We start from the raw sequence: 288,358 nt of genomic DNA, 5'->3' as shown, positions 1-288,358 counted from the left end.
TTTTTTATATTCGTTTTTTTTTTTAAATAAATAAAAGTTTTTAAAATTTTAATATAGACTTGTAAACTAACATTTTTTAATATAAAATTAATTTAAAGATAATACCTTAAATTTTTGAGAAAATATTCGATCTGATAATTCATTTTTATTAACATTTAGTATTGTTTTTTAAGGTCTTTATTTTTCGTAAAAAACATTTGCTTCGATATTTCTCTCAATTTTTCCAAATGTCAAAAACCTTAGGTATTCTTTGTTCGTACAAACGTACGTATAAGCGTATACACTAGAATCTTTCTAAAAACATTTGCTTTAGATTCTATCCACCTTGAAACGTCGAGAAATGTTAAATTGTGGCCAACTTTGGCACCAGTTATAGCTATCATTGGTTTTAATCATTGAAAAAATAAGAAATAAAAATCATTTGTCGATCTTTCATAGATTGGTCCTGATTCACCGGTGGTTTTAGTGCGGTAAGAGTCCCACACTACTCGGTACCGATTCTTACCGAGTGTCTTTTGAAGATTTCCATCGGATATAAAAAAAAAAAAAAAAAACAAAAAAAAAAATCATTGAAAACAGACATTGGAAATTTCTCGACAGGTTGTTTGTAGCTATAATTAAAATCCACCGAAAAACTATTACTGTCAGAAATATGTCATTGAAACACAAATCATTTGAACATTGAGATATATATTCAGAGGAACAAAAGCAGCGATTTGTGGATACACAACAAACCATTTCTCTGTCGAGACCTTATTCCACCACGATTCAAATCTTCGCGAAGGGACAGGTTAAAACTACACCAAATAGAATAGAAAATTCATAAAAATAAAACAACAAGAGTGATTAAAAATTTGTTGAGGCCAATACAGTGCTTTTATTGCGGAATTTGGTATGATATTTTTTTCTGTTCGACCTTTTATGAAATATTCGGATACAAAGCTTTCTAAAAAATCATTTAACAAATTGGTTGCACCGCAATAAATTAAAACAAAAGCTTTGAGGGCAGTGGAATTTTTGTTTTGTTGACAGAAAACCTGTTTGGTTTGTTGCAAGAAAACCCAGATTGAATAAGTCTAACTGGGTCAAATCGTCCGATCTCAGTGCACAGTTTACATAATTGTCTATTCCCAAAAAAACATAATTTTTGAAAATGTTCCTAGTTACAAATGATATACGATATTGATACGTATAGCACTCCCAAGTTATTTAAAACCACATACCATCGGTGTCTTTAACATATAGTTTTGTTCAGTAGGAATTGGTTTTATCATCGAGTGACTTTTCGGGTTTTAAGAATATGGAGATATTGAAATACATTACTTGCTCCTCTGTGCTCCTTTTTCTTAAAGGTTCTTTGACATCTTATTCCTATACTGATGAGATTGACTTAAGTTGTGAAAAATGCTCACCTTTACTTAAACGAATATTTTATTGTTAATGTTAATGTTAAAGCACATAGAAACTTATCCAGTTATTTACACTATTATTTATTTCTGGCGTAATTCAAATAGAAAATTATTTGAACTTTAAAATGTAAGAAGAAAATGGTGAAATTGTCATCTCCACATTAGACACAAGCACTGAAACGATATCTCTGATACTTCCAAAAATGGATTATATATAGTAGTTTTTTCTTCAAATTTTCGAGTATTAATGTAGATTTTTACATAAAATCATATGTTAAATTTGTAAATTCTGATTTGTTGAAAGAATGATATATTAATGTGTGAACAAATTGCGTGAATCCTCGTTGTTATATCTCAAAAATTAAAGCATATTTTGAAATTTTGTTTGTTAAATTTGGCTAAAAGGTTTATATGACCATTGAATTAGAAAAAACGAAAGCGATCCAAACTGATAAGTTCTACATCCATTTTTACCAATTTTGTATTAATTTGAGCAACATCTTTTTATGAAAGTTTATAATGAAAACGTATACAAATTTTGCAAATTTGTGTATTTTAGAACAAAATACTCACAGTTAAATTTTTTAAAAATTTAAAATTAAATTTCAAAAATAAAATAATTATATTAAATTATGGCAAGATTTTCGAGCCAAACATAATTTTTATCTACTTTTTTAAGGCCCTTATGTTTTGTAAAAAAAAGTAACGTTTTGTCAAAATTTCCCCAGATATCAAACACAATATTTTGCCTTTGATTAAAATTCTTGGAACTTTGAAATGTGAAAATTTTCAATGTGACAAATCAGGCCAATTACAATCACTTCTTATGGGAAAAAAAAACATATTTTAACCAATAGAATATATAATTTGGAATTATCCATAATTAAATTCTTTACATTCTCTACCTTTCACTTTATTTCAGTCGCAATTCATCTTACATTTTTTTACTGCGACATATAGGAATGGCAAAAGTATTGCATTGGTAAAAAAAACTAACTCGAGATTTTAATCAAACACTACTTTACTATGATAGAGAAATGATTCTGTCCGTCTAACTGACTGTTTGTTCACACCCCTACAGCCCAAACCATTGGGTCGATCGAGTTAAAGCTTGGAAATCTTTAAATTGCTTCATGTTAGGAGCTTCTTCAATTTTTTTAAGTCTAAAAATCACAGCAGTCCCATACAATTACTTTTGGTTAAAAATAGAAAATTCGAAATTTCTCGAAAATGAACCAAGTGTTAAGTTTTCTCTAATTTTTAAACTTCCCATAAGAAGTTATAGTAATGGGTTAGATTGGTCAAATTGATAATTTTGACATTTTTCGACGTTTCAAGGTCCCTATTGTCGAAATAAAACATTTTTATAACAATTTCTGTGCGTACGTTCGCGACGTTTTTGTCGTTGTCCATAGAAATATGCAGAAAGGGCTATCAAGAAAATTGCTGGTTTGTTTACCATAGCAGTTTAAAAAAAAGGTGAAAATATTGGTTAACCCTAAATATCTCACAAACCAATAACGCTAGAGACTTGAAACTTTATAGTATATATTGAAAGGTGATACCAAACAATTATATTTTTGGAAAAAACTGAAAATGATTTCGTCTCCAAAACAATTTTGTGCAACGAAGAATAACGTTTTTAAAATCTGGTAAAATTTTGACGAAAATCTAATTGACTGTTTTTTTTTATAAAAAAAAAAACCTAAAAAACACATTACCTACTCAAAGTTGGTGAACGTTGAATTTCAATTCAAATATCTTCCCAAAACTTTGAGATGATGGCTTCCTACTTATTCTATCTTATGGGAAATATTCGACATTCGATAAAATTTTGAGATAAATTAAAGTGACAGTTTTCTTAAAAAAAATAAAAACCTAAAAAAAGAATTAATAAAATTTCGTAAATATTGATTTTTGACTTAGATATTCATTAAAAAATTTAAATATAGGCTTCAAATTTATTATATTTTATAAAAAAAATATTGTTTTCGACATTTTATAAAAAATGTAAATGTCATTTTTTTCATACAAAAATAAAAGCTGTTCCTTTCTTGATATCTTGTGAATAATAGAAAACATTGACTTTAAACTTATTTCATTCATCCAATTTATTTGTTTATATTATAAATAAAAACTTTTAAGAAATGCTATTAAAATTGGTAAAAATTGGATTTTGTCTAAGAATCTCGTTAACGAAAATAGATTTTGAAATCAAACTATTTGATCATATGCCAAATATTGTTGGTTATTTTTAATTTTTTTAGAATTAATTTAACTCATATATTTTTTACAAAATACAAAACCCAGAAACCTTTTAAGGAAGTCAAATCGAAAGACGGGATGGGAAGTTATCAGTAAGGGTCGCACCCAGCCTCTTTATTTTCTAAATTTTGTTTCTTTCAATAAACAAACCAAAATACTACCGGTATTTTGTTTATAAGTGTTCTCAAGAACTAATGAACTGATTTCAATAATTTTTTCGCACAAGTCTAATACCGTCTTATTAGTACTTGATGATTAAAAATGTCATTGCATTTTTTTCAAAATCGATGCCTCGAAACCGGTCATCAATTTTTTTTTTTCTACGAAAATCTATAGGTAATGTAAAACTCATATTAAAAGGATTGAAATAACTGAATACTTAAAATAATTTTAAACTTAAATTGAATAATGTTATACGAGTATATACAAAATTAATAAAAAAAACAAGGATTTTTCATTTTTTGATTAATAAATCAAGATTATTGTGATTAATTTAATGGCATTTATTTTACCTATAGACACATTTTTGAATTTTAAAACGTAAGTATTATTTTGTAAACAGTCTTTTGATACAATTTATTTAAGTTCATGTATACAAAGTATATTGGACACATAATGAGCCCCTAAAGTAGAAAAAGAGGTCCACAAAAACATAACATAAAATCGAATTTGGATCGAAAGAAATTTGTTATCATTAAGCGACATTGCCGTGTAATGTAGATTCCTAAGTATCACCATTTTTGGTTGTCAAAGCTTGGGAATCTCTGGTGTTGGACTATTTTATATAAATCCAATTTATTTATCTATCTATAAAACCAACAAAGCAGCACAATTTTTCATGTCAAAATTGAATATATTGGTAATCATAATAAATACTTGAATTAGTAGCCTTTATAAAAAATGTCTTGGAAGGGCCGCCCCTTAATTTCCTTAATTTTGTGTATTTATTATTTGTAGATTTGAATTTCTATGAAAAGGTATTTTCTATAAGATTAAATTAGTTGGACCCCAATATCGAAACATTTTGAAACAATATTTAAGTCGATCAGTTTTTAACAAGTTTTAGTAACAAAAGTGCTTAGTGCTTAACACAAATATTAAACTCTTCCAAAAACTTTTCATTTTTCTTGAGTACCGAATATCTTGACAAAAAACATAGCAGGTTATGAGTGTGGGTCGCACCCCCGACTATTTTTTGATTTTGAGTGTAAGAATTACTCCTTCTTTTTGAAATTCAGAAACAAAACAACTTTATTTAAAAAATGGATTTCTGGCTGAAATCGAAGATATGTTTCTCATTTAGTATGTTTTTCTTTATAAAATTAGCACGGAGAGCATAGACCCCCTGTTTTCTATTAATTGATCTATTCTTTGTAAAACTTTTGCAAATTTTGGAATATAGACTTATTATAAACCTTCAGATATACAGACAATTTTGAAATTGTAAAATATAATTTTATTCAAAAATAAGCGAAACGAGACTTAAAACTGTAGAATACATTTTTTGGAAGTACCGTTACTTGAATTCCTTACTTTGTGTTCTCTAACTTTCGCTTTATTTTAAAGAATTTTTTAAACTATAATCAACACATTCGAATGTTTGATGTTGTTGTAGATTGTATTCATGAAAGAATGCATTCATTAACAATTTCATTGCTCACAGCGCTGCAGCGCCAAGGCTCTTTTTTTTTTTTTGAAATGAAGAACATTGAGAAAATAATTTTAGAAAGCAATGAAGACAGTGTATTAAAAATCGTTTTGAAAGTTTAAATTTTATTGTTCTAACTTATTGTTTACCTCAGCCTCATACTTCATTCACTGAATGAGAATACATCTCAAAGAAATCAAAAATGTCAATGAAATATTTTAATTAGTTTTCTAGGTCTTTACTATTATTTTTCTCTCACATTATAGAAAATGCATTACCTATGATTTCAACATCTTATCAAAAATTGATACAGCATTTTCCTTGACCTAAATTAAACTTCTATATTTATTCCGGTTGTTTGTATGCCTAAATAAATAGAAATACAAAATAAAAATAATCCTCACACTTCTCTGATAATGCAATATTTAAAATTTGCAAACAATTGATAAGAACCTACAATATTGTGTAATACTTTTTTCTTCCATATGAGTATATAATAAAAAAATACAATTGTCAATAAACAAGCATGTTTATAGTTTTTACAAAAAGGCCATAAGCCAATTATAGTGCATTGGAAATCCAATTACAAAGCCATTATCACTGTTTTTTAAATTGCCAATTAATCGAGTTTCTTACCATATAATTTCTTTCTTCTTACATATCGCCTAAACTATATTTAAAATAAGTTGCACTTCAAACTAATTTCCATAATTTATGAGTACATCATAAACTTTTAAGTAATTAGAAACACCTGTAAGTAATTTTTCCTATATACCCGTAATTTCAAAAACATTCTTTTCTGGAAATATTATTGTTTTTCAATAATTTAAATCACAACACAAAATTATGCTAACTCGAAATATCACATAACATTCAAACCAATTATTATCGACATCAGTAATGAAAACGTGATGTTTTCATTTGATATCAAAAAATTCGAAAACAATATTTTGTTGCATTTAAAATACGACTTAAGATCACTTAAAGATCAATCTTATGAAATCATAACATCAACTGAAACATTACAAAAATGCAATAAACGAGAATTTTGAAACGCCACCGCATTTGCATTCGCACTGAATTCAACGATTAAGCACTATTTATGGACTTATAAACAATACTATAAAACTTGGAGCTGTCATTTTTAATCGAAGATAAGACTTTCTCACGTTAATTGAAACGTTTTCTTGCAACGAGTTTTTGAGTAATTTCAAACTGCTGCTGATGATGTGGTGCTCGTACCTATAGCTGCTAAAAAAGTCTTCTGATAAGAAAAATCCATTTATTTTTTTTGATTCACTGTCGTATTTTCCCATAAATTAGTTAAATAAAATTAGTTTCCATGTGGTTTTTAAAATTATAAACTGAAAATCTTATGAATGTCAGAATAAAAGAAAAGCCCAACGTTCGTTGAACTCCTCTGTGGGGTCGAATATCTATAACTTTTAATATAACATATGTAGTTTCTTAATGATTTTCTAATTCGAATGTTAATGATTGTCACGCTTAAACATTTTCAAGATATTATAGCACCTAACTAGAAAAACTTGTTCGTTGGCAATGCAATGAACTTAAAAGAATTTTCTTAGTCTTAGGTTAGCATTTGAGAGCTCGTATGAACTTATGAAACATTTAATTTCCATTTATAAACAGTTTTATTCAGATAGAAATTATTATTGTTCTATTATTTTATAAATACTTTTGGTCTTGTGTAATTCAGTTAAAGCTGGTTTGTTCTGTTTCAAGCAATTAAGTGACGCACAATTGGCATTTGAGGTTGAGACATAGTAGCAATTATCTGCAAGCCAGGAGCTTGTCTGCGACACACCTGTTTCTTAATTTGATTTTTAAGTTTTATTATTTAACTTCATAAGGTACCTAACAAAAACAAACATTTTTATAATCGAGCTCTGCAAGAATTAAGTCATTAAAGATCTAGCAGCTGTTCTGGCAAATATTGTTCGGCCCTCATATTATTATATAGATAAGTGATAAATTTAAATTGTCATAAACATTTGTTCGAGATTAATTAAATGCAAATTTAATGATTTTTTGATTGATAAGGTACTTTTTTGATGAAATTTATAGAATTTTTTTTAATTATGCAATTGGGTTTAGTTAAACTATTTCATAAGTAATTGGCTAGAAAAATGTCATAGCACCCAAAAAAAAATTATTAGTATAATGTTGTTGTGCGATTAAGGCAGTATAACCGAATTTTTGGGCGTTACACCTTTTTTAGGCCTTACAAAAATACAAATAAAAAGAAGGTATTCCCTTAGTGCTCAATAAAATAACGACATTTTTACAAATGTCATTTCGCATGACACTGGAAATATCACCAAAAAACGTTTTCAGAAGAAAATACCACAAAGCCTAAACTCAATGTCTAATTGACCAAACCAATTTTAAAATATCATTACGCCAAATTACTAATCGTCATATCACCCAAAAGTTGGAATATGTTTTCAACATTTGGGCATATGATCGCCAAACGCCCAAACCTTAACCTAAAGAATTATCAGATCGCCCAAAATTTCAGAATGTCATGACAGCAGCTTTACTAATATGTTTGGCTTTCATTTCATTCACAAAAAGCGAAATGATACCAATTTTCAATGTAAAATACAAATTTCTTTCAATCCAAACCCAACTTAGCTCCTACTCCAAATTCTACAGTGAGCTTAAGCAAGGGCTTATTGTTCATGCGCGTCTCCAAGCCCAAACGCTTAGCAAAAAATTTTGGCCTTTATGATATTTCTAATTTTCAGAGTTCCGCCATTGAAAGTTGGTTAGGTTGAGGCTGAGGTGCATGCCGTTAATGCGCATGTTAATTCTAAAGATGAAGCTGATGTCATATCTTTTGCTGATGCTGTTAATGGTGGTTTTACTGCCGCTGCTGCTGCTAATGCAAATTAAACTTTACCATCTAATCTTGCCTCTGGAAGTAGACTTGCTGCTACAAAAGGTGTCCGTAAAACGAAAAAAGTTATTTCGGACACAAGCGTACAAAATACGGAATTTGTTGTCTACAACAATTTGAAATGGTTTCACTTGTCAAAATTTACGCCGTCCACGACGACTGAATCCATAACTAATTACTTATCGACCAACTTGAATGTGAATGAATATGTTTTTAAATGCTTCAAGCTAATAAAGAAAGGAAATGAAGAAAATCTTAAATTCATTTCATTTAAAATTGGAATTCCTGTAGAATTTGTACAATCTGTGTTCAGTTCTTCTTTTTGGCAATATGGAATTAAGATTCGTGAATTTGATTTCATTCTAAAAAACCTGTCAGGGATGGAGAATCAAAGAGCTATCCACTAAGTCAAGCTTCTCCATCAAATGCTGCAAATAATAATTCTTTGAAGATTTATTATCACAATGCCAGTGGAATTCGAACAAAAGTGCCTGCTTTATTTCTTGCGTCAAGTCATGTTGATTATGACATCATTATTATTGTTGAAACATGGCTATGGAGCGGAATCCTAGACTCAGAGATATTTGACAACTCATACATGGTCTTCCGAAAGGACCGCTGTAACTCTGCAGAGAATCGTGGAGGTGGTGTAATAGCTGCTGTCCGCTCTTGTATATCGTGCAAAATAGTGACTCTCCCCATCAAAGATGTTGAACAAATTTGTTTTTCAATTAATCTTGAGCCAGGTATTTTTATGTATTTTATAATTAGTTATATTCCGCCCAAAAGTAGTATTGAAATTTACGAGCACTTGGCAAATATTGATTATGTGAATAACTTAAGTAATAACTTGCAAAAAATGTGTGTAAATGGCGATTTTAATTTAGGAGATGTAAATTGGTCGTACTCTGTTGCAGATAGTATGTATACCTAGTAATTTAAAAAGAGATATTGAAATTTCCTTTATTGATCACCTGTATGCTCTCAATTTATATCAAGTAAATAGAATTGTTAATGATTTATTCAAAATTTTAGATTTAGTATTTATTCATCATGATGAATTTAAGGCATCAGTTAATCAAATAGTTCCTTTATCATTGTTAAACAATTCGATACATCATAAAGAACTATATATTGAATTACAATTTTACAGTTATTTAAGAAAAGTAGATCACAATGTCAATTCATTTAATTTTTCAAAAACCGATTTCATTGGACTTAATAATTACCTTGAAAATGTTGACTGGAATACCGAGTTTCTTAATTTAAACTTGATGAATACTTTTAATCATTTCTTGTGCTTCTTAACTAATGCTTTTTATTTATTTGTGCCTTGTAGAACCAATAAGAATGGATCCAAACCCCCTTGGTATAACAAAAAATTAGCTCATCTTAAAAATCTAAAAAATAAATCTTTCGCCAATTTTAAAAAAATCAAATAGTACGGACGACAAAATTATTTTCTGTAAATTTCGTAAAGATTTTATGGTGCGAAAATCTCTTGGAATCCCAAATTCTATGAATTTCAATAGCGATGAATCTACTGATGTTCATAAAACTCTGGAGCTTTTTGCTCAGTTTTTTGAATCAGTGTATTCTAATGTCAATCCAAACTTTCCTCAACCTCCTCGGAACGGCCCTAAGGTTGATATTGGATCTATACATTTGGAATACTCTGATGTTTTAAGCGCACTAAACTCTCTTAAGCCAAATTCGAATCCAGGTGTTGATGGCATCCCTGCCTTAATATTAAAAAGATGTTCTAAGTCTCTTTGTGCACCGTTGCTTACAATTTTTGAACTCTCTTTGTCATCTGGGATATTTTTAGATGAATGGATATCTTCTTTCCTAATCCCCATTTTTAAATCGGGTTCTAAAAATAATATTGAAAACTATAAGGGGATTTGCAAGTTGTCCGCAATTCCGAAGCTTTTTGAAAGTTTAGTCAAAAACAAACTTGATTTTCTTGTAAAAGAACATATAAATAGTGCTCAACATGGGTTTCTTTCCGGTAGGTCAACTATAACAAGCTTGACATGTTTCTCATCGTTTGTTGTTGATGCTATCGAAATTAGAGGTCAAGTTGATGCTATATATACTGATTTCAGCAAAGCTTTTGATTCGGTAAACCACAGCATACTGCTGCTACCACAGCATAAACTAGATGCTTTTGGAATCCATTCAGTCTTACTGAAATGGATTTCTTCATTTCTAACTGGCAGGGTTCAAAAAGTAAAGATTCAGGAATATACTTCAAGATCAATCAAGTGTACGTCTGGTGTTCCTCAGGGTAGTCACCTTGGCCCATTGTTATTTATATTATTCATTGATGATATTGTCAACTATGTTAACTTTAGCAAATGTCTTATATGTGCTGATGATCTCAAATTATTTTCAAAAGTAACTTGTGCAGATGACTGTCTCAAGCTGCAAAAGGATCTGGATAATTTATCTCACTGGTGTAACTTAAACGGTTTAAATCTAAATATAAAAAAGTGCTTCATAATTTCCATCTCTCGAAAAATTCTTACTTATGAGTTTATCTATTCACTTGATTCCAAGCCCCTTCAGAGAACATTAAAAGTGAAAGATTTGGGTGTTCTTTTTGATTCTAAATTTTAATTCTCTCTTCATGTTGATGCGATTGTTGCTAAAGCTAACTCAATGGTAGGGCTCATTAAAAGGAATTCCGTTGATTTTTCCGACCCATACACCCTTGTATCATTATATACTTCGCTGGTCAGGCCAAATCTAGAATACGCGGATGTTATCTGGAATCCTTGTCAGCAAAATTTATCTGATAGAATACAGAGAGTTCAGAATCGCTTTACAAGATATGTATTTTACAAAATGCGTTGGAATTTCTATCCTTGTTCCCAAGCTAGGCAAAGCTTTTTGCAATCTCTGAGAGCCAGAAGAACAACTCACGATATTGTTTTTGTGCGGGATATTCTTTGCTGCCACATAAGATGTCCAGAATTACTCTCATTTATATGTATATATGCTCCAACGAGGCCATTGAGGGAAAGATCTCTTCTTTTTGAGACCAGACATAGAACGAACTACGGAAGTAACGAACCAATTTCAAGGTCAATTAGAGAGTTCAATAAAATTTATGATTATGTTGACTTATATCTCTCCAGAGAAAAATTTAAGAATGTATTATACTATTTATTCTTAAGATATTAAGTATTTGTTATTTACTGTTAAGTACATTTATAATATTTATTTTTAACTGAAATGTAATCTGTTAAGCTTTAAGCTTGTAGATGAAATAAATAAATAAATAAAAAAGTCGGTTGGCGACGTTATATTAGTTATATTTTTAAAGACGGTTTTATTTTTGGGCCTTATGTACATTTCTAAGATTAAGGAAACCCAAATTTAAAATTGAAAGGTGGCTGGGATGCGACCCACACTAATAACTTCCCATCCCGTCTGTTGATTTGTCTTGCTCAAAAGTTTGTAGGTTTTCATGTTGGGTTAAAAAAGGTTGTTAGTTGAATTATTCTTAAAAATTACCCACAATATTTTTCACATAACGAAATAGTTCTATTTCAAAATCTAGTTTTGTTAACGAGATTTTTAGTCGAAAACCAATTTTTACTAATTTCAGAAGCATTTCTTCAAAGTTTTTATTTCCTATTTAAATAAATACTAATTGGATGAATGAATTTAATTTCAGAGATTTTTTGATGATTTTGTTTTTGTATGAAAAAACGGGCTTTTAGATTTTCATTAAAAATATACTCAATATCGAAAACAATACTTTTTGTACACTTCTACCAAGTATTGGTTTTTTTTAAGTGTTTATTTTTTGTAAGAAAAACTGTCGATTCTATTTTTCTTGAAATTGTAACGAATGTCTTAAACAACATTTCTTATAAGTACAAATTAGTTGCAAGCTCAACGTTTTGAAAAGATATTTGAGTCAAAAATCAATTTTTACCAACTTTTATTAATTTTTGTTTAGGTTTTTATTTTTTTTGCAAAAAAAACTGACAATTGGATTTTTCTCAAAATTTTACCAGAAGTCGTTACGTGCGTCATGACATTATTTTTCGTTGCACAAAATTGTGTTGGAGATGAAATTATTTGTGACAAATTTTTTTCTCAGTTTTTTTGATTTATAAAACAAACCGTTAATTGGATCCGCATCGGCATCGCTTTTATTAAAATATAAATTCTACAGGTTATGGGGCTAGCTAGTATAAAACAAAATTTAAATTTTTACTAAATTTACTTTTTTTTTTCGAATATAATATTTTTACATAATGTCGCTTTCGAATAGAGTGCAAGGTCGTATTGCAATTTTCAATGGTGAAAACTATTCAACTTGGAGGCCACAAATGGAAGGCGTGTTGCATAAGTTTCGCCTTCTTAATATAGTCCAAGGAAAGGAAGAACGATCACCAGAAACAAAGGATGAGCAGGAAAAATGGGATGACAAGGACCTAGATGCTCGGAGTGAACTTTTATTCGCCATAGAAGCACAAGCGGTAGCTCTTGTAAAAAACTTTATAACTTTTAAAGAGATCTAGGATTTCTTGGCTTCCAGCTATGATAGGAAGAGTGTGCGACAAAAGGCTCAAGAGTTCAAGAATTTATTAAATATTCGTATGGACAGTACTCAAACTATGGACGAGTACCTGCGATTTGTGCCATAATCAGTCGTTTGACGGAGCTAGAAGCGAAACGCGACGATGACATCCTTGTGGTCATACTTTTAAATAGTCTCGACGAAAATTATAAAGATGTCCGAGCAGCATTCGCAGCGCAAAAAGACTTCCCTACTTTGGAAACTGGCCGTATTAGGTTGATGGAAGTTGGCGATACAAAGCCAAAGTTATTAAATGATAATTCCTTGAGAGTTAAAGGTAAATTTAATAATTCTTCTTCTCATTCTATAAACCCAGGAGGTTAAGTCAGTCAACGGAACAAACAAATTCATTTGGCTCAAGGTATTGCAACTACAATTGCCGACCTTGCGGACGTAGAGGGCATAAGGCAAGTAATTGTCGATGAAATGGAGAAGTAGCAAAAAAAGCTGATGACTCATCAGCTTAAAATAAAAGTTCTCCTTAGTGCTTGGATAATGGGACAACATCCCTCATGTGTCACAGCAAACAAAGGTTTTCTTTTCTATCTAAACGTCACATTGGTTTTGTCAAACTAGCAAATGATAAAGAAATAAAGATCATGGGTATTGGGACGGTTAACATTGTCAACGAAGTCAATAAAAAACCTCTTTTTGCTCATTTCTTAATACACTTTTTGTTCTAGATCTTAAAGAAAACTTGATTTCAATCAACAAGGCCACTGTAAATAGTGTGAACGTTTATTTTGAGGCTGATAATGCAAGAATTGTGAGCAAGAGTGGACGACAACTCTTAAATGCAAACAAATCTGAGGGACTTTATTTTGCCTATACATTCAAAGAATAAGCCTGTACTAACGCAAAGTCTAGGAATGTCAAGAATATAAAGGCAACAGGAGATTTCAAAACCTGGCACAATAGGATGGGACACCTAAATGCAGAATCCCTGAGACATCTGCAAAGTGAAAAAGTTTTTCGAGGACTTCCAGAGTTTAAAAATAAAAATAAATAAATAAATCTTGCCGAAAATCAATTAAATAAAAAAATAAAGAGAATAACATCTGATAATGGATCAGAATATACCAGTCGTGCTTTTAGACAATTGTGTGAATCCAATGACATTAAACAAGAATTTAGTTCACCCTATACACCCCAGCAAAATGGTGTTTCTGAACGTGCTAATCGCACACTTGTCGAGATGGCTGGGTGTTTGAAAATCGAATTTGATTTTCCAGACTTCTAATGGGCAGAACTAGTTCTTACCTCAGCTCACATTCGCAATCGTTGTCAAACGTCAGCAAATCACAACAAGATAATAGGATACTGTGATGATGTAAAAGCGTATAGGCTTTTGAAAAGGGATACAAGAACCTTAATTAAAAGTCGAGATAAGATTTTTAAACGATGAATCACGATCAAGTTTAAAGCATGAGCAATTGTTGGGTAAGGCTGATAATGAAGGAACGGATGATGAAGAAGGTGGTGAAAAGGAAACCGGTGGGGCTGAAGATGTAAATGAAAAAACGACAAGAATGAAAACCTTGAGAAAGCTTTAGATAACCAAGATGTAAACTGAATCAAGCAACATAATTTAAGAAAGGGTAAATAAAATAAACCCACTACATAAAGTCCGAGACCCAAACGAAACGTTCCTATTCCCAAGTATAAGGAGACATCATTTCTGTCGGAACAATCGGAAGAGGATGATCCTAATTCATTGAAGGATGTTAAAGCTTCTCCAAATGTTGATGAATAGAACAAGCCATGAATACTGAAATTAATTTTTAATTAAGAATAAAACCTGGAAAATTGTAGATCGTCCCAAGAACAAAAATGTTATTGGATGTCGATGGGTATTCAAAACTAAGCGAAAACCAGACGGAACTATCAAAAGAAGAAAAGCAAGGCTAGTAGCTAAAGGTTATTCCCAACTTAACGGTGTAGATTATATCGACACATTTGCTCCAGTCGCTGAGATTAGCTCTATCCGAATGCTCTACGCTATTGCTAGGGAATTCGATCTAGATCTTCACCACATTGACATTTCAACTGCATTCTTGTATGGAGACTTGAACAAGGAAATTTTCATGGAACAGCCAACAGGCTATGTGACCGACAAATCTAAAGTTTGTAAACTTCAAAACTCTACAATCAGGCCATCAATGGAATAAAAAACTTGCCTTTTTTATTATTCATTTCAAAAAACAAAATGATAACAACGCTTTAATTACTGTATATTTTGGTGACTTAATTGTGGCAACGAACAGTCAAAACTTCAAACTGAACCTTCAAAAATATTTTGAAACTAGGGACATGGGTGAACCCACGTTAACAATTAGTTTGGAGATTTTAAGAGATCAAAGACAAGGAACTTTATCAATCAGCTAGTCAAATTATATTAAGAGCTTAATTTCAAACAAAAATCTTGCCAACTGTAAGCCGCCAACGTTACCATTGCAGCCCAATTCCTGTGAGTTTGAGACTTTGCTTTTTATAACCTTACTTAAATAATTTACTTACTTGTTAACAGTCATATAGTTTATTTGTGTTTTATTTATGAATCTCTTAATCCGCTGCCATCACTTTTATTAAAATGTAAATTCTACAGCTAGATAAGACGTCGTTGAGGAAAAAACAGAGGAATATCTCGTTTCCTTAAATATCAACTCCAATTTGTTTTTTTTTTTCATTAGGTCAAATTTCCAAATCATCTCACCCAAAAATCCTCCTTTCGGTGATTCATTGACCAAACTCGAGAAAACCACAAAATCATCCACCTATAGAATCCAATCATATAGACAATAAAACCTCAACAATAATTTCATATGAGTTATTGCATCTTTTATGTTCCATAAGAAAATAAATCAAACATTTATTAGCATCATCTCTAAAGCAGCCCCCCTCAATACAAGCACAATTTATATCAACTTAGTATAGTTTGTTAATAGACGATGGGGAGCATTTTCAACACATGAAAAGCTGTTGAATATATTTGGGGGGTGGATTGGATAGACAATAAACACCCTTCACAATCGTATCACATCCCCACAACTATTCTTCATGTTAAATCTCTGGTAAGGAAAATCAAATGCCTCCCATGCTACTCGAATGCTCATGTCTTTCTTCCCTAGGGTGCAATCCATTTGCAGCCCCCCCAAAAATTGAAAGAAAACGAAATCTTGAGGGTATAGTTTTTGTCATCTCGTGTTCATTTTTGTATTCTCCCCTTAGACATCCATCATTGTCCATGAAACATATTCCAGAAGCTGATGAATCATCTAAGAAAAGTGTCCTTTAACTGCTGACAGATGAAATCACCTGAACAATACTGAAGCTTCAGCCCCTCGCTGTGTCACACTTTACTGCTGTTTTATTTATGTAAGCTTCCGCTTTGAATTAAATTTATTTAAATTGTACTGATCAAGAACCAGGACATTGCGTTGTTCCAAAGAAACATGAAGTATTTGCCTTTCAGGAACAACTGGAGAAACATCAATTTCCATTGTACCGAATATGCACCGTAAATAGCTTTTCAAATTTCGAAGAGGATGTTAAAGAAAGACGAATCACTTAAATCGTCCTTTGTGCCATCAAAAATCTCATCTCATTTTTTTTCAAAATGAAGAAAAATAAATAAAATAAAACTGTTAAACTTCTCAAAACTTTGTAAATCTTCATTCTTAACACAGAAAAAGAAGCAAAAGGGAAATATTCCTTTCTGCTGATCGATTTGATTCGCAATTTGATTCATTTGCGATTCCAGGCGCTTTAATTGAATTTTTCCATTTTATTTCGTTTTCGACTGACTTTGGATGATGCTCGATTCGATTCGATGATGATGATGATAATGATGATGCCGATGATGATGGGATTCACAAAAGCATCAAGGACTCAAGAATTTGCCCCTCGTATCCCAAAACCTTCGGTCGTCCTTCTATATTCCTGTGGGGAATGAGGAGAGATTGTAAGGGAGAGTAGGTATACATTAGCAAAGGTTTTAGAAAGTAGGAGGGCTTTGAAAGCAGAAAGTAAGTAGATAGATATTACCAATGAGATATCCTGTATATGAGATGTTCCTTGATTTTACAGTATCAAAGCGATGTAATTTAATGGATTGAATTTGAAAGTTTCTCATTTTCTCGTTGCGCTCTATGAGATAAAAGAATACGAAAAAATTCAGTCTATAAAGTCCTAAGTCTCTTAGTCCTACATATTATAGTCAAGTCAGTCAGTCAGTGAGTCAAGTCGAGTAGAATTGAATCGAGTCTTGAGTCCTTTTCCTTTATAATTTATAAGAAGAACAAGACTGATTCTGATTTGGGTAAAGAGTATGCGGGCGGGTAGGAACATTCATACCCAAACCCAATAGACAAATTCACTTTTAGGGAAGAAGAAGATTTCCTTTTGTAACTACAAAAAGATTTCGAATAGAAAATGAATGCAGGGGTTTTCATTAATTTATTTTTTAAAAGAATTTCATTTCGAAAGCTAAATTATTTGAGAAGTATCTGAGAGAAAAAAGAGAGAATACAAATTTAGCACACAAGAAATAAAAGGCTCTAAATAGAAAGGAACATTCTTTCTTACTTTGCGGATTTGTGTTTGCTTAAGGGTTTTTTGCAAACTTAGTTTTCGAAAAAAACCACCAGTTTAAAGGAATTTAAAATAGGGCGCGTTTGATTGAGATGGCGATGGTGATGGCGTTACAAATTAAATATATAATGTTCAAACAAAAGAGGAGAATAATTGTAAACCTATAATAATTTATTGAAATTCACTAAGCTTTATTATGAAGGATGTAAAAGGGACTTCGTAATTTGACAAAGGGATTAGGATGGTTTTTGACATTATTGTTTAGGATTATTACATGTCTCAAATATATGTATTTTATTTCGTTGTTAGTGAATTAATTTTACAATTATTTAGTTTCCGTATATGATCTTTTATTTATTTTAGAAATGTAAATTGAAACATTAATGAAAATTTGGTATAGAAATAGTAGATTATAAAAAAACTCGTTGCAAAAGTTCAATTCTATTTTAAATACAAAGCTTTGAGATAAATCGAATTTACAGTTTTTTATGTAAAAAATAAAAACCTAAACAAAATTAACAAACGTGGCTAATAGCATGTTATAATAGCATTTTAATCACTTTCAATTTTCTTAAATTTTGTGATATTTTGTTTAAATCTAAAGTTCTCCCCGGTAAGGTGTTCAGTATTTTTGTTTTTTCCAAAGTGTTCCCTTGTCCATGTGTGAGTGCTTTTTGTTTTCAATTATTTTATATTTGATTTTCCCCTACTTTCTTTGTTTGACTTAATTGATTCCACCTTATTAGTTTAATTTCATTATATTTTTGTCAACCGATTTTAAAGGCCTTGCGTAGGCCAGTAAGTAAAAGCTTGGTTTAATTAAGACTTTTGTTGAAGCACGTAGGTATTATTTTTAATTTAAATACATTTTTATATATGTATTTTTTTTTTAATTATTTACTTTAACACTCCTTCAGAAATATGGATTGCTACAATAAAAACTGCCAAGAGGGTGCTAATAATAATCCTCTATTTGCCTGTTTCGGACCCTGTGGTAATATTTACCATGCAAAATGCGTTGGTTCAACCAACGCTTTCATTGAAAAAATAGCCAATTCAAAATTTGCTTACTGGTACTGTCACGACTGCCGTAAACTCTCTGTATCTCAACTAGCTTTTAAAATGTCTTCTTTTAAGGCTAATATTTTAAAACTTTCTAAAGATTTTGAAGAGCTACTGAAGTCTTTCAACACTGCAGTTTGCAAATGAAATGCATACTCTGTAACCAACATAATGGTCGATAGTTCTACTTCGACTAATGATTTGGCACAGCCTATTCCCACTACTTTCTCTTCTACATGTGAAGATATTCTCGCGCAATCAGGTTCTGGTGTTAATAACGCAGAAAGTGTACCTGAGAAACAAAAGAAAAAGTCTAAGAAAAGAAGCCGAGAAAACTCTGAGCTAGAAATTCTACCCCACCATCAAAAAGAACAAATGTCAACATCACCCCAATACCTACAGATCCCACCGGAACTCCCAATATACCTCAAATTGTTGCCTCAAAGATATAACTTCCCACTTAGTATCTACCAAGAGTATACCTTCCAGCTCATCTATCAGGTGTACTAAGATCAGTAAACCAAAAAGCTTTGTTCCCTCTTTTAAATTAATAACGAATCCCACTTACTTTGATTCTATTTGCAACCCAAATTTATGGAATGCAGAGACTTTAGTCAAAGGATTTACTCAAAGTCAAAAACAGGGTGTTTCTTTTAAAAACAAATCAAAAAACTTAACAGACTTGCGCTCTTCTACCAAAACGTAAGGGGACTTTGTAACAAGACTACTGACATTTTTCTTAACTCCCAATAATTTCCACACGACGTATACGTTTTGACAGAAACGTGGCTTAATTCAAGCTTTTGCGACACAGAACTATTTAGTCAAGAGTTCGAAGTTTACAGAAACGATCGTCATGTTATTAATGCAAAGGATTTGGGTGGAGGTGTTCTCATAGCGGTAAAAAATACATATTTCTCTTCTTCTGTATCTTTCCATTTGTATTATCAATTGAACTGGTATGTGTAAAGATAATGGTACAGACTAAGACTTTTTTCATTTTAAACGTTTACATTATTCCAAAAAGTTTGGAGTCTGTTTATAACGATCTCTCCTTTGCATTAGACTATCTTATAAATTTGTTGAGCTCTGACACCAATATCTTACTTTTAGGTGATTTTAATTTACATTGACTGGATTCCATCCAAAGACGAATCCTGAATTGAAGCCTCTCCTTCTTCTTCACAAATGGAACTTTCTCTTCCCGATAAAGTCCTTCTTACTGACTTACAGCAAACAAGCTGTATTAAAAACTCAAAAAATCGAATTCTCGATTTAGTCTTTTCTTCTGACGCAATTAGTACTCTTGTTCTAGAATCTAGATCAGGAATTTCTAATATTGACAAATATCACAAATATCATAAATTAATAAGGCAAGTTCTATGCTTGGTTTTATAAAACACTGGGCAAAGGAGTTCAATGATCCCTATGTTACCATTTCTTTGTATAATTGCCATGTTCGTCCTCATCTTGAATATGCTTTGCAGGTATGGACTCCCTATTACGAAATTCATAGAAAACGTATTGAACCAATTCAACATAATTTCATTTGCTTTGCCCTAAAAGGTCTTCCTTGGGAAGATCCCTATGATCTGCCTCCCTATGAACATCGTATTCTACTTCTTCAAATGCAATCTCTCCATCAAAGTCATGTTAATAATGACTAAATATTTTTTCATCAACTCATTAATGGTGAATTACCGGGGCGGAACTCATCACCTGCGCACATTTGATTTTTTACATATTGACTTCCATAGAACTAACTATGGGAAGAATGAGGCTTTAAGTCGAATGAGCATTTTATATTTATAACTTAAACTGTTCATCGATAGATTTAAATTTAAATAAGGTGGGATTAAAATCATTGTTTAGAACCAGTTCTCCACTATCGTGAACGTTCTCATTTTATTTTTTGTTCTGTAAAAGTTAAATGCTAATTTTGTTTTGTATTTTGTGCGTATGTTAGACAAATATCTTTTCAAAAATTAAAATATTGGCTTCAAACTTATTTTATCTAACAAAAAATATTGTTTTCGATATATAGTAATTTTTTTATAAGAATCTGACAGTTCGTTTTTTCATAAAAAATAAAATCTAAAATACTAATTGATGTTCTTATAATTACATAAGATGGCACTACAATCCTGTGTGAACTTGCTTCTGCACCGTATAGCAGGATGGGGATGATAAGGGTCTTATATAGCGATACTTTGGTCCCTCGAGAGAAGGCTTTGCTACTCAATTGCTTTCTTAGTCCTAAGAAACAGCGGTTAGCAAGAGTAATTCTTCGTTGATCTCAGCGCTGGTGTTTTTTTCTGCGCTTCTGGTGGATCCTAGGTAGACGTAGTCCTTGACTGCCTCAAAGTTACGTCTGTCGATGGTGGAGTTTTGAATAAGACGTCGGTGTTGTAGCTCCTTTTTTGACGAAAGCATGTACTTTCTAATGCCCTCATTAACCGTTAAACCCATTTTTGCCGCCTCTGCCATAAGCCACAGAAGCCCAATTGACATCACGCTGAGTTCTTCCAATTAATGTCAATGTTAGCACCATATGCTAGTAATTGGACAGAATTTTGAAAGATAATGCCTTTAGTGTTGGCGTGTGAGCCTTGCAATATTCGTTCAAGTACGATGTTAAAAAAATCGCATGACAGCTCATCACCTTGTCCAAAACCTTTTTTGATATTGAAAGGTACTGTTAAGTTGTTTCCAATCTCTATGGAGCATCGTGAATTCTCAATGATCATCCTGCACAAATGGACGAGTTTGACAGGAATGTCAAAACTAGACATGGCTCCATACAGCTCGTTCCTATAGATGCTGTAAAATGCAGCCTTGAAATCGATGAAAAGATGGTGGGTGTTGATTTGGTGAATGTTTGATCGACTGTGGACTTTCCTGGTCTAAAACCACACTGATAAGGACCTATGAGGTTATTGACATCCACATATTACGGCAGAGAAGATTTTAAAAGCGATGTTAAGTAGACTGATTCGTCTATAGTTGGTGCAGTTAAGACGGTCTCCTTCTTTCAGAATCGGGCAAACAATACTGAATTCCATTCATCGGGCATACTTTCTCCCGACCATATCTTACAGATAAGTTGGTGCATGCTCCTAACCAAATTATATCTAGCTGCTTTAAAGAGTTCAGCATTCAAGCCATCCGCTCTAGCTTTGTTAGACTTCAGCTTAGATATGGCAATCTTTACTTCGTCTAAGTCGGGAGGACGGGATTCTTGGCTTTCGTCGTCTATGTTGAATGGATCATCCTGCCTTACAGCGGAATTCGGTTCGTCGTCACCGTTATACAGTCTGCAGAAGTTGCCCTTCCATATGCTCAGCATTGACTATGATTCTACTATGATGTTTCCTCTTTCGTCTTTGTAGCCTTCGGTTCTAGGTTTATGGACTTGTGAATTCCGTTTTACCTGCTCATAAAACTTTCAAACTTTATTCCCGCTTTTAAACCTCTCAAAATTTTTGAGCGCACGCTCAGTATCGTCGTGTTGGTGGCTGCTTAAAACCCTCTGATTGCGTCTTGGCAATATTGCCACTGGTTTTCGATACATTGTATTGACGGCATAGAACTTCGAGAGAGGTTACTTGTAACTTGGTCGGAGAAAAAATTGGGCGATATCTTGCGGTTGTAGCCGTTCGACGTTGTACCTTCTCACAGCATCTCCCTGTTTTGCCTTGGGTCTGGAAACGCGAAGTGCTACCTTGGCTACAACGAGGTAGTGGTTCGAGTCGATGTAAGCTCCTCGCAAAGTTCAGACATTCATATGATGCTGGAAGCGTAAATGGCGTCGATGCGCATATTGTCAATCTGGTTGATGGTATATTGTTCTGGAAAACTCCAAGTTACTTTATCGATGTTGATGTTCGGTTCTCGGTATCTTTTAATTTAATGTCATTAATCGAATGTGCGTTTGTTTACATAAGAAATAAAAACTTTTAAGAACTTCTACTAAAATTGGTAAATATTGATTAACGACTAAGAATCTCGTTAGCAAAAATAGTTTTTGAAATCAAACTATTTCATCATATGCAAAATATTGTTGGTTGTTTTTAAATTTTTAAGAATAATTCAGCTGACAACTTTTTTAACAAAACACGAAAATCTACAACCTTTTTGACAAATCGACAGACGGGATGGGAAGTTATTAGTATATGTCCCACCACAGCCTCTTTTTTCATTTGTATTTTAAGAGTAATTTTTAGTAGTTTAAGATGATAAGAGCTTTAAGTATTTCGGAAAGTAAATAATTTTCACGTTTGCAAAAAGAGGAATGAAATTCACGTTTACAAAAAGAGGAATGAAATTTTAACCTTCGAAAAACTCAATTACTTCCTTAAATCAACCAAATTTGTAGTTGTAAGGACTGGAGATATTTGTTTTCAGCTTCCATTATGGTTTTTTAATTTTTTGATTTCCTAGAAATTCTCCAAGCGATATAAAAATGCTAACATCATTATTTAAATGCAATTTTTCTTGAATATGTTTCAAAATTTCGGTAATAAGGACTGCAGATAAGTGTCCTTATTACCGAAACAAAACACATAATTCATTTATCTACCGAACTTTTTTTCTGAAGCCAAAAGTGGGTTTCTTCTAAATTTGGATCATCATTTTGTTGGTATTCCAAAACCATGCTCTAAAAATTGGAACTGAGTTTATTCCATTCAGAAATCTTTAATTTTTCGGAAGATTAGATTACAGAAATGTAAAAAAATGCCTCGGAACCTTAAACGATACACTAGAAAAAATGGGAGTTGTCAATATTTTATATAAATGTCAAATTTAACGCAGAATTTTGTAACGTGCGCACAGTCTTTTAGCTTTAAAATGCCGGTACGTTCAGCACCATCATATAACTTTAAAACGATTTTTGATTTTTACAAAATTTTCCATTTTTATCATTTGAAATGAGGATTTCACGGAAGTTTATTCAACTACCTGAAGAACTTATTCAAAATATTGTTGGTTGTTTTTAAATTTTTAAATCAACTGACAACTTTTTTAACAAAACACGAAATCCTACAAACTTTAAGACAAATCGACAGACGGGATGGGAAGTTATTAGTATCTGTCACCACAGCCTCTTTTTTCATTTGTATTTTAAGAGTAATTTTTAGTAGTTTAAGATGGTAATAGCTTCAAGTATTTCGAAAAGTAAACAATTTTCACGTTTAAAAAAGAGAAACGAAATGTTTACCGTCGAAAAACTCAATTACTTCCTAAATTTATTCAGCCAAAGTTTTAAGGGTTAAAGGCTGTAGATATTTGTTTTCAGCTTCCATTATGGTTTTTTAATTTTTTGATTTCCTAGAAATTCTCCATTATCATCATTATTTAAATGCAATTTTTCTTGAATAGGTTTTAAAATTTCGGGAATAAGGACCGCAGATAAGTGTCGTACCCATTTCTTAACAACTTAAAAAACATACACACAATAATTCACATATCTACCGGACTTTTTCTCTGAAGCAAAAAGTGGGTTTATTGTAAATTTTGATATTTCAAAGTGGAAAAACAGGTCTGGTGCTGCTTGAAATTTTTCGGAACTTAGACCAAATTTCAAAAAAAAAACTTAACAGAGAGATTTTTACTTATAATAATCATTTTGTTGGTATTCCAAACCCATACTCTAAAAATTGGAACTGAGTTTTCAAACCAAATCAACGAACTTTATTCTATTCAGAAATCTATAATTTTTCGAAAGATTAGATTATAGATTTTTTTTTTTAATAAAAAAATGTCTTGGAACCTTGAACGATAAACTAAAACAAATAGTAGTGGTCAATATGTTTGTGTTTTTGTTTATGTCAAATTTAACGCAGAATTTTGTAACGTACGTACAGTCTTTTAGCTTCAAAATACCGGTACGTTCAACACCATCGTATAACTCTAAAACGGTTTTTGATTTTTACAAAATTTTCCATTTTTATCATTTGAAATGAGGATTTCACGGAAGTTTATTCAACTACCTGAAGAACTTATTCAACCATAACTTAGCCATTTAAACAACCCTCAAGCAAACACTTCACTATATCCGTATCACCATATCATCACCGCAACAAGCTTCACAAACCCTAAATTGCTTAAAATGCTAATGTTTTTATTCAAGACTCATTGAACCGTTAAATAAAAATAACTCAAGCGAATTCCATATTCCATAGCTAATATGCGCACAATGAATCATCTGCGAGTTGCTCCATATCTAATTTTTGATAAACTATCTCTTGTTCTTGTTACATAAACCTTATGATGATGATGGTGCTTGCCACACAAAAGGCTATATTATATCTAACCTCTATGATGCAGGCGTTATCCCGTTTTATTATTGTTGCAAAAACCACACGCAGAATATCCTGCCTGCATTTTCAGGGCAACCAAATCGTAGCCTTTATACATATACACATGCCTCCTGCTCCTGATCCTACTCGTGCTCCTGCTCTTAGATTCATTCTTCGTGATGCTTTAGTTAAATGATGCATCAAATGGTCTTTAAGGATTAAACGTTAAATATTACTCTTGAACACTTTGTACCGTCGGTAGTAGTCGTTGTCCTTCGTGGTTCTCGGTATTGGTGGTGGTGGTGGTGGGGAATAAATTCTAAATCAAGGATGCATGATGGAACAATGTTCAATGTTCAGTTCATATATGTATAGAAAAGGGGCAAAAGGGCACATCACATTCTTCTACTTTCTCGTTGTGCAAATCAGGCTGATTTCGATTCGATATCGAAATGCGAACGAAATGAATTGCCAGGACTAAAATGAGTACTTGTCGACTCGCATCACGTATTTCGCTGGAACTATAAGGCGTCTAATGACCTACGAGGCACGCCACCGCCACCATCGTTGCTCTTCCTTCAATTTCAGTGAATAAGGTATAGGAATATAGGAATGGGGCTGCCCGGAATAGTTTCGCTTCCGCAATTTACTCGTACTTTCTTTTTGTATTCTTTTTTCATTTCTTCGGAGAAATATCTAAAATTGATCAGATCGAGTGTTAAGGGTGTTTTCTAAGACTACCGACGATACGACGATGATGATGATGACGAGGGTGGTCAGGTCATCCCTTGATTCACATGATTCACATATGCTAACTCAAAACATCCCTTCGCCTACTTTTTCTGATGAATAATGCCACACACAGCAGGATCCGGGACTGGACTTACGTACGTTTATAGTTGAACGCCTTCGCCCAGGGAAGACGAAATAAAAACATGTTTCAGGCTTCGAATTACAGAGAGGAAAAATCTGATGTTTGTTGCCTCCTTCGAGAAAGTTTTCTTGTATCTTTTTTTCTTTTCTTATGATGATAGAAAGTAGCATTCTTATTATGGGGTTGCTCCTTGCGGTGATTGTAACTTCGCCGCCGCCAATACTCCGGCATCTATCGCCACTGACGACGACGACGATGGATGGGATTGGGACGGTAAAGTCAGGGCGAGAGCAACATACACAGAATTGGAATCCCTGTTTCTGACACGTTAATCAGTGTCGGTCTGGTAGGTTGCAGCTGCAACATCGACAACATAGCAAAGACCATCATCAGGGCTACTTAATGAGATTCCTTGGTAGTTTTAATTTCCTGACTTTCTGGCCTGCGTTAGAAGTCCCATTCCACATTACACTATACTCCTTCATTTGAAGGGACATCCTATCTGGGCGTCCTGATTTATGTTATAGGATTCCCTTTTTCCCCATCAACCATCACAAGTATCTTCTGAGGTATAATTGACTTGTAATTATGTGCGTTTACACACATACTCATCCGGATCACGCGATTTAGATTGATGTCCTTAATTAAGGAGCAGAGTTTTTGGTGTGGCCCTGTCTCTTGGAATGTCAATCGCATGCAGTAATTAAAACCATCATGAGAAGAAGAATTTTTGTTCTTGTATTCTTTAAATTTGTATTTTTATTTATTTTTCGTTTTAAGGAGATTTTGGAATTTAATTTAGGTTCCCTTGGCAATTGGAGAGGAATATAATGTAGACATATTTTTAGGAGTATTTATTTATGGGGCGGTCTCATTAGGTTGGTAATTTATGATCTCATGTTTCATGTTGTTTTGCTTCCTGCTCCTGCATTGCAGTATCTACGTTATGGAGCTTGGGAGAGTTTAGTTCATGGTGAAGTTATGGCAGTTGCTTTGCCTGGGGCAACAAGATATACAAAATAATGTACACCTGCAGAAGTATTTTTCTTTATTCCTTGTTTCTTTTATTTTTCAACATTTGGAACACTTAAAGTAGGTATTATTTATTAATTAGACTTTGAAGGTGACACTACCTATATATGTATATTTTGTAGTTTTCTGTAGGGACCAAAAGTTGATAATGTATTTTCATTTACATAGAAAACACGCTAAGTATAGAAGGTATGGAGACTTGAAACATTGGTTTATATTTAGTTCTTGAATTAATTATAAGGAAAGATACCTGCATTGGGAAGTTCATGATTGAGGAGATGAGGGGCGTTACTTGAAAAGTTTTTAATTTTGAAAGAAGCGCCAGACACGTGGCTAATATGTATTTATGACCTGACTGAAGACTAAGGGGAGGAGTAGCATTTTCAAAGTACAAAACTCAATGGGGAAAGGTCTTAAAGAAAAATCAAGATGAATTTCCTTAAACTAAATCGATATGCGATGTGTTTTGATTTTAAGGGAAAGATACAATCAGAAAAGTTTTGAATTATTTACCTGATTTCCTTATCTACAATTTTATATTTTATGTCTTTTCATAATCTACCTTTATCATTAATTTGTTTGATTGATTCTTTAAAGAAGCAAAACAATACCACTTATTTAAATTGTAGACATACAAACTGGGAAGCTTTTAACTAACTCTGCATCGTTCGTTATCGAAACTCATTTTACAAAAGGCAAATAGCATTTCAAATACGGAAATATATATCTAATCTTATTCAAATGTTAAAAACCATTCAAAACTACGAAATGTGAAAAACTATACTTACAAATGGATTTCAGATTTACCAAAAAAAGGATTTGGCTAAAACAACTTAAAAGACTTTACCATCGACACTTGAATAGAATTCATCCTTAGTATCATGAGCTTCATTTATAAATTCAGTGTATAAGTAAAATTATAAAGGATAATATTAACATAGATCTCAATGATAACCTTGTTGATAGGCTTAAAAAATAATAACTTTCCTTCAAGCTTGTAAGGAAATTGATAACATAACTGGTAGAACATTGTATGGATCTAATATTTTAAAGGGTAAACTTCTTTATAATGAACGAGAACTAATTGACATACAGCAAAAGTTATCCGCATTTCAAGACTTATTCCCTTCAAACTATTCTAATACAGAGTCAAGTGACAACTTTGGGCACGAAATTTTGGCATCAGTAAAACTTTTTAAACAAACATTTATGTCAAGCACAGTGATAACATTTTCCTTTATAAATAACCCGATGCGGCATTGACTCCTTTTACTTGTCCTAAAAGTGTAAATCTTTACAGATCCTCAATCAATCAATAAAATTTCTTATTATATATTAAGAAAATGTCCATGTTCTTTGGACGTAGTACTTTCGTTGATTTTCAACCAATTTATTAATTAGGGTTATTTTTCAAACATTTGGAAACGAGTAGTAAATAAATAAACAGAAGTAAATAACTGTCGACCTATCTCCCTTCTGTCTAAAATTGGTAAATTTGAGCGGGTATTAGCTGACCTTTTGAATATCTTTCGAAAGATCAATTTGGTCTCAAATGGAAATGCAACGGAACATGCTTTGTTCTATTTCAAGACAAGGTCATTCAAAATCCTAGAAATAAAATGTGCACAGTGAGTCAAGAAATTGACTTACAAAAAGCTTTCGATTCACTTTGGCATGAAGGACTTGTATATAAACTCATAAAGTTCAGTCTTTTGAATTGACTCATCAAAATAATTTTCAGTTTTTTAATAAACAGGAAAAGCTCAATTTATTCTGAGTATACTGATTTTCTTAATGTATGTGTACAGGTGTTCCTCAGGGATCGATATTAGGTCCATCTGTATTCAACATTTATGTACAAGATTTTACCTTTTCAGACTCCTTTTCTAATGAACTTTGTCCGATACATTACGCTGATAAACGCCAGGACCAAGCGAAGAAGTTAAAATTTGTATATATTAAAACTTAAAATTGAATAGATTAGGTTTTTAAAAATTTTGAATATCTCTAAGTCGACCAACTTAAGTTTTTAATTTAATTTTTTCTTCTAATTGTACTGTTTTCAATTGCCTCAGTAAAACTTGAACTTAATTGAATAGAATTTAAAAAAATTCTTTTTAGAATCTTCCTTACAATCTGAAAATTGTTAATATTTAGTTATGAGTTTTCTAAAATCAAATTTAAGAATGTTAACTTCACTACAACTACAGCAAAAGGTGTTGTAAGAGATACCCAACTTCTTCGCATGAACTCCTAAAGGCCAATGTCCGGTGCAAACCTGGCTATGTCTTGCCTTGGCCTGCATAGAAAATCGTTTGTACGGGTTTTGTTATAGGTGGGAGTGTGGGACATATCTTCCTAAATTTAATGCAGTTAGGTAAATTGCTCCAACTTCGGTTCGATTCAATTGGTAGATAGAAAAGATTTTACCCTTCATAGCACCAAGAGGAATGTTAACCATTTCCGCAAATGAGCTATGAAGGGCCGATCCTTGCCTGGCTAGCTCGTCAGCCCGTTCATTTCCCACGATACCACTATGGCCCTTAACCCAGATCAGGGTGACACCGAGGTTAATATTCAGGCTCGCAAGCTCATCGCGACATTGCTGGACCAATTTAGATGAGGATGTGGCCGAGTTAATGGCTTTGACAGCTGCTGACTGTCTGTAAAGATAGCATCTTACATGCCTCCGTTATTGCCAGCAGTTCAGCCTGAAAAACGCTAGCAAAGTCAGGAAGCCTAAACGATTTAGCTACATTTAGGGACTCAGAAAAGATCCCAGAACCAACTCCGAACTCCATCTTTGAGCCGTCAGTAAAGATGGTTGTGTCGAAACCTATCGACACGATGTCATCCTCCCAATCTTCTCTCGATGGGAAAATAACCTTAAAACCCTTACTAAGGCTCAAAGTAGGAGTGCAGTAGTCAGTGTCTACTGAGATAATATCTGAGGGAATCAATTTCGTTGTGTTGCTGTGACCATAAGGTTTTGACAACCAGCTGTTTGATTCCTTCAGCCTAATAGCGCTGCAGGAAACTATGTATTTAATAAAAAGGTCGATTGGTAGAAGATTCAAAATAACGTTTAAGGCGTCCGTTGGGCAAGTACGCATGGTCCCTGTGGTGCCCACGCAAGCTGTTCTCTGAACCTTCTTTAGCTTACAATATTATAGGCTTTGCTAAGAGCAGAGCTGTAAAAGAATGCAATCATTTGGTATTTCATCGCGAAAAGTCCCATTCATTTAACTAAATTTTGGGAATGCATTAACATTGCTTAATGCAATACTTTGACTTCGAAAACAAATTCCCAGTTAATTTTGAAGTCTTTTGTAAAAAAATCATTTAGAGCAGTTAAAAGACTTAAAGTCAAAAGAATGCATTACTTTTTACTGCTTGCATTTTTTTAAGTCTTTTAAAAGTCTTTTACATTCTTTGCATTCATTAAGTCTTTTGATTACATTCAATGTAATGCAGTCATTTGAATGCTTTGAAGTCTTTTTTCTGCTTGAAGTCTTTCTACTGCTTGAAGTCTAAAGACTACTTTTTATGAATGTATTGTGCAGAAGGTGTGATAATAGGCTAAAACATATAAGGTTGCTTTGTATTTGTGAGGCTAACTACGAGTACAATATGAATTTAATAATCAAAAGAGCAAAGTAAATGCTAGTCGTAAGGAACCTGATGATAAACTATATAGATAGACTTAAAGCACTCAAAAGACTTGAAGCAATAAAAAAGATTTCAAGCAGTAAAAAGACTTCATAGCATTCGACTGCATTACATTGAATGCAATCAAAAGACTTTTTAAAGACTTATAAGAATGCGAGCAGTAAAAAGTAATGCATTCTTTTGACTTTAAGTCTTTTAACTGCTCTAAATGATTTTTTTACAAAAGACTTCAATATTAACTGTGATTTTTTTTTCGAAGTTAAGTACTGACATGAAGTCAAATTATTCAAAATGTAAGTCTTTTCAATCATTTAACTGCAATACAAAAATGATTGCATTTTTTACAGCTCTGGCTAAGAGCAGGCCACCACACAATCGACTCATATGTTAAGATTGGACGTACTACGGCTGTGTAAGTCCATAAAATCATCTTCGACTGAAGTCCCCACTTTTTGCCGAAAATTCACAACACAGGCCTTCTTAACCCGTACTTCAATATTTACTTTCCAGTTTAGTTTAGGGTCGAGTATAACTCCCAAATATTTTGCATTGAAAAAAAATGATAGGATTTGACCGTTGAGTCGAGGTAGCGTGAAGGGCGGTACTTTAGTTTTGGTGGTAAAAAGCAACAGTTCTGTTTTACTTTGGTTAAATTTCTTCAAAGCTGACTCCGTGATTTCAATAATCACAGAGGTGTACTTTCCTGACAGCAATAGCACCAAATCATTTGCATAGGCTACCGCCTTCACTCCACATCTCTCTCTTATTTAACGAGAATTGTATCCATGACCAGAAGCCATAGAAGAGGCGAAAGGACACCACCCTGGGGTGTTCCCCTACTCAATAGTTTTGTTTCGATTGTATTGCCTAGAGTGGCTCGAATCTTCCTACCACAGAGCATGGAAATAATCCATTCTCGAATGAAGTCTTCTACACCGGACTTAACGAACGATTCTTCTATGGATTCGGTAAGGACGTTGTTAAAAGCACCTTCAATGTCTAGGAAGATGGCAAGAGTTAATTCTTTATAATGGATTGTTTATTCTACAGTACGCACTATCTCATGGAGGGCAGTCTCCGTAGATTTTCCCTTAAGATAAGCATGCTGAGAGTTTTCGAGTGGTCGTCCAACTAGGATAGGAATGCGCTCCAAAGTTTTAAGCACAAAAGATGTTAAGCTTATTGGTCTGAAATCCTTCGCGGATTCCTGACCTCGCCTACCCACTTTCGGGATAAAATCTACTTTGAGAAGGAGACATCCTTTGAAAATTTGTTCCAGCCATAGGGCTGCCACATCATGCAACTTTTGAAGCATAGCTGGCATTATGCCATCCATGTCTGGGGATTTATAGGGAGAAAAAGTATTGATGGACCACAAAATATTTTCTCTGGTTATAACCCAATTGACTTGCTCCACATGAGCTACGTTTAGCTCTGTGGTTCCAAGCGATTCGGGGTTATCACTCTCGCAACCCGGAAAGTGCGTCAAACATCTTCAGCGTAATTATCGATCTTTTTTAATCAAAAATCAGTAAAAGATTCAAACACATTTGAGCCAATATGATCCAAGCAACACCAAAGCTTAAAAATTAGTTTAATCTGTTATAAATTTCCCATGGGGTATTTTAAAAACTTCTTGCAAATCAATCATAGGATCATGGATCTCCATCAAATGACAACAAGTGTGGAAAGAGAAGCAGAAGTTGTGGGGCTGAAAATGAATTCCGGCAAAACAAAAATTATAAGCCTCGGAACGCGACCATCCTATCAAATTAATATTTTTTCGTAACTGTTGGAAAAAGTGGAGAGCTTTCAATACCTTGGCCACATCGGCAAAACAAGAGTAGCGTTCAGTATGCTGTCAAAAATTTGGAAAAATAACTTTATGAACTAAAGAACAAAGCTACGACTGCACGAATGTCGAATCTGTGCTTCTTTATGGGTGCAGCACTTGGAAGGTTACTTCAGCCATAACAAGAAAGCTGCAAACCTTCGTGAATATATGTAGTCGTAACATTCTAAGGATATTCTGGCCAAACTTTATTTCAAATGAGGTCCTTCATAGATGGACAGGTCAGGACCCTAAAGAATCTATAATACAAAGTATTAAGTGGCAATGGTTTGGACAAACGCTTCGAAAAGGAAACGACTGCATTGCAGGCCAAGCATTGCAGTGGAATCCGCTCACACAAGAAGGAAGAAGAGCTCGACGACCGAGAAGCACATGGCGCAGAACAGTCGGGGCGGAATCAGCGTCACTAGTCAAGTATCGGATAGAGCTGAAACACATCTCCGGAAACCGTACACGATGGCACGTAGGCGTATGACCCTTAAAAAGATCCCAACGGACTTAAAAGGTCTGAGGACCTAAGTAAAGTAAACTAAGTAAAGCTCTTCAACGCCAACCACAACGTTGTTTTTAACCATTTTTTCGAACCACTTCACAAAACTATCTCTATTTTCGAATGCAATAGGTTCTTATTAAAGTAGCGTCAGGTTCTCTGATTCTGAATGCTTTAATTGTGTTTCCTTAGCGGGATTCGACAGAAGTTCGAAAGTAAAGTATTAAGCTTTATGATTTCATGAAAATTAAGAAAACCTTAAGTTGATAAACTTTGGAATTACAAATCTTGAGTTGACAACGACAACTTTGAGAGACGAAACTTTAGATCGAAAGTTGAGAAAAAAAGTTAATTTTAACTTCAAGTGAATAGCTCTTAAATCCCCAAAGACTTATCACAGACTACAATGCCAAATATTTAAGTTGAAACATATCATACAGAAATTTATAACATAATCAACTCAAAAAAAATTATAATTTTCATTATTTTTTCAATTCGACGGAAAAACAATTTTATTCGTAATAATTAATTAAAGAAGCAAGTGTTATCTATTACTATGTACGTATATTTTCAACTCATTAAGTTGTATCTAGCTGACAATTTTTACAGGCAATCCGAAAAAAAAACAGAAAAATTAGCGATACACTTCAATTAAACCCTTCATATGTTTTAAAGGAGTGCAGTTATACATTGCATAATCAAAAAAAATAGTTTCGGAATATAAAACATTTAGGAGTAAGTTCCTATTTCATATGAAATTTTTCATTCAAATTGAGCAATAATGATTGTTAATTATACCTTCAACAATCGCTCGTCACCTAATCAATCATATAAAATCTTTTCTAACTAAAATCTTATTCATAAATGACTTTTGAATAGATAGCTCCTCAAGTTTCTTTAAATCAATGTTCAAGGGAAACTTCGTTGTTCAATGATGAAGTCACATTTGATTCCATACCATAGAGAGGTCGCTCTTGCTCATTACATTTTATGACCTTTCCAAGTGATTAATTATTTCTTTCTCAAAACCAAACATCAAGTATCTGGTTTTTCATATTGATTTACAGCGTACGTCATTTCATTTATTTTATTACAAGGTTTACCTTAAGTTTTCATCTATAGGTACTATTCCTAGATTCATTAGACTTTTTATGTTGGAGATTCCATTCTCTAATGAAGGATTTAATGAGAAATATCTCATTCAATTGAATATAATTAAATATTTTATTGTTCTAACCTAATTTTATATATAATAGTGGTTTAGGTATACAAGGAATTAAATGCTGAAATTACAAAACATTTGATATCGATAATCTGTACGGAACTATATACGAGTCTTTTATTGATATAAAAATTCCTTTGCGAACCAAAAAATCTATAGGAAATAACCACATAAGGGTATACTTTGGGGTGTGCAGTGCATCGGGCATCATCGCTTTTGTCAGGGACCCTTTTTGGAGTTCAAATCAAATAGATTTTTATCTGCACGCACTCACTTCGGTACACACATCATACAGAATCTTTTAGATCATCTTAAAGAAGTTTTCATCTTTATCAAAGGAGCATTACATTACAGGGTGCTCTTGATATATTTAGGATTTTAATTTTTATGTCTAATATAACATATCTATATAATTAAAGATATATTAATTATACATTTGATAAAAATGCCATTTCTAGTTACTTACTTGTTTACTTAAAGTGGCTCTACAGCACTGTGAACAAGGGCCTTACCGAACAAACTTCTCCATCTAGTTCAGTCCTCAGCTCCAGTTGCGCGCTCCAAGTTCGGTGAGGTCATTTTTCACTTGTGCGTGCCACCTGATCCGCGGACTTCCTCTAATGCACTATCTATGGACGTGGATTCGAAGATTTTTTAGAGCATTGGTTTGCACACGCTCTTCGTTTTTCATAGTAGATCCAAGTTATAGAAAAAGTAGTTAACTACCTCAAAGTTACGTTTGTCCATGGTGACGTTTTGACGGATAGATTTGTTAGGGTCCTTATGCTTGCTAACGGTTAACTCACTTTTGCCACTTCTATTTCAATACTCAAAAGCCCCATTGACATCACAACGAGTTCTAGCGATTATTTCAACTTCATTAGCACATCTAGTGTTAATTTGGAGCTCTGCACTATTTCTTTAGGGAAGATGTTAAAGATATCACATGAAAGCCTTTTTTGATATCAATAGGTTTGCTAAAATTATTTCCAGCGAAAATTCTCCATGGTCATCCTTTACAAATGAGTTTATCCGCGATGCCATGGCTCTACAAATCGTCTCTGAAGATGCTGTCATATGCGGCCTTGAAATCGATAAAAAGAAGGTGGGTGATGTTTTTGAGTTTTTTTCAGAATATATCATATTGTGAATATTTGATCGACTGTGTACTCTCCTTGTCAAAAGCTACGCTGATAAGGGCCTATGAGGATGTTAAGGATGGGATTTAGGCGTTAATTTATTAGGCCAAAGAATATGTTATATGCGATGTTAAGGAAACCATTGTTCCTCTTAATATATTCATTCATAATAATACGAGCTTAAAATGGTTCAAAACCAAAGAAACAGGTCTTGGACAAAGACAAATCTCCTAAAAAGCTTCTAACCTGACGGTCGTAAACTATTAGTTAGTCTTTTTAAGGAGTTTAAATCTCTCCCCAATTCACTTATATTCCAAATATTTTATTAATATGGAAAGTTATCTTAAGTAAATTGTACTTTTAATAAAGATAGCTTATTTAGAACTAAAAAATTCGTAAAGCCTTTGCCTACAAATTTCAGCAATTTTTGCAACCATATGGAAGAAGGAATTTACGACACAAGTCTTCAAAAAGGGGAACAAGACTGATTATTCAAAAGCTTTAGATCAACTTTCTCATGGTAAAGGGTTTTTTAATTATCACTGGTAGATTTTGTCGCCCCTTGGCGGCCGTTTTGTTTTCTTGACATCTGTCAAATCTTTCATTTATTATTCCGTTGTTTATGCGAAATAATCATGTCAAGTTACACGGTTGAACAACACGTTGATATAATAAAACCTTATTATCAAAATGAGCAAACTTTGCATGCATTGCACCCATTTTACCTTACAGACGTGGGGTCCCTTCACAGCAGGTTCTACAACGTTTTGTGGCCAAATTTGAGACGATTGGTTCAGTAAACAATTAACCAACACTCGTACGTTCGGGGAGCGCAAGAGCGGTGGAGAACATCGCCTAGGTCCGTAAAAGCTTACAGCAGAACCAGAGGCATTCCATTCCTTGCCGTGCACAAGAACTTGGCCTTTCGCAGACTCCAACTTGGCGAATTTTGCGTAGGGACTTAGGCATACACCCATACAAGATCCAACTTTTTTTTTATGGGACGACACTAAACCAACCATGGGTTTACCAGGTGATAATTCAACCTCAAAAAGTTACCGTTTGGTGTGGATAATTGGTCCCTACTTTTTTGAAAACGACGTTAGTGAGGCGGTCAGGTAGTACCCGTGGCATGATGGTTAGTGCGTTGGGCTGTCATGCAATGGGTCTTGGGTTCAATCCCTGCCTGTGCCAGCTTAATTTAAAAAAAAAAAAATCAATTTTCGCGGGTACTGTCTCTTGCGAGGAATTGACAAATCCTTCAAGAGTAATTCTTGTCATGAAAAAGTGCTTTCTCAAACTAGCCGTTCGGATTCGGCCTTGAATTGTAGGTCCCTTCCATTCCTGACAACAGTACTCGCACACAGGAATGGTTGAGAGTTGTAAGTCACTAGGTCCTGGTTCACAACGGACTGTTGCGCCACCCCATTTGATTTTTTTTTTGTTAGTGAGGCGGTCACCGTCAACAGCGAGCGCTATATAGATAACTAATTTCTTATGGCTCAAATTGATCTATATAGATCAGACAACATGTAGTTCCAGAAGGACGCCGCTTCGTGCCACACAGCAAACACATTTTGTATGAACGATATGAAGGAAAGGTTATCTCTTCCAGGAGTGATGTGAATTGTCCACCAAAGTCTTGCGATTTGACCCCGCTATACTTTTTAATGTGGGGTTTCTTAAAGTCGCAGGCCTATGCATATAAACCACAATCCACCGATACCCTAAAGGTGAACATAACACAGGTCGTCGCTCTAATTCAGTCAGATCTATGAGGAAGAGTAATTGTAAATTGGACCACTCGGATTCATAACACCGTCAAAAGTAGAGGCAAGCATTTGAATAATGTCACATTCTACACTCAACGGCATACATGCGACTTTCAAATAAAGAAATTATTTTGTTAATACCTCATCTACAGCTTGTCTTATTCCATTTCAACTTCTACCCGCTCTTATTGAAAAACCCTTTCCTATTAATTTTATCAAAAGGATTTATCCTTATCAAAAAAAAAAGGATTGTCAAGCTCAGAAGTTCTTTCTTCAACTATTTCATTACCAATTCAGGAGTTCCCCAACGTAGTCACTTAGGACCACTACTTTTTATATCAGCTATCAATGATGTACACTTTTTTATGCTACAGTAACATCTTAATCTATGCGGAGAATATGAAAATCTCTTATTATCTAAAATATCTATATGATAGTTTAGGCAGTAAAAGATAGGATATTATGTTGTTTTGCTATTTGAAGCAAAGAAGAGCTAGTTAAACATTAATCCGATTAAATTTCAGACAGTTGCGTTCTCTAAAGAACGTACTAACAGTTGGACTGATTTTAAAATATTGAAGCTCTCTATTTATCAGGCCAATAGTTTCAAAGATCTAGGAGGTAGTTTTAATAATTATAATCTCAATTTCACGGAACATATTTTTTGTATCTTAAGTAAAGCTATCTCTATGTTACAATGTTTTAAACGCTGGTTTAAGAACTTTCAAGATCCTTATGTTACCTTCACTCTTTATTTAATACTTTGGCCCGCCCCAGGAATTGACTCATACCCGAATAGAACAAAGTGTTTAGCCCAACTTCAGACATTTCTTCTTAAAAGGGTTGTTATGTCTGATCATCCCTAAAACATTCCTTCTTATAAGCATCGTGTAAAGCTTCTAAAATGTTTGTTGAAGGCAAATATCTGATAGTGTTAATTGAATAATATATTTAAAACACCCTGTGAACACTTTACAACCCGACGAATTGTGCATTTAAGTTTTGAACATCTTCTCAATTAGGTCTGCACAGAACCCGCATTATTTGATCGAAGTCTTTTATATTCTTTGTATTCAAAAGTGCGATGCCGAATGATGGTTGTTACATTTTGTGCTATAAAGATTTTTATCTCTTCAACGATATGACCAGTTTTTGAGAGCAAAATTTTCAAGAGGATTATGGATGTTTTGTCTGACGTTCAAGTAAAGTTGAAAATTGGTGAATGTTTTTGACATATAACACACAGCTTGACAAAAACACAAAATAACCATCATCCCATTCCATCATAGAAGAGAAAGCGTCATTCAGCTAATACATAATTCAAACCTCCCTGTCCCCATCATCAACCCATGTAATCATCATACTGCTTATGATTGCATTTTGGGCCTCATTTCAAAGGCAACCCCAGCCCAGTCTTTACAAAGATGTCGCCCCCTTTAATTCAGATTCTAATTTATTTTTCACCAACCCTCTTTTTCTTATATCGTAGGACGATAGACCGACCCAACCAACTCAACCGACCCCACCCACAACGTCAACGATACGATTTATAATATCATCATAAAAGTAATTTTCAGATTGTGGCCAAGGAATCGATGCGATGGCGATGGAGAGATGGGGACTTCTAAAGGATATGATGGCATCCTGCTCCAGTGCACATTCATATGGATATTTATAAAGACGGGAATTCCCTTTTGAAACAAGTGCGCGTCGAATAAAGATAGAAATCGAGGGTTGACTCATAATAATTATCAGTAAGCAATAAGCTTATAAAAAGGGGCGAAGATTCAACGACGAATGTAATTCGAAAATCTGCTCCTGTTTTCTATTTTGCAATTTCATCAGCATCATCATCATCACCGAAATAAAATATAAAAATCTTTCATTCAATGATATATGAGGCGTAATTAATCCGGGATAATCTGTGGTCTATAACAAGGACAAAGGGTGGCTGCTCTGATTAGGCTATGAAGGACTCTTTTTGACAATAAGGAGGGCTGTTAGTCTAGTGTATCGATTGTTGGGCGCCATTTAAGGATGGCGTACACAAAGTTGATCCTTTCTGGTCGATTGATCTCAACATTTCTTTTTCGGCACAAATCGAGTTCAAGATCACATTTTGTTTTTGGACCTACTCGTACATACAATATCATATTTCTGTCAAACTGCTTGACCTGAATTCGAGGAAACGATGATCGAAATGCCGGAACGCCTTAGATACCCCGTTGTCATTTGTTTTGTTTTTGTGTGAATGGCTTCTACTTTTACCAGGGTTTGCCCATCATATGACGAAGGCGTTTGATACTTCTTTCTCTTTGTTACTTTATCCGACTTTGATCAGCCGTTACACAAAAATATTGTGTTATCTGTTTTGGAACAAGAATATCTAATAGGAATCTGATAAACGAAGGGATGAAGCAGACATAATCTGAACTTGATTGAAGTTACCGATTCTATGTTTTTCGTCTGTAGTATAATACTAGAAGGAGATGTCATTTGTTTGTGAAAATGTACAATTTTGATGGCTTCAGCAAACGAAGTAAAAACAAATACTATTTTGAGGATCAGATGTGATGTTGACAAGTGATTTTTGAGGTCCAATTACAAGGAATACCATAGTTAACAATACAAATTCTTGTGTGATGCTCACAGAGGTTTTAAAGTGCAATAACTTCTTGATAACCATTGCTTTTTGCAGAGATATATACAACTTTAAATTGGAACGGCTATTTTAACTGGCGACTATTTCGTCAGCTGTAAGATTGGTTAAGCATTTCAACCGGAATAGACAACGCTTCCAAATTATGCCTATTCATTTTAAAAATCATGTTTTTGTATGACGTTACAGTAAGTGGTAAATGCTATGTTACCGATTTCTTTTTTGTTCATCAATGGAAGTGTACAGGAACTATGGTTTAAACAAGATGGCCTAACATATCACACAGCTTGTTTCACAATTGACTTATTTAAGAAAACATTGGGTAACCGCATATTTTAACTTAACGGGCCCTCGAAATAGCTTCCAAGACCGAAGGACGCAGTCCAAAAGACTTCCTTTGAAATTCACTAAATTTTTAAATTTATCGACGTTTCAAGGTCCCTAAAATCGAAATAGAAGATTTTTAGAGAAATGCCTGTGCGTACGTTCGTAAAACATTACAAAATGTTGGTAAAAATTGATTATTGACTAATATACCTTTTTGAAACTTTAATATTATGGCCTCATACTAGTTTTTTCCTATAAGAAATATTGTTTTCAACTTCTTTCGACTTTAATTCTGTTAACTAGGTCATTGTCACTGTACAGCCCGTACAGCTCGTCGTTATATCTTCTCCGTTATATCTTCTCCTCCATTCTTCATCAAGAATCCAAGAATTTTTCTCTCGAAGCAGCCCAAGACGCTCTCATCTTTCTTTGACAGGGTCCAGGCCTCAGCGCCATAAATGAGAACCGGGATGATGAGTGTCTTATAGATGGTGATTTTAGATGCTCGAGAGAGGACCTTACTTCTCAATTACCTTCTAAGTCCAAAGAAGTAGCGATTGCAAGAGTTATTCTTCGTTTGATTTCAGCGCTGGTGTCGTTGTCTGTGTTTATAGCGGTGCCTAGGTAGACAAAGTCCTCAAAGATATAGCTGTCCATGGTGACGTTTTGTCCAAGACGTCGTTGTTCAGTGTCCTTTTTTGATGACAGCATATACCTGGTCTTGCCCTCATTGACCACTAAACCCATCTTCTTCGCTTCCGTCGCAATGCTTCAAAACGCTCCACTGACATTACGCTTTGATCTTCCAATTATGTCAATATCATCTGCGTATCCAAATAATTGGATGAACCTTTGGAAGATTGTGCCTCTAGTGTTGACGGTTGAGTTTCTTTCCAGAACGATGTTGAAGAAATCGCATGACAGTGGATCGCCTTGTGTAAAACCTTTTTTGACAACAAATGCATCAGTGAGATCTTTCCCGACCTTCATAGAGCGGAGTGCATCGTCATTCTGCACAGAATGCTGTCATACGCGGTTTTGAAATCGATAAAGAGATAATGGGTATCGATTTGAAAACTCTGGGTTTTTTTCAAGATCTACCGTAGTGTTAATATTTGGTCGATAGTGAACTTTTCTGGTCTGAAGCCACATTGACAAGGGCCTATCAGATTGGTTACGAACAGCTTCATACGTTCATAAAATTCGACAAAGAGGATCTCTTATGCAATGTTAAGGAGACTGATACCTCTGTAGTCGGGCAGACTATGCTGAGATTCCACTCATTGGGCATTATTCCGACCATATTTTGCAGATGAGATAGTGCATGCTCCCTACCAAGTCATCGCCTGCTGCTTTAAATAGTTCGACAGCAATGCCGTCAGCTCCAACGGCTTTGTTTGACTTCAGTTTAGATATAGCTATCTTCACTTCATCGAGGTCAGGTAGGCGGAATTGTTGATCTTCGTCGCCTAGGTTAAGTGGTTCTATCTCCCTTATAGAGGAATTCGGTTCGTCATCGCCGTTATATAATTTATAAAATTGGTCTTTCCATATTCTCAACATAGACTGCTGTTCTACTACGATGTTCCCCTGATCGTCTTTACAGGCTTGTACCCTGGGAGGTTTTTTTACCTTTTGGTAAAATTTACGAACCTCATTCCTGTTGTGACATCCCTCCTCCTCCTCCTCGATAGCTCGCTTCTCATGCTCTTTTTTTTCATCTAAGAAGCCGCTCTTCTGCTAGTAGAGCTCGCTAGTAGCTCTGGTCCTTCTGTGCAGCGCCGTTTTGAAAGCCTTCTTTCGCTGCGTGCCGGTATTCGTCGTCAAACAATGCGTTTCGCTGTGGTGGCCGTGTGAAACCAAGCACTTCAGAGGCAGCATCTCTGATGGCTACAAGGCAATGTTGCCACTGGTTTTCAATGCTTAATGCAGGCAGCATAGGACTCCTTAAGAGGTTATTAGAGAATCGATCGGAAAAGGACATGGCAGTCTCATGCGATAGTAGCCGTCTAACGTCGAAACTTCTCACAGTGCTTCCTCGTTTTAGTTTGGATCGGGATATCCGTACCTTGGCTACAACGAGGTAGTGGTCCGAGTCAATGTTGGCCCCTCGGAATGTTCGGACATCCTGTATACTGGAGAAGTGTCGCGCGTCGATAGCAATGTGGTTAATCTGGTTGACGGTTGATTGATCAGGAGATTACCATGTCCCCTTGTGGATATTAAGATGTGTGAACTGCGGACTTATTATAATTACTAAAAGTTCGTAAAAATTGATTTTCGACTCAAATATTTTTTCAAATCTTTGAGATATTAGCTTCAAACAAATTTTGTTTATATTCTGTACAATTTTCAAAACTTCAAACCTTTTATGTAAGACAAATCGACAGACGGGGTGGGAAGTTATCAGTGTGGGTCGCATCTCAGCCTCTTTTTTTTATTCTTGTCCTGATGGCGCACTTCGCAAAGCACAAATATTTCGCATATTAATTTTCCACAACAAATGAACTATCTAGTATAAAAATCTGATGTACGTACTTCCAGAGAGAATTTGTTTTGTAAAAAACAATGAATAATTTGTACAATACCTTTGATGCTTCAATTTGAAAACCGACTATTCAACAGTTTTTCCAGTGTCATATTACCTTGGGACATAATTTTTGAGACTCTTCGGGACCATTTTTATAAAAAAGAAGTTTTTTCGAAAATTTTAAGGTGCCTCAACGACCTTTAATAGTTGAGAACCGTTTGACACACGAAAAATTTAATTATCGTTCATTCTTCAAGCATGTTTTCCAGCTTATTTTCAATAAAAGAAAGAATCCTTTTTATCTGTCATATAATGTGGTCACACTTTTTCCAAAGGCCTTACTGATGTCTTAACTTTGTTTTTATTTCTTCTGTTTCACAAATAAAATGTACGTATATTTCATCAAATATAACCTACTCCGCATAAGATTCCTGCACGTTTCGACATCTTGAATACCATAATTCTCTATTATCTGTCATATGAAAAAAGAGTATATTCTCATTATTTCCTGTGAAATCCTCGTTCTAACAACTGTCATAACTTACATGACATTTGATCATTTCATGTTTCTCCTTTTTCTTTTCCACAAGCCAGCAAACACCATCATCATCCTTTATATACCTACTCCTACATAAGATAACCATCATTCACACATCGTAAGCCAAATTCAAGGCATCCATCGAAATCGTCTAACTTCCATAAAGATAAACCATCTTGTAGGGTTTCAGAGATAGATAGGAAAATACAAAAATTTTTCATCGAAAACTCAATTTTTCCTTCTTCAAAATTTCCATAAAAAAAGACGTATACGTGTGGAAGAAGGACAGGGACAGGAACAAAAAAAAAAGAAGATAGAAATAAGAAAATATTCAATCAATTTACACGGTCCATTGATCCCGGTCACGTAATGCATCTATTCCCATAATTCACAAACTGACACACAGGCGAGAGACATCTTCGTCGACCTCATCCAGCATCTTCATTTTTTTTTGTGGCCCCCAACCTTTTCCTCAATCTCCCTGATTCTACCCCATCATCATCCTCAATGTCATCGTTGTTGTCATTTCGACGAATTGGGAAGCCATCCAAAAGTCATTGGGGAAAAATTGTTTTCCTGAACTTTTCGTCTCCCCTTTCGAGTGAATTGTATCTGTAAATCTGTGTATCTATCACACAAAAGATGCACCAACAATGCAAAAGCATCTAGACAACCTTCTATTGATAAACGAGACGTCCCTTCTCAGTCTTCAGCTGGTATCCCAGAATCCGACCCGGCGACATTTTTCGCAGCATCCGTATCCACATCGACATCATCCACATCCAACAATCTAAACCTCATTTTAAATTCATCCCCAGTGCCCCAGAGTAGAGGAGTGCTGTGCTCTGTGATGTTGAAGCTTCTAGCTCCGACGCTCGATGTGATGTGTGCGGTGTGTCTCGTCTAGGTCTTGGAAATTATTATTTATCCCCAAAGGACCATGTGATGGGGCTGAGAAAAACATGTTCGGGTAGGCCTACATAACATAGGATCTGGGTGATGATGTGCGGTATTCAGAGTCCAACTCCTAACCTAACCCAACCATCAGTTCGGGGTTAAATTTTTTGGAGGAAAATTGGAAAATATTCTTTTTCTATTCTTGTTATTTCTTTTTCTTTCTTCTGGTCCTTTGTTGTTGGCATTTTCCAATTCGACAATGGCTTTAAGTTGATGGTGATGGTGTTGCTGGAGCAGAGATTTTCGATCTCGCAAATCCAATAGACTCCATCGAATGTCACGTACGATAGGAGTCCATTGATTTTTGAAAAGAATAGAAGAACTTCGAAATGGAAACATTACAGAGTCGAGTCTAGATATGGGAACTGGCTGTGCATGAGGAAAAGGATGAATGGGTAAATTATGTGTCCAAGTCCAGATGGTTGGTATAATAAATTCATAAAAATTCATCTTTTGTTTGGTGGGATGTCTGATTCTGGTGGAGGACTCCAGCTATCGACCGTTTGCCCTGTATATATGGTGTCGACAATGACGATTGTGTTCTCTCTCACTGGCATGAGTCAATCAACAAAAAGGAATTCAAGACGTGAGGTCCTTTTAAAGGGCCGTAATCCTCATCATCATCATCATCAACAAATTCTGGTTATGACATATGTGACGTGTGGTGCAGTCGGTTTATATTTAATGCAAGGTGCAACACGTCAAATTTGTCATAATTAAGAGTTCAGGTTAAGGTATGGTGAAGAAATAAAGGTGGTTTGTGAATTTTATTTTTCTTTGATTAGTTTTGGAATGTGTTCTGATGTCCTTACTTTAAATAATTTTGGATCAAATTTTCGAAAACGAAACGCTACATTTGTTAGTTTTACACCATAAAAGCTTTTAACAATATAAAACAAGAAAAATAAAAAAAAAAAAACACTAACGAAGATAAAAGGGAACCTTGTGGGACACCAACATTAATTTAAACTTCAGGTTATGAAAACATGTTTATGAAGATTTATAAAGCTACATATGCCTTTCGTTGTTTGCACTTTTGAAGCTTAATGATAAGCTGGATGATAAGTATATACCACCAGAAGAGGAAAATAGTTAACTATATTAGAAACTGGATCGTTTTAATTGCTATTGATTTCACTCGTAGTTTTTGAGGAAAAACTTAAATTTTCCAAATTTACTGTTTGCTCTGTAAAGTCCATACATTATCTTATCTTCTGGACAATAAATCTATGCATAAGGCTTAAACTAAGACGAGATTGACAGTTTTTTTAAATTTCAGTTTTAAACTTTTAAAAATTGGCATAACTGCACTTTATAAAACAATATAAGGTCAACTTTTATACAATAAAATTCAAATTATTCACAATTAATTGAACATTTTGGGGTTTTTCTTGTTAATTTATGTTCGCTTTATAATGTTTTATCTAAGCGCTTGTTCCAAAAAAAAACAAAGTGAAGGTTGTCATAAAGTAGATTTCGTGTCATTTGATGCATTACTTAAATTTCTTTTATCAATTTTGTTAGAAGCCTTCTCCCCTCAAATACTTAATCCGTAATACTCGAACTTTTAGGAATCAGTTACCAGTTGGGAGCTCAATTTCGAACGTACTTTTAAGTATTGAGACTCATTTTCTAGCGTACATCACGAATGTGGATGGATGTAATAGTGGCTAAGCTTACACTTTAAAATTATAACCACTCTGTATAACTATATCTATACCAATACTGCAGTTATTTTTACGGAGCTTTATTGCCAAACAAAATTAGTTTGATTAGTATTTCAAACAGAACAATGGTTTTCAAAATAAATTTACCAATTTGGAAAGGTTGTTAAGGAGTCTATTCGTGTTGAAACGCCAAAAATAAATGAATTAGGTGGCGCAACAGTCTGTTTTCTCGGCCATTGCTGTACGAGTAATGTGGTCAGGAATAGAGGAGAATTACAGTTTAAAGCCGAATTCTGAACGGCTAATTTTAGGAAGCACATTTCATGACTTGACATACTCTTGCAAAACTTGCCCATTCCTCGCAAGATGCAGTACTTTAAATGGGAGAGGCAGTAATTGAACCCATGAACTTTGGCATGAAACTCTAACGCACTATTCTACACGCTTAGGGTACGAACGAATTTCATTACGAAATTGTCAATTATGTGTATTCCAGCCCCGTTGTCTAGGACCTTCTTGGAATAGAAATGCAAAATTCTATATCTGTTAAGGAGCAACGTTGAACCACACACGACAACCATAAACGATAATCTGCAGTATAAGGGCCACCTTCACTCTGGGGTCAAGCCAATTACTGTAAAACAGACGTTTCGTCAGACCCAAAGGTCATCTGGCCCTGGTCAGAGAAGCATTTGTATGTCTTTCGAAATATAAATACTGATCTCACCAGATACTGTGGTACCTTAATAGACTTTTGTTCGTTAATCCCCGTCCACCTTGCGCTAATTCTTGCACGTATCCCTATTGGCCTTAGTGAACAGAGTTCGGGTTAGCATCCGACCTCTGGACGTTAATTTTCAGTTTCCAGTCGCCACAATATCACTGAATCTTGTCGAAATCACACAGCAAGGTAATTTTAATAGATGCAAACTTTTGGGCCGTTCTGTACGCAATTAGGTTATTGGCCTTGATAAGGTGCTGATGTAAGTAAGTAGGTTAGGTTGGAGTGGCTGTCCAGATGTCATTGACGCACGTAGACCTCAAGGGTCCATTGTGATACCACTAATGAGGTTACTCATGGAAGAGTAATGAATTTAAACAAACCATTTTTTACTTTTAATAAAGTTAGAGAGACGTTTTGTGTCAATCGTTGCCAGTTCACTGGTGTTATCGAAGAAGGGATTACCGAGAAAGTAATTCCTTCTAATGGAGAGTGCTGGACATGTACATAGAAGGCGTTGGACCGTTTCCTCTTCCTTCTCGTCCATGCAGCTTCTACAGAAGTCATTTGTGTAGACCCCTAGCCTCAGAGCATGTCTTCCTATGAGGCAGTGTCCCGTTACTACTCCAATTGTAGAGCTTATACTTTGTCTGCTCAGTGATATCAAGCCTTTTGACCGTTTTAAGTCAATACATGGCCATATTTGCTTGGTTGCTAGGCATGTGGTACTTTGTAACCATCTAGCATTTGTTGTTTCTATAGAGCATATTGGTTGAGAAGATATTTGCATGTAGCAAGTGGTGTTCCTATGTTATGTTTTTGTCTAACATGAGGCAGAAGTGTTCCGTTTTTGGCGAGCTCATCGGCTTTGCAATTTCCCGGAATGTCTCTGTGGCCCGGCACCCAAATGAGGTGAATGTTAAACTGTTCCGTCATCTCCTTCAGAGATGATTGACAATCGTGGACTGTTCGAGAGTTTGTGGAGACAGACGCGAGAGATTTAAGAGCGGCTTGGCTGTCCGAGAAGATTCGTATATCCTTACAAGATATAACGTTTTCTTTGATCCAGGTAAGTGCTTCTTTAATCGCCATTACTTCGGCCTGGAATACACTACATTGATTGATACCGAAATGTATAGCCAGTGGGTTATTTTTTTGGAGAAGCCCCATTTTGATCCTATGGCCTTTTTACAAGTAAAAGGCGCTACAGTAGCCTTTTTGACTCTTTTATCAATATTTGCCTTCCAATTTAGTTTTTTGTCTAAAATGAGGCCCAAATATTTAGCTCAATGATTTTCCTCTAATCTTGGGTGGGCTAATGTGAGGAATTTTATATCTTCTCGAAAAGAGTATTAATTCTGTTTTGTGTGGGTTGACGTCCAATCCACATTGATTAGCCCATTTAGTTAGCCTGTTTAGGGCATTTTGTAGGAGTTCCGAGAGAACTTGGGGGTGCTTCCCAGATACCGATATTGCAACGTCGTCAGCATAGGCAATCACCTTGAAACCCTCTGCTTCCAATGGTAGGTAAGTAAGTCGGTTACTACCATGTTCCATAAAAGAGGCGAAAGGACTCCACCTTGGGGAGTGCCTCGATTCACCGACCTGGTGGTAGTAAAACTTCTCATGTTAGAAATTATTGTCCTGCTTTTGGGCATGAGACTTATAAGATCTACGAGTATGAGTGATTTCTCTAATTTCAGCTTATCCATTGCTGTTGTGATCGCCTGGTAACTGACGTTGTTGAAAGCCCCTTCAATATCTAGGAACGCTACTAACTTATATTCTTTGTATCCGAGGGAATGTTCAATAATACGTACCACCGAGTGAAGTGCTGATTCTACTGATGTTCCCTTAGAGTAAGCATGTTGAGCTGTGGAAATGAGACATGGTTTTAAATTATGTCTGATGTAAATTTCAATCAATCTTTCCAAGGTTTTAAGAAGGAAGGATGATACACTGATTGGTCGTAGATCTTTATGAGTAAGTAAGTAAGAGAATCGGCAAATTCACCACATTTTTAATTTGGAATGTTTTGGTAGAAGTTACATAACCACTTTTGACAACAAACCTTCTTCCATTAAGTATATCATAAAGTATATACAACAATAGTTTGCTTATGCCAAGCCTGCTTAGTTTTATATAAAGACCTTCTAACCATACGGTATCAAAACCTTTTTTAAATAGAAAATGAATAATCGGAAGAAGACTTATCGCCCGAAGATTTGACGGGCTCAATTTGTCCTTCTTTTTTCGGGAGAGGATGAACAACAGCGGTCTTCCAATACACTAAATAATGCATAGCATCCAGTGTGGTGTGGTATAAATGTCAAAGTCTTACGAACTACCCATCACGCCACGGGTACGGTTCAAATGTCAAATCAAATCTAAAAAAAATAAATAAATTGGGTGGCGCGACAGTCCGTTGAGAACCAAGGCCTAGTGACTTACAACTCTCAACCATTCCTGTGTGCGAGTAATGTTGTCAGGAATGGAGGGGACCTACAGTTTATATGCCGACTCCGAACGGCTAATTTTAAGAAAGCACTTTTTCATGACAATAGTTACTCTTGGAGAATTTGTCAATTCCTCGCAAGAGGCAGTAGCCGTGAAAAGACTTTAGATGGCATAGGCAGGGATCGAACCCAAGACCTCTAGCATGACAGTCCAACGCACTAACCATCATGCCACGGGTACCTACCAAATCAAATCTAAAAAAATTAAAAAAGAGGCTGGGATGCGACCCACACTGATAACTTCGCATCCCGTCTGTCGATTTGTCTTGCTTAAAAGTTTGTCTATATGTATGAACTCGTATCAATTTTTACCAAATTTGCGAACTATTTTTTGTAGATTTTATTTTATATAAAAAAACGGACTTTTGGATTTTTATATAAAAACTACTGAATATTGAAAACAATATTTTCTGTGAAATAAAATAAGTTTGAAGCCAATATTCTTAATTTCTGAAAAGCTATTTGAGTCGAAAGTAAATTTTTACCAAGTTTTAGTATAGTTTTTCTTAGAGTTTTATTTTTTTGTAAAAAAAAACTGTAATTTTTCTCAAAATTTGTTCAAATGTTAAAACTATATTTCTTTTAAGTTACAATTAGTTGGAAGCCATAATCTCAAAGTTTTGAAAAGATATTTGAGTCGAAATTCACTTTTTACCAACTGATTAATGTATTTTTAGGTTTTTATTTTTATAAAAAAAGTGTTAATTTGATTTTTCTCAAAATTTTACCACATGTTAAAAAGGTTTTGGAGATAAAATCATTTTGTATTCGTAACATATGTATATGCGGTCTTGAAATCGATGAAGAGATGGTTGGTGTCAATTTGATGTTCTTGCAGAGTCTGCCGTAATGTGAATATTTAATCGATTGTCAAGCTTCATGTTCTAAAACTACACTGATAACGGCCTACAGGTTGTTGACGACGTTCACATATTACTCCTGAGAATATTTTGCAAGCAATTGGACAGTCAATAACAAAACAGAGTAATAATAAATATTACCTAATTGATTGAAATACTACTTGTTCCTGGAAGTGGTTACGAATATAAACCCTCCCCTTTAGAAAATGCTAAACGCAGAACGGACCGCAGTTCCAGGTTTGTCCGGATTAATTTTAGACGGTTTCCAAAGAAGATTGAGTTCTTTGTCGAGAAATGTCAAAATTTTCAATTCGAAAAATCGGACCCATTACGATAACTTCCTTTGGAAAGTTAATAAGTTGACAGCTGACAAAATGGCCACCGGTCAAAATAGTGTTTTCAACTTATAATTCTAAATCTCTAAGAATCACATCTGTTTCCACTTATTGTGAAATAAATAAAACCTAAATAGCACCTTCCCATAATTCTAGAAACTTTTAAACATTTAAAAGCATCTCGAAAGAAAAGTCCTTACCCAATTTGCTTTTAGACTCTTAACATAAAAGATTAAAGATATCTTTATTTTATTATAATTATGTGTGGAAGTGGAAAATTCAAAACTAATTTATCTTCTGATTTCATCTAAACTCAATTACAATCTCTGTCGTGCGTCGTCCCAAGTTCCATTCCAAGCTATCAACATTGTTGTCATCATCCCATTTGCAATCAGATTAAATATTTCATAAATATATTTGTCACTAAAAGATCCATAAAGGGGTTGACTTTGCGTTGCTGTTTTTCTTAGTAAAATAAAACCAACCCAAAGTAAACAAAATTCTTGTCGCTATCACACCACTGGTTTTGAGACTGAGTCACTCACTTTATCTGTTTTCGAATGCAATAAAAACAACAAATATTCAAACACATTATGTATCTTTTATGTACTCTACACTTGATAGCTTCCGTGCATTGTTTTCGAATTCAAAAACTTTTAAAAAATAAAAAGGGGGTGAAATTTTCATTACATTAATTTGAAGGAATTTTATGTGAAAATCGACTTGGACTCACCCAACCCAACCACCCTCTCGATGTAACTGATGGCATCTCTCACAACCTCGCAGCGCATTGTTAAAAAATCCAAAATCAACAAATATGAAATTTCAAGGATACCAAAAGCAAAGGGCAACCTGCCAGGCGAGTAACAATTTTAAAATTCGTTACGAAATTTCACGCTGCCGTCTGTTGTTGAATTTGGTATCCATTAATTCCACCACTGACTGCGACGTCTGTATCTTTTGTGTAAAGGTACGTTGCGTTCGTTCAACCCTCGGTCTCAGTTCAATCTCACTCTCCTGCGCGTTTTTCAAACATATGCAAACATTGGGCAACCAAAAAATATTAAACGCATCATTCATTTGGATTTTGGACCGAAATGAAATTCCAAAACATTTATTGCTGTTGTCTTGTTTCGGGTGACACGATACTGAGGAATGAAATTTTCAACCCCTCTCTATGTATAAAAAGTTGGGTAAACAAAACACTTTGCTACCCTGTTGCAAGTGTAACTCGGGTTAGGTATAGAGGGTTGTTCTCTGATGACTTTGGCTGGCTACTGATGGAGGGCTTCTACAGCTTGTGCATTATTTAAGGTAATCCAAAACTTTCTATTGTTAAATTTGATGGTTATATGATTGGTGGGGGTATGGTGGTGTAATAATGGTAAATTCGTTGTATCCTTGTTGGGCTTTTTCTCACTAAAATACTATATATCCAACCCACCCTCGCAAAATATAAGTTTCGTCTCAGCTTTAAGTTAAGGGTGACAGGATATTTATTTTTGGTGAGTGTCGTTCCTATACTTCTTTTCCCTTGGATGAGGATGAAGATGAAGATTATATGCTCATTCCAAAACGCAATCAAATGAATCTATGAAGCATGTGGTGTTATGATCGTAGTTTTACAACCCTCCATAGTAGCGGCAGCAGACTTTCGGAATTGCATTGAATATGTTGCGGGGGTGTTGTGTGTTTTTTCGTACGAGCGGTGCATAGTTATACATTTTTGGTTGGGTGCTAGGAAATTCCCTCACACCATTTTTAGTTTCGTACGAAAAAGTCTGTGTGGAATTACTATACAGTGGGGATGAAAAATGTTACACTGTTTTCTTGCTTTGAATATTTGACCAAAATGTTAGTGCACAGTGAAAGTTATAATTCTTCAATAAGTGTTAGAATAGTAAAGAAAACATGGCATTTGCTTTGGGTATTGTCTCCACAAACTCTTTAAATGTCCATAAAAGTCATGCATTTATTCTGAAAACGGCACAGAAGTTCAATATTAACCTTTGCTGAGTGTTTGTACCTGCTTGATTTAGCTCCAAAACCTAATCACCTAAAATAATTCAATCTTAGTGACAAGAATGATCTCAAGCATACAAGCATCAATAGTCCCTTGAGCTTTTTTAGGAGCTCGAATTAGTTTCATTGAGCTTACAAGAAAGTCTCTAAATTCAAATGGTATCATAATGGGCAAACAATTGGCCTAAATGTGTCTTATTCTATCCCCTGAAAGCCACTTCAACCTAACTATGCTTAACCTGGTTTGAAATGTAGGTTGTTTTAAGAACTTCCAGATTGAAGGTTAAATTTAAAGCTAGAAAATACTTAACTACAGTCCTTTCAGAGAATTAATATAAAGCTGCTAATACAGAAAATCCGCTTATATGTAACATATCTTTCAACCACAAGTACTGTTCGACTTAAAACATAAAAAAACTAAAAAATCAGAAGAATATTTTTATTTTTATTTTAAGTTGAAAAAATCTTTTCTAATTGAAAAAATACTCTTTTATTTCTTCTTTATTTTCCGCCTTTACCCAATTTCCATAACGTAGATTCGAATGTCATACATTTGTTTACAGCTTAATGAATTTCTTTCACCTTTTCGGTTCGTCGTTTTGATGGAAGAAAGGATCGTTTGATTTTTCCGTCATCAAGTTTGACAGTTGAATTTCAAGAAGAGAAATATTTAGTGGGCGATTTATTTTTAAACAGTTGCAGAGAAAACCCGCTTATCATAAATACGTCTTTGATTCCCTATAATTTATAGCCGAAATACCCTAAATTACAAAGCAAATTAAACTGAAAAATAATTTTAGTTAAATTTTATTTTTTTGTATATCATTGAAAAAATCTTAAAAAAAGAACAAACACAGTGCTGAACGCTTCCATTTCTTCTTTATTTCCCACCTTCACGACATTTTCATAGTCAAAATTCATAAGTGATTGTGTTCAAGCTTTAAATATCCGCTAAGTGGAACTTTTTAAATCGACTAAAGTGATTTCTTTTTTCACTTATCCAAATTCTGCACATGTGAACATTTTGTTCACACAACGCGGTTTCTTCAAGTGAAAAATCGCCTAAATGAAAGAAAGTGCTAAGTGAATTTTTGCAGTTTTATTGAGCGGTTTTTACTGTTAAAGATATAGGCAAATCCAGATAAACCACAGAAATTAAAAATCACTAGTCACTATGAAACTGTTGGAACCAATTTATAAAAAAATTGGGTATGCTTTGTAACATATTGTCAAACAGTTATTTCGAGAAACTTTAGCAGAGTTGTATGTATCAAGTTGACAATCACCGGATTTCGCACAGAACTGCTAGAACAGTAATATTAAATAAAAATATGGTGCTCATGATCATTGAAAGTTCTGACAAACATTTCGAGCTGAATCTCCAAGAGGGAATTTCCGTGTACAATTTGGTTCGGTTGAGCAAATGTATACAATAGAAAATTTCAGGAAATCAACAGCTTTTTCCCGTGTTAAAACTCAAGAGCAATATCTATTAAATCTTCTTTAGATCTATTTTACGAACAAGTATCTCTAAAGCGTGCATATTTTTTCTGAATGGAACCAAATTAGAACCGGAAACTCTCTCTTAGCGATCTAGATCCTGTCCGGTCCTTTTTTGACAACATTTTAAATAATTATGAGAAGCAATAAAGAAGAATATTTGGATCAGCACGACATCCTATCGCCAACAATAAAAGTAACGATCCACTGCGTGGTGGCGCGACTTATCTAACGAATGTATCAACTCATTTTGATCCAAATCTATAAACTGAAAAAAATGGAGATTTTAATAATACATGACATTAAGACATTAAGATTGCAGAGTGAGTTTATCCAGCGATTACTTCTGCCTGTCTGTCTGCCCTCGCCTTAATGATTAGGTTGATTGTGGTCAAACTCGGAAATCAAGGTTTGAAGAAGATACGCGATAAGCTAAGTTCAAGCAAGCCAGGAAGGCTTGCAATGCCCATATTCGATGGACCAAATTTCTACATGACCAAAAATTAAGCCAAAAAATACTGCAATGTTACAATGACAGTACCAATTATTGGTCATTTGTAAAAAACATGAGGAATTCTTCCTCTTCCTCGGTTCTTACGCTCGTTGTCAATGACACTCCATTTGTTAGTTCTTTAGAGAAAGCTAATCCCTTTGTTAGGCAGTACGCCGCCAATTAAACGCTGCCAGTGAGTCTTATGACTTTGACTGTAAAGAGTGAGTTAGTGATTCTATGGGTCCAATCTTTTTTCGTAGTCGTACTGTGGCGAGAGTCCTAAAAGATCTTAACACACATAAATCAGATGGTCCGAATGGTATCCCAGCTATTGTTCTGAAGAGGTGTTCTTCGCAAAAAAGACGAATCTTCCTCAACCTCTAATTATCGAACAATTGCACTAACGTCCCTTCTTTTCAAGGTCTTGGAAACGCTGAAACGCTTAAGAAATATCTCGAAGACCGAAAGTTCCTTAATAACCGGCATTACGGCCTTCGCAGCAATAGGTCCACTGGTGATCTCATGGTTCATCTCACCGAACAGTGGATCAAATCTTTACATCGCTTTGAAGAAAGTAAAATTATTGCACTTGATATTTCAAAAGCAATTGATATTGTTTGGTACCAGGCCCTCTTTTCGAAAATGCGTGCTTTCGGTTTTCAAGAATCCTTATTCATTGGATTAGTAATTACCTTTCGAATCATTCAATACAAGAAGTATTGGATGAGTTCAAGGCTGAAAACTACAAAATAGATGCTGGTGTGCCCCAGGGCTCTGTTCTATCCCCAACACTTTTTCTCATTTTTATTAATGATCTCCTGTCTGCAAGTTGTTATCCAATACATTGTTTCGCTGACGATAGTTCTCTCAGCTTTTCATATTCGTTTTCAAAACCACATCCCTCTTCTTCGGATGTAGAACTGCAACTGCAAAATATGATAAGCTCATAAAATTTCGACCAAAACAGCATTATTGAATGGGGAATAAGAACCCGCATGGAATTTAATGCTTCGAAAATGCAATGCTTTCTTGTATCGTTAAAGCGAGATACACTCCCCTGCCATTATCCATGAATGGCGCTTGCATGGAGGAGACTGAACATCTCGATATTCTCGGTATGTGTATCACCAACCAACTTCTTCGGAACTATCGTAGGCGCGATTGCGCCAAAAATTCTGCAAGAAGTTTCTGTTTTCTAAGGCGATGGAAGAAGTGTTTCTCCCCCTATGATCTGGCTGTTATCAACAAAACTTATATACGTTCAAAGCTTGAGTATAACTCTCATCTCTGGGCTGGTGCACCTGCAACCTACTTAAGCCTCTTGCACAGCATTGAACGGAGAGCATTTACATAAATTGGTGAAAACACTATCATAGGATCATTTACGTCACTTGAACATCGTCGTAAAGTTTCTTGTCGTACTAGGCAAATGTAGAATGTCTTACCACACTCTGTTTTTCCCAGCCATTGCAATACTCAAAAAAGTTGTGCACCGACACCTCATTTCAACCTCTCTCTCATCTTCCTAGTGCTCACACTGTGTCTTTAGATAAAAAGGGTAGTCATATACCCTTAAGTGTACGCTTAATAGAAAAAAAAATGTTTTTATTTTTAAGACCAAAAATAAAATAATTAAAATATTTCCTTATACATACATTTTTAAGAAACTTTCTAGTAGATTATACAACCCCCCCTCCCCTCTAACCCTTATTGTTTGTAGGGACTAAGTAAGTAATTTATATAATTTTGTTTCTAAACAAGCTCTTTTATTATCTTAATCATATTTGATAATCAAAACTTACACATTTTTGTTTGGATTTAAAAAAAAAAATTTGAATTCCTGGAATTTCAGGAAAATAATAAGCTTAAAACTTTTCATCCTCACTGTATCAACCGATTTCGCATTGTGTCTAAAACTTGTAAAAGTTCAAAATTAGATTTTTCCGTTTTGTTATATTTTTTTTGTGTAAGGGTAAGTTTCTACTTTTCTTTCTTTTTTCTGAGCCATAATCATCAAGTCGCGTCTCTCGCATTGGGATAATGACAATCTGACAAAACGCAAACCCTCTTTGGTTTTTGCTAACAAAAAAAAGGAAGAAAGAAGCAATGAAATAAAAGTTTTACTTAAAGTCAAAGCATATAAAGAAGGGGATTCCGTCCCCCTTCCATACCATAAACGAGTATAGAAGACATTCAAGGTTAAGCGATGGGTGAACTTAGGGTGGCGTACTTTTCCGATCACAATAATTGCAATATTCCAACTTACACTTTTTGGGGTGTTATTGCCCCCACCTACTCACCTGAGATTACATGCGATCAGAATGAGTAATGATGGGGATGAAGTATGAATTTAATCCCTTTTTGTATGACAGAGGGGTTGGATGGTTGGTTTTTGGGTTCCCCCTTTATAATGTAATACTTTAGTTTTTATGGCGGGAAATCATTTTGTAAAAAAACGATAGCCATCAAAATAAAGTGTTTAGTAGTCGGAATACACAATCCAAAAATGGGGGTAGAGTGGGGGAAGATTTTCAAGATACGTACATAAGCTACAGATACAGATATTCGGGATTTTTGGGGAAGGGGATGATGATGCTGAGTGATAATATGGAAGAATTTCGAAGCTAGATATAGGTATTTTAGTGCAGCTGCACTCTACTCCTAGGCAATTGTGAACAAGGCGCTTCACGAGCCCCTTGGGGATCTGTGCTTTTTCACCCCAAACACTTCTCCCCCCTTAAGTCATTCATAGACTTTTTGTAAATCCCTGGGTTTGATTAAATATAAAAAGTTTCATGAAAAGACAGTTGTCCGGATATTTCCTTTTCACCAACGAACGCAAGGACGACGACAGCGCCGGGCGTCAGTGGGGAATGATAATGTGTTTGCATTTGAGATTAGAGAAAAATAAAAAGAAAAGAATAAACTTGTGCAAGTTTCATTTTTATTTGTTGTCATCTGCCAAAGTGGCTGCTTAATGTCCTCAAAGTGCGTATTTTGAAATATTCCTTTCCTATGTCTTGAGTATATACCAACTCTCGTATATCCTTCAGAACTATGTACTACTGTTTTTCTGTGTGTTTTCATTTGGGATAAATTTTGAAACGATTTAATTTTATAAAGTGGAAGTGTGGTGTGGGAAGGACGAGGTGACGTTCGAGGCAGACAAATCGAGAGGTATGACTATACACAGTCCTGTTTGTTTTAGGAGCTCTGTTTGTTTGCTTTGTGAAGAAATCTACAGGAGGATTCTTGAGACATGAATTGTTGTTTATGAAAATGGTGCATATAGATTTAACAGGAGATGGGTATTTGATAAGAGACTAACAATAAGCTTTTTGAAATAAAATTGTTTGTTTTCTACTTGAGTGAATATGGTATTTTGTAAAATTGAGTGATTATTTTGGTAATGTTGTTTGTTAAAATGTTTATGGAAGAAGAATTTTGATTTTGATTTAACGAATATGTTTCGTAAGAATTGGAAGAAGTTGAGTGCACTTGATTCGGTTCAGGATCATTGGTGATTTTATATAAATCTAAAATGTTATTAAATGTCTTATTCTTTATATTATGAACATTTACTTAGAGACAAAATATGCAATTTAATTGTTTTAAGAGAATTAGACAAATAATGGGCTGAATTTCTGTAAACTAAGATCTAAAAAGTTTACAATCTTAAAAACCTAGTATCTCGGAAACCTAAACTCTCTAATGCTTAATATACTGAAGACCCAAAATCCAAACAAAAAATCTCGAAACTGTGCCAACTTAGAAAGGTGTTTTGCGTTGACTCGTATTCAAAAGAGCCTTGGGTTTTTCTGATTTTGAAATTTGGAGATTAAGTTTTTTTGTTGTAGTCGTTTAAAACTTTGGGTATTGTAATATATTGAGAATTTTGAATATTTTTAATGGACGACTCAGGATTCTAAGCTTTCAGATTTCAAGTTTGAAAAAATTGGATAAGAAAGAAGTTCCGAAAAGGGATGTTTAATAGAATATATGTAGCTTGTTTTTTTTGTGGAAGTTTGTTCTCATAAAAACAGTTCCCCTAAAAATGTCCATAACTCTCACAAAGTGGGTAGTAGGGACCACTTCATAAAATTCTCATTTGTCTGCCATTATCTAGAAACATGGCAAATTTATAGGAAATTTGATTTCTTGCAACAAAATTCCGCAAGTTCCCGCTAAGATTAATAGTTTGCGGGACATAAATCGTTTAAGTTTACTATATTTTCAAAATTTTGGGTTGAAAACGTATGTGAATCCAATGCTTCTCAAATTTCAAACAATAATATCTCGAAAACTTTACATTTCAACCAATACACGGACAAAAACGCTCTGGGATGGGTTTGAATTTCTAAAACCGAAATCCAGAAAACGCACAAAATCTCAACAAAAATGAGGAATTTTAGGCATAAAGGATTTTGGATTTTCAATATTTATGGGTTTCCTTTCCAGTATTTCGGTTAAGTTATAGAGATTTTGCATTTGCTGTATTTTCCTCGGGCAGAATTACTTTTTTCGGAATTTTGAAATTCCCGTATTTCGTATATTTTTGTGTTCGGAATTTTACTCTTTTAAGATTTTGAATGTTCGCATTATTTTTTTGTCTGAATTTTTAATTTTTTGGATGTTTGTTTTTGGAAATCATTTCAATTCCAATTTAAGACGAATTTTATGAAAGAATTGTTTTGTTTTTGAATAAAACCTAAGCTGAACGGGACATTTTAAATCCAAAATCTTAAAATCGAATTTACAAAACAAATGTAAAATGTTCGCAGTTATAAAATAAGAATTTCGATATTTGTCCTTTTTCTGCATGTCGTGTTATTTCTTGCTCGAAATTATGAAAGGAATTCACTTTTCAGAGTTTTCTTTTTTAAAAAAGAATTCATATTTTACTGAAATTTAAACAAAAAACTACAATAAAAACACGAAAGGAAATTTTAAAGTGTGATGAAAACTCAAGTTATAGCGTCGGATGAACGGACTGATAATGTTGAACACACCCCTCAACCGACTACGCAAAGCAGAACAGCTTTCCAATGCCCTCGCCGAAATCAAAGCTGATGTGACAGCCCTCCAGGAGATGCAATAGAATGGCGAAACAATCCGCATTAAGGCCAATTTCCACCACCTGAGCCTTATCAGCGCGGATGCCCCAACGGAAGAAAAGGATGGTAGTACCAAAGAAGAATTCTACGAGCCTATTCGCCAAAACATCTGAGCAATGTCCCAAAAACGATTTTAAAATTCTCCTGGGAGTTTTTAACGCCAAAATTGGTAAAGAAGGCATCTTTGGTAGGTCTATCGGAAGACATAGCATACATGACACCACATCTGGAAACGGACTCAGGCTTATCGACTTCCTAGCCGAGAAAAACATAGTGTTGAGTGGCACCAGATTCCCTCACCCAGATATCCACAAAGGTAGTTGGTGGTCTCCGGATGATCGAACATGCAACCAAATCGATCATGTTGCTATTGACGGAAGACACTCCTCTAGCATACTTGGCGTTCGTACGTACAGATCAGCCAACATAGATTCCGACCACTACCTAGTTGGTGCTAAACTGCGCGTAAGAATATCCATGGAACCTCTTAGGCGAACAACAACCTAAAGGAGAATATTCAACATTGGAAGACTGCAGCAGGAGGATACCGCCAATGCTTTTGCCGACCGAGTATCCCTAGAGCTTGCGAGAAATTATCACAGTGTAGTTCAGTACTTATTTTATTGCTAATGCCCACTTCTAGAGAAGTGAGTTCAAACTAGCCATCACCAGGTTGAAGTCGAACAAAGCGGCTGGTGATGATGCATGCACCAGCTAGTTACTAAAATTTGGTCGGAAGAAAGCATGGCCGAAGAGTGAAACTTAAGCACCATCTGCCCGATCCATAAAAAAGGTGACCGCCTTCTTGCACCAACTACAGAGGCATTAGCCTTTTAAACATAGCGTACAAGATCTTGTCCAGCGTATTATCGTTCCCATAAGCCGTTTACTGACAAACTAATTAGATCCTACCAGTGTGGCTTCAGGCCTGCAAAATCAGCCATCGACCGAATTTTCACTCTACGCCAAATCCTGGAAAAGACTCAAGAACATAACATTGAAACACACCATCTTTTCATAAACTTTATCAACTTTAAAGCAGCTTATGACAGTGTAGACAGGAACGAACCGTGCATGTTGAGTTTTGGTATCCCTACCAAACTGATACGACTTATCAGGATGACACTGGAAAATGCTCGTCAAAATTGGAAGAGACTCGACCGAAACCCTCCAAACCAACAGAGGACTTCGACAAGACGATGCGCTATCATGTAGCTGCTTCAATATTGTTCTTGAAAGAGTGGTGCGCAACACTAACGCCAATACAAGTGTCACCATCTTTCAAAAATCCACACAATATCTTGGATATGTAGATGTCATCGACATTATGGGAAGAACCAAACGAGCATTGACGAGTGCTTTTTCTAATGTCGAGTCTGAGGCGAAGAAAATGGGTCTTGACATTAACGAAGACAAAACGAAGTATTTACTGTTGTCAAATAGAGTCGATTCACGCCGTAGGCTTGGTCAATTTACAGGTACAACTTCGAGGTGGTAAACGAATTTGTTTATCTGGGCACTGCTGTTAATTCTGCAAATGGCATCAGCGCAGAGATCAAACGCAGAATTACCCTTGCTAATCGTTGTTTATTTGGCCTAAGGAAGCAATTGAGAAATAAGGCCCTATTGCGAAGTACCAAAGATACACTGTACAAAACTTAATTCATCCCAGTCTTGCTGTATGGTGCAGAAACATGGACCCTTATCCAGGCGGATGAAGGTTCTCTTGGGATCTTCGAGAGTAAGGTTCTGCGTACGATCTATGGTCCGGTTTGTGTCGACGGGCAAAGTAACATCTGGCGGAGAAGATTTAATCAGGAGCTATTCGACCTGTACAGCGACTTGCCATCTGGTCAAAAAACTGCGTGTACATTGCTTAAGATATCTAAGGCATGTCGATCGAATGAACATCGATGCTCCAGCCCGTAAGGTATTGAACGCCAAGCCTGAGGGCACAAGAAGCAAGGTCAGGTCTCATCTCCGGTGGAGTGATCAAGTTGAAGCCGAGACACACGTCAACTTGGTATTCGAAACTGGAGGCAGCAACCTAGAGATCGAGTAAGCTTGCAAAAGTTATTACTTGAAACCCAGGAGCACAATGCGCTGTAGCACCAACTCAAGTAAGTAAGTAAATGCAAATATGTAGTTTTTAAAATCAGAATGTCCAAAATGCTGAAAATATAAAATCCGGTAACCCAAAAATCCCGATTAACAAAATTATAGAAATACTCCAATGGTATTTTTACCAATATAAATTTGTTCGTTAGATTCGACACGTTGGAATTTTGAAATAAATTTTAAGCTATCGGTATTTTCAGAATTAGGGTTTCCTTTTAAAACTGTCAGCCATTTGGACTTTGGCTGTTTTTGACTTATGAGATTTCAAGTCTTATAGGATTTTGGGCATTTTGAACTTGTGTTTTCGGGATTTTCTTTTTTAGAATCTTGAGGTTTTTGGAATTTTGTGTTTTCTAGATTTTGGTTTTATGGAATCTGTCCCAGAATGCTTGGCTTTTAAAAAACTGAAAGAGACATCTAAAAGTGTAATACTATACATATGTTAACCCAGAAAAGCCAATTTTCAGGAAGAGTACGATAACTCACGTGACAAATTCTTATGATGGAATTGTATAGAACTGTTAAAATTAATCTCAAAATTAAAAATGTGGACAAAAATGAAGTAAAAAAAATAGGTTTAAAAATATCTCACACTAAAGGCAGCAAAAAAATTACACCACCACCAATTATGATCTCAGGATTTGCAATTTTTGGAGATCTTAAGAAAATAATAGAAAAATGTACTAAAAAAGCTTGCAAATACACATCGTACAACACAGACAACTGGAAAGTCACAGTCGAAGAAGCGGACGAGTACAGATCTGTCACTGAAGAACTGAGCAAACACCAAATACAATGGCACTCATATGAGAACAAAGCTACAAGGTCAATAAAAGTAGTAGCCAGAGGTCTTCATTCCTCGCGTTCTCCCTAGGAAGTAGTAGAAGATCTTGTAAAAAAAGGCTTCCAAGCCCTTGATGCAGTCAATCTATTTAAGAATGAGACAATTAAAAACTCCTCTGAAGGATCAATGACAAGTAAAAGGTTGCTGCCTTTATTTGCGAGTTTGCTTGTGTAAAGTGCGAAGGAAAACATGCAACTAAAAATTGTCCTATGAGCAAAGAACAGAAAGCAAAATGTGTGAACTGCAGCTCGCCAACTTACTGGCCTTCCGATACTAACAATATACCAGACCTTATTGACTTTTTCATAGCTAAAGGAATCAAACGAAATCATATTAGTGTGGAAGGTAATTATGACCTGTCATCAGATCATACTCCAGTGATTCTATCACTAAGTGAATCGGAAGTACTAGAAAAAAGTAATCAAAAGCTTGTTAATAAGAAAACAAACTGGAATGATTTTAGAGAAAGGCTTTTAAGTTTTATAAATTTAAGATCTCCCATGGATACAGTCGAGCAAATTAACAGGCCGCTGAAGAAAGTACTCCAACATTTTCTAATAGAAGAGAAAATGAAATAAAATATCCTTTAGAGATAAGAGAGTTGATAATAGAGAAAAGAAGAGCTCGAAGAAAATGGCAAAATAGTAGATTTCCAGATAATAAAACAACGTTTAACTGTATAAGCAACAATCTTAAAAAACAAATTTACAAATTAAAAAATGATTCACTCAGTACATTCCTAAGGAATTTAACGACTGATGCTTCAACCGATTTTTCACTATGGAAAGCAGCCAAGCGCCTGAAAAGACCGCAGTTACAAAACTCGCCCTTGAAATCTCAAGATGGGAAATGGATCGGTAACCCGAAAGAAAAAGCTAACCTTTTCGCTGAACATCTTGCGAATGTTCTTAAGCCATATTCATCAAACGCGGCTGAAAATAACTTACAGTTTGTTGATAAGATAGATGAAAGTGAAATACCAATTGTAAGACTTAAAGAAATAAAAGGTATGTGTTTACATCAACTACCTAATAAAAAATCACCAGGTTACGATCCAATTACCGCTCAGGTTATGAAAGAAATGCCATTGAAAGCCTTCATAAAACTCCAATATATAATAAATGCATGCCTTAAGCACCGGTATGTCCCGCACCATTGGAAAATTGCTCAAGTCATACCAAAGCAAGGTAAACCACCTACAGAAGTGACGGCTTACAGACCAATATCGCTTATACCAATTATGGCAAAAGTTTTTGAAAAACTGCTTCTGAAGAGACTTAGCAAAATCATAGGAGAAAGAAGGTTAATCCCAAACCATCAGTTTGGCTTTAAACATAAACATTCCACGATAGACCAAGTTCATATAATATCGGATGTAATAGAAAAAGCATTAGAAGAAAAACAAGTATGTTCAGCTATTTTCTTAGATGTTGCTCAAGCTTTTGACAAGGTTTGGCATGAGGGACTTGAGTACAAACTGCAAAGGGATCTTCTCAGGCAACATTTTGAAATATTAAAATCGTACATCTCAGACCGATTGTTTAGAGTAAAGTACGATCAAGTATACTCGGAATTGAAGAAAATAGAAGCCGGTGTACCACAAGGAAGTGTCCTAGGTCCTACCCTGTATTTACTATACACAAGGGATATTCCAGTTGGTAATCACACCATAATGGCTACTTTTGCAGAAGATACCGCAATTTTGGTACCCGAAAAACGTGTCTCTAAGGCAGCAGTAAAACTACAAAATGCCGTCGACACAGTGAGAGCTTGGACCGAAAAATGGCGTATCAAACTCAATGAAACAAAATCTTCACATATAAACTTTACAAATAAAAAGATAAACAATATTCCAATAATCATTAATAATCAAGCTGTACCTTACACCAATACGGAAAAATACCTTGGAATGACTTTGGATGCAAAGCTAAAGTGAAGAAAACAAATATCGAAATCATCCAAAAATTCCAAAATAAAGTCCTTCGTGGAATAGTTAATGCACCTTGGTACATAAGAAATACCGATCTACATCGTGACTTACAAATAGAAATGGTTACAGAAGTTGGTACAAAAATTCGCTGTATAGCACAACCAGAGACTGCAAAGTCATACTAATTCTGAAATGGAGTCCGTCTTGAATAAAAGAAACCATGCTCGGAGATTAAGAAGAACCAAGTCTCATGAGCTTATGGTCTAAAAAAACATGGGAAAGTATTAAAAGTTTAAACTTCCCCCAAAGTAATTGTACAAAATTAACAAAGAAAAATCGGAAGTCGACCCTTCAAGATTGGTCCTGATGAAGAGGTGATTTTAGTGGTTAAAAGTCCCACACTACTTGGTGTCGAATACTGCCAAGTGTCTTTTGAAGATTTCCTCCTGTCAAAAAAAAAAATTATTTGTTTTTGATCAAAAAGTGAAAACTAGATGATTTTTGTGTTCTTCATCTCGAGAAAATTAAAATTACAAAAAATTAAATTATTTTTCCCTTGCTTCGTGATAGTAGAAAATGCTTGTTTTGAACTGTTCTTAAAAGAAAACGGTTATAATAATATCTTGTCGCCTGAGTTATCGTACTCTTGCCCAATTTTCGAATTCTATTGAATTTAAGATTCTGGCCCTCTTCTACATTTTAAATTATTTTCCGCAGGAAATTGTTGACAATAGGTCAATAGTATATCTATTTGGAACGAAATGGGTTAGTTTGCAATTGACCAATATTGGAAATATTTAAGAGCTTACTTACAAAGAAAGAAAAAGAAAAAGAAATAAATTCATATAGAGTTTTATGCAGATTATTTTGTTTAAGCATCATTTTTTTCTTCAAAACGATTTTAAAACTACGCACGGTTCGATCAACAGAAAGCGGTACAAAGTCATGTTAACTTAATTTTTTTCTAAAATTGATATTAAGTACATGAATTCCGACAACCTCGGGCTTAATCGATTTTTCGATTGATGGTGTTGCGGTAAAATTTACCACAACAAGTTTCACTCACCTACTCTATATCCCGTTCCCTTTTAACCTTCCGTTTTTCGTTGTGGCTCCAATATATTCTAAGAGTTCAGTTGAATCCTGTCTTCCATCAGTCAGTGTCCTGCTCTTAATATATAATGGAAAAGCAACCAAAATTAGGTGTGGACAAAATGGTACATTGGTGCGACGGGCGGTCCACAAAGTGATTGCTGGAACGACAGACGGTCTGCACGAATACCAACCAAGGTGACAGACAAGTGGTCTGGTCACACCAAAACCAACAAACAAAAAGGGGCACGAGTGACACTTGGTCCTCGATTGCTGATGTTACTCATATGAGAATGGCTGCATGCCCAACATAAATCAATTTCGTTATGTAAAAGATGGAACGTTAACACGAGTCCCTAATCCCCTAGTCTGCGCGAAAGTCCAACGACAAATAGAGTAAAATCGCGAGATCAAAAACCACTGCCAACTTCCACCCTCCGATAGTTAAAATAAACATTTTTACATAATTGTAATTTCGTACAAAAAAAAAAAGAACGCGTTAAACACTTGAGTTTCGTGCGACTTATCAAAGTTTCTCCAAAATTATGGGGGTGTTAATAGGGTGGCTGAATGCAACCATTGAATTCCCGCTCACTGGAAGAAGTACTAGAGGTCGGCGAATTCAATGACAGTGGTAGTGCATAAAGCTGGGGTGAAACGTGCGAGTAGGAAAAGTAGTGGTGTCTCAACTGCGTTCGCTCACTCTTGCAAATAAGCTAGGTGAAGCTGAATTAAAACGCGATAGAGACCCACACTTTCTGATTGGCCGAAAGCATGTGGGAATGGAAGAAAAAGGAGAGGTCATCAAGGCAAGGTGAAAGCCTGGAAGATCACTTTTTTGCGAGATAGAATCTGAACCGGAGGTTCAAGAAATTGAAAGAAAGAAAAAAAAAGGAAAAACTTTGAGAAGTTAAGAAATTCAAGTGTTGTTGGAAGTGAAAAATTTTAAAAATTTTGATTAAGAAGAAGAAGAGAAAAAAAAAAGGATTGAAAAAAAAAAAAAACAGCTAGGAGAGGGAAGTTGGCACTTTGGCAGGATATCCAGAAAAGATAAGTATTTAATTGGTGTTAAAAAAGTAGAATTCCTTTTATTTGTCGTGGTAATATATATTGAGAATCGTGTTATAATCGTTGGACTTTCGTTTCGAAAAAGAAAAAAAAGGCAATTCCGAGAAAGCGGAACTCGCGTCCCGTAATTAGAAATTTTCTTTGTCCAGTAGGGACAAAAGGTTAACGGTCCATCTTCGGTGTCATACACCAACTCTTTGTTCTTAAAAATTCTTAAAAGATCTTGGGTTTTAATCCTACTTGTAAGGTTTCCCAAGCAAAATCGAAAACAATTAAAAATATTCCATCCATTTAAAACATTTTTTTTATTTGTTCACAAATTGTTCTGGTCGGTTCCGCTCCAAAAGGTTTGTAATTTCCTTTTTTTACAAAAAAAATTACTGGCGCCCATCTTGTTCCTTCTAAATTTGATTTTATACATATTTCAAGAACACCCTATTCGCAACCCACTATCAAATTAATTTGATAATTTCGATTAATAAAATTAACCTTGTTCCCAATTAATTAAACCCACCCCAAAACTGAGCTATCGGGCGACAGCACTGCTTTTGCTGTCTGTGAGGAAATTGACGAACAAACCTTTTCGCGTCTGACAGTTGTCTTTGATTTAGATAAATCACAAATAGGTACTACTCGTGCGCGTCGGCTACCTATTTTATTCAATTTTAATTCGTTTTCGTTTTTTTATTACAATCTTTTGAGTTTGCGGATAATCAATCCGCCATCGTAATATTCGGTTCGTTATTTTTCACAACAATTGGCGTCCAAACGTGGGGCTTGTCTGTATCCTTTGTGTGCATAGAAAAGTGTTTAAATTGCACTTCATAGTTTGTGTTTGTGAATCCCTAGGGAAGTGTTTATATTTATAATAATTATATAAGACTTTTTACTTGGTGTTTTGTTTTTCTTTTATATAGGTATCTACATTGTATGAAAAGTATTTGGGTTGGAAAGGAATCCCAAACATATTAAAAGTTGCTAGTGGAGTAAATAGCCTGGGCTTGAAGATTTGTTTACGTCACGAAGACAAAAAGAAAAAAGGAAATTGAGGATTTTCTATGGAATAAGGTTTTTATCTATATTTTCATTTTACTGTAGTTATTGTGCTGTGTGATATTTACTTTTTCAATATTTACATTTTATTATATATATGTATATACTTTTATATTTTATTTCTAATTTATTCGGGGCATCCATTTTGTTTTGAAAGAACATATTTCTGACAGGTGTGGGCAATTATTTTGCAGTGTGGTGAACTATCGATCAGAGTTGCCGTATCGATATAGTACCTTTTTCTGGGTTCCAACTTTTAGAAAATTTTAAGTACTTTTTTAAGTTTTATTTTCGATTAGTTTTTTTTGTAAGATAATTTAGTTTGAAATTAGGTAACAATAATCGGACCGATTTTCTCTTTTTATTTTGGAACAGGGCATTCCAGTGGTAATTTTAGTGACGACTTTTTTTTTTATGCCCGAAACCATCAAAAAGTTAATGGAGAATTGAAATGACAAAACGCGCTAGAAGAAAGCTGTTGGTTTCTTTGATTTTCTTCTAAATGGTTTTGAATTAAATAAGTTCTTATTTTTTAAATATATACCCTCCGTTACTATTCAACCCTTTTAAAAGTGTTTAACGCATAAATAAGCCTTTTACTTGTAAACATTTCTCAAAAACTGCGTATTTTTTGCACAAAATAGATTTGCGTACAAATTGAAGTTTCTTTAATTCTGATCAAATGTTATCTTATTTCGTCACCCAATCAATAGATTTGAAAAAATATATTCAAGAGGACCTTAAAGATAATGAAACAATGTCGTTTTTGGTGTGTTTGCGTTTTTGAATGGCGCTAGTAGTTTAAATATCAGAACAATTTTTTTTGCTTGTACAGCCAAAAAGGGATGTTCCTTTTTTCCTAATATCATATCAATACCGATCCCTACTTTGCATAACCATCTGTCCCATAACCTTTTTCTCACCTATAAATTTGGCTAAACCGTAAGGCAAATATAATTTTCCACTTAAACATCATCGACGACTAAACAACTGCTTCTGGTCATTTAAAATCTCAGAGCAAACATAAAATCTAACAAAAAAAAATATAAACCCAAAAGCAAACATACCTTCTTAGCATATAATATCTTACCAAACCCCTATGCATTGAGTCTTCTTCGTCACATCACAGCTCTATGAGGATTTGACAAATTAAAAAAGAAGCAGATAGTAAAATATTTAGATCAAAATGTGTACCTCGTCGTATAGTAGACGAACCATCTTTACCTATTTTTTCTTTGAATTTCTTTAGAAATCCTTTTAACAAACATTGTCAATAGGTATACAGGAATTAATATTGACACAAGTCACTCTCTTCACTCACGGTTCCGTACGTCATTTGAAGGTATGTTTGTTTTGTTAGGAAAATTTCTCAAATTAATTCAAAAAAAAATATTCTAAGGACTGCACGTTAGATACGATAGTCAAGGTAAAAGAGTGGACTGTCGTATATGTCAGTCTTTATATAGTTTATATTTTATATTGACAGACAGTCTCGTCACCTATAAACGCACAGCGAGTGTGAATACATTAAGTAAATATTTGCAAACGGGGTATAAATTCAGTTCCTATGCTTCTTTTTTTCACTTCACTGATACCTTTGCATCTAAAAAGGGATAAAGGCAAGCTATGGGAGTCATGGATGGAAAAAATCCGGATTCTTCGGACCTTTGAATAAATGAACTATGAAAACACTTCATTATGAAACTGATAATGAAAAAATTTCAGTAATTTGACAGGTATTGTAATTTTAGCCAAACAATTCTAATAGTACCATTGCCGCAGAGAGGTGGCACTAGAAATGAATCTTAATCAATTTGACAGGATGGATAGACAATTCGTAAGCCAGCAAGAAAGGCTGTGTGAAATCAACTAATGACATTTCGGGAGCTCATTAATCGAAAACCTTTAAGGGTACCTCTTTTGCTGCATGTCTCTAGTTTGACAGCTAAAAATGTCAAACTGTGTTGACATTTTTGTATTATTTCTCATAGTATTATTATTAGAGCTTTGACTTCCAAAAGTCTTATCAAATATTGTGATTTAGAAGAATACACTGGTTACAAATTACTTTATCCCGGCAGCTTTAGAATTATAAAACTTCAAGTGGCAACACTTTTTTAACTAGCGGCCATTTTATCAGATGTCAAATGATTTTTAGTTTTGCTTGGCATTCCACGAATAGACTGACGCCTGAACAACGCTTCTAAACTGTACAAATTTGGATCTTTACGAAATACTGCACAAAAATGACATATTTGGAGTGACGTCTATGCCGATAAACCCGAAACGATTGAACGCTTAGACGACAACATACGACGTTATTAGCGAAATACGACAACAAATGTTGGAAAACGTCATGGGAAATTGAATCTTTAATAATTATACCTTTTTAAATTACAATTATCTTTCCAATAAAGTAAGTTTGAACTCTATTAAAAGAAAAAATATAGTGCAAGGCCTCTAAAAAAACACCTTTTAGTAGTTTTTCAGATTTCTTAGTGTCAATTGTCATACTGTGCTTAAGTTGACTATGAGTTACATAAGTGACTTTAATTTGTTTTTGTAAAACTGACATAACAGAATCAAAATGGCTGACAAACAGAATTCGTGTCAATCATTGGGCCGGTTCAGACGTCATAAGGGACTTGAAAGTTTGGCAAGTTTCTAGTATCTTATTGGCCAGCTGCGAAAAAAAAACCCTTCCAATTTTATTGGAAAGTTGTCTGGAAAGTTATTCAAGAAAAATCTTCCCAACTGTCAAGTCTACTTCTATCAAAATGACAGTTGATCATGTTTTTTCATTCAACTGAAAGCTGAACCTTATTACTCTATGATTTATTTATTTTCTGCACAACTTTATTAAATGCTTTCTGTAAAAGGGTTGTTAATTTGGAAAAGAAATAGCTAATATTTCTTTGGAACACAAAATACAAATCGAGATGAACTTGTAGGCTTGTAGATTGCTTGAGAAGTTTTTGTAGACAATAATTTGTTTGGTACTTTTTGCATTATGGACTTAAATTAGAGGCTTGCGAAGTAAAGTTCTGAATTTGAAATTCATGACACTTGAAAAACTAAGTAGTTGCCTTGGTTAAAATGTATGTCAAAGATGAAGTCCCATATGTTGCCGGAACCTGCCCTGTGCTTTGACGTTTGTAACCTGTCAGTTCGAGTGACGGAATAAACGTCAAAAGATACTAAATTGCATGTTTTTTTTGTAAAGGTTTGGAATTCCTTTTTAAAAAATTAGGTTTCCATGACTTCAAATTTTAAGATCAAGTTCATGCAACCCAGATTTTCACTTTATTGCTACATTCCTAAAGCAAATGATAGTTTGTCCTTCGTTTGAAACCTTGGACATCTGTTGAATATGAATGACTGAGTTGAGGACGAGTTTGAGTGAGTCCACCTCGCGCGTCGCCATCGGCATTCAAATAGCATCATCGTATAAATGGAAAGGGAGCGAAGAGAAGATACACAACATATAGCTGGACGAAGCTTGAGGGAAATTGGAATAATAAATCACTATTTCTAGTCGTCCTCCTTCAAACAAACCTACACAATCGTAGTCCATTCGGAACGGAACTGGGAGACTTGTGAGCTGCGGGCACTACTGTTTTGGCTCATCCTGTTTCGATTTCGATATCACGAGTTTATTTTCTTTCGGGATTTCTTTTTTTTGTCCAGCTACTCGAATGTTTGTTGATATTTTTGTTTTTTTATTTTTGAATTTAATTCGAGAATCGAGGAGTTTCGAATTCATCATTGCACTTTGGCAGGAGAGTACATAATGCAGTTTGATGAATTGAGCTGTTGCATTTCTATATACGAGGATCTAGGATATCGCTAGTGGGATACATGACTCTCGGCTATGGCTGAAGCTGAGAGCTGGATGTGGATGGACAAATCAATAGATAGATTGACAGAGTGTTTGGACACATAATTTACATGGAACGATGCAGAGAGGCTAAATCAATTTTTATTTTTTCGACATAAAGTGGACATCAGATCGAGGTTTAGTTTTTTCGGACGGATGGAATTGAAATATAGTTAAAAGTAAAAGATTTTTTTGAGCTGTCATAGAATTGATTGAAGCATAAATTGATTAAATTTAGAATTTACCAACAAAAAACATGATTTTTGACAAACCACGAACTATTTAAAAATATATAAAACTTCAAAGAGAATTTGATTCTGAAATAAAATATTGCCAACTTTCAAATTAAGAGCTAAAATAATATTTAGATTTATTGGCAGCGTTCAACAAAATATCTTAAGGAATCCGGATTAAGTTTGCGAAGCTCTACTTCCATAAAAAAGAAACCTTATTTTGGGTTATTTCAAAAAATGCTAAATTGTCTTTACACTCACTGATTTTGAATGCAAGATGGTTTTGAAAGTTAAGTTTTCGTTTTGAATTTTTCTTTTCAAAAATCATTGAACGCATCCAAAAATTTCAAAGAAGATGTCATAAAATTTAGACAATGATTTGTTGTTTTAATAAATTATTTTTATTTAAGTTTTCCATAGAAGTTTCCTAAATGATTTTAATTTGAATTTTTCACCTTTCGATCTTTTTGATACAAATTTAGTTTTTTAAAGTGCGAATGTTTTGAAAATACTGCCAAAATTAATAAAGAAACCTTTGATATACTATGTCACATTATTTATATTCATATAAAATATTTAACAGGTCAGTTTTTGTGGAAGAATTTTCAACTTGCTTGGATAGTCAGGAATCAAATAATTTGTAAATTGTAGGTGATTTGAATAAACAGGGTCCGGCAAAAAAACCTCCAGTATTTTTAGACGTTTATATATTTAAAACTATTTATAGATAAAATGGTATTCCGGGTATAGATACATACATACATATGTAGATAGAAGTCTACCTGTCGTTTTAAGTAATCATAATGGCGTGGCACGGTGAGCATCGCGCATTTGTCCCAGAGGAATATAATCAGTAAAGGTGGTTCTGTAGAGCTGTTTGTGAAGACATTCTTCAAAACATTGCTGTTGGTGCTGTTTTAATTTCGTCTGACGAAGCCCATTTCCATTTATCGGGTACTGTAAATAAGCACAATTTCCGATACTGGACAACAGAAAACCCTAAAGAAATTCATCAACGACCACTTCACAGCCCTTATGTGACAGTTGATAAATTTGGTGTGTTAGGTCCGTATTTTTTCAAAGAAAATGGGCAAAAAGTTACAGTTAATGCGGATGGCTACTGTCACATGATTGAGACCTTCCTCCAACCAAACTTAAATCAGTTTACTACGACCCACAAAGAAGTCTGGTTCCAACAAGATGGATATGGGAGATCTTTTTGCGGACACTGTAGATAGTTAGAAAGTAGTGAATTCGTAGTGAATTATTTATGGCCGATTCGCTCCTTCAACCAGTTCCTGTGAAAAGTGTATTTTTCATATCACAATAACTGATTATTCCATGACTGGAATTCTTATTAATATAGGACAAGAAAGTATTTGCTCATGTTCTAGTTTAGGAAAGTTGACTTTAGTAGGCTTAGAACTTATTTGTCTTTTGAGGATTGTGAAGAAGTTTTTGTCGAAAGTGATCTTTCCAAATCGTATGACATTTTTATTGATATCCTTTGTAGATACATTTCTGATTCTTCTTTTGATATCGTTCCGAAAAAGTCCAGTAAGCGTTTGAATCCGTGGATTGCGTAAAATTTGCTTAAAGAAGTGAAGTATAAAAACAAATTAAGAAAAACATTGTTTAAAACGCTATAGCTGCCAGCCTATTTTTCAAATAACATTAAATTTATATTTTTCAACGATTTCTCTTAATCTCAAGCAAGTTCCAGTCACCCATCTTGTGCGCTTTGTAGTCGATTCAGAAATGAACCTTCTCAAAGCCAATAACTAGTTTAAGAAGTTCTAAAGATCCTAATCTCCTCGAAAACTACAGAGGTATCTCTGTTCTCAATTCATTACGAAAACTGTTTACTCAGATGCTATAGCTTAGACTTGTGCCTTGGATTAAAACTAAATAAGTTGTTTTTAGGCTGGGTTTCGAGCTAACCTCTCTACAGTTGATCAAATTTTTACTCTAACTAATGTCGCTAAACGTTTTTTGGATATAAGAAAACTAATTTCTATGATTTTTTTGTAGGTTTTTAAAACTGCCTTTGATACTATTAACAGAAAACTATTACATTCCAAACAAGCAGGTGTTGGATTATCAATTGCTTCGCAGCAATTTAAGACGGAAGTCGGTGTCCCGCAACGTTGCATTTTGAGTCCTTTGCTCTTCTCACTTTTTATTAATTAACGACATTGGAGACAGTGTTCCAGAGGGTGTATATTATGGTGATTTGCTTATTATACGCGGACGACCTTGTCATTCTTACTGATAATCCGGTAACTCTACAACTGCAAATTAACAAACTTAACCAGTATTGTAACTCTTGGGATCTTCAAATAAAAACATCTTAGTCGAAGATTATGGTTTTAGATCTCATAATCGCAATGTCAGTAATGACCGTTCTTGGAACCTTAATGGTGAAAGAAAAGAGGTAGTTACAAATTTTAAATACTTTGCTTTTACAATACCACAAAATTTAAACATACGACCTCATATAAAAGATAAAACATCAGTTGCGAAATAAGCCGTTAACTGCATTTGGTCAAGTTTTTTTAATAACAAATGTATCGAACATGTTTAATTCAAAGTTTTTGATGCGAAAATTAAAACTTCGCTATGTTATGCTAACGAAGTGTATGGTTACGAAGCATGTGAAGACTTTGAAGTTATCCAGAGATATTTCTTCAAACGTGTAGGTAGGTAGAAATGGCGATCTCAAAGCAACCTAGTCTGAGATCCAATTAGCGCTGAAGTGCGCCGTTTTGATACCAAAAACTCGTTTGACATGTGATTGAAAGTTACAGATTTATATAGAAGCTTCGTAGCGATTATGTTAGAGCCATTTTGTCGCATTGAGAAAAAAGATTAGGTCTCTAATCTTTGTCTCAGATAGCTCATCAAGTTCGTGAAAGAATTCTTTACCAAAGTATTTCATTATAGTGTTAGCCAAAGCAGGACATTTGCAGAGGAAATTGATTATGGTTTCACTTTCCCTTTGGTCACTACAACTACGCAAAAGGTGTTGTAGGAGATATCCAACTTCTCCGCATGAACTCCTATAGGCCAATTTCCGGTACAAACCGCAACAATCCTGAATATGTTTTGCCTTGGCCTGCATAGAAGATCGTTTGTACGGGTTTTATTATAGGTGGGCCATATCTTTCTAGATATAATGCAGTTGGGTAAATTGCTCGACCTTCGGTTTGATTCAGTTTGGTAGATAGAAAAGATTTTACCCTTCATAGCACCAAGAAAAATGTTAACCATTTCCGCAAGTGAGCTATGAAGGGCCGATCCTTGCCTGTCTAGCTCGTCAGCCCGTTCATTTCCCACGATACCACTATGGCCCGGAACCCAGATCAGGGTGACACCGGCTCGCAAGCTCATCGCGACATTGCTGGACCAATTTAGATGAGAATGTGGATGAGTTAATGGCTTTGACAGCTGCCTGGCTGTCTGTGACGATAGCCGCATTTCGGTTTTGGTTTGGGTTTTGTTTAAGTATCTTACATGTCTCCCTTATTGCCAGCAGTTCAGCCTAAAAACGCTAGCAAAGACAGGAAGCCTAAAGGATTTGGCTACATTTAGGGACTCAGAGAAGATCCCAGAACCAACTCCGCACTCCATCTTTGAGCCGTCAGTAAAGATGGTTGTGTCGAAACCTATCGACACGATGTCATCCTCCCGATCTTCTCTCGATGGGAAAATAACCTTAAAACCCTTACTAAGGTTCAAAGTAGGAGTGCAGTAGTCAGTGTCTACCGATATAATATCTGAGGGAATCAATTCGTAGTGTTGCTGTGACCATAAGGTTTTGACAACCAGCTATTTGATTCCTTCAGCCTAATAGCGCTACAGGAAACTATATATATAATAAGAAGGTCGATTGGTAGAAGATCCAAAATAACGTTTAAGGCGTCCATTGGGCAAGTACGCATGGCCCTGTTTAGCTTATTTATATTATAGGCTTTGCTTAGAGCAGGCCACCACACAATCGAACCATATGTTAAAATTGGGGGTACTACGTCGTGTGGTACGTCCATTAAACCATCTTCGACTGAAGTCCCCACTTTTTGCCGAAAGTTTTGTTGCAGGCGTAGAAGGCAACACAGGCCTTCTTAACCCGTACTTTAATATTTAGTTTCCAGTTTAGTTTAGGGTCGAGTATAACTCCCAAATATTTTGCAATGTAAGATAATGATAGAATTTGACCGTTGAGTCGAGGTAGCGTGAAGGGCGGTACTTTAGTTTTGGTGGTAAAGAGCAACAGTTCAGTTCCTACCTCCGATTTTCTTAAAAAACCTTAAGGCAAATGCAGACTATATTGTCAAAGTTTTAAAGAGATGTGATAGCAATCTTCAAAGAAAAGTACTCATGATTCAACTTCAGCGTAGTTACACGCCGTTGAAAGATAGGCAAGAATAAGCTGCTAAATATAATAGGACATTGAATTTAGCCTTGAATAAGTTTCGTTCGTGCAAGGATGAATTCTATGACTGCATCTCAGCAATTGACGAACGAATATTTCAAAATTCTCTGAACCGTGCTAAAGAGTCCATGTCAAAAACGATATACTGCAAACTGAATCATTGTTTGGCGGAAGCTTATTATTTTCGAAAAGAATTCACAGTAAACGAGATGAGTTGAATATTTAAGATCGAAAAATGCTAGAGCTAAATTACAGACCTCATAGGGTTGACATAAATCATAATTGTAATCTTTGAAACCTTAATCAAATCGAAAACGTTTATCACTTTCTAGCAAGATCGTCGGAGTATTGGACTCCAAGAAATTTTGATTGCCAAACTTGGAAATGCTGGGTTTCGAGGTTTCATTAGTCAATTGGTTAAGATCTTATTTAAATATTAGAGCTCAATGAGTGAAATTTTATTGGTTAAGGAGAGATATAAAGACATTTTATTTAGGAGTTCCACAAGGTTCGATTTAAGGACCAATACTTTTGTTGTTATACATTAACTGTTTACTCAGTTTGCCATTTAAGGATTTTTTGTTTTTATTCTGATACAAATAGTTTTCTGAATCTTATATCTGACATAAATTTGAATCCCTGCTTATTCTTATTTAAAGTCTGGTTTTCAGAGTATTGATAATTAGTTCTAAATACAAGATGAGTTTTTTTTCAGTTTGTCTGGCCAAAAGATTATTGGTGCTGATCTCTTCTTCCATGCTACTGAATGTCCATAACATTTACGGATTCCATGAGCTGTAATGATAAATGTTTTAAATTAGAAATAGTTAAAGAATTCAAGTATTTGTGATTAATAATAATAATTTTCATAACCACACAGAAAATCATACAGTATTTTTGGTGCGCTTTTAGAAACATCTTATTTTTGAGTATAGTTTGCTCTTTCAAATTTACTATGGCATTTTACATTCGAAACTAGAATATGGAATTACTTGTTGAGTAAGTTCATTTTATAACAAAGTACAAACTCTATTAGTTTCGCAAAAAAAGTGTTCTGAAGAAAATATGTGGTAAGCCTCGCCCGTACTCTAGTTTTTCTAAAACTTTTCTTTAAGAGAACAGGTAATCTCAATTTTAGCATAATTGATGATTATATTTTACATGGAAATTTTTAAAACCAAGTTTATATACCGGTATATTGAACAATCACATTTAGAAATTTTAGTAATGTTTCCTCATGTCGGATGTTCAAAAGACTCCCCCATTCTATCAGGATGCAAGCTTCTGATTTATTATTTATGAAACAAATTAAATATTGGCTCCTTAGTCTTGAGCCTCATTAGAGAGTATTAAATTGTTTGCAAATGGTTTTTTTTGATGTTTTCTTGATTTTTCATTTTAATTTTGTATGCATTTACTTTTATGATATTTTAACTTCATTTTTAATTTTTCTTTTAAGGACCACCCCACCTATTTTAAATAATAAATGTTAAATTATTGTTAGAGTGCTTCTCTCTATTTTTTATTAAAATGTTTTTGGCACTTATTTGCTATTTATTATTATAAACTTCCCATGGGAAGTTATTGTAATGATCCGATTTGTCAAATTGAAAATTTTGACATTTCTCGACGTTTCAAGGTATCTAGAGTCGAAATAAAAGATTTTTAGAAAGATGTCTGTGCGTATGTTAATAAAAGTTGGTGAAAATTGATTTTCTTAAATTTACTTTTATCTTTCAAAAAATATTGCTAACAACATTCAGTAACATTTTGAAAAAAATCGAATTTATAGTTTTTTTTACAAAAAATTAAAAACCGAAAAAAAATTAACGAAAGTTGGTAAAAAATTGTTGGAAAACTTGTTAAGTTTATACTTTCTATCAAAATCTCTAAGTAATCAAGTTTTGACTATTATGTATAAAGAAAATATTTTTCAATAAAATATTGATTCTGTCATTTACTATCGTTATAATTAAGTCGTTTTAATATAACTCTGTTAAAATGTTATGGGCCCAGGACAGTAGCAAGATTCAAGGAATATATACATATACTGGAGAAAAATGTCTGTACAACAGACTTTGGGAATCCATCAAATGGAGAAGCTAACTGGTTCTGAAAATTGGTCAATATGAAGTTTTGCCATGAAAACCCAACTAGAACTTGAAGATTCATGGAAATGTATCGAGAATGTTATTGGCGTTGAGTTGGATCTTTCTAAGGACAAGATTGCTCGTTGCAAAATGATTCTGGCTATCGACAAGAGTCTTTATGTCCATGTTAAGAATGCAACAACTTCCAAAGAAGTTTGGACTGCTTTGCAAAATCTTTTTCAAGACTCTGGTCTGGACAGGCGCATAGGTTTACTTCAAAAACTATGCTCAGTGGTCCTGGTAGAATGTTCCTCTATAGAAGATTACGTAAGCCAAATCGATTCGACCGCACAGAAGTTGAATGAAATAGAATTTGCAGTAAATGATGAATGGGTTGGTAGCTTATTATTGAAAGGTCTTCCTGATGAATATAGGCCGATGATCATGAGCATTGGTTGCAGTGGAAAAGTAATTTCAGCAGATTCCATCAAAATGAAATTGCTGCAAGACGTTAAATATGATTCCAAATCATCCAATAGTGCTCTTTTGTCAAAGAGAGGAAGTTTTCCCAATTCACATAAGAAATGGAAGCCTAAGTATGACAAGAAAGGAAAATATCGTTGCTTTAACTGTGGTGGGGTCGGACACTACGCTTCAGATTGTCTATCGAAGTTTAAAGGACAAGATTTGTAGTCAGAAAAAGGTGGCTCAATGTTTGCAGCGTTTCATGCAGAGTCCAAATAGCATGAATGGTGTTTTGATACTGGTGCCACCGATCACATGACATCTGATCCTGATTTTTTCAAGCAACTCAAGCCATTTCAAGGTCAAATTAAGATAGCAAATAACATGTTAATGAATGCTGTTAGTAAGGACGACATTTCGTTGACTGTTTTAACTCCTAAAGGAAGCCGTGATGTTGTTGTTCATGATGCTCTTTATGTCCCGGAATTTAAAGTCAACTTACTATCCATAAAGAAGATTGTGGATCATGACAATGTTGTCATCTTCGACAAAAATGGACGTCGTGTCATGAATTCTTCAAATGAAGTCATTGCAAATGGTAAATCTTAAAACGGTCTTTACAAGTTGGATACTGCTCCATATAAGAATGCTAATTTTGCAGAAGTAACCTGGACAATGTTTGGCATCGAAGGTTTGGTCACTTGGGACAAGAAAATTTGAAATTACTTGCTCGAGGCTTAGTTAAGGGTATTGCTTTGAATCAAGATTCTCAGTCGACATGTTTGTCATGTGCAGAAGGCAAGCAGCATCGGACAAGTTTTCTATCAGAAGGGTCAAGGTCATCAAAAGTACTTCAGATAATCCATTCAGACGTGTGTGGTCCAATGGAGGCGAAATCTATAAAGGGAAGTATATATTTTGTTACTTTCATAGATGATTTCACTCGGAAGGTATTTCTTTACTTTATGAAGACGAAAGATGCTGTGTTGAACTGTTTTCGTGAATTCAAAGCCGAAGTCGAAAACCAACAAGAATCCAGAATAAAAATTTTACGAACGGACAATGGTACAGAATTCATAAACAAAGCTATGCAACCAGAGTTGAAGAAGTCTAGGATTGTTCATCAAACAACCGTTCCCTATGCTCCAGAACAGAACGGTTTGGCAGAAAGGATGAACAGAACTCTTATAGAGAAGGCTCGAGCTATGTTGTGTGATTCTAAAATGCCTAAATTTTTTTGGGCTGAAGCAGTTAACTGTGCAAGTTTTATTGTCAACCGTTCACCGCATAGAAAGCTTAAAAAAACTCCAGAAGAGTTATGGAGCAATCGCAAACCGGATGTTAGTTCTTTTCGAATTTTTGGTTGTACAGCGATGTCTCACATTCCCAAACAAAAACGACGAAAGCTGGACTCAAAATCCGAAAAATGCATTTTTGTGGGATATTCGCATACTTCCAAAGGTTTCCGTCTGTACAGCCTACAAAAGAAAGATGTTTTTATCAGCCGTGATGTTGTATTTCACGAGGATAACTTTCACTACAAAATTCAAAATGAAAACACCAATGAAGTTCCAAAGTATACAGCTGTAGTGGGGGTACATCCAATAGAGAAACAAGAAAATATTGTCATAGAAAACGACTACGAGTCATGTTCATCAAATCCAGAATTTGAAGAGGGGGATAACGAAGAAGATCCATCAGTGACAACGTCGTCATCAGAAACTCACGATCTTGTTTCAACGTTGAGCGTGCAATTTGATGTTGGTAGTCAGCAGATAGATGAAGATAATCCAAACCTACCAGAAGCTGGAGAATCTGCTCTCTCACGCCGAAGCGAAAGAATCTCAAAATTACCAAGAGTAGTTTACAATGCTGGGACTGTCAACATCTTTGAAGAACCCGAAGACATGGAAAATATGTTATCCAGAGATGACAAAGAAAAATGGATAGAAGCGATGCAGAGTGAGATGAAATCATTTGAGGAAAATGATACCTGGAAATGTGTCGACAAGCCTGCTGGAGCCAACATTATCACGACGAAATGGGTATTCAAGAAGAAGCTAGATGAGATGGATAATGTACGATACAAGGCTCGATTGGTGGTGGTATTCACCTGTTGTGAGATACTCTTCTATCCGGTATTTAATAGCATTGTCAGTAAGGTACGATTTGCGAATTGAACAGATGGATGCTATTACTGCTTTTCTTCAAACCGAGTTAACCGCTATGTTGAGAAACCGAAAGGGTTTTTGATGGGAAGAGAAGGTCAAGTGATGAAACTGAACAAGTTTAGTTTGGAACACCAAATTGGATCGAGTCCTACAAAAACTTGAATTGAAGCGTCCGCAAGTTGATCCTTGCATATACTTCCATAGAAATGTTGATGATATCTTGATCTTCACTAACGAAACAGCATTTTATGAAAATCTGAAACTAAATTTGATGAAAGAGTTCAAAATGAAGTTTTTGGGAACCGCGCAGAATTGTTTAGGAATTTATCTAGATCAAGAAAAATATATATCTGAGATGCTGATGAAATTTAACATGGATGAGTCAAATCCTGTAAGACTCCTATGGATATCAACATAAAACTGTCAAAAGAGATGTCACCTAAATCTTCAGAAGAAGAAAAAGAAATGGCTAAGATTCCTTATCAGCAAGCAATTGGAAGCTTATTATTCGCAGCACAGTGCACTCGACCGGATATTTGCTTTACAGTCAACAAATTAAGCAAATTCAACAACTGTCCTGGCAAAGAACATTGGACTGCTGTCAAGAGACTCTTTAGGGACAAAATCGGCCAAACTGAAATTTTCAAGAAATGTAAATCCTGAATTTCAAATATATTCTGATTCAAATTGGTCAAGCGATTGTGACGAAAGAAGATCTGTCATAGGATACGTATGTATCTTACAGGGAGGTGCCGTGTCTTGGGCGACAAAACATCAGCCAACTGTTGCATTATCCACAACAGAAGCCGAATATATGGCACTTTCGGCCTCAACTCAAGAAGCAATGTGGATTCGTTGCCTCGAGTCTGAACTGAACCATAATTTTAACAACTCGGTCATGAATATATACTGCGACAACAAAAGTGCAGTTCATCTGGCGTCGACAAGCAAGTACTTATCAAGATCCAAACACATTGATGTTAGACATCACTTTATTCGTGAGAAGAAGAACATGAACATCTCTTTCATTGGAATTGGAACTGAATCAATGGTTGCAGATTATTTTACTAAGCCAGTTTCTACCGAAAAACATAATTTCTGTTCTAATAACATGGGTTTACGTTTGAGGTAAATTTTGTTCGAGTGGAGGTGCTGGAAAACTTGCTAAGTTTATACTTGCGATCAAAATCTCTAAGTAATCAAGTTTTGACTATTATGTATAAAGAAAATATTTTTCAATAAAATATTTATTCTGTCATTTACTATCGTTATAATCAAGTCGTTTTAATATAACTCTGTTAAAAAAAATAATTTCGACTCAAATATCTTTTGAAAAATTTGAGATAATATCAACATTAAGACAAATTTTGAGAAAAATCGAATTGACAGTTTTTTTACAAAAAAAACCTAAAAAAAAATTAACAAAAGATGGTAAAAATTAATTTCCGACTCAAATATTTTTTCAAAAAATTGAAATATTGGCTTCAAACTAATTTTATCTTTCAACGTTCGATAAAATTTTGAAAAAAAATCGAATTGACAAATTTTTTACGAAAAATGAAACTCTAAAAAAAAACAATACTAAAACTTGGTAAAAATTTACTTTCGACTTCAAAAATTAAAAATATTGGCTTCAAACTTATTTTATTTCACAGAAAATATTGTTTTCGATATTCAGTAATTTTTATATAAAAATCCAACAGTAGGTACGTTTTTTCATAAAAAATAAAATGTAAAAAAAATAGTAGCAAATTTGGTAAAAATTGATATGAGTACATATAGACAAACTTTTTAGCAAGACAAATCGACTGACGGAATGGGAAGTTATCAGTGTGGGTCGCATCCCAGCCTCTTTTTTAACGTCTTAAAGTTTTCCATTTAGCGTATTTGCTTATTATTAACAAAATCTCGGCAATCGTCTCCAAAACTGCCTTTAATCAGCATCAATGTTAGCTTTAAGTTAACATTAGCATGAAGCTTGAATTAAGTTGATAATATGGGAATGTTATCCCACCAAATCAAAATTTATCCAATGGAAAAGAAATAAATTTCTTAATTCTGATCTGTCAAAAAACTGACAGACAACCAGTAGCGTGCTCTATGAGCTCTGGCTAAAATGACCGAGTAAATGGTGAAACAAGCTGAAAGCTTGTGGCATGAAAGAAAAAAATGTCAAATTCTTAAATGTATGAGGGTTCTCTTCTGCAGTGTGTTTTATAAACAAATCGGAGAGCTCTTTAAGTTAAGTTTAAGAACCCGGGGTCGAGTAAGAAGAATATACAATATTCTTCTCTATCTTACATACAGTTTGTTAGATTGTTCCTACTCAAAACAAATTTTAAAGCCAATCAAAAATCTTCGCACTTCTTCAAAGACCTTGATTAAAGTTCAAAAAGAACAAGACAAAAAAATAACTGACTTCAACATCCCTCTTTAATTCAATCAGAAAGTTAATTATCTGAACTTTCACGCTCCATCTCTCAAAAACACTTCAAAATCAAACAAACTTTCATTCCTCAGAAACAAATTCAAAATCAAGAAATCTCTTTTGGATATTTACTTTCATTTCATACCAAAAACCAAACTAAGAATTTATGTACGAAGAAAGTCAAATTGTGTGCGAGAGCTGTCACAAATTGGATATCCCGCAAAAGGCAAAAAGGATATTTTGTTTTCATTTGAAACACAGCAATTTCCTTTAAACTTATAATAAATAAATACATAATATATATGTATGTACACCCTATAGATTCCTTTATGTGCGTATAAGTTCGACAAATTGGATAGGAAGAAGAAGAAAGTAACGGTTTGCTGTATTTACACAAAAGTCTACACCACCATCACCGGATTAGTCAAGAGTTTTCAAATTCGAAACGTTTTGATTAAGGCTTCGCCTTTTGGGATGGTGTTATTCATATATCTCCAACTGCTTTTATCCACACCAGCCTTTCTGGTGAACTCAATTTTACAAATCCTTCAAAGGAAAAAGGGATTTCCAAAAGATTTGAATATACAAGACACAGTTTTTTTTTCATCGTCTCTGACTAGGTTCAGCTTCTGTATTTAAACAAGGTACAACAGGTAGGCTTAAAATGGTGTACCTAGACCTATACCTACCTATAGTTCTCAGATCCCTATTGTTAGACCTTTTTGAATTCATAATTGAAATATTGACACGAAAACCACAAAAGATTCTTCTGAAAAGGGTAAATTGGTGAACGGGTATACGGCAACGGGAACAGGAATGCTCAGAATTAGAATGACAGTTGTTGTTGATTATTGTTATTATTATTTTTGTCGGAGGAGCTCAGTCGGTCGGTGCACCGGGCCGCGCGGGAGAGGTATTTATAGAAAAGGATTTTAAGTTACAAATTGGAAAATTGCTTAAGGGCCTCGAGAACAACAACAGCCATCCAGCTAAATAAATCCAATAATAAAGGCAGTTGGATTATTTGTTAAAGGTTTTTAAGAATTTATTGAAAATTGGTTTTTTCAATACACAGAATGCCAATTGACAAATACAAATATTGAGATATTGAGTTTTTCTTTGTGGGCCCTTTTTTGTTTGAAAAGCTGTTGTGGTTGATTTAGAAGAGGGTTAAAATGTGCACCTTTATACTTTGTGATAAATTAATTAAATAAATAATTGACAGATATTGGGTTAAATTTTGAAGGAAACAGAGCTAAAATGTACCTTCGAAGTTTCTTGGTCTTATCGTTTATATTTATATAGAATCATTCTAAAGTAGGTCACGCTTTATACTCATGTTCAAACTTAAAACTTCATTTAAAAAGAATTTTTCATTAAACGGAATAGGTTAATTTCATTGAACAGTCCTAAAAGTTTGTTTATACATAACACTTACTTCGTTTATATGTAGAATCGAAATCGAGAGCTCGAGTTGAATGTGATCGGATTTTCAAACTTTAGGCGTTTTTCCTTTTAAGCTCATAGTCTAAGCACGTAGAGTACATTCTAAGCAGAGTTTGATCAGAGCTCTACGATTCATTTGTCAAAGAAAACTTTAGCTGTCAAAAGTTTTTTATAATTTTCCAATTGTCTCTACCATGCCACTCGAAACGAACGTCAAGTTATAGTCCCTTCCATCTCTTTATCCCATTTGCTCAGTAATTTTATTCAAAGCTAATAGAGTACATTTTAAGCTAGCTCTGATTTAAAAAAAAAGAAACGCAACCCTAGTTCTGTGATAAGCCTGATGAGCTAAAGAAGAAAAAGAGATCTTTTTTGACAGCAAAGTTCTCTGCTCTTATGGCGTTTGAATTGACAGCTTGAATTGAAATTGAGTTGAAATATTAAAATATATGTATTTGATGTCTATTGTATAATTTTATTGTATTAAAAATTAATGGCATTCAATTATAAAGTTTCAATTTAAGGCGGCAGCGCGCATCGGCCCGCGGTGGCGGGCGTAGCTTCACAGAAAAAAAAGTAAAGGTGTCGCTAAAACGTTGATTTACGGAAGCAATTGCTGCGAACTTCAGGAAATCGATAAATTCTTGCTATAGCAATACTTTTCACAGCGATCATTACCATGATGCCAGGCTTTACGACATCAGTTAAGACTTTATCTTTTTTAATTTTTTTTAACAATTTTACCGATTTTTCGTGGTTTCGTGGTGGGCTTGTTTGAAGACCATAATCATTCTATTCCACTTTTGTTTTGTATGCGTTCTACCGTTTTTGTACGTTCAAGAAGCTAAAGCCAAGTTTCAAGAAGTTTGCAGTTCAGCTCTTCGAGTAGCTGCTACGGCAAACAGCGTTCGAAAAATAAGCCCAGCTAACGCGAATAAAACAACCTTTGTATTTGAACTTGCCAGTTCAACTGAAGGTCACGCTGTTTTATCGTCGACAAAAAATTTAATAGGGAAATCAATTTCTATCAACAAGAATCTGACTGGAAATGAAAGAGCCGAACGGTTTCACCTAAGACAAGTCAAACGTTGTCTCGCAAAAGCTGACAGCAGCCTATGACTTGATATAAAACGCTGGACTCTAATAGTAAATGGAAGCAGACGTTACAAGTGCACACCTGAAGGAACAATTAAGTCTGCAAATTTAGATGATAAAACTTTTATTGAAAATCTCCTTATTAAGACGCAGTCCACATACTCGGTTGTCCTAGATTTACCTAGGCATCAAAATTCAAATGCACATAAACTCCCTCAGAGTAATTAGCAATCCAATGTCTGTCAGGTTTTGTGTTATAATGTAGCTGGTCTTGCAAATAAATCAATATTATGTAACTTTTTTAAATTTATTTCTGAATTCAAAAATCTTTTTTTTATATGAAACATTTATTATATCAAAGGTTTTAAATTACAATGGATTCCTGCAACAAAAAATCAAAACTTTAGTAGAGCCAGTGGAGGATGTTTGTTTGGATTCAGTAAGAGATTGCATCAACTACACTTCGTAAATTTGTATGGAACTACAATTCTGCGCGGAACTTTTCTCGGAACTACCGTCAGCTTCGTGCCTTGCTTCCTAAACTGCAACCATTGGGTTAGTGATTTTAATAGGTTAACACATTTTTTTGATGAGCTTAGGTCGGAAAACTTCATATTATTAGGTGATCTCAATGTCAGAATGGGCACAATGGGTTCTATAGACATCCAAGCAATATCCCAGCAGCCAATTTCTGATTCAAGAGGTTCAAAAGATTCCACAACCGATAGAAACTGCAACACATTTCTTCAGTTCTAAGAAGATGTTGGAGCGTTTATTCTTAATGGCAGAAGCTTTGGTGACAAAAATGGAGATTTTACTTTTGTGTCAAGCAGAGGATCATCTGTAATAGACTACTGCTGTCCATCTTACAACTCAGTTGGAATCATAAGTGCTTTTTCTGTTGGATGTAAAACATATTTGGACCATATGCCATTATTACTTACTCTTAAGGCATCTGCAGACATCACAAGAAATTCTCCAATGCAAATGCTACGTTTGTCGTGAGGAAAGTATTGAAACAAGATGTATATATGAAGCAAACGGAATGCCAAACACTCACAATATAAAATTCAAAAAAATGAAACCTTGGTTCGACTTACATTGTCATATTGCTAGGAGAGATTCACTAAAAGCACTGAGAATGTTTAAAAAAGACAACCTGGAAGTGAGCAGATTAAAATATGCTGATACAAACAAAAAATACAAAGCCCTGTTAAAAGCAAAACACTTTGAATATTACCAAAAAATCTCACGTGAACTTGCATCTGTAACCTCGGCAAAAGAATGGTGAAGAATGGCTAGAGAAATTCGTGGAGAATCAACAACAAACGGCATAGAAATATCTGCAGATGTGCTTTTGAACCACTTCTGTGGCACATCGAATTTAGCCTCAACACAATTTGCGATGCCTTTACTTACTTTTGAAACCATTTATCAACAAAAGCTAGATAATCAAATAGAACTGGAAGAAGTTATCTTAACGATAGAAACATCAAAGGATAACAAAGCACCCGGTATTGATGGTATTCCAAACGAGTTTTACAAAAACTCTAGTACTACATTTATAGAAGAGATTCATATGCTGCTCAGAGATATATTTGATACTGAAACTATACCATCATCCTTCAAGAAATCAATTATCTTCCCCCTTTACAAAAAAGGTGATGCAAGTCTTCCTCCAAATTACCGAGGGCTTTCCTTTCTCGACACACTATACAAAATATTTACAACAATTTTGCTAAATGGACTTACTAGTTGGATTGAAGAAAACCAAATACTTAATGAGTACCAGGCAGCATACAGAAGTCAGTATAGTACAGTTGACCAAGTTTACAACCTATCCTGCATTACTCAGCTTCAACTGAGTCAGAGAAAAAAGCTTTATGCATTCTTCGTCGATCTGTCAGCAGCTTTTGACAACATTAATAGAAATGCACTATTTTATAAATTGAAAATCTAGGTATCTCAACAAAAATGGCTTCCGTTTTAAGATTCCTATACATTGACACGTCAGCAACAGTTTGGAATGGAAAGAGTACAACAAGCTTCTTCGAGACCACCAAAAGAGTCAAGCAAGGATGTGTACTGAGTGCCTTTTTGTTCATGTTATTTCTTGAGGACCTTCACTGCGAACTCCCAACTGGGCCCTTATCGTGAGCAATTTGGAAATAAACGTCCTGTTATACGCGGATGACATAGTTCTCCTCACTGATAGACCTAATATCATACAAACGATTATCCACAGCTTCAGCAGGTACTGCAGTAAGTGGAACTTAGATGTCAGCCTTAATAAGTCGAAATTGTAATTTTTAGGAGCGGCGGCAGAAGGGCGGCAGCTGAAAAATGGTACTTTAACGGTGGCGAGGTAAAAATATCAAACCATTATAAATATCTCGGTGTTATTTTCACTTATAACATGTCATGGTATTAACACCTATCAAAACGTCTCGCTGCATCAAAAAACTCCATAAACTCGACATGATCTAAATTTGAGTGAAATAAATACGTTGTCCACTCTGCTAAATATAAAGTACATGAAGCAGCCACAAAATCAATGATGCACTATTGCGCGCAGGTTTGGGGATACAAAGAGTACGACCAAATTGAAAAGCTTCAGCGTTTCTTCGTAAAGAGAAGCTTGTGATTGCCAGACAATACTCCGAACTATGCCACGTAATCGTCTTGAACGAATTCTATCTGAAATTATGATTCAGGAATGGTCAGGCCTTTTCCAAGAAATCCAAATAGATTTCAGTTTCAAAGCTCCATGCAAAATGTGGGTTGAGTCTACAGGAAAGGCACTCCAGACACAATACCATGACGAATATTGCAACTTTCTTTATTCTGAAGTCCCAAACTACTTTGAAGATAACAACCCCCGTGACATGATAAACCTTATCTTTAAAGCAAGATGTGGTCTTCTTAACTTAATTGCAAGAGCTTCTCGTTATGATACTGTATAGGCAAATGCACTGTATGCAATATGGATGCTACAGAAAATACGTATCACTTCGTTGGTGTTTGTCCCATTTTTAAAGGATACAGCAAAAAATATCTAGGGAGCGAAATGCTAGAACGATCAACATTCCTCAATTTCTTAAATGGCTTAAATTACCAAAATCTATACAACTACTTAAACAAATTTTTTAAATATCGAAGTCTTATAATAAATTAATTCAGTTAACATACTTAGCTTTGCTGTATTAAAGTAAATACATTTTTTTGAACCTGGCAGAAAACAAGTTATTGTCAAATTTAATCTTGAAAACCGGCATAAATATGATTGAATTCAAAATAAAATTATTTTATCTATCTATCTTATCTACCGTTTTTGTAGAAAGTTTAAATAAATTAATAACATGACACTTCAAATGACATCTGAGTTTAACAGTTGTCAAATTCAAAAATTACGAAATCCATAACCAGCTCATTCAAAAACACATCTTGATACACAATTCTGTAAGTATGCGTCAACCCAATACTTCGACCAAGGTTCTTATAGTTGTTAATTTCGATGCGAAGTTGCGGAAGGCACATTTCAACTTGAAGCAGGATTCAAAAAATTTAAGCGAGCTACCAAGTTAAAAACTAACTGGCCGGAAAGCGCTCATACAAAATAAAATTCTCTTGAAACGAATGCTGATTTTAAGGAGCTTCTGTTCCGATTGGGCAGATGTCATAAAATGTTGGATGAATTTCAGTGACATTTAGTCACCTTACTATAAGAATTTTCATCTGAAAACTAAGTTTACTACATTTTCTATAAAATGTATTGTTTTTGTATATACTTGACATTCAGATCTAATTTTCGTTCCATAATTGACTTTATTTGGGATTGAATGTACCAAATTATTTGCTAAACGATTGCCTTATCCGATTTCTTAAAAACATTCTCATAAATAATTTTATTGATTTTGATTGATTTAAACATTTTATTTCTTAAAATAAAAAAAAAACAATAAGAAAGAAAAGAAATAAGTTCCAAAAACATTTTAATAATAACTAAGAAAAAAGTGGCTGGGATGCGACCCACACTGATAACTTCCTATCCCGTCTGTCGAGTTGTCTTGCTTAAAAGTTTGTCTATATGTGCTCGTATCAATTTTTAAAAAATTTGCGTACTATTTTTTTTAGATTTTATTTTTTGTAAAAAAATTAATGAATATCGAAAACAAGATTTTCTGTGTAATAAAATAAGTTTGAAGCTAATTTTTTTTTAATTTTTGAAATGCTTGTTGAGTCGAAAGTAAATTTTTACCAAGTTTTAGTATTGTTTTTTTTAGAGTTTTACTTTTTGTAAAAAATCTGTCAATTCAATTTTTCTCAAAGTTTTATCAGATGTCAAAAACATTATTTTTCGTTGCACAAAATTATTTTGAAGATGAAATCATATTTTAGTCGTAAAATTTTGGAGGTGACAAATTTTGTTTTCAGTTTTTATGACTTATAAAAAAAACGTTCAATGGATTTTTTTTGAAAAATATACTTCTTTGATATCACGTTAAAATAAACTATATACAATTTAATTCAAGTCTCTAGCATTTTTGGTTCGTAAGATATTTAGGGTTAACCAAAAAAAAAAAAACGTCGCGAACGTACGGACGTACGAACGTACGTACATACGCACTCACAGACATCTTTCTAAAAATCTTTTATTTCGACTCTAGGGACCTTGAAACGTCGAGAAATGTCAACATTTTGAACTTGACAAATCGGACCCATTACAATAACTTCCTATCGGTTGCTCCCCGAAGTGGAACACGACTGACAGTCTAGTCGTCTATGCTGATAGAGTTTTTTAGACTCAAGACCTTGTAGGAAGTCTTGAATGATTGCTCAGGGTCAGTATATAGCACAGTGCAGCTTTGTTCCTCATGGGGTCCCCTGGTGCTCTGTCGGGTAGAACTCTTTTGAGTCCGTATTCCCTAGGGTTCCTTTCATTGGGTTCTGGACGAAAGGAGGACTCTTCAGTTCTATCTTGACTCGGAGCTTATTGGTTGGTATTCCGTATGGGTCTCTTGAGAGTTGGCAATTCCTCTAGCAGTGGCGGGCAGATGGATTGAGCAGGTGGGGCCTCAGCCTGACTCTGGCACTGTCAGTTATTGTACTTATAGTACCTTTGCTATATTGAAACCGTCTTTTGTTCCAGGTGAGAACCTGGATATTAGGGCAGGATCCATTGCGTAAGGACAAGTGATGTGGGGTGCCTGACACGTGTGCTTGGATGACTTGGTCTCGTACCTAGTTGCGTGCAATGCATGCCTGACTGAGTGCGGTGACCTGGGTGTGCAATGTGCATAGCGACTGCGACCTGTGCGTGAACTATGCAGTTGTAACCAGTGGTAGTCGTTTTGTGTTCTGTTCTGTTGTAGTGTTGGTCGCGTTCCGTCGTTTTTGGGAGCTCGCAGTATGGATGAGTGCATGGTTTGATCGTGCTCCCCATCAGGAAGTCTCTGCTGCTGAATTGACGGCCTGGTTCGTGCTTGTTTCTAGCCTACTCGTTGAGTGTTTGAGTGCAAATAGGGTGATACAAGTGGGGGAGGTGTGCACACTCGGTTGTAGGGTTGTAGGTTTCGTCCTTGATCTCCAACGGAGTGTGTATGTCTGAGGTTGCTTCGCCTCGAGTCTTAAGGGACTCTTCTAGAAGTGACCTTAAAGGTTGCGGAAGCTATATTCTGGTACCACGGGAGACAGGAGCCCCTGGGCCTGGTCGTTTCCGATGTCTCATTGTCACTGGTCGTCTGGGTCCAGCCTATCTAAGAGATAGGCCATGGCTGGGAGTATTGTAGTGGCTGTGGTTACGAAAACTCACGGGAACGAATGGTATTCAGGGTTTCTGGCAAGATCTAGGAACCCTGGGTACAAGAGGAGTTAGATAGGTCTCACTCTTCAGCAAGGGGTGTGAGCATGCCTTATAATTTTCACAGAATTTTACTGGGGTAGCAAAAGCTTCCCTGAGGCGCTGATGGTCGACGCTTTCCTTCGACCCCGACAGTGTCGGAGGCCCACCGTGGAATTAAGCCATAACATGCAGGCGTCCACGTTAGGCCAAAACTATAATCTGCTCATGTGAGTACCCAATGAGTTTTGATTCTTCGGCACTGTCTTACCAATATTGACTTTGTAACTGTAGCGGATATGGCCTTCATTGCTGCTGGGCTATCTATTAAAAAATCTATGCTTTTGTTTACAAAGTTATGAGAAGAAAGGTCTTTAGTCGCTTCAGAGACTGCGACTACTTCTGCTTGAAAGACACTGGTGTGGTCCTGCACCTTTAATGATCTTTCTATCCTATACTTCCGTTTTGAACCCATCCAGTTTTCCATCCATTCTTCCCTAGTTTAGTTGGAAAATCTAGTTTTGTTAAATAGATAGAAACGTATCTCTAAAAAACTTTTATTTCGACTATACGGACCTTGAAACGTCGTGAAATGTCAAAATTTTCATTTCGACAAAACGTGCGGATTAAAATAACTTCCTATGGGAAGTTAAAAACATGTATTGCTTATTTGATATTTGTCTTCCTTATTTTAAGAGAAAAATGTGTAACAGGATTTATGGTCATCTTACAAGAAGTCAATCTTTTCAGGCTTTTCGACATAGACCAAAAGTAAGGTTAATAAATAATACAATTCTTAAGAATACCTTAAATAAGGTTTGCCAACTTAAAGTCTAATCTATTGCTATTGTTACGTACACACACTATATTTTACCAATACAACTCGGCTTACATCATTGAAATAAGACGTGCCACTGCCGTTTTCTACTACTGACATTTTAAAAACTTATTTCTGTCCATGCGTCATCTGAATTCCCAAAATTAAAATGGATTTATAATTTATTCAATCTCAATGACTAAGCCTTTTAATCCTATGTCAGTTTTTGATTTCTCAAAATTATGTCTTGTCATCCATATTCTAAAAATATAAACCCCCCAATTTTCAGGATTATTTCTAAAAACGGATCTCATACCGCTACTTATTTTCTCAACCCAAAAGGTACATCATGTATGACTATTGTGTTGTCTGTCATGAAGAAAATTCATCTCGACACGATGACTCATCGTATGAAATCAGTCCATCTTTTGCAATTACCTCCCCCGTATGTAGACACATCAGACACAATATTTACCCCATCTCACTCTCACCTTGTATCCATTAATTTCACCTCATAAAATTCATCCTTCAAAAATCCCCGTGCATAAATTACATGAGATCTTGTTATGATACCAAACTGTAACTGGACATAACCGGGACAACAACAAAGGACTTACAAGCCAGAGAACCGACCCGACCCCAGACCCACAGCAGACGCTTTCTAAAATTAGACAAAGCTACCCTTAACGGTATATTGTGCGTTCTATGGAAATAAAAAGCCCGACTCATGTTGTATCGGCGTCGTCGGTCGTACACTCATAAATATTTTGAAAGCAATATTGGCCCCGGAAGGCACACGCTTGAGTTTGAGGATGCGATGACGCTCTGCAGGGTAAAAGTCACCCGCTTTTCCTACCGGTCCTGTATTCGTTCCCTGCTTTTTTTCCTTTCTCGAAAATGTAACGTTTTCTAAACATAAAAGGCAAATCGAGCGAAAAATTAATTATGAGTGGATCCTTGTCATTTTGTTCGCCCTCGCGCGCTTCTAGCTGCTTCGGATGCTACTGAGTAGATGCTTCTCCCAAACTCATCGCTTTTTCCCTCTACTCGCTTCGACAAAGGAACGTGATCCGCATCAACAAAAAGGTTTAACCCCCTTCTTCATTATGACGTGTGGATAAATGGAGTCTCGCACTTTGCCAGCACCACACCACCGTTCCTCGTCGAACGTCACATTGAGTTCGAGTCAAGCTCGAGACACAATAGCAACCTTAAAATTGCTCCTTTTCTCCTTTTCCAATTGGCAAGGACGAAATTGTTAGCCGGAAAAGTTCCCGAATCCACTATAGGACGAGCTTACGGCAGATGTGTTGGTGGGACACAATGTGAGGCAATGGCAGTAAACTTGCAGTACTCTGGAACAATGGGGTCGGATCGGTTTGAGTTTATGGCGGCAAGGCAAGGCTTGTTGTCGATTGTATGGTGTCGTCGTCTGTGTGATGCTGATGATGGAGATGGGGAGTTTTTGTTTTGCGGTGTAGAACTTGAAAGTCTGTTATTTGCTGCTGTTCCTGCTGGTGGTTGTTGCACGTACATATATTTTGGATTGGGTTCTTTTCATTCTATGCTACTTTTTTGTGTGAGGAGCTTGACAATAGCAAGACGAAGAGAAAATTACATTTTCCTATATATTTCGCGCGAGTCATCTACATCCTTATAAGTACAAAAGAAAAATGGTTTAGCTATTGTTGAATCCTTGCGAGGAGTAGCTACCATTTAGGAATGAGGAAGTCCTCTTGCTATACCTCTGACTGAATATGCATGTGCTGTGCATCGAGGAGCAAGTTGTGTATTTTGTTGTTGTTTTGTTAGGTTTTCACTGTGAATGGCAAAATTTTAGTGTAAATTAGATTCGAAATGGAAATATATACAAATTGGTGTGCCAAAAGGTTACCAATTTGGCAAAGAAGTATTTTTGTTTGTTTAGCAGTTCAGATTGTGTGTGGTTAAGTTTTGGAGTTTAAGAACTTAACTATACTAATGAAAAATCAGTAGGAGATTAGGTTAAGTCTTTTGACCTTGTTTTGTACGTATTGTGGAAAGTTTAAGAAACATTGACTACTTTTAGTTTCAAGCCAAATATAAGAAAGGGTGTTTTTAGCTGTATAGAAATGTAGGATGGTTGCTGTCTAATAGTTTGGCAGTTAACTATGACAAAATATATTGACATTTCTTTTCAGTAAGGTTTGACGTTTTTGAAGTTTATAGAACACTTCATCCATTATTTTGTTAAGTGTTAAATATCAACTCTGGTCAGCTGGTTTCGTCGATAGACAAGCTTGACAAATGGAGCAAGCCATTAAAGAACCTTCATTAAGCAATGTATATGTATATGTGGTGGTATATGTGGTTTACACGATTGCTACATCATTAGTCCTTCATATCTTTTAAAAGAAGCCAGGTTGTTTTTATTTAACTCAATATTAACATCAATGTTCGTAATATAAACACTGCTTCAAACTATTTCAAATTTCGCTGTAATAGAGACCTATTCCACGCTATATCTCTGACCAAGTCGACGCTATATCTCATTTTAAGTACAACAAAGCTGCTGGATTGATGTCATCGTTGCCGAATTCTTCAAAATAGCAGGTGATGGCTTGATAAGAGGTATGCACCAATTTATCTGCAAACTAGGGTGCGAAAGAAAGCATCTATGAGTTTAATCTCAGCACATTTTGCCCTATCCTCAAGAAAGGAGACCCATTGAACTGGGCTGACTACAGAGGCGTCAGTCTCCTGAACATCACTTATAAGATCCTTTCGCAGTTTTATGAGAAATTCTGAAGCCGATCTTCAACAACCAAATAGGTCAATGTGGCTTCAGACTAGAAAAGTCAATATGGGAGATCTTGGAAAGATCTCAAAAAAATTCAAATCGGTACCCACCATCTTTTATCGAGTTCAGCACCTATAGATCAGAACTATACATTGTAATTTCGGGTGTTGGTATTTCATTCAAATTTGTCCGGTTTGTGCAGAATGTCGATAGGGACTTCATAATGCTTTATCGAGGTCCAACAAGATCTCACCTATGCTCTTAATGTCAACAAAGATTGTAGACGAGGCTATGCACTCTCTCATGCGACTTCGTTCTGGAAAAAAATGTTCAAAACTCAACCGTGGAACCATGGAATGCTATAAATTTAAGGCACTTGAAGACTTTGCCTGCCTAGGTACAGCTATAAAGTCAGACAACGACACCAGCGCTTAAATTAAACTGAGAATAGCTCGAGCAAACAATAAAAACGCAATATAAGTCACTTAACATCCCGGTTCACATATACAGCGCTGAGGCTGGGGAATTTTAGTCCCGTTATGCATATATGGAAAGTTCGACGAGCTGTACTTGAATAAAAGTCAAACGACTTAGATGACTGGATCATGTAAAGAGCATCAAAGTTCCAATCTAGGGACGGAGTGGCGTCGCAGTAGAGAAAGACCATGACTCAGTCGGTGAACGCAGGCAGGAGACGACCTCAACCAACTTGGCGAGCGAAACTGGACCACTGGGGTAATACCAAGCTACCTGGAGAAAAATGTTGTTTGAGGCCAAGAAGCGTCTCAGACTGTATCGCCACCTTAAGTAAATTTTAATAAGGTATAATTGGTTTGAAGTCAATATCTTTGAAGATGTTTTTAGGTCCATGGAAACGCTGATTAATTATCAGATAAAGAAATACCTCGAACATCGAAAGCTTCATAATAACCGACAGTAGCAATTTCGTAGCAATAGGTCCACTGGTGATCTCATGGTTCATCTCAACGAACAGTGGAGAAAATCTTTACATCGTTTTGGAAAAAGTAAGATTATTGCACTTGATATTTCAAAAGCATTTGATAGGGTTTGGCATCAGGCTCTTTTATCGAAAATGTGTGCTTTCGGTTTTCATGAATCCCTCCTTCATTGGATTAGTAATTACCTTTCAAATAGTTCAATAAAAGTTGTATTAGATGGATTCAAGTCTGAAAACCACAAAATAAATGCTGGTATGCCCCAGGACTCTGTTCTATCTCCAACACTCTTTCTCATTTTTATTTAAGGGTAGAGTGTTGTAATGGGCTTAGAGCGAATTTTCTTTCGGAGTTCTTTCACACTGTTTTAAACAGGCCAGCTGTATTGGCACTAAGTGAAACACAAAGAGGTGAGGATTTCGATCCAACTGGGACGGTCTCAATAATTATTTTAGGATCTTTAACTGGTCATTATGCTTCATCGATAGTGACATTGACGCCAGCGCAGATATGATCACAAGTTTGATTCTCCTGGCAATGAGAACTTTTGTCCCGAATAGGGTTAAAAGCATCAGACTTAAGGAAAACGCATGGTTCGATGTGTGTCCCAATTTTAACATGACCAAAAATTACGGTAAAAAATACTGCAATGTCCCAAAGGCAGTACAAAATTGTTGGTCATTTGTAAAAACTTGAGGAATTCTTCCTCTTCATCTGTTCCTATGCTCATTGTCAATAACACTTTATTTGTTAGTTCTTTAGAGAAAGTTCGCCGCCAATTCAACGCTGCCAGTGAGTGTTATGACTCCGCCTATCATCGAGCGCGTTAGGGATTCTATGGGGCCAATCTTTTTTCGCAATCGTACAGTGTCCTAAAAAATCTTAATACACATAAATACGCTGGTCCGGATGGTATCCCCACTATTGTTCTGAAGAGGTGTTCTTCAACTCTGGCAAAACCACTGCGTAAGCCTTTTTGCATTTGTCCTACTCCTTTGATTTCGTTCCTAGCGGATGCATTTGTCTAGCCTATTCCCAAAAAAGGTGAATCTTCCGTATCCTCTAATTTTCAACCGATTTCAGTGGTAAATTATCAGCTTAAGAAATATCTTGAAGATTAAAAGCTTCTAAATGACCGGCAGTACGGCTTTCGTAAAAATAGGTCCACTGGTGATCTCATGGTTCCTGTCACCGAACAGTGAAGCAAATGTTTACATCGTTTTGGAGAAAGTAAAATTATTGCACTTGATATTTAAAAAGCCTTTGATATTGTTTGGCATCAAGCTCTCTTATCGAAAACGCGTGCTTTCGGTTTTCAAGAATCTCTCCTTCATTGGATTAGTAGATAAGTAGTATTGGATGGGTTCAAGTCTGCAAACCACAAAATAAATGCCTCAGAGCTCTGTTCTATCTCCAACACTCTTTCTTATTTTTATTAATGATCTCCTTATTCATATTCGTTTTTAGACTTAAATCTGTCTTCTGGGATGGGGAACTGCAACGACAAAATATGATAAGCACATTAAATTCCGACCTTAACAGCTTTGTACAATGGGGAATAAGAAACCAAGCGGCATCGAGGAGACTGAACTTCTCGATATTCTCGGTATGTGCATCACCAACCACGTTTTGTGGAACGATCACATACGCGATGTCGCCAAAAATTCGGCAAGATGTGTGGGTTTTCTAAGGCGATGCAAGAAGTTTTTCTCTCCCTCTCCCATATCTGGGATGGTGCTCCAGCAACGTACTTAACCCTCTCGGACAGTATTGAACGTAGAACATTTAGATTAATTGGTGATATTAGCATCATAAGATCATTTACGTCGTTTGAACATCGTCGAAATGTGTCTTGTCTCACCCTCTTTTACCGTTTATGGTCTAGTGAAATAGCCAGTTGCATTCCTTCCCTTAAACAGTTCAACCGTAATACTCGAGCTTCTAGGAATGATCATCAATATACCCTCGTGCCCACTTCGGTCTTACTGTCAAGTACAGAGATTTGTTCTTTAGCCGTACTATGCGAATGTGGAATGCCTTGACACACTCTGTCTTTCCCAGTCATTGCAATATTCAGGAATTCAAAACCAATGTGCACCGACACCTCTTTTCAACCCCTCTCTACCTTTCTTAGTGCTCACACTGTGTCTACATAATAAGGGTAGTATATCCCTTTGAGTGTGCGTTTATTATTAAAAAAAGAGGCTGGGATGCAACCCACACTGATAAATTCCCATTCCGTCTGTTTATTTGTCTTGCTTGTAGGTATTTGTGTTGTTTTAAAAAATTTGTTAGTTGAATTATTCTTAGAAAAATTTTAAATTACATACAATATTTTTCATGTAAGGAAATAGTTAGTTTCAAAATCTTGTTTTGTTAAATAGATTTTTAATCGAAAACAAGTTTTTCCAATTAAAGTAGCATTTTTTACATTTGTAAAAATTGGAAAAATGAAATTGATTTGAGAGATATCAAGAAACGAACATCAATTTTTATTTTTTGTGAAAAAGGACTGTTGTATTTAAAAAAAAAAAAACTTAATATCGAAAACAAATCAAAAAAATCAAATGGGATGGCGCAACAGGGCCTAGTGACTTACAACTCTTAACCATTCCTGTGTGCGAGTACTGTTGTCAGGAATGGATAAGGGACCTACAATTTTAGGCCGAATCCGAACGGCTAGTTTGAGAAAGCGCTTTTTCATGACAAGAATTACTCTTGAAGGATTTGTCAATTCCTCGCAAGAGGCAGTACCCGTGAAAAGACTTTAGATGGCATAGGCAGGGATCGAACCCAAGACCTCTGGCATGACAGTACAACGCACTAACCATCATGCTACGGGTACTATCGAAAGCAAATATTTCTGTGAAAAAAAAGATTTAAATTTTTGAATCTTAAGTAAGTTTTTAGCAAGTTTTAGTATTTTTTTTTATAAATTAGGTTTTCCTCAAAATTTTACTAAGTGTTGACAACAATCAATATTTTTTAAAAGATAAAAGCAATTTAAAAGCTCAAAATTTTTACCGACTTGTATTAATTTTTTTGTTTAGGTATTTATTTTTGTAAACAAACTTTTAACTCGATTTTCCTCAAAATTTTACTCATGTTGAAAACAATATTTTTTATAAACTAAAATTAATTAGAAGCCATAATCTCAAATGTTTAAAAAGATATTGGTGTCGAAAATCAGTTTTTAAAAACTTTTGTTAAATTTTCTTATTTTCCTGTAAAAAAAAACTGTCCGTTAAATTTTTCTCACAATTTTTGAGAATGAAACGAAATGAAATTTTTGAAAAGATGTTTGAGTCGAAATTGAATTTTTACCAACTTTGAGTAATGTTTTTTTAGGTTTTTATTTTTTATAAAAAACTGTCAGTTTGATTTTTCTCAAAATGTTATCAGATTTTAAAAACGTTATTTTTCAAAAATAGTTAGTTTGTATTCTTAAAATTTTCGAGGTTACAATTTTTTTTCAATTTTAATTTCCCAACCCGTCTGTCGATTTGTCTTTCTTGAAACTTTAACAAAATTTTCATAAAAATATTTTCTGTGAGATAAATACTTCGAAATCGATAAAATAGTTTGTTTTCCTAATACTTGAACCGAAAACCATTTCTTATGAGTTTTTTTGTTGTTTTATTACGTACTTTATTAAAGAAGTTGATTTTTTCTAAAAAAGAATTAACCAAAGCTTACCAACAACATTTTGCATAAAATAATAAAATAGTTTGATTCAAAATCTATTTTTGTTAACGAAATCTTTAGTGGAAAACCAATTTTTTTACCAATTTTAGTAGTTTTTATTGAAAGTTTTTATTGCTTATAAAGGGTGATTTTTTTGAGGTTAGGATTTTCATGCATTAGTATTTGACAGATCACGCGGGATTTCAGACATGGTGTCAAAGAGAAAGATGCTCAGTATGCTTTGAGATTTTATCATGAATAGACTTACTAACGAGCAACGCTTGCAAACCATTGAATTTTATTACCAAAATCAGTGTTCGGTTCGAAATGCGTTTCGCGCTTTACGTCCGATTTATGGTCTACATAATCGACCAAGTGAGCAAACAATTAATGCGATTGTGACCAAGTTTCGCACTCAGTTTACTTTATTGGACAATAAACCAACCACACGAATGCGTACAGTACGTACAGAAGAGAATATTGCGTCTGTTTCTGAGAGTGTTGCTGAAGACCGTGAAAAGTCGATTCGTCGCCGTTCGCAGCAATTGGGTTTGTGTTATTCGACCACATGGAAGATTTTACGCAAAGATCTTGGTGTAAAACCGTATAAAATACAGCTCGTGCAAGAACTGAAGCCGAACGATCTGCCACAACGTCGAATTTTCAGTGAATGGGCCCTAGAAAAGTTGGCAGAAAATCCGCTTTTTTATCGACAAATTTTGTTCAGCGATGAGGCTCATTTCTGGTTGAATGGCTACGTAAATAAGCAAAATTGCCGCATTTGGAGTGAAGAGCAACCAGAAGCCGTTCAAGAACTGCCCATGCATCCCGAAAAATGCACTGTTTGGTGTGGTTTGTACGCTGGTGGAATCATTGGACCGTATTTTTTCAAAGATGCTGTTGGACGCAACGTTATGGTGAATGGCGATCGCTATCGTTCAATGCTAACAAACTTTTTGTTGCCAAAAAAGGAAGAACTGAACTTGGTTGACATGTGGTTTCAACAAGATGGCGCTACATGCCACACAGCTCGCGATTCTATGGCCATTTTGAGGGAAAACTTCGGAGAACAATTCATCTCAAGGAATGGACCGGTAAGTTGGTAACCAAGATCATGCGATTTGACGCTTTTAGACTATTTTTTGTGGGGCTACGTCAAGTCTAAAGTCTACACAAATAAACCAGCAACTATTCCAGCTTTGGAAGACAACATTTCCGAAGAAATTCGGGCTATTCCGGCCGAAATGCTCGAAAAAGTTACCCAAAATTGGACTTTCCGAATGGACCACCTAAGACGCAGCCGCGGTCAACATTTAAATGAAATTATCTTCAAAAAATAAATGTTATGGACCAATCTAACGTTTCAAATAAAGAATCGATGAGATTTTGCAAATTGTATGCTTTTTTTTAAGTTTTCAAGCTCTTAAAAAATCACCGTTTATAAACAAATACATATTGGATTTTTCTACGGAAATTTATTCTGTATTACGTCATTTTGAAATCAATAGCAATACCTTAATTTTTTCACAAGATCTCTATAATCGAAAACCAATTTTTAGGAATTTTGTGTATTATTTTTTATAGATTTTAATTTTTATGAAAAAATTTCTGTCGAAATTTGTATAAAAATTTAACTGTTGGGCAACGGCCTAGTCTACTCTGTACATTTATGTGCTGATTAGTGTGAAATGTAATTTAAATTTAACTGAATAACGAAAAGAAAATGTTCTTTTAAATAAAATTGGTCTCAAGTCAACATTTTTTAATTTTTGAAAAGAGATTTTAGTAGGAAATCAATTTTTACCAACTTTTAGTATAATGTTTTTTTATGAGTTCGAATTTTCTCAAAATTTTATCAGATGTTAAAAACATTATTCTTCGTTGCATAAAATACTTTTTGGAGATAAAATAATTATTTGTTCTTAAAATTTTTGAGTAACAGTTGTTTTTTTTTATTTTTTTGATGATACATATAGTTTTTTTTCCAAAAATATACCACATCACAATTTATGATATAAAATTTTATTCTACTCGCTTGCGTTATTAAGATATTTTGGGTTAGCTAAAACTTTTACTTTTGCTTTTTCTATTTCTATTGTAAAAAAAACACCCACTCCTGTAAAGGATAATACTTTGTGTTAACTGATGCATGTGCAATTGTGCATATTATTTTTATTGAATACTAAAAAAGATTAAAGTGAATTACTTTTGGGCCTCTGAAGTTTTCCCTCAGCGTCAGGTCTTCAAAACGATATCGTCCAAATTAAAAATGTCATAGCGGCCTGAACAATTCTATCAACATTTTGCTATTGTAAGGTTTAGACGAACTTTTGAGGATTAAAACATATTTGGGTTTTATTAAATTTCAAATAAAAAGGAAAATTCAGGTGTGATTGCTCAGTAAAATTGCGCAAATATATTAAAAAAGTATAATTGCCCAAAAACTTTTTCACAAGAAAATTCCACAAAGCCCAAAATCAATGAAAATGTCACAGAGCCCAAATCAATTTAAGAATATCGTAACGCCAAATTACTAAATGACGCCAAAAAGATGTCATGTTTGTGACATGTTTTTGTGTACAAAAACTCGGATCGTCAAGAAAGTGTAACAAATAAATTTCTCGTTTTGCGCTTTATGTTTTTTTATAATATGGGTTATATGAAGTTGAGTGATTTTACATAAGAAACGATAGAAATCAAATCACCATTATGACGATATTGGCTACAAAAAATGTCTTTTGGCCAACATGACAAGTAAGAATTTGGGCGTTCTTTGATTGCAAAATTATTTATTCGCGATTTTTTCGAACTTTTTGGGCTTTTTGAAGAATTGTGGGCTTTATAACATTTTCGGATTTGGGTGTTATGGTTTTGGGGTTACATACTCGTAAGTTTTGATATTCCGTCTGAGTCGTTTGATAAGAAAAAAAAATAATCCTTTCTTGTAACCTTGAATACACAAAAATCTCATCAGAAAACCAACAAAGTCTCGATGAGATAATGTTAATTACTGATGTAGAGAGTCGATATACAATGCCATCATCCCGAAATTGTCACTCGGTCATTCGATCATCAATGGGACTCTTTCACTCCTCACTGAAGCGATAATTCGTCCCCAGATGTAAAAAACGTCATTCTTCATTGTACACAATTATTCCCGAGCTAAAATCATTGTTTTGTTCGTAAAATATTCGAGGAGACAAAATATTATTTCTAGAAAAATTGGATTCCGTTTTTCTTCCTTGCATCAAATCTTCTAGTCTTCTTTTCAAATTGCATATGTATTTATTTATCAAAAACAATCTGGATATAACCCAAAATAAAACAACGTCCATCTAGGAAATTAGCGGAACTATAATCAATTTTATTTCATGGCAAAATATTTATTTCTCTACCAAAAATTGTTTTTAAATTTTATTACATCCATGTCCACTGAATTTGTACATTTCCTAACATAAAAATAGTTTTCCCAAAACATGCAAAAAATAAATAAATAACAAAACATAAATATTTAAAAAAACACAAACTTTTCTGCCCCATAAAACCATCAACGATAAACCAGTAGTTGGGACTTTTTTTGCGAAATCAAAAATCACGATCGTGACTTTTTTATGAGGTTCCGAGATTTCAAATGTTTTGTTTTTGTTCCTCATATTGTACCTCATCATGAATTGTACGGTGTACACAGGTGGAGAACGTAATACTGAATGCAATTACAATTTTAATGAACCATTTGGCCGTTTGGTTTTATTATCTTCTGTTTTATTTTTAATGTTTAACGTTTTAAGGAATTTTTATTCGATTGCTATGATGTGTTTATTATCATCATATTCCAAAATTTTCATGGCGAGTTTATTTTTTGTTTAACTATGAAATTCCTACATCCGCGTCCCGTGACATTATAAAATAGATTGTTTTGCTTTTCTCCTCTCTCCTGTTAGGTCATCATTAATGCATAAGGACGAAAAACCTTATACAAATAATAAAAACAAAAATATAACGGAAACCATGAAATTGGGAGAGCTGTTATGGCTTTAAAAATTGAGGCTTCTGTGAATTAAACTAAATAACGTGTTTCGTCAATATTTTATTATATCCCAAAGGTCCATCATGTCGACTATAACTTTGGCCGGGATTGTGTCCTGGGTCCTGGGTCCTGGGTCGGGATGTGTTCAGTTTAATTCGTGTCGAGTCGACAAGGGAACAACGACGACTGAGAGGCGGGTAATTTTGATGAATTTGGCGGAGTGGTGTTTTTATGAATGGAATCTATACAGACTTGACCAAAAGTTTTCGACTTATGTAATTGTTTTCAGTTTGAGAACTTTTGTAAGCATTTTAAATTTGATAAAAAAAATGGCAGGATTTATTAACTGATTGATTGGACAAAAGGATCATAGTTGGATTGACAAGAAATGTTTTCGAACTGGTACTTAACACACTTACTTACTTACTTAAGGTGGCGCTACAGTCCTGTGTGAACTAGGGCCTCACCCAACAAACTTCTCCATCTAGCTCGGTCCCTAGCTAGATGTCTCCAGTTTCGCGCTCCAAGTTGGGTGAGGTCACCTTCCACTTGTGCGCGCCACCTGATCCGCGGCCTTCTTCTACTGCGCTGTCCTGTGGGTGCGGATTCGAAGACTTTCCGGGCCGGAGCATTGGTTTCCATGCGCTCTACGTGACCCAGCCATCTTAGTCGTTGGACTCTTACTCTTCTTGCTAAGTCTACGTCGCTGTACAGCCCGTACAGTTCGTCGTTCCATCTTCTCCTCCACTCCCCTTCGATGCATACGGGACCGTAGATCACACGAAGAACTTTTCTCTCGAAGCAACCCATGGTGCTTTTATCCGCTTTTTTCATAGTCCATGCTTCTGCACCGTAAAGCAGGAAGGGTATGATAAGGGTCTTATATAGCAACACTTTGGTCCCTCGAGAGAGGACATTACTACTCAATTGCTTTCTTAGTCCAAAGAAACAGCGGTTAGCAAGAGTTATTCTGCGTTTGATCTCAGCGCTGGTGTTGTTTTCTGCGTTTACAGCGGAGCCTAGGTAGACGAAGTCCTTGACTACCTCAAAGGTACGTCTGTCGATTGTGACGTTTTGTCCAAAACGTCGGTGTTGTATGTCCTTTCTAGACGACAGCATGTACTTTGTTTTGCCCTCATTAACCGTTAAACCCATTTTTGCCGCCTCTGCCTCAATACTCACAAAAGCCTCATTGACATCACGCTGAGTTCTTCCGATTATGTCAATGTCATCAGCATATGCCAGTAATTGGACAGACTTTTGAAAGATAGTGTTGACGTGTGAGCTCTGCACTATTCTTTCAAGCACGATGTTAAAAAAATCGCATGACAGCGCATCACCTTGTCTAAAACCTTTTTTGACATCAAAAGGTTCTGTTAAGTTGTTTCCAACCTTTATGGAGCAGCGTGAATTCTCCATGGTCATCCTGCACAAACGGACGAGTTTGGCAGGGATGCCAAAACTAGACATGGCTCTATACAGCTCGTCCCTGTAGATGCTGTCATATGCGGCCTTGAAATCGATGAAAAGATGGTGGGTGTCGATTTGGTGCTCTTGAGTTTTTTCCAGGATCTGCCGTAATGTGAATATTTGATCAACTGTGGACTTTCCTGGTCTAAAACCACACTGATAAGGACCTATCAGGTTGTTGACGATGGGCTTTAGACGTTCACATATTATGGCAGAGAAGATTTTATAGGCGATGTTAAGTAGACTTATTCCTCTATAGTTGGTGCAGTTTAGAGGGTCTCATTTTTTCAGGATCGGGCAAACAATACTGAGGTTCCATTCATCGGGCATGTTTTCTTCCGACCATATCTTACAGATAAGATGGTGCATGCTCCTAACCAACTTATCTCCAGCTGCTTTAAAGAGCTCGGCATTCAAGCCATCTGCTCCAGCGGCTTTATTAGACTTCAACTTAGATATGGCAATCTTTACTTCGTCTAAGTCGGGAGGACGGGATTGTTGGCTTTCGTCGTCTATATCGAATGGGTCATCCTGCCTGACGGCGGGATTCAGTTCTTCGTCGCCGTTATACAGTCTGCAGAAGTGGTCCTTCCATATCCTCAGCATTGACTGCGGTTCCACTATGATGTTTCCACTTTCGTCTTTGCAGCCTTCGGTTCTAGGTTTATGTACCTGTGAATTTCGTTTCACCTGTTCATAAAACTTTCGAACCTCATTCCTGCTTTTATACCTCTCAACATCTTCGACCGCACGCTTCTCATGCCCTCTCTTTTTCCTTCTGCGAAGTCGGCGTTCCTCTCGCCTCTTCTGCTCATAGAGCTCACGAGCAGCTCTCGTCCTTTTATGCAGCGCCGCTTTGCGTGCCTCTTGTTTGGCTGCATTTGCCTGCCGACATTCCTCATCAAACCAGGGGTTCCTTGTTGGTGGCTGTTTGAAACCCAGCACATCAGAGGCGGCTTCTCTGATAGCATCTTGGCAATGTTGCCACTGGTTTTCGATACATTGTGTTGGCGGCAGAGAACTTCGAGAGAGGTTACTTGTCACTCGGTCGGAAAAGGATTTGGCGATCTCTGGCGATTGTAGCCGTTCGACGTTGTATCTTCTCCCAGCACCTCCCTGTTTTGCCTTGGGTCTGGAAATCCGAAGTGCTACCCTGGCTACAACGAGGAGTCGATGTTAGCTCCTCGGAAAGTTCGTACATCCATAATGCTGGAAGCGTGTCTGGCGTCGATCGCAATATGGTACTTAACACAACCAAAAGTAAAATTAAAACAATTCAAGACTGATAAAGGTGATATAAAGTTTCCATAACATAACAGAATTGCAAATACTCTCTGTAATTAGTCAATAAGTTTGAGTCCTTCACATTCCATGAAAGAAACGTAAGGCAAACCTAAGAAAGATTTTTTGGACACCTTCCGGATCTAGCAAACATAAGGATTTTTGAATTCTCGACTAAAACGTTAGATAAAACCTAATATTTTATTGACTTATGTATATTTTCAAAAACACTTAATCTTGGTTCAAAACAATTTTGAAAAATTTAGAAGATATTCATGATCCATATAGAGTTGTTGTGTTGAAATTACCGTTTTACGTTTTTCAATGTTTAAAGATAAACAATTAGTTTTACACCATTTACATAATATTTTTAAGGTCGGCCGTCTTGAAGTACTTCATAGTCAGTTAAGGATATAAATGTTCGAAATAATTGTACGTCATCATCGTGTATTGATGTCAGTTCTGTAAAATAAATGAAAGGTCATTTATAAACAAATGGAATAAAAATATACCAAGATGGCTTCCCTGTGGAACACCAGAGTTGACTAAAAAATTACTTGAACTATTATTTTTAAAAACAACACTGTTATTGAATGTCTGTTACTTAAGTAAAAAGATAATTAAAGATTAAATGCTTCTATCCTTATTTAAGGGTTAGTCTAAAGAAACGTATATATTTCCAAAAGATTGGAAAGCGATAGATTTATTAAACAGATCAAACAACAGTTATGATAAATGCTTTTTCCCGGAAGATAGACTGTTCTCAAGATTTAAATTGTTGTGCCTATAACTGCTTCCGAGATTGACAGATTCATAAAAACCGAATGGGGAAATTCTTCAGAGCTTGACGAGTTTTATGAAAAGTTAGAATTTTATGAGATAGAGTCTTCATAAGCACTCTTGAAATATTCTACCAACAAGTTAGATACATTTTGAGGGTCATATCTCGTTTCATCTTTATACGTCTTGCTTGAAAGGAATGAGTCAAATTTTCTTTAACTAACATCATACGACCAAAAGTTTCACGCAATGACTTTCAAATCCATTAGAGATTTGTTTCCCTTTTGAGAGCTTCCTATGCGTGCGCTACGGAAACGGTTAAAGTTTTGCTAAAATAAGGTATGACAGAATTGTTCTCCTTTTTTTTATAATAAGCGCACATTCAAAAGGATAATACTACAATTATTATGTAGATACAGCGCGAGCACTAGAGGGGTTGAAAGGATGTGTCGGTGCACATTGGTTTTGAATTCCTTAATATTGCAATGACTAAGAAAGACAGAATGTGGCAAGGCATTCCACATTCGCATAGTACGGCTAAAAAACGAATCTATGTACTTGACAGTACGACCGAAGTTGTGCTCGAGTGTATACTGATGAGCATTCCTAAAGCCCGAGTATTACAATTGAACTGTTTAAGGGGAGGAATGCATCTGGCTATTTCTCTAGAGCATAAACGGTAAAAAAGGGTGAGACAAGACACATTTCGACGATGTTCAAACGACGTAAATGATCTTATGATGGTAATATCAACAATTAATCTAAATGTTCTAAGTTCAATACTGTCCGAGAGGCTTAAGTAAGTTGCCGGAGCACTATCCCAGATATAAGAGAGGGAGAGAAAAACTTCTTGCATCGCCTTGGAAAACCCAAACATCTTGTGGCTTTTTTGGCGACATCGCGTATGGGATCGTTCCACAAAAGGTGGTTGGTGATACATATACCGAGAATATCGAGATGTTGAGTCTCCTCGATGCAAGTGCCATAATGGCAAGAGGTGTATATCTCGCTTTAACGATACAAGGCAGCATTGGGTTTTCGAAGCATTAATTTCCATGCGGTTTTTAAATCCACATTGAACAAACCTGTTTAGGTCTTAATTTTATGAGCTTATCATATTTTGTCGTTGCAGTTCCACATCCGTAGAAGAGGGATGTGAATCTGAAAACGAATATGAAAGGTTAAGAGTATATTCGTCAGCTTAGAAGTTGCATTCAGAAGATTGTTAATAAAAATGAGAAAGAGTGTTGGAGATAGAAAAGAGCCCTGGGGCACACCAGCATTTATTTTGTGATTCTCAGACTTGAATACATCCAATACAACATGTATTAAACGATTCGAAAGGTAATCACTAATCCAATGAAGGAAAGATTCATGAAAACCGAATGCACGCATTTTCGAAAAGAGAACCTAATGCTAAACCCTATCAAATGCTTTTGGAATATCAAGTGCAATAATCTTACTTTCTCCAAAGCGATGTAAAGATTTGCTCTACTGTTCGGTAAGATGAACCATGAGTTCACCAGTGGACCTATTGATACGAAAGCCGTACTGACGGTCACTAATAAGCTTTCGATCTTCAAGATATTTCTTGAGCTGATAATTAATCAGCGGTTCCATGAACTTGGAAAGAAGGGACGTAAGTGCAATCGGTCGGTAATTGGACGGTGAGAAATATTCAGCCTTTTTAGGGAATAGGCTGGACAAAAGCAGTTTTCCATCCACTCGGAACGAGACCAGAGGAGTAGGACAGATGAAAAAGCTTACGCAGTGGTTTTGCCAGCGTTGAAGAACACCTCTTCAGAACAATAGCAGGGATACCATCTGGACCAGCAGATTTATGTATGTTAAGATCTTTTAGGACTTTCGCTACAGTACGATTGCAAAAAAAGATTTACCCCATTGAATCACTTACTCGCTCAAGTACAGGCGGAGTCATAACACTCACTTGCAGCATTAATTTGGGGAAGATAAGCTTTCTCTTAAGAGCTAACAAATAGAGTGTCCTTAAATAGTTCTAAAAAAAAGTACGTGACAGCATATGTCTATCTCTTAAGGTTGGCTCACTACAGTATTTTTCATGTTAACCAAATTGGTTCTAAAATAAAGAGTTCGAGTAACGTCCGATAAAATATTGAGTCTCAATTAAGAACATTCAAATTTTTAAAAAAGTTGATCAAAGTTACTGTTGGATGCTGCCGCCAAGACTAGCTCAGAACGCTACCCGATGTCGTCTTTCGTTGAATATTTTATGTAGTTGAATTGCTTGTATATGTGTTATAAAATTGTTAAGAATTTGAAGGTGACAAAAGGTCACAAATAAAAGAATACTTACTTCTATTTATAACGTTGAACAAGTGTGTTTCATTTTGTATCCATTTTTCATTATTTTCCCTTTTAAAATTATAATTCAAAATTAAACTTACCTTTACGATTTAACTCAAAACATTTTGGTCCTTCGCGAGCCTTTTTAAACAAACCGCCTATATTAAATTGTTTGAATTAATTAAAAAGACAGTGCGACGACATTTTGTCGTTCTTTTTCAAAGTTTATTCAACGAATTTAAAATTAATTAATTAACATTTAATTTGAATAAAGACATTTTAATCATCATCATAATCATCATCAACACCATCATCATCATCATCATAATCATCATCACCATCATCACCATCATCTTCATCATCATCATCGTCATTGCCGTCGTCATCGCCAACGCAGCCGCCGCCGCCGTCGTCATCGCCATCGTAGTCATCATTCCAAGAGTGCAGTTGTCCAGCTACCCATTCCTGAAAGTAATCGCAGTGAGTAAAATTTACTTACTTTTGTAATTTATATACATATAAACATACATATACTCGTATATATACATATATACTATAAAGAAATTTTAAATACATAAATCAAAATGAATGCTGTAAAAATTTTAAAAAATATATGTGCTCAGATATGAAAAGATTATGAGAATTTTAAGAAGACAGTTTCTGCAACTCGTAGGACAAAGAACTATGTCTCTACGCGGCTTGAAACGCTTGGTAACAATTGGCAAACCATTGTTCAACAGCACCAAATCGCGGTTTGCAGCGATGAAAACATAGCACCAATCGAAGAGCTTTTTAATGAAGCTGGTGAGATTTATACAATTTATAAATCTGTGTTGCTAGATGAGCTAGACAAATTTGCAGCAGCAGAAGCAGCAGCTAAAGCAAAAGATTCACCTGCTCCTACTTTGGTTCAAAAGTCGACCAATGACAAGCCGCACGATGTACGTTTGCCAAAAATTCACCCACCGACATTCACGGGAGAATATCAAAATTGGCGTTCTTTCCATGACCAGTTTGTTTCACTGGTACATAACAACACTTCACTTACAAAAATCGAAAAATTACATTATTTGAAGTCAAGTTGTAAAGAAGGTGCTGGTATTTTACTAGAACACATAAGTGTAGATGATGCAAGCTATGATAAGGCTTGGGAACTCTTGACAACGAGATACGATTTCAAAAGAATTCTCGTTAACAACGAACTTAAGTTGTTTTATGAATTAAGTGTTGTTAAAGAAGAAAATGCTAAGGGCATAAGAGAATTATTAGATAATTCAACAAAAATTTTACATGCTTTAAAGAACCTGCAATTGCCTGTCCATCACTGGGATGCAATAATAATATTTTTGCTTTTGAAAAAGCTACCGGCTACGGTGCAATCAAAATGGGAAACAACTCTCGGAACTAAAAAAGAGATCCCTACATTTAAAGAGTTCTCTGACTTTTTGGAAACGAGGTTCCGAACTTTAGAGATGATGGACCAGCAATATCAAACAAATACAACATCAACACAGAAAAAGCAAACAAAAAATGTTTTTCATCTCAATACTGAGGCAACAGAAAATTTTACGTGTAAGGTATGTCATAAAGGTGTACATTCCTTACGAACATGTTCGAAATTTTTAAAAATGGACGTAAGTGCTAGACAACGAGTTGTTAGACAATTTGGCAATTGTTTCAATTGTTTAGCTTACAGTCACCGAACAAATTTGTGCCCAAGTAATAAGTCGTGTCATTTTTGCCATAAAAAACACAACTCACTCCTACATTTTAGCAACAATTTTAACAACACAAATCAGCAACAATACTCGCAGTCAAACAATTTTCCAAATGCATTCAATCAACAATCAAGCTCTCAAGGTAATCATAACCAATTTCAACACAACACAAATAATAATAACACATTTTCAAATAATCCTCGCGCTCAATTACAAACAAACTCATATACACCCACTCAACAGAATAATAATAGAAACACATTCGCTCACACAAATATAAACACCCAGAATCCAAATAGCTCGCAAACACATCATGTAACAACAGAATTTAATCCAAATGTACAAAATGTACACTCCTACGATATACCGCCTTCAACATCTTCAAACTGTTTTCATCTAAACGAATCTAAAATATCCCAAATTTTGTTAGCAACAGCGATTATAAAAGTCAAATCAGCCCAAGGAGACTTTGTTCAATTAAGAGCCTTGATCGATCCTGGATCTCAAGCTACTTTTATAACCGAATCGGCAGCTCAATTATTGGGTCTTAAAAAGATTCCAACTTCCTTTGACGTTTCTGTTTTAGGACAAAACAAAGGTAGCTCTTGTAAACATTTTGTTAATTTGAATCTGAGTTCTAATTATTCAGATTTTGTTACGTCGACAAGAGGTTATATATACAAGACCCTTACAGGACTTTTACCGAATGAAGAAGTCTTCGCTAACAGATGGAAGCATTTACAAGGACTGAAATTAGCAGATCCTTCATTTAATCGTCCTGGTAACATTGACATTTTATTAGGGAATGACATATATTGCGAAATTTTATTAGACGAAGTCATACGCAATGAGGAACAGGTAGCTCCAATAGCCCAAAAAACCAGGTTTGGTTGGATTGTTTTGGGGAAAGTTCCTTTGGAAAAGCCATTTTCTCTTCAAGTCTACACACAGTTGGTAGATATCGACACACAAATGCGTGCATTTTGGGAAATGGAAGAAACTCCCTATGAAAAAGCCGTAGATGAAGAAGATGTCGAGTGCGAGAAGCACTTTCTACAAAACACCAAGCGGGTGCCGGGAGGGCGCTTTGAAGTTTCACTACCCTTCAAAGAACTTCATCGACCAAGACTTATGTCAACAAAACAAAAGGCCTTAATGATGTTTTATAAACAAGAACAAAAATTATTAAACAACCCAACACTACACAAAGAATATAACGATTGCTTAAAAGAATACCTCACACTCAATCAAATGGAAGAAGTAGATATTAACATAGATAACAAACTTAACTCTCCATTTCACTATGTGGTTCCTCATCATGCCGTGATGAAAGAAACTAGTACAACGACGAAGTTACGTGTTGTTTTTAATGCTGCATATCAAACGGCAGATGGTAGTTCTTTAAACGACCATTTGATGACTGGACCTAAAACTCAAACAGATATTTTAGCCATTGTTTTAAGGTGGAGAACGCACAAAATTACTTTCGTATCAGACATAGAGAAGATGTACCGACAGATATTAGTTCATCCAGAGGACGCGTATTACCAGTTACTTTTTTGGCGTGAAAATCCATCAATGCCAATAAAGCTTTACAAAGTAAAAGTTTTAATGTTCGGTACTGCCCCAGCCCCATATTTAGCAAATCGAACGCTAAAGAAACTTGCTTCAGATGAAGAAGTAACATATCCATTAGCCGCTCAAATGATTCGGAAAGATATGTACATCGATGATTTGGTATCGGGTGCAGATTCAGTAGAAGTTGCGAAAGAAAAGTATCACCAAATCTCGAAGCTTTTATCATCTGCTGGATTTCATCTTCGCAAATGGATGAGTAATAACGAAGAGTTTCTTGCTTCAATACCAAAGGCAGATCAGGAAACAAATGTGTCATTGACATTCGGAGCTTTGGATCATACCAAAACCCTTGGAATCAGTTGGTTCCCATCTACCGATTCATTTTCATTTAAAAAAATCTCTATAGATAAAGTCGTTTCAAAAAGAACGATACTTTCAACAATTGCTCGTCTTTTTGATCCACTTGGATGGATAGCACCCTGTATCGTCAAAGCGAAAATCATTATGCAGCAATTGTGGTTGAAAGGCCTTTCGTGGGACGAAAACATTCCTGTGGAACTACTTCAAGAATGGCTCTCCTTTCAAGAAGAGTTGGATATCTTAGAAGATATCCGTATTCCGAGATGGGTAAACATAGAGAATGGCACCCAACAGGTCGAACTCCATGGATTCTGTGACGCATCTACCAAGGCATATGGAGCCGTGGTATATCTTCGAGTTTTAGATAACAAGAATTGCATTCACACCCATTTACTCATAGCCAAAACTAAAGTCGCTCCAGTCAGTACAGTCTCTTTGCCAAGATTGGAACTTTGCGGAGCAGTGATGTTGGCAAAATTACTCAACTATACTAAATCAGTCCTTCCGTTCAAGAATATATCAGTCTTTGCGTGGACTGATTCCACAATCACCCTTTGTTGGATCTCTGGATTGCCTTCAAAATGGAAAACATTTATTGCCAATCGAGTTACCGAAATTCAAAGGCTGACAAATGTTAGCATGTGGAAACACATTCCAACTAAGTTGAACCCAGCGGATCTTGCATCCCGTGGTGTTCTTCCATCCAAGCTAAGAAATAATAATCTTTGGTGGAAAGGACCACCCTTTCTTCAGGAGATGTGGAAATTCTCCATACCAGAACAACCCACCCAATGTGAAATAAATGAAGAAAAACGAGAAATAAAAACTCATTTAGCAATACAAAATACCGATGGAATTTTAGATGTGCTTTGTAAACAATCCAAACTAACAAAAGCCTTAAGAATTATAGCCAATGTTCATAGATTTATCTATAATAGTAGAAAAAAAGAAACACATCGAAGAAAATCGGTTCTGACACCCTTAGAACTCGATATTTCCATGCGAACAGCTATCAGAAGTGTTCAAAAACTTATGTTTCATGATGTCATAAATGAACTACAGAAAACCAAAAGAACCAAACTTAACAAATCTCTGAATCTTTTTATTGATGGATGTGGAATATTAAGAATCGGAGGTAGACTTCAAAATGCCACCCTAACATATGATCAAAAGCATCCAATTGTGTTGAAGCCAGATCATAATTTCTCCAGATTAATAATTGAAGATGCCCATGAGAAAACTCTACATGGTGGTATTCACCAAGTGATTGCACACATTCGAAATCGTTTTTGGATCTTCAACATGAAGAGAACGGTCAAAAAGTACATTAATAAATGTTTCACCTGTTTTAAGAATGCACCTAAGCCATTGCAACAACTGATGGGAAGCCTTCCAGCACCAAGAGTAAATGTTTCAAGACCATTTACACACACTGGTGTCGACTACGCCGGACCTATAGAAGTAAAGGCCTGGAAAGGACGAGGTGCTAAAAAATTCAAAGGCTATTTCGCCATTTTTATTTGTCTTTCAACAAAGGCAATTCATCTTGAAGCTGTCACAGATCTAACGACACAAGCCTTTATTGCCGCGTTCCGAAGATTTACATCTCGCAGAGGCATATGTGCAAACATATATAGTGACTGTGGGACCAACTTTAAAGGTGCTAATGTGGAACTCCAAAAAATGCTAAATGCTGCTAAACTTAACTATACTGATATTGCTAACTCATTGAGTGCATTGGGTACCAATTGGAATTTCATTCCTCCCGCTTCTCCTCACTTTGGAGGCTTATGGGAAGCAGGAGTGAAATCTGTTAAATACCATTTGCGTCGCGTTGCCCGAAACCAAGCTCTGACGTTCGAGGAGCTCAGTACGCTTCTAGCGCAAATAGAAGCTTGCCTTAACTCGAGACCTCTATGTCCGGTTACAGACAGCTTGGAAGATTTCAATGCTTTAACACCAGCTCATTTTTTAATTGGCACATCAGCTCATATAGTTCCCGAAGCAGACCTAGCAGTAGAAAGGATTGGATACCTGGATAGATGGAAACGTCTACAAGCCTCACTACAGACCTTCTGGAAGGAATGGAGCGGAGAATACCTCACAAGGCTTCAAAATAGACCTAAGTGGCTTAAAATCAAGGACCAACCCAAAATCGGAGATTTAGTTTTGGTACGAGATGAAAGATTTCCACCTTCGAAATGGCCCATGGCGAGAATAGTGGAAACCTACCCAGGACAAGATGATCTTATCCGTGTAGTCAAAGTGCGAACACAAAATAATGAATTTAAGAGGCCTATCACAAAGATATGTCCACTTCCATCAAACAAAACGCATCAAGAAAACGAAACAATTTAAAAACAAAAATCGTACTGAAACTTATACACAAAATAAAAAGAAAATTGAAATTAAGAAAATGAATTCTAAAACCCCTAAGAAAATATGAAACCAATTCAAAAAAAAACTAAAATGAAGTCGTCAAAAAAAAAGAATGGAAAATCAACCCACTCAAATAAGAAAAACTAATAATCAAAAATATGAGCAAAATAAAACTAACCCTAACTTACTCAAATATAAATATGAATTAAAATCCACTCTGAATTAAAACCCACTCAAATATAATTAAAACTGAATTAAAATCCATTCTTAATTACAAACACACTCAAATATAAATAAAACTGAATGAAAATCTATTCAATAAAACGAATTTTCAAATTCTCATTCATTGAATATTTGAAATCTCACTCAGAAATCTCAAAACTAACCATTCATACAGTCCACTAGAACTCAACACATTTACACAAAAACCCAACCCATTTATGCTAAAATTCAACACAGTTATACTAAAACCCAACACATTCACATACTAAAATCAATCATATAAAACCTAAATTAGCTTACATGCTAAAACCCAAACTTAAGAAAATTGAATTTATCAATACAAAACATAAAAGAATTATAAATAAAAACGAAAGCGAAAACCTGAAATTAATTAAGAAATTTAAAAATAAAATATAAAATATAAAATTATAAAATTAATAATTTTAAATAAAATAATTTCAATAAATTAAAAAAAAACTCACACACGCTGAAATAAAACACTCATCACATTCAAACCAATAAAATACACAAAAGGCAAAATCAATAAAATTGAAATTAAAACAAATACATAAGTAAAACTATAGAATAAAATTATGAAAAAGGAAGCATACCATATCTTACAAAAGTTTCCCATTATTAAAAACACAAGATTATCGTCCGGCACTCCAAACCAATAAACAAACCTAAAAGAGAAACCAAATAATTAATAAAATATATAATACTAATATTTTACCAACTCACCCATCGCATCTCACCTGAAATCACAATAACAAAACATAACAACATAATAATAACATGCAAAATAGTATAAAACTTAAGTTAATACCTCCCATGCATTCACATTTAACTAAACATAATATTAATAACACCCGTATTAATTATAATATCAATAAAATAATAAAATTATAAATTAAATCAAAACAAAAATAAATTACAAAAAAAACACCGAAACCAATAACGGACCTTTAGAATTTCAAACGAAAACATTTAACATATATATATAACATAAATTGGCCTGAAAAGAAAACAAACAAAATTAATGCACCAACCACTCTACAAAAACAACAACTTACCAAAATAATTCACAGCCATGGCTGTCGGCAAGCTTCAGCTTCTAAGCCACCAAAATCAAGGTCAAGTCATCTAAAAATAATTTAAAGAAAAAAAGGTTATGTTATGTGTATGCTTATAGAGTAAAAAATGTTTTATGTAATTTACAATACTCACTCTTTAAAATAAATCCAGTTGGTTTTAACTTTATAAATAATTAAAAATTAACACTAAACACAGTTAAAACAAATATTTAATTTATATTTACCGCGGAGAAAATACAACAATACAACAAATAAAAATAAGTGACATATAATTATTAATACGAGATGACAAATATATTTCGAGTATCGAAATGTAATAGAACAATCATGAACCACCACCTGGGCCTATATCCCATGTCATCAAACATAATTACTTCAACTATTTAATTCATTTAAAATTTGTATTAATAATATTTTGTATTACTTTCATGTACATTAAATGATAGAAGCTGTGTTCGTTTACGCTGTGCACTGGGGGGGGAGAATGTTGGATGCTGCCGCCAAGACTAGCTCAGAACGCTACCCGATGTCGTCTTTCGTTGAATATTTTATGTAGTTGAATTGCTTGTATATGTGTTATAAAATTGTTAAGAATTTGAAGGTGACAAAAGGTCACAAATAAAAGAATACTTACTTCTATTTATAACGTTGAACAAGTGTGTTTCATTTTGTATCCATTTTTCATTATTTTCCCTTTTAAAATTATAATTCAAAATTAAACTTACCTTTACGATTTAACTCAAAACAGTTACATTTTTTGAAATTAAATTCAATTTTATTAATAAAAACAGTGTCTTAAGTTTAAATTAAAAAAAATTGATAGTGTATGATGATGGCGATCTTTATTCAGAAGTTTTGAGGAAGATCATTGTCAGTATTTTCCATATCTGAAATATTAATCGGGTCTTACTATTTTGCTTTTTCTTACAAGGTTTAATTGACTCAGTCTACAAAAAACCCTGGGATCAATGGTGCAGAATTCGATGGGTTATCAGAAATATCGTTTTTTTTTAATAAGAGCGCTACAAAAGTTTTCTAAAAAAAACGAAAACGGTTTGGGATATCAATTAAATTATTTATTTTTGTGAAAGTACGTTTGATGCCATTATATATTTAACTTTATATTTTTTGCATGGCCCACACGAGCACGCTTGCAGAATTCCACACCCTGAACCCAATTTTCGACGGTTTTCAATCATAAATCAGCCGATACTGCTGCAATTTCAGGTTCGATATTCGTACGAAGGTCATCATGGCTAGTGGCTTGTTGGATAACACGTTCTTCAAACTTGGTTTTCAATAAATTGATTGTTACATTTGCTGTGTGGTTTGTAGCGCCGCTCGCCGTTCTGTTGGAACCACATGTCCTCAAAGTCCATATCATCCAATTGAGGCCAAACATATTTGGTTATCATTGAACGGTAGAGATCCCCATTCACAGTAACGTCCAGGTCTTGATAATTTCGGAAAAACTACGGCCCAATGCCTCGCCGGCTCATAAACCATACGAAACCGTAATTTTTTCGGGATGCAATGATGACTCATGGATTACGTATGGATAGCTTACTTACTTACTTACTTACTTAAGGTGGCGCTACAGTCCGGGGCGGACCTGGGCCTCAACCTACAAGCGTCTCCAGCCAGCTCGGTCCCTAGCTAGCTGTCTCCAGTTTCGCACGCCAAGTTGGTTGAGGTCCTCTCCCACCTGGGTGCGCCACCTGAGTCGCAGTCTTCCCCTACTGCGCCGTCCCTCGAGATTGGATTCGAAGACCTTCCGGGCTGGAGCGTTGATGTCCATCCGCTCTACATGACCTAGCCATCTAAGCCGTTGGACTTTGATTCTGCTAACTAGGTCAGTGTCGCTGTACAGCCCGTACAGCTCGTCGTTATATCTTCTCCTCCATTCTCCATCTATGCGTACGGGACCAAAAATCGCCCGAAGAATTTTTCTCTCGAAGCATCCTAAGACGCTCTCATCTTTCTTTGACAGGGTCCAGGCCTCAGCGCCATAAATGAGAACCGGGATGATGAGTGTCTTATAGATGGTGATTTTACATGCTCGAGAGAGGACTTTACTTCTCAATTGCCTTCTAAGTCCAAAGAAGCAGCGATTTGCAAGAGTTATTCTTCGTTTGATTTCAGCGCTGGTGTCGTTGTCTGCATTAATAGCGGTGCCTAGGTAGACAAAGTCCTTAACTACCTCAAAGTTATAGCTGTCCATGGTGACGTTTTGTCCAAAACGTCGTCGTTCAGTGTCCTTTTTTGATGACAGCATATACTTGGTCTTGCCCTCATTGACCACTAAACCCATCTTCTTCGCTTCCGTCGCAATGCTCAAAAACGCTCCACTGACATCACGCTTTGATCTTCCAATTATGTCAATATCATCTGCGTATCCGAGTAATTGGATGGATCTTTGGAAGATTGTGCCTCTAGTGTTGACGGTTGAGTTTTGCACAATTCTTTCCAGAACGATGTTGAAGAAGTCGCATGACAGTGCATCGCCTTGTCTAAAACCTTTTTTGATATCAAATGCATCGGTAAGATCTTTTCCGACCTTGATAAAGCAGCGTGCATTCTCCATCGTCATTCTGCACAAACGGATAAGTTTGACAGGGATGCCAAAACTAGACATTGCTCGGTAGAGCTCTTCCCTATAGATGCTGTCATACGCGGCAGCATAGCATAGTGTATAGGGAACACTATGCTAAGATTCCACTCATCGGGCATGCTTTCTTCCGACCAAATTTTGCAGATGAGTTGGTGCATGCTCCCTACCAAGTCATCGCCTGCTGCTTTGAATAGTTTAGCGGTGATGCCGTCAGCTCCAGCAGCTTTGTTTGACTTAAGTTTAGATATAGCTATCTTCACTTCGTCAAGGTCGGGTAGGCGGAATTGTTGATCTGCGTCGTCGAGGTTGAGTGGTTCTATCTCCCTTACAGCGGAATTCGGTTCGTCATCGCCGTTATATAATTTGGAGAAGTGATCTTTCCATATTCTCAGCATCGACTGTGGTTCTACTACGATGTTCCCTTGATCGTCTTTACAGGCTACGGTTCGTGGCTGGTACCCTTGGGAGGTTTTTTTTTACCTTTTGGTAAAATTTACGAACCTTATTCCTGTTGTCACATCCTTCTATCTCCTCGATCGCGCGCCTCTCATGCTCTCTTTTTTTCCGTCTAAAAAGCCGGTGTTCCTCTCTCCTCTTCTGCTCGTAGAGCTCGCGTGCAGCTCTCGTCCTTTTGTGCAGCGCCGTTTTGTATGCCTCTTGTTTCGCTGCGTGAGCTTGCCGGCATTCGTCGTCAAACCAGGGGTTTCGCTGTGGTGGCCGTGTGAAACCTAGCACTTCAGAGGCGGCATCTCTGATGGCTGCAAGGCAATGTTGCCACTGGTTTTCAATGCTAAATGCAGGAAGCTTAGGACTCCTTAGGAGGTTATTAGAGACTCGATCGGAAAAGGACATGGCAGTCTCTTGCGATTGTAGTCGTCTAACGTCGAATCTTCTCACAGTACTTCCTTGTTTTGGCTTGGATCGGGATATCCGTAGCCGTACCTTGGCTACAACGAGGTAGTGGTCCGAGTCAATGTTGGCCTCTCGGAATGTTCGGATATCCTGGATACTGGAGAAGTGTCGTGCGTCGATCGCAATGTGGTCAATCTGGTTGACGGTTGATTGATCAGGAGATTTCCATGTCCCCTTGTGGATATTAAGATGCGTGAACTGCGTACTAGCTACCAGAACGTCTCGCCCCGCAGCGAAATCGACCAGCCTGAATCCGTTGTCGGAGGTAGTGTCGTGCAGGCTGTATCTCCCGATTATGCCACCAAAGATGTCTTCTCTTCCTAGCTTGGCATTAAAATCTCCTAAGACAATTTTAATGTCATAGCCAGGGCACTGCTCATATGTCTTGTCCAAGAGCTCGAAGAACATATCTTTGGTGTCTTCATCTTTCTCCTCTGTTGGGGCATGCGCGCATATTAGGCTTATGTTGGCGAATTTAGCCTTGATGCGGATTGTCGTGATGCGCTCGCTCACACTGTTGAAACTCAAGACTTTTTGCCTGAGCCTAGTTCCAACAACAAATCCACACCCAAATAGACGCTGTCTTTGTTCTCGGTAGCAGTCGCCGTAGTAGATATCGCAATCTTTTAGTTTGCGTTTACCCGGTCCATCCCATCGCACTTCTTGGATGGCTGTAATATCTGCCTTGCAGCAGTTTAGGGCTTCCGCTAATTGTTCGGCTGCACGTGGTCTGTTAAGGGACCTAACATTCCACCTGCATATCCGAAGTTCGTTGTCCTTATTTCATTTGCGTGGGTTGTCAACAGTGAATCCGTCCGTATCCGAGTCTTGTTGGTGCTTCACAACTAAAGGTATTTTTACTTGGCCAGGAAGTCACCGACGGCACGACCCCCAACCTGGAGGGCCAGATCCTTAGTATAACTCCAAGGATGGGGAGCCAGATAAACCACTCCTTACAGGCCTGGGCTCCGAATATGTCGAAGAAGCCCTATAAGGTGTTCACTAAGTAGTTCGACCTTACTGGAACTGTAGACGCCACCGTTGATTCTATCTCGAGAATTCGTCCACTGCCGCCTGGATAAGGAGAGGTGCCTTAGTGGAAACACCTCTCCCCCCCTCTCTCGTTTGCTACCCCCAACAACTTTCCACTGGGGTTGGAACCCAATCTCCAGTTGATTTACTAGGCACCCGATGTTCACCGCGGGGAGGTGAGAGTAGGAGTTGATAGAAAGAGGTGGGTTTTGAGAAAAACCTGTGGACGCTTGTGTCCTCTTGAATGCACATGTCTACCATTTGAACATCCGTATGGATAGCTGCCTGACCAATACCGCATATTTTGTTTATTGACGAATCGATTCAGCCAGACTTTTTTCGATGAAAATTCGAATAATATTCAAGTTGTTCCTCAGCCCAATTCACCAACATATGAAGCTTCTAGTGGTCAAGCGCCTTGAGTTCTTGCGTTAATTTAATCTTGTAAAGATGGATTTTCGCAAAATTCACCACAACGACGTCACAGAAATGCCCAACGCTTGAGAACGACGTGTGAGAGAAACATTTGGGTTTTCTGCAACTAAAGTCTCAGTGGCAGCATTATTCTCTACACTACGCCTGTGAAATCAATTGTTGTTCTGCTAGGACGATTACGAGTATGACGACTATACATTTTTTGACTCGTTTTAGGCTCGTATAACTTAACATCATGAAATGGCAAAACTTACTGAAGAGAAATGTCAAAGGAGCGGCAAGAAATATGGCGTCGTTTGATGTGGGTTTACTTTTGTAGCGTCCCTGTTGAAAAACCATGTTTATTAATCGTTATCTTTCGATTTGCTCCATTCAAGAGTAGATAGATTGAAGTCGTCTATTATACAAATTTGATCTATAGGACTTATAAAAAGTCTTTGAGTAAAGAACTGAGATCTTTATGTCTACTAATAGTTCGCCACCAAGTCGTGTGGTTCATTTACAAAATATCGATAACGTGGAGAAATTTGAAAGTCTGTTTTCAATTTTATATTGATAGTGCAATTTAGCACGTTTTTGGAATTTAATATTTCGGCACAATCTTACAGCTTACAAAATATTCACTTAAACTGATTTATAGACAAACGAAAATTTAAACAAATAAAAGTTTGAATACTCTTAGCCAAGGCTGTACCCGTATCAGAATAAACATTAAATATTAAAGCTTTAACTCGGAATGTAATATTTTATTTACTTTTTTAATGGGGGGACGGGCAAGGTGGGGTTAGGCTATGAATTGAAGCAATGAATTGAATGAGATACACATCATGCAGATAGTTTTAGCGGTATTAAATGTGTGCTTACAGTGTACGCATATGGTTTGCATTTTGTTTGTTTTTTATTTAAACATTTTGTTAGTTTTATTTCCTCTTGTAATATCGTCTATAGAGAATAAAATTTAACGTTTTTAGTTTATATCTTTTATATTGATTGCAATAGGTTGGTATTTTTTGAATGACCATTGGTACATATAGTCGTAGATACATTTGGCTATGATGAACTGAAACTGAACTGAATTGAATGGGAGAATCATTTAAGTTTTGATTGATTTGAGCCATAAAGGTGTTTTATTATTTAGGTGAGTTAATGGATTTTCGAACAATTTTTATTGAGGCCAAATGGACACATTCATTTTGATGGATTTATTCAATTTATTTTTCATTGATTGCTCGAGTTTTAAAGGCTGATTGAACCAAACAAAAAAAGACATAAGTTGCAAGTTGCATTTTGGATTTTGCTTTTTTTGTTTTGTTTTGTTTAGGAGGACTTTGGCCTAATTTAGGTTATTGATACTATGAAATAAATAAGAACCTTTTTAATTGGTATTGGGAAGGAAAGTTTGAAAATTTGTTTTATATTTATTTAAATGAATAAAAATATTAACCAATTTGATGTATCGAAAGAGATAACTTGCAGTAGCTGTTAAATGTTTTCAATTTCTTATCATATTATAATTGTTTATTGATCATACTAATTTCTTCAATACCAAGATTTGAATCAAATGCGGGCTCTGGTCTGCTAGAGATGTAATCCTAGCAACAACCTCGAATTTCGCACCAGGCTTCAACTAACCCTCAACCATGAATTTGCCTTTCGGGACATCGCTTATGATCGAATGATTAATAGGATTGAGGAGAGTGCAGATTTTCTGCACGCGAGGAAGTTTTGTTGTTGCTGTGGCCACCACTAGGGTTCTTTCTGGCTTTGACGTGTCACGTGGAGTCATTATTGGTCCAAAAACCTTACCCCATTGGATATGAACGGCTTACTTGGGATTGCTACCAGTCACAAATGATACATTAGAGGCTCTCAGGATTCTCGCAACTTGCTATCTTTGTTTATATAGGAGCTTTTGGAAGTTCTATACTTTCTCTTATACTCTTGTTGAGAGATGTATTCTCGTTAGTAGTGGTAGGACCCTGTCACTACAAGAAATAGATAGAGCTACCTTCCTACTCTCGCTGCCACTAGCAAAAGAAAAGGCAGGGTATTTGGTGACATCAGCCGACTTGTAAGTCGTGATGTTATGGTAGTGGTAAGGATAGTCCTTTGGTTTTAAGTTGCACCTGGAGAAATTCTCGTGAGTCAATGACCTTCTACAAATTGGCAAATTAAACGCTCAAATAGAAGAATGTTAATAACAATCTATGGAGCTAACCGAATAGAATCTTTAAGAGATGTCTGTTGGTTTCTTCGTAGGTCGTATGTTCAGAAAACTATTTTTCATCGGCCATATAAATTTTACAGAAAATAATATACAAAGATGCAGATAGGACTTGTAAAAAACAAATTTCAATTGATACCAAATATCACACGAACCAATAAAGATAACGACTTACCTTAAATTTGCGTATTATACACGTTTAAGAAAAAAGACACATTTTGAATGTTTTTTGTAGTTCTAATAAAATATATAATAAAGACAACGAACTTCGGATATGCACGTGGAATGTTAGGTCCCTTAACAGACCACATGCAGCCGAAGAATTAGCGGAGGCCCTAGACTGCTAAAAAGCAGACATAACCGCCATCCAGGAAATACGATAAGATGGGCTGGGCAAAAAGAGGTTGAAAAACTGCGATATTTACTGCTACCGAGAAACATAATAGTGGGACCGCAGTCAATGCTGAGGATATGGAAGGACCACTTCTGCAGACTGTATAACGGCAACGACGAACCGAACTCCGCTGTCAGGCAGCATGATCCATTCAACAAAAACTCCTTGGAATTTTGGAAAGGAATACGAAACATAAAAGGAAAACCTTTTGTATTAAAATCACTACCAAAAGTTGAAAATCAAATTCCAGTTAGAGAGATAGAGATCTCTGAAGTCGAAGAGGTTGTAGCCAAAATTGAAGACAACAAAGCTCCCGGGATTGACCGGATCCCAAATGAATTCTGGAAATACGCAATATTGGAGTTTCTTACACTTCTCACAAAAGTGTACAATGATATTTTCACTACAGGCAAAACACCGGATGCTTTTAGAAAATCAATACCTTTTCCCATATTCAAAAAAGGATATAAGACGGACCCATCCAATTATCGAGGTATTGCTTTTCTCAACTCATCGCTCAAAATCTTCATGGAAATTTTAAAAAGCCGGCTCACAGCATGGATTGAAATGACCATATTCTGAGTGAATTCCAAATCGGATTTAGAAAGGGATACTCCACAGTGGATCACATATTTAGCCTGACCAACATTGCAGAGGTATATATCCGTAGACAAAAAAAACTATACACATGTTTCATGGGCTTCCGTGCCGCATTCGATTCCATTGACAGAAAGGCTCTGATGTTCAAATTGTTTAGAGATGGGATGTGGGATGTGGAAAAATTATTGAAAACATCTATAAAGAAACAACGTATGGATTGAAACAAGGTTGCAATCTCAGCCCTTGAGCTTTCTGCCTTTATATCGAAGATCTAATAAAAGACATTCCGTGTGGCATAACAATTGATGGATCCCGGATTAAAATTCTGATGTACGCAGATGATCATGTCATGAATCTCTTCAGTTAAAGATCAACAAATTACCGAATTACTCATCGAATTGGAATCTAATAGTAAACCTTGACAAATCAAAAACAATGGTGTTTCGGAGAGGATCAGGGCGATTGGCTGCAAACGAGAAATGGTATTATGGAGCGGACCAAGTTGAAACTGTGAGGGAATACCAATACTTGGGTTACACTGTGACGTTCAACTTAAACCTAGAAAAACACCTAGTAAAAAAACTTTCTTCATCCAAAAATGCGATTGGGACGGTGTCGAAAAAAAGGACCTAGCATTTAGTGCAAAATACAAAGTTTTTCTCGCAACGTCCGAATTAATAATGCTGTATGCTGCGGAATCATGGGGCTGAAATCAGTCTAAAACCACTGAAAAACTCCTGAGGTTCTTTCTAAAGAGGCAGTTCCGACTACCCGACGCAACACCTAACTACATGCTTCTCATTATAACCGTTTTATCACCCATACATCTCTCATCGCTTAAACTGCACTTCAACTACATTACCAATTTAATGTATAGCCATGTGGATAAAGTTGCAAGAAAGATTGCTGCTTCAATTATAAAATATAAAGTCGCAAAGGTCATGGCTTCAGGAATGGAAAAACTTAGCGGACTCTTGTGAACTCTCTTTCAACCTAACTTTAGGTAATTTACAAGAATGGAAGCCATATCTTAACAGTCTACTCGAAAAGCTCCACTCCAAATCTAGAGAGAAAAGTATAGATGAAGCAACTAGTTCACTACATAGGGAATTTTACCCCCTAACTTCAGCACAATTTAGGAGAATCCAACTACTTCAAGGACACCCGTAACATTGAAATAATAATTATCATTGATATTCAGGGCTAGAGGTGAACTTTTGCCTCTCAATTTCATTCCACATCGCAATGACCTTTTACTAAGCTGCTCCTTATCAACACCAACGAAAGAGAAAACGTACTGCATTTCATCTCAAGGTGCCCGATTCTAACAGAAATTCGGCGACAAATATGGCGAAAAAGTTTTACGAAACAAGCGGAACTCATTGAAATTCTAAATGGAACAGATTGGAAAAAATTATCTCAATATTTAAAAATAACACTTAACTATTGAAGACAGATAATAAGAGAAGACTTTTAATATAAAATTGTATATTAAGCACTATAATACAACAAAAATTAGAAATTTTATTAATTAAGGCTATCATCTGGCTGACGGCTCTTCCTGCAATGCCAAAGATTGATATTTAAATATAAATTTAAACTCAAATGTTTTTGTAAATATTATTATGAATGAATAAATCTTATAATATAATCTAATCTAAAAATGTAACTCATTCAACATAGACGACGATAGCCAACAATCCCGTCCTCCCGACTCAGACGTAGTAAAGATTGCCATATCCAAGCTGAAGTCTAATAAAGCCGCTGGAGCGGATGGCTTGAATGCCGAGCTCTTTAAAGCAGCTGGAGATAAGTTGGTTAGGAGCATGCACCAACTTATCTGTAAGATATAGTCGGAAGAAAGCATGCCCGATGAATGGAACCTCAGTATTGTTTGCCCGATCCTAAAAAAAGGAGACCCTCTAAACTGCACCAACTATAAAGGAATAAGTCTACTTAACATCGCCTATAAAATCTTCTCTGCCATAATATGTGAACGTCTAAAGATGATCGTCAACAACCTGATAGGTCCTTAACAGTGTGGTTTTAGACCAGGAAAGTCAACAATTGATAAAATATTCACATTACGGCAGATCCTGGGAAAAAACCAAGAACACCAAATTGACACCCACTATCTTTTCATCGATTTCAAGGCTGCATATGACATCATCTACAGGGACGAGCTGTTTTGGCATACCTGCAAACTCGTCCGTTTGTGCAGGATGACCATGGAGAATTCACGCTGCTCCATAAAGGTTGGAAACAGCTTAACAGAACCTTTCGATGTCAAAAAAGGTTTTAGACAAGATGATGCGCTGTCATGTGATTTTTTAACATCGTGCTTGAAAGAATAGTGCAGAGCTCACACGTCAACACTAGAGGCACTATCTTTCAAAAGTCTGTCCAATTACTGGCATATGCTGATGACATTGACATAATCGAAAGAACTCAGCGTGATGTCAATGGGGCTTTTGTGAGTATTGAGAGAGGCGGCAAAAATGGATTAAACGGTTAATGAGGGCAATACAAAGAACATGCTGTTGTCAAGAAAGTACTTACAGCACCGACGTCTTGGTCAAAACGTCACCATTGAAAGACGTAACTTTGAGGTAGTCAATGATTTCGACTACCTAGGGTCCTCTGTAAACGCAGAAAAGAACACTAGCGCTGAGATCAAACGAAGAATAGCTCTTGCTAACCGCTTTTTCTTTGGGCTAAGAAAGCAATTGATCGACCAAAGTATCGCTACATAAGACCCTTATCATCCCCGTCCTGCTTTACGGTGCAGTAGTATGGACTTTGACAAAAGTGGATGAAAGCACTTAGCCATAAGAGTAAAAGTTCAACGACTAAGATGGCTGATTCACTTTCCTGCCCGGAAAGTCTTGAATCCACACCCACAGGACAGTAGAGGAAGACCGCAAATCTGTGTGGCGCGCACAAGCAGAAAGTCACCTCACCCAACTTTGAGCGCGAAACTGGAGACATTTAGCTAGGGACCGAGCTAGATGGAGAAGTTTGTTGGGTGAGGCCCTAGTTCACAAAGGACTTTAGCGTCACCTTAAGTAAGTAAGTAATAAAATAAATAACTCCAATTTTTAGTCAAAAAAGTCCTAAGAATCCCAAAGTAGGGATATTCAAAAAGAAAAACAGCTCTTTGAGGAGTTTTACCCAAAATATCGTTATCTTTTAAGTCTCTTATAGCACAGAAGATCAAATACTCGCCATAACTTTTTTATAATGTTTGGAATATTCACTATTGTATGGGATATTCAAACATCACCAAACTAAAATGATTTAAATAAATAGCTCGGCATTCAAGCCATCTGCTTCTGCATCTTTGTAAGACTTGCATATCCGAAGTTCGTTGTCCATAATTCGTTTGCGTAGGTTGTCAACAGTAAATCCGTACGTATCCGAGGCTTGTTATTGCTTCGCAACTACGATGTTTTTACGTGGCCATCAACCTGAAGGGTAGATCCTTACTATAACTCCAAGGATTGGGAGTGCGATAAACCGGTCCTAATAGGCCTGGGCTCCGAATAAGTCGTAGAAGCCCTTTTTGGCAAGTAGTTCAACCTTACTGGAACTGTAGACGCCACCGTTGATTCCATCTTGAATTCTTCTGGATAAGTAGAGGTGCCTTAGTGAAAACACCCTTCCCCCCTCTATCGTTTGCAGCTCCCAACAACTTTCCAATGGGGTTAGAACCCAATCTCCAGTTGAGGTACTAGGCACCCGATGTTCGCTGCGGGGGGGGGGGGTAGAGTAGGAGTTGATAGACAGAGGTGGGTTTTGAGAAAAACCTGTGGACGCTGGTGTCCTCTTGAATGCACATGTCTACCATTTGATCATCAGTCTCAAAAATAGAATAGTTAATTTTGCATGCGAAGTTTTGAACAAGAAACGCCATTTAATTCCAAAAATTGTTCAGTAAGAAATAAATATTTCCGTTTATATAAGTTCAAAAATGTGTTCTTTTAATGGTATATTCAAAACAAAATATAATAAGCAAGAGTGAATTCCATTTCTAAGGTTTCTGAAACTGTCAATTGGTTTTTAATTAAACATTTTCAACATTTTTGAACACAATGTGTAATTAATTTATATCTTGGACCATTCAGAAAAGGCAATCTCAAAGCAACCACTTTAAACTTTTCAACGGTAACACTTAAAAGCAAAGCTGACAAAAGTTCTCTTGTTTGACTCTAATTATTCGAAAATGGGGGAAATACTCTTTATTGGAATACCATCCACATCTCCAACACGTTACTCCATCCATTTCACGTGTATAGATACAATTTATCTCTTTTTAAACATTTATTTGTCCGTTATCGTCATCAAATCAAAACTCTCTCGGGGGAAAAACTGGATAAACCTAATGCAAGCTCCACAGACCAGAGGCCACAACTCACAATCCACATCAACACTTGAATCTCAATTCCAATTCTGTATTCAGTTCAAGTTTTGTCTCTAAAACACTGAGGTTTGGTTTTGATAAATGGGCACGGACTGCGGACGCCCTCTTCCATAACTGATTTCGATCTTTGATTTGTTTTGTTTTCTTCTAACCATCTCCAATTTTAATGGAAACAGTGTCAACAAAAATTATAATTAAAAAGTTTTAAAAAGTTAACAAACAATTACCTAACAAAATGCCAAACGTCACCTACATAAAATTCATACGGAACTTCTTTAACGCCACCAATGGCCAATTGCCCTTCGCCGCAATTCATCGAAATGTCAGCAACGCATATCCGGATAATGTGATCTTGCTGATTGAGGAGCACAATTCCGAGACCGATGACGACGACGTCGATGATGGATTCCATATGAGGAGCACGACATCTGTGACTTTAATGATCATGGCTTGGGTGCTCTTGATTATCGGCTTCACATTGTGTTGGTGCTTCCAGCTGTTCGAGAAGCAGAAAACGCAAATGCAAATACGACAACAACAACGGCGGAGTGGCAGCGGGGCAGATGATTATGGGGAGACGGAGAACGGCGGTGGAGGTGTTAGCTTCGTTAATGTAAATCAAACAAGAAATGGAACGCAAGCTTTGGAGTCTTTCGAGGGGAATGAACGACGCCGAGGTTGTTTTGGTTCAGATCAAGATGGAGAGCAGCTCAATGACGAAATCGAGAGTGGAAATAGAGGTGAGTGTTAATAAAAGATAAGATACTCTTGTTTATTTTAAGAGACGTATTTTTAAAAAGCTTTTTGAAATTATATACTCTTCATGATCTTAAGCAAAATGAGAAGCATACTCTTAGGCGAATTGGGAGATTTTAAAGTTTGCTGCTTTATTCTTTTGTTTGAGGTTTTTTATGGATCGTTTTTAGTTCATATTTACAAAATTAATCTTATTGTTAGTTAAAAGTAGATAAAATATGACTGAAAGCTCCAAATAATAATTGTATGTCCAAAGTCCCCTAAGCTCCCCAAAATTTCAGCATTAACTTATTATTTACAGGCAAGAGGAAGTGCAAGTATGATCATACTGAAATACAATATAAAAATGTGAATCATTGTTTTAGAAGTGGGATTTAGCGTTTTCGCTGTTCTGGGATTCTAGATTCAGCATCAATATCAGTTTTCGGGATGTTGACCCTGAGCTTTTTTAAGGATGCGTTTATGGTCTTAATTTTGATTCTATTGGATCAAGTTACAAATACCATGCATAGACCTGCGATTTTAGAAAGCCCCGAAAAAGTCTAAAGAAGTCGGATCACATGATCCTGGTGGCCATTTAACGTTACCTCGAAGCGAAATAAACATGCCGTTAAAACGCTCACGCAGAATATCGATTGTGTCTTAATCTGTGTGGTACGTAACGACATTCTCTTGAAACCACAGAGACTTTAGTCAAATAATTTACTCAAAATCAAAAACATAGTGTTTCTTTTAAGACCCAGTCAAAAAACTTAACACGTTCCTCTTCTACAAAAACGTAAGGGGACTTTGTTGTAAAGCTGCTGATATCTTTCAACTCTCAACCCTTTCCACACGACGTATTCGTTTTGACAGAAAAGTGGCTAAATTCAAGTTTTCCGACACATAACTTTTTGGTCAAGATTTAGAAGCTTACAGATTTGTGTGGAGATGTTCTCATAGCGGTATGCTTAAAGCTAATGGTACAGACTAATGCTATTTTCATTCTAAACGTTTGAAATACCCCAAAAAGTTTAGATTCTGTTTATAGCAAACTCCCCTTAGCATTAGACTTTGTTTTCAATTCATCCGGCTCTGACAAAAGTATTTTCTTTTAGGTGATTTCAATTTACGACACATTGACTGTATTTCATCTGAAGACTATTCCTGCCTTAAAGCCTCTATCTATCTATCAAACTCAAAAATCGAATTCAAAACTTTATCTGCAATCAACTTCTCATTTTTTTAAACTTTTTAATTAATTGAAGTAGCTTTCTTATTTGTTATACGCTAGTTATTTGACTGATATGGGCACCTTTGAAATAGAGTCCCAAAGATTTTTGGAAACTTATCAACTTAAAGAATAAAATCAGATACCTTTCTAATTAACTTCAATTTGAATAACCATTAATTAGATAAAACTGTTGTTAGCCGTAACGGTCTCGCAGCCAATTTTTGTAATTCATAATAGCCCTAAATTAGTTGATGAAGTAGATTTTCATAATCTTCCTGTGTACGGTCCTTGATCTTTTATCCATGTTCAATGGTATTCCCGCGACAGCATTAAAAAAAAGTGTACTTATGCTTTAGTTGCACCGCTTACGTTCATATTCAAACTTTCCCTTAAAAAAAGTCACATTCTCAAACATATGCTTACAAACGCTTTAGAACAAGGTTATAAAGTTTACTGTGTATACATTGATTTATCTAAAGCTTTTGGTAGGTAGGTAGGTAGAAATGGCGATCTCAAGGCAACCTAGCCTGAGATCCAATTGGCGCTGTAGTGCGCCGTTTTGATACTAAAAACTCGTTTGACCTTTGATTGAAAGGGATAGATTGATAAAGAAGCTTCATAGCGATTATGTTAGAGCCATTTTGTCGCATTGAGAAAAAAGATTAGGTCTCTAACCTTTGTCTCAGATAGCTCATCGAGTTTTTGAAAGAATGCTTTTCCAAAGCATTTCATTCTGGTGTTTGCCAAAGCAGGACATTTGCAGAGGAAATGGATTATGGTTTCAATTTCTCTTTGGTCACTACAGCTACGGCAAAAGGTGTTGTAAGAGATACCCAACTTCTCTGCATGAACTTCTATAGGCCAATGTCCGGTACAAACCGCAACAATCCTGGCTATGTCTTGCCTTGGCCTGCATAGAAGATCGTTTGTACGGGTTTTATTATAGGTGGGTCATATCTTTCTAGATATAATGCAGTTGGGTAAATTGCTCGACCTTCGGTTTGATTCAGTTTGGTAGATAGAAAAGATTTTACCCTTCATAGCACCAAGAAAAATGTTAACCATTTCCGCAAGTGAGCTATGAATGGCCGATCCTTGCCCTCATCAGCCCGTTCATTTCCCACGATACCACTATGGCCCGGAACCCAGATCAGGGTGACACCGAGGTTAATATTCAGGTTCGCAAGCTCATCGCGACATTGCTGAACCAATTTAGATGAGGATATGTCCGAGTTAATGGCTTTGACAGCTGCCTGACTGTCTGTAAAGATAGCCGCATTTCGGTTTTGATTTAGGTTTTGTTTAAGTATCTTACATGCCTCCCTTATTCCCAGCAGTTCAGCCTGAAAAACGCTAGCAAAGTCAGGAAGCCTAAAGGATCTAGCTACATTTAGGGACTCAGAAAAGATCCCGAGATCTACCGAGATAATATCTGAGGGAATCAATTTCGTAGGGTTGTTGTGACCATAAGGTTTTGACAACCAGCTATTTGATTCCTTCAGACTAATAGTGGAAACTATGTATTTAATAAAGAGGTCGATTGGTAGAAAATCCAAAATAACGTTTAAGGCGTCCGTTGGGAAAGTACGCATGGCCCCTGTGGTGCCCACGCAAGCTGTTCTCTGAACCTTCTTTAGCTTATTAATGTTATAGGCTTTGCTAAGAGCAAGCCACGACAAAATCGAACCATATGTAAAGATAGGGTGTACTACGGCTGTGTACGTCCATAAAATCATCTTCTACTGAAGTCTCCACTTTTTGCCGAAAGTTTTGCTGCAGGCGTAGAAGGCAACACAGGCCTTCTTAACCCCTGCTTCAATATTTAGTTTCCAGTTTAGTTTAGGGTCGAGTATAACTCCCAAATATTTTGCACTGGAAGACAATGATAGGATTTGACCGTTGAGTCGAGGTAGCGTGAGGGGCGGTACTTTAGTTTTGGTGGTAAAGCGAAAGCCTAGTACATACTTGTGAACCATCTCGTGAACCCATACAAATTTCAGTTTTTGGTTCACCCGTGAACTTGCTCGTGAAGCTGAGTGGAGAACAAAGTGGAGAGTTTTCGTTCACGGGCAATTCACGTGCAAAATGTACGGGAACTGTTGGTGAAGCTTTGACATTTGGTTTGTTCATGTTCACAACGTGTACTCACAAGTGTGTACCAGTGAGCAATGTCAAAAGTTCACTTTCTCCACTGGCGAACGTTCACTTCACGAGGAAGTATGTACTAGGCTTAAAGAGCAACAGTTCAGTTTTACTTTGGTTAACTCCTAGTCAACAACTCGTGGCCCAGTTGCTAACTTTCTTCAAAGCTGACTCCGTAATTTCACTAATCACAGCGGTGTACTTTCCTGACCAGAAGCCATAGAAGAGGCGAAAGAACACCACCCTGGGCTGTTCCCCTACTCACGTGTTTTGTTGCGATTGTATTGCCTAGAGTGGCTCGAATCTTCCTACCACTGAGCATGGAAATAATCCGTTCTAGAATGAAGTCTTCTACACCGAACTTAACGAGCGATTCTTCTATGGATTCTGTAAGGACGTTGTTAAAAGCACCTTCTATGTCTAGGAAGAGTAAATTCTTTATAATGGATTGTTTGTTCTACAGTACGCACTACCTCATGGAGGGCAGTCTCCGTAGATTTGCCCTTAAGGTAAGCATGCTGAGAGCTTTCGAGAGGTCGTCCAACTAGGATTTCTCTAATATGGTAATCAAGAATGCGCTCCAAGGTTTTAAGCGCAAGAGATGTTAAGCTTATTGGTCTGAAATCCTTCGCGGATTCGTGACCTCGCCTACCCACTTTCGGGATAAAAACTACCTTGAAATGTCTCCACGACATGGGCACATGTTTGAGAAGGAGACATCCTTTGGAAATTTGTTCCAGCCATAGAGCTGCCACATCATGCAACTTTTGAAGCATAACTGGCAGTATGCCATCCATGTCTGGATATTTATATGGAGAAAAAGTATTGATGGCCCACAAAATATTTTCTCTGGTTATAACGGAATTGACTTGCTTCACATGAGCTACGTTTAACTCTGTTGTTTCAAGCGATTCGGGGTTATCACTTTTGCAACCCGGAAAGTGCGTCTTCATCAGTAGCTGGAGAGGCTGTCCAGGTTCCATCAGGCTTTTTTAGAAATGAAGGATTACAATGTTCCTTCGATAAAACTTTGCTGAATCTTGCGGAGTCCTTTATGTCTTCGATTAATTGACAGTATTTTCTCCAGCCTTGTCTTTTGGCTGATGACAGGGCTTGCTTGTAAATTTTAAGAGAGTCTTTATACGGTTGGTAAAACTTATGTTTGTGGCAGATATTGAAAATTCTCCTCGTCATTTTCCTAAGACTCGACAGTTCTTCATTCCACCACGAAGGAAGGGTTTTACGGCTATATTTAACTGGGCAAGAGACTTTAAAAGCTTTACTTATAGAAGTTCCAAAGGTTTTCACCTTTGATTCAAGGTCTCCTATCGATTCAGTGAGATTCGGTAAGTTGCTTATTTTGGAATTCGCAATTTGACTGAATTTCGTCCAGTCAGTTCTTTTGGGATTGCTGTAAGGCGGAGGGTTTTTCGACTTGAAATTTATTTGACAAAGAATCCACTTGTGATCCGAAAACGAATTCAAAGGGGAAACTCTCCAATTCTCCACTAATAAATTACGGTTGTTTACTAAAGTAACATCAAGCACATCCTCCCATCCATCATAATTTTCCGAGCTCTGAAAGACGAAAGTGGGAGTATTGCCTCTGTTACAATTGGTCATATTATTTTCAATAATAAAATCAAAAAGTGACTCACCTCGTTCATTGATCACAAAACTTCCCCCGATCAGAAGGTTTGCCTTTTTGATGTTAGCTTCGGTTATGATTTTGCACACCTCCTCCGGAGGTGATGGTGCATTATGGGCAGAGTTAAAAGAGGCCATCAGCAAACCCTGTGTATTCTTGTCTTCAAATCTGACAACTGTCAGATCGGGAGTGCTAAAATTTGGACATAAAAACCTTTTAAATGTTTCTTAGCTAAATTACAAGTTCTGGAATTACCTTGGTCTTGATCTGCGGTTTTATAAAAGAGGTCGTATTGGTTGTTTTGGAGGCCTCGCACCTTGAGGCCGTTTATCCACGGGTCTTGGATAACGCCAATGTTGAAGTTTCCCTTCCTAAGGAAAACTCTCAGATTATCTGAAGCGCACTTAGAGTGCTTCAGATTAATCTGGATGACCTTCAGCGCGTTTTTTAACTTTTTAACGGCAACTCGCTGGGAATCTCGACTCCGCTTGTAACATCGTCATCCTCGACGTTGTCATCAGTTTTGTCGGTGTCTGTTCGCTGACTCTGCAGAATTTTAATTTTCGCATTCCTTATGCCAAAACTGAGTTTGTATTCGGCCTTTTTGAGAGCCCCTAGACTCTCCTCGCTAATCCTCAGAAGGTAAGAGGCGCTGGTCTTCTGCAGTTCTTCTGCTTTAACTACATCAGAGTCGAGTCAAAATTTGTCCAGAAAAACCTGTGTGGAGGAGTTGGTTTTAAGGGCCTTAATGTACATGAGAGCGAACAACGAATGAACGAATGGACGAACAAACGTGAATTTACACATTTCAAAAAGTCAATTTCAAACTAAAACACATTTAAATTATAAGAAACCAATTGACACTTATGTTAATATAATAAAATTTGCATTTTGTTCTCTAAAACAAGACAATTTTGTAAAAACAATTTGGTAGTAACGAATTGCAGTGTAGTTGCTACGAACTGTCAAACTCTATTCGCGTTCCACATACCATCCACACTGCAACGAATACATTTTTCGCGCTCAACTTAACCTCGAAATAATACCACTCTTGTTTTGTTTGGTAAAACGGGTAGTTATATATTGACAGTTTGTCGCTGTCTGCGAATAGAAATAATGTCTGAATCACAAACACGCTTCAGCTTCGACTTCACCTGACGTTTACGACTTCAGCCATAGGAATTTAACGCATGCTATCACAATCGAGCTTCGACCTCACCTTTCGTTTGACAATCGTAAGAAAAAGAACGTAATGTGACTCCAAACGGAAGCTATAGTTCAATTATCTGAATATTTGCTTTGTCTGACAGCTCAACAGCTATAAAAAAATGTCAACAAGCAAAATATTTGCTCTTTGGAGGGATGAAATAATATAAATGTCGAAGCGTGTTTGTGATTCGACCATAAAGGTCATGTGAAAGAAGTGTCAAAACATGCGAACATCCACAGTTCGCAGTTTGCTGTTCGTAGCTCATGTGCAAGACTCTTTACAGATAATGCATTATGGTCGGTTTACTTGCATGTTTGTGTACAAAAAATATAGTTTTGTTTTAATCAAATAAAAAAATGCATATTCTTGTATGGTGCTGAACTATTTAGTTCTTCTTTGTTTAACACGAATCAAACTATCTCACTTGCACTCCATAAGAAACATCGAAACATCATTTCCATTTAAGAAAGTGCTCTAAAACTTAATCATTTTTAAATCTTTTTGTGCGGTGGAAACACCAAAAAGATTTATTTAATCTAAACTGATAGCATTTTTCACACCAAACCGAAAACCGGGTTTTCGGCATAATGTTTTCGAAAACCCAAAAATCGTTCACACCGAACATTTACACGTTTTCATTTGACATTTAAATTTGTTTAAAACGGCTGTCAAATTTTGTATTGATGAAAAAATGTGTCAGTAAAAAGTTTTGTTCTTCTGAAATTATTTGTGAAAATAAAATGAATTCTAACCAATTCAAATTGATTTTAACGTAACACTAGCTCGTCTCGAAGAAGAATGTCAACTGAAGTTCTGGGGACGAGTGGAATGGGTCCGACATGAACAAACAAAAACTACAAGCTCGTTTGGCTGCGGCTATCCTCTTTGTTCAACCGGTCCGAACAATTCACTAAGGAGAAGCTAATTGTCTAGAAAACATATCATAGAACCAACAACAAACAAAACTGTTACAATAAAAATTAATTTTATTTAAAACATTTTCTTTTTCTTTCACAACAAATTCAATCCATAATACTGAGCTTATGACTATTGCTTCTGTTGGCCAAATGTGCCTTCAGAATCTCCATATATTGTGGCCGTCCGAGCAACTTATAGGCGGAGCTGAGAATATTCTGAACGATTTCGTGTAGGTCCTTATGGCCAGAGCAGAAAAGGTCAATTCCTAGTTCCAGATTCGTACCAAAATCACACTCAAGACTGAGGATCTTCTTGATGTTGGCATCGCTTCCCATCAAGGGGCGATAGCCTACTGTGTTGGTTTTATTCACTGGAACAACGATTCCCACATTGTGCAATGTTTTGGCGCAAATTTTCCTAGCGACTTAGCCTCCACCAGAGATTTTATTTCATACTTATTCTCCTCCACAAATGAACTTATCGCCTTTCTCATATCTTACAAAGTGGAGGATTTCGGCCAACACCCCCCCTTTTATAAATTTGCGGAAAGCATCTCACTAAACAAAAAACATACAAACAAAAACTACTATACTAATAAAAGCAATACAGATACGAAAACCTTATACGTAGCAACTCTAAACACACTAACTCTCCAATCAAAAGAAAAATTTGTTGAACTAGAAAACGCGCTTAATAAGATACACTGGGATATAATCGGTTTAGCAGAAGTAAGACGACAAGGCGAAAGCATACAAGAACTCAACAACGGAAATATATTTGCATACTTCGGAACTAAACAAGGTCTTTATGGCGTCGGTTTCCTTATAAACAAAAAGTTAAAAAAGAATATTCAAGAAATAAAAGGATTTAACGATAGGATAATAGGAATGAAAGTCAAAGTAGAGAATTGTAACATATCCATCATTCAAGTCTATGCACCAACTGAGAAAGCAACTGATCACGAGATGAATCGCTTTTACAAGACACTGGAAATAGCGACAGCACACTTTAAAACAGAGATTTTACTGATAATCGGTGATTTCAATGCTAAATCAGGTTTCAGGAAAAATGGCGAAGAAATCATTATGGGAGAATATGGCTACGGTAATCGAAATGAAAGAGGTAGTCGTCTTATCCAATATATTTGGCAACAAAAACTTATAGTTGGAAACTCGTTATTTAAAAAGAAACCGCAAAATCAAAGGACCTGGATTTCACCAGGCCAAAAGTACAAAAACCAAATAGATTTTATTCTTTGCAATAAAATATCAATCCTTAAAGATGTGTCCGTACTTAATAACTTTCAATTCGAATCTGATCATCGTATAGTACGCGCGGAGTTGTTAATCAACCATAAAACCAGGCAACTTCATAAAACTACAAGAAAAGTATTAACAAAATCGATAAGTACAGATATAATCAAAAGTTATGATGCTGATCGTCAACAACGATATAACATTATATCAAGGTTAAATGAACCTACTCAAATATAACAAAATGGAAAAAACTATAAAAGAAACTGCAGGAAGGTATATTCTCACTGCTGTATCTCAAAAACAGCAAAAACTATATAGTGAAACTATGAATATGATAGCACTTCGTGATGGTATTCGAAAAAAGACCAATCTAAATGCCCAAGAAAAACAAGATATGAAAAATATACGGAAGAACATCAAAAAACGTTGTCAAGAAGACATCCAAAAATTCAATGACAACCTCTTAAAGACAGTAATCGAAGAAACGAGATAGATCAATAAAAAAGGCAAAGAATGCAATCCAAGATTAAAAAAGAGTGGATAACAGCAATGTGCGGATAATGGTAAAAGAATTCACGAAAGGAAGAGTATTAAACAAATAGCTACAAACTTCTACATTGATCTATACAAAACACGCATAGTAGACACTGATGATATATTTCTAGAGCGACAAAACCAGGAAGAAGATTTTCCACCATTTCTTAAAAGTGAAATAGAGCGAGCAATAAATAGTTTAAAGAATGAAAAAAGCAAAGGAAACAATGAGATATTAGATGAATACCTAAAGTTCGGCAACTTTTCACTGGCCAACTGGTTGACTACTATTTTCAATCAGGTTTTGGTCACCGAGGAAGTCCCAGACCAATGGACGAAATCGGAAATAATTCTCATACATAAAAAAGGGAACAGGGACGATATCAACAATTATCGCCCGATAAGCATAATATCATCGATATACAATTTTTTTGCGAAGTGTTTATTTGACTCTTAATTTAAATCAACCTTTTGAACAAGCCGGTTTTAGATCAGGTTTTTCAACAATAGATCATCTACAAACCGTTAATCAATCCAATTTCACCAGCACTCTTTTCCGCAGCCTTAGAAGGAGTATTAAGAAAGCTAGACTGGGAAGACAAAGGATTGAAGATAAATGGCAAATTATATCTCAAACCTCCGATTTGCCGATGACATTATAATTATCGCAAACAGCAGTGAAGAACTTCAAACGATGCTAAGCGAACTGTGCTCGGAATGCGGAAATATTGGGTTGTCAACAAATCAACAGAAAACTAAAATTATGACAAATGGTGCTCATGATCCAGTTAGTGTTAATAACAATATATTAGAATACGTTGAAGACTACAAATACCTTGGTCAGATTATCTCATTCAAAGACAAAGAAAAAAAGGATATAGAGCAGCGAATGACAAACTCTTGGAGGCAGTTCTGGAACGTTAAGCATCTTCTTACATTGAATATTTCGAATAAAACAAGGAAATATGTGTTTGACTCAACAGTTCTTCCAGTCCTCACCTATGGGTGCCAAACTTGGCAAGTTACGAAAAACACTGAAATGAAACTCCAATCATATCAGAGAGCAATGGAGAGAGCTATTTTGAACGTTCATATTGCCCAGAAAATTAACCATCAGAATATAAGAAGTCAAACTAATTTTGCAGACGTTAGACACAGGCTTAAGAAACTCAAACGGGAATGGGCAGGACATGTAATACGTACACCTGATAATCGATGGACAAAATTAGTAACCGTATGGATACCCTTAGAAAGCAAAAGAAGCGTAGGTGGACAACATAAACGCTGGAAGGATGACATCCGAAAAATATGCCCACTTTATTGGAGAGAAGCACTAGATAGAAGAAGATGGAGAAGTCTGGGGGAGGCTTATGCTCAGATAACCTATAATTATACCTCTTTTTTCAAATAATGTATATATATATTTAAATTAGTTTTAAACCTTCATTAAATTATTTGTTTCTTGTAATTTAATTAATTTTACGTACACATACTTGTTTAAATGCGTTTGAAAACATAAAAGAACCGCTAGTGCCGCAAATAGTCACCGGGGCTTTTATTCTCGACGTTGGCAAATTTTCCCGCAATTTTTTCTGTTGCCACGCAGCGCAGCTCCCCCAAAATTTACTTTTTATTGTTTTTTTTTTCTCTTCCATATTCTGTAAATAAAACACTAAAAGAAATAATTCTTATTTTGTAGGGAAATACCACGACCAAATTTATATAAAAATGAAATATTTGTTTTGACAGCAGCCATCATCTGTTTTGTTTGCATTAATTTGAGCGCTGAATGTTTCGTAAAGTTTGTTTTTTTAGTTCAACTTTGAATTGCTACAAGTTTTCGAGAGGTTTTATTTAAAACTTATGGTTTGCAAAAACTTGTGGTTTACCAAAAATGTATGGAAAAACTAGAGTCTTCGATGTAGGTTTTCGGCGAAAACCGATAATTTCGCAAAAACCGGGTTTTGGACTTGGTGTGAAAAGCCTGTGAGATAAAACTTAACTATCTTATCTATTGTTATGTCAGTTATTTCATTTTTATTAACGAAACTAAATAATATCAACAGTAAGAGATTGATTTTTTTCCCTAATGGAACCACATGATTCCAAATGCACAACTACTCACCGAACACAGCCATCGAGATACAAACGCAATTTCAATCGTACCAACATTTGAGAACGAAATCACATAAGATCCATTCGAGACTCGTATAAATGTCAAAAACCCATCCGTAGTAAGATTCTACTTTAACTTTTATCGGTAGTATTCATATTACGAATATTAGGCGTTTTTTATTGCTAAATCTATACGCAGCGCAGCAAAATCTTACACACTAAACAACAACAAGGAAATAGTGTGGATAAATAAGGCAGTAAAAATAGTGCATATAAATAGTTCAGATAAAGTTCTGGAATGCTTGGAATAGAATGACATTTCATCCAGTTATAAATATTTTGTACTTAAAGGTTGGCAGGATTTTTTCTTGTGCTCTGTTTTCACTAGAATAAAAATAAATTGGTTTAAAATATTAATCTACGGTTATACTGTCAACGTAAATATTTAATGCGTTGACTACTTGACATCACCCAAAAATCATCAATAATCACAGTGCTATCTCTAAATTTATTGATGTGTGTTAGGGATCGCCCAAATCAAAGCGAAAACAAATTTTCGTCATTGGTCGAGTTTGAAGGCTCTCCCAAACCAACGCGAAAGTGGCATATTCGCTGACGCGGCATTGTTTATTTGTCATTTTTGTTATCATTGTGAATGATTCGCCCTGATTCGCTTCGCGTCAGTTATGGCAGTGTAAGTTTATTTTGAGAAGAGAAAGTTTAATTGTGGCGCTGAAAGTTTCACGTTGATTTGTTTCCTTTCACACAGGAAAACTTAGTTGTCAGCAACTGGGAGCTTGTAGGCAAGGCGGGCTTATGTTCGTTGTGTCCATACGATGAAGGGAAAATCAATCTGCACATCCCTATCTCACACCCTTGAAATCTATCTATCTTTCACACATACAATACAAAATCTTTCAAGTTGAATCCAAGAATATTGTTTGCATTTGGGCTGTAATCTAACCATCTCTCTCTTTTTCACTCACATATAATCTACGTGTCTCACTGCTTGCACCTAACATTAAATTTAATGTGGACAGGCACTCTTATGTCATTTCAATCTTTCAATTCATACTCAACTCTATTCTGACTGGACCTGCATGTACACATTTACTTGAATTCTTATTCAACTTTACACAAAAACAACGCAGATACCAACTTGGAGATTTAAAATAAGAGTGCATATAATAGTGAACACATGTTTTATTCACACTTTGCATTACTGCACTTATTTTCCATTACTGCGCTAGCTATAATTTACCAATAAAATACGCCTATTGTTTTTGTTATTCGTGTAAAATCCTACTTTGATAGATTGATAGATTTTCCAACAAAACACAGGTATTGACTTCCATAGAACTTACTATGGGGATATTGAAGCCTTAAGTCCAATTCTATAGAACTTAAACTGTTCATCAATCGATTTATATGTAAATAAGGTGGGATTTAAATCCTTGTTTAGATGCACTGACTACTCGTGAACATCGAATGGATTGTTGTTGTCCGAAATCCGGAAATTTTGATTTTTCACTTTCCGATTCCTCTAAAAATTGGCATTATCATCGCTTAATACTGCTCCAAAATTAAATCATCGAACATATTTGTGGTCTGCGACAGGCCAAGTTCTTGTGAACCAAGCGGAATTAACTGAATTCTGCTGCTCACTTTCACGAACAGCTTTGATGTTTTCGGCAGGTCCTGCATTTTGTTAACGTACGGGTCTTCGTTGATTTTAAATGAGCTGAAAGACCGACCATGTACCTTATAAAAAAGGGTACCCGCTACGTTGCTAGTAGAGGCCATTTATTTTGATAGTAACGTTCTATCTGTTGCACGTGTTGCTCGACACTGTAACTTGGCATGATGATTAAGCCTTCAGTGACTGATTAAAAGAAGATATTTTGACAGAAAGTCAAAGAAACAATATGGCTACCACGAGGTATCAAAATCAAACCGTCTCTATTGGAAAAAAACTGTTTAACTATAGAGTAATGCGTCTGTAATCTCGATTCATTTTGTAGTATTTGTGAATAAAACCCTCCGTCTAGGAGGTGATGATTTAAAATAGCTTGCAGCAAAAAACGCAGGAATTCAGTACAATTTGTTTCTTTTTTTATCACAGCTCCAGTTTAATTTTCAACTTGTAATATTTTTAAAATAGTTGGTCTCTACTGCCTTATTAAGGATTTGGGCTAAGTAAATTCCATTCTGTTAAAAGCTTTACTTCGGGTTAAGTTTCAGTATAGCCAAACTTCGGAGATGAGAGCCTCTTAAAAATTCATTGCACTCCGTCAAACATCCATCCACCTTTGTGCTATAAATTCATACCCCACAATACCCTATACAACAGTATGCCTATACCTTTATCATTCCAGGATAAACAACAACAAAAAAGTCCAAGGAAAAAATTCCAACCGAGGACAATAATTGAAAAATCCGAATCATCTCAGTAAAATATCCTCGCTCTTCCATCCATCCTATTCACTTTGTTTTTTTTTTATTCAGGTATTCCATATCTCAAGCCCTCTCCCCCTTTTAACTCTTAAAAAATATAAAAATAAAAGAACGAAAGAACAATTAAACCGCCCAATTGTAATTAAAAAGGAAATTCAAACTCAATATCAATAAAAGCGAAGCAAAAATTCACCCGAGCACGCACCAATGCACGGATGCATCGGAATCCGTTTTCCGCCATCGGAATGTCATTATAAAAATTGTTCAATGAGCAACGAGATAGAAAAAGAAGAAAGACACAGAACGAAACGGGAGGAGATGTGATAAAGGCAAAAGTAAAGTAGGAAACAAAAAAAAAGGATTCCAGTTCGAGAAGGATTGATGTATACCATCTCGTTCTCCAGACTCAGACTCCTGGATCCGGGATTTCTTTCACATCCGTATATCAGGTCCGTGTCCGTCGCGTCGTTTGCGGTAGCGGTTTATACGCGCGTTTTCTTCGAACAAAATTTCAATTATTCCATCCTTCCCTGCGATATGGTGATGGTGTCCTGTCTCCTGTTTGTGTTCCTGTCCTATCCAACCACGCGATGAGTAGTTTTTCCTGTGCAAATCGATAAACTGCTATTTGGAGTGGAGATAGTTGTCTTTTTTTGCTTTTATTTCATTTATCTGCTCATCCCAAGTTGGTCCTTAATTTCAACAACCATTCTTTTGTTTACTCTTCGATGCTCCTCTATGTAGTTAGGTATAACCTGATAGCCATTGGAATCCTTTTTAGTTGGTGGTGCTGTTGTTATCCTTGGAAGTTTCGTAATTTGTTGTCATCGTCGTCGCCGCAACTCACAAACAGGATCGCATAGCATTCTCGTCCTCCATCCACCATCATCGCAATATCCCCATTTCTGACTTCCTCTCTTTTCTGTTTGTTGCATTTTTGTATAGTTTGAGTCAAGGAATGTGCAAAAGCAATAAATATTCGACTTATTTATTCAGGACTTTTTTTGCGTTTGTTGTCGTTGTTGTTGGTGGTTTTCTTCATTCCTTGGCTACTGATAAAATTCCGTATCGTAGGACAAGGTAAACAATCGAACGACTGGAGAACCAACTCTAAGGACCTATCTATAAGTCTAAACAACTGTATTTGGTTTTTGTGGTATAAAAGGATATAGAGTCGATGTGGAATGGATATACGTAGATATATATTTGTTTTTATTTGTGTTATCTTGTGGTGTGGATCACATCCTAATGAGATATCCTTTGGTATATTGTTTACGGAAGAAGAAAAAAATGTTTATTTTAACAAGAGATAAAGGATAAGAAACAGAGCGAACCATATTCTAGGTCAGTGAAAATATTTTTCTTCATTTTCCTTTTTTTCTGATTTGAAATGTGATGCCAAAAAGTTCATATTTTGGTACGTTATACATATCTGCTAGGATGTTCGCATTCAACACACACATCAGCGAGATATGTGAGAAGATATATATTGGGATATTTGCCAGGATTTCTGGAATGTTTTTGTTTGGCACGGGCAGAGGATCTCTTTCGTAATTCACACTTAGCTGAGAAAATGTAACCTCAAATGATTAAATGGATTGAATGACAAATTATGGGCATTAAGTTGGTGTGCGGATTTTATCCGTGTTCTTAATACTAACAGACATTAACTGAATCTAGGAAATCACACTAAACTTTATTTGTGAGGACATTTGCGACGAGAAAATTCATAAGTAGACTTTTAAATTGATGATTTATTTGAAAACTAGGGGCTCGATCCGGATTTGCCGACTAACAGCATATTAACAGTAGTTTTTTAGTTTATACGTTTAATGATTTGCAAAGCTTTATAAACTGAGACAATTTACAGAAGTTTTGAGATACATGAAAGACCACCACGTTTGGTACAATTTTCTATAACTTTTTCCAGCATTTGTCGTACCAATGGATTCAGAGTTATTGGGGACGGAGTGGACTAATTGGAGGCCAATTCAAGGGTTGGTATTCCGTAACGTGAAACTATGCGGTTACCGAACATTTTTTCATTTTTTGTATAGCGCACGCCAAAAGCATTTTAAATACCTTTTATATACCAGAGAAACGTTGTTAGCATTAGAAAAAGAGGGAAGGTTTAGATATGATATGTTGGTGTACATTAGTTTTGAGTTCTTGATCATTGCACTGATAGGGAAAGACGGAGTGTAGTGACACGTTTCATATTGGTGTAGTAGAGCTAAAGAACTAAATGTTAAACTGATGAGCATTGCTATAAGCGAGAGTATTACGCTTGAACCGTTGTTTAAGGTAAGGAATGCAACTGGCGACTTTACTAAAGCGTATGCTGTTAAAATACCTTTTCATTAACTACTGCCCAAAAGGCTTAAGTCAGTTAAGTTAAGCAAAGATCCGAAGGAGACACAAATTTCTTGCATCATCTCAGAAGATAACATTGATACATTGAGTATGTGAGCGTTCGAGATCTTCTGTTTTATTAATTTAAGTGCTATATGGATAATGGCAAGTGGGGTGTATTTTAACAATGCAAGATAAGATTGGGTTTTCGAAGCATTTAATTCCATTCGGTTTCTTATTTTACATTGTTCAATGCTATGTAGGTCGAAATTTAATGAGGTTAATATCGTGAGCGAAACAACTATTTGGATTAAAATTTGCAGTCAGTAGATCACTAATAAAATACAAAAGAGTGTGGGAGAGAAAACAGAGCCCTGGGGCACACCAGTTTTTATTTTTAAGACTAAGATACATCCAATATACTCCCCGTATTGAACGATCCCAAAGGTATTTGTATTTGTATTTGTATTTTATTTGGTTCAAAAATTGCTTACAAGATATAAAAGCAAAGGACCTTGTTGAATGAAAGTCAGCTTATCGTATAGATAATCAGGTTGTTGTGTTTGGATCATTTCATGCAGGTAACTCAGAGAGCGAAAGTTTATTAAACTGCCTAGGCTACAACCAGAAATCCGTACCGCAAAAATGGATATGTGATCATAACGACGTAGACTATAAATATAGCGGGCAATATTCTTGTAAGCAACATTCAATTTGTGGCTAGTCACACAGTCTAGTTTACAAAAGATTTCACACCCATACAGCAGTTTTGATCGGGATGAAATTTCCAGTGACTTGAAGAAGGCGGAGACTCCCATAGACTTTACCAATGGCACTATTAAGTAGGTCATCCCAAATAAGAGTGCGATTGAATAATACTCCTAGGTTTTTAGCACTGCTAACATATTCAATGGTTTTGTCGTCAAGTTTCAACTGGTTTAAACTCGATAAATCAAAGTTTTTGCGATAGATGGGATGGGATATTGATTTGACGGGGTTAAGGCGAGGATCGTTCTTTTTTGACCAAATGCGGAGCAGATTCTCGTTCATTAAAGCTACGGCATCATTTTTAGCCCCAAATGGTCGACTTATCAGGAGCTGCACATCATCAGCATAAAGATGAATTTAAAAATGTTTAGCAACTTGTGGTTACTCATTTATGTAAAGTGAAAAGAGGATTGGTCCAATTATTATAGATCCCTTTGGCACTCCACTCAAAACATTGAGAAATGTAACGTGTATCTATTGGCCATCACGCATTGTTGCCTTCCACTGAGATACGAAAGAACAAGTTTACAGGACACTAAAGAAAACCCAAAGTTAACTCCCAGCTTTCTACAAAGAATTGAGTGGTTAACAGTATCAAAAGCCTTTGAATAATCAAACAGTGTAAGCAATGTAACATGATCACTGTCCATAGCCATTCTTATATTAGTCACAAAAAGTAAGGCGGATTTGCAGCTGCGCTTAGGTCGAAAACTAGACTGACAGATATTTAACAGGTTGTTGATTGTAAGCTATTTTCCGATCTGCCCCAGAATAGTTTTTTCAAACACCTTCGAAAGAAACCGAAGAATGGCAATCGGCCGAAATTCTGTAGAAGTAACTGTTTGCTTTTTAGGGAATATACTAAGCCTTCTTCTATTCTAAAGGAAACTCGGAAATAGTCAATATGGTGTTAAATATGTAGGTCGTATAGCGCAGTATATATGGAAGCAGCAGTCTCAAGAACTTAGGATCCATTTAGTCCAGGCCAGTAGCATTAGATTTATTCGATATTATTGCCTCTACAATGTTTTCCTCTTGTATTCTTATAAGACTTAAAGAGCTATGGCAGTTGGGTCCTCCTCAGTAAGGGAATGAACGGGAGAAGCAACGTTTAAGGGCATGGACGTAAACTTTTTGTTGAGTGGATCACAATCGACGTCACCAACAGGCTATTTAGATTGTTTGCCAATACCGATTTCACGCATGTTTTTCCATAATTTTTTGCCAGAGGTTAAAGAACCAAGTTTGTTTTCATAATAAAGTCTGTTTGCCGTTCTGACCATTACAACAACTTGATTACGCAGCCTGCAACACAATTTGTGGAAGTGCTCCAGTTTGTAACGTCTCCATTGACTGTAGGCGGCACCTCGTCGTGACCTCAGAGTAGCGATGTCGCTATTCAGCCAATGTGGAGACGTATGCCTAGCGAGAAGGGTTTTAATAGGAACATGCCTCTCAAAAAGCTTATTGACGTTTTGTCGTAAAATCCTGACTTGATCATTTACATTTAGCATATGGTATAGTGAGTTCCATTCTACGCAGTCAAAATCACGCACTAAGTCAGATGTGTTTAAGTTTTTGAAGTCTCGGTGTTGAAAAAAATTGTTGGTCGACCTGAAAAACTAAATCCAAACATACAAAAAGTAAATCGTGGAAAAACCAGGTACTAAAAGCTGGCTGTAAAGCATAACCTTACCAACGTCATTGGCAAGATATAGATCTAGTAACGAACTAGACTCTTTGGTAAAGTGGTTATCAGTGGAGCAGTTAACGGGACTCAGATTCAGCGCTATAAATACATTAAGGAAATTTTCAGCTAAACACTTACTTAACAGATTACAGTTGAAATTACCACAAAGTATATTGTAAGAAAAGCCAGAAGAAATTGTCTCTAACGGCGCTAATATGGTTGTATGGTCTGTAAACTGATCCAACTAAAACATTTTCAGTGTTACAAACAATACTGACAAAGACATATTCAAAAGGACAATCGTCATAAGATTTGCATATTAATTTACAACTTATCCCGTCACGCACAAACAAAGCGGCACCTCCTCCACAACTGAACTTTTTATCGGCTCGGGAAATTTTGAAACCAGGTTTCAGACACAGATACACAGATTTTTATATAAAATATAACTGAACATCGAAAACAATATTTTCTGTGAAATAAAATAAGTTTGAAGCCAAAATTTTTAACTTTTGAAAAGCTATTTGAGTCGAAAGTAAATTTTTACCTAGTTTCAGTATTGTTTTTTTTTGGAGAGTTTTATTTTTTGTAAGAAAACTGTCAGTTCGATTTTTTTCAAAATTGTATCCAATGTTGAAAACAATATTTCTTATAAGATCAAATTAGCTTGAAACCAATATTTAAAATTTTTGAAAAGATATTTAAGTCGAAAATCAAATTTTTACCAACTTTTGTTAATTTTTTTTCGGTTTTTATTTTTTTGTAAAAAAACTGTCGATTTGAGTTTTTCCAAAATTTTCCAATATTTTTTGAAAGATAAAGCCAATATCTCAAAGTTTTAAAAAGATATTTTAATCGAAAAACAAATTTTACCAAATTTTTACTATTTTTTTGTAGGTTTTTATTTTTTGCAAAAAAAGTGTCAATTCGATTTTTCATAATGTTGAAAACAATATTTCTTATAAGATAAAATACGTTTGAAGCCTAAATTAAAAAGTTTTTGAAAAGATATTTGAATCAATTCAATTTTTACCAACTTCGAGTAATGTTTTTTCAGATTTTTATTTTTTATAAAAAAAAAAACTGTCAATTCGATTTTTCTCAAAATTCTATCAGATGTCAAAAACATTATTCTTCGTTGCACAAAATTGTTTTGGAGATGAAATCATATTTAAGTCGTAAAATTTTGGAGGCAATTTTCTTGACAACCCTTTCTGCATCTTTCTGCCTTATTATCTGTAGAACAAAATTTATTTGAAGTCGATATCTCTTCTGGTTCTTGACCTATGGACAACGAAAAAAAGGTCGCGAACGTACGAACATACGGACGTACGAACGTGTGAACGTCCGTACACACGCACGCACAGACATCTTTCTAAAAATCTCTTTTTTCGGGAACTTGAAACGTCGGGAAGTGTCCAAATTTTCAATTCTACAGAAAGGAAGTTGATGAATGACTTGGCAGTTTGCTGTCAATTAAAATGTGTTACCAACTTAAAGTTACATGCCTTTTAAAAAAAGACGCCCGTTAGGATCTGATTTTTCTTATTTTCAGCTTCAGAACTGCTACTGTTTATCAAGAGAACGCAATCAAAAAAAAACATACGGTCCCTGGATCTTCAAATTAAAATGACGCTAGTATGTATACTTTAAACTTTAAATTGTGTGCATCTGTCAAAACTTTATAGTTCTGTGCATATGTCAAAGCTGAAAGAAAATGACAAATTGAGTGATCTTATACTTGCCACATAAAAATAAAAAAAAAAGTTAGACGGCGCAATAGTCCGTTGAGAACTAGAGCCTTGTAACATACAACTCTCATTCTTTCTAGTGTGTGCGTCATTTCTGGAATTGAGGGGACCTACAGTTTTTATGCCGATTCTAAACAGTTTCTTGGAGAAAGCACTTTTCATGGCAAGAATTACGTTTAGAGAAGTTGTAAGATCCTCGCAAGAGGCAGTACCCACCTAATATATATAAGCTTTAGGTTGCGCAGCCAGGGGTTGAAACCAAGACCTCCAAAAATATTAACACTACCGGTTTTCAGAAAGTGTTGAAACGTTTTTACTCTAATAGTTCTGACATTTTCAAATTCACTAAGCTGCGCAACATATTTATTAAAATAGTGTTCTGAGCATCTAGATTTAAAGCCATCAAAGAAAAGTTAAAAGTAGACCATTTTAAATTCCCATAATTTATTAAAGAACCTTTTTGGTTTGGGGTTTAGGCTTATGTAATCAGTTTTGATAAAATCGTATTCAAAACGGTTGAAATAAGAACATTAGCCTCTAAATTGATTAGTAAGCTGCAATGGTGGTCTTTTTGTCGAAAGGAACATTTGTTCAACAGTTATTAAAAAGTAATTATCAAATCTTAGTTTAATTGTGTAAGAAGTGTTAAGAGTGGGATTCATATATTTCTTTCAAAACTCCTACGTCATTTGTATTGATCCTATTCAATGTCCTTTCCTTGCGGTAGTTAGGTAGGTAAGGTATAGTACCTACTTCAATTTATTATTGCGCGTTGCAAATTCTGATTGATGAAGCCAGTTAAGTTATAATGGAAATAAATTTTCATTTGACGTGACATGCGAGAAAAAGCAGAAAACGAAAAAATGACACACCAAGAATTCCAATGTCTTGTATAAACTTCAAACAACGTTAACTGCCATCATCACATCGTCATTTTCATTTTCATTTTCATCATCATTATTATCGACACTACTTTATGGATGGTTGTGGTTATGGTATAAGACTATTAAGAAGTACCCAGTACCGTTAGAAGTTGTTTGGAAGAGGTTGTTTTTTTCAGGATGGTGACTGAGGCAGATTCCTTTTCTTCTTCTTCCTACATAAGTAGTAAGAAGCATAAATGACTTTTGTTGGCATTTAACGAAGTCACTTCGTGTGTGGCTCTGGTTGTGGCTCTTCTTTATAATGGCAAGGACCAAACCAGAAGCAATATGGATATTAGCGCAATTTTTATAAAGAGAAAAGAAAAACACATTAAAATACCACACGGAACCGACTTTTTAACCAGAACCTGAACCAGGAGTATACACCTACCTTAATGCCAGAAGACAGCTCCTTCGTTTTGCAAATGATCCTTTGCGCTGTTGCTATATGTTTTGCTTTGAAAAGAAAGTGGAAGTGTGTGTTGTGTCCTGGAGAATGTTAAGTATTTTGCCAGGTGGTAGGTTTTGAATATGGCAAAGATGGAGGAAGGTATAGCAAAGATGGGTAGTTAAGTGTTATTGGGATGTATGTATGGAGGAGCAAAGCACATTATTCTCGAGGTGTTATTAAGAGTTTCGAGGAAAATCCTTGAAATATGAGGTTTTAATATGATAAATGATGAAAATTCATGGCAGTTGGGAATTTTAACTTAAAATTCCAAATGACAAATGGGAATATATAGAATAACGGTATGGTTTTTCTTTTATGATGGCATATTAGCAATTTGTGGTATGGTCGTACAACAAGTTCTGCGTATAGGAGGCAAAAGGTAAACTCTGTTATCATATTAACGTATTTTTGTAGATGAAGTTGATGAAGATAGATTTCAACAGGCTGTTTATAGAGAGATAAATTTGGTGAGGAAATTGATATGTTCAAAAACGGTGACAAATATATTGTGGAAGTGTATTTTATTGATAGAAATATGTAGATTGGTTTTCTAATGTAAAGTCGAACCACAAAATAATTAGTTAATGTGGCTGTTTTTCTACATTTTACAAGTCTCTTCTTACTTTCTTTTATATTTTAAACATACAAAAATACAAATTCTACCTTATAATGATTAACATGAAAATTTTCTTGGAAAGTTTTAAAATTGCATTGAGTGGAAATGTTGAGCCAGGCAATTGCATTCAACATTCTTGAGGTGCGGCTAGAAGAAGTATCTCTGTAATTAACAGCACTTTCGAAATTAAGTTTTAAGAACAAACTGTTTAGCTTTCCTTGAAGTACAAGTTTTGCTGTTGAAATGTTTAAGGAAGAATGAAACTGGATATTTCACTAGAGATTTTTTTAAAGAAATACTGTGTGTGTTTTGGAAGTGAGCCAATTTTTAAGAACTGAGTTAATGCCCTATAAAAAGTTGTTACCCTTTTTTGAACGAAGTTTTTAAAATTATTTTTTTACAAATGTAGCATCCCCATACCTAACTTATATCGATTTGAAGTGCAATGGAATTTTTGTTCATTCGTAGTAAATAAAATTCACATTGATTACAAAAATTTCAAAACGTATTTACTGTTTTTTGTTGTTGTCATAAATGGTTAAATAAATAAACCATCTCAATTGGTGCTGGAGTGTCTCCCTCTTCAGACTCTTTATCTAAAACGACTGGCATCGCATTCTCGCAAGACTGTCCACTGCAAAATTTGCATAGTAAAGAACAATGCAGCCCTGCTTTTTGCAAGTGCATGAAAAACATTGAAGGAGGGACTCTGGTGCAAGATCCTTATCTGCTTTTTAGGGAACAGGCCTAATGGTGTGTGCATCCAGCCCCATTTCAAGGGGTCTTTTTAGTTTCCGAGCCATGTTTGCACCTGGTGGTAAGTTCAAATGGCATGCAGTTGAGCAGCATCGGTAGTTGGTGGCAATCTAACTTGGCTAAATTTAGTTTTAGCTGCAGCTTTAAGAAATGTTTGGTGCCGCAGTTCATCGAGGTTTTGAGTTGCTGGATCCCCCCCCCCTATACAAAGCAACAAGAACATTTTCCCCTGCTTCTACTACTTGCTCTGTTGTTGCTTGAGGATTGGGGAATGATGCTGCTTTATTCATAAATTCTGGATGCTTGAAAAATAAACTAATACATTTGTTTTTACCCTGGCCAAACAACGCTTATGTGGTATCACACCCACTGATAGCATGAATAAACAAAAGTGCATTAGACAATTTATGATTGAATGATGCCAATTTTCAATTTTGGAAAAAAAGATTACTGTGTTTTGATGCCAATGCAGTGAGGAGAACGTGAAGGTCAATGTCTTGACCAACCACACGCACAGAGTCATACTTGGGAGCTACAGAAATGGCAGTGTTTACAATCATGAGGTCAGCATCATCTGCTGTCTGGTGCACGCAGATATTAGCTTTCTGTAAGGTCTTTTTCAGCAGTTCAATAAAACCTTTCTCATTGCTTCCATTTCCAAAGAGCTTTTCTTGTGTACTTTGTAACACTGTTTCCGCATGAAACATTACATCAGGAGAAGAATGGGCCGCCCGGTCGAAGTCATATAAAACACAGACTTGCTGCTGGAGCGGCCATTGAAAACTATCGTTATCACAAGAATTTCTACTATGAAAATTTGTGAACTAAATATGTACGTAAGGAATACTGTAAAATAGTGGGGTCGCACTAACAAGCATTTGAATGAAACTGAATAGTGAATACTAAGAGCTTCGGAGTTCTAAGAGCACTCACCATCTCCCATTTTGAAAACAATGGGAAAAGTCCAAAAATTGAGCAGTTTTTTTCAAGATGGCCGCGTCCGCGGTGGAGGGGGGGATTAGAAAACTTGGATTTTTCAACAGCTTACCAACCAACCAACATATCAAAAAATCAAACTAATCTAATTTATGTAACCATTCGGGTTTCATGGTTACTATTTGACTGGACTAAAAGTGAAAGAGAGCCTTTTATAACGAAGTTTAACGAGCTGTGAGAAAAAAAAACAAATAACCTAGAAAGAGTTACAATCCAATAGGTTTTTCATGTTGCCTAAGAATATGTTTGACACAGGCTTTGACATTTGAATTTTCCATTAAATACGCATTTTTGAAATATCCACAAAAATACTGATAATTCACCCAAATTTCATAAAAACTGTGTGTTCTTAAATATATTATTAATAAGTGTTAATATTTTATAATTTATTTTTCATTTCTCTTTTTTTTTCATATTGACAGATATTTTTTGGATACCGTAATTTTAGATCATTAATTGTTTTTTTTTTTAAGTTTTTGGCTAACAATAATAACAACGTTAAATGTCTAAATTAACTTAACTTTAAAATTTAAAACTTTTTCTTTTCTTTTTCTAACTAATACATATATTGCTATATTTCCCTTTCATTAAAAATTGGCATCCGAACATGTTCTGATAGTAACAGTTCTTGAAAATAAACAAAGCAAACAATCTTTAACGGACTTACGAGTATTAGTTGGAACTGCCAACTGAAGACTGGATCATTCCATTAACTGCTGTAATAATAAAAAAAAAAGTCCTGGTTAAAAAGATCGCGGTCTGGCGGGACGGTATTGTTGTATATACGCTGTTTTTCAAACAGAACACGATCTGGGCCAATGAAACCCGACGACTGACGGTAAAATTGACGTTGTAGATTTTTTCAAAGAACGCGACGGTCAAACGTCAAACATTGAATGGGTAATCGATCCTGAAGAATGTGAACGTGAAATAATTGTTACTTTAGCAAATTATGACTTTATCCAAATTAATTGCTGTATAAAAAATTTAAATCGTGATCTGGACCTTGTTTTTGTTGACAGAGAACTAACTAAAATTTATTACGCTATTTCAAATGTAAGTTCAGTATGGATGCCGAATATTTGTCTTTTGAATGTAAGGTAAATATCAGTTGTTAAGATTTTAATATTTCAGAAATCGATATAAATTAGTCTCTTGAGTTTTAATGAAAAAATAAAACAAGTCCAGACGAAATTCTACCTATTGTTCTTAAAAAATCTCCTGATTCTCTTGCTGAATCGCTTTTGTTATTTTGAATAGCTCTTTAGAAAACGGCGAATTTCTTCCAGCATAGAAGACATCATTATTAAACCCTATTAAAAAATAAAACCCTACATAAAATATACAATTACCGTCCGATTTGTAAAGTGTCGTGGATACCAAAACTCTAAGAGAAATTGGAACACATTTCACCGTTTGCACATGGTTTCTTACAGGAAGATCAACGACGACTAATCTCTCTGTTTCTAAAATTTCATTTAAAATAATTCTGAAGAAAGACATTAAATTGATGCATTTTATACTGATTTTTTAAAGGCATTTCATGGAGTAAGTTACTCTATTTTAATGAAGAAATTAAAAAAAATTGCTTTTCATTCTAAGTTTTTGTATTGGTTGGAATCTTATCTTAAGGGTCGAGTTTAATTTGTTTGCCTCAAACCAATTTGGGTTTCATCTGGTGTGCTTCAAGGTAGCCATCTTGGACCCCTTCTTTTATTTAGTAGTAGTTTTTTAGTTTTAGTTTTAATTGACTCTTTATTTCATTTTAAGTACAAAGTAACAATTTGTTATATATTCAACAAAAGCTTATCTTAAGTCGCAATGGTTTGGCCTATGGCCGTCTACCAGACTGACGTTTTGAAACATACAAATAATATTTATAGCAATGGTTAAAACAAAATTATAGCAAACAACAATTTTAGGTATCTAGAAATCTTCGTTTACTATACAATTTCTATATCGAAGCGCAGCAACAACATACGAGTAAAGTGCATCCCATCCAACGGATCCGTTTAGTATGTCAAGCAGCTCAGTATCATTCAGACTTTGTTTACCGAAGTGTCTGATCCTAAACTCATTTAAAATTGGACAAATTGCGATGAAATGCTTTATGTCTTCACGTTCGTTGCGATTGCACAGACTGCAGAGTATTGGCAGGTCAGGACGGTGGGGAATAAAATTGAGAGGGAGAAGTTCTCCTCGTGTTTTGAAGATAATACTAATCTTATGTAATTGATTCGAGTTGAGGAAATATGTATTGAGTCTATTGTCAAAAATCAACCGACTGTAGTAGCTTCTAAAGGTTGACTCTCGTGCCTCGGATAAGTATCTGTCATAGAGCGCTTTTCCAAATCGTTCTAATAATGCTTTGAACTTTTTCTGGAGCAAAACGAGTTGTTCATTTTGATTTACCGTTAGCGTTGAGTTACAGAAAGCCGCAAGATTTCTCCACTCTGTTGGCATACTTCCTGATGTTCTAATGGTGTTTTTCAGTATTATTTTTGGCAATCTCTTATCTGACATTTCGAAAATTTTAACGATGTAGTTAAAATGTAGGTATAATGTTTCCATAAACATTGGAGCGACTCCTGTCTCAAGATACAGCATGTAGTTTGGTGTATTATTTGGAAGACAAAATATTCTTTTGGTGAAGTATCGGAGGCATTTTTCAACTAGTTCGAAAGAGTTGTATTCCCATACCTGGGAGCCATATAGAAGGATAGCTGACGCTGTAGATCGAAAAAGTTTTTGCTTAGCACTATGCTCAATACATCTATTTTTGAAACAGCGTTCCCAAACTGCTGAAATTCCACGCTTTGCTTCTTTCAACTTTCCTTCTAGATGTTTTTTCATGTTAAGATTCGAAGTAAATAAAACCCCGAGGTATTTATATTCTCGCACTATTTCTACCGTTTCCCCATTATAAGACCACTTTTCATTTCTAGCATTTCTGCCACCACCACCTCTGAATATCATTACCTTCGATTTCGATAAGTTGACTTGTAGGTTCCAACATTTGCAAAAGTCCTTCAATTTGTTCATCATAAGTTGCAAGCCATCTACTCTTTCCGAGAAGAAAACTATATCATCTGCATACATTAGGGCTGGTATTTTGATTCCTCCAAACGAGATACCACCGCCAACAGCATCTGTTATGTCGTTTATATATAAGACAAAAAGCAAAGCACTTAGGATACATCCTTGTTTGAGTCCCATTTCTGTTCTAAATTCATCGGAGATAGATCTCCCGTCCCAAACATAAGCTGTGTTGTTGGTGTACAGTGCTCTTAGCGTATTTATTATTTTGCTTGACAAACCAATCGTGGATAACTTATAGAAGAGGTGATCACGGGTAACGGAGTCAAAGGCTGCACGGAAATCAACGAAAAACACATACAGTTTTTTCTTGTTCTGAAGATAATAGTCAACTATGTTGTATAATGAAAATATATGGTCGATCGTTGAGTAGCTCCTCCTGAAGCCGGCCTGGAACTCTGGCAAGATTCTTTTTCTTCGAACCCAATCCAACAATCTATTTTCAATAATCCCAGCAAACAGTTTTGCGATGGTGTTTAAGAAAGCAATTCCCCTAAAATTAGCTGGATCTTCAGCGTTTCCTTTCTTGAAGAGTGGGAAAATAATGGACTTCTTGAATTCATCAGGAATTATTGAGTTTTGTAAGATTCGGTTAAATTCATTTGTTAGTAGGGCAATGTACTCATCAGTGGCATTTTTGATTTGCAGTTTTCAATGAACTGAACAGAGTTGCTAGCTTTATTTATAGCCATTACTGCCTTTTGTTCAAAAGATGATTTTTTGGCGCGACAAATTCTTTTGTATTGGGTGTTTGCATCAGCATAGAGTTTTCTGTGAGATCGGAAGAGCTTCAGGAAACTGAAAGACGTCTCCCTAGCTTTTGTGCACTCCGAGTCGAACCACTTCTGTTTAAAAATGATTTTCTTTTCTGTTTGTTGAATTTGAGGGTTAGAATCTTTGATAATTGTTATAAGAACCTTAGACTCAAAGCTTACATTAAGTTCATGAAGCTTACGTATTTCGTTATTTAAGCTGGTTTGGAACTGTTGTTTATTTCTTTCGTTCCAGAATAATTTTGGAATTAGGTTAAGACGTTTAGTTCCAGCTGGGGTTAGATTTTGGGAAGATACAAACATAACTTCTAACGGCATATGGTCTGAAAATGTTTCAGTACCTACTCTAAAATCTTTCACGGCATTGTGCCACAGACCAGATATAAAACAAAGGTCTATTGTTGAGTTAGCTGTACCTCTTATAAACGTAAATTCACCCTCAGAATCACCTGTGCAGCTGCCATTCAGTATGTGGCAGTTGTATGCATTGGCAAGATCCAAAATTTGTTCACCTTTCTTGTCACATACAGCATCTTTTGATTTGCGAACGGTATTAAAGAAGGGCAACTGGTAGTTAAAAAAGTTGTTTTGGGATACGCCAACCCTTCCATTGAAATCTGCAATAAGCATTAAGTTTGATGAATCTACTTCATGCAGCGTTTCGCTTAATTTACTAAAGTCAGACTGCCAGTTGCTACAATTTATGTAAACAGGAACCAAGTACAACATATCTTTACCGAGTCTTATATCAAATAGGTATGATTCGGACACTCTTTTAAATCTTATTATATCAGTTAGATTTTTACGATAGGCAAATAATATACCTCCACTTCCTCGACCATATATTGCTGATTTTACTGCCGGTATATATTTCAATTCGTAGTTATTAAAAATGTTCTTAAATTGTACTTCCTGATTTTCTAATAAATGTGTTTCAAAAAATATATCAAATTTTCGTATATAGTTGAAAAAATTTACAAACAATAACTTATTTTTTAAACCTGCCACGTTATAACTTAAAATACTAATTTCGTTACATTTTGTTTTGTTCTTTTAGACAGCGAGTTCTCATGCTTCGTGAACACAACCGCTGCTTGTACTTGCATTCGAAGTTAAAGATCGATTTTGCGTTCCCACCTTAACGTTTTGCCTGTCACTTGGTTCGAAATTTTTGACAGCTTCATTGTTTTTAGGGATGTTTGACATTTGGTAAACATTGTTTTGTTTTAGTAGATCATTCATTAATAAATTTAGAAAAGAAATGTCTCCAAAAATAGATTTTAAAATGTTAAGGCCATCATATTCCCCACACTTCAGCCCCAGCGAGGAGTCCCAGGTAAAAGTTCTGTCTTGGATAACCATTTTGTCGTCTCGAACAGCAATTTTTGCATGCGGGGCTCTTTCAAGGAGCACTTTTCTAATGCGCAAGAGTTTAGCTCGCCTTTGACGTACATTGCGTGGTAGATCCTTTTGGATGCTTATATCTTTTCCTTTCAGAGTAGTATTTCCCTCTATTCTAGTCAACTTATTCTCGCCGATGACTTAAAGATTTTTCGATGCATAAAATCTATCAATGACTGCCATCTCTTACAAGATGATATTTCGAAACTATCCCAATAGTGCGTAAAAAAATCAATTATATTTAAATTTCGTTAAATGTCGATATTTTTCTTTTTGCCGCAACTTTTCTGAAATCATCTTTGACTACAAAATTGAGAATTAAGTTCTTAAAAAAATTTGAAGAAGATTTGGTGTTGTTTTTGGCCCTAAACTTTTCATTACATTTGATATTTTATCATATCAAATCCCTTTTTTATTGTCTTCAATAAATTTGTATGATCTATAGCGAAAATTTCAAATACGTTGTTTTTTCAAAGAGTTAATTACGCAAAAAATTATTGTTTTTTAAATTATATTGATTTGATTTTCAATTAAGTACATTTTCTTTTTGAAAAATAAACTATTATTAACTTCCCATAGGAAGTTATTGTAATGGGTCCGATTTGTCGAATTGAAACTGTTGACATTTCTTGACGTAACAAGGTCCCTAGAGTCGAAATAAAAGATTTTAGATAGTTTTAGCGACGTTTTTTTCGTCGTCCATAGCCCAAGAACGAGAAGAGTTATCGCTTTCAAACACATTTTATTACACAAAAATTAATGCAGAAAGATGCAGAAGGGACTTTCAAGAAAATTTCGTTTTTTACCATAGCAGTTAAAAAAAAGGTTAACTCTTAATATCTTACGAACAATACCGCTAGAGGCTTGAATTAAATTTTATATTATATATTGTAATGTCATACCAAACATTTTTTTTTTGAAAAAAAAAATCCAATAAACGTTTTTTTATAAATCAAAAAATAAAGGGTGGGTTGCGACCCACACTGATAACTTCCCATCCCGTCTGTTAATTTGTCTTGATAAAAAGGTTGTAGGTTCCCGTGTTGGGTTAAAATAGTTGTTAGTTGAATTATTCTTCAAAATTTCGAATGTCGAAAACCAATTTCTAAAAATTTAAGTAGCATTTCTTAAATTTTTAAAAATTGAATGAATACAATTAATTTGAGAAATTTTAAGAACCAAACATCAATTTTTCCAAATTTGCATATTATTTTTTGTATATTTTATTTTTATTATGAAAAAACGGACTGTTGGATTTTTATAAAGAACCGACTGAATATTGAAAACAATAATTCCTGTGAAATAAAAAAAAGTTTGAAGACAATATTTTTTATTTTTCAAGCTATTTGAGTCGAAAGTAAATTTTTACCAAGTTTTAGTATTATTTTTTTTTTTTAAAACTGTCAATTAGATTTGTAATACCCGTGGCATGATGGTTAGTGCGTTGGACTGTCATGCCAGAGGTCTTGGGTTCGATCCCTGCCTATGCCATCTAAAGTCTTTTCACGGGTACTGCCTCTTGCGAGGAATTGACAAATTCTCCAAGAGTAACTCTTGTCTTGAAAAAGTGCTTTCTCAAATTAGCCGTTCGGATTCGGCATATAAACTGTAGGTCCCCTCCATTCCTGACAACATTACTCGCACACAGGAATGGTTGAGAGTTGTAAGTCACTAGGCCCTGGTTCTCAAAGGACTGTTGCGCCACCCAATTTATTTATTTTTTAATTAGATTTGTCCTTAAAATTTTACTGAATGTTGACAACTATATTTTTCAAAAGATAAAATTAGCTCAAAGCTAATAAATCAAAGTTTTAAAAAGATATTTGGGCCGAAAATCTATTTTTAGGTTAGGTTAGGTTAAAGTTGCTGTGGATTCAGAATCCACACATTTATGCCAAAAGAAAAGGCCATTGTGATACCACGTGAATCTAGAGAATAACTTCTTACTAGTCAAACCACTTTGAACTTTTTATAAAGTGAAGATTATCAAAAGAGTAGTCTCTCAGATGAAGTTTGCGTCTTCGTGAAAGAGCAGGTCAAGTACAGAGAAGGTGAAAGATTGTTTCCTCTTCCATACAGCTCCTGCAGAAGTCATTTGAGGCTACACCAATCGTATCCCGTAAGGACACCTATTAGGAAGCTAATATGATGTCTGCTTTGAGATAACAAGTCTTTAGAGCGCTTTAGGTCCAGTGAAGGTTATATGAGTTTTGTGGCTGCGCATGTTGGTAAATTGTGCCAACTACAGTTTGTTATCGCAAAATCTGTTTCTTTTAGCAGAAGTTTACATGTAACTATCGGTATACCTATCTTTTCCCTTTCAGGTGAAATAGGTTTGACGGTTCCATTTTTAGCGAGTTCATCGGCTCTACAATTACCTGTGATGTCTCTGTGGCCCGGCACCCAACAGAGGTGAATGTTAAATTGCTGCGCCATCTCCATACGAGACGATCGACAATTGAGTACCGTTTGAGATTTGGTTGAGAGACCGTCAAGAGATTTAATAGCAGCCTGATTGTCAGAGAAGGTGCGGATATCAGAAGTTGGTATCACGTTTTCTCTTAGCCAGGAGAGCACCGTAGTACCCGTGGCATGATGGTTAGTGGGATGGACTGTCATGCGAGAGGTCTTGGGTTCAATCCTGTGCCACCTAAAGTTTTTTTCACGGGTACTGCCTCCTACGAGGAATTGACAAATTCTCCAAGAGTAATTCTTGTCATGAAAAGTGCTTTCTCAAATTTACCGTTCGGATTCGGCTTAAAAAACTGTAGGTCCCTTCCAGCCCTGACAACAGTACTCGCACACAGGAATGGTTGAAAGTTGTCAGTCAATAGGCCCTAGTTCTCAAACGAACTGTTGCGCCAACCAATTTATTTTTATTTTTTAGGAAAGCACCTCTTTGATCGCTAAAATTTCCGCTTTGAAGACGCTACAATGATCAGGGAGGCGGAATGAGATGCTTAGATTAAGCTTTTCTGGGTACACACCACTACCAACTCCCTCATTTATCTTGGATCCATCTTCATAAAATGAATGGAATGGATACCTGGAAGTTTTGTTCCAAATTGGGACTTTGGAATAGCGTAGTCTATGTACTTTGGTATAGAACCAAAGAGGTTCAAAATGATGGAGTGCCCCACATTGTTGTTGATCCAGTGAGATAAGGCATTGAGTCTTATAACTGTACTCACTGCCACTTGATTCCTGAAGATGTCGAGGGGTGTCAGAAGGAAGAGAGTGTCTAACGCTGCTGAGGGTGTGGTTGTCAATGATCCGCTTATGCAGAGACATGCAGTGCGTTGGACTCTGCTGAAGTCGTAGTATGTGACTTTCTCCAGTGCAGTCCACCATACTGCAACCCCATACATAAGTATTGGCCGGATGACCGATGCGTATGGCCAGTAGGTTATGCGAGGTTGAAAACCCCATTTGCTTCATATGGCTTTCTTACAATTTTTACCAACTTTTTATTAATGTTTTTTGTTTTGGTTTTTATTTTTTGTTAAAAACTTTCAATTCGATTTTTCAAATTTTTTCTGAATGTTGAAAACAATATTTCTTATAAGATGAAATTAATTGGAAGCCATAAATTCAAACTTTTAAAAAGCTATATGATATTTAATAAATTGTCAGTAAATATTTATCTAATAGTCTAACTGTAAGTTTTTTTAAATCTCATATTGATAAATAAATATACTAATAAATTAAAAAAAGAAATCTGACTTTAATATTCTTTAAATCAAAACAAATTATTATTTTTTCAAAATCTTTTCCCATAACACCAGGAAATCATTTAAGGAAATCGACCTTTTTTTATTAGATAGTTTTTATCTTACCTACCCTATTCAATATTATCAAATCAATAAAACTCCCACCATTAATTGTCATCACTTCCTCAATGATACTTTTATAAATGCATTTTCAAATAAATCGATAGACCGATGATGCGCCGACAAAATCAACGGTGCTGGTGGTGATTGAATTAAATGAATTTTCATGGCGGATTTCCTCATCATCAAGGTTGATATAGGTTCAAGGAAATACCGTGTAATTGGCCTGACCGTACACACAAAAAATCATTCCAAATCAAAACAAAAAACGAAAAAATTCACACCAAACATTTTATTGGAACAAAATACGGAAATGCTTTGACACTTTTAAAGCCTATTAACGCATACTTATGATCCTATTATGTCCGGTAATAAATTTTCTACAAATAAAAAAATAAAATACAAAGAGGATCAAAAGGAAACCGAGAATCCCACAAATAAAAAAAAAGGACATCAGTTGAAAATTTCCACTTCTCAGAGGAAATACACTACCGTAGAAATCCCGAAAAAATGTGTAAACGACAATCTCCGTTTCCATCGCTCTTTTACAGGATTAAAACTCAGCCAGGTAGGATATCATTTAATAAATGATGTCCTCCCAATGGAAAGGACACCTTGAAACAAATAGAAAAAAGGACAAAGAATAAAAAAAAAACAATAATCACCTTTGGACAAATGCGGACAAATTTTTTTAGGGACCAGAAAAATGTTTCCTGATCCCATTAGAAGATATCGATTCGGTGTATATCCTTATTCATCTGATGGTAGGATTTTCTTTTATTTTTTCCACCAGAAAGACGACGACTACGATATACCATCAGCGACAGCGACACGAACTGGAACAGGATTAAATAAACTAAGATCCTAAATCGATTTGCTTCGTGCTGGTCGTGTCGTCGCGTCGGAAGCCTGCTGCAGTCCACGCGGATAATATCCTCTAAACGAGCACTGAGCTCTAGCAGTACACTGCATCATATTGCAAAGTTTTCGAAATTCGATTGGATTGTTTGGAATACGCCTTATTGTGTTGACTTTGGTCCTGGATTCTAAAATGTATATAAAAAAAAGAGACTATCCCTATAATAGTTATATGAGGTTAAAACTCTTGACATTCCTGACCTATTTTCTCTCTTGGTATGTTATTCGGATAAAAATTCCCCACATTAGTCCTCCCGTTCTTCTTTCGGATTTCGAAGGGAAGGACTCACAGGAAGTTCTTGAATTTTTCATTTAGAAAAACGGAGCGGAATCCTCTTATCCTTGATCTATATTTTCTATCTTATATACTCTTACCCAGTGCTCCTGCTCCCCATCATCATAATCATCATTCACATACTTCATCAATAAAAAATTCATGTCAAAAAGGATAATCTCCCTGTGGTGAGGATATTTTATATGCATGATGCATGCATATTAAGACAACAAGTAGAAGATTTTTGTTCTTATAAATTTAATCGCTGCCGCAAAGTAAACACTTGAGTGCACCCTTCATCCTTTACATGGTTCCGTATTCATCTTCTTCGCGGTTCTGAGTCTGGATATGAGTATCTTTGAAAAAACCCCAGTTCCAGATGGGTGCGGGCGATTAAGTGGTGCGCCAAGGATGCGCTGGGAAAATTTTACTCTCGTACATTTTAGTCACACACTTTGTCTCGCATCGTCATCGCCATGACGTTGTTATCAAGATTAAAGCATCCTGTATAGGAGGACCGTCCTTTTATGAAGGACATTTTATGAGAACCATTGCGGTTAAAGGAGATGGAAATGGGGGTGCTGGGTTTGGGGTTATTCTATAAGATGTCAGAGCATCAAGTGAAGTGCAAACAAAACAGCGAGTCTATCAATCATTTTTGTGTTACTTACTTTTCGCCGCTTATCCATTCCGAAGCTCAAATTTTCGTCCTTAAAGGATTTTTTCTACACACATATCTCTTTCTCTCTCTCTCCGTCAGTGATTCTAGAAGAAACAACGCCTTGAAACACATTTGCGAGTGCAATAATGGCAGAATCATCATCTTCACACATTGACCTGGTATTTGGTCGTAAAATCACTGTTCCCAGGCGATAAGAAATAAACGTATCCTTCTACTTCCTTCTTTTCGAATACATAAAATAGGAGGAGGAGGGTTTATCACGAAATACGACTTAGGGTACACACTTCTGTGGAATGGTGGAATGTGGATGTGCATGTGACGCGTTCCAGAGATTCCTGGCAAATTCCTTTGGGTAAATAAATATTTCTTCGTCTTTTTTGATGATGGATTTGTTTTCTTCCTGTCGCTTATTTTTGGTGTATTTTTATTTTTCTATTTTATCTGAAAAAAGGAGGACTGCATATACGAAATTTTTAGCTATAAAAATAGTCTTATCGCTGGTGAATTGTGAGTGACTCAAAAGTTGAGATTTAGAGTGCATGTTGTAGCTATCTCTTCGGTATTCAGAGGGAGATATAAGAGTTGAACAGATTTTATGGGATTTTTATATTTTGAAAAACTCCTACAAATCTGATGTAACATAACAAGAGGGAGCAACAGAGGTATGACAATATTATAGAGGAGGTACTATAGGGATTTCAGTCTTATCCTTCCTGAATTGACAATAGATATCCGTTTTGTTTTTTTTTATCTTTCATAACATAAAAATGTTTTTGGAAAAACATAATAATGGATTTTGCGATAGGGTTATCGTGTAAATATGAATGCATTTAGGTCATACTTTGTACATCAGTTCAAAAATAATATGAGTTTTTTAACGACATTTTATAAAAGAAAATCAAAATGCACTCATAATAAATTCACAAACACAATAATAGTTAATTTATCAGTTGAATATTTGGTTTAGCAAAAGGCTTCTTTACTTCTTTAGTACCCGTGGCATGATGGTTTGTGCGTTGGACTGTCATGCAAGGGGTCTTGGGTTCAATCCCTGCCTGTGCCACCTTAATTTTAAAAAAATTAATTTACGCGGGTACTGCCTCTTGCGAGGAATTGACAAATCCTTCAAGAGTAATTTATGTCATGAAAAAGTGCTTTCTCAAACTAGCCGTTCGGATTTGGCATAAAATTGTAGGTCCCCTCCATTCCTGACAACATTACTCGCACACAGGAATGGTTGAGAGTTGTAAGTCACTAGGCCCTGGTTCACAACGGACTGTTGCGCCACCCCATTTGATTTGATTTGAAAAGGCTTCTTTTTGTTCCCAAAAACTTCTTTGCGAATTGAAGTATGGGACAATATTTCTTTCCAATCTTACCAAAAGGAAGTTTCATTTTGATATTAAAACAGAAGTATTTTTTTTTTAACAAAGCAATGTATGGTTATTTCATTAGAAGGATAAATGTTTGCTTTTAAAAATAACTCCCAGACAAATGGAAGTCACGGCTACAGTTGGAGAACCATAACCTTTTCATGAAGTTTTCCATGTCCAATTCACAGTGGCGTCTTTAGGCATGGGCCCGGTGGCTTAGGACCCAGGGCTCCGCAATTATTTGGCCCCCAAATCCAAAAACTCAAAGTGAATGAATCTATACAAGAATTATATAGAAAACGAAATAAGATTAGCAGACAGTAACAGAAAAACAAGTTTCATTTTATTCTCGTTCCGTTAAAATTCTCATCCTTAACATCTTAAGCTTCAGGCAACATGAATCTAGACCTTCACACGCACAATTTTGCTTTTGTTCTACTCTACAGTTCTGTAAACATGTTGGCTTTTCAACTCACTCCATAAACAAACACAAAGTTGTTTTACTGAAGCTTTGACATCTATCTCTAGAGGTCCAGAGCAAGCTCCAGTCTGTCTAAGAAAATGTCAAAACTGGATTTCCCAATTTTAAAGAAAATCGGAGCACAATATTAGAAATATTTCATAAGACCAGTATTGTGTACTTGTATTTAATTAAACAGATTAGGTAGTTTATACAATATAATTGAGTTCACATTTATATTTAGGTTTTAAGTTACAATTAATATAATTCAGATTATTTCGTAGTTAGTTGTAAGAAAGGTTAAGCGCGAATGAATCCAAAACGTGCACACCTCGTGTATCTAAATGACAGATGAAAATCCACCGTCATTTCTGTTGTGATTGTTGGTAGCAATGTTACTCAACGATTACAGGGTGAGTATGTAACACGCCCAAAGATGGAACTACTTCCGAAGTCTGAGTCTTTTTGCGAAGTCTATCCGATCGACGAGGTTCTGGTCGAATTGCTGATGACGTAGTAACTCGTGGTGATGGCATCTCTGCTATAGGATTGTCAGATCCCTGCTCTACAGACCTACGACGAATCTGGTCTGCATGACGATGAATTTCCTTCCCACTTTTGGATTCGATGACTATACAGAAACAGGACCCTTAGCTTCTGATATTCGACCTGGTTCCCATCTTGGTCCTTCTGCATAATTCCGATACCAAACTGGTTCACCACCAGTGAACCTCTCACTTCAATTGGTATCGATTCAGGATGCAGTTTGTCGAAATATGTGCGAGGTCGCCGATTAAAAAGCAACTCCGCAGGTGACCGCCCAGTAGAAGAATACGATGTTACGTGTTGATCATCGTGCTAGACGTAAACGAGATGGTTTGGAACCTTTTTTAAATATTCTTTTGTAGTGCGTACCATTCGCTCCACTTGGCCATTTGTTGATGGGTGAAATGGAGCTGAAAAGATATGTTTTATTAAATTATTTTCGCAAAATGTAGTAAAATCATAGGATGTAAATGCTAAGCCATTGTCCGAAACAATGACATCGGGTATGCCATGGGTAGCAAAAAGCTGCCTTAAAACTGTCATGGCACATACGGACGATGTAGAAGCAACAGGATGTACCTCCAGCCACTTGGAGTGTGAGTCTACAACTAGAAAGAAAAGATTTCCCTTGAATGGACCCGCGAAGTCTATATGAATCCTGCACCAAGGATTTTTTTCTTCCTCCCAAGTATATCCTTTGATAGGAGATATGTCAGAACGCGTTTGCTGGCAGATATTGCACCGCTTTACTGTCTATTCGATGTCATAATCCATTTTCGGCCACCAAACATAACTCCTTGACAAAGCCTTCATACGAACTATTCCAGGATGGTTTGCGTGAAGTGCTGTTAGAAGCTTTGAACGATGAATTTCAGGGACTACCACTCTCTGACCCCATACTTAACAGCCTCTGATAGATGAAATCTCGTTCCTTCGATCAAAAAAAACCTTATAGTCTGGTTCAGTTGTAGTTGGCCATCCTCTTAAAGTCCAGTGTAAGACACGTGACAATATCTTGTCTTTTTTGGTCCCTTTTGCAATGTCGTTCGCCTGTAGCAGTGGCGAATCTAGTAGTTCGAACATCAAGACTACTTTTTCTTCTTCGTCTTGTTCAAAATCATTCGATTTGTCATCGACTTAACGCAAGAACGATTTCCTTTCATGGTTTGTGCTGCAGATTGTAATTGTAGGCGCTTAAGAAAATAATGTTGCGAAGCATCCTCTCTCAAATGGTATTTGGAGTGGGTTTGCAGGGTGAAAACAAACCCAACAACGGTTCGTGGTCCGTATATCTCAAGAACGGTCTGCCGTACAAATATTCGTAGAGCCCTCAAAACAAAAACAATAACGATTGACGTTGCTACATATTTGCTTTTCTTTCTTTCTTTCATTAATGATCTAAGGGAGAAATTTGAAGCTTGTGCCAAAGTTCGAAATCCGGATCCTATATATATAAAGACTTGATGCAACGAAAAATAGTAATTCGCGTGCCACATGTTTTGATGGTTCTGCACCATCCGTCCAGATAATTAGGAAAAAAAGTTTAAAATATCACACTATTACCACAGATCTATTACTTTGCAATTAAAAATACGATCCAATTGCTATTAAGAAATGTATGCTTTTTTTCGATTGTAATTTTTGACTTCAGTGGAGTTACAAAATTCTTGCGAACAGTTTAAAAATATCATAAAGATGTTAATGCAGAAAAACTTGAGGTAGAATGCCTGCACTTAGTACAGTATTTAAAAGATTTCAATAAAGATGTAAATGAAGATCTTATGACAATATCAAAATTTTAGAGTCTAATTACAGTGGATAAAATTGGGAACTCATTTCTAAATGCAGAATGTAGGTAGAATTGGCGATCTTAAGGCATTTTATCAATTGGAAATAATTGGAAATGAATTACTGACTTAATTAATTTTTTCAGTCGAATTTCATATTAAACTCAGTCCACTCTGAAGAAAACTATGAAATCCCTGCTTAAACTGATGTCGGTATCATATCTCTATCAGAAGAAGAAATTCTGTCGGCCCTTGGTAAATTGGATAATAGTCTTAGTCTCCCACCCGATAATATTTCTTAAATCTGCATTCAAAATTATAAGTACAACTTATCGAAAACTCTCCAAATAATGATTAATCAGTCTTTTTCAAACGGTATTTTCCTCGATTTTTCGAAACTTTCTTCCATCACAAGAATCTTTAAATCCGGCTCTTAGCAATCAATCAAAAACTGTAGACCGATTGCAAAGCTCCAACTGATTCCCAAAGTTTTTGAATCCTTGGTTAAAACCAAAATGTATGACGCTGTTAAAGCTCATATCTCACCCTATCAACATGGTTTTGTCAGTGAAAAATCCACAGCAATTGAGAAACGAAGCCAAGTAGATGTTATATACACTGACTTCTCAAAGGCATTCGAAAGAGTTAACTATAAAATTCTTTTGTTAAAGCTTAAATATTTGGGTTTTCATTCTCAGATGTTAAATTTTATTTTATTTAAAAGCTATCTAGAAAACAGAGTGCAATTAGTTAGAGTTGGTCAAATTAAATCGGAATTAATTTTTAATTACTCAGGACTACCCCAAGGTAGCCACCTGGGCCCCCTCTTGTTTTATTTTCTGTTAACGATTTACATAATGTTGTTTTAGAATCAAGTTGCCTGTCTGATTTAAAGATATAGCGATCAGTAAATTCGCTCTCTGATTGTATGCAACTTCAAAAAGACTGTACTTGTATAACAAAATGTTGTATGTTTAATGACCTTGACTTAAATATCAAAAAAGTTTTATAATGACATTTACAAGAATGTTATAGTCCGGTAGTCTTTAATAACTCTATATCTGAGAACGTACTTCAAAGAGTTTCCAATCACAAGGATTTAGAATTTAATAACTTTCCATAGGAAGTTATTGTAATGGGTCCGATTTGTCAAATTGAAAATTTTGACATTTCTCAACGTTTCAAGGTCCTTAGAGTCGAAATAAAAGATTTTTAGAAAGATGTCTGTGCGTGCGTGTGAACGTTCGCAACATTTTTTTCGTCGTCCATAGCTTAAGAACCAAAAGAGATATCGATTTTAAAGGGCAGAAGAGCTCTCAAGAAAATTGCGTGGGTGGTTTTCTTACCATAGCAGTTTGAACAAAAGGTGAAAATGTTGGTTAACCCTTAATATCTTACGAACCAAAAACGCTAGAGACTTGAATTAAATTTTATATAATATATTGTAAAGTGATATCAAAGAAGTATATTTTTTGAAAAAAAATCCATTTAACGGTTTTTTTATAAATCAAAAAAAAAATGAAAAAAACAAATTTGTCTCCTCTAAAATTTTACGACTAAAATATGATTTCATCTCCAAAACAATTTTGTGCAACGAAAAAAAAATGTTTTTGTCATCTGGTAAAATTTTGAGAAAAATCGAATTGACAGTTTTTCTTACAAAAAATAAAAACCTACAAACAAATTAATAAAAGTTTGTATAAACTGATTTTCGACTCAAATATCTTTTCAAAACTTTGAGATATTGGCTTTAATTTACTTTTGTTTTTCAAAAAATAAAATTTTGAAAAAATCGAATTGACAGTTTTTTTTACAAAAAATTAAAAACCAAACAAAAATTAACAAAAGTTGGTAAAAAATGATTTTCTACTCAAATATCTTTTAAAAAATTTGAGATAATAGCTTCTTACTAATTTTTTCTTTTAAGAAAAATTGTTTTCAACATTAGGACAAATTTTAAGAAAAATCGAATTGGCAGTTTTTTACAAAAAATAAAACCCTAAAAAAACATTACTTAAACTTGGTAAAAATTTACTTTCGACTCAAATAGCTTTTCAAAAATTAAAAATATTGGCAAACTTATTTTATTTTACAGAAAACGGTCCAACGGTCCGTTTTTTCATAAAAAAATAGTACGCAAATTTGGTAAAAATTGATACGTGTACAATGTACATATATACAAACTTTTAAGCAAGACAAATCGACAGACGGGATGGGAAGTTATAAGTGTGGGTCACATCCCAGCCTCTTTTTTTATTTTTGATTCCAGTCTTGATTTCAGAATGCATGTTGACTATATTGTATTTAGAGGCAATTCTATGCTTATACTGTTAAATCACTTTTTATCAGCTTTGTTCGTAGAAGTTTGGACTACTGCTGTGTAGTTTGGTATCCTTTCTACAAAAAATGCTTCTAATAGAATTGAACAAATTCAAAAAAGATTCACAAAATATTTGCTTCGTAAGCTTGAATGGACTTGGCTAGAGATGTAATAATAGGGTATATCGATTGTGCTCCTTTAGTTGAAATGTCTATAAAACATCAGCGTGTTGTCTTAGGCCAAGGGCTAATAAATTTTTCTTCATCACACATCATTCGACGAATGATCATGTTCAAAACTTCCATTTATTCACTAGATTTTGAAAGATTTTATTCACTTTATGAAAGTATTAGACGATAATTTACGGCTACTTTCTTATAATTTAACAAAATTGTTAAATTCTTAATGGAACTGATTTTTACAATTTGCAAGTTCTAAAATAACAAATTGTCATCTGACAACTGTCATAATTGTCAATTTTTATAAAATAGGTCCCTGATAAATATTTTTTTCTAGAAGATCACATTTAGTCTATTGTTTTATAGGCACGTGAAAAATGAGATTTACACAAAGGTTCAACAACTATTCAAAATTTTAAAAAGGAGGCTTTTTGTAGGTTCTCGTTTTCAAAAGAGTTGTCAGTTCCATTTTCTTAAAAAATTAACTTAAAATTACAAAACAATATTTTGTATATAATAGAATAGTTTAATTTCAAAATATATTTTTGTCAACGAGATTTTTAGTCGAAAACCAATTTTTACCAATTTTAGTAGCAGATTAATTTTTTCTAAGAACAATATCTTACGTTAACAACAAAGTTGAGCACAGGATGAAATCATTTTGAAAACAATAAGTTCATTTATCCAGGAGATGTCGAAAATTGAATATCAATTTTTACCAATTTTGCGTCAAATTTTTTGTAGATTTTAATTCTTATGGAAAAAACTGAATGTTGTATATACAAATTTTACTATATGTTGAAAACTATATTGAGGAAATAGTTTGAAGCGGATATTTTTAATTTTTGAAAAGATATTTTAGTCGAAAATTTCTACCAAATTTTAGTAATATTTTTAATTGTTTTTATTGTTCTGTAAAAAAAAACTATTAATTTGATTTGATTTTGATAAGATGAAATAAGTTTGATGTTCAAATGGTAGACATGTGCATTCAAGAGGACACAAGCGTCAACATGTTTTTATCAAAACCCACCTCTGTCTATCAATTCCTAATCTCACCTCCCCGCGGTGAACAAAACTGGAGATTGGGTTCTAACCTCAATGGAAAGTTGTTGGGGGCAGCAAACGAGAGGGGGAGAGGTGATAAGGACAACCAACTTCAGATCTGTACGTGGAACAATTAGCCGAACAATTAGCGGAAGCCCTAAACTGCTTCAAGGCAGACATTACCGCCATTCAAGAAGTGTGATGGGATGGACCGGGCAAATGCGACTGCTACCAAGAACAAAGACAGCGTCTATTTGGGTGTGGATTTGTTGTTGGAACTAGATTCAGGCAAAAATGCTTGAGTTTCAATAGTGTGAGCGACAATCCGCATCAAGGCTAAATTCGCCAACATAAGCCTTATATGCGCGCATGCCCCAACAAAGGAAAAAGATGAAGACACCAAAGACATATTCTTCGAGTTCTTGGACAAGACTTATGAGAAGTGCACTGGCTATGGCATTAAAATTGTCTTAGGAGATTTTAACGCCAAGCTAGGAAGAGAAGACATCTTCGGTGGCATAATCGGGAGATACGGCATGCAGGACACCACCTCCGACAACGGATTCAAGCTGATCGATTTCGCTGCAAGGCGAGACGTTCTGGTAGCTAGTACGCAGTTCACGCATCTTAATATCCATCGCGAGCTCTACGATCAGAAGAGGAGAGAGGAACACCGGCTTCTTAAATACAAAAAAAAGAAAGCATGAGAAGCGCGCGATAGAGTGATGACACAACAGGAATGAGGATCGTAAATTTTACAAAAAGGTAGAAAAACCTCCAAAGGGTACAAGCCATGAACTAAAGCCTGTAAAGACAATCAAGGGAACATCGTAGTAGAACCGCAGTCTATGTTGAGAATATGGAAAGACCACTTCTCCAAATTATATAACGGTGGTGACGAACCGAATTCCGCTGTAAGGGAGATAGAACCAATCAACCTCGGTGACGCAGATCAACAATTCCGCCTACCCGACCTTGACGAAGTGAAGATAGCTATATCTAAATATCTAAACTTAAGTCAAACAAAGCTACTGGAGCTGACGGCATCGCTGCCTAACTATTTAAAGCAGCAGGCGATGACTTGGTACGGAGCATGCACCAACTCATCTTCAAATTATGGTCGGAAGAAAGCATGCCCGATGAGTGGAATCTCAGCATAGTATGCCCGATACATAAGAAAGGAGACCCTCTAAAATGAGCCAACTACAGAGGCATCAGTCTCCTTAACATTACGTATAAGATCCTCTCTGCTGTATTATGTGAACGTCTGAAGCCGTTCGTCAATAACCTGATTGGTCCTTATCAGTGTGGCTTCAGACCAGGAAAGTCCACTATCGACCAAATATTCACACTACGGCAGATCTTGGAAAAAACCCAGGAGCTTCAAATCGATACCCACCATCTGTTTACCGATTTTAAAGCCGCGTATGACAGCATCTATAGGGAAGAGCTCTACCGAGCAATGTCTACTTTTGGCATCCCTGTCAAACTTATCCGTTTGTGCAGAATGACGATGGAGAATGCACGCTACTCTGTCAAGGACCGAAAAGATCTCACCGATGCATTTGATGACAAAAAAGGTTTTAGACAAGGCGCTGCACTGTCATGCGACTTCTTCAATATCGTTCTGGGAAGAATTGTGCAAAACTCAACCGTCAACACTAGAGGCACAATCTTCCAAAGGTCTATTTACTCGGATAAGCAGATGATATTGACATAATTGGAAGATCAAAGCGTGATGTCGGTGGAGAGCTTTTGAGCATTGCGACAGAAGCGAAGAAGATGGGTTAAGAGGTCAAAGAGGCAAGACCAAGTATATGCTGTCATCAAAAAAGGACGTTGAACAACGTCACCATGGACAGCTATAACTTCAAGGTATAGTTGAGGACTTTGTCTACCTAGGCAACGCTATAAACACAGACAACGACACCAGCGCTTAAATCAAACGAAGAATAACTCTTGCAAATCGCTGCTTCTTTGGACTTAGAAGGCAATTGAGAAGTAAAGTCCTCTCTCGAGCATCTAAAATCATCATCTATAAGACACTCATCATCCCAGTTCTCATTTATGGCGCTGAGGCCTGGACCCTGTCAAAGAGAGATGAGCCCGTCTTAGGATGCTTCGAGAGAAAAATTCTTCGGGTGATTTCTGGTCCCGTACGCATAAATGGAGAATGGAGAAGAAGATATAACGACGAACTGTACGGACTGTACAGCGACACTGACCTTGTTAGCACAATTAAAGTCCAACGGCTTAGATGGCTAGGTCATGTAGAGCGAATAGACATCAACGCTCCAGCCCGGAAGGTCTGCGAATCCAATTCCGAGGGACGGCTCAGTAGAGGAAGACCGCGACTCAGAAGGCGCACGCACTATAGACAGCTAACTAGGGACCGAGCTGGTTGCAGACGCATGTTGGTTGAGGCCCAGGTCCCCCCGGACTGTAGCGCCACCTTAAGTAAGTATGTTTGAAGCAATTTTCTACAATTTCTACAAAGATATTTAACTTCAAAATTAATGTTGACCAACTTTTTGTTAGGTCTTAATTTTGTGAGAAAACTGTCAATTCGATGTTTAGCAAAATTGTACCAGATGTCAAAAACGTTATTCTTGGTGGCAATTATCTTTTATTTAAATTCTAGGGACTTTGAAACGTTGAGAATTTAGCAAATCGAACCGAATCTAGTCACTGCAAAATTTTCAGCGAATATTTTCTGGAAGCCTGTATATATAGCTTCCCATAGAAAGTTAAAAGTTAGACTCAAAAGATAGGCATTGTCAATACCAATTGGACGGAAAATTCCTGACAACTGTGGAAAACTGTCATGACAATTTCTTTATGAAATAAATAAATGATAATTTACATGTTCTTTCCTACAATTCTACAAAATTGTCAATGGAACAGATTTTGACGATTGGCAAAGTTCTATATTATGTTTCGAAAAGGTGATCATATATAGTTTTTTTTCAAGCCATGCAAAAGATCTTCGCAAAGGTTAAGAAAGAATTAAAAGAATATAATACAATGTCAAGCTCCACTTTTAATGTTATGGAAAGAGTTCTATCATATCCTATAAATAAATAGGTGTCAAACTATAATTTATGGGAAGTAAACGATTGTTAAGAATTTCATTAAGTAAATAATAAGTCCATTGAAAGGTGTGCATGAATAGATACGAGATATATCTCAGAGATTAGCTTTAAAACTTTTCGACAAAGTGGTTTTTCTACCAATTTTCAGCTTATCAAAGTAACTATGACTAAGTTAATTAATTTCAACAACAATCGTTTTCAATAAGATTCTCAGATCAAATCTGTTATCATTGAAATTTAAAATGAGATCATTTTCTTTTTGTTAATGAACTTTTTTCCACATGTGTGAATTTTGAGTTCTTTATTTGCAGATCGATGTGCTATATTTATCTGAAATATCCGATTTTTAAGAATTTCCATTAATCAGCATCGCATTAAGTTGATTTTTTTCTTTTTATATTAAAAATATAAATATTCTCATAATAAACAGATCAATACATTTTGAAGTCATACATTTTTCGTCATTTCATTGAATTATTCTGATCAAAAATATTTGTTTATATTTTATCACGTAGAGACACAAGTTAAAGAAAAAATGAATCCAATCCAATCAAACAAACAACATGTTTTCTTTTCTTTTTCATTGGCGTTAGAATTGATTTTGCAATCAATCTTTGATCATATGTCAATTTTAAATAAACATCAACAGTGGGTACCCAACCTTATAAGAATTATAATCAGATATTTATTTTATTCATTTAGATTAACAATAATAAATTCTTGAATTGTTATTAACAAATTTGTATTTAAATATTCAGCGTCAATGTATGGCAGAAATATTAATATAATTTATTCTATAGCCTTAAGCATTTTGTTTGAATTCAGCACGTTGGAAGTTGCGCGTTGTAAAAAGTTCAGTGTACCTATCTGATTTGATAGCAGGCTTTATAGCAATAATTTACTATATGTGCTTAAAGAAAGAATGATGCTTCCCGAAGTCAGTGGAAAAACTTTTGTGATTTATTTGATTTATAAATTATCACCAAGTGCTTGTTCGCCTATATCAAGAGATAGTGTGAATTCACCTTAAGGGTATATTCACTACATCCACAATGTAGGTAAATCAGATAAATGAATGATAAGCTGAAGCTTATTGCAACAAGTAAAAAAAAAACTTAACAAATAAATTGTCATGAGTTCCATAGACAGTTTGTCAATTTGTATCCACCGGTTGACAAAATCTATAATTACTTAAGTCAATTTAATGAAATTCAAAATATTGTAAACACATCGTGTGAATGGCGTCAAATATAAGTGGTGCCAAATTTCTTTGTTTGACTTTTACTTATTATAATTTTTAAATTGGTAAATTATGAATTGAGTTTGTTTTTGTGTGTCATTTTACTATTCAGGCTTAGTATTTACAAAGTATTAAAAGTTCCTGTTCAAATGACAGAAATCAATAATTTGTTCAATTTCAACGTGTAGCTGTCAATTTTCACTTTGACATTAGCAGCGTTTTTAAATTCGAGATAATTTGAACAGTCATTTTTAATATTTTCCTCTGTCAACTTTGACAGCCTTTTCATATTAAGCTGGGTACACACGTGACTGAAAATTTCAAAAGTACTTTAGTTTTAGATTTCAAAGTAATCCATCATCTAAACAAAGCATTGGCTTTTGAAGTACGTTGAAGAAGTTTAAAAATCATGTTGAAAACGACAATTTTTTAGAATCAAAGTTTGGAAATCAGTACTAAAATTAACTTCGAAAACGTATTTTTAAAACCGTGAACATGGTCAAACAACGACTAAGCAAGATGCTAAAATTATTGAAACTGTATATAGAAGAAAAAGATATGTACTCTAAAAAACAATCATACAATTGTATGTTGTGTTTAACCTTAGGTTAGGTTAGGTTATAGTGGCTGTCCAAGATGGAAACGGAAACACTTACATTGTGAAACATTGTGATACCACAATTAGGCTTCCTCCTAAGCTCAATGAAACTAGTTTGAGTCCCTTACGAAACGTGAGAGGCTGATTATGCTGATACGATTTAGAGCGTTAAAGAAGAATTCTCCTAGGTAATTCTTGCGTTCTTGAGCCAGAGCAGGGCATGTGCAGAGAAGATGAAGAACTGTTTCTTCCTCTTCCTCGTCCATACAGCTTCTGCAAAAGTCATTTGAGAGTACGCCTATAGTCTCGTGGCGTGCTTTCCTTTTAGACAGTGTCCGGTTATGACACCTATTATCGAACTTATGTGCCATCTGCTTAGAGAGAGCAAGCACCTTGAACGTTGTGGCCAGTGTTGGCCAGATGTTTTTTGTGACGTGACACGTGGTGATGTTGATTCACCTGCAGTCCTCACAGCGTCTTGCATTAGCAGCAGTTTACAAGTAGCGATTGGTATACTTACAGTACTTGCCAAACGTGGTAGCATGGGCTGTACTGTACCGTTCCTGGCGAGTTCATGGAATGCCTCTATGGCCCGGCACCCAGCAAAGGTGAATATTAAACCGTTGTGCCATCTCCATTAGAGATGATTGACAGCTATGGACTAGTATAGAGTTTGTAGAGACAGGGTCCAAAGATTTGAAAGCGGCCTGGCTACCTGAGAAAATACGGATATCAGATGTTCATATCATGTATTCTTTAAATCACGTTTTCTTTAAACCAGGACAAGACTTCCTTTATCGCCAAAAGTTCCGCCTGGAAAACGCTACAATGATTGGGAAGGCGGAATGAGAGACTTAATTTCAGTCGTTCAGAGTACACACCTTCACCAACCCCTTTTTTTGTTTTTGACCCATCTTTGTAAAAATGGATTGACTTATCCTCCAAGAATGTCCTATCCTCCCAAAAAGATCTGGGAGGTACAGAAATCTGGAAATTTCTGTCGAATTGCAGTTAGGGGATGGTGTAGTCTGTGTGCTTTGGGATTGATTCTAAATATCTAAGAATTACGGAGTTGCCAATGTTGTTGTTAGTCCACTGCGACGAAGCTTTGAGGCGAATAGCAGAGCTTGCAGCTATTTCCTTGCTAAATTTGTCAAGAGGTGTTAGGTCGTGCGAAACGATCCGCTTATACATCGGCAAGCTGAACGTTGGACTTTATTTAACCTATCCCTGTTTATAGCTTTCTCTAAAGTAGTCCACCATACTGTCACACCGTCATTAAAATCCGTCTGATTACCGATGTGTATAGCCAACGCGTTATTCTGGGTTGTAAGCCCCATTTATTACCAATAGCTTTTTTGGAAGAAAAGAGAGCTGCTGTAGCTTTTTTGACTCTTTCCTGTACGTCACGTTTCCAATTTAGTTTTTTGTCTAAGACAAGACCCAGGTATTTAGCCTCGTCTGAGAATTTTAATTGGATTCCTTAAATAAAGGGAGGGTTGACAAATGGAATTTTGTATCTCCTTGAAAATGAGACCAAATCGGTTTTGTGCGGGTTAACACCCAGTCCACACCGATCAGCCCAAAGAATTAGTCTGTCTAAGGCATTTTTCAAGAGTTCTTTTAGGATGTTAGGATGCTTTCCTTAAACTGCTATAGCAACGTCGTCCGCATAGGCCATCACTCTGAAGCCCTCCGCATCCAGACTAGTAAGGATTTCATTCACCACTAGTTTCCAGCGGAGAGGGGATAAGCACCACCTTGCGGTGTCCCTCTACTAACGAATCGTCTAACAGAAGAGTTGGCCAGTTTTTAGTTGATTATTCTGCTAGTAAGCATTACATGAATAAACTCCCGAAGCGACCTCTCTACATTTAGAGATGTTAATGCAGATGTGTCCACGTTGTTAAAGGCACCTTCGATGTCAAGGAAAGCAACCATAGTGAACTCTTTATGATGGAGGGAATATTCGACGGAGCGTACTAAAATGCATAACGCTGTTTCCACCGATTTACCTTTACAGTAGGCATGTTGAGACGAAGACAGAAGTTTTGTATCAATACTTGCTCTTAAATGGATATCAATCAATCTTTATAAGTTCTTAAGAAGGAATGATCATAGACTTATAGGTCTAGATCTTTAGGATTGACTTGCGAGCATTCACCTGCTTTGGGTATAAAAACAGCTTTAACTTTTCTCTATACCGGGGGAACATGGGCTAGGTAAAGACAGCTGGTAAAAATTTCCTCAAGGATTGGTGCAATAATGTCAGAAGTCTTTTGTAACTCTGCTGGTATTATTCCATCTGGTCCTGCAGGTTTAAATGGTTTAAAGCTGTTGAGAGCCCATTGTAGCTTGTCCCTTGAGATCAGACCCATTGGATATGTTGTATTGGGACTTGAACGTATATAACTGTTGCAAGTTTCGGTAAATGAACTACCAGGAAAGTGAGTGTCCAATAGTAAGTTCAGCGATTCATTACTTGAATTTTTCCAGAAGCCGTCTGCATTTTTCAAGCAGCTTGGCATAGCTGGATTAGTTGAAAGAATTTTCCGTAACCTAGAGGCTTCAGAAGTTTCTTACATCGTACCACAGAAGGATCGCCAAGAAGATCGCTTAGATTTCCTTATTACCTTCTTGTAGATTCTTAGGCATTCTTTGTAAGAGTCCCAGTTAGAGGCTAGTCTTGCAGCTTTGGCCGGTTGAAAAGTTTCCTGCATTCTTTAATTCGCGAGTCAAGCTCTGAGGCCCACCATTGTGGTTTCTTCTTTCCTCTTATGTGTATGAGTGGACAAGCAACTTCTACCGATCTGTTTATAGCTGAGGTAAGGTAATTGACTTTTTTGTCAAGTTCATTAGCGTTAGAGGAAGGACTAGATAGTCCAGGTTCTAGAAAACCCAGCCAGTTTTCCGATAATTTCGAAAAATCAATGGACTTGGGTTATCATCCACATTTATATTGAACTGGATATATCTATGATCAGAGAACGAGTGTTCTCTGGATCTGAAACAAGAGTTATGTCTAAGACTTTTTGTCGAGTTTAAGTTATGAAGGTTGGTTCATTTCCAACATTACTTACTAAGAGGTTAGTACCAAGAATATAATCAAAAAGAGACTCACCTCTGTCGTTGATATTCGTGCTACCCCATACCTATCTTTGTCACTGAAACGATGGAGTAAAAATACATTAATGCTACGTTTCACTAGTATGCAACCTTTATCTGTCACACAAAGTGTATAGCACCCAGGAGTCCTGAGTCCTCGAACAACAGATTCCACAATCCATGGCTCTTGGATGAGGACAATATCTTCCCCGTTTCTTTCCAGACGGAGAAGAAGTGAGGCCTAGGCCTTTATGGAGTGTTGGAGATTAATCTGTACTAACTGCAGCATTTTGAGTCTGAGGATGAACCCAAGAGTTCGTACTCGCTCAGAAGGATCATGTTAATAGAGAAGACTACGTCCCAGGCCTACCAACCGCTAGTTCACCTTCGGTTGTTTTTGGAGGCCCGCTTTCCGCGTTAAACTCATCTTTTTTATAGATTTGAATTTTAATGGATTCGAAGCCATAGTTTATCGAGACCTCGTTTAAGGCTAGAGGAGCCAAGGATTCTTTAATGAGTACCACAATGGCGCTCCTATAAAGACCCTTCACTTCCTCTAGCTTGGCTGTCTTCCAGTTATGCGTCGGAAGGGACGGGTTCCATCTCTGATCATCTCGAGAATGTCCTCGATACCAGCAGGTTCGATTGGAATCCAAATGCGGGCTCTAGGTATTTAGGAATGTCTTCTATATCGACAACCTCGAGCTTCGCACCTGGCCAAACTTCACCTTACCGGCTGACAGCGAGCTAGTATAGGTAACAAGATCGCTGGTCACAACAAACCATGAGTTTGACATGGCCTTGATGCCAACCCCTATCGCTTATGGAAGGAAGGGGTTTAACCTTAGAATTAAACATGTTTAAAGAGTCACATTTTCAAAACCTCATGTGTGCAGCAACATAAACCTAAGTTTACTGAAGAGTGTTTTCAATGTGACATTTGTATTTCATTGAAATTCCAGATCACTTTTATTTAATGTCACTTTAAAGCACCTTGCACATGAGTTTCGCATATTTTGACTTTTCTTTCAATGAGCTTTATTTTCATTCGCTAACATCGACGAATTGTCAATTTTGTCCCCCATATTTTATTTAGCCACGACCCTTTTGTTTGAAATTGACTTTTTGAAATGTGTAAAATCACGTTTGGTCGTCCATTTGTTCATTCGTTGTTCGCTCTCATTTGCAAGGCCCTAATGGCTGAAACACAAACACGCTTCAGCTTCGGCTTCGCCTGACAATAAATTACGAGTTCAGCCAAAGGAATTCAATGCATGCTATCACAATGGAGCTTCGACCTCACGTTCCGTTTGACAATTGTAAGGAAAAGAACGTAATGTAATGTATGCTTCCAAAGGGAAGCTCTAGTTCAATTATCTGAACATTTGCTTTGACAGCTCAACAGCTGTAAAAAAATGTCAACAAACAAAATATTTGCTCTCTGTAGGGATGAAATAATAGAAAAGTCAACGCAGACGAAGCCGAAGTTGAAGCGTGTTTGTGATTCAGCCATTAAGTTTTGACAAACTGCTCATTCAATTATCTTAAGCCGGATACACACTCAACTGCAAACTTAAAAGGTATTCTTGAACAATAATTGTCATAAAGCTTCCACACGCATATTTTTGTTTGTTTGATCGGTTTTTTTTGTAATTTTTGACAGTAAACATTGCTTTACATTTTTATCACAGTACTGTATTATGTCCTATCAGACTTATCTAACATATAATTGATAAGACCAATTGATTTACCTATTTAATGTGCTTCTTAATAATTTGTTTATTCATAGAACAAATTTAAATATATTAAAATTTTAACACAAACTTGATGATTCAAATAATATCAAATATTTGCTTTAGAAAATGCCATTTTCATAATTTTCTAATAAGATATTATTCATATTCTTTGTCAAATAAGGAATTCCCTTTGAATCAGTCTCATATGCTGGTGTTAGTGTACCTTTCTTAGAAGACTCTGACAGGTAAAGCAGTGAAGTAATGCCCCTCTAGTGTAAACTAAAAATGACTACCCCACTAGAAAATCTTATCTTTTGTTGCTGTTAAGTGTCATGGTGATATCAGACATGACTTTTGTTTCTGTTTCAAAACAAAGCAATCGTAATTCTTAGGTATTAAGTAAATAAAAATTGAAAGTGATTTACGTTAAGGAAATAACCATTTGTTAGCTAATTATGACAGCCCAACTGTCTGATAACTGACTGATTGTTTGGAAACAAAAATTAAGTCATTTTAAAAATAACGAATTTTATGCGGCAAAGATTGTTTTCTTATTCGAAATTATACGTAATTTTTGTGTTATTCTTATAAGATAATTTTTTTGATTTTAATGGAATGCGCAAACTGTCAATAGCACCGCCATCTTAATTCTTTGACAAGAAAGTACGTCACATTTATGGTTCAGATATTAGCTAATATATTCACGATCAAAACAAATTGTAATCAAATTTACTGATTAGATATCTAAAACATATGACCAGAACCATTACGTATATAATTAAAGAAACACGGATATGAACTTGAAATAAAATAAAAACTTACAAATATTTTGTTTCTGAAAATAGCCACTTGAAAGTAGTAAAGTAGTTTTGATTAAAATGATCAGTCGATTAGGCAATTCGTTGTTTTGAAACGAAACGATTTTCTTGAATGTGTAATCAAGCATGTTTTTCTTGTCTTATCAAACCTAGTGATTTGACTCAAAACTACTTTACCACGCAAAGACTAGCAGTTAGGCGAATGTCCAAGATAAATGTCATTCACAATAGGAAGAGACATCTTCCTCTCAGATCAGGAACTAAATTCTGGGACTTTTGATTAAACAGGAAGTAGATTTAATGTCAAATTTAGGTTCAACTAAATGAAGTTTGAATTTAATGTCGAAATCCATTTTATGTCACAATGAAATCTGATTTTTAAGTTAAGCCCAATTTTTCATCGGTTTAGGATTAGTTTTTTTTTAGGCTTAGAACAAAACTTTCAAAGGTTTCTTCGCAATTCAATCGAAATTGGCTAATTAGCTTAATCCTTTATTAATCTCTTCAACTGTTGATTCCTTTATAAATATTTTTGTTTGCAAGTTTCATTCTGAAATTATCATGTTTTAAAGAAGGTTTACTGACTAAAATATTTAACCAACTTAATATGCTGTTCAAACTAAAACTGTCAAAAATTAAAAATGGCTGCTTTAGTGGCGCATGTGTCATGATAAAAAGTGGCGGATATTGAAGTAAGTGAAACGTGCGATGCTTTTTTTCTATTCTGACGGATGTGGAACAAATATTTATTGTTTAAAGAATGTGTCAAAATATTTGAGACTTTAAAGAACTCAGAGACGATGGTCTAAATATACTCGCAAGCAATGCGAGTAATTTTCCAAAGTTGAAAATTTTGACGTATCTGTTTAAGTTTTTTCAATGCGGGATTAAGTCTCACCATTCGAAATCGCGTATTTTGACGTCTCTGTTTCAGGGATCCCTAACAATTTTGTTTGACATGTATTAGGAAATAAACATTTAAATAAAAGTAAAAAATTAAACGTCAACTAAAAAATAATTTGTCTGTTAAAAAAGTGACGCCGATTCTATTCACAACTCCGCTATTTTTGTCAAGTAAGTGACGTTTTTCTTTTTCTAATTTCACTGATTGATTTTTGTCGTGGTGACTGAAATGCATAATAGTGAAAATTGATTATTGTCATTTTTTCGGTACATTTTTTAAAGTGAAGCTAGTGTCAAAATACCTGTCAAAATACAATTAAAATTTTTTTCTTTGGCATTAGCTTCAGTCAGAAGAAGAAAATGATTTATAATTCATCAACAATGTTCATATTTAAAAATGTCCCGGTCTATCTGTCACTTAAGTGTGATCCTTGTTCTGACGCAAGAGGAAATTAACTACATTTTAGATTTTTGTAATACGTTTGGTCTGCGTTTACTAAATGGAACCAGCGACGGCAATTTGAAAATTAAACGTCTGTTTGCGCCCAAGGGGCATCGGTGTTCGATTATGCTATCATAGGAGACGATTGGGAACCGTTTCGTGAAAGATTTTGATGTAAGTTAAGTACCATATTCACCAAATAACCTTTAAGCGACTCGTGCCCTAACTCTAATGGAAAGAGGCTAAGGCTCAGGATTATCGACGATCTCTAGATTTTCAACTCCAATCACAGCAAATCGAGGACTGTTCTAAGTTCGAACGGATTGTTATCATACCCACATGAAGGGCTCACCCAAAACAAAGAAAACATAAAAAAAGAACCTTTGTTAGACACAGAATGTGAAAAAGATGGAAAAACATCTTTAGCGTGTTTGAGGATTCTCCGTAACTATACCCAAGGATTATTTAATGGTTCTTATATAGAGGCCAATGAGAAGTTTAAAAAGCTTGGTAAAACTATACAAAGTTAAACGCTGAAAAGTGTATCCTCCTCTCCCTCTAACTATCGTCCAATTGCACTTACGTACCTTCTTTCCAAGGTCCTGGAAACGCTGATTGATTATCAGCCCAAGAAATATCTTGAAGAACGGAAGCTTCTTAATGACCGTCAGTATGGCTTTCGTAGCAATAGGTCCACTGGTGATATCATGGTTTATCTTACCGAACAGTTGAACAAATCTTTACATCGTTTTAGAGAAAGTAAGATTATTGCACTTAATATTTTAAAAGTATTTGATGGCGTTTGGCGAAAATGCGTGCTTTTGGTATTGCTGAATCTCTTCTTCGTTAGGTTATAAATTACCTTTCTAACAAATTGTATTGGATGGTTTCAAGTCTGAAATTCATAAAATAAATGCTGGTGTCCCCCAGGCCTCCGTTTTGTCGCCGACTCTCTTCTTTATATTCATAAATGGTCTTATGTCTACAACTTCTAATCCATTAAACTGTTTCGCCGACGACAGTACCCTCAGCTTCTCATAGTCATTTCTAGATTCACATCCCTGTCCTTGCACTTGCATCCAGGATCATATATTTGATATTGCCAAAAATTCTGGCAAGTGCTAAGGATTTTTCCGACGGTGCAAAAAATTTTGCACCCCTTCTGATCTAGCTGTAATTTACAAAGCCTTCATCCGTCCAAAGCTTGAATATAATTTGCATATCTGGGCAGGTGCCCCTAAGTCAAGATTGAATCTCTTCGATAGAAACAAAAAAGGGCTTTAAAAATTATAGTCGATAGAACTATAATCGAAACATTTACATTGCTAGAACAACGCCACAATGTTTTATGCCTTTCGTTGTTTTATCGATTTCTTACAAACAATTTTCTGTTGAATTAGCCAGTTGCATTGCATCCTTTAAACGATTCAGCCGTAATACTCGCACTTTCAGGAATGCTCACCAGTTTACCCTTGAGCTCACTTTCGGGCGTACTGTCAAGTATAGAGATTCCTTCTTAAATCACACATCGAGAATGTGGAATGCTTTGGCCAACTCTGTTTTACCCTCCCATTTTTATGTTTAGAACTTTAAAACTAATGTGCATCGGTATCTCCTCTTAAATCCTTCCCTACGCTCGCACAGTGTTTAAATGTTAACATATAAAGGGTAGTAATAACCCCTTGAGTGCTTGTAAATTATTAAGAAAAAGCAAGCACTCTGATTAGCATCTTGTAAGAACTCCGCTGATTTTTGGAAACTGACTATCCACACAAAACTGTCATCAAATGTAATGCGTTTCCATTTCAAACCAAAATTCAAAATTTTGAATCCTGAAACAACTCCGACTAATTGACAATCCGCACCACCGGGAATCATAGTCAACTCAATGGATTATGCAGTTACATAAAGCGAGTTGGAAGAAACGCTTGAGACGCTTAAAGATGGAAAAAAAGCCGGTTCAAATGGTATTTCAGTGGAATTTTTTGTGTGTGAAACTGGCACCTTTTAAAACTTTTTCATACGATTTTGGAGGGAGAACTATCTCCAGATGAATTTCGAGGTGCTATTTTATTCCCAATCCCTAAGAAAGGATCGTTATTGGATGCAGCAAACTACAGAGGGATTTCCTTTTTAAATGCATCATACAAGCTATTTACAACGATGATGCTCAAGCGACTTGTTCCTTTTCTGGTACCATCGGGAGTGCAACAAGGTTCCACATTGGGTCATACTTTGTTTGCACTATTCATCGACTGCCTTTCGGGTGGAGTGGTTTATATCCCGTGTTTTTTTGCTTCTATAAATAGTATAGTAGAAAACGCATCGGCAGTAGCCAGATTTTTGTATTTAAAAATTGTTACAACTGAAAGAAGATCTGTCAGAATAATAATTAAAAAAAACACACAAATAGAAAAAAGTTTTGTGAAAATCAAAAGTTAAAATTATCTTCAAGAAAAAAAACTAACTAAAACTAATAAATGGACAGTTTTCATATGAAGAAATGCCAAGATAACATCTGGATATTGAGATTAAGCAAACAACTTGACATAAAATAAAATTTCAAGAAGGGGTTTGTTCGTAGACTACTGCATTAACATGTGGTGTTGGAACGAGCTTGAAGCTCACCTCAATTCCTTACATACCGGAATCGAGTTAAAATGAGATTGATTCGACTCCATTCCCGTCGGGGATCATAGTCGAGTCAAAATTTCTGCAGAAAAACCAGTAGGGTGGAAACACCAAAAAAGATTTATTTAATCTAATCTTAGATAAACCTTTGATGGAAACATAGCTTAAACTTAATTATCTTTTCTTTTTAGTTAGTCCATTTTCATTAACAAAACCAAATAATATCAACAGTACCTAACAAATTGATTTTTTTTCACCAATGGAAAACACATGATTCCAAATGCACAACTACTCAACGAAAACAGCCATAGAGATACAAATGCAATATTAATCGTACCAACATTTGAATTTGAGAACGAAATCTAATAAGATCCATTCGAGACTCATATAAATGTCAAAAACCCATCCGTAGTAAGATTCTACTTTAACTTTTATCGTTAGTATTCATTCTACGGATATTGTTTTTGTTATTCGTGTAATATCTTACTATACCATTGATAGATTTTCCAGCAAAACACGATTATTGTCAGTTATGGAATTTAATAGGAAATATCGATAAATCGAAGTAATGATTATTAAAAGTGGTGGTTGACGAAATACATCAAATGAAAAATCGAGCTTTAATCACGAAAATATTGAATTTGTGCATGACTAGAAATACCTTGGCATTACTGTTACAAATAATTCGATAATGTGAAGAAATACTTGGAGGAGAAATTGGTTAAGGCAAAAACTGCTATTTATATGACATTTAAACAATGCTTCAGGAATAAGTGTATAGCACATAGTACCAGTTTAAAGTCTTTGAAGCAGTAGCTGAGAGCATACTTTTATATATATAGCAGGTATGGGAATGTAAAAAGTACAATTCTGTTGAAAAACTCCTAACGAACTTTACACTGACCCATCAGGTTGTTGACGAACGGCTTCAGACGTTCACATAATACGGCAGAGAGGCAATGTTAAGGAGACTGATAACTCTGTAGTTGGCGCAGTTTAGAGGGTCTATTCCGGTATTCCTCTTTCCTCTTCTGCTCGTAGAGCTCGCGAGCAGCTCTGGTCCTCCTGTGCAGCGCCGTTTTTTATGCATGTTATTTCAATCATTTGTCGTCAAACTAGCGGTTTCGTGGTAAAGGCCGTTTAAAACCTAGTATTTCAGAGGCGGCATCTCTGATTGTGCAAGGCAATGGTGCCACCGGTTTTCAATGTTTAATGCAGGCAACATTGGACTCCCTAAGAGGTTATTAGAAACTCGATGGGAAAAGGACAAGGCAGTTTCCTGCGAATATAGCCGTCTAACGTCAAAACTTCTCACAGTACTTCCTTGTTTTGGCTTGGATCGGGAAAGTTGTTGCCGTACCTTGGCTATAACGAGGTAGTCGTCCGAGCCAATGTAGGCCCTCGGAAAGTTCGGATATCCTGTATACTGGAGAAGTGTCGTGCGTCGATCGCAATGTGGGCAATCTGGTTGACAGTTGATTGATCAGGAGATTTCCATGTCCCCTTGTGGATATTTAATGTGTCAACTGCGAACTATCTACCAGAACGTCTCGCCCGCAGTGAAATCGATCAGCCTGAATCCGTTGTCGGAGGTGGTGCCGTGCAGGCTGTATCTCCCGGTTGTGCCACCAAAGATGTCTTCTCTTCCTAGCTTGGCGTTAAAATCTCCTGAGATAATTTTAATGTCATAGCCAGGGCTTATAAGTCTTGGCTCATAAGTCTTGTCCAAGAGCTCGAAGAATAAGTCTTTGGTGTCTTCATCTTTTTCCTCTGTTGGGGCATGCGTGCATATAAGGCTTATGTTGGCGAATTTAGCCTTGATGCGGATTGTCGTGATGCACTCGCTCACACTGTTGAAACTCAAGACTTTTTGCCTGAGCCTAGTTCCAACAACAAATCCGCACCCAAATAGATGTTGTCTTTGTTCTAGTAGCAGTCGCCGTAGTATACATCGCAGTCTTTTAGATTGCGTTTGTTTAGGGCTTCCGCTAATTGTTCGGATGCACGTGGTCTCTTAAGGGACCTAACATTCCACGTACAGATCCGAAGTTGGTTGTCGTTATTTTGTTTGTTTGGGTTGTCAACAGTAAATCCGTCCGTATCCGAGTTTTGTTGGTGCTTCGCAACTAAGGTATTTTTAACGTGGTCAGGAAGTCACCCCGATGGCAAAACCCTTAACCTGGAGGGCCAGATCCCTAGTGTAATTATAAAGAAGGGAGCCGAATAAACCACTCCCTATAGGCCTGGGCTGTGAATATGTCGTCGAAGCCCCATAAGGTGTTCACTAATTAGATCAACCTTACTGGAACATTAGACGCCACCGTTGATTCCATCTCCAGAATTCGTCCGCTGCCTTCTGGATAGTAATAATAAAAAGTGCAACCTATCAAAAAGAAAGGATACTGTAGACTTATTGGGAAAACACACCATTCTCAGAGAAATCAGAAGGAATGTATTCAGAAAAGTCTTTTTATCGGAAGATCAAGTTATATGTTTATTATATTATGAACGAAGTTTAGATACTGATTGTATTTCTATTCAATCCTTTTAAAATTATTTATTATTGTTCATGAACTTTATATTATGTTAAATAATAAATTATAAGTAAGTTTCTTAATATTGAAAAGTAATTACACGGAACGCTTTCTACATTGTTTGTGTTTTACTGTCAATCTGACAGGAGGCAATCGCCATGTAATAATGAATTTTTAATACAGACTAAGACATTTTTCGTTATAAAAGCATCTTTCTTAAGCCCACAAACCTAAATTCTAGAGGCATTGAAAAGTCGAGGAATGTAAAAACGGTTTAATTTGACACATGTACATATGTTACGACTTCCAAGTGCGAGTAAATAATACCAATCAAAAACCTATTAAAATTGTAAACCTCTTCGTTTACTTTTTATTCACCACACAGGGGATGTGTTCAAAAGAGATTGTGTTTTTATTATTCTAAACTAAATAAGTCTCCAAGATTTCCGCACTTTAATATATGTTTTTAAAGCATTTCCTGAAGATTTTACAATTCTCTAGACACGATCAATATTAAAGGTTACATGAAAAATTTCCTGTGCCTATTTAATATTTTTCACGAATCTCTAACTTGCCTTTGAATTAACTCTTAGTTGTTGTGTTATCTTGATTTTAAGGCCTCTACGCACACCACAATTGCCCTTGTCCCCAAGTTTTCAAAACCCTACAAATATTTACATACAGTATCTTTAAAACTGCTTAAAAGATATCATTAATATTCTAATCTGCTCACAAGCTCATTAAATAGTTTCTAATACCTTTTTGATTATCGGTCAAACCACAAATTTGTTCAAGCTTAACAAGTACCTATGTGATCTAGGCATAATCACACTTGTTAACACGAATTAATTTGTTAAGATTAAAAAAATAACATCAACCTTTTTATACTTGGTTACCTCCTTTAGTCAATATTTACTTGTTCATTTCTTGATTATTAATCTTATATTTCGCATCAATATAATATTTTTTCTATCGAACATAATACGAATACGTTAAAAATATAAATAAATTTAAAAAACAAACAAGAAAACCCGTGAAGCTTGTACCTTCTCTGTCGTCAACGAGTCTTTTTAGCTGTAGGTTAGGTTAACATACGAGTGTAAACTACTCTCTTTTTTAAATACTGGTTGTATCTCGAATAAACTTATGTGTAAACAACTGTTGACAGATAGTAGAAGTTTTTTGTTATTGTTTTTCTTTTTTTATTAGAAGCCACAAGCATCCCTTAAGTTTGCTGGATTTCTGAGACTTAACGGAGCTTCAGCGTCGCTGTCACAAGTAGTTCTCGAGTATTCCGTTGGGCTTTATTTCCGAACGGACATTTTCCAACTTCAACCGGATACACTTCACACAGTGTGAACGTCGTCGCCAATTGATACGCATTTTTTGATTTCCTTTTTTCTTTCGTTAAGTTTACTTTTGACATCTCAGCAGTATATGCTAAAAGCATTTCAAGGAGGCAACCAAAGTTAAGAGCAATTACCACAACTGTCATTGTCATTGCACGAGCATCTGAACCTACAAAGCGATCGCGTTCACCACCCAACAACCGTCAGCAGCGCCACCGCTATATCTATATCTCTTTCTTTTCAAATAATATCTTTTCTTTGCGATCACAAACACATTATCAGTGTATATTTGTTATTTGTTTACAAATTTAATTAATAATATTTCTTTTTTTATTATTATTATTCGTTCTTGAATAAAAAAGAAAAAAATCAAGTTGTCGCCGGGCACTGCTGTTTAGGTTGATTCCACCACCAGCTTTGTTGTTTTTGTTTTGTGTTGTTGTTGTTGTTATCGTTTCTGTACTCTTTCGCAACGATTTTATCGAATCAAACGACTTATTAAGAAAATGATCGAGTTGTGTAGAAGACGTGCTGCTTCATTCTGATTTATTTTTATTTCTCTGATCAAAGAAAAAAAAGAAAAATAATAATACAAAAATAAAACGTGCGCAAGTTGATTGATCGATTGATTTTTTTTATTTTGATTATTTTTATACCAATTAATTGTTTTGTGCTGAAAATCCGCTGAATAAAGCATTTCCCGCGCATTTTCTTCGTTTCGGCTTAAAATTTAGTTTGCTGTTTAAATTTAAACCAACGACACGATGGATAATGTCAAGGTGTATCAGGACAGCAGCATTGAAGTGCAGTCCTTTGAATTGCCTCAGAACTACACTCTGCTTATAAGTAAATTGGAGAAATTAGCCCTGGGATTGAATTCTAATTTGGAGAATCTAACGCATCAGGGATTGCATCATCACGAAGTATCGGCTGTGGATCGATTTTTTGAAAATTCAAGTACTGACGACGATTCGGATGGACCGGTTAGCATAAGTTTGCATCCACACGGAATGACAGAAGCTGAATATAATCGAGTTGTCAGTGACATTTGGATTGGTGTGATTTTGACACTTCTGATAGTGACCGTTATATTCTTCATTTGTTCCTGCTTTCTTTATCACAAATTTCAACAATGGAAGAATTCCTGTAAGTTTAAAACAAAAACAAATATAACTGTATTATTTATCCTTCATTCAAGGGTGTTGCCATGCAAGTAAATATTAATGTTTTCCATTCACGAAGATTGTTTTAAGAATGTCATGCTAATTTGTTGTTAATTAAAACAATTTATTGGGGGGAAGTCTATTCTTTTTTTTTGTTTTTGCTTTGCTTCAAGTGAAAATTAATTGATTTTTATTGAGCATTATTTTGTATACTCGTAGTTTTTAACCCATAGAGTATCAGTTTTTGTATTTCTCCTTTGTGTCTGGCAATGTGTGCCTGCGTGAAGTGGTGCTGACTTTGAAATTGAAAACTAGGTCAAAGTTTGAGTGGTTTTTTAAACGTCATTCGAGTGGTGTAGCTACCTACTTGCGGTGAAGTGCGATAAGGGCGGTTAACAATGTTTTAGTTTTGAAATGCAATCTGCGTCATTTTGATATCTTATAAAAGTATGAACGCAATTTTTTAGTAAAATGTCAAATAAAAGGAAAATTACAATTTAGTAACAGTTAAGTGCGAAAATGTGACTTCTAGTGCGATCTTGAGGTAATGAGTAATTGAAAAATATTTCCATTCCAAACTAAACACACAAAAACGTGTAATAAAGTTATGTTTCTTTTACCAAAAGTGCGGTTGTAAAGTTATCAAACAGATCTTTTATTGACATTTGCCAATGGATTTACACGAGTGACAAATTGTTATGTTTTAGTGTGATGCTATTTTATTATTATTTATTTTTCAAAAATAACAAAAAAACAATAATTATGCTTTGAAATGAAAGAAAGTGTGGTGTTGAGAAAAACATCTGAATAAAGATTAGGTATGAACATGAACAAGCCTATATTTGTTTTTAAAAATGACAAGTTGGTGAAAATTTTGTATATTCCTAAAAACACTAAAGATCTGATTTGTATAAACAACGTGCAGAATATAATAGTGGAAGAAAGTAAATATTTAGAAACAATCTGCTCATATTTTTAACGAAACAAACTTGATATTGAAAAAAACCTTACTGCGCCTAGTTCTGTACACTTAAAATTTGACACATTGAATTTTTCAATTATAATTTAAGAAATGCCGGCTTTTAGTATTTTTATTGCTAAATAGAATTTTCAATATGAAATGTCTTGCCATTAAAAATAATTGGCATTTAAAGGCATAACATAAGCTGACCCCATATATTTATAGACTTTGTTCATTTTAGTCTTCAAAACGTTAGACTCAGTGTTGTTCTTTTTTTTACAAAAAGTTTATAAATCTTTAGAATGTCATTGGTCATCGTTCATTTGTGTAATAGCGAAATGATAATTGTTTATTCAATTCAAGTTTTGAAGATAATAATTAACATTTGGATACTTATTCATAAAATGTAAATATTGAAGTTAGGTAAGTTAGGGTCAGTTGTAATCTTTCTATAATTGTGGAAAATGTGCAGTGATTAACTCACTTCAACTTATTGGAAGATGGTTAAACTTTATTAGAAATTGGGGGCATTCATTTTATAGTCATGTTTGTATGACGTAAAACTAGGAGTTGTGAGACCTTGACAGATGCATAACAAATTTGACATATGACTTAGAAACGACATGTGACAGTTTAAAAAGTTCGTCATAGCCATAACAATTCGTTTTTCTGGCAATACTATCACGCATAATTAAACGTATTCACGAGTTTAAGACATTTATATAAATTTTTTAACTGACAGTTCTGAGCATAATTTAAAAAATACAGCTTACTGAATGATTAAGCAGAGTATGTATTGGAAACTGGGCTTAAGGGGCAGATTCAGACGACACATGTAATTGATTAAAATTTGCTGTCAACTGCATTTTTTTAACGCATAATAAGAGCAAGGCAGTTAGTTTTTTAAATGTCATAAATTTGAAATTTGCAGAAAGTATCAACTATATTTTTATCTACAAAAAACAAGCCATCGTAAGTTATTTCCTTTTTTAATATGAGAAAAAACCCTTTCACATAAATCGTTTAATAAAACTGTGGACAAAATAAATAAATTACAAAGTTATAAAGTTCAACTCTATGTTGAGTGAAAAACCATGATCAGCTGACATTTTGACATTAGAACAGCTGACTTGAAAGTAATGGATATTTTTTTACTTACTTTCCAGTCCACTTTCCAATAAAGTTGCCTTATTTAAAAGGCAATGGGCAGGTTTAGACAACATAAGGGACTTCATTAGCAGTCAACTGCATGCTTTGAACGTACATTTTGACCATGGCAACTAGTTACTTTTTCAAGTGTCATACATTTCACACTTGGAAACTTACTTCAGAAACTTCTACCTTATGTTGATTGTGGAAAAACAAAAAAAAGCATTATTGCCAAACAAACACTCCTCAGACAAGCTACAAATCCAGCACCATTTGTATATTGTATTGTAAAGAAATGTAACTTATTCCTTTCACAATTTGACAATGAACCTTTTCACACAAAACATTTAATGCAATTTTGCATAAAATAAATAATTCATAGAGTAATAAAGTTCATCTCTCAGTTAATTGAAAAATCATGATTACCTGTCATTTTCGCATAAGTGGACTTAACTTGATAGTTCGGGAGATTTTTCTTGACTAACTTTATAGTCAATTTTTTGGCATCTGGCCAATCAGATACTTGAAACTTGCCTTACTTTCAAATCCCTTATGTCGTCTGAACCTGACCTATTGTTGGCAACTGGCAAATAGTTGAAAGTTTCCTTACCTTTGAATCACTTATATCGTTGGAAGCTTTCTAATTTAGACACATTCGTTGACAGTTTCAATATGGTTGCGTTCAATTTCGTACTGGATAGGCTATTATGGATATGGGAAAATTTCAAATACATTATCAAAAGAATTGGATAGAAACACAAAATGTGATACAACTATGAACGGTTTCAGAAAAAGCAAACAGTTATTTAGATTTCGACGTCGAACATTTCTGTAAAATAAAATGTTCGATGGATAATTTTAATAATTCAATCGTGGACCAAAATATATGAATATCTGAAATCGTTTTTAGGTTCCTTAAAAGTCAGAAATATGTTAAACAAACTGTCCTTTTATACTCGTATTTTAAGAATTGAACAAAAATGTATTTTTTGAGATTGAACGCAGCCAAATCGTTGACTCCATTTTAAATTATGAAATGTCATTAAAAAAAGAGTTCTTGTCAACTATCGACGGCCATTTATGAATTCCGACAATTTTGAATTCTATTTGTTGATTCTTCTTAAGGCCCAACTATAATAAGTATAAGCAAACATAAGCTTATGTCAAAAACCCAACGATAATTCACTTAAGTTTGCGAAATTACTGCATAGCCATAATGCAATTTTGCTTACGTATCTAAATGTCAGATTTTACTTATGCGGCGAGCGACTGGGATCGCTCTTGCTTAAGTGTGCTTAAGTTAACGAAACTGAGAAAAATTGAACGAAACGGAGCTAGACTCCATTATGTTCACTCGTATTGAGATTCTTTGTATTCGCACGTTTACTTATGCGCGCATACGCTAGCTTATGCCTATTATAGTTGGGCCTTTAGGTTCTAAATAAAAATAAATGAATTTTGAATGTTTTTATGTTATGAAGTCTTAAAACAAGTGTCAAAAATAGTTTTGCAATTTTACTTTAAGAGTATTAAAACAAATTCTATTTCGTTATCAAAATAAAGGAACAGCTTCTTTTGACTTTTCATATGTGACATATGAATAACGTCAGTATTGGATGTCTTTAAGGGGAAATGACACTTACAATAAAACGTAGGATATCTTCATTTTATTGAAAACGTCAAAGAATTGACAGTTATCAATTAAACAAGATTTGCATTACCAGGCACAAAAATATAAAGAATTCTCTGATTTCATAATTCATTTGACGAAGGAAATCTGAGTTCATCAATCGAAGACGCCATAAGTTAAGCGCAACGAGATTTCGATTATATGTTTTTTTTAAATCCTGTCTCACTTGACTATGTCATATGCGTTGCGGGATTTCCTGATACAGTGTGACTTGATTCCCAGACAAGATCTTCAGGTTTCTGATTTTTACCAAAAGATGCTGAACAAAAGATCCAAGCTGCATGAGCTAATAGCTAACTAATCTATTTCCGGTTTAAATTTACCTGTCAAATGCAGGAGATTTCTATTCTAATTTGAATTTTAAATACTGAATTTCTTTATGTACATATTCTGGAACTAAATTATTTCGACATTCCAATCACCACATTTTGTGTTACTTTGACACTACTTTTTTTTTTAAAATAGATAATAACTTAAAACAAACAAGATATAACCAGATTGTTAATAATATTTTTAATTATAAATTCGATTGGTGGAACTTGGTTTTGTTTATTCAAAAAAGTGTTAATAACCGTAACAGGTTAAAATTTTATCTAAAATGAATTCTTAATTCATTCTAATTAATTCTGGTTATTTGAATAAATTAATACTCGAATCTTTTGAGTGATATTTTTTGCTTGAAAATTTATATTTATTTTTTTATGATGCTGATTCTTTTTAAATACATTTTATTTATTAAATTTTGTTGCATTGAACGTGCTATAAATTTTGAAATTGCAACTAAAGTGACAGTGACATATCGAGGGTTGTCAGTTAACGAAAATAAAGTACCTATCACATACAAAATAATCATAAACAAGTTCTCTTGTTTTACGATTATTTTTGGTTCTTACGACTGTTTTTTAAAGGTCTTAAATTTAAGTTAATTGTCAAATAAATGACAGTTTAAATTTATAAAGTTCAACTTAAGATTAAATTGAGGTTTTGTTCGACCTACAATTTTTTTAAGTCACATGATCTTATTTGTTTTACCAAAAGTTGTATTATATTCAAAAGAATCAAAGAAATTTAGAACGAGCACAGGGAAGTAATGTCAAAAATGGCCTTATGACACTTAAATTTTCACATTACTTCAAAAAGAATACAGGTTATCGTCGAGTTTTTAAAACAATAAAAATCTTCAAAGGAACGAAACAAAATTACGTTTATTTTTAACTTTTGAAGCAAACAATATAAAACATTTTAAAATACGCATATTAGAACTTTACAATATTCATATAAAGCTGTTTTTATAAAAAGAACGAACAAAATAAACAAGATACCATCACTGATTACTTGTCATTAAAGATCTTATCATCATAATCATATTTTTTAATCTAATTATACAACATTATTAAACCATATAATAATCTGAACAACCAGTTAACGGTATAATTTAAAAATTAATTTTTTCTCACATTTGCTCTAAACTAATAAAAAAAATATACATAATTTTTGTATTCAAAGATTTATAAACAAAACAATTAAAAAATAAAATCAAAAAGCTAATTAGTAATAAACGAAAATCTCTTAATAGCACGTGTTCTGTCAGTTTTTATAAAATGGTGATCTGTCAATGATTGACATAAAACAAATTTGACACAAAATCTAACTTAATCTCAAAAATCAAAAAACAAATTCTTAAAATATTATATTTGTTTAAATAAAATGATATCTTTACAATAATATTCGTATTTGTGGAGTCTGTGATAAACAAAATAACAAAAAAGAAAACATAAAAATACATTTGACAACTGATTCGCTGGTTTATGATTATAATAAAATAATGGATATGATAAACAAATTACGTATATAACATGACGTAAAGATCTAGTTGAGCATTCTTGCCATGTATGCGCGCAAAAACAATTTTGTTTTAATTAATATTTAAATTGATCGAGTTTTATAAATAGTATTATTTTTTTTTAGTTTTGTTTTTTAACGAGGGATCGTTTAAAAATGTTATTATTCTAAATGGCGAGACAAATGAATAGCGTTGTAAAAATGCAAATTAAATTGATTTAATGCTTAAAAGTATACAATTACTAGAGAATGTCAAATAGAACCAGACGCCGCCGCCGCAGCCGCCATTGACGGTTTAAATCTTTAAGTTTAATATTTTTAACATACAATACAATGTAATAACATGTTGTGGAAGAATAAGGTGGGTCAGACTTAATTACCCAGTAGCGCGTAATACTTTTAATAGGAAAACAAGAATTTATTTTATATTTTTAATGTTATATGTTTTTAATTGCTGCTTTATGATGGCATCAATTCTATTAAAAATAATGTTCTTACTTTTAAATTTAATACGACAACTTTTTTGAAAATAGACGTTGTAACTTCATTCCAAATACAGAGATGGCTCTTTTTTTTTGGGCTAGGAGAAGTGTAGCATTGTGGTGGATTTTATTCTTACCGCTGAAGCGCCCTCAAGCGATATTTTCAAAAACAAAGACAAACTACACTGCTGTACGACATCAATTCCTTACGAATACAAATTGTTTAACCTTTTAAACAACAATGTAGAAATCCGAAAAGAATTTGAACTTACTAACTTAAGATGGCGCTATAATCCTGTGTGAAGTAGGGGCTCATCCAACAAACTTCTCCTTTTAGCTCGGTCCCAATCTAGATGTCGCCAGTTGCGCACTTCAAGTAAGGTGAAGTCACTTTCCACTTGTGCGCGCCACCTGATCCGCGGTCTTCCTCTACTGCGCTGTCCTGTGGGTGTTGATTCGAAGACTTTCCGGGCCGGAGCATTGGTTTCCATGCGGTCTACATGACCCAGCCATCTTAGTTTTTGGAATTTTTCCTTCTGGCTGAATCTTCATCGCTGTACAGCCCGTACAGCTCGTCGTTTAATTTACTCCTTCACTAATCTTCAATGCATACGGGACCTTAGAAAGCACATAGAACTTTTCTCTAGAACCGACCAAAGGTGCTTTTATAATCCATGCTTCTGCACCGTATAGCAGGTCTTATATAGCGACACTTAAGTCCCTCAAGAGAGGACTTTTGATTTCTTAGCCCAAAGAAACAGCGGTTAACAAGAGTAATTCTTCGTTTGATCTCAGCGCTGGTGTAGTTTTCTGCGTTTACAGGGAAGCCTAGGTAGACGAAGTCCTTGACTACCTCAAAGTTACGTCTATCTATGGTGACGTTTTTGACCGATGCAGTGGTGTGTTAGGTCCTTTCTTGATGGTAGCTTGTACTTTGTTTTGCCCTCATTGACCGTTAAACCTATTTTTGCCCCATTGGCATCACGCTGGGTACTTAATCCAATTATGTCAATACCAGTAATTAGACAGACTTTTCAAAGATAGTGCCTCTGGTGTTGACTTCGGAACTCTGAACTTTTCTTTCAAGGACTATGTTAAGAAAATCGCATGACAGCGCATCAACTTGTCTAAAGCCTTTTTTGACATCGAGGGGTTCTGTTCTGTAATTCTGCCCAAACGGACGAGATTGGCAGGGATGCCAAAACTTGACACGGCTCGTCCTGTAGATGCTGTAATATGCGGCCTTGAAATCGATGAAGGGATGGTGGGTGTCGATTTGATGTTCTTGGGTTGTTTCCAGGATATGCCGTTATGCAAATATTTGATGGATTGTAGACATTCCTGGTCTTAAAAAAATATTACGGAAGAGAAGATTTTGTAAGCAATGTTAAATTGACTGATTCCTCTATAGTTGGTCCAGTTAAGAGGGTCTCCTTTTTTCATTATCGGGCAAACAATACTGAGGCTATATTCCTCTTTCTTCCGACCAAATCGTATAGATAAGTTTGTGCATACTCCTAACCAAATTCTATCCAGCTGCTTTAAAGAGCTCAGCAATCAAGCCATCTACTCCGGCCAGCGGCTTTGTTAGACTTCAGCTTAGATATGGCAATCTTTACTTCGTCTAAGTCGGGAAGACGGGATTGTTGGCTTTCGTCTGTATTGTATGAATCATTTTGCCTGTTAGCTGAATTCTGTTCGTCGTCACCGTTATACAGTCTTCAGAAGTGGTCCTTCCATATTCTCAGCATTGACTGCGGTTTCACTATAATGTTTCCACTTTTGTTCCTTCACTTTCTTTGATTCGAGATTTATGTACTTGTGAACTTAATTTCACCTGTTTATAAAACTTTCGAAGTTCATATCTGCTTTTGAACCTCTCAAATTATTCGACGGCATGTTTTTAATGCTGAAAAGCCGGTGTTACTCTCTCCTTTTCTAATCATAGAGGTCGTGCTTGGGTGCCCGAAATTCCTCATCAAACTAGAGGTTTCTTGTAAGTGGCTTTTTGATACCCAGCACATCACAGAGAAACCTCTGATTGCATCTTCGCAATATTGCCACTGGTTTGCGATATATTGTGTTAGCGGAAGAGAACTTTAAAAGAGGTTACTTGTGACTCGGTCGGAGAAGGATTTGACGATCTCTTGCGATTGTAACGGTTCGACGTCGTATCGTCTTCCAGTATATTCCTTAGGTCGGGAATCACTAAGAGCTACCTACGAGGTAGTGGTCTGAGTCGAGTTAGCTCTTCGGAAAGTTTGGACAACCATAATGCCAGAAGCGTACCTAGCGTCGACCGTTATGTGGTCAATATAGTTAGCGGTAGACTGATCTAAGGAACTTCACGTTCCTCTATGGATGTTGAAGTGTGGAAAACGCGTACTGGCTACCAAGAAGCTTCTACGCGCAGCAAAATCTATTAACCAGTACCCGTTATCGAAAGTGTTGTAGTTGAAATCTCCCAAAACAATTTTAATATCGTAGCTATAGGACACTGCTTGTATGTTTTGTCCAAGACCTCGAAGAACAAAACCTTGGTGTTTTCATCTTTCTCTTCTGTGGGATCTAGGGCGTGATGCGAATAGTCATAAGGCGCTCGTTGATGCACTTATAGCTCAAACCTGCCTAAGTCTAGTTCCAATGGTAAATCCGCATCCAAATAAGCGTTGTTGGTTTTCTCGGTAACTGTCACTTGATATCGCAGATTTGTATCCTCTTTTGCCCGGCCCATCTTACATTTCACGTGCATATCAGAAGTTCGTTGTCCTTAAATCGTTTGCAAGGGTTGTCAACAGTAAATCAGTCCGTTTTCGAGCTGAGTTAGTGCTTCGCAACTAGTTTTTTCTTTACAAGGTCAGTAATTCACCCTGACGCATGACCTTCAACCTGAAGGATCAGGTCCTTTGTTTGAGCTCCAAGGGCGGGTACCAGCATAACCGTTCCTTAAAAGCCTGAGCTCCGAATATGTGGAAGAAGGTCTATAAGGTGTTGACTAAGTAGTTCAACCTAATTGGTAATTGATACAAAACTGTCCGTCATCCCTAAGTTATTTGAATCCATTATTTGTAAAATCATATCGTTTAATTTTAAGTCTATCATTTGTGATAGTCAGTAATTCACCCTGACGCATGACCTTCAACCTGAAGGATCAGGTCCTTTGTTTGAGCTCCAAGGGCGGGTACCAGCATAACCATTCCTTAGAAGCCTGAGCTCCGAATATGTCGGAAAAGGTCTATAAATCGATGACTAAGTAGTTCATTGATACAAAATTATCGTCCTATTACGAAACTCTCCGTCATCCCTAAGTTATTTGAATCCATTATTTGTAAAGTCATATCGTTTAATTGTAAGTCTATAATTTGTGACAGTAAACATGGTTTTGTTAAAAATAAGTCAACAGTTACTAACCGCTTTCATTTAAGCTCTTCTTATTTAGATTCGTTTGAAAAACGGAAACAAATCGACTGTGTCTTCACAGACTTCAATAAGCCTTTGATAAATTGTGCCATAAACATTAACTTCAAAACTTAAATCCCAAGGCTTTAGATCATACAGCGTAGTTTTTAGGAATCAGTGGTCATCATATTTTTATACCAACTCTGGCGTACCACAAGGTAGCCACTTAGGACCTTTACTGTTTATTTTGTACGTTAACGACTTACCTTCTATTATAAAACACTCATCTGTTTTAATTTACTCTGATGACATTAGAATTTCCAAACGTCGACATGCATGACGACGAAAATTACCTTCCAATTAAGGCAACTTCAATGAAAATTTGATTGGAAAGTTACTTACTTACTTACTTAAGGTGTTTCGCACGCCAAGTTGGTTGAGGTCCTCTCCCAACTGGGTGCGCCAACTGAGTCGCGGTCTTCCTCTACTGCGCCGTCCCTCGGGATTGGATTCGAAGACCTTATGGGCTGGAGCGTTGACCTAGCCATCTAAGCCGTTGGGCTTTAATTCTGCTAACTAGATCGGTGCCGCTGTACAGCCCTTACAGTTCGTCGTTATATCTTCTTCTCCATTCTCCATCTATACGTACGGGACCAGAAATCACCCGGAGAATTTTTCTCTCGAAGCATCCTAAGACGCTCTCATCTTTCTTTGACAGGGTCCAGGCCTCGGCTCCATAAATGAGAACCGGGATGATGACTGTCTTATAGATGGTAATTTTAGATGCTCGAGAGAGGACTTTACTTCTCAATTGCCTTCTAAGTCCAAAGAAGCAGCGATTTGCAAGAGTTATTCTTCGTTTGATTTCAGCACTGGTGTCGTCGTCTGTATTAATAGCGGTGCCTCCTTAACTACCTCAAAGTTATAGCTGTCCATGGTGACGTTTTGTCCAATACGTCGTCGTTCAGTGTCCTTTTTTGATGACAACATATACTTGGTCTTGCCCTCATTGACACTAAACCCATCTTCTCCGCTTCCTTCGCAATGCTCAAAAAACGCTCCACTTACATCACGCTTTGATCTTCCAATTATGTCAATATCATCTGCGTTTCTGAGTAATTGGATGGACCTTTGAAAGATTGTGCCTCTAGTGTTGACGGTTGAGTCTTGCACAATTCTTTCCAGATTTATATTGAAGAAGTCGTATGACAGTGCATCGCCTTGTATACCTTTTTTGACATCAAATGCATCGGTGAGATCTTTTCCGACCCTGATAGAGCAGCATGTATTTTCCATCGTCATTCTGCACCAACGGATAAGTTTGACATCGGAGAGTATGGGGCTCTACGAATATATTTTGTTAAAGACCTCGAGAACATATCATTATTGTTGTCATCCTTCTTTACTGTGGGGTCGTGTACGTATATTTAGCTAACTTTGAATATTTTGATCTTGTTGCGAAAAGTTATGAGGTGCTTGTTGATGTACCTGTATCTCTAGACTTGTTGCCTAAGCCTAGTACCAATGGTAAAGTCGCATACAAATAGCTGTTGTTGATATTTTCGGTAGCATTCAACATACTAGATATCGCAGTTTTATCCTCTTTTGCCCGGCCCATCCTACGCATTTCCTGGATGGGGATGCCTACCTTATAGCAGTCAAGGGCCTCCGCTAATTCTTCTTCTCGAGGAACTTAACATTCCAGAAGAATAGTTGAAGTTCGCTGTTCTTAAAACCTTAATTCATTTGCGTGGATTATCAACAGTACATCAGTCTAGATTTTTCTTTACGAGGTCAGGAAGTCATCCTGACGAATGACCTTCAAACTGAAAGAACAGATCCTTTGTTTGACGGCCAAGGGCGAGAGCTGGCATCTTAGTTTGCCAGCCCCAAAAACTTTCCACTTTTCACGCGATGTTCACCGCGGGAAAGTAGGAGTACCTAAGACTCATGACTTTTTACCATTTTTGTAGTAATAACGTTACTTTTGAAATGTTGAAAGATGACAGCTTCTAAGGTGACAGCTGCCCAAATAGCGAATTATTCTAAACGGAAACTCTTTTAATTATATCAATTGTGAAAAACAAAACGAAATAGTAGCAACTATTCTATTTTTGATGTAAGGTGTACAATGATCTCATTTATACAAAATACACTAAATTTTCTACGTATACCAACAACTTCAATAACCCTGACTATAATATGCTATTGCATTACTAATACCTTCATCAAAACAAAAGTTAATTGTTCTTCTTATGTAAAATAACTTTAAAAAAAAAACACAAAAAATTGTGAAATCCGATCAAAATCATAAATTGAAGATATCAATTAACGTCACTTGAAATTTATGACCAGTTTTATCATCAAACAAATTTAAAACCATAAACTAAAATTTCATCAAAAAAACAAAAGCCATTAAACAAAATTTGTGAAAAGACGTCACGTACAAAGGAATTTTTTGGTTTAATAACTTAAATCACGTTGAATTTTTTTACAATTATATTCAAGGACGTTAACAATTTTTATAGGAAGTCCAAGCTCTTTTATTAGAGTCGATTTATAGATCGTTTAAAAAAAATGAGTATTTACCAAATTAATATAAAAACTAGAAAGTAGTTAATTTATTCCAAACTCTGAAACTACCAATTTCCTTTTTTTCATTTCAAAACCGTTTTGTATTCAAACAGCAAACGTATAATCAAATCAATTCAATCTTCAATTAGGAGTACCGAGTTTATTTTTCAATTCATTAGAGTTAATTTCCGATAGCTGCCTGAATGAACAATTATCAAAAACAAACTGTCTCTACTAATTTTCCAAAAACCATTCCCAATTAACACTTTTTTTAAGTATCGTGACCAACTTCAAAAACCTAACCCTCCAAATTGTTTAAATAAAATAAAAAACTAAAACCAAACAAAAATTCACGACAAAAATAATCAACAAAATAAAACAACTGCAAATAAAAAATTTCGAAAACCACGCTTTCAGCAAACTGCGTTAAAATTAATTTTGACATTATTTTAAAATTACCAATCTCTCTCTTCTTTCCTGTTCACCCTTTTTGCATTCAATAGGACGTACGGCGGGACTGCGGCTTTCTCCCTCTGTCTCTCTGTCTCTTAATATAAAATAGGTTAAATAAAATTTTATTGCAGGCGGCAGGAAATTTGGTCAAAAAGTGATTTTAATTTAATAAACTAATTATTGGGGAAATGTCATTTGAAATTAAGTTCACTTTACCACACAACTCGCTCCCAGAATCCAGACTATACACGAGAAACGAAAGGACACCACACTTTCCTGCCAAATGTATGAAAAGTCCATATCTCTACGAATTAAGTTCGCATTTTTATTTTTAGGACTGCAATCCGCATCCTAGATCCCAGATCCTATCCTACCCATCCTGTCAATATATTATTTTGTGCAGTCTTCCTTTTGTTTGTGCTTTTATAGTTAGTGGTTTTTAGCTAAATTAAAATAATAATTGAGATATAAAATTAGCTATAAAACCACTTTATTATGGACATGAATGAGGGCTGCAAATGGAAAAATTCTTTTATGACTGTAAAGTTTCGTGTTTAGAAAATACGAAACACCCTCTGACAGAAGCAACAAAAACTGATCCAACCACGGGTGGCGCTGCAATACATTAGGGGAAGAGAGACATATAGAAAAGTTTAATGAACTGACAAAGTTGTAAACAAAAAGATGGCGTGTCACTGCCGCCGCCGTGTTCATATTTTTGCAATATTACGTTAAGTGGGTACATTTTCCGGTTATTAAATTTTTTGATTGCTAAAGGAACAAACCTACGGAAAAATTGAACGCATTTGAAGAAAATGTAGATGGCGTTATTATTCATTATACTTTTGGCATATTATTATATCATTAAAACAAGAAACTGTCAAAAAAGCCCCACAAATCACAGTAAATTGTACAATAGAACAAGAGTAAGTTTGTACTGTTATGTACAACACCGCGCGGTGTACGAGTATTGTTAAACATTTTCATTCACGCTTGCCATTTGTTAAATCTTTGACATCTACCATCCACGCAATTTGCTGATTAGCCCTAGAGTTGAATTTATATACCGAGCATAACGAGGTGGGGCCCGACAAACCAGCCACAAACTGTGGCGCACGATATTAAGGGAGGCCGGCTAATTCAATTGACACTCATACATTGGGTTTGGCATTAAACAGCGTGAAGTATCCGTTTATGTATTTATTTTCAAAAACACCCAAGGATGTGAAATGAAACAAAAATAACAAAAATGGGCGTTCGAGGCCTATTTAAAAAGGTGTTGGGTGATTTGCTTAGTTAATTATAGTTCACAGGATAACTAATGAGAAGTTGGATAGGAAAAAAATGTAGGCACATGATTCATAATGTTGATGAGTTTTAAAGTGAAGAATCGCATTTTTGTGATTGTGAAATGAGTGCAACTATAAAGTTGAACGATCGTTAAAAGAGTTTCTTGGCATACTTTTAGGTGTTTACAAGAATGTTCGCATGTAAATTCTACACAAAACAAAAGTTGATGATGCATTCACATAACTTTACACACGAAATAAAACAAGTATACGCCTCAATGACCCTATTAACTATATCAGTCGTTTAAATAAAAAAGAGCATATTATTCTACGAGCTTTAAGTTTATGAGTCTATTGTACTTTTTGTTTAATTTATTGCCATAAAGTATTTTGATTGAATGAGAACTTTTTAACCTATTGGTCAGTATTTTCGTTTAGTTGACATTATGCAAATTCATCATTTACTGATAGTTGAGACTCGTATATGATTTCAATTAACACATTATTATTGATACTATCTGAATTTAATAAATCAGGAGCTATGTATATTCTAATCGAATCTTTCAACTTAATTAAATTAAGACATCGTGATTCCTCTGAAATTATATTGTTGTTGTTTTTTTAACTCCTCTACGTGACGAATTTCACGAGTTCAGTTTGACTTGATAGTTAAAATACGAAGAATGCGAATTTAGATGCTTTAAGTTAATGTATTTCATATTCTTGAACGATTCTAAACGACGTAAATTTTTGTATTTATTATTATGTTGTCATGAATGTATCATACAATGAATCAAATCTTTTGAACTTAATAACTTAAGTCAACTTGCGAACATGTCACAAATGTCACATATAAACATTTTAAAAAAAATCGCGTGATTCATTTAGGATTATTATTTTGTTAACTTCCCATAGGAAGTTATTGTAATGGGTCCGATTTGTCAAATTGAAAATTTTGACATTTCTCGACGTTTGAAGGTCCCTAGAGTCGAAATAAAAGATTTTTAGAAAGATGTCTGTGCGTGCGTGTGTACGTACGTTTGTACGTCCGTACGTCCGTACGTCCGTACGTTCGCGACGTTTTTTTCGTCGTCCATAGCTCAAGAACCAGAAGAGATATCGACTTCAAATAAATTTTGTTATACAGATAAAAAGGCAGAAAGATGCAGAAAGGGCTCTCAAGAATATTGCGTGGGTGGTTTTTTTACTATAGCAGTTTGAAAAAAAGGTGAAAATTTTGGTTAACCCTAAATATCTTACGAACCAAAAACGCTAGAGACTTGAATTAAATTTTATATAATATATTGTAACATGATACCAAACAGGTATATTTTTTGAAAAAAATCAATATAACGGTTTTTTTTTTTTTAAATCAATAAAACTGAAAAAAAAATTTGTCACCTCCAAAATTTTACGACTGAAATATAATTTCATCTTAAAAACAATTTTGTGCAACGAAGAATAATGTTTTTGACATATGGTAAAATTTTGAGAAAAATCTAATTGACAGTTTTTTTATAAAAAATACAAATCTATAAAAAAACATTACTCAAAGTTGGTAAAAATTGAATATCGATTCAAATATCTTTTCAAAAACTTGAAATTTAGGCTTCAAACTTATTTTATCTTATAAGAAATATTGTTTTCAACATTTTGAAGAATGTTGAGAAAAATCGAATTGACAGTTTTTTACAAAAAATAAAAACCTAAAAAAAAAATTATAAAAGTTGGTAAAAATTGATTTTCGACTCAAATATCTTTTCAAAACTATGAGATATTGACTTAAATTTACTTTTATCTTTCAAAACATCTTGTTGTCAACATTCAGTTAAAGTTTGAAAAAAATCGAATTGACAGTTTTTTTACAAAAAATAAAAACCTAAAAAAAAATTTATAAAAGTTGGTAAAAATTGATTTTCGACCCAAATATCTTTTCAAAACTGTGATATATTGGCTTTAATTTACTTTTATCTTTCAAAACATCTTGTTGTCAACATTCAGTTACAGTTTGAAAAAAAATCGAATTGACAGATTTTTTACAAAAAATAAAAACCTAACAAAAAAATTTATAAAAGTGGGTAAAAATTGATTTTCGACTCAAATATCTTTTCAAAACTTTGAGATATTGGCTTTAATTTACTTTTATCTTTCAAAACATCTTGTTGTCAGCATTCAGTTAAAGTTTGAAAAAAATCGAATTGACAGTTTTTTTACAAAAAATAAAAACCTAAAAAAAAAAATTTATAAAAGTGGGTAAAAATTGATTTTCGACTCAAATATCTTTTCAAAACTTTGAGATATTGGGTTTAATTTACTTTTATCTTCCAAAACATCTTGTTGTCAACATTCAGTTAAAGTTTGAAAAAAATCGAATTGACAGTTTTTTTACAAAAAATAAAAACCTAAAAAAAAATGTATAAAAGTTGGTAAAAATTGATTTTCGACTCAAATATCTTTTACAAAATTTTAAATATTGGCTTCAAAGTAATTTTATCTCATAAGAAATATTGTTTTCAACATTTGGTAAAATTTTTAAAAAATCGAATTGATAGTTTTTTTTACAAAAAATAAAACTCTAAAAAAAAAACATTACTAAATCTTGGTAAAAATTTACTTTGGACTCAAATAGCTTTTCAAAACTTAAAAATATTGGCTTGAAACTTATTTTATTTCACAGAAAATATTGTTTTCCATATTCAGTAATTTTTATATAAAAATCCAACAGTCCGTTTTTTTCATAAAAAATAAAATCTACAAAAAATAATACGAGCAAATTTGGTAAAAATTGATACGAGTACATATAGACAAACTTTTAAGCAAGACAAATCGACAGACGGGATGGGAAGTTATCAGTGTGGGTCGCATCCCAGCCTCTTTTTTTATATATTGTATGTGGATCTACAACATCTTAATATGCAGATAACATTTCTAAGGCTCTTCTTTTGTTGATTTGTACTTTGGAAACCAATATTTGGGTTAAAGCTACATTTGCATTTGTTTTGATTAAAACTTTACAAACAGCACTTTCAAGACAAAAGCCATTCAAAATTATAAAAAAGATAATTTTTTTATATAGGAACATTAGGTAATTTTTAAATTTTTTGAGTTTACTCTGAATTGAATTGAGAGTATTTTATTAATTTATTAAATAATGATTGGCCTTTTTAAAACAATACAAGAATACAATTTAGGTCGGGAATTAAGTAAACTTCTTATAATAAGTAGTTAGTCCTTTCGCCTCTTTTATGGAACATGGTAGTAAACGACCTACTTACAGCATTGGAAGCAGAGGGTTTTAAGGTGATTGCCTATGCTGACGACGAGGTTGCGATATCCTTATCTGGGAAGCACCCCCAAGTTATCTCTCGGAACTCCTACAAAATGCCCTAAACAGTCTAACTAAATGGGCTAAGCAATGTGGATTGGACGTCAACCCACACAAAACAGAATTAATACTCTTTTCGAGAAGATATAAAATTTCTCAGATTAGCCCACCCAAGATTAGAGGAATACCATTAAGCTTTTCCGATCAAGCTAAATATTTGGGCCTCATTTTAGACAAAAATCTAATTTGAAAGGCAAATATTGATGAAAGAGTCAAAAAGGCTACTGTAGCGCTTTTTACTTGTAAAAAGGCCATATAATCAAAATGGGGCTTCTCCCCAAAAATAACAAACTGGCTATACACTTCGGTAATCAGGCCGATACTCATTTATGGAGCCGTCGTATGGTGGACCGCCCTGGACAAGATGGTAAATCCAAATAAGCTCATCAAAGTCCAGCGGTCAGCAGGTATGTGCATCACAGGAGCACTTCGCTCAACACCAACCGCAGCAATGGAAGTGCTTTTAAACCTATCACCACTTGACATCTTCTCTAAAAAGGTGGCTGCCAACTCATGTGTAAGGCTTAGAGCCACCTCTCAATGGACCAGTAACAATAATGGACTATTCTAGACAATTTCAGACCAAAAATGGTATTTGGTAAAAGATTCCATGTATCCATCCCTTCAAGATCCTCCTGGGAAGAAGAGAGACCCCTGGAAGATAATGCGGTACACTTCTATACTGACTGTTCAAAGACCGATCACGGAGTTGGAAGTGGTATCTTTTCAGAACAACTGAATCTCAGTCTATTCTATAGACTTCCCAATCAATGTAGTGTATTCCAGTCAGAAGTAATGGCGATTAAAGAAGCACTATCCTGGCTGAAAGAAAACGTTATATCTTGTAAGAATATTCGAATTTTCTCAGACAGCCAAGCCGCTCTTAAATCTCTCGCGTCTGTCTCCACAAACTCTCAAACAGTCCACGATTGTCGATCATCTCTGAATGAGATGACGGAACAGTTTAACATTCACCTCATTTAGGTGCCGGGCCACAGAGACATTTCGGGAAATTGCAAAGCCGATGAGCTCGCCAAAAACGGAACACATCAGTCTCATGTTAGACAAAAACATAACATAGGAACACTACTTTCTACATGCAAATATCTTCTCAAGCAATATGATCTAGAATCAACAAATGCTAGATGGTCAAAAAGTACCACCTGCCTAGCAACCAAGCAAATATGGCCAAGCATAGACTTAAAACGATCAAAAGGCTTGATATCCCTGAGCAGACAAATTATAAGCTCTACAATTGGAGTAATAACAGGACACTGCCTAATAGGAAGACATGCTCTGAGGCTAGGGGTCTACTCAAATGACTTTTGTAGAAGCTGCATGGACGAGGAGGAAGAGGAAACAGTCCAGCACTCTCCATTAGAAGGAATTACTTCCTCGGTAATCCCTTCTTCAATAACATCAGTGAACTGGCAACGATTGACACAAAACGTCTCTCTAACTTTATTAAAAGTACAAAATGGTTTGTTTAAATTCATTACTCTCCCATGAGTAACCTCTTTAGTGGTATCACAATGGACCCTTGAGGTCTACGTGCGTCAATAACATCTGGACAGCCACTCCAACCCAACCTAACCTATAATAAGTACGAGTGGGTAACTAGGTAAAAATGCTAAATTAAAACACTGTAAAAGTTTACAATTGACTGCGTTCAATCTCAGTCAGATAGGGTATACGGATAACTGTTTGTTAGTAAAAGAACAGGTGTTCCAAAACAGCTGGGATGTAAAAAAAAGGATCCAAAGGAATCCAAGAATTTCTTTATATGTGGGTATCTGACAGAACAGCTTATTCAACATATGGTTTAATTTGAATTAACCAGGAAATAATTTTCAAATTTGTATTTTTTTCGGTAAAAATTCAGTCAATTTTCAAAGTTATCCATTGAAATTATTTTTTTAAATCTAAATGCTTGTCTACTTTTTGTGTCCATCTGAAAGATTTTTTTTCACTTGTCAGCTATCTCAATTTAGGTATACAACTCAGTCCATGAAGTATCCAAAAATTCACTTATCCAACATGAGATTGAACGCATCCATTTGGTTAAGTTTACCAATTTGTAAATGTATTGTCAAAATTTGATTGATTGAAAATGCTTTGCACAATTATTTTTAATTCTCTCAGAATTTCGGTGGATAAAATTATTCAAATTTTTCTAGAAAACTTAACCAATCTTTATTGTGACTTTTAATTACAAGAACTTCCAAAAAATTGATTTGTTCATATAGTTAGTTAGTTAGTTAGTATTTGACGTCTAATAATTTAAAGGGCGTTCAAAATGGACAGGTTTAGACAACATACGGGGCTTCATTTGCAGTCAACTTCATTCTTTGAATGTAAATTTTGACCAAGGCAAGTAGTTAGATTTTTAAGTCTCATAAATTTCAAATTTAGAACTTTACTTCACAAACCTCTACTTCAAGTTCATAGTACAAAAACTACCTTAATCATGATTGTCTACAGAACATTCCCCAGGCAAGCTACAAGTCCATCACGAATTGTATTTTGTATTGTAAAGAAATATTACTTATTTCTTACAAATTTACAGGGAAGCTTTTTACAGAAAAAATTAAATGAAATTGTGCAGAAAATAAATAAATTATAAAGTAGTAAAGCTCAGCTTTCACTTGAATGAAAAAAACATGAGCAGTTGTCATTTTGACATAAGTTGACTTTACTTGATTTGTTAGGGAAATTTTTCTTGACTAACTTTCCAGTCAACTTTCTAATAAAGTTTCCTTAATTGGAAGGAAATTTTTTGACAGCTGGCGAAGCAGATGCTAGAAATTGGCCTTACTTTCAAGTCTCTTATGTCGTCTGAACCTGCCCAATCTTTTGTGTGGGCTTACAAATTACGCAGTGCATGAAAACAACTAGTATATTTATTATTTTGTTTCAAACGTCGCGTCACGTCAAATTTTGCCAAACTTAGAGCACAAACAAACAACTCTTGATTTTTATTTGAAAGTCCGTCATATTAATGACTCTTCCAAATTTTAGAATTTTTTGCATTAATTTTTAAGGTCAAATTGTAAACCCAGGCATTTTTTTATCAACAAAAAATCGAGTCAAAAAATCAATCTTCAATCCAACATAATAACTTTCTTATGTGTGTTGTGGACGTTTTAGCTTGAAGTCAAGCTGCTAACATCAAAAGTTAAGAGGAGAAGGGATTTTTGAGATAACCCCGGATAAGAAATTCGGTTTTAGTGTTCAGCTTGACATCAATGTACACTATATCAAAAAATTGTTCGTACAGGTGATTCTTCAAAATAATAGATAAGGTATTTGATGAAAAACAGATTTTCAACCATTCTTTTTTTAATGTTGGTATTTTTAATTATATGAGGATTAAAAACAAAACAAAATAAATTAGTACGATAATTCACCGTTTATTGTAAATTTTTCACATCTAATGCTGTGTTTTGTTTCCTCCACACAAATCTGCGACCGCCCGACCCAAAGACATTAAACTTGCTCTTGTCAAGGAATAACACATTTTTCCAAAAATTAACTGGTTTCGAAACGTATGCATTCACATAGTTCAAGCGTTTTGAAACGTTTGCTTTGGAAATATAGGATTTTTTTTGTACCGTGTGACCCTTTGAATGTAGAAAGTTCAGAACAGTTTGAGAGTTAAACGATATTCCATCATTTGCTTGAATGTCAGAAGCTATTTCAGGAGCACTAAACTTGGGATCAGCCTTTACCATTCGCTAAATTTTTCGTTCCATATGAGCGTCTAATATTTTTTTTTCGACCTTTTCCTGTGGCCACTTCAAAGCTTTTATTTTTCAAATAATTTTTTAATACATATTGAACTACCAATAGTTGGCGATTACTCGGCATGACTTTTTCCGTCATTTCTTAGTTTAAAAATCAGTTTTCTTATTTCAAGAGGTACTTTTTTATGGGAAGCCTCCATTTTCAAAATAAACTTCGCAAAATTAAAAAAAATAACCATCGAAAAGATCAATACACCACTGCATATACTGAACCTAGATCTCTCAATATCATTACAGTACACAAATTACATTTCAAAAGAACCGTTATTTCCATTTTGTTAGAGAAGAAAGCAGTGAACGAACATTTGTTTGATGTACGAGCAATTTTTTGACATTCCTGGCAAAATTCTACTAACGGTAAAAAAAACCATGAGGCAAAGCTCGAACATTTTGTTGCAGTTTTGTTGCATTTCCTATTAAACATTATAATTTTATCAAGTAAAGTCAATAAGCTCAGATTTGTGGTAGGAAGTTCATAGTGTAAGGGAAACCCATTTATGCAATTTTTTGATGTAGTGTAGAAACACTTAGGGATGGCAACAAGACGAAACTAATCTTGGCCTCAGTTTTATTTTATCAAGTTTAACCTAGACAAGACGAGACTATATTACTTTTGTTGCTTCCGAGAAGAGAAAGCGACAGCCGAATGAAATCTATTCAAATAATTCAAATCATAAAAATGGACATAGGGGAGATGAGACGAGACTACCGATGAAACAACCGAAACGAGACTGAAATTTTTCGACTTTTACAAGGCCGAGACGAGACTAGCAAAAATCTTCTTGGAGCGGGCTTCACTTACACTACACATAAACATACAAAATCTTTTAAAAAATAACGATGGGAAAATTTAGGGCTGCTTAATGCTGGAATTCCAAACACTAAACAAGAATAGAATTTAAAAAAAAAATGTACCATCTTAATCCGAATATGTATCCAGACCTTGAAGTGAGATACGAAATTAAAATAAGTACTTGTTCAATGCTTTTAGTTTACAAGCATTTAATATCTAGGAACATTTATGGATTCTTAACTTCCGTCTTTACGTCCGAATTTTTTCATTAACATAAACTTTGATTTCAAGAAACATTCATTGACTAGCTTTCTTTAGGACTGTGTCATGTTTAAGGATTCACTTCAAGGGCATTTCCAAAAATGCATAAGGCATTCTACAATATTTTAACATGAAGATGTCCCACACTGTTATATGAACAATTCCCGATCAGTGTCTCTACTGCCACCAAAATTTTGAGTTGAGTTGGTAATTTGGAGGTCTTCTAACATATGCCCTTAAATAATGAAATTATAACTTTATGAACCTCTTCACACAACAAAATGTTGCTTTTATCTGTAAAACTTTTCTCTCATTGACATTTCGAATAACACTAGGAGTTCTATTTTTTCCACCGCAACTGTACCTATGCTATATGAAGCTTATAATGATAAACTCAAATAAATTATGTACATACTTCATACATAGTTTACTCGTCAATCTCCATATCATGAATTTACGAATCAGCGTAAACATTTTGTTTGCAGCATAAATAATTCAAAATTCTATTTACAATTTTAATTTTCCAATTAAGCTTAAGTTGTCATAAATAAAACGCTTTTACTTATAAATGGTGTTTTTTTAACTTTTACTGAAAAGTTTCGATGATTGTTGTCTATGCTTTGCCAGTTGAGAAAAGTCAAACTGTGTTGTCATTTTTATTCAGCAAGTTTTGCTAATTCACTAAGAATCGTTTAGAGCCAGAACAACTGCTCCGCATTCTGGAAATTATTTGCTAGATGGCACAACAATCCGTTGAGAACTAGGGCCAAGTGACTTCCAACTCTTAACCATTCCTGTGCGCGATTAAGTCAGGGAACCTACAATTTAAAACCGAATCCGAACGGATAATTTGAGAAAGCACTTTCGCGCAAGTCAATTACTCGCATAAGTCAATTCTTCGCAAGAGGCAGTAACCGTGAATAAAACATTTTAGATAATACAGGCAGGGGTCGAACCCAAAATCTCTGACATGATAGCCCAACACACTAACCATCATGGCACGGGTACTACTTGAAGTATTTTACTATTGCTTCCTGTTTTAAATAAGCCTTTGAAAAATTATACTATTTAAAAGGCATTCAAAAAAACATAATAACATTTTTATCTTTTCAAATTAATATTGGGTATATTTGTTTTTTACCTTATGAATGCAATCAACATTTGGTACCTATCCTTAATTTTTGTAAAAGCTTTACAGCGCCTTTGTATAGAATTTACAAGAAGTTGACATTTTACTTCAGGAGACGTTAAACATGAGTTCTTTATCGTTACTTTGATTGCACCGAGCCATTACCGTGTTTACTTTAGCTCAGCGTAAAGATTTTCAATCAGGTTTTAACGTAGCGACTGAAAAGACCAGAAACAAGAACATCAACTTTGTCCAGAAACATTTGTTGGTCAGTTTGTTGGTTTGTTTCTGGTCGTTGTCCTACTGAAATATCCACCTCAACGCCATCTCCCCAGGAGAATAAGGAAACATTTCATCCTCCCATAAAGATGTCCTACTTGTTAAGAACTGCTTCGAATTATACTGAAATTCTGTTTGTGTTTTTCGGGTTTAGGTTGGAGAACTTTAGTTCTTTTTACATATGATAAAAAAACAATGAAAAACAACAGCAATATATATAAAAAAAAGCAACACAAAGGGAAAAAGGCAACAATTAAGACTTTCCGTGTATTCACATCATTCACTATTGTTTTCTTTATCAGAACCCAAACCTGGACAGAGTTTCAACTTCTCAGGAATTTTATGCTCTGTCTGACTCCATACAAAGAATTGTCTCCCTGTATCCGCACACTGAACCCGTTATTACGGGTGATTTTAATGTTCACAATTCATCGTGGCTTAGCCATTCGGGCCAGACAACGCCCGAAGGAATGTAAGCTGAGATTTTTGCTGAGTTTAACCATCTTACTCAGCTTGTCAATGAGTCTACTTGTATATCGGACGTTAACGGCCGAGCAAAAAATACACTTCACTTGTTTCTCACTTCTGATCCTGATAAGTACACAATCAGTGTATTGACGCCTCTAGGCACATCGGACCACAGTGTCATATCTGCTAATTTCTCGTGTCAAACAAATCCAGTTAAAAAAAGAGCTCCAAAGAGAACCGTTTGGGAGTACGAGAAAGCCAACTTTGACGGTCTCAATAATTTCTTCAGGAGCTTTAACTGGTCGCTATGCTTCCTCGATAGCGACGTAGACTCCAGTGTAGATGTGATTTCTAGTATGATTCATCTGGGAATGAAAGCCAGGAAGGAACGGAAGCTTCTTAATGACCGGCAATACGGCTTTCGTAGCAATAGGTCCGTTGGTGATCTCATGGTTTATCTCACCGAACAGTGGAACGAATCTTTACATCGTTTTGGAGAAGTAAGGTTATTGCACTTGATATTTCCAAGGCATTTTATAAAGTCTGGCATCTTGCTCTCTTATCGAAAATTCGTGCTTTCGGTATCGACGAATCCCTTCTTCGTTGGATTAGAAATTTTCTTTCGAACCGTTCAATACAAGTTGTTTTGGACGGATTCAAGTCTGAAACTCATAAAATAAATGCTGGTGTGCCCCCAGGGCCCTGTTTTGTCTCCGAATCTCTTTCTCTCCTGTCTACTACTTCTAATCCAATACATTGTTTCGCTGACGATAGCGCTGTCAGGTTTTCATATTCGTTTCCAGATTCACAACCCTCCTCTTTGGATGTGGAACTGCAACGGCAAAATATGATTAGCTCATTAAATTCCGACCTACATAGCATTGTACAATGGGGAATAAGAAATCGTGTGGAATTTAATGCTTCGAAAACGCAATGCTGTCCTCCATCGTTAAAGCGAGATAAACCCTCTTTGCCACTTCTATGAGTGGCACTTGGATCAACGAAATGGAGAATCTTGACATCTTCGGAATGTGCTTACCCTTGAGCCCAACTTCGGCCGTACTATGATGTACAGAGATTCTTTTTTTAGCCGTACTACTCGAATGTGGAACGCCTTGCCCAGCTCTATATTTCCCTGTCATTGCAATGTTCAGAAATTTGAAACCAATGTACACCGACACCTCCTATCCAACCTATCCCCCTTTTCCTAATACTCACACTGTATTTTAAAGGATTACAAAACCCTTTAAGTGTTCGCTAATTTAAAAAAAAATGCCCATGAAGCTCTTCTACCATACAATAAGATTTAGGATTTATCTATCCACAATTAATCAATTTTAATCATTTATTATTATACTGTACATTATGTACATTATGTACAATGGCGCATAATAATAAACTTAAAGTAAACAAACATAATCAACCTAGTTTACTTGGCTTTTCAACCCCATGAATTTTTATTATGAATTTACGAATAAATGTAAACATTGCTTGTTGCATAAATAATTAAAAACTTTATTTACTATTATCTTTGTAATCCAATACAGCTTCAGCTGTCATCATTAAAACGGTTTTACTTATAAAATGACAGTAGAAATGTCAAACTATGTTGTGATTTCTGATTTTACGCGAAGTTCAAAATTGCTCATTTTAAGTTTAATGGCTTCTTCTATAAGCAAATGTGACGTGAATCGGGCTAAGACAATTCTAAAGCTTGCAGTATCATTGGTACTTATATCGTTCGAAATAAAAATTGAGCTGCAGTTACGTTGAATGTTTTTTAGTTTAAAAAATGAATGCGCTTAACATTAATGACATTTGGTTTCAACAAACCTCGCACAACTTCTTAAACAGCTCAATTAACCATCAATTTATTACAAGATCAATTTCTAGAAGTGGTCCTATTAACTGGAGTCATCAAGCCATCATTGGCGCCATACGGAAAGAGTTTATGCAAAAAATTGAACTGATCGAATAGACTTACCAACTCTTAACCGCTGCTACTATTCATCATCATTCAAAAACACAAATTTCATGAAATCAATACAAACAGTATCTCTGTCGTTGTTACATTATTTTTAAGAATTCCCAATCTTTTAAAAAACACATAATATGTATAGCCTATGTATAAAAAAATCAGTACCCGTGGCATGATGGTTAGTGCCTTGGACTGTCATGCCAGAGGTCTTGGGTTCGATCCCTGCCTATGCCATCTAAAGTCTTTTCTAGGGTACTGCCTCCTGCGAGGGATTGACAATTCCTCCAAGAGTAATTCTTGTCAGGAAAAAAGTGCTTTCTCAAATTAGCCGTTCGGATTCAGCATATAAACTGTAGGTCCCCTCCATTCCTGACAACATTACTCGCACACAGGAATGGTTGAGAGTTGTAAGTCACTAGGCCCTAGTTCTCAACGGACCACCAATTATTTAATTTTATGTATAAAAAAATCAAGTATACGCCTGGCTAGCCCAAATTAAACGCTATTTTTGCTGTAGTGTAAAATTTTTCACAAAGCTAAACATGTTTTGAAATACAATATATATGTACATATGTACATTTTATAGCTCTCATTGTATTTATTTATTTTTTCAAGAATCTAAAAGTTTCGTTCGGTTACAATATTATTAAGTTGCCTACATTGAAATTGATAAAAACATATTTTTTTATTTAATGATAAAGCCATTACAATCTACATCAGCATATTTTCCAATATATGAAATTTGTTTTGTTGTTAAATTTTTCGTTATTGACAACATTCAAAAATGTTTGAGTAACCTTATTAACTTTTAGCCATTGTATTAAAGTTATCTTTTTTTTTTAAATGATGAAGACCCAATAGCTTTTGTCAAAACTTTGCAACATAACCAAACGCAAAATTCTCAAAAAAACTACCCAAACCCCATGTCCAACAGTTTGTGCTTTTCTTGTATCCTTTACTTTCTTTAAATACCTTAAATTAGAAAGTGAAAGTACCAATGCCATTTTCATGCCAATCTCCTCTATAGCCTTTAAATCTTTGCCTCTCAAACATTTAAAAATCCAAAATCTGATCAAACTAAGAAGTTATTGAAAAAATAAAAATACTGTTTAGTATAAAAAATAGTCATTGTTTTGCATTTTATTTTTGTTTGTTTTTTTTTTTTTGTTTTCTAGCTTTAATATCCAAATGTTACATCTACTATAATAAAATAAAAATGTCTTTTTTCAGTTACATTTTGCACATCCTTGTCCCGATCTATTTGGACTAAAGGGGACGTCAACGTCATAACTTTTATCTTAACCATTAATCATTATCATTAACTTAAGTCCTAAGGGAAATTGTTTTGTTTACATTTTTGTTTGTTCTTAAAAGTCTACAAAGCGAGTATACATTTCGAGTTGTGTCAAAATAAAATAAAACACCAAAAAGAAAACTACGTCTATAATGTTTGTGATTCACTCAAAGGTGGATTAGCTGCAATTTCAGGAGGACTTAGATTGGTAATGTTTGTTGACTGTTGTGAGGTATCATCTTTGATTGGTGTTGTTACTTGTGGTATTGTTGTTGGTGTAGGTACTGCTTCTAGGTTATGAACTTTTTTGATATGTTGAAGCAGTGTGTATTTGGCTGAGTAGGCCTTTGTGCAGATGGAACACTTAAACATCTTATTCATCTTCAAAGGCTTCTCCACTTTGGTTTGGCAATTGTTTTCATCCTGAGGCTGTTGCATTGCTTTCATGTGCCTCTTCTCGATATGCTGACGAACGTGCACCTTGGCCGAGTAACCTCGATTGCAGATCTCACATTTGTACGCCTTCTCGCCAGTGTGTGTTCTATGATGGACCTTCCTGTCGATCTTCCTCCTGAATCTCTTGTCACAGAAGTCACACTTGAAAGGTTTATCAGGCTCATGCATCCTCCGGTGCATGATTAGATTTTGATTGGCCCGGAACGTGGTGTTGCAGATTTCACACTTGAACGGCCGCTCGTCGGAATGGATGCGCAGATGAGTCTTGAGATCGCTGCTGCGGACAAACGCCTTACCGCACTCCTTGCAACTGTAGCGCTTGTCCCCGGTGTGATGACGTTTGTGGAGCGTGTAGTCCTGCCGTGTAGCACAGGGCAATCCACATATTTCGCATTTGAAAGCCTTTATATCTCGATGGCGCATTAGATGCTCACTCAAACGCAGCTTAATGCGGAAGCACTTTCCACACTGGAGGCATTTGTAGGGCTTCTCTCCTGTGTGTATCCGGACATGGTCCATCATCCGGGAGAGTTTCTTGAACTGCTTGGGGCACTGCCGACAGCAGTGGTTCGTACCCTTGGTGCCCCTCTGAAAGTATTCCTCCTCCCTACTTGGAATCTGTTCGGAGAAAAAACTCTCTCCCGACAAATCATCGGTGTCTTTGGATGAGTCACGTTCACTCCGTGGTCCCAAAAGTGCTCTTTTTCTCTTGGGCTTTATGGAGGAGGAAACTCCTTCCTCCATATGAACTGTTGCAGTAGGGATGATGTCTTCATTGCCAACAGTCGGAATGGCAACCATCGGCAGTAGGCTTTCCCTTGTGTTTGAGTTTCGCTTCACAGCAACAAGAACTTCCTGAGGTTCTTCTTTGATTTCTTGCAGAGGCTGTGGAGCAACCATCATACTCTGCTGATTACCATCGTCGTCTTCCTCGAACACCTTATGACACTCATGCAAATGTGCAGCAAAGAGCTCCATATTGCCATACCTGCCCTCACAGAAGCCACAAATCAGGAATAGCTTCTTGCGATTCATGATAAATATGTTGCCACAACTCTCAATGTTGTTTTCAAAATCATGCATAGCGTTCTCATCGTCTTCCAGAACTTGCTCGTCCTCAACTTTTATGGGTACATGTCGCAACAACACATCCGTTGGGGTTGGTAAGGATTCCTCTTCATTCTCCGCAGTCGCACTCTCCCCAAGAAAACGAATTTGAAACCCACCCTTCACAATTAGACCCGAGGATGCCGACAACGACGATGACGCTGTCGTTGCCGCATCTGAGTCACTATCATCTGTCGGGTGTGTCTGATGAACAAACTGATTTTGATTTTGCATCTCCACACAATTCTCATAGAAAATCTTGTGGCAGTCATTTAGATGTTTGGCAAACTGTAACATATTCGCATACTTACTGTCACAGAAGCCACAAATCAGGAACAATTTGCGCCGACTGTAGATGAACACACTGCCACAGCTCTCGATAACATCCTCGAGTAGTTCCAGATTTTCTGCCGTTTTCGTTCTGTTGTCGATGACGATAGCGGCAGAGCTAGAGTCAGAGCAGGAAGCTGAAGCTAAGACCAAGGAAGATTCAGCAGCTTCTTCATCTTGTGTGAATTTTGATGAGGATGACGCCGCCGTCCTCCAAACAGATGAACAATCTTTGGAATTGGGATACCCATGGTCTTCGTGGTCGTCATTGAAGTTCTCTAGTTTGATAGGCACATGCTCCAAAGCAGTGTTTACTATCATTGTCCGAGCTCCGAGTGTTTTTGTTTATGTTTGACTCAATTGCTTTTTATTGGGAACGAATTCAAATAAAGGTTCTAACTTTTGTATTAATGTTAATGTTGCCCCATCAAGGCTCAAGGGTGCTCCCCTTTACTTTAGTTTAATCAACGAACAAGCAAACAGAAAATAGACACACAAAACGAAAATAAATGCAAAAGACAACTGAAATACTGAACTCGGGAGAAATGAGAAAACTGCGTGCGCACAAAACCAACCAAACCAACAAAGGAAACAGAAACACTCTGCGAAAATTGAGATTTCAGAATCCCACTCGTCTCACCAAAGTCGAGACAGACGCTTTACTTTAGCTGCGTACTACGACGCGACGACGTCTGATCGAGTGGCATTTTTAATTTGAGTAAAACACTCGTTTTAGAGAATGGGAGGGAGTTGTCTCGTGTTTGTCTGCTTAAGAATAATTCTTTTTCTTTCTTTCTCAATCGTCAACTGGTGGTACTATTTCTTTTACAATGGCAAATCGGTGTCAGAGTGAGATGAACGGTTGGCCCATTGTTATCAAACTCAAATAGCTTGCTGTTGTTTTGGTGTTCTTTTTCTTTTGTTGCAAAATTCTCTTTTCGCCGGTATTTTTAAAATTATGCTATAATAATGGCGGTGGTTGGTTTGGTAAAGGCTTGGAATAGGGTTGCCATACTCTAACAAGATCGATATCGAAGATTTAAAATATTTTTAGCCCCAAAATCGGAGGAGCAAAAGTAGGTCAAAAGATAGCCCAGTTTTAATAAAGAAAATTCTGTCAGAATTAATTTATGTATGTATGTTAAAAAAACAACGGAAAATAATTGTATCATTATGAAAATAATTGACGTTTCAAGCTTAGTTAAATAATTTTATTGAAAAACTTCATCTTCATATAATTTATTTGTGATAAGAAAAATATTGCCCAATATTGTATGTATGCTGTCAAATTATATAAATTATTGTTTGTGTGTAATTTTGAGAAAATATAGCCAAAAAATAGCTTAGTTTGGCAAGCCTAGTAGAAACTGCAACGAAGGAGACGGACATGGAGTGAAAATAAATACTGGAAGATGACACAATACACGTCCGATGCAATAACAACGCAAAGTATTCAAAAGTGGCACATGGGGTGGATTTTTCTTTATTATTTTTAGCTTGAGTTTGAGTGATAATTTTTTTTGTTTTTCATGACAGATGTTTGTTTCTCTTGTAAAAAAGAGATGGTGGATGAAAAACATCAGAATGAGAAATTCACAATGAATAGGAAGGAGTAGGATGAGGATCATGTAAAGTGGAATTTGTAAAGGGGGGAAAGTTTTGTACCTTTATTGGGATGGGAATTTATGCAACATCTGAATTTTATTGATATTTCTTATGGTTTTATTACAAAATAATGGAATAGAAAAGAAAAGAAATCTGATTATATAGCCTTATAAAAGGCTGCCGAAGGAACCGAATGTAAATTTTCACATATATGCTACTGTTAAAATCAATCGGAATTTATCGGTAACTATGTTTATTAAAATTTAAATTTTGTGTTAAGCGAACAAATTTTAATGCAAATAACGAGAAGAAAAAAAATATATAAAAAATGGTAAATGTGTACCTACATCCTTTCCGAATAAAATTGATTTTAAACTCAAAACATTCAAGAAAGAAATATTGAAAACAATACGAGTAGATTTATTTTTTAGGCAAGAGTACGATAACTTAGGCTACAAGATATTTTAACGGAATTTTTTAGAACAGTTGAAAATAAGCATTTTTTATTATGGGAGGGGGTCTATCTCCCCCCGTTCAGGCGGGAGGGGCAATTTAAAAAAAATTATTACTTAAAATGGAAAAAATAGTAAAAAAAATAACGGTAATTACTTTCAATTAAGTATAATACATTTTGTATAGCCAATATTCTTTTCTATAAGCCATTTTTTAAATCAAGTCAAAACTATGTGTAGTTTTTGAAAAAAAATATTTTAAAACTCAAAATTTAAGTTAAAAAAGTTTAAAAAATTAGACCTTTGTAATTTTCCAATACTTCAAGATTATCTACTATTGTTTTTAATTTAGAATTTATTTCTCTTATTTGTTTTTGATCAAAAACTAAAAACTAGATGATTTTATAACTTCTAGTTCTTGAGAAAATTGAAAACTACCAAACAAATATTTTAAATAAATTACTTTTTTTTGCTTGAGTGGTCTGTTTTTGGTAATTATAAGCTAAGCCAAAAAAACAGTAGTAGATAATCTTGAAGTTTTGAAAAATTACATTTTTTGCACATATTTTGAGTTTAAAACAATTTTTTTTCAAAAACTATGCATAGTTTTGACTTGATTTAAAAAGCTAATACACAAAAGTTTTGGCTTAAAAAAAAGGATAAAACTTAGTTGTAAGTACTACCAATATTATTTAATAATTGTTTTCCATTTAACGTACATATATTTTTTAAATTGCCATTTCCGCCTAAACGGGGGGAGATAGACCCCCTCTCGTAGTCAAAAATTCTTGTTTTAAACTGTTCTATACAAATCCGTCATTAAACTTTGTCGCCTAAGTTATCGTACTCTCCCCATTTTTTACAATTTTAATGCAATTTGTACACATTTCACTACAATTTTGAATGCGTTTGTTATACAATTTTAAACAAACAAGAAAAACGTATGTAGGTATAGTAAAGAATGCTTGTTTCAGGAGAAAAAAGATCTTTGAGGGTATAATTTCAAAACTCTTCTTTTTCACTTTTGATCTTTTTGAGTTAAATGGAAAAAAACTGTTCAAAAGCTGCTAAAATAATATTAGCCATTGGTCTAAGGACTAAGTTTGAATTTTGGAATGATCTTTATCTACTTCTGGGTAAAGCCAAAAATTAGAAAAATAAATTAAATTTTTAAAAGAAGAGTTTTAAAATTTTCAATTGGAAAAATTGACTTTTGATTCCAACTTTTTAGGAACAAAGCAGTTTTGAAAGAAAAACAAACTTTTTTATCGATTTACTTAATTTTAGTTTATTTAACAGAAAACTTAATATATAGCTATAAAATAACAAAAAACATAAAGCTCAACAGGCTTTACAAATGATCACAAAAAAGTATATTAATTTAAAAAAATTAAAAATAACAGCAATATTTTTAAATTATTTAATCAAAAAAGAAATGAAAAAGTTTCAGTCTTCTTGCCGTAATAATTAAGGCATAAAAAAACATATTATTAGTTTAAAATCACACATATGTATGTATACGAAGATCTTTGATTTTTTCTTGCTGTTGACTGTTAATACGAATTTAAGGAATGTCACGAATGTTATCATTTCTTATTTTATATTCCCTTCTTCAGGTTTAAGAAAATTGGAAATTTTTTGCGCCCTTTTCCTAACGTAACTTCCTTTAAAAATCAGGTGGTTGCATGATCTATTAATATAATGTATTTAATTATTAAATACAAATTATTTTATAAAATACTATATTATCTGCGAGCTTACCGAATTGTTTCCTTCGCACTAAACAGTTTGACTATAATAAATAGTCTCGTCTTGTTTAATATCATATAAATACACAAGTTTTGAAAGTGTCTAATTTGATTCGCATAGAAAAAGAAGAGTATTTGGGCAGAATTTTATTACTATATGGGAATAAATGAGGTTTGAATTAAACGAGTGAGTTGTATTGTTCAGTTTTAAAAATAAAAATTCACTTTCAGAGCACTCAAAAGTGTAGTAAGTTACAAGTTTTGCAAAATTTTAGCTAAACACATAGACGAGGCTCTTCTGAAGAACACTTTCTCATACTTTACTAGTTTAAAAAAAAAAATAGAACTGAACTTTTTGTTAAATGGTTTTATGATGTTCTGGAGGCATTATGACCAAAATTGATAAAATCTTAAAAATCAGCAATATACGAATAACCCACGAGACTTTCCAAATTTGTTCGATTTGTTTCCAAATTTATTTGCTTTTTGAGTTTTGTGATTTATATTTTCGAAAATGCTTAACTTTGTCGTTATTTTGGTGAATATTTATTTTCATATCCAAATTACTAATATATTTTAATCATGATACTTAACTATGAGTTGTACTAGTTTTAAACTATGTTTTGGATAGTTTATGAAACAAATATTAAACTAAAGGCTCCGCCATCTAACGTTTTTTGTTCATCTAATGCTTATTTGTGAATGGTAACACTTAGCTCATGTCTGATTTGACAGATAATTAGTTTTATTCCGCTGAAAGAATTTGGTTGTGCATACGCTTGAACAACGCTGAGAAATATTGCGACATTACTTTGAAAATCATGGTAATGGTGCAGAACGTGTGCGAAAATTGCATATGGATTTTTGAAGAAGAGAAGCACCGTCAGCTCCGTATGTTCGTTATCTTGTGAAAAAAGTGAAAGAAACTGGCATCCTCATCAATAAACCAAAGAGTGAAAAGCCAAAAACAGTGCGTACACCCGATAATATTGCTGCTGTGGCAGAAAATGTGCGTGAACGCCATTAACATCAATTCACCGTCGCTCTCAACAATTGAACATTTCGGAGGCATCATTGAGATCAATTTTGCATAAAGACCTTGGAATGACGCTATACAAAGTCTAATTGGTTCAAATAGTTGAAGCCAACTGACCATCCAATGCGTTTTTGCTTCGTTAAGTGAGCCTGCGATCGACTTAGAGAAGATGCCGATTTTGCCAAAAAAAATCATATTTTCAGATGGAAAAATTGTCGTATTTGGGACACGAAAAACCCCCACGCATACATTGAAAAGACGATACACCCAAAACGAGTCACTGTTTGGTGAAGATTTTGGTACAGAGGCATAATGGGCCATTTTTCTTTGAAAATGAGCAAGGATTGGCCGTTAGAGTCAATGACAATCGTTATCGCACACATCCAGCGCTACACTAGATGTTTCGCGCCCTGTTTGTGAAGATCGCATTATCAGCCGCAGAGCTGGTGTCGTTTGACACCGTTGGACTATTATTTGTGGGGTGCCGTAAAAGAAAATTGACGCTTTAAAGTACAATCTTCGTGAAGCCGTTGTTAAAATACAGCTGAGCACAATCGATATTGTGCTTAAAAATTGGACCGATCGCGTGGGTTACTGCTTGGCCAGCCGAGACAGTAATTTGAATCAAATTATTTTCTATTATTAACCAGAATATTTGTATTTTCAAATAAAAAAGAAATTTGAGAAAATATTTATATTTATATATTTATTTTATATCATTTTCAAAAAAAAAAGTTGTTTGGCGGATCCTTTAGTAATATAAGACACCAATATTTATTAAAAATGTCAAAAAAGTTCCCTAATAAAGGATTTAGTTGTGTACTGTTTAAGACACACAAGGTTTAAGTCAAATTTTTATGCTTACAGAGTATAGTTGCAGTTAAATTAACTTTACTTTCATAATCTTTAAATCTCGAGACTAAATCTACCATGATAAAAAACCAATGGTAGAGAATAATTTAATATCAGATTTCCTTTTTCATATGGAAATATTGATTTTAATCCCTTATTTTTAATAATATAATAATGTCTTCTTTAAATATTCCGTAGTAAGAACCCTAAAGGTAAAAATACATTTTATTACCTATGTACCCAGTAAAAACAAGAAATTCTATAATTGTACGCAATTGAATTGAAAAGTGAAACTAATATTTGTTGTATTTATTTACATTCACCAATTTGGCAAATCATGCATTGAACTCGTTAACCATATTTTTTGAGAGCTGAGAGGTAACCTAACTTACCTAACTTAAAACTGAAGGTACCTAAACCATCTGCCTGAAATTTAATGTTAATGACAATGATTGAAAGTAGGTACCTCTTCCGACATGGAGGCTGTAGGCAATTCTTTTTTTATATTTCTCAAAACATTTTTGTCTGTCATTCAAAACCATAAATTAATTTAAGGACAAAAGTTGAAGGTTTATGATGTATGCAGTTATAACGTAGGTAGTTGGATATAAGACCCAACGAAAATGCATCGCTTATTTTTTTGCTCAAAATACAGGTTTGAAGTTTTTAAATCAACCCCTTATTCATATACCTTAGCAAAATTGAGTCACTTATATAGCTTGAGTTTTGAGTTGTTTCCATCGGCGTTGGTGCATTGCAACTTTCTATCTAAAAAATAATATAAGGGATGTGTAATTTACAACCCTATTTCATTAAACATGCTAAAATTTACAAAACAAGTAGATAAAGTAACCTCAATGCTTAACCTATTAAGGAAGGGATACGGACATTAACCTTACGCAGATCACATTAGGGTAAAATTAATACCTACATTTTTAAAAATTATCTTGCTTATCTAATTAACCTAGGTATCTAATTATTATACTTGGATAACACTTTCTTGTATCAAATATGTAACAATCCAATCTTTGATAAGAAAATAATATCCAACCACGTATCAATTAAGATTAAGTTAAAATAAAGATGAGATGTGGGATTAAGTTAAAATAAAGATGAGCTGTGGGATTTTTAGTCGAACCACAATTTTCACTTAGTTCTTGATAATTTTTACTTCTTATGTAAACAAATACAGATTAGATTTACCTAGGCCCTTTTCCGATTTGTAAAATTGAATATTTTGACATTTCTCGAAGTTTCAAGGTCCCTAGAGTCAAAATAATAGATTTTTAGAAAGATATCTGTGCGTGCGTGTAGACGTACGTTCGCAACGTTTTTTCGTTGTCCATAGCTCGAGAACCAGAAGAGATATCGACTTTAAATAAATTTTGTTATACAGATAATAAGGCAGAAAGATGCAGAAAGGGCTCTCAAGAAAATTGCGTGGTTGTTTTTTTTTTTTAAAGGTGAACATTTTGGTTAACCCTAAATGTCTCATAAACCAAAAACGCTACAGACATGAATTAAATTTTATAAAATATATTGTAATGTGATACAATTTTCACTTCGAAAATTTTACGAATACAAAATTATTTTACATATCTCCAAACCAATTTTATGCAAAGAAAAATAACATTTTTCACATCTGGTAAGATTTTGAGCAAAATCCAACTGATAGTTTTTTGTATAAAAAATAAAAACCTAAAAAAACATTATTTAAAGTTGATAAAAATTGAATTTCGATTCAAATATTCAAAAACTTTGAAATTATGGCTTTCAAATAATTTTAACTTATAAGAAAAATTGTTTTCAACCTTTGGTAAAATATTGAGAAAAATCGAATTGACCTACTTACTTTCCTAGTACCTCCTCGGGACAACCTTCGACTCTTGATATGTTTTTAACAAATAATGCAGTACACTTCTCTCAACCTTTAACTATCAATGCATTGAGTTCAAATCATTTGCCGGTTTGTACAGAACTACAAACTTATTGCTCTTTTAATAATCCTAGTGGCCATTTTAATTATTCCTCTGCAAATTGGGAAAGATATCGTTCCTACATTTGTGATAACTTATACGAAGGAAGTCTATCGTTAAACAATGTTCAGTCGTTTGAACAGATAGACACGGTGACGGATACATTCGAAAAAGTAATACTGCGAGCTGCTGAGGTATCTATTCCTAGGATTCAATGTGCCAATTTTAACTCAAATTCCCCACCCCTGCCGGATAATATTTTACATTTGATTCGTTTGCGAAATTCTGAGAGAAGAAAGTGGATTCGGTATAGGTTGGACACATTTAAAACTAATCTTAAAATCCTAAATTTCCGAATTGAAGACGAGATCTTAATGTTCCGTAATCAAAACTGGAACAACTTGTTATCTGGTTTTGATAAAGGGTCCAAGCCGTTTTGGAAAGTCAAAAAAATAATTAAAAAAAAAGGTTCAAATATTCCCCCCCTTCGAGTTCAAAATGAGGTTTTTGTAACTCCTGAACAGAAAGCAAACATTTTGGCTGAAACATTTAGCCAAAATCATAATATATCAGCTCACTTGAGCGACGTTCAAACCGAAGTTCTCGTAAGGGATAAACTTAGGAAAATGGAGAGTGCTTCTGTTAACCAAACTAGTACACTTATCAACAACAACCGCTTAGTAAAAAACTTAGTAAAAGAATTGAAAATAAAAAAATCACCTGGTCTTGATGGTATTAGTAACCGTTTATTAAAAGAGTTACCTAAAAAAGGTATAACATACATAACATTTATGTTTAACGCTTGTATTAAACTCTATTATTTCCCCGAAAAGTGGAAAATAGCAAAAGTGGTTCCTATTGGCAAGCCTGGCAAACCAAAAGAAAACCCGACTAGTTATAGGCCTATAAGCCTACTAAGCACACTAGGTAAAATGTTTGAAAAAGTTTTAAAGGATCGCCTTTTAATACATGTGGAGGAAGCTAATATATATCCTATAGAGCAATTCGGCTTCCGAGCTGGGCACTCTACTAATCATCAAATATTACGAATAAAACAGTATGTTAAAAACAGCCTAAACTTAAAACATTCCACTGGTCTAGTACTACTAGATATTGAAAAAGCCTTCGACACAGTATGGCATGAAGGAGTTATCTATAAACTTATAATATTTAATTTCCCTGATTACCTCATTAAAATTATAACGAACTTTGTCAAAAATAGAAAATTTTTTGTATCCACTGGAATTGCTAAGTCTACCATGTATGATATTTCCTTTGGAGTTCCACAAGGATCTGTACTTGGGCCCATCCTTTTTAACATTTTTATGTCAGACTTACCACATTTTGGAAACAATACTGAAGTAGCCATGTTTGCAGACGATACTGCGCTTTTTGCGTCAAGTCTTCTCCCTCAAGAAGCTCTTTCTAGTTTACAGAATTCACTAGACACTCTTCTTAACTTCTTCACTAAGTGGATAATAAAAGTTAATGCTGAAAAATGTCAAGCTATGTGGTTCACTAGACGCAGAAAAACAAAGTTTCCTTCCTCAAACTATTCTTAAAATAAACTCTACTGATATTCAATGGTCTGAAATTGTAAATATTTAGGAGTCACACTCGATAAAAAACTGACTTTTGAAAAACACATATCAATCACAATCCACAAAGTCAATCTTTTAATTAAAATATTATATCCATTTATAAATAGAAAGTCTAGACTTAGCATACATAATAAAATATTAATTTTTAAAACCGTTTTCCAACCGGTCCTAACGTATGGTGCTCCAGTATGGTTTGACTGTGCTGAGACGCACATAAAAAAAGCTTCAAATAAGCCAAAATAAAATCCTGAAACTTATGCTAAATTTGCCATGGTTTTATTCAACTACTCGTCTACACAAAAGAGCAAATGTCAACCCAATTAAATTTGTCCTATACAAACTACAAGAAAACTTTTTTGAAAGGTGTTCTTACTCAGATAATGAACTCATACTTAATCTTTAACTTATACTGCCTGGGTAAAATTTGGGTTTTTGTGCAGTTTTAGTTTTTAAGTATTATGTAAGGGTTTTTTTCTTGTAGTGTTTTCCCTTAATAATTTATTATAACCATAGTAAAATTAAAATATTGTAAATTTATTGTATTGTAGATGTAAAGAACAAGCTTCTGTATCTCTTAAATAATTTAATTCATTATAAAATAGTCTAAGCCTTAAACTGCAAATAAATATGAACTGAACTGACAGTTTTTTTACAAAAAATAAAAACTTAAAAGAAATTTAACAAAAGTTGGAATCATTGATTTTCGACTCAAATATCTTTTCAAAACTTTGGGATACTGTCTTTAACTACTTTTTTATATACATTTTGAAAAAAATCTAATTAACAGTTTTTTTTTTTGAAAAAAATAAAAACCTAAAAAAAAACAATACTAAAGCTTGGTAAAAATTTACTTTCGACTCAAATAGCTTTCCAAAAATTAAAAATATTGTCTTCAAACTTTTTTTATTTCACATAAAATATTGTTTTCGATATTAATGCCCATGTTCTGCATTTCAATTATTGCGAATACACTTTGCGAAAGTGAATTTGGGTGTTCCATAATTCGTTATTGTGAATTGGATTTTCGAACATGCAAATGGATGTTCTGTATTTCGGTTTATTGCATTTTTTGAACGCATTCAAATCACATTTTTTATTTCTGTGAATTGATCTTTGTTAGGTTCCTTCTGCTAGGAATCGGAGGGTTGCAGCAAGTTTTGAACTAAAGAAATCGATGAAGGTATTATAAAAGGTTTTATTTTCCTTAGAACGTATAAAAAAGCTTAAAAGAGAAAACCAAGAATTTTTTTTATCTATGAGAACGATTCTACATAATTATACATATTTGATATGTCTCCCAAAATTCTTCTTCTTATTTTTCCCTTGAATTCTGCTTACTTTTTTCACTTAAAATTGAGAACAATATTGCATCCATCTTTAAAACAGCAAAAATTTCACTTCAGAAACAAAATAAAAATGTATGATACTGACAGTTCGAAGTAATTTCGAAGATTACGAAATCGATCTAATTGAAGAACATGCAATTTCATTTCACGTGACATTTAAAAGTGATTTCAATTAACTTTCGATCGAAATTCGGAACATAGGCGTAAGTAGTTTTTTTTTTATGAAAATCCAACAGTCCGTTTTCAAAAAAAATACAATCTATAAGAAATAGTACGCAAATTTGGTAAAAATTTATGTTTGGTTCTTGATATTTCTCAAATTAATTTTATTCATCCAATTTGTTAAAATTTGAGAAATGCAACGTACTTGAAATGGTAAAATTAGTTTTCGACTAAAAATCTATTTAACAAAACTAGATTTTCAAACTAAACTATTTCTTGATATGAAAAACATTGTTGGTAATTTTAATATTTGTAAGAATAATTCAACTTTTTTAACTTTTTAAAATTTTAAACAAGACAAATCGACAGACGTTATCAAGTTATCAGTGTGGGTCGCATCCCTGCCTCTTTTTTTTAAGCCGCCACAACTTTTAAAAGCTTGCTCTTAGAAAATAAAAGTCATTTAGCAGTTAATTTTATGATCTACAAAATCTATTTAAAAACAGTTTACTCACAGTTTCAAACTAACAGTCTTAAAACGGAAGTTTTCGAGAAAAAAAAAACTTAATAACTTTTAAGACTCACTTGGAGTTTTTGGGGACTTTTTGTCACTTGTTAATAACGATGTCCTTAGTGCCTGTACCAAATTTCATCGATATGAGAATTATTCCCATGTTCAATGAATTGAATGACTATTTTGACAGAACTATAATTTCTTAAACTTAAACTAAACAAACCATAGACACACCATATAAAGACCGGAATCTTTCTTACGTTTTACCCTCCAACACCCATTTGTTTACATTGTTGTATTTGTAATTTTGACATTGCGTCCATTTTGAAATGTGAAATCTAACTACAATTCGATGCGGTGCATTAACTTGTTGATGTCTTCCGTGCAAAAAGTATCCTTCCACCCATGCTCGAGAATACCATTGAGAAGCGAACTGATGGTGAGAAGCAGAAAAATATCGAAGACATGAACATGTACGAATCTGAAGACTCCCAAGACGAAAGTATTCGCGAGGAATATCGTCACAAACGAATGGCATAGATGCGAGCATTCGCAGACAAGGCTCTTTTCGGTTCACTGTGGGAAATTTTCGGACAAGATTACGTCAACGAAGTGACCAAAGCTGGAGAAGGTATCTGAGTTGTGTTGCATTTGTACACAAATGTTGTGCCGCTCTGTTCGCTCATACACCACCATATGCAACTGTTCCTGCGGTCGATACCCACCACCTGCATCCCAAATTTATCAGAGAAGCATCTGCCAACAGTGTTTATATATTTGGAAGGCCAAATGAGAAAGTAATTCATTGGTGCCTTGGAGCTTCTTGGTTAAAAATTGACCACCGATGAATTGGAATTCATGTTCTGTCACTATTAATCCAATGACACGACCAAGTGAGTTCCAATGTTTTAAATATAGTAAAGTTAAAAATTAACAATTTCTTGTCACTTCTTCTTCTTACAAAAGTTTCTTTTGCATTTAAATAAGCTAGATTTAAGAAAAAATAATTTATCCTGGGTACACCTTAATCCATATTCGATTATTCCTATCAAAATAAGACTACGTAAATACCCAAGGAAGGAAACAATAATTTAATTAAAATATATTTTTTTGATAATTTTCCCAAGAACAAGAAGACATAAAATCATCTAGTTTTCAGTTTTTGATCAAAAACAAATATGAACAATGAATTCTAAAAACAATAATAGATAATCTTAGTTTTAAAAATTACACTTCAAAACTTTTTTACCTTTTTTGCCCAAATTTTGAGCTTAAAACAATTTTTTTCAAAAACTATGCAAATTAACACGTCTGTTTCATTAGTAAATAGAATTAAGCACGATCCTCTCGATCATAAAATATGATATTAAATATTATGTTACATTTCAATACAATCACGTAGGAACTTGTTGTTTTCTTAATAAGTGATTCATGTATAAGAAACCATAAGGTGCTTGTTTAATAATATTTAATGACAGTTAACAGCAAAAATGTTTTTCGATTTTAGTCTTAAGTGGGCATCTTAGATGTTTGGATTAATAAATATTTATCTAAAAATGTAAGATCTCAACGAACTATTCTCATTTGCATAGTTTTGACTTGATTTAAAAAAAGCTAATAGACAAAAGTGTTGGCTTTGAAAAATGTATAAAACTTAGTTGTAAGTATTACCATTATTTTTTTTCCATTTAAATTACATATTTTTTTTAAATGTTCCTACCTCCTAAATGGGGGAAACAGACCCGCTTCCATAATAAAAAAAGACTTGTTTTTAACTGTTCTTTTAAAATCCACATCAAACTTTGTCGCCTGAGTTATCGTACTCTTCCCAAAAAATGCAATAGGTAATGTCGTTGTAGCCACTAGGTGTCACCCCTTAAGAATTTCTCATCACTATTCCTTATTTTCGTGGTGAATTGACTTTTGAGGGTGGTGAATTGATGTTAGGAGTGGTGAATTGATGTTAGACCTAAGGGCACGTGTAAGTAGACGTTTCAGCTTGTAGGCAAACAAGAATGACAGATTTGTTTCCGGTCTTTATTTGGTGTGTCTATGCAGTTTTCTATCAACCATGTCAACAGCCAATTTTATTTGTCAAAAGTGACGGAACAAAAATTGGTAGCTACTTTTCGGCCAATTTTAAAACATACTTGCCTTCAGAACATCCTCAAAAACCACTTCAACTAACATTTTGTATTTTTTGTTCACCAACAAATCCAAAAATCTGCAATCAATTTTCTTGAAATCCGACCATGTGTTGAATCAGCTGTTCTGTCAGATACCTATGTACATACCCCAGAAATTCTTTGATACCTTTTTTGACATCTCAGCGTTTTTTGATCAGCTGTTATTTTACACGTAAAACAGTAACAAAAAGGTATCCCTATTTGTCTGAGATTGAACGCAGCCAATGAGTACCAATTTTATGTTTTTTAAAGTCTTCCAACCGTTTAGACTTAAATTTTTAAATAAAAGACAAAATATTGTGGTCATTTGTGAGCCAATTTTCTAGCAAAAAATTTTCTAATGTTTGGAAAAAATTAACTAATTATATAAACGAAAAATTTGAACTTGATAGAAAATAGGCAAATGTCAACTAATTGGTTTCTTTTGGAAGAATCCAAATAGGGAAATCTTCCAATCGTGTATAGGTAGGTAGTTACTCGCAATTATAACTACTTAAAGGAACTTATATGAACCTAAAGTCAGCTTTAATGTGAATTGATACAAATCAAATGTTTGTAGACAGGTACCTTGCCTAACCTACCTGTTCTGTTGTAGTTTTCATCCTCTAACATTTCCTTCCTTATTTCATGATGCAAGTTGTAGCGGCCGGCATGGCAAATAAAAAACCTATAGTAAAGCAGCAGGAGAAAGATTTACATTTATTTACCTACATAGTTGAAGATATTTTAAAAATTTAAATTTCTCACAAATCACAACAATAAACAAGAACGCTAACGCACCTACAGTACACTACATACATACATATATTTTTTTCATTTGTTTTCATTTCCGTTTCATTCTTTTTTCTTCTTTTTTTTGTATTTTTGAGGTGCTGTGTTGTGTTGTGGGAAAAACTGCATGTGCTTTATTTCGATTACCATTGAGACTTACAAAGCCGGTTTTATTATTTTTGTTTTGAATTTTGCATTTCGTTAAATTAAAACAAATTTTAAAGTTTGTGGCGTTCGTCTACCAGCTGCCTGCTTCTTTCATTCTTTTCTTTCTTTGGTAGGTAACGATCAGATTGAATAAAGTGGGAAAACTGTAAGTGATTCTTATTTCTATTACTTTCTTGCAGAACAGAACAGCACCTAACTACAAATTCTCTCTGATATGATCGAGTTTTTTTTTGGGTTTTGGTTTGATGAGTGCCTTTTTGAGTGATTTTTTGTATACCAACAAAAGCTTTCAACTCAACACTTAAAAATTATTTTTGTAGAGAAAAGAAGAGAATTTTGTTGTTGTTTCTGTTTATGACACACAAAAAGTCCAAACAAAGCAGAAAATTTATTTAAGTTACTCATACGCCCCTCTGTATGGAATTGAAATGATCTTTGTTGTTGTTCGTTTGTTTGTTCACTGAAGATGAAATTATTCATCGGTCAATGATCTTTTTAAATAAATATTCTTATGGTTGATAGTAATTAAAAAAGAAACTCCATTAAGAATATTCTAGTGTTTAAATTATATTACCATTGCAGTTCACAAGAGCAGCAGTTTGAAGACTTTGAATTGAATAAATGGGTCAGTTCAAAATGATGAGATCTCAGAAAGCTTTTGTTAACAAAAAAGTAAATTTAATTTTTCATCAACTCTACTTCAGGTTCCTAGGACCTATGGTCATATGCTTTCAGTATGGACTAAGTTATTAGACCTTTTCAAATCCTTTTGTCTCGTATCAATATTATAAATGATCAATAGCCAATAAACGTGGAATAACGAAGGGTTAGGTTTTATTCCATAGACTAAGTTCAAAATGTTATGAATAAAACAAAATTCTTAATAAGTGAAGTTTACTAAGTTAAACCACCGAAGAAGGTGGTTTAGCGGGGGAATAAGATCCAAATGTGGAATATATATTTATTCTGAAATTATGAATTATGAAATTATTGAATAATTTTGTTGTAATTATGTGGGCTAGATCGGTTCAATGTAGCATTCCCAAAAACTAAAACTATTTTAAATGTTTCAGACTAATTAAAAAAGGTTTATGTCTAACTAAAGTTTCTCATATGAATTTTAAACTGAGTGTACCCTCTGATTGTTACAATAGCCTCATGAGTGAAACTTCTATATGGCCTATGTTCATTAGGGTGAAAAAGTTCGTTAACCATCCAAAAATCGAAGATACGGGCTTTTCTGTGAATGTGACGTAAATATCTATGATGTAAGAACAATTTTTGGACCTTCAAAATCAGCTTTAAAATAATTCAAAGTTTCATTATCAAAATGTAGGAAGTATAAGAACTAAGCTAGAATCATTATATCTTACTTTTACATCTTGTTCATACGATATTAAAGGTATTCATGTAACGATATAATTTTCTATTTTGTAGAAAAATATAAATTTCCGCAAAGAGTTTACATAAACACCCCATTCGAAATATTTGCGGAAACGTTAGAAACAAACAGCTGTTTGATTAACGTCAAAATGAACTTATAAAATTTGTTCAATTTACGTCATTCCATACTTAAAATTAAAAAGTGATTCTGTGTTTTGTTTTAATTACATTTTACAAATATTTTCGCTCTTCAAAATGCCAAGAACTACGAGAATATAGCTCTAAAACAAAATTCATTCAATTGTCGATGTTGGAGTTATTTGGTGAAAACGATGGTACCTACCTTTGTATATGAACGTGAAATGTACATACATAATTTCTGAAATTGTTAAATTAAACCTTTTATAAATTAGATAAACAGCAAGAAAAAGAGGACGATATAAGAGAAGACTTGATGATCCTAATGTTAATTGCTGAAAATTGCCAATGTGCGTTACAGCTGTTGAGCTGTCAGACAAAGCAAACGTTCAGCAAATTCGAATTAGAACTTCAGTTTAGAGCCACATTACGTTCTTTTCCTAACGATTGTCAAACGAAACATGAAGTTAAAGCTTCTATTTGATAGCATGCATTGAATTCCTATGACTGAACTCGTAAACGTCAGGCAAAGCCGAAGCTTAATCGTGTTTGTGTTTCAGCCATGAGTGTTTCAAACTTGGTGAAAAAAAGACAAATAAAATGGGTAAACATCAGTGAGCAGACTCTTCGTAATGCTTTGCACTATTCAAATTATTACGGTGACCTCCTGACGTTAATTCTATAGAAAATGTTTTAAATAATTTGGGACAAACATTGAGTTAACACAAGATTTCTTCACAATCAGACCTTAAAAGGATATTAATGAATAAGTACTATTAGTGGTATTCTATAGTTTTTCCAATAATAAGTTTCAGTTAGGTCGTTAACTGTCACTTTTAAAGCTGTCATCTTTTGACATTTGACAAGTAAAAACTACTTCAACAGAGCATTTACTACTAAACTGCCTATGGCTGCATTATTTCTCAAAGATGTGATTGCAACTCGATACAAGATCTTGTGATTTAACGATATTTTACAGGGTTATTCATATTTTGGACTCAAAAGCAAACGTTTAAAATATTTTTTTAATGATGTTTCTTTTGTATTAAAAAGTTTAAACGTTCAAATTTAATTTCGAAATGCTACATCGTTTAACGCGATTTATTGCAAGCATCCATTTTTTTAAGAGAATTTTCAACCGCTTTTTGGCACAAAGTGGGCGATATCTCAGCTATAACTTGATGAATGTTGGTTTTTAAGTGCTCAAGACTTAAAGGTTTATCTGCAAAAACACGGTCTTTTACGTAACTTCACAAAAAAAGTTTAGCAGTGCCAAATCGCATGATCACGTGATGGCCAGTTTATATCGCCACGATGAGAAATTACGCGTCCGAAAATGTCTCTTGTAATAGAGCCATATTCGCTCTAGTTGTGTGGGCATCGTCTTGCTGAAATCATATATTCTCCAAGTCGTGTTCCTCAATAGCAGACAACAAAACGTTGGTTATCACATGACCATAACGCTACGAATTGACGGTAACAGTGGTTCTATTGGTGTTTTAAAAGAAGTAAGGTCCAATAACACCCCCGGACCAAAGAGCGCACCAAACAGTGACTTTTTGCCTATGTAATGGCCTCTATTCAATTACTTGAGGATTCTCAGAACCCCATATACGACAGTTTTGTTTATTAGCATACCCACAAGACTCACACACCAAGTGGGTGCTTCGTCGCTGAAGAAAATTTTATTCGAAAAATCGCCGTCCACTACCTGTTGTTCGACTTCATTACTACGCTGTGAATAGTCAGCTGGGTTCAGTTGATGTGTGAGCTGCCCTTTATATAGATATACGTGTAGATCTAAATGCAAAATACGCCATAATGTGCCGTAAGACAGTCCTAATTTCTGATATGTGGCTGTGGCAGAATCAACATTTTTGTAGTAGGTTTTAACAATTTCAATGCGTTGTGCGATATTTAAACGATCCATTTTCGTAAATGTGTTTAACTACTTAATTTGACAGATGTCGAATTCCAGTCGAATTGGTGGTTTTCTATGACTTTTCTAATAAGAGGTTTCATTTAGTCAGATATTTGGACAGCTGTCACTTAAGAAGCTGTCATCTTTTGACATTTTATAAATACAAATTATTTCAACAAAGTATTGACTACAAAATATACTTCTTGCTGTTCGAAGAGGTGAGTACTATTCGATAACATAATCTTGTTATTTAATGGCTTTATACTTTTTTCTTTTGATCTTTGTTAAAAATATAAGGTCTATCCCAGTGTTCAACTATGCATTTAAGACCTCAAAGTTAAAATTTGTGAAGTTCTTGAGAATATACAACCGCAAATGTGCAAATTAGTAATGAAAAATTCCTTGAAAAGGATACGGGAGCTGGAACTGTAGTCGTCGATATGATTTTCCATTGTTTTTGGCTCAGATACCTGCTTCTTTACAAAGCCATAAATATTAATGGACTTTTTTTAAGATTTATAGATAAATTATACAGCAAATCCTCATATTTAAAAACTCTAATTTTAAGTTTATCATTTTGCACGCTGGATCTATACATATTCATCTCATGTACAAAATGTATGGTTCCTTCATTAAACTACACTATTTTATAAACGTAACGTATCGTAATCATCGATATTGCTTATGTCAACCTGTCAAATATTTGTGGAAATCGCATTTTTCTGGATTAAAATTGGTTTTGGGCGTTCGTAATTTTTTAAGAAAATAAATTTTTTTATAAAATGAACACCCTATTTCTTCATTGTTGTCCATTGTTTTTATTAATAAGATTTTATTTAATGACAGAACGCAAATATTACGATACGAAAAAAAAACTATTTAACATATAACACATAATTTATGCAAGTGTCGAAATTGACATTAAATTTCCTCGACAACCTATCCTTCAATCTGCCATATAGCTAAACAAAGCCTAATGTTGACACCATATTGAAACTAATTTTGACGTTTAATTTTGTTGCTAAAAAAAGTCTAGTTTAATAACTTGGGCAGCTCAGTGAATTATCCTATATCTTTACTCTAAATCTGTTTGCTCACATAATTTTTGTATTCTACAAAAGTAAAAATTTGTAACGTGCAAAAAATATACATACATTTCGTTCGAAAATCAATGATGAACTTTTTTGTAATCAACAACAATTTGATACTTTAGTATCGTACCTATATTTTAAAATATGTAGGCCACATCTGCTGCCAAAAGTATACAAAATAAAAGCCAACAAGAAGTTGGTAAACTATAAAAAACCACGAAAACACACATCCATAGTATTTCACCTCAAAATGTCACCATAATACCAATTATTTGTGCGAGTAATAATAACTCAAATAAACAAAACTATGAAACAAAACGTCGTACTGACATTTATTCGCCTTTGCGGTAAGGTAGAATTGTGGTTACGAACAACTCCTGCTGGCTGTCTACAGCAGATGGCGCCACCATAACCACCGTACCAAAATTATTAAGACAATTGAAAAAGCCACCTTCTTCTGAACGACGACGACGTGTGACTCGAAAGTCGACAGGCTGGCGGTTTTATTAGCAAATATTTCTTGGAAAACCTCCTCCTCCTCCATAACCGCCACCACCCCCCATTCAACCACACAAAATGCATACAGAAGGTGGAAATATAAAAGAAAAACCAAGCCACACGTAACGTATTGTCTGCATTTTTGACAGTGTGACGCGTGCTGCAAAAGCTAGGAACGCGTGTAGCCAAAACTATACCAAATAAATTTCGATTCGCTTTACGACTGCTTTATGGAATTTTTAAACCTAACCTCGTCTCCCTTCCCATCTTTCCCTTCTCCTTGCCCAGAATTTAAACACAACGCATATCGAAAAACTTTAAGGGGGATGGATGAATAAATGGAAGTGTCAGGGTTGTTGCACAATCATCCATCCTTCCTCCAGCAGAAGCGTCAGCTTTGAGAATCGATATAATAACAACAAAAGTTCTTTTTTGTTGGGCAATTCACATGGGGAATCAGGTTAATCATTCCAGAGCAGTGCGAGCTAACTCAGCACTCTCAAGGGGGTGGTCCTGGTCTGGTTTAGTCTGAATTTTGTTTTGTAATTCTCTGTGCAAGCATTGTATGCATCAACCCCCTTTCGTTTTTGGTTTCTATATTTATTTGCCTCATTCGAATAAATACAAAGGAACGGGAAGATACGCCATAACACCAGGATGTAGCATTTAAAAAAGACAAAACGCACTTGCCGCCTTTTGTAGTACAGTTGTTATATTTGAATGTTTGCCTTGCTGCAAAAAAGGGGGAAGCATCGCCGCCGCGCGCCGCTGCCACGTTGGGCATAGGAATGAGTTTTTGGCCTTTTGTAAAATTACATTAGAAATTCCGATGGGGTTGGGGGTGTTTTTTGGATGGTGTTTTATTCAAGGGAATTTACAGATTCATAAATAACTATGCTTAAGAAAGATTCGTCTTTCCACAAAGGCGATGGTAATGTATTTATATGGCGGGGTGAAATATAGAAAGGATGTGGAAATAGGTTTTCCTTTTCTTTTTTGACACTGATCGTTTTTTATTCGACCATAAGCTTCATACTGACAGGGAGGGTGATGTTTTGAGAAGTTGGAGGCAATTTAATTTCGTTTTTAATTTAAGGAAGAACTGCTTAAAGTTGTGGAGGTAACTTTTATAATATTAACAATAAATTAATTGATGAATTCTTTTCTTTGCGGCTCCAAAAATATGCAACTATCATAGGTGAGGAACTTTCAATCCTACGTCATTGTAATGATTTTGAAGTTTTTAAGGAAAAGAGACATTTCTAGCGGCTCAGAGGTGCTTTCTTTTTTAAAATGTGCTGTTCCTAAAACTCAAGATTGTCAAGATTTATTACAATGTGACGTAAACACGTCATTCCCAAAAGTCATAGTTGAAGTGTTTTGTATGTGTTTTGTAACAATCCATTACTAATTGTAAGTTCTGATAGATGAAATGAGCCAAAGCTTGGGTCTGTTGTGTGTGGGAAATGAACGAGGCAAGTAGTTCTGTCTGATTACACAATTTCAGCTTACCACTATTTAACTATATTACCGCGTTTATAAGGAGAATTGAATCCGAATTGAATCAGGATTTAGCGCCGTATAGACCTGGATCGGATCGAAATAGGATTACTCGATCCGATCCCACTGAAAGAGGTGAATCGAATCGAAAATTTGTTTGTAAACCTGAATCGGGGAATCGAGTTAATGGTGTGTGAGGTCTTGCTTGTGTGCGTGCGATAAGTTTTTTCTATCTTGTTTGTTCTAAGCAAAAATACTCCATTTAAATGAAGTATTTTTGGTTATAAGCTGAATTTAATTTGGCGCTCGTCTTTGTGTTGAGAGCATTGTTTTAAAATTTGAAAATTATTCACGTAGCAGTACGCACACAAATACAACCCAAATGTCATTTCGATTCCATTTGAATTCGATTCCTCGATTCAGTGCCACCATATACCTGGATCGAGATCTCAATTCGATTCGATTCGATTCCTCGATCTCCTCTTGTAACCAGGGTATATAATAGCACGTTTCCACCAACAAATAATCTGAGATTTAAGGCAAGTGATTTAAAATAAATCTTGAGGTGTTTCCACCAAAGGAAAGGAGATTAATTTGACGTTTGGTTTATGTCATAACATTGAGACGGAGAACCTCTAAAAGGGCTCACCAATTTCTTTTCCTTTCTGTTAGTGAAAAGAATTTAATAATAAATTCTAAAAAGAAAACAAAACAAAATTTTACCTATACCTATTTGTTTAGTTGTGAATTTTCACTTTTATTTCCTCTGGAGAATGCCAAACCATAATCTCTGACATTTCCTTGAAAACGTGAGAATTTTTTCTCTGGCAGATCAAGTAAACCTGTTTGTCGGCCCACAAGTCCAACAAAAGCGTTTCATCCTTCGCTGCCCAGGTGTTTCGTTGTTTTTTTTGTATTTGTTTACTCATTATCTGTAAGTAATTAGTTTTATTATATTCTTGTACATATTTATTATTTTTGTATACTTATATTTTATTTCGTCTGTGATTTCTTGAAAGTTGTTTATTGTTTATTGTTTTGAATTTGAATCATATATAACTGAGACAGATAGATTTTGTTGACATTTCAATCGGTCAATAAACGAAAGTGGCGTTTAAATGGGTCGGTTCAACAATTATTCTCCGAAAAAAAAGTTTGTTTGTTTTGACAAACTAATGTTTCCAAGTAGATTTCAATGAGTTTTAATTGAAATATTCATTTGAGGAGATTAAAATTTGTATGGCAAATATTCGAGATTTCAAGGAGATTTGTGATAAATCTAGCTAAATCTCGATTTAGTGCCCGGTGGAAACGTAGTATAAGTCTATTTTATATAATAATTGAAGGACACAAATCATATGTCTCTCTCTTTCTTATTTAAATTTTCTCAAGTTTCAAATTTGAAAGTAGTCGATCTGTCAAAGTGGCTCTGGCTCTGTGGCAAATTTGGACAGTGTCCAAATGGCTCGAATGCAATGCACTCGGTCGTGTATGGTCACCTTAAGACTTAAAGCAAAGACAATTTTTCCTTCGCTATTCATTACGCGATATAAAGTTATAAAACCTTTTTTTTTGACAATTTGTAACTGATTTTAAAAACTGTGACAATTAGTAACAATAATGACACTTGAAAAGAGGTCTGTTCTTTTTTGACTTGTTTTTAACTTTTGTTGTTATGTCCAAAAATAATATGTTGAAGTGTAAGATTATATTTGAAAAAACTATTGATCTGTCAAACCACTGCAAAGTTAAAAGAAAATGTTTTTATAATTTTAGATCGCAAAATGAATATCGAAAGAAAAATTGAAGCTGCTTTGAGATTGCAAGAGATATTTTTTTTTTCTTTTTAACATATCCTAATTTAAAAATTTAGTTTCTTTTAACAAAAGAAGAAATCGAAGGAAAACTGTATGCAATGAAATTTGGAAATTCGATATAGGCGAGTAATAATGATAACGTCATATTGTTACAACAAGAACAGGCCTCTAATCACAGCTTTGTCATAGACTACAGCGCCTCCACACTTGTTTTTTCTGTCAAAGATCTAATACTTCTATAAGTCTTACATTTAAACAAACTTGACTGCGAAAATTATGTTAAGACATCACATTTCTTATTTTGTTAGTTCTATTGGCAAAAAAATTAAATATTTTTCCAAACCTTGTCTTGGGGCAACCCTTTTATGTAATATATGCTTCAGTTTTATAATTCTGAAGGCAATCATTAGAGAGAGATGTTTAGTCTTGCTTAAGAATCAACAGAGAAAAAAAACGTGCCTGTCAAATTGTACGTTATCTTTCTCTCTTGAAGCAGAATCAGTGATACTAAAGATATCGAAATATATCATTGGATAATACATCTTAAGTCGAATCGGCATTCAATGAAACATATCCAGCGGAGATAGCCTGTCAATAGCAGTTGACAGCTGGCAACAGTAAGTTGAATTACTAGGCGTGTTCACGATAATAAGTTCAACCAAATCTCGGTCATCTTATTTTCTCGCAAAAATGTTCTGGTTTTACTTCTTGACGCAACCAAATCCAAATTTGTAATCTCTTTATAAATTTGAGTCAAGTATATATATTTTCTTAATTTAAATAATTAAACGTCAAAATGAGTGGATATATTGATCAAATTATTTCTAATGTCTTAGTTTATTTAATCGTTTTCTATTTAACAATTTCGAATATATCTTCCTTTGCTAACTGGCTAAATTCTTGTTCATTTTTATTTAACCATGCATGGGAACACGTCTAAGCACTGATTGATCAACGTCAAACATATTGCAAACAAATCTGACACTGAGAAAGACACCTAATTGGAAATGTCAGAAACTCCAAAGACATTGTTACTCCAAATTAAAACTCCCATTACTTGTGCTTTAACGTAACAGTTGACAGTTGGCGGCAAATTGAATTACTAGGCACAAAAATTCCATTTCATGGCGTTTTTACTTTATGACGTAAATAAATTGAAATCGTTAAAAAGACATCTGAAAGTGATGCAAACATCTTAAATTTTGTTAACATCAAATGATTAAACGTCAACATTTTTAGGTCTTTTCGGAGACTCAAAATGTTGATCAACCCATTGTTTACTCTTTCAAACCAGTTTAGGTTAGTTTTATATGTCCCACTTTGAATTTTAAAGTTTGCTATTCTAAGATGTTGTTAATAAAGTTTACATTCCGGGTCGAAAAGGTTAAGTGTTAGTAAAGTTTTTTTAAGTAAACAATTTTGAAAACATTTAGTAACTTATTAGATATTCTGACATTTAAATCCTTTCCATATTTGTTTTTGTTGAAAACTATTAATCTGAACACGTCTAACAACTGACAGTTTGAGAAAAAAATCAAAAAAAAACTAAAAGTGGAGAACGAACCTTTTATTTTAAATGTCACAAACCCAGATGTCATATATTAGCTGTGTTCCAGACCTAGTGTGAAACAGATTCAGACTGAAAGATTTAGACATTGTTAGTCCGAAGTCGTTCCAAACTTCAAAAGTTGTGCTAATTTCTACAAAAGAGAGGGGTCGCCAGAGAGCTAAATATTTTACCTTTTTGTCAGATTTAGTCCGAGGAATTTCTTCTGGCAAATTCTGGGCTTTCAAATTCGATCTGACGTTAACTGCAAGTAATGGCAAAAGATAAAAAAACGTGCGTGGCCTATTGACTGAGGGTTGCTCAAGTAATTCTTAGTTTTGTTAAATGTTATTTAACAAAACTAAGTTTTGTTAAATGTTATTTAAACTATTGCTCATATTTTCTATTTGCTTTAATTAATCAAATAATTTTCATAAAATTTATATCTTTTTATAAAACTATTACTGAAGAAGAAATTTCTAGTATAAAAAATGTATTTAATTGTCAAAAAAACTCATTTAAGTTTCATAATTTAAGGAATTTATTGCATTCTTATTAATGATTAAGTTGATTAAAATTCATAAATGATCTTCGTTAGCTCTGATCAAGTAAATTTTTTTAAGTAAAAAAATAGTCAAAACTTGTGCAAATTGGTGCTAAAACTCTCTAGACATTTTGACAGTTTGCTTTCTCTCTAAGAGCATTTTATCTTAACTCCTCAAATTTGACATTTAACCAACTTTTAGTGCGAGAAATGTTTGGAACACAGCTATTATCTTAAAGTCAAATTAGCTTATATTCCGAATCCTACGAAAAAAATTCTAAGGGTACGTTCACAAACGGTTGTATACGTGCAAAAACTAAAAAAATCTTTTAAGAGGATTTTAAGCTCTAATTAACTTCTGACTAATTTTGTTCTCCTTAATGTTTAAACTTAAACCAAAATGCTAAAACCAAATTCAAAACTTAAATAGGAAATTCTTTCAATTTTGGCCTCTCCTTCTTCCAGTGCATGAAGATTTTTTTTTCATTTTTTTAATAAACTATCTAATCCATTACAAAACCCAGCATCCTGCGGGTTCATCAAATGCCGACAAAAGACAAAAAAAATCCAAACAACAACGGAATTACATCGGAAAATCCCCGTTTGCTAAATCCCCACCGAGCCGGAACCGTTTTCTTCCTAAAAAACAGCAGCCACGTGCAACTTGCTTCCTAACTTTTCCTTTTCTCGCTTTATAGATTCCTCTTAGTACATTATGTATAAGTAAAGTATAACTTCTGCTTTTTCTAAAGCATTTTAAACGCATGGACAATTTTCTTTTCAATTTCCGAAATTGTCAACCTGTTCACAGCCGAGCACCATCAAAAAAAGAAAATTGTAACCTAGCGAAAAATAACGAACAAAAACAATACCGACGACGATGAGGACGAGACGAACAAGAAAAAGCCCATTGTAATAGTTTGGCAAATAATAAGGACTAAGGAGTCCCACTTTATCTAGAAACCAAGGCGCGCCATGACACGAGTAATCCACAGGAATCATCAGCATCATCATCGTTGTCGTCGTCTCTAGACGTCTACGTCTGACGTAGTCGAGTTCAGTCCTTCTACAGTTATCATCGTTGTTTTTACTCGGTGCAGGTTTAAAGTGGGGTTAAAATTCCAACCCCATGCAGTTTTTCTTCACCCTGTGTCGTCGTGTCTGGATGTTGAGCTTTCTGTAAAGTCCCTTAGTTCAAAGAGTATAATGGAATGAGGACTCTGTTTTAGAATGTGGGTGGGATGTGATGGAAATCCATTGCTACATTTCTCTCTATCTGCATCGCTTCACACCCTTTCTGTTTGTTTTTCGAATTAAATTCGATCTTTTCTATCAAACGCAGAGGGGGATTCCGATTCTATACTATACATCCGAATCCTCTAAGGCTCTAAGGGTGGACTGCAAGGACATGGGAATTACATAGTTTTGCAGGGCTTAAAGGGATTTTAAAATGGCAGGGGGGCAAATACCTACATAACAGATTCTTATAAATCCCCCATTTCCAAACGGCCGAACCCGACAGGTTGAAAAATGACGTAAAATGATTGGATGCGATGCGAGTTTCTTCCTTTCAGCTTTGTACTTTGCTTTTAATTTCCATTTGAAAAGAGGACTTTTAACGGTCCTCATATATTTGTATATTCCACATAGTCAACAAAATTTTATGGGCTGTGGGGATTAGCCACGGTTAGGTTACTCATTTAAATTAAATTTTCTTTTCGTTGTGTGTCAAAAAAGCTATTTTCAAATGTCGCATGACATTACCACACTTTAGTCGCTTTAGATGCTTTATCTTTGTTTTACAAAATGACATTTAGCTTCTAAAATGTCCTTAATCCTTTTTTGTTTTATGTAATTTTCAATTGACTTTGTTAATTATAGCATTTATATCTAATGAGTATATGAAAAGACCGGGTCCCCCGGTTTCGTTTCCGGAGGCTTGTGTTCTATTTTATTCATTCATGCAATCCAATTTATATGAAGTTCTTTTTTTGGGGGGAGAGTATACGGGTATGTATTTCCGAAACGTCAAGTGGGTGGAGTTGAAAAAGGGTTGACTATTGAGTTTAGGGATTTGAGTTTGGTGTGGTGGAAATAAATATGTAGAAGGATGAAACCTAAAATTAGATGAGAATTGATTAAATAAATTATATTTGGGACAAAATATAGTTCTATGTGTGCGAGTAGCTTAAAGCGAAAAGGAACAGCTGTAAAATTGTTTAAGAGACCGATGATAATTGGAATTGATTTTTGATTTGTCAAAATTGACAACGGGACACTTGTTTGCCGTCAATGTTTGTGGTCTTTTTCGTTGCGCATGATAAAAAACAGTTTATAACTTTTTCCTTCTGAAAAATAGGTTTTTTTTAAAGATTTTTTCGGTGTTCACCCTGGGCATGCTGAGGTGAATTATTTTGACATTTGACATATAATTGTATCTCCTTTCTAGTTAATGGTTTAAAGTATACAGAAAAGTATGTTAGACATTACATTTTTCTTGCAAAACGTCCGAGCGAAAAAAAACGATGAAATGTCAAAATGAGTTGCCTGAAGGAGTCCGTTGTGAACACCGCCTTAGGCTGATTATAGTTGACATTTTATAGTTATTTATTATATGATTTATCTAAATAAATATGATTAGGTATATACTCGTAAATATTAATATTTGATTGCGTTTGACTCTTTATTCGCACAGAAAATATAAAAAGCTTATTATAACCTTTAATTCAACAGTCGAATCCTTTAATGCGTCCAATTCTTTCTTCTTCTTTTCTGTTCTTTTTTCGCGGTCAAGCTTCTTTTCTTTTTCAATGTTGGCCGCCGTCCGAAGCAAAGGTGAAGCCGGTTGATCTGTTGTAACATGGATTTAAGGTCTATCTCACACTTTGATATATTAAAAAAGCAACTATCTATTTCTAAAGACATCACGTTGAAGATTGTCCTGCATATTTGTTTGGCCGCATTGTATTAAGACAATTATTTTATTTTATAAAATTTACTTTTAAATAGTATAGGCCTAAAATTATAATGTTTAACCTACACGAATAAGTTTAAACTTGAAAGTTACCTACAGCAAAAGTGTTTGTCAAATTCATTAAAAAAATTCTAGGTACTTTTATTAATTCATGTGGCTACAACCGCCATGAAAATGTCAAATTATTCATTTAAATCTGTCAACCTTGTTTTACATGTCATTCTTGTCTTCTTTTTCTTGTGCGGCTTATTTTGGACATGAAATATTATTCGTAATAATTGCTTTTTACTCACCTCTCTAATTTGGAGTCTACACTAGATATACAAACTGTCAGACAACTCATAATTAATAGCAAAATAAAGTTTCAAAAGTGTTAATAACACGATGATGTCAGTTACTCGCCCGTGTAGGCCTTAAGTAACATTCCACAACTCATTTCGTGAAATAACTTGAAAGTGTTGAACTGTCAAAGAAATTGGTTTGTTTATAAACAAGGAATTCTTTCTTCTTTGGGTTTGGAGACAAAAAAATACAAATAAAAACAAAAATAAAAGCCATTATTAAATGAATTTTTAAAAATTATAACTAAATACCAATTTGTATTAACTTTTTGAAGCAAGTTGAGCGCAGCTTAAGTTTTTATTTCGTTATTCATTTCACGATTTATAGCTTTGAATGTAATTGTCTTATATTGCTACTTAGACAGATCAACAATTTCTGAAAGTAGTCGTTCAAAAATGATTCTTACACATCCCAATAATTCAATCATCTAATCCATGACATTAGAACAATTTTTTTGACGTAACAACAATAGTTTATAATGGTTAGAAAAAGAACCGACCGCTCGTCCAAATGTAAAGTGCTCAAAACAATAAAACATAAAAACTAAGCTCTAATTGGCCAGTTGTCATTAAAAGGTAGATGACATTTAGTTACGTTTCTATTCTGATTATAAATATTTTACGTAAGGATCGATAGAATTGCGGATTTAATTAATGTACTGGTGATGTACAGTTTTGTCCAACTCTATTTCTATCTTTTTCTTATGTTTTTTTCTGTGTTATATTGCTAGTTTGACAGATCCATACATTCGAAAACAATTAGTTTCCAAACGATTCTAACATATCCCAATAATTCCTATATCAATAACATTTAATTTGAACAATTTGGTTGATGTTACAAAAATAGTTAACAATAGTTAGAAAAATAACAGACAGCTGGCTTGTCAAAATTTAAAGTACTAAACACATGACAAGCTGGATGACATTTATTTACGTGTTTATGATTGTAAATATTTGACATTAATATCAATCAAATTGGGGTTTAACGTACTTACAATGATGAGTGATGCCAAGTTCTATTGTCATAAAAAGCTATTTGACATTTATTTACGTGTTTATGATAGTAAATATTTGACATTAGGAACAACCAAACTGCGGTTTAACGTACTTACGATGATAAGTGCTGCCAAATTCTATTTTATGGATTTATTTATTTTTAATTGTTTTCCATATTTTTAGGGTTGGTATGATATAATTTTATTTTTAATACTGTTCTGTATCTGTATTTAAATTCCACCATTAAAATTATCTGTCTGGATAGATTATCCTTTAGGAAAATCCACGAAAGTCCCACAAAAAACCCCTTTTCAACAAATTATCGACATCAGTCTGTCTTGATAATTGTTATCCATCACGCAAATATCCATCTGCACAATTGAATATTTAAAACTTCAGAAAAGTTCCCCCCGCTCTAAACAAATCCTTTTCCATGCAACCGAACGCCCCCATTTCACCATTATCACACACTTCACTAGCTCCATATTTCCCTTCAAGTGTACAACCCGAACACAGAGCAATCACACGACTTACCACCTTAGTCGAATGCATAAAAACATAAAAACACTATCGCTTCTTAATCCCAAAAGCACCTCACTCTCGCAGTTCACCAGACACACAAGACACAATCCCAAAACAGAAAACACACAAAATAAAACATTGAAAAGGACCCCCCTTGTTCTGGCTGCCAAGGAGCACTTAATTACCATCCCCAACACTCGAATATATATCCACCCTCAACGAGGATTCTATTCAGCATCAGGGCAGAGGATGGGTATCTGGGTATAGCCAAAAGCCGCCCCAAGAAAACTCAACTTGATGCTCAACTTTGTTTTTCTCTGTAGGATTCGCTTGTGCTCCCTTGCCTCCCATCACTATCCGTATGCTTGCTCCATTCAACCATCATACATATTTCCTTTTCTTTTGTGTTGCTGTGACCCCAATTCAAGGAGCACACCAGATGATGCAAGAAACTTCGTTCGTCTGAAGGAAGGTCGGTTTCGTTGGGGCGGGAGTTTTTTCTGTGCGTTCATTCATTGTTCACTCTTCCAAACACTGTTGCTTCCTCATAGTCATAGTCATAGTCGTTGTCGTCATCCAAATACCCCCCTTTGATATAATTCTATGGAACAGGAGCAGTTCAATTATCCTAAAAGCGGTACTGCCTTAGGCATTCGTCCTCTTTCCTGGTAATTAAGTTATCGACATGAAATTGAGACCGTGTCAGAAAAAGGGGGCGTTGTAGAAGCTCCACCTAGTTAATTACTATCGTACTAATGCACTTCCTTCGTCTAATTTTGTTCTTTTCTGTTTCGTTTTATTTTCAGACCGAACAAGTGACACTTTGAATCCCGGAGATGTCATACGACGTTATGACATGGATGTTGAATCTCTTCCCAGCTACACAATTGTATCGGGACTACCAACGTACGACGATGCTTTGGAAGAATTCCGAAAAGCCGGACTAATACTCAAGCCACCAATTCCTGTCATAAAAATCTTCGACAGTGACACAAAGGATTCACCGCCCGGAGATGGCCTGCCCGAGTATACTCCACCGGAGAATACAACATGTGTTTGTGGAGGTGGAACTGGTCAAATTATCGAACTCAATCCAGAGCATTTGAAGATTCTCAGCCAGAAACGTTTGTCATTGCAAATCTCATTCAATGCTATGCCCACAAATATCCGTCGCAATAGTCGTCCTCGGGTCGATTTGTGTCAACAAGTGGGTCGAAATAATCTACTCAGAGCACAGAGGGATCGAGAACTGATGCTGACACCTGAAATTCATCGCTCATCTTCGATGACATTGGATGACGAACGATTTATGATTGAACATCGACTGAGGAAGTTGGAACAACATCGTGGGTCAATTTCGTAGCTATAATACCGTGTATGAAATATGAATGGATATGTTGTGCGTTAGATTCCTGCCAGGATTGAGTTTTTTTTTTAAGTTTTGTTTTTGTATATACTTAGTGAGAAGAGTCATGTGTCAGTATTAGAAAATGTACCTAGTTTTTAAGGAGACAAATTTTATTTTTATTTAAAATAATAAATTTTTAACATTTAATATTGAAGAATTATTTGTGTTGCGAGAGACATCTATGAAAGAAAATAAATGCTTTGGAGTTGTACATGAACCAATGTTGAATTGAAGCGACATCTTTCGGGTAAAAGGTGAGTATTAGAGGAAGAAACTTTTAACGAACTTTTTAAATTTAAAGCTTTTGAAAGTTGTTTACATTTGGGGCTCTTAGGTCCAGTTTTTCAGAGCGAGATAATCTTAGTTTTAGAATTAAATATGAGTTAACTCCTGAAACATGTTTTTCAGCCTATTATAATCTTGTAGTTAACTCTGAGTTAGACCTTCAAATTTGGTGAGTTAACTGTAGTTTAAATATACAGATGGTTTTGACATACTGAAATTGCAATGGACAAATTATTTATATTATGGCTGAATCACAAACACGCTTCAGCTTCGGCTTCGTCTGCGTTACGTTGGGCTTGCTTCGTGGTTGCTTTAAATGACACTTCTATTATTTCATCCCTCCAAAGAGCAAATATTTTGTTTGTTGACATTTTTTCACAGCTATTGAGCTGTCAGACAAAGCAAATGTTCAGATAATTGAACTAAAGCTTCCGTTTGGAGTCACATTACGTTACATTACGTTCTTTTCCTTACGATTATCAAACGAAACGTGACGTCGAAGCTCGATTGTGATAGCATGCATTGAATTCTTATGGCTGAACTCGTAAACGTCAGGTGAAGCCGAAGCTGAAGCGTGTTTGTAATGGCTGAAACACATACACGCTTCAGCTTCGGCTTCGTCTGCGTTACGTTAGGCCCGCTTCGAGGTTGCTTTGAATGACATTTCTATTATTTCATCCCTCCAAAGAGCAAATATATTATTTGTTGACATTTTTTTACAGCTGATGAGCTGTCAGACAAAGCAAATGTTCAGATAATTGAACTAGAGCTTCCGTTTGGAGTCACATTACGTTACATTACGTTCTTTTCCTTACGATTGTCAAACGAAACGTGAGGTCGAAGCTCCATTGTGATAGCATGCATTGAATTCCTATGGCTGAACCCGTAAACGTCAGGGGAAGCCGAAGCTGAAGCGTGTTTGTGTTTCAGCCATAATTTAGCCCATTACTTCTTTTTGTGGAAGAATGAATCAAATTTATATTTACACTCTGACCTAAAAGATGGGGATTTATACGAAATTCTAAGTTTAAATACTTTGAGAAGAAAAAGACTTATGAGATCGCGATCAATTTCTTTTGATTTATTGCAACAGCAAATTGAATTTCGTTTATTCATTTTCAATAATTAAAAAAACAACAAATGAAATTAAAAACAACTGCTGGTCAACTAAAATTTCAAAATCGATATTTTTTTTTCAAATTCTAAAACCATTCATGAGGTTAACATTGAACCGTCACTGAAAAACTTGTTTGTAAGTTAACTCTGAATTTCGGATTAACCAGCTCTGGGTTTGAATCGAAGTTAACTCAGCACTAAACACTTGGCCTAAAAGTTAAAGCTTGTTCAAACAAAACACTGTCCGGCGAGATGGTCAAAACGCTCCACTACCCACATCGCTCTGATACGTCAAATGGAATGCGATTACATTCGGCGTTCTATTAAACCAGTTCGAAATGTCAAGTTGGCCATTTTTTTCTTTGCTTTTGTAATTAACTGCAAAAATAATTAAGCAAACGAATCCAAAAACTCAAATGTTTTTTTAAACAGCATCAATTTAGAATATTTTTGTAAAGCATTTAATTTTTATGAAAAGTGTTCTTCATGTTTTGACTTTAGATCGTCCCATTAATTGTAAAAATCTACAACCTCAATTTGATCGTCGGGTTCCATTTGTGACCGCTGTCCCTTATTGCGTTCTGCTTGACAGCAAAGTAAAATTCGATGGAAGACAGGACAAAAATGTTTCCCGTTCCGCCAGACCACGTTCTGTTTGAACTGGGCTTTAAATGTTAGGACTATTTACATGAGATAGACCAAGAACTAAATGAATATTCGTCCATTTTCACATTCATTTCATACGGCTTGTTTTTTTTTGTCATTGCAGATGCTTTACAGATACTTTAAAGACTAGAATGAAATTTTTAGTTTTAAAAACGCTCGAAAATTTTATTCGTTGAAATCGTATGTGATTCTTAAAATTTTTCTTTTTTTGGCAATGAGAAAACTTATTTTATTAACTTAAGCTATATTTTTACCTTCTTGTTTACCATATGCACAGAATTTATTTTCATTCATTCGTCGGTCGTTGAGTTTTTTTTTATGTAAAATTTCCAACGCCACCTTGAGGCTACGGCGAACATGATAATAATATAGATTTTATAGACAAAGACGTCATTTAATTAATGTAACCTAGAGAAAATCAGAAAATGTCAAAATACGACTCCTAAAAAAAACCAATTGTGAACGCTTTAATTAAGAAACTGGCCTTAAGTGCTTGGCTCAGTTTCAAATAGTCGTGAATTTTAACAATTAATACATATGAGTGTTAACCGTTTATGAATTTTGCTTTGAAGTCAGTACAAACTTCAAACGAATGCATTTTGTTGCTCTTTTAAAAGCATCCAGATACTATGGATTGTGAATTTCCTTTTGAAAGTTTGATGAACAGTAAAATACAAACACTTTGTTGTTATTTCTTTATAGCTGTCAAATGATTTGTTTTAAGCTTCCAAATCGTGCAAATTTATTTTAAAAATCATCGTTTCGTTTCAATAACGTATCACGATGTTGAGAGGTTAAAAAGCAGGAATGAAGTTCGAAAGTTTTATGAACAGGTGAAACGAAATTTACAGGTACATAAACCCAGAACCGAAGGCTGCAAGGACGAAAGTGGAAACATCATAGTGGAACCGCAGTCAATGCTGAGGATATGGAAGGACCACTTTTGCAGACTGTATAACGGCGACGACGAACTGAATTTCGCTGTCTGGCAGGATAATCCATTCAAATTCAACATAGACGACGAAAGTCAACAATCCCGTCCTCCCGACTTAGATGAAGTAAAGATTGCCATATCTAAGCTGAAGTCTAATAAAGCCGTTGGAGCGGATGGCTTGAATGCCGAGCTCTTTAAAGCAGCTGCAGATAAATTGGTTAGGAGCATGCACAAACTTATTTGTAAGATATGGTCGGAAGAAAGCATGCCCGATGATTGTATGCCCGATCCTGAAAAAAGGAGACCCTCTAAGCTGCATCAAGTATAGAGGAACCAGTCTACTTAACATCGCCTATAAAATCTTCTCTGCCGTAATATGTGAACGTCTAAAGACCATCGTCAACAACCTGATAGGTCAGGGTAACCTCAACGGTTAATGAGGGCAAAACAAAGTAGTACATGCTGTCGTCAACAAAGGACATACAACGCCGACGTTTTGGTCAAAACGTCACCATCGACAGACGTAACTTTGAGGTAGCCAAGGACTTCGTCTACCTATGCTCCCCTGTAAACGCAGAAAACAACACCAGCGCTGAGATAAAATGCAGAATAACTGTTGCTAACCGCTGTTTATTTGGACTAAGAAAGCAATTGAGTGGTAAAGTCCTCTCTCGACGGACCAAAGTGTTGCTATATAAGACCCTTATCATCCCCGTCCTGCTATACGGTGCAGAAGCATGGACCATTACAAAAGTGGATGATAGAACCTTGGGTCGCTTCGAGAGAAAAGTTCTTCGTATTGTATGTATCGAAGGGGAGTGGAGGAGAAGATGGAACGACGCCCTGTACAGCGACGTAGACTTAGCCAGAAGGGTAGAATTCCAACGACTAAGATGGCTGGGTCACGTAGAGCGCATAGAAACCAATGCTCTGACACGGAAAGTCTTCGAATCCACACCCACATGACAGGGCAGTGAGGGAAGACCGCGGATCAGGTGGCGCACACAAGTGGAAAGTGACCTCACCCAACTTGGAGCGCGAAACTGGAGACATCTAGCTATGGACCTATCTAGGAGGAGAAGTTTGTTGGGTAAGGCCCTAGTTCACACAAGACTGTAGGTCCACCTTAAGTAAGTAAGTAAGTGAAGGAAACGTTTGGTAACCTCATAGTTTCACGATACTGAACTTTAAAAAATATAAATTCAAGATCGATGGATTCAAAAACACCGCTTGACTTTTCTGTAAGAATATGTAAAGTCACTAGTTCACGTCAATAATTCCGAAACTGTTAATCAATTGTAGAAAAACGTTAAAAAAAAGTAATCGAAAATAAGATTAGGCAATATCCCAGCCAGACCTAGGTGTCATAAGCCAGAAATCGTATTAAAATTATAATGGCAGAAGATTATCTTTCGAATAAAATTATAAATATTCATGAAAAATTCATTTTTGTATTCCATTTTAAATTTCTATAAAAGTAAAAAGCACTCGTTTACCTTACTTTCGGGTATAAAACTTCCAACGCCACCTTGAGGCGAAGTAAACAAAAAAGGTTCCATGATATACAGATTTTGTAGTATATATGTCAAAAAAGGGCGTGTTCACCAAAAACAAATGATCAATACTAGAGACATCTATAACTCAATTGTTTCAACTTTGATTACATGAAAGTTTGTGAGGGAGACATTTCTAGTGTGTGGACAAAAAATAAAAGATTTTTTCACCTCAGCACTTTTTGAAATTGAGTGCAGTTAAACATTTATAATTATGTTTTAATGCATGGGCTTAAAAAACGCTGTGCACCCTTTTCTTCTTCTTAACGTCTCGCTACAGTCGTGTGTGAACTAGGGCCTTACTCAACAAGCTTCTGCATCTAGCTCGGTTACTAGCTAGATGTCTCCTGTGATCTCACCCAAGTTGGGTGATCTCACGTGACCCGTCCTGTATAGCCCGTACAGGTAGTCATTCCATCTTTTCATTCACTCATCTTCAATGCAAGTTTGCACAATTTGGGGGAAAACAATTTGAGGTTAACTCAGCTGTTCAAAAAAAAAGATTCGTTGAATTCAAAAATTGAAAACTGAATGCAATATTTTAAGAAAAATGGATTTTACAACTTCTTTTAAGTGAAAACTGTGCTAAAAATAATATTTGACTGCTTTTGACACACAAATTCTCTGGTTTTATGAAAAATTTCGCTAAAAACATAAAAAATCGTGCTGAAAGTATAGGCGCACCATAGAACTGCAATGCGAAAGTGGCAAAATTTGAGTTAAGTCCAGTTTTGACGGATTAACAGCGAGGTGAGTATTTTGACAATTCTACGAAAATGTAAACAAAATTCAGTATCAATAACGCAAATGAAGGTAAAACAAAAATATTAATTTATTGAAAATAGAATATATAATGAATTTAATATAATCCTAAGATAAAGAAGAAACCAAGGATAATGTTGCAAGAAGAAAAGTTTAATCCCCCTAGTAGGAAGCCAGCAACGCCGACATATTTTTTCTGTAGTAAAGAGGTACAAATCGAAGGTAAATGTGTACACATTAATTAAATATTCTTTTGCTTACGAGATTCTTTTTATAAACGTACCTACTTGAGCTCCGAGTAGAGTAAGTCTCATTGTTTTCTTCTGGTTCGTGGTATATCGTTCTTTCAATTAAATGCACTTGTAGCTCTTAATCGTTAAGGTTTTTGATCTGAAAAGAAATAAATTCTGTTAAATGTTTAGATAAAACAAAATAATTTACAAAAACTTACTTGTAGAATCTCAAATTGAATGTTTTGTTTTTAAAATCGAAATTGTGGAACTGTCATTTTTGATAAGACAATTTCATTGACATTTTGCCTTTTTTCCATCACTCACATGTATTCACCGATACAGAATTTGAGAGAGTTCATCTCGAATAAAATTTGAGGGTGTCCCTAGATAATATATTTCCTCTATGAGGAGGACGGGGATCACCTCATCATCATGACACTTTGGTCGCTCGAGAGTGGGCGTTACTACTCAACTGCTTTCTTAGCCCAAAGAAACATCTATAAGCAATAATAATTCTTCGTTTTTTCTCAGCGCTGGTGTTCTTTTCCGTGTTCATAGTGGAGCAAGTAAAGAACCACCTTAGAGTCACGTCTTTCGATGGTGACGTTTGTACCGAGACGTCGGAGTTGTAGGTCCTTTCTTGATGACAGGATATACCTTGTTTTGCCTTTACACTAATTTTTGCCACCTCTGCTTCAATACTCACAAAAGCCCCATTGACATCGCATTCAGTTCTTCTCATTATGTCAATGTCATCAGCATTATGCTAGTAGACTTTTGTAAGATTGTGCCTCATTCCTGGGCAGGAATGCCAAAACTAGACAGCTCGTCCTGTAGATGTTGTCAAATGCATCGATTTTGAAATAAATCACTTAAAAAAAAAAATTATTTTAAAATCTTCTATTTTAATCTCTATTCATTTTGTAGTAGATCTGAAAAAAAAATTCTCAAAACGCCTATTATTCGGTATATTTGTCTTGTTTCATTTAGTTTTTAGGTTGATCAAAATGCAAGATTGAGTTAAAAACAGCTAACTTGTATTTTTGCCATTTTAGAAACGTTTTATCTATAGGTTATGATATTTTTTTCACAAAATTTAACTCGGGTTTTAAAAATCTTTACAATGTTACACTATTTTATATTGATATCTTTCCAAACAATTATTCTGTAATACTATTTCATTGAAATTTGAAATGTAAGTTTTATGAATATAAACTCTTTCATACCAAACATACCCCAATCTTCTCTACTTTTTGAACACAACCTATCCGTTCACCCAGCTGTTGCCATCCATGCGTTGCTCTGCGATGTACTCATCTTATTTCTGTCACTTTTCTACTCAACTAAGAAACAAAAAGCACTCAACTCCTCGCGCCTCTAAATTCGAATCGGATCTAAAAATCAATGAATTATTTTCCACCGACAAATTTTCGTGTTTTTGTTGCAAATTATTGATAAATTTATGTTTTTTTGTGTAAATAAATAAACTACGATATATTCTTCAATAAAAACCAATAAAAGAAACCTTCAATTCTTCACAATTTCACCTAAATTTTGTTCAAATAAAATTTTGTTTGTAAAATAATCAAGAAGAAGCTAAACTCAGTTGGGTGCATTTCTATGTCATTTGTGTTTTATAATTTTTATATTTTAAGTGCATTGTGTAACCAAGAAGAAAAATCACACTGAATAAAATGTAAGTCAATCAAATAAAAGCATAAAATTAACAATTTTTCATAACAAATAGTGAAATAGAGGAACAATATGCGTAAACTATGAGAAAGAAAAAAAACATGGAATTCCATTTGGACTTTGTTTATTTTGCTAGGTGGCAATAGATTAATGAGTTTATAGAATTGTATGAGAGTGTTTGCTTATACCCCCTAGCCTAGACCCTATGATTAGCGTTATGCCGCTGCTGCTCTGGTCTAGTAGGAAGGCACGTGGAGTCTCATCGATTTCTCGGTAGATATTTGTTTTTAATTTTTTTAAATTGATTAAGGAAGACGCACGATAGGAAGGTTATAAATGGGGTTCCACTTTGTCTTAGTTTGCTTCACGTCTTCCTCCTTCTTTCCTCGATAGTTAGCCAGTTTACGTTACGGTCATGGAAGAATGAATAGCTTGGCCGTCGTCGTCGTCGGTGGTAAGTTTGAAGTGTTGTTTCCTTGTTTATCTTTAATGGTTACTTTTCATGCGATTTTGAGGGGGTTTTCTTCCTAAACTTGTAAACTTATTCGCAGCGCAAATTAGGCCAAATGGGCCGAAGCCAAAGAGAATTCGCAAAGCGCCACAACAACATCCACATAAACTCTTTACTCTACTTCCGTGCGATTTTGTGTTGTTTGTAAACAAAATATCCACACACCGCGCCGAAGACAATGAGGAAAACATAAAATCACAATCTGACGAATTTTAAAAGCTTTTCAATCGATTTTCCAGTTAGAAAAAAAAACAAAACAAAAATGAAATGAGACAAGATTTCGTGTTGTTTAAAAATAAATTAATAATTGCGTCTCGGATGGGAAGGAAACTTTAAAACCATTCTTTCGGGTGTGAAAATGATGAGTGGGGAAAAAGCTAGGAGGCTAAAAAATGGTTCTGATTGATTTAGGAGCATTTTCTTTACACTTTCTTTGAAATATTTCTCTGGATTTCGGGAGCCAAAAGTGTGACGGTTAATCATATTCAACGTGGGGGCAGAGAGACATCTTGTCGACGACGACGAACGGCTGCGGCGGCGGCGAGCTTTGTTTTCAATGAATAGCAATTTATTTAGAAGTGATGTCATTTAAATTTTTGATAACAAGTTTTATTTTTTCTTGTGGTTTGTTTTTGTTTTGGAGACATAAAAAAACATATCACGTTCAAAGTTTCATAAGTTAGACAATTTTAGTTTTAAGGAACACTCAATTAAAAGATGATATCGAGATTGGGTAGCTATAAACTTTGCTTTGTTATGTAAGTAGGTACCTTATATGTAGGTCCAGTGGAGGTTCTAGTTTGTTAAATAAATCGTAGGTGTGTATAAGCTGGAACCTTTTTTAAAGAAAGTTAGCATCCTAAAAATATTTTGGGTCACAGTTCAAGGGCTTGTTATAGACGTTAATAAACGTCATTTATAAATTTCTTAATAAAAGCATTGGTTTATGGCTAAAAATCAATGTTTTTTTTATAAAACGTTGCTTATCATGTTATAATATTTCTATTTTATCTTACATTTTGATTAGATATTTTATTTGATTAGAACTGATTTTTTTTTATTATATTATCTATTTATTTCACCAATTCATAAATAAAATAAAAAAACGTATTTCCCATACCGGGAATCGAACCCGGGCCTCCCGGGTGAGAGCCGGGTATCCTAACCACTAGACAATATGGGAGGTGATAATTCTGTGTCCATTGTGCTCATTTAAAATACCAATTGCCCACCTTTTTCATAGGGGTATTGTTACAGTATTTTGTTTGTATATTGTGCGTGTACGTATACTTAAAGGGTTTATTAACTTTTTCAATGGCTTTGGCACGTTTCATGCTGCGTCTAAGCTTGTTTCTGATATCCAGTGGAACAAATCTTGTCTGGTTATCTTGGAGGATACATTCGATACCCTATGGTTAGAGGGCCTGTGAATAAAGCTGACCAGACTTGGCATAAGTAAACCAATGGCTGCGTCCAATATCTTGTTGTATAGGTGGATTTTTAGATACATTGTTGAACGAGTTGGATAGCTGTATTGAGATAACTGTCAAAAATAAAAACAACTTTTAGCTGTTCACAAAAAGCAGAGAAACATTAAAGCTTCGAAGTCAAAATTATTGTAAGATAAAACATTTAATGGATAATTCAACTGATTCGTCGGAGGATGATGAATTGATAGGTGCGTAACAATTTAGTAAATAAGAGATAACCTTAATCTGTAATCTATGTATGTTGAAATTCCTCTTAGCTTAAATGGAATTCTACACGATTAATAATATACTTGCTAAATCTCCGGTGTTCAACGATTTAAGTTTAACAGAAAATTATCCTAACAGAAACGAGGACTATTACTTACTTACTTACTTAAGGTGGCGCTACAGTCCGGGGCGGACCTGGGCCTCAACCAACAAGCGTCTCCAGCCAGCTCGGTCCCTAGCTAGCTGCCTCCAGTTTCGCACGCCAAGTTGGTTGAGGTCCTCTCCCACCTGGGTGCGCCACCTGAGTCGCGGTCTTCCTCTACTGCGCCGTCCCTCGGGATTGGATTCGAAGACCTTCCGGGCTGGAGCGTTGATGTCCATCCGCTCTACATGACCTAGCCATCTAAGCCGTTGGACTTTGATTCTGCTAACTAGGTCAGTGTCGCTGTACAGCCCGTACAGTTCGTCGTTATATCTTCTCCTCCATTCTCCATCTATGCGTACGGGACCAAAAATCAACCGAAGAATTTTTCTCTCGAAGTATCCTAAGACGCTCTCATCTTTCTTTGACAGGGTCCAGGCCTCAGCGCCATAAATGAGAACCGGGATGATGAGTGTCTTATAGATGGTGATTTTACATGCTCAAGAGAGGACTTTACTTCTCAATTGCCTTCTAAGTCCAAAGAAGCAGCGATTTGCAAGAGTTATGCTTCGTTTGATTTCAGCGCTGGTGTCGTTGTCTGCATTAATAGCGGTGCCTAGGTAGACAAAGTCCTTAACTACCTCAAAGTTATAGCTGTCCATGGTGACGTTTTGTCCAAGACGTCGTCGTTCAGTGTCCTTTTTTGATGACAGCATATACTTGGTCTTGCCCTCATTGACCACTAAAGCCATCTTCTTCGCTTCCGTCGCAATGCTCAAAAACGCTCCACTGACATCACGCTTTGATCTTCCAATTGTGTCAATATCATTTGCGTATCCGAGTAATTGGATGGACCTTTGGAAGATTGTGCCTCTAGTGTTGACGGTTGAGTTTTGCACAATTCTTTCCAGAACGATGTTGAAGAAGTCGCATGACAGTGCATCGCCTTGTCTAAAACCTTTTTTGACATCAAATGCAACGGTAAGATCTTTTCCGACCTTGATAGAGCAGCGTGCATTCTCCATCGTCATTCTGCACAAGCGGATAAGTTTGACAGGGATGCCAAAACTAGACATTGTTCGGTAGAGCTCTTCCCTATAGATGCTGTCATACGCGGCTTTAAAATCGATAAAGAGATGGTGGGTATCGATTTGAAGCTCCTGGGTTTTCTCCAAGATCTGCCGTAGTGTGAATATTTGGTCGATAGTGGACTTTCCTGGTCTGAAGCCACACTGATAAGGACCAATCAGGTTGTTGACGAATGTCTTCAGACGTTCACATAATACGGCAGAGAGGATCTTATACGCAATGTTAAGGAGACTGATGCCTCTGTAGTTGGCGCAGTTTAGAGCGTCTCCTTTCTTATGTATCGGGCACACTATGCTAAGATTCCACTCATCGGGCATGCTTTCTTCCGACCAAATTTTGCAGATGAGTTGATGCATGCTCCCTACCAAGTCATCGCCTGCTGCTTTAAATAGTTCGGCGGTGATGCCGTCAGCTCCAGCAGCTTTGTTTGACTTAAGTTTAGATATAGCTATCTTCACTTCGTCAAGGTCGGGTAGGCGGAATTGTTGATCTGCGTCGCCGAGGTTGAGTGGTTCTATCTCCCTTACAGCGGAATTCGGTTCGTCATCGCCGTTATATAATTTGGAGAAGTGATCTTTCCATATTCTCAGCATCGACTGTGGTTCTACTACGATGTTCCCTTGATCGTCTTTACAGGCTTCGGTTCGTGGCTGGTACCCTTGGGAGGTTTTTTTTACCTTTTGGTAAAATTTACGAACCTCATTCCTGTTGTGACATCCCTCTATCTCCTCGATCGCGCGCTTCTCATGCTCTCTTTTTTTCCGTCTAAGAAGCCGGTGTTCCTCTTTCCTCTTCTGCTCGTAGAGCTCGCGAGCAGCTCTCGTCCTTTTGTGCAGCGCCGTTTTGTATGCCTCTTGTTTCGCTGCGTGAGCTTGCCGGCATTCGTCGTCAAACCAGGGGTTTCGCTGTGGTGGCCGTGCGAAACCTAGCACTTCAGAGGCGGCATCTCTGATGGCTGCAAGGCAATGTTGCCACTGGTTTTCAATGCTTAATGCAGGAAGCATAGGACTCCTTAGGAGGTTATTAGAGACTCGATCGGAAAAGGACATGGCAGTCTCTTGCGATTGTAGCCGTCTAACGTCGAATCTTCTCACAGTACTTCCTTGTTTTGGCTTGGATCGGGATATCCGTAGCCGTACCTTGGCTACAACGAGGTAGTGGTCCGAGTCAATGTTGGCCTCTCGGAATGTTCGGATATCCTGGATACTGGAGAAGTGTCGTGCGTCGATCGCAATGTGGTCAATCTGGTTGACGGTTGATTGATCAGGAGATTTCCATGTCCCCTTGTGGATATTAAGATGCGTGAACTGCGTACTAGCTACCAGAACGTCTCGCCCCGCAGCGAAATCGACCAGCCTGAATCCGTTGTCGGAGGTAGTGTCGTGCAGGCTGTATCTCCCGATTATGCCACCAAAGATGTCTTCTCTTCCTAGCTTGGCATTAAAATCTCCTAAGACAATTTTAATGTCATAGCCAGGGCACTGCTCATATGTCTTGTCCAAGAGCTCGAAGAACATATCTTTGGTGTCTTCATCTTTCTCCTCTGTTGGGGCATGCGCGCATATTAGGCTTCTGTTGGCGAATTTAGCCTTGATGCGGATTGTCGTGATGCGCTCGCTCACACTGTTGAAACTCAAGACTTTTTGCCTGAGCCTAGTTCCAACAACAAATCCACACCCAAAAAGACGCTGTCTTTGTTCTCGGTAGCAGTCGCCGTAGTAGATATCGCAGTCTTTTAGTTTGCGTTTGCCCGGTCCATCCCATCGCACTTCTTGGATGGCTGTAATATCTGCCTTGCAGCAGTTTAGGGCTTCCGCTAATTGTTCGGCTGCACGTGGTCTGTTAAGGGACCTAACATTCCACGTAAATATCCGAAGTTCGTTGTCCTTATTTCGTTTGCGTGGGTTGTCAACAGTGAATCCGTCCGTATCCGAGGCTTGTTGTTGCTTCGAAACTATGATGTTTTTACGTGGCCAGGAAGTCACCCCGACGGCACAACCCCTAACCTGGAGGGCCAGATCCTTAGTATAACTCCAAGGAAGGGGAGCCGGTTGAACCGCTAATACTGTATAATATTGCTTAAAATTAAGTATGATTTAAGTAAAAAATGTTATTGTTAAGAGTTTTTAAACTAATAAATAAATCAAAAAAAAAAAAAAAAAAAAAAAAAAAAAAAAAAAGAAGCCCTATAAGGTGTTCACTAAGTAGTTCGACCTTACTGGAACTGTAGACGCCACCGTTGATTCTATCTCGAGAATTCGTCCGCTGCCGCCTGGATAAGGAAAGGTGCCTTAGTGGAAACACCTCTTCCCCCCTCTCTCGTTTGCTGCCCCCAACAACTTTCCACTGGGGTTGGAACCCAATCTCCAGTTGAGGTACTAGGCACCCGATGTTCACCGCGGCGAGGTGAGAGTAGGAGTTGATAGACAGAGGGGGGTTTTGAGAAAAACCTGTGGACGCTTGTGTCCTCTTGAATGCACATGTCTACCATTTGAACATCAAACGAGGACTATTATGAAGTGATAATACCTAGATATAGTTTGAAAGAATTTCGATCTCATTTCCGAATGAGCAGAAGTTGCATTGCCAACCATTCAAGAGGCAACATCAGAATAGCTTATAAAATGTGAACAAACTAGTCTTGATATCTATAATGAATTGCTTATTAACGATTTCAAATTATTAGAATCTCTTGCACGGAGTGAAGCAAAATAAAAGAACTTTTAACTTGGAGACAAAACTGTTGGAGACAGGTCATTTTGCATTCAGCGAAATCCTCCAAGTGGTATGTTCATCGCTCGGAGAGTATATTAAAGAGTATAATAAACTGTTCAACATTACAACAATATTCCCAAGTAAAATCCCATCATCAATATCACTTAATCCAATTTTTAAGCCTGAAGATGTTATTTTCCAAAATAGAAATTCCGAGAAAAGGAGTTGTTTGTGCATTTCAACTTCAGAATGCTGGACACTAGACTGGAGGTAAGACCTAGCAAATTGGTCATCTGCTAAACGAGAACAACAACATGTTATGCCGGTTTATTGTCAAAACTGGCAATGTAACTTCTACAAAATCTTTAATATTAAAATGGTCTTTAGCAGGGAGCGATTAACTTGACGATCTTGTTCAGCATTTATACCAGCAATTCGAAAAGCAGCCTAACTCAGGCCATTACCCATGCGGACGACCAAATTGCTTACAGAACGGCCCCGGCCCCCAAAAATCGAAGTTATCAGGACACTTTTGCAGCCCAACTTCGACAAGACTTCGAAGTTAAAAATTAATTTTGAGAAATGCTAAATTATTTTGTTCAGAACTTCGTTGTATGGAGCCTCAAGAGATACTAGAAAAAAAAAACGGAAAAATCGTGGGACGAAATCGACAACCACTGGTGAATAAAAGTGTAGTAAAGTACCTTGGTATCAGGTTAGATCAATATTTGTATTTCGACAGACATAATATGAGTGCTGCTCTGGCCAGAGCAATGGGAGCTTTCGTCCTAAAAAAAACATTTTTTTTAGCGGCCGATGATTGCCTCATCCGGTCGATGATTGCCTATGGGTGGCCGGTGTGGTTTAACGTTGCCCTATCTAAATGGAAAAGATTCGTATTTTTGAGAGACAACGTATTCGAGGTTCTGTAAAACAAAACCAACATAAGCAGAATAGGTAATTTTTTGCTAAAGCTTGATTGGGGACATGTTGCAAGAGTAATGTAATGAATGCTATGAAAATGCCAGTTTAAGCAGCTGTACTCGCCCAATGCGATTTTTTTTTTAGACTATCGAGGGCTGATCCAGGATAGAGAAGCGGTTTTGCTAATCTGTTAATAGGCGGCTCCTTCACATCCGAGAAGTCCTCGCACTGGACAGAATTTAACGCCTTTGGTTCTATAGAACTGTGTCCGATAGGGACAGGGTGGCATAGAAAAAACCTTTTCAATTTTAAAGAAAGTGCTAGCAATTATAAAAGTCAGACAGGATCTCAAAGCATATCGATATAGATGCACATTGCACTACACTCGTCTAGTACGGCTATAGAAAGAGTACCTCCAATTGACATTATGGGTCCTAAAGCCATTTGCTTAAGTAAAATGTGAGCTCTTATGTGATAGTTTACGTGGAGAAAAAAGTTTAACAAAAGTATTAATGTTGAACATAAATATTTAAGTTTCGTTTCAGCAAACGCGACCCATTGGATAAGGAAAAAAGTGAACCATTGGGGAAATAGAATTTAAAGCACACACTTCAAATTTCAAAAAAATAGTTACTAATGTGATATAAAGGGTTTTCCAATAAAAGGTTTTAAGGTTAAAACTTACTTGAGAAAACCTAAACATTTTGCAGTCTTGTGTAGTTTTGCATGAAAATGATAAATGATTTCTTTTATTTATTTTTAATGGTAAATCGTCCTTTTTGCAATTAAATAAAAATCTATTTAACAAATGAGGTTTTGTTTTTGGAATATTAAAATGAAACTTCATATTAGAAAACTCTACTATAAAAAATAAAAACAGGGAGGTTTTCAATACAAAAAAGAGGGAATATCAAAATGTTAAGAACAATAGAATTCATAGTCACATATGTATCTTATGTCTTATCTTATGTTGGCTCCTGTAAAAAGCGTGATAATGCCTAAATGCATTGTAAAACAAAATGTATTTGTAAAACAGCTAAACCTGGTAAAACTGTGTGATGGGTCAGCATACTCAATTATTTGACTATAATACATTAGAGGGCATTGATGTCGAAAAATTGGTCGCAGCTCCAAAACATCTTTGGACTACAGTGGATTTTATATAGAATGTTATCTCATAAATGAGATGAAGCCTCTATAAGAAATATAGAATCTAAAAACAAAAACCAAAAAATTTTGTATTCTGCTTTTGAAATTCGTCCTTAAACTCAAATCCTTCCTTTAATAATGTGGAACTGAAAACTTAATATGATTGGCTTATTGAATTCCGACCTGCAATAAGGAATAAAAAACCGCGTGAAATTTAATGGTTCAAAAAGGCAATGCTGTCTTTTTTTACACTTACAAATTTCAGAAAGCAGTTAGCTTATAGCAAGCTTCAAACCACGATCAGACGCTCATCAAGGTCAAGGCTATTTTTTCCACACCAAAAAGTGAAACTATCAATGTCGGCTATTAAAAGGATACGATCATGGGTGGACTTTATAATCTTAAACATTTTCATGTCATCAGCAAAAATGAGAACTTCACTTGAACGTAGACATAACGATACGTCATTAATAGACAGGATGAACAGAAAAGGGCCAAGATAGCTCCTCTGGGGAACACCAGATTGAGCAACAAAAGGTTCTGAAAGACAATTTCTAAACCTCATAGGATCTGTTTTCAAGGTATGATTTGATCTAATCTGAGAAAAAAATGTGGAAAATTAAGAGCTTTGAGTTTAAATCAAATAATTCCGTGGCTTAGTTGGTCAAAAGCTTTAGAGAAGTCTGTGTATACACAGTCAACTTCATAACCTTGTTCTAAAGCGTTAAAACATATGTTTGAGAATGTGAGGAGATAAGTAACGGTTGATCTTCTTTTCACAAAACCATGTTGCTGTTCGCAAATGAGATTTTTACTAAAAATGCGACACTTTCAGAAACAACTTGTTCAAACAATTTAGGAATGCAAGAAATGCAATGGGCCTGTTATATCCGCCTTGTTACCTTTATTGAAAAGCACTACTATACTTTTTTAGTACTATCGGGAGAATACCATCGGGACCGGCTGAGCAGTCATTATTTAAAGCAGATAAAAGATAAAGGGCCGTACTCTGTAGCACAGGGATGTGACTACAGCTAGTTTGCGAAAAGGAGTGAAGATTATGAAAATATACTTCATCAACTTCTTCAGGGCTATTAACAAATGATTAACGGAAATTTGTTGCGAAAGCGTTACAGATACCAACAGTTTTAACGCAAGGTTCTTGTAAGTGAAGTTAACTGGAAAGCCATCTGATTTTTTCTTTAAGCTTACAAGTTTCCAAAATTTTTTAGAATTCTCTTACCATATCAGTAACAAGCGTATACAAAATTAGAAAGAGACTTAAATTCATTAAAGAATTCAACATAAACAGAGTAGTTGATTGGAGACAGAGTTTTGAGATAAGTTTTCCATGCCCTATTTCTTTTGTTTCGAAGTAAACGCAATTCTTTCGTGATTTCTTAAAAAGTAGATTTTTTTCTCAACAATTATTAAGGATCTTATAAAAAATTGAAACTGCTTCGTCAATATTAGAAAATTCTTAAGTATCAGCAATTCCAGAAATAGTTTAATCTTCAGACAACAACTGAAAATTAGCTCTTCCGAAGTCAAAATTATATAAGCAATTAAAGGAATTACTGTGTTCAGTAAGATGATTAGTTACGTCAAGAAAAATGTCCAAGGGGGTGATATTTATCAATATTAGTAATTCCTGATCTAGATTCTAGAACAAGAGTACTAATAGCGTCAGAAGAAAATACTAAATCGAGAATTCGATTTTTTGAATTTTTAATACAGCTTGGTTGCTGTAAGTCAGTAAGAAGGATTTTATCGAGAAAAGATAGTTCCAATTGTGAAGAAGAGAGAGAGGCTTCAATTCAAGATTCGTCTTCCGATGGAATCCAGTCAATGTGTGGTAAATTAAAATCACCTAGAAGCAAAATATTGATGTCAGCGTAGTATAAACTGATACCAAAGTCTTATGCTAAGGGGAGTTCGCTATAAACAGACTCTAAACTTTTTGGAGGAATATAAACGTTTAAAATGAAAATAGTCTTGGTCTGTGCCATTATCTTTACACATACCAGTTCAATTGATAATTCAAATGGAAAATATACAGAAGAAGAGAAATATGTATTTTTTACCGCTATGAGAACACCTCCACCTAAATCCTTTGCATTACCAACATGACGATCATTTCTGTAAACTTCGAACTCTTGGCTGAAAAGTTCTATGTCGGAAAAGCTTGAATTAAGCCAAGTTTCTGTCAAAACGAATACGTCATGTGGAAATGATTGGGAGTTGAAGCGAGATATACCCTCCTTGTCACTATCTATTAGTGGCACTTGTGTTAACAAAACTTAAATATCATACTCGGTATATGCATTACAAACTACCTCTCGTTTAATAATCACATATTCATTGTCGCTCAATCGCGAGGTGTTAGGTTTTCTGAGCGAATGAAAGAAATTTTTTTGATATGGCTTCAATTTACAAATTTAGAACCGACATCTTTTAAACCCCTCTATTTGTTCCGTATGGTCACACATTAAAAATTAGGCTTGGTAAAAGCTTTTGAATGGGAGTTATTACAATTTATATTGTCTTCATTTTTATAAAGAATATTTCCAGTATTTTGATCAACTTTGGATTAAAGTAGGCTTGTTAGGAGTCTTTATCAGCTTAGTAAATTGAATGAAAATCGGTTCATTAGTTCAGGTGTTATTTTTACCCTAACATATTTAAAATTTCACCATATTGCGGACGTTAAAAACCAAACGAAGGGAAAAAAGAGTTCGATAAAGCATTCCACGTTCTTGATGTGCGGTCTTAAAAAGAATCTCTATACTTTATAGTACGTCAAAAATTGAGCTTGAATTGATGTGTATTCCTGGAAGTGCAAATATTTACGTTTAAATTATTTGAGTTGGAGGAGGGGGATTTACTAGATGAATTGAACAGGTTAATTTGACAGAGCGTTGTTGGCAACATTTTCGAATTTAAAGACGATAAGGGTAATGACGACTCGCACGAAACAGTCTCATGAGGATTGCTCTCGCTCCAAAAACGACTGATGCTCATTTAAATATTCGTTAAGCAAGAAATAAGCCTCGTCGATAAAATTGATTGGATGATTGAAGTTCGCCCATAGTTTGACGAATAGTTCGGAGATTTGGGATATACATTTTGACGACTTGTAAACGTTGTTTTGGTGGTAGTTCTTTGCATGATTATCTGTCCAAGCTCAAGAAAAAGTAATTAAACATACTTTACTAGTTTGACAAGATGTTTGAAAGTTATCCTTTGCGGAATTTCTATGCCTCTTTAAAAACCCAACCGATAATAAGAATATTTTAATGCTTACTTTTTAACCTTAGCTTTATTCCAAAATGAGCTTCACTTCTGAATACCTTCCAGTCTTTAACTAATCAATTTTTCTCCCTCAAAAAACAACTTGTAACATGACATGCAATAATCTAGATTACTTAATTTGTCTGACATCTGCAAAATCCCTTAATTCAATACTCGCTTATAACCTACTTTTCAATCACTTCTAGAATTCATATAGCCATGAAGAAAAATGTTCATTTTCATTTCAAGTGTTTTAAATTAAAACGAAGCTATTTGCCACACTAATCAACCTCAATTAGTTGCCACTCCAGAAGAACAAAAAAAAAAACAAAACCATTGCATCTTTTCGAAGTTCTCCGAAGACGACAACGACGAAGAGACCTCTTCAACTCTTGACAGTCAGCAAAGCCCAACCCAGCCCATCACCCCCATTCCTCATTTAGCCGACTGCAGGTTTTACTCTCTTGCTCTCTCTCTGCTTTACTTGTTGCAAGATTACTTCCCTTATTCCAAAAACAAAACGTTTTATCCTCTTACAATATCATATGTCGAGTGCTGTAGTCGTTTATTTTGTTCAAAAATAAATACTGCAATTGATTCTCTCAAAAAAATAGATGAGATAGAGATAAATATCTCTTGCTGAATGCATCTTAAAAACCATATAAACCATCACCGGCCGGCCGCTGACGCCACCGCATCACCGCACCACCGCCGTCATCATGTCATTGCTCTACCACCATCATCATCATCATCGTCAGCGTAAGCGTCTCGTCGCATCCAAGTGTATCTGTGTCTCCAAAAGTTCTCAAAGTCCATTTAGGCATTCAGTCTCTGTATCATAGACTTCTAGGGAAGATCCATCCATATTCATTCGTTGTTCTTGCGGAAGAAGAAAAATCAAAAATATTATAATTTTCCATCAAAATCATTTTCCTAGAAGAACCCATAGACCATCAGCCAAACCATAAGTTCTAAAAATATCCCGCGTGTATCGAAATCTTAAGTACGCCGCGTACTCGTATGCATTTTTACGTTACATCTCCTGGCGACTTTTAGCCTCTGGCAATGTTCATAATCTCGTTTTTTGTTGTTTGTTTATTTGAAAAAATATTAGAATAGTTTTTCACTTGAAAATAATTGATTTATTTTTTTTTTTGTGTAAATAAACTCACAAGTCAGTGAAAGTGATTACAAACGATATCAAGACGCCCGCATATTTCCCTGAGAATAGAATATACCTATATCATCCCTCCCCCTATTGTGTTTTTCTTATTGTTGTTGTTGTTCTTTTTGTGTCTTGTACCGCTCGTGCTGCTGCCGCCGACCGTGATGAACTATTTTTGTGCAAATGGATTTGCTTAGTGCCACAACGAACAATCTCTACGGCTGGGTATGTTTTTCTTCAAATATGATTTTTTTTTTTCGAATTTTCAAAAATAACTCATAAATCACACAAAAATTATAACGGTATTTGTTTAAACTTCCATATTGCACCGCCATTATTAGCTCATAGGGGTCTTCACCTCTAGATTGGCACCGATTCCAATGCTATAGCTCGAATGTACATAGAGATATTGCTTGTGGATTGTATGTGGAACGTATTCATTGTATATGATGATAAACTAGAGTTTTGCAAATCATAACATAATTTACTATTATTAATTTCGTCTACATTACCACCTATCCATATGCATTGGCTAAAATATAGAGGTAAAGATATTGTGTGTGGATCGTATGTGGAACGTATTCATTGTATATGATAATAAACTAAAGTTGTGCAAGGCATAATATAGTTTTTTTTGTTGCTGTTTGTATCTTTTTTGAGTCTGTTCTTCTTCTTCTTCGTTGCGAATAATATATTAATAACAAATTCAAAGTAGAATGATTATAGTCGAATGAGGTGGAGTGTGGAGTGGGATGGGAAAGAAGAAAGGTATATCCACTGAAGCGAGGAGCAGCCAAGCCAAACTAAACTAAACCGAATTGAATTGAATATTGAAGAAGACACCACGACACGACATCGCTCGCTCGTTCGCTAGACATGAGTTTTCATTTCGAGTCAATCGTTTGTGGTGTATGATACGGATATTCGAAGTACTACGTTTCCCAAAGTATTTTCCTTAAAGAAAAGTCGTCTTGATAGTCATCTTTTTGTTCGCTGTTTTTTTGTTTTCTTGGTGCAATATGGTCGTGTGGTGTGTTTATTTATATTTTTGTTCGGTGAACTTTTAAAGGAATACAAAATAAAATTTGTGTTTTCTTTTGGAAAACTTTTTATTAAAAAAAAAAGTTTTAAAAAAAAACAAAATGAGAGAATTTCATGTAAGAATAAATTTATTTTCATAATTTTATTGATTTATTAACAAAAAATTTAAAATGTTGTTACTTAACGTCTTTTCGATACAAAATTGTTTTGTCTGAAGCATAAATAAAGAAAAGGTCGTGATAAAATGCTCTTTAATTAAAACAAAGTGTGTGATCAATAAACGTACATATTTCGAAAATCATGTCCTCTTTTTATATCCAAAACGCACCCAAAACCACAAACAAAAAAAAAAACAAAAAGAAACCTAAACCTACAACTTCTTGTAAATGATAGCAAATGACAATAATAATCATATTTTTGTTGAGCAGCAGCAGCGTAAAGGACTGAAGGTCATGCGTGTCCTTTGAACGTGAGGGGAAAACAAGGATTTTGTGTTGTTTTTCTTTATTTTTTTTTTCGAATTCTACTACTTTACTATTTTTGCATGCGATTCTTATTTATTTTGACATAAATCAGGTCATAAACGTAACTCGCGTGGAGTGTTGTCTTTCTTTTACTATTTTTCTGTCCTATGAATAGAAAAAGGTGCTTATAGCTTACGAGCTTAGCTACCTACATATATGGGATGTAGTTAAGTTTCTTTTGGATTGGTAATTTGTTTTGAGAGGGTGGTGTTTGGTACGGGTTGAGAGTCCTTGAATCGCACCTTTGACAAGACACTTTACATTCAATACTCGTACATATCCTTATTGCTACTTTTGAAATCAGTATTTTTTTTTCGAACTTGTTTGGCACATTTGGGAGTTTTGATCAAAAAACAAAATACATACATTACACCATAAAGAAAGTGCAAAGTTGACTTATATTTTGTATCACGAGGATTTCGATGCACCACCGAAAGCTACTGAATTAAATTTGGATTTATATCATAAAACGATTCTTTTATTTTTTTTATTTGAATCCTCGTGGAAAGGACTTACATAAGTGTAAATATTTTTTTCATATGTAATTTATAAAAATGACTTTTCCGTAGTTTAACGAAAAATGCATTTTCTGATCAAATGTGAAAAAAATTAGATTCTCAATTTTTTAAATGTTCAGATTTTAAGTCTATACTCGAGAAGTTTTTAAAGTTGTTACTTTTAAAAACTGTAATTCAATTAATATTTTTCAACTGGCTGGACCAAGAACATAATATGAATCTGACATTCAGCCCTATTCCTAAAACTTAGAACAAATTCATCAAATTTTGACCAATATACGATGCAAGGGGGTGTCATATGAGCCATAAAGCTTATGCAGTTAAGTTGAGCAAGTAAAGATTTGTTAGTAATTTAACGACATTCACCAAAAAGTGCTTTGTTGTCAAAAACATTTAAATTTTGTGTAACTTGAGTAATGCTTTAAATTATTTTCATAAAATTTGTTTCCAAGAAAAATAGCAAAGTTTCAGGTTTTTAAAAAGAACCAAAGACATATTCTTCGAGCTCTTGGACAAGACCTTTGAGCAGTGCCCTGGCTATGACATTTAAATTGTCTTAGGAGATTTTAATGCCAAGCCAGGAGGAGAAGACATCTTTGGTGGCATAATCGGGAGATACAGCCTGCACGACACCACCTCCGACAACGGAATCAGGCTGATCGATTTCGCTGAGGGGCGAGACGTTCTGGTAGCTAGTACGCAGTTCACGCATCTTAATATCCACAAGGGGACATGGAAATCTCGTGATCAATCAACCGTCAACCAGATTGAGATCTCCAGGAAACAGGATATCCGAACATTCCGAGAGGCCAACATTGACTCGGACCACTACCACGTTGTAGACAAGGTACTGTGAGAAAATTCGATGATAGACGGCTACAATCGCAAGAGACTGCCATGTCCTTTTCCGATCGAGTCTCTAATAACCTCTTAAGGAGTCCTATTCTGCCTGCATTAAGCATTGAAAACCAGTAACAACATTGCCTTGCAGCCATCAGAGATGCCGCCTCTGAATTGCTAGGTTTCTCACGGCCACCACAGCGAAACCCCTGGTTTGAAACAACAGCCAAACAAAACGGCGCTGCACAGAGAGCTGCTCGCGAGCTCTACGAGCAGAAGAGCAAAGAGGAACACCCTCTTCTTAGATGGAAAAAAAGAGAATCGCGACGAGGAGATAGAACGATGTCACAACAGGAATGAGGTGCGTAAATTTTACCAAAAGGTAAAAGGGTACCAGCAACGAACCGAAGGACGATCAAGGGAACATCGTAGTAGAACCGCAGTCGATGCTGAGAATATGGAAAGACCACTTCTCCAAATTATAACACGGCAATGACGAACCGAATTCCGCTGTAAGGCAGATAGAACCACTCAACCTCGGAGACGCAAATCAACAATTCCGCCTACCCGACCTTGACGAAGTGAAGATAGCTATATCTAAACTTAAGTCAAACAAAGCTGCTGGAGCTGACGGCATCGCTGCCGAACTATTCAAAGCAGCAGGCGATGACTTGGTACGGAGCATGCACCAACTCATCTGCAAAATATGGTCGGAAGAAAGCATGCCTGATGAGTGGAATCGCACCATAGTGTGCCCGATACATAAAAAAGGAGACCCTCTTAACTGCGCCAACTACAGAGGCATCAGTCTCCTTAACATTGCATACAAGACCCTTTCTGTCGTATTATGTGAACGTTTGAAGCCGTTCGTCAACAATCTGATAGGTCCATATCAGTGTGGCTTCAGACCAGGAAAGTCCACTATCGACCAAATATTCACACCACGGCAGATCTTGGAAAAACCCAGAAGCTTCATCGATACCCACCATCTCTTTATCGATTTTAAAGCCGAGTATGACAACATCCATAGGGAAGAGCTCTACCGAGCAATGTCTAGTTTTGGCATCCCTGTCGAAATTATCCGTTTGTGCAGAATGACAAAGGAGACCGATGCATTTAATGTCAAAAAAGGTTTTAGACTAGGCGATGCACTGTCATGCGACTTCTTCAATATGGTTCTGAAAAAAATTGTGCAAAACTCAACCGTCAACACTAGAGACACAATCTTCCAAAGGTCCATCCAATTACTCGGATACGCAGATGACATTGACATAATTGGAAGATCTAAGCGTGATGTCAGTGGAGCGTTTTTGAACATTGCGACGGAAGCGAAGAAGATGGGTTTAGTGGTCAATGAGGGCAAGACCAAGTACATGCTGTCATAAAAAAAGGACACTGAACGTCTTGGACAAAACGTCACCATGGACAGCTATAACTTTGAGGTAGTTAAGGACTTTGTCTACCTAGGCACCGCTATTAATGCAGACAACGACACCAGCGCTGAAATCAAACGAAGCATAACTCTTGCAAATCGCTGCTTCTTTGGACTAAGAAGGCAATTGAGAAGTAAAGTTCTCTCTCGAGCATGTAAAATCACCATCTATAAGACACTCATCATCCCGGTTCTCATTGATGGCGCTGAGGCCTGGACCCTGTCAAAGAAAGATAAGAGCGTCTTAGGATGCTTCGAGAGAAAAATTCTTCGGGTGATTTTTGGTCCCGTACCCATAGATGGAGAATGGAGGAGAAGATATAACGACGAACTGTACGGGATGTACAGCGACACTTACCTAGTTAACAGAATTAAAGTCCAACAGCTTAGATGGCTAGGTCATGTTGAGCGAATGGACAACAACGATCCAGCCCGGAAGGTTTTCGAATCTAATCCTGAGAGACGGAGCAGTAGAGGAAGACTGCTACTCAGATGGCGCCCTCAGGTGGGGAAGACCTAAACCAACTTGGCGTGCCAAACTAGAGACGCATGTTGGTTGGTTGGCCACCTTAAGTAAGTAAGTAAGTAATAAATCAATCGAAGGTACGTTGCGTACATTGCTGTTCTCAGCCAGTACAGCCGCAGGTTTTGACTTGGTTAATTACGAAATGTTGATTGCCAAACTTAGAATTGGTGGGTTTCTAGGTTCAGTTGGTTAAAATCTTATTTAAAAAAGAGGCTGGGATGCGAAACTAACTGATAACTCCCCATCCCGTCTGTCGATTTGTCCTGCTTAAAAGGTTTGTAGGCTTTCGTGTTTTGTTAAAAAAGTTTAATAACTCTAAGAATATTAAAAATTAATAATAATAGTTTGCATATAATGAAAAAGCTTAATTTCAAAATCTATTTTTGTTAGCGAGATTTTTAGTCCAAAACCATTTTTTACCAATTTTAGTAGCATTTCTTAGAAGTTTTTATTTCTTATTTGAAGTCAATATCTTCTATTGTTCACGAGATATTGAGAACCGAATATCAATTTTTACCAAACTTGCGTACTATTTTTTGTAGATTTTATTTTTTTTTATAAAAAACTGACTGTTGATTTTTCATAAAAAAATTACTGAATGTCGAGAACAATATTTTCTGTGAGATAAAATAAGTTTGAAGCCAATATTTGTAATTTTTGAAAAGATTTTTGAGTCGAAAGTAAATTTATACCAACTTTTAGTAATGTTTTTTTTAGTTTTTATTTTTTGTAAGAAATCTGTCAATTAGATTTTTCTCAAAATTTGACGGAATGTTGAAAGTAAAAAAGTGAAAAAAAACCTAAAAAAATGTATAAAAGTTGTTAAAAATTGATTTTCGACTCAAATATTTCTTCAAAACTTTTAAATATTGGCTTCAAACTAATTTTATCTTATAAGAAATATTGTTTTCAACATTTGGTAAAATTTTTAAAAAATTCGAATTGACAGTTTTCTTAACAAAAATAAAAAAATAAAAAAAAATTAATAAAAGTTGGTAAAAATTGGTTTTCGACTCAAATATGTTTTCAAAAATTTGAAATATTGGCTTTAATTTAATTTTATCTTATATGTTCTCAACATTCGATAAAATTTTGAAAAAAATCGAATTGCCAGTTTTTTTTACATAAAATAAAACTCTAAAAAAAACAATACTAAAACTTGGTAAAAATTTACTTTCGACTCAAATAGCTTTTCAAAAATTAAAAATATTGGCTTCAAACATATTTTATTTAACAGAAAATATTGTTTTGAATATTTAGTAATTTTTATATAAAAATCCAACAGTCCGTTTGTTCATAAAAAATAAAATCTACAAAAAATAGTACGCAAGTTTGGTAAAAATTGAACTTTTAAGCAAGACAAATTGACAGACGGGATGGGAAGTTATCAGTGTGGGTCGCATTTCAGCCTCTTTTTATTTCTTCTTTTGATCCAATCTTTTTAATCTAGAGATATGACAAATTGTCTATTTAATATATTTCATATATTAGTTATTTTTTGTAAAAAGAACGTATTTTTGTAAACTTTGTAACTACTATATTCTGAAAGCCGTTACATCTACAGTAGAAACAAAGGCTCAAATTGTAGTCAATTTATATGTCTTCAAATCATAGCACATGATTATATAAAGAAATCTCTTTCAGTTTAAACAATGCCAAAGAACGATAAAGGCTCAAAATTTCGGCGTTTTTATGATTTTTGGAGATCTTGCGTTTTGCGCTCGAAGTCGGAAACTTAAATTACTAATTAGGCCAACATCATAACTAAGCAGCCAACAAACTAAAATTACCGGATTTAATACATGGTCTGATGAACTTACTAGACTAATATTATTTTCAATTATTTATAATATCTGAAACGTGCTTGAAGAACAACGAAGATATTAAATTCTAATCTGGGACCTTGGCGAATTTCATTTTTTAATTTTCTGAGTAGTCTGTTCTATCGGGTGAAAGACGTCCAAATTTAAAAAAAAACTGCAGAAAAAGTAAAGAGTCATCATCAAGAGTTCAAAAGGCAATGGAATCAAACAAATGTAAATTTCACAAAAAAAAATAACTTTTTTAATAAAACATGTTTAATTGTTGTTGATTTAAATCAATTCTTGTAACAAACAGTCTATGAAACAAATTCAAAATTTTCATTTTTTATTATTAAAATGTCATTGTTTAGAAAACATAAGGAAATTTATTTGCTGCTAACGGTGTTCTTTTGAACGTTAATTTTACTTAGGTTTGCAGGTGTTAATACTTTCAAAACCATGACCAAGTTTTCAAACATTATTATCTTCAAAAAAAAAAAAAACTTCTAAAAGAAGCTTATGTACAAATCTATTATTTTATAAATAGTGGTAAAATATAACTTATTCCAAACAATGAATAAATTACTGAGTCAAGAAGTTCAAAGATATTTTTCTTGACTAACTTTCCAGTCAACTTTCTAAAAAAGTTACCTTAATTGGAAGTCAATTTTTTGACAGCTGATATAGACAGACAGAATGATACTAGAAACTGACCATACCTTCAAGCAGCGTATGTCGTCTAAACATACCAATTGATCTTTTAGATTGACATTTAAATTTTTACTCTGAAACTACTGTTAAAAAAAGACATGCTTTAAAAATGAGAGGCGCACTTCAAAAAATGTTCATTTAGCTTCACTTCGCACGGGCCTTATTACTTTTTTTGAACGCTTCTTTTTATTCGGAATTTCAGAACACCCAAAAAAATTTAAACGCCCAGACGTTCGATTATTCTGTCCAAATCGTACAACAACAAAATGTTAATGAAATTGTTTTGGGCGCTATGACATTTTTAATTTAGGCGATATGGTTTTGCACTAAAATACTTAAAGCCTTTCAAACGTACTGTCAATTATAGATATTCTTTTTCTAACAGCACATCAAGAATGTGAAATTGTTTACTTAACCCTGTTTTTCCTCCCATTTACGTATAAAAATTTTAAGACCAAGGTGCATCTTCTCTTGAATCCTGCCCTATTTTTCTAAAACTCATACTGTGTTTAAACGTAAACCCGTGTAGAGTGTTAATTATCCTTTTGAGTGCCTGTAAATTGTATAAAAAAAATTTCCTTATTTCACCACAAAAATCAAAAACAAGCAGTTAAGTTACAATAAGTCTCTATATACAAAATAAATGTATTTATATTTTTAACTTCCTATAAGAAGAAATTGTAATTGATCCAATTTGTCAAATTGACCATTTTGACCTTTTTTTTTTGATATTGTACGCGCACTCAGGGGATATGAATACCCTTATAATGATTATACACAGTGCGAGTAATTAGGAAGGGAGAATAGGATTTGAAAGGAGATACCGATGCACATTGGTTTTGAATGCCTGCACATTGTAATGATTGGGAAATATTGAGTCTGGTAAAGCATTCCACATTCGTGTAGTGCGACTAAAAAAAGAATCTCTGAACTTTACAGTACAACCGAAATTGGGCTCAAGGGTAAACTGATAGGCATTCCTAAAAGAACGAGTATTACGGTTGAATTGTTTGAGGGGAGGAATGCAACTGGCTATTTCATTAGAGTATTGCTTATGGAAGTAGCGATAGAATAATGAGAGGCATAAAACCTTACAACGGTGCTCGAGAGATGCAAAAGTTTCAGTTAGACGATGGTCACCTATCATTTTTAGAGCTCTCTTTTGAATTCTGTCCAAGAGACTCAAGTGGGTTATAGGAGCACCTGCCCAAATATGGGAATTGTACTCAAGTTTTGGACGAATATAGGCTTTATAAATTATAGCCAGAAAACCTTTCTTGAAGTTCCAAGTTCTCTAGAATCAAAATAAATTAATCTTGAACGTACGTTGTATATCTGTTTGTCCTATGTATATTATTATTTCAACAAATAAACAAAAAAGAAAATAATTTACAGCTTTTTTAAAATCAAACAAATCCTAGCAAAAATGCAAAAATAAAGTTATTGCCTCTTTTTCAGATTTGTTTTCTAACCGATTAAAATCTTCAAAGGAAACTTTGTAAGAATCGGTCTCGTGTATTGAGCGATTCTTTCCATAAGTTAACATTTTTCTTCCAAATACTAATGTTATCAAACTCCTCACGGATTTATCTGCCACCAATATTGTATTTTATTCAGCAAAAGTGTCCATAATATCTTTGATATCTACTGAAATACCCCTTGTATATAAAAGACACAAAGTTAGTTCTACGACACTGCCTTGTGGTACACCGTCATTAAATAAATAAATTAATTGGGTGACTCAATAGTCCGTTGTGAACCAGGGCCTAGTGACTTACAACTCTCAACCATTTCTGTGTGCAAGTACTGTTGTAAGAATTGGAATTGACCTACAATTTTAGGCCGAATCCGAACGGCTAATTTGAGGAAGCACTTTTTCATGACAAGAATTATTACTCTTGAAGAATTTGTGAATTCCTCGCAAGAGGCAGTACCCGCGACAGTTATTTTTTTTAAATTAAGGTGGCACAGGCAGGGAATGAACCCAAGACCCCTTGCATGACAGTCCAACGCATGCCACAGGTACTGCTAACCGTCATTAGTCGTTGTTATATGATTTCAATATTTTGTATTATTACCGGAAATAGTTCCTGTGCAGTTTGTACTCAAATACCAAGTGTCAAATCTAATCATAGGCTTGAGCAACATCTAAGAATATAGCCGATCATACCCATTCGTAATTCGATGTATTTGGTCCCTCGTGGGATGTTTATTTGTATATTCAAACTGATGGGTCGGAAAAAGTATTCGTTGTTAAATTATTTTGCTAAGCATTCTTAGTAGCAGTTAATGTGTTCATTATAAATATGAGTTTTTTTTTAAGGCTATTGAAGGCATTTTAGTACCCGTGGCATGATGGTTTGTGCGTTGGACTGTCATGCCAGAGGTCTTGGGTTCGATCCCTGCCTGTGCCATCAAAATCGTTTCACGGGTACTGCCTCTTGCGAGGAATTGACAAATTCTCCAAGAGTAACTCTTGTCATGAAAAAGTGCTTTCTCAAATTAGCCGTTCGGATTCGGCATATAAACTGTAGGTCCCCTCTATTCCTGACAACATTACTCGCACACAGGAATGGTTGAGAGTTGTAAGTCACTAGGCCCTAGTTCTCAACGGACTGTTGTGCCACCCAATTTATTTATTTTTATTGAAGGCATTACAATTAAAGGTTAAAAGATTGTACCGTGGTAATTGTTTATTAGATAACTTATTTTGATGCATGCTTCTTACTTCTTCAAGCGTGGGAAAAAAGAATTTCATATTTCAGACAGTTAAAAACTGTCGTATCAACTGGACATCTTATTGACTCCAATATATTTCAAGTTCTCTTTTTTTTAGAAATGACGTGGAACAAGTGAAACAACAGTAAGAACTTATTTTCCCAAAAAATATCACGTTTAAAGACCACAAAATTATCTAAATTGTACAGTCCATACGAGTTCCAAAGTCCACAAACCGACAAAAGACCTTAATTATAAACCGTCTTCTTTTGAACGTTTTGAACTTCCAAATAAACTAAACCATTCGTTGATAGCTCTCAAAGAACTTATTTTATTCAATTTTAAAATCTGCAAGTTCCTACCCTTTACCTGACTTCTGAATCTATGTTACACTCTAATAAAGCTTTCTTATGTTCCTTCTTTTGTTTTTATAAATAATGAGTGTAATAAATACAGTTAACAAATAAATTTAAACTAAATGACTACAATTTACCTTACAACATAAAACAAAAACCTTACATTTTTATACATAACACTAAATTGTAAATAAATCTCATCCCATTCAAGCCTAGTTAAGACCAAATCATCCACAAAATTTCGAAAGGAAAAAAATGCTCTCAATAGAAAAGAATCTTTGTCAAGATTATCATTTAAATTACTCTTTGTTATTTATATCAATTATCACCTTATTATCTAAAAATATACATACATATCTACATAAAAGTCTAAATGTCTTGCTCTTGTAACCCATAAACGTCATCTTAAAAAAATAAATACATATTTTAAAAAATTAATGTAAAACACATCAAACAGAAAGGTGCTCAATTAAATATTTTACAAAATGCCCTAAAAAAAAAACAAAGAAATATCATCACGCACATTGAGGGCAGTAGAACTAAACTAAATGGCCCTCAGCCAAAGAGAAGCGAGAACAGCCCACTCGTTAGAAAACAAAAAGTCAGCAGCTGCATCGATATCATTTTTCTTGAGCTACTGAAGCTTTTCCATCTTTTAAGTTGGTTTATATTTTTTTAATTCTCATTTTTGTTAGGTGACAAATTAGATAAAATCGAAATGATCCCTCTAAATCCAGACCTAATCGTTTGGAAGTCGAGTGAAAAAAGTGTCCCACCTGGAACCACTAAAAACCACATAAATGAAAATATATATTCATCAAAAAGCCCACATTCAGTCTGAAAATTCTTTTCATTATCTCGACTCTCAACAGGCATATTTTGTAATCCATCATGAATTTTTTGCTGCAAAGAATTGAAAATAATCTAGGTCAGTATTTTTTTCTCAAAGCATCAATTGAGATTAAGAGCAAAAGACCAATTGCAATTTCCTTCATTTCAACAACAAGAGCAGTTCCGTCAGGAGATTTGAAATTCTAATTTTTATTTTTCATCCGTTCTTTGTAATTTTTTCTTCTTTAACTTGCAAATGAATAATTTTCATGCTCACATCCGGAATAAATCCGAACGGATTCTTTTTTTATGACTTTCTGTGGATTTTCCTGTGTTTTATTTCTTTTCTTTGATTCTGGGTAGGTGGCATCAATGGAATTTCCCGGTGGCACTTTGAATGTCGCGTCATGTGGAAGCTATTCAAGAGGTGAATGAAGCTATTTTGGGAATTAAAATATCATCCGAACGCATATGGAGTTACATAGTCTTACATTCTTCTTAATTTGTATTTTAGACATAATGAGATTTTTTGAAATTCCCATAAGCCTTGAGATTGGTTTCCATGCTTTTAGTTCAGTTGGACTTTTGTATTCCGAAACACTTGAATTGCTGTCCAACTCACATTTATATTTTTTCTTTTCAGTTCACCTCACTTATACGTCGCCGTGGTCGCTATAAATCCATTTCGCTTGGATCAAGTCCAGAAAGGGATGTGGAAACCCCACCGCCACAAGCGAGGAACGTCGAAATAATACCAAACCTCACATTTGTAACCAGCCAACCCGACATTAATCAGAATGCCAGAGCTGGTCCATCAACATCTCGTTCAAGATCCGAACAAAGTAAACCTCCAACCAAATCCCTGAATCAAACAGTTGTCATCGAAATGGAAGCTATCAAAAGTTTGACCACAACCACAACGAGTGAAGACATAAGCATCGAAGAAGAAATCGAAGAAGCAATTTCGGCAGGGAGTAGCTTGGGTTTGAGTGAAGCCCGAGGTGGAGTCGGCGATGATATAGCAACGAAGAGGAGGAATCTCTTTGGACTGGAAGGCAGTGAGGACGAGAAGAGCTTGCAAAAGAAAAAGAAGATCAGTTCTTCCTCTTTGAAAGACGATGACCTAAAACTCAATAAAATCAAAAAAGACGAAGTGAAAGACAGAAGTCTCACCAAAGTAGACGCTACTGAGGAGAGAGATAGAAGAAAACCCAAAGACGAAGATCACGATGACGAAGAAGACGACGGACTGTTTAAGATCGATGATGACCAACTATCTGGAGGAAAGATAGCACAACATTTTGTTCTAGAGCTTTCTCGAAAGAGCGAACATATTGACAAAACTTTCGACAAAGAAGAAATCGACGACAGAAGTCTCACCAACCAAAGTACAGCCAACGATGTCTCGGAGATAATTGATGAAATCTCCTTGGAGATACAACAAACTTCAAGTTTGCCCATAAAACCAAGTCCACTTGAAGTCGAACCAGAACATCGGAAATACAAAAGCCTTGAAATTTCAATAAATTCCACAACTCAAGATGAGAGTCTGGAATCAATGCATTCGGAGAAGGATTATTCGGTGGGAGAGGAGATGGTTCACGTCAATCAGTCACTCAATATGACCTTTGAGGATCGAAATCTAAGCTCGCTCAATCCGAGCCTGGCGAACAATGAGAGTTTGATTGACAGGCTGCTGGCTGGAACACCACTGCCAGAGCAGAATTCCTCCTCGTCCTCGAGTCGTGAAGATGACTTTGAGGAGATGAAACAAAAAATTTTGGCCTTGACACAGTCGTCACAGATGGCGAAACCTTTGCCGCTGGATCAACAAGTTGCTACAGAAATTGTAGTCAAACAAATGGAACGTGTGCCCAGCGAATTCAGCAAAGATGTCCTCGAGGATATCACAGAGGAGTCAGAGAAGCAATATTCTTTGTCACCATCTGATGACAACCTACGGAGGCAGCCTTCGCCGAGTGGAGCTGATGCACCTCATGGTTCTCCAGTCAATTCACTCCATGGAGATTTAACCTTGACCGAAAGGCAAGAGAGTTCGTTAAAGATTGACGATGAGAGTATTGTCAGCTTAAAAATGATCCAAATGCTCGAGGAGAAGGTTTCTGAACTCAAGAATATTGTGGATGCGAAGGATGCTTGTTTGGCCTCACTCACAATGCAATTGGACTCAGCTCAACGTCGAGAGTCGACATCAAATGCCGAGCAATTGCCATCTGGAAGGGAATCCAGTAGCTTGATGACAACTTCGACGGAGTACAGAACCTTACAGGAAGAATTTGGATGTGCGGTAAGTTTTGAAAAATCTTCTTAGTGAATATTTTGAACAGTATTCTTTTTTTACTAGACAATGGACTTTTATGCGGAGCTCACAAAGCGTGATGAGTTGATCTCGAAATTAAATGATTCGCTTCAGCAATCACTGCAATTCCGAGAGAATCTTCAAACAGAAAGTGAAAAACTCACCACAGAAGTGCAGCTTCTGCAAAAGCAACTTTCCGAGGCCTTAGAGAACTCCCGAAGACCTGTTGGTTGGCCACGTGATCAAGAGAGCAATGGGGGACAGAGAATTTCAGAAATTTCCATCGATCTTGTTAGTGAGAGTGACGATGATTTCGAACGTCACTATTTAACGGATAACGAAGATAAAACTTCACGACATTCGAGAAATTCTCGTGAAAGACAAGCATCGGTGCCGAGAACTTTTGAAGCATTCGATTTTGGAGAGTCGGAAGTTCAACCGATTAGCAAACAAATTGAACAATTCAAAAAGTATCTAACTCCCAATGAGGTGCGATTGTTTTTCATGGTTCAAAAGAAATTCGATGATTTCTTAAGTCAGGAATTGGAAAAATTCCGCATGAAGTACGATGGCGAAGTGAAGATTTTGACTGATCAAATGACCTCGGAGAAGGTTGAGCGAGATGCGGAGATAAATCGACTTCGTCAATTGCTTACAAGTGTGAAGAATGGATCCACCGAATTGATGCAACTACGGCACGAAATGGATGCGGTGCATGCAAAGGAGATGGAAGATTTGAGGCAGTATTTTGAGAAGAAGTGTGCCGACTTAGAGAAACAGTAAATGAAATTGTCTTCTCTTTTTATATGACAAACATTTTTCAGTTCTTTAATGTTTTTGCAGGTATTCAGATGAAGTATTTTCACAAAAGAGTCAAAGGCATGATTGCAGCTCTTCGGAGGCATCTGATCAAGAAATGATGCCAGAGGAAATTGCAACTAGATCAAAAGAATCGAGTCCAAGGAAGAAGACAAAAGCTGAATTGCTCTCTAGTCCTAGTCATAGACAATTGACACCGAATCTGCTGGAAATGGCAACTAGTGGTGGTGGTGATTCGGTAGCAGTTGATGCCAATGCTAATGACGTGGTAAGAAAATTGATAAATATTATAGTTGATAAATAAGTTTGTTTCAAAATCCCGATGAAGTTAATTTGAAATCGTTCTATGATTTATCAAAAAAATTAAATAAGTCAAATTCTACTCCATTTCCGACAATAATAAGTACATTAGTTGTACAAGGCGTGAATAATTAATGTACAAGTGTTAGATAGTTAGACCCCACTAGAGGCCAAAGAAGGTAAGTTTTTTGGGTATCTTTTTGCAAATAGTATAAATTAATTTGAGATGACCGAAAGAGGGTTTTATTAAAGGGACTTGACAACTTTGAATTTAAATGAGTAAACTAATTGTCATTGTCAATTTATTCCTTTATTAATTCATCATGGTAACGTAAATGAACAAGCAAAGTCTTCAAAAATTTCTAACGAAGTTCGGAGTCAGTGAAGATAACTTTAAGAGCGTAAACTACCATTTTCTGTAGAAATCCTTCCCAGAAAGGCACTAACCAGTTAAGTGTAACATTTGAGTCTACATATTCGTTGTATGATATTGGCGAACCAGTGAGAGAAAGGGTTGGTCGAAGTCTCGAAAATATCTCTGCTATTTCAAACAATCCAAATGAGTTATTTCCAGGGCGTTCTCAAAAATTGGGTATCACTCATACCACATATTACTGCCTATTTTGTGTAAGGATCTTGATTTACACCCGTCAAGCTGACTTAAGAAGTTAATCTGATTAACCCTTTAAAGCGACGCGACGTACGTTATCCGATTGGGCACGTTTATTCAACTACTTGGTGTTTTTTGAGGCAAGACTTTAAGTTGACAACACTATTTGAACTTGTAACCATTTTATTAGCTGTCAAGAGATTTATTTTTAGTTTTGTTGACATTTTATTAACGCCACAGGTTCACGTTATAGAAAAAAGATTTCTTAAACGAACCCAAAACAAGATTACTTACTTATTTACTTAGGTGCTCAGACCTGTTAAGTCCGTTGGGACCCCTTGAAAGGCATAGGGCCTCTACTACGCCTACGCGCCATCGTGTACGGTTTCGTGACTCTGATTCCGCCTCGAATGTCCTGCGCCATGTGCTTCTCGGCAGTCCAGATCTTCTTCCTTCTTGTGTGAGCAGATTTCACTGCATTGCTTGGCCTGCAATGAAGTCGTTACCTTTTCGAAGCGTATCTCCAATCCATTGCCACTTACGTATTCCTATACAGGTTCCTGAATTGTCCTTTTATGAAGGACCTCATTTGAAATACGGTTTGGCCAGAAAATCCTTAGGATGTTACGAAGACATCTATTTAAAAAGGTTTGCAGCT

At 35.2% G+C, this 288,358-nt stretch overlaps 5 protein-coding genes and 1 non-coding gene across 13 annotated transcripts in view; 4 read left to right on the top strand and 2 right to left on the bottom strand.

The window, feature by feature from the left end:
* Positions 1-12,519: 12,519 nt before the first annotated feature.
* On the top strand, positions 12,520-15,013 carry LOC129951803 (uncharacterized). Its single transcript, XM_056064127.1, has 3 exons — positions 12,520-12,753; positions 12,873-13,122; positions 14,658-15,013. The coding sequence occupies exons 1-3, from the start codon at positions 12,520-12,522 to the stop codon at positions 15,011-15,013; spliced, it is 840 nt and encodes a 279-aa protein (XP_055920102.1).
* Positions 15,014-86,721: 71,708 nt separating this feature from the next.
* LOC129951795 (uncharacterized) lies at positions 86,722-115,399 on the top strand. The gene is made up of 2 exons (XM_056064117.1): positions 86,722-86,950; positions 110,019-115,399. Exons 1-2 carry the CDS (start codon positions 86,722-86,724, stop codon positions 115,397-115,399), a joined length of 5,610 nt encoding a protein of 1,869 aa, XP_055920092.1.
* A 13,962-nt stretch (positions 115,400-129,361) lies between these two features.
* On the top strand, positions 129,362-252,585 carry LOC129941363 (protein commissureless 2 homolog). Of its 2 annotated transcripts, none has more exons than XM_056049974.1 (2): positions 129,362-130,104; positions 251,827-252,585. In XM_056049974.1, the coding sequence occupies exons 1-2, from the start codon at positions 129,600-129,602 to the stop codon at positions 252,381-252,383; spliced, it is 1,062 nt and encodes a 353-aa protein (XP_055905949.1). In that variant the 5' UTR covers positions 129,362-129,599; the 3' UTR covers positions 252,384-252,585. The 2 variants fall into 2 exon arrangements, with proteins under 2 accessions (XP_055905949.1, XP_055905951.1); XM_056049976.1 differs by lacking the exon at positions 129,362-130,104 and adding an exon at positions 190,977-192,193.
* On the bottom strand, positions 219,282-222,019 carry LOC129941359 (zinc finger protein 701-like). The gene has a single exon (XM_056049971.1). The coding sequence runs from the start codon at positions 221,651-221,653 to the stop codon at positions 219,587-219,589; it is 2,067 nt and encodes a 688-aa protein (XP_055905946.1). The 5' UTR covers positions 221,654-222,019; the 3' UTR covers positions 219,282-219,586.
* Positions 252,586-261,291: 8,706 nt separating the features above from the next.
* Trnae-cuc (transfer RNA glutamic acid (anticodon CUC)) lies at positions 261,292-261,363 on the bottom strand. Its single transcript has one exon. It is a non-coding gene; the product is annotated as a tRNA-Glu (tRNA).
* A 10,700-nt stretch (positions 261,364-272,063) lies between these two features.
* Positions 272,064-288,358, top strand: part of LOC129941348 (A-kinase anchor protein 9) — a 97,188-nt gene continuing 80,893 nt past the window's right edge. For 4 of the 7 annotated variants that reach the window (XM_056049951.1, XM_056049950.1, XM_056049947.1 and 1 more), the window contains exons 1-4: positions 272,066-272,577; positions 284,295-285,959; positions 286,017-286,750; positions 286,815-287,058. In XM_056049951.1, the coding sequence (XP_055905926.1) occupies positions 272,536-272,577; positions 284,295-285,959; positions 286,017-286,750; positions 286,815-287,058 (2,685 nt within the window). In that variant the 5' untranslated portion in view covers positions 272,066-272,535. Of the gene's footprint in view, positions 272,578-273,258; positions 273,510-284,294; positions 285,960-286,016; positions 286,751-286,814; positions 287,059-288,358 lie in introns of those variants that run through there. The other 3 variants (XM_056049952.1, XM_056049953.1, XM_056049948.1) reach the window with 3 other exon arrangements.

The sequence above is a fragment of the Eupeodes corollae genome, chromosome 1 (genome assembly GCF_945859685.1).
Source record: "Eupeodes corollae chromosome 1, idEupCoro1.1, whole genome shotgun sequence".
In the NCBI taxonomy this organism is placed as follows: Eukaryota; Metazoa; Arthropoda; class Insecta; order Diptera; family Syrphidae; genus Eupeodes; species Eupeodes corollae.
The sequence above is the reverse complement of the archived record's forward strand: the minus strand, read 5'-3'. Positions and strand labels throughout refer to the sequence as shown.

Excerpts from the sequence above, each read along its gene's own strand:
- LOC129951803 (XM_056064127.1), top strand. The coding sequence starts at position 12,520 with ATGTCGCTTTCGAATAGAGTGCAAGGTCGTATTGCAATTTTCAATGGT. Across the intron at positions 12,754-12,872 it reads AAGCACAAGCGGTAGCTCTT|TACTCAAACTATGGACGAGT; the intron begins GTAAAAAACTTT and ends TCGTATGGACAG. Across the intron at positions 13,123-14,657 it reads TAATTCCTTGAGAGTTAAAG|ATCGTCCCAAGAACAAAAAT; the intron begins GTAAATTTAATA and ends GGAAAATTGTAG.
- LOC129951795 (XM_056064117.1), top strand. The coding sequence starts at position 86,722 with ATGGCTAGAGAAATTCGTGGAGAATCAACAACAAACGGCATAGAAATA. Across the intron at positions 86,951-110,018 it reads CAAAGCACCCGGTATTGATG|ATTATGAGAATTTTAAGAAG; the intron begins GTATTCCAAACG and ends AGATATGAAAAG.
- LOC129941363 (XM_056049974.1), top strand. The coding sequence starts at position 129,600 with ATGCCAAACGTCACCTACATAAAATTCATACGGAACTTCTTTAACGCC. Across the intron at positions 130,105-251,826 it reads AATCGAGAGTGGAAATAGAG|ACCGAACAAGTGACACTTTG; the intron begins GTGAGTGTTAAT and ends TTTTATTTTCAG.
- LOC129941359 (XM_056049971.1), bottom strand. The coding sequence starts at position 221,653 with ATGATAGTAAACACTGCTTTGGAGCATGTGCCTATCAAACTAGAGAAC.